General features: G+C 45.2%; 2 protein-coding genes across 9 annotated transcripts; one reads left to right on the plus strand and one right to left on the minus strand.

Annotated features, from left to right (window-relative positions):
• Positions 1-29449: 29449 nt before the first annotated feature.
• On the plus strand, positions 29450-193611 carry ARHGEF11 (Rho guanine nucleotide exchange factor 11). 7 transcript variants are annotated; one of them, XM_077258862.1, is made up of 43 exons: positions 30065-30272; positions 90491-90523; positions 92013-92027; positions 99566-99657; positions 104180-104278; positions 104468-104517; positions 104631-104688; positions 105071-105237; positions 107171-107242; positions 108181-108300; positions 134056-134110; positions 134517-134593; positions 135045-135173; positions 135255-135323; positions 139452-139553; positions 141828-141926; positions 143309-143351; positions 143444-143540; positions 146254-146376; positions 146930-146953; positions 147164-147308; positions 150071-150173; positions 151537-151566; positions 153101-153227; positions 161795-161974; positions 162746-162793; positions 167311-167492; positions 167570-167716; positions 167798-167877; positions 169387-169512; positions 169680-169797; positions 170222-170400; positions 170488-170563; positions 179059-179226; positions 179497-179584; positions 179666-179773; positions 179900-179979; positions 180091-180312; positions 180457-180840; positions 183356-183451; positions 185690-185964; positions 186550-186739; positions 192879-193611. In XM_077258862.1, exons 1-43 carry the CDS (start codon positions 30238-30240, stop codon positions 192926-192928), a joined length of 4761 nt encoding a protein of 1586 aa, XP_077114977.1. In that variant the 5' UTR covers positions 30065-30237; the 3' UTR covers positions 192929-193611. The 7 variants fall into 7 exon arrangements, with proteins under 7 accessions (XP_077114948.1, XP_077114959.1, XP_077114914.1 ...); XM_077258799.1 differs by lacking the exon at positions 92013-92027 and having other exon boundaries at positions 29795-30272; XM_077258852.1 differs by lacking the exon at positions 183356-183451 and having other exon boundaries at positions 30102-30272.
• Positions 193612-205915: 12304 nt separating this feature from the next.
• Positions 205916-248862, minus strand: LOC143807841 (uncharacterized). Of its 2 annotated transcripts, none has more exons than XM_077289849.1 (8): positions 248594-248862; positions 222867-223172; positions 219083-219373; positions 217789-217899; positions 213739-213783; positions 212588-212623; positions 212469-212496; positions 205916-206191 (listed from the first exon to the last, which is right to left on the minus strand). In XM_077289849.1, exons 1-7 carry the CDS (start codon positions 248748-248750, stop codon positions 212492-212494), a joined length of 951 nt encoding a protein of 316 aa, XP_077145964.1. In that variant the 5' UTR covers positions 248751-248862; the 3' UTR covers positions 205916-206191; positions 212469-212491. The 2 variants fall into 2 exon arrangements, with proteins under 2 accessions (XP_077145964.1, XP_077146058.1); XM_077289943.1 differs by lacking the exon at positions 248594-248862 and adding an exon at positions 246321-246481.
• Positions 248863-288358: the final 39496 nt, after the last annotated feature.

The following is a 288358-nucleotide window of genomic DNA, read 5'->3' on the forward strand; positions in this document are numbered from 1 at the left end:
ATAAACCCATGCTGATGTGTAGTTAAACAGTTATTCTCATTGAGATAATCCATTATAACATCCCTCAGAAACCCTTCAAATATTTAACCAACAGTAGAGGTTAGACTTACTGGCCTATAATTTCCAGAGGTTCACTTTTAGAGCCCTTTTTGAATATAGGTACCACATTTGCTATGCTATCTAAGCTGGTCAAACTTTGCCTTCCTAAAGTTCAGTGTTTTTGTGACTCCCTGACAAGTCCCCCTAGCGAAAGACAAGTGAAACTGTACAATATTGTGGTCGCTATTTCCTAGATGCCCGACGACCTGCAGATTTGTTATTCTGTCAAGTCTATTAGATAGTATTAGGTCTAAAAGTGCTGCTCCTCTGGTTGGATTCTGCACCAATTGTGAAAGATACCGTATTTTTCAGACTTGCGTCTTATAGTCCGGATGTATGGGGTCTGGCTGTGGTGGGGAGGTGGGGGAGCGGTTTCGGCGGAGCATCGGGTCACAGCAGGCTGGAGCCGGCTGCTCCGGCTAACTCCTGTGCCCGCTGCTAAAGATAAATGAATATGCATGGCATTCCACGCCCATGGGCGTAGAGGGCAATGCATATTCATTTTTATGGCATCCTGGTTTAAATGGCCCCATCCTGTTCCTAGTATGATTGGTCCCATTCTTTTTCTTTTATAATTGGCCCTATCCCGTTCCTTGTATCCATGGCCCCATCAGGAAAGATTAAAAAAAAAAAAAAAATACACACCTACACGGTGCTCCCTCACAGCATCCTGCTCCGGTGCCAGCAGCTGCTTAGTGCTTGTAAGCAGCACATGGCAGGGATGTCATGTACTGCCCACAAGCAGAGCACAGCTGCCAGAATACTCACCGGGACCGTTCATCGCAGAGAGCGGTGAGAATCCATTCCTCTTCAGTAGCGTGCACTGTCAGCCAGCGGCTTCCTGCAGCGGCCAGCGGTCATGTGTGCCGATACTTAAGAGAAATTAATATTTAGAATATTAATTTCTCTTAAGTATCTGCACACGTGACCGCTGGCCCAGCAGGAATCAGGCGGCTGACAGTGCACGCAACTGAAGAGGAATGGATACTCACCGCTCTCTGCGATGAACAGTCTCGGTGAGTATTCCAGCAGCTGGGCTCTGCTTGTGGGCAGTACATGACGTCCCTGCCATGCGCTGCTTACAAGCATTAAGCAGCTGCTGGCACCAGAGCAGGATGCTGTGAGGGAGCACGGGTGTAGTTGAGTGTAATGTTTTTGGTTTTTTTAATCTTTCCTGATGGGGCCAATTATAAAATAAAAAGGATGGGGCCATGCATACCAGGAATGGGATGGGACCAATTATAAAAGAAAAAGGATGGGACCAATCATACCAGAAACAGGATGGGGTCGTGCATAACAGGACCGGGATGGTGCCAATCATACCAGGATAAGGATGAGAGGGCCATGCATACCAGGATAGGGATTGAGGGAGCCATGTGTATCAGAATGGGGATGAGGGGACCATATATACCAGGATAGGGGATATCACAGTACAGAATTTACCATTTTTTTTATTCAATTTTTTTTTCCTAATTTCCTCCTATAAAACCTAGGTGCGTCTTATGGTCTGGTGCGCCTTATAGTCCGAAAAAAATTTTTCTTGGTTATTAGCAGAAACCTGTTGCCTTTATGGGTTTTGCAGGTCTCTGTTTCCCAGTTAATATCCGGGTAGTTAAAGTACCCCATAAGAAGGACCTCATTATGGGTTGCAGCTTCATCTATCTGCCTTAGTAGGAGACTTTCCATGATTTCTGTTCTATTTGGGGGTTTGTAACAGACCCCAATCAGAATTTTATTACTATTTTTCCCCACCATGTATTTCGACCCATATGGACTCAACATCCTCATTCCCTTCGCTAATATCCTCCCTTAAAGTGGAATTTAGACAAGACTGTACATTAAGACAAACCCCTCCTCCTCTTTGATTTTTACGATCCTTTCTAAACAGACTGTAACCCTGTAAGTTATCTGCCCAGTCACAGCTTTCATCTAACCATGTCTCAGTTATTCCCACTATGTCATAGTTACCTGTAGATATTTCTGCTTCTTGTTTGTCAGGCTTCTGGCGTTTGCGAACATGCAGTTTAGAGGATTTTGTTTTGTTCCAATCTCCTCCGTGTGGATTGTTTTTGAAATTTTCTTACCTCCCTTCCGAGTATGTTATCTTGGGTCTTCTTTGCCCCACCTCATATCCTTCATCAGTATGTTTTCTGGCTTCATGTACCCACTTCTTCTAGTTTAACACCCTCCTGAAGAGTGTAGCGAGTCTTCTGGCGAATGTATGGCGAAGGCTGAAGGAGGTCAATATTCATAGCCCCTTACCAGCCTGAAAATACCAGCCCCCAGCTGTACCCCACACATTTTTTTATTATTTTTTTAACTTATTAAAAAATACGGAGTGGGGACCCCTCTATAAATGATAACTAATCTTGTTGAAGTTGACAGCTGAAGGTTGCAGCCACCAGCTGTCAGTTTTGCCTGGCTGGTTATAGAAAATGCAGGATATAACTTGGGATCAGTATGGGATCAGTAATGTAATGTATGTACACAGTGACTACACCAGCCGAATTGTGAGTGCAGCTCTGGGGTATAATACAGGATGTAACTCAGGATCAGTACGAGATCAGTAATGTAATGTATGTACACAGTGACTGCACCAGCAGAATAGTGAGTGCAGCTCTTGGATATAATACAGGATGTAACACAGGATCAGTACAAGATCAGTAATGTAATGTATGTACACAGTGACTGCACCAGCAGAATACTGAGTGCAGCTCTGGGGTATAATACAGGATGTAACTCAGGATCAGTATAGGATCAATAGTGTAATGTATGTACACAGTGACTGTGTAGCGCCCCCACTGCCGCAGGGCCGAGGGGTACCCGGTACCGGGCCTCTGAGTCTCTGCTCTGGGGTTGTCACGGTGGCGAGGCCCCGGTCCGTGACCCTGCCGAAGGGCGCACAGTATCTGATAGATGTAGATGGTGGTGGTGGTGCGGTGCAGTAAATAACAAGGACACCAGGTTGCAGTCTCTTTACCTCTTTACTGAAGATCTCTGGGTCCTCAGTCCGGAATACGGTTCACCAGGCTACGCAAGTCCGGCCGGCCCAATGGCACCTCCAGAGTTCTCTTTGCAGGTGGAAATCTGTGCCTTCCCCCTAGCGCTATGTGTTGTGGTCCTCCCCTGCTGTGCTTATGTAGCGCCCCCACTGCCGCAGGGCCGAGCGGAACCCGGTACCGGGCCTCTGAGTCTCTGCTCTGGGGTTGTCACGGTGGCTAGGCCCAGTCCGTGACCCTGCCGAGGGGCGTACAGTAATAGGTGTGGATGGATGATGGTGGTGAAGCTGTAGTAAATAACGAGGACACCAGGTTGCAGTCTCTTTACCTCTTTACTGAAGATCTCTGGGTCCTCAGTCCAGAATCTGGATAACCAGGCTGCGCAAGTCCGGCCGGTCCAATGGCACCTCCAGAGTTCTCTTCACAGGTGGAAATCGGTGCCTTCCTTCTAGCGCTATGTGTTGCGGTCCTTCCCTGCTGTGCTTACAGAAAGTCCCCACAACTGTTGTGTCTGTTTCTTAAGTTCCCTCACAACTCGATTAGATGATGTTCTGCTAATCCTCCGTCCCTCCCTGATGTTACGGTTAGGACGGCACCCGTTTGACGGGTAGGCTCGGAGCTCTTCCGGGACCCTAGAGTCGCCCCTCTCCACAAGTTGCCCCCCAAGACTGCATAGGTGATTTAAGTTAGACAGCCCGCCTTAGACTGACTGTCCTGCCGCTGTTTGGAGTATCGCTTGAAGCTGGATGTTGTAATACTCCCTCGGCGTTCCGGCCACCGGTAGTGCGCCTCAGTAGGGTGTTGCTTCGGTCTTACAGCACGACCCCTACTGGTATTCTCCTTATTGCCTTGATCTCGTTTCTCACTCAGCACAATCTATCTCGCCTCTGGTCCTTCCTTGGGCACCGCCGCTATCCTGAGCAGGCACGGTCCCGTTACGTTCGTTCAAGTTGCCAAGCCTCTGTCAGGATCCCACCCCTGACAGAGACCCTACTGTCTCTTCCCCCACAACACCTTCTGCCACAAGGTGTTGCCTGGTTCCAACCCAGTCAGCCTTCTCCCTCACTTCCTGCCTGACCCCCAGTTTACCCACTATGGTGGGGAGTGGCCTAGTGAATAGAACCCTTAGCTCCCCCCGGAGGCCCGGCTGTGAAATGTATTGGTGTCTGTGATACCTGATCAGATGAACTCCTTCAGTGCCATCAGACGCACCATAGCTCCCCATAGTGGCGGAGCCACAGTACTGCAACGACCAGGACTCTGGGGCGCTGCACTCCCCCCTGGTTAAACACAGTACTCCGGGACTGAGAAGAAAACAACAATACAAGTTAGCAAAAAGACATACAATTTTTGTGAGTGCAATAACAGTAAGCATATTTAAGCAGGCTTCCCTTTATGGGAGGTGAGGGCACTTGAACGTTACAAAACATGGTTAAATATTATAGCAACATGCTATAAATAACTTTCTTTTACCCAACCGGGTATTCTACTAAGTGCAAAATTGTTGAACAATAATTTAACATTGCCTTTAAGGACGTACACTCTGAATCCGCTAAAGACCTTCTTATAATCACATTATAAGGCAATTTAACTTTTACATTCTCCTTCTTTAAATCTGCAGGACCGCCTGTCCCAACGGCACCAGACCTACTGCCTCTCCTTTCTATGCAGGATCGCCCTGTTCAGCCCGGGCCTACTGCCCTTCCACCACTATACACAGTATAGAACATAACATTACTTTCAGTTTAAGAGCACTGAGCCATTTCTATATGGCTCCTAGGAGGACTCAGGGTTCACCTTCTATCCTCGTTGTCTATCAACATTATCAAACATTTCCTTTACAATTAACTAGTTGGATACATATAACTTTCTCATGTAAACATTATCATCACTTTCTTTCGTCAAAACATTATTGCCACCTGTCTTAAAGCAATATCACCATTCAAGTGCAACAAATGAACATCCCCTTTAAGAGGGGACCAAGTCTCTATGAGGTAGCATATCTTCTCCACCTACCAGTCCATACTCAGCAAAGGTTCCAGTGTGGTATCTTCACAAAGAGTCCTTTTTGAAGTAAAACCAGTAGGGAGCACCTTTAATAAGGTGCAAACTATTTACAAAAAGTTTGTATCATGCATTGTTCATGATTCAGCAGTTCTGGATAACTGGTTCAAAAACGTAGAAAACAGACAAAAACAATAGGGATCCCCGGGTCAACAAAGGGATCCCTTTAAGAGTTAACCCTGGACGGGTTTTAAGCAGCAAAAAGCAGGGAAACAAGCAGTTAACTATTTACATATCCATGGCATCGAGGTTTACTCTCGCTCTGGCGGCCGTAGCTCCGCATAGACTTCGCTCGGCAAGGTGATCGGCGAGATCGGGGCCTTTAAGAAGTGCTACATACCCAGGGCCTGATCCCAGGGTGTAAGGCGCTGGAGTCTATAGGTCCCAGGGAGAGGGGGTGCCGTGACGGGGCCTATCAGCAGGTCCTCTGCTGGCGGGGCAGGGTCGTTCTTCATACCTGCTTCAGATGCGGTCCCTCCGGTGCCGATCTGCTCCGTCTCCGCTGGGATCTGGAACGCTGGTTGCAGGGCCTTGCGCTGCGGCGCTGTCATCTCCGTTTGCAGCATCTCGCTTTCCGGCAGGGCCTTGCTTTCTGGCTTCGGAGCGCTGGAACTTCTTTCTTGCTCCGGACCAGACGAGGCTGCCGACAGATGTCTGGTGAGGCTCCCGATGATGGTCTTCTTCCACCCGGCCTCAATGCTCAACTGCGTCCGCAGGAGTTGGTGGATCAGCTCGTCCGCTCCGGTCTGCAGGAGGTCAGCGTCAACTGTGGAGGTCTGGCTGCGGTGCCTCTCCGGGTAGCTGGGGGAGACTTCTGCTTCCATCCCACATTCGGGTTCTGAGCTGCTGGCCATGGCGTCCTCCACGTGAGTCGCTTCCTGGTTCTTTTCCCGCTCTCTCCTTCGTGGGCGGTTTCGTTTTCTCTGTCTCCGCCCTCCATTGAGGATTAGGAGGCGGATTTCTGCTGCTGACGGACACGTCCTCATGGTGCAGAAATATTTAGACTGGGCGGCCATTGTCGTTCGCGCTCTCCAGCTTGTCCACGCCTACTCCACGCCCCTCTTCTTCTCCTGCGCTCTCCTCAGCGCTGTAATGGCGGCGGATTTTGGCGGCAAATGGCACAGCACAGTCTTTGCAATAAGTCACAGTCCAAGTACAATAAATCACAGTTCCAAGGCACACATGACCCGATTCCTCAGGCTTAAGTAGATCCTGTTCGTGACGCCAAGTTGTAGCGCCCCCACTGCCGCAGGGCCGAGGCGAACCCGGTACCGGGCCTCTGAGTCTCTGCTCTGGGGTTGTCACGGTGGCTAGGCCCGGTCCGTGACCCTGCCGAGGGGCGTACAGTAATAGGTGTGGATGGATGATGGTGGTGAAGCTGTAGTAAATAACGAGGACACCAGGTTGCAGTCTCTTTACCTCTTTACTGAAGATCTCTGGGTCCTCAGTCCAGAATCTGGATAACCAGGCTGCGCAAGTCCGGCCGGTCCAATGGCACCTCCAGAGGTCTCTTAGCAGGTGGAAATCTGTGCCTTCCTTCTAGCGCTATGTGTTGCGGTCCTTCCCTGCTGTGCTTACAGAAAGTCCCCACAACTGTTGTGTCTGTTTCTTAAGTTCCCTCACAACTCGATTAGATGATGTTCTGCTAATCCTCCGTCCCTCCCTGATGTTACGGTTAGGACGGCACCCGTTTGACGGGTAGGTTCGGAGCTCTTCCGGGACCCTAGAGTCGCCCCTCTCCACAAGTTGCCCCCCAAGACTGCATAGGTGATTTAAGTTAGACAGCCCGCCTTAGACTGACTGTCCTGCCGCTGTTTGGAGTATCGCTTGAAGCTGGATGTTGTAATACTCCCTCGGCGTTCCGGCCACCGGTAGTGCGCCTCAGTAGGGTGTTGCTTCGGTCTTACAGCACGACCCCTACTGGTATTCTCCTTATTGCCTTGATCTCGTTTCTCACTCAGCACAATCTCTCGCCTCTGGTCCTTCCTTGGGCACCGCCGCTATCCTGAGCAGGCACGGTCCCGTTACGTTCGTTCAAGTTGCCAAGCCTCTGTCAGGTTCCCACCCCTGACAGAGACCCTACTGTCTCTTCCCCCACAACACCTTCTGCCACAAGGTGTTACCTGGTTCCAACCCAGTCAGCCTTCTCCCTCACTTCCTGCCTGACCCCCAGTTTACCCACTATGGTGGGGAGTGGCCTAGTGAATAGAACCCTTAGCTCCCCCCGGAGGCCCGGCTGTGAAATGTATTGGTGTCTGTGATACCTGATCAGATGAACTCCTTCAGTGCCATCAGACGCACCATAGCTCCCCATAGTGGCGGAGCCACAGTACTGCAACGACCAGGACTCTGGGGCGCTGCACTTACGGGATAGTACCCCACAACTGTTGTGTCTGTTTCTGATGTTCCCTCACAACTCGTTCGGATGATGTTCTTCTCCTCCGTCCCTCCCTGATGTTCTGGTTAGAACGGCACCCGTATGACGAGTAGGCTCGGAGCTCTTCCGGGACCCTAGAGTCGCCCCTCTCCTAGTGCGCCCCCCATGTCTTCATAGGTGATGTATGTGAGACAGCCCGCCTGAGACTGACTGTCCTGCCGTTGGTTTGAAGTATTGCTTGGAGCTAGATATATAAATACTTCCTCGGCGTTCCGGCCGCCGGTCGTGCGCCTCAGTAGGATGTTGCCTCGGTCTTACAGCACGACTCCTACTGGTATTTCTCCTCTTGCTTTGATCTCGTTTCTCACTCAGCACAATATATCTCGCTTCTGTTCCTTTCTTAGGGCACCGCCGCTATGCTGAGCAGGCACGGTCCCGTGACGTTCTTTCTTGTAGCCAGGCCTCTGTCAGGGTCCCAAACCTGACAGGGACCCTACCGAATCTTCCCCCACAACACCCTCTGCCACAAGGTGTTGCCTGGTTCCAACCCAGTCAGCTTTCTGCCTAACTTCCTGCCTGACCCCCAGTTTACCCACACGGTGAGGAGTAGCCTAATAAATAGCACCCTTAGCTCCCCCTGGAGGCCCAACTGTGAAATGTATTGGTGTATGTGATACCTGGTCAGATGAACTCCTTCAGTGCCATCAGACGTACCATAGCCCCCCTTAGCGGCGGAGCCACAGTACTGCAACGACCAGGACTCTGGGGCGCTGCAACTGCACCAGCAGAATAGTGAGTGCAGCTCTGGGGTATAATACAGGATGTAACACAGGATCAGTACAAGATCAGTAATGTAATATATGTACACAGTGACTCCACCAGCAGAATAGTGAGTGCAGCTCTGGAAGATAATACAGGGCGTAACTCAGGATCAGGAATGTAGGTACACATTGACTGCACCAGCAGAATAGTGAGTGCAGCTCTGGGGGATAATACAGGATGTAACTCAGGGTCAGTACAGGATCAGTAATGTAATGTACAGTTAGGTCCATATATATTTGGACAGAGACAACATTTTTCTAATTTTGGTTGTAGACATTACCACAATGAATTTTAAACAAAACAATTCAGATGCAGTTGAAGTTCAGACTTTCAGCTTTCATTTGAGGGTATCCACATTAAAATTGGATGAAGGGTTTAGGACTTTCAGCTCCTTAACATGTGCCACCCTGTTTTTAAAGGGACCAAAAGTAATTGGACAATGGACTCCAAGGCTATTTCATGGACAGGTGTGGGCAATCCCTTCATTATGTCATTCTCAACTAAGCAGATAAAAGGCCTGGAGTTGATTTAAGGTGTGGTGCTTGCATTTGGAAGGTTTTCCTATGAAGTAAACATGCGGTCAAAGGAGCTCTCCATGCAGGTGAAACAAGCCATCCTTAAGCTGCGAAAACAGAAAAAAACCATCCGAGAAATTGCTACAATATTAGGAGTGGCAAAATCTACAGTTTGGTACATCCTGAGAAAGAAAGAAAGAAAGCACTGGTGAACTCATCAATGCAAAAAGATCTGGGCGCCCACGGAAGACAACAGTGGTGGATGATCGCAGAATAATCTCCATGGTGAAGAGAAACCCCTTCACAACAGCCAACCAAGTGACCAACACTCTCCCGGAGGTCGGCGTATCAATATCCAAATCTACCATAAAGAGAAGAATGCATGAAAGTAACTACAGAGGGTTCACTGCACGGTGCAAACCACTCATAAGCATCAAGAATAAAAAGGCTAGACTGGACTTTGCTAAAAAACATCTAAAAAAGCCAGCACAGTTCTGGAAGAACATTCTTTGGACAGATGAAACCAAGATCAACCTCTACCAGAATGATGGAAAGAGAAAAGTATGGCGAAGGAGTGGTACAGCTCATGATCCAAAGCATACCACATCATCTGTAAAACACGGCGGAGGCAGTGGCATGGCTTGGGCATGCATGGCTGCCAGTGGCACTGGGTCACTAGTGTTTATTGATGATGTGACACAGGACAGAAGCAGCCGAATGAATTCTGAGGTATTCAGAGACATACTGTGTGCTCAGATCCAGCCAAATGCAGCCAAACTGATTGGTCGTCGTTTTATACTACAGATGGACAATGACCCAAAACATAAAGCTAAAGCAACCCAGGAGTTAAATAAATCAAAGAAGTGGAATATTCTTGAATGGCCAAGTCAGTCACCTGATCTCAGCCCAATTGAGCATGCATTTCACTTGTTAAAGACTAAACTTCAGACAGAAAGGCCCACAAACACAGCAACTGAAAACCACTGCAGTGAAGGCCTGGCAGAGCATCAAAAAGGAGGAAACACAGCGTCTGGTGATGTCCAAAACATCTGAGTTCAAAACTTCAGGCAGTCATTGCCAACAAAGGGTTTTCAACCAAGTACTAAAAATGAACATTTTATTTAAAATTATTGAATCTGTCCAATTACTTTTGGTCCCTTTAAAAACAGGGTGGCACATGTTAAGGAGCTGAAACTCCTAAACCCTTCATCCAATTTTAATGTGGATACCCTTAAATGAAAGCTGAAAATCTGAACTTCAACTGCATCTGAATTGTTTTGTTTAAAATTCATTGTGGTAATGTCTTTAACCAAAGTTAGAAAAATGTTGTCTCTGTTGAAATATATATGGACCTAACTGTATGTACACAGTGACTCCACCAACAGAATAGAGAGTGCAGCTCTGGGATATAGTACAGGATATGACTCTAGCTCACGTGTTTCTGTGAGGGAGAGCCAGGGCGGTAGTTGTGGCTGAGACTATCTTTTTACACGCGCCCTGGCCTCCTGCCACATGCAAACAATGTCCCCTTTTCAGCGTACCATCAGTTACATCATCTGCACCATCAGGGTCCCATCTGAGCGGCCAAAGCTCTGCTGCTGGTGTTGTTGCACACATAGAGACAGAGTTAACGTTCAACTTAAAACAGATAACTTTACTGTTTTCTTCTCTCAGCACATCCATGTCTTTTGCAGCATCAACATAGGGTTCCACACAGTTTATTTCCTTCGCTTTCCCTGTGCTGTTCCCTCTGTCTTTCACTTCATATCCCAGACATCCCGTCCTGCACGGTACCGCAGCGTCCTCCCTGTCCGGCTTGACTACCCTTAGGAGTTCCTTTATCCGTTTTGCAACAGACATGAGGGTGTCTGCCCAAGCTGCCACATTTTCGGGAGCAACCTGCATTACTGTCCTGCTGTGACTCTTGCTGTAGCTCTTGCTCTCACTACCGCTGTCACTGCTTCTTTCACTGCCACTGTCACTGCTGCACTTCTGGCCCACTGGCCCAGGACGGCTGGGTCCCTTGCTTTAACGTTGCTCTCCAGCCCTTCTGCCTCACCTACCAAGAATTGACAAGCTTACCCAAGGCTGGCTCCACCTATGTTTAACTATTTTTACAGTCCTAAATACTACCATATCCCCATCTAGTGGACTAAATATATGCTGCACTTTCCCTATCACACAGTGTATGCATATGTACATAAAAGCATAATGACATATAAAAAAAATTAGGTATTCATAACACAAGAACAAGTCATTTAAACGGGTCATATTAGAGGGCACCACAGTTACTGTAACTCCACTTACATTTCCATGGATCCTGGCTGTCCACCTCCTCATGTGGTGCTAATCCTATCTCCCCACATACAGTACTTGCACAATGCAGGGTAGATTGGGGTTGGAGATCAGCGGGCGTCTGCCCTGTGAGTAATGTAATGTACGTAGGCACTACTCTATTGGACAGTTTCACCGTGGAGGTCTTTCTTTGTGATATTTTGGTTCCCTGAAGCTAATTATTAGAGACGGGGTTATCCACATCAAAGACAGCTGAGAAGATGGCTGCAGCACGGATCACTGACCTTGGAAAGGAAGATTGCTTGGTCTCAGGAAAAATTCAACTAATTAGGAAACTTCAAACATGGAAATTGTATCAGACTGTGGACAATATGTGGACGGCATCTACAGAGGAGGACGATGCTAGAATAATCATGTGATGCCTCGTTACATTGTACAGGAGCCCAACATGTACAGCCAGATGGACACCTGTATAGGGGAGAGTTGAGATATGTGTAGGCCACGCCAGCTGCTCACAGCACAAGCAACATTCGGCCTGGCCTTGTCATGTGGAAAAACGGCTTCTTGGTCATTTTGGAGAAATGGCTGGTACCACTGGTACTACCTCTCAATCAATGTAATACTGAGGTGTTCAAGCACCTGGAAAGAAAATTTGAGGGGACTGGCTACCATACAATATACCACCACACACCATAATCCCGGTAGTAGTACTGGAGTGACATTCCTTCGTGAAAGCCTCTTCATGGCATTGCCCACGTGGTTTCCAGATGGAGACCAAAGGCTAGAATGGAGGTCTGTCTTGTTGATGATTCCTGCTTCTGTCTTGGGTGCAGCTATAATTGGAAATTGGTCTGGAGATCAAGTGGGCAAAACAAGAAGAGCCCTTCATGATAGAACGCCACACACGTCCTTCTCCAGGGATTATGGTGTAGAATGGCATAATGGACCGCTCTAGTCTTCTTATCTAACACTAACAGCTCGGCGGTACATAATGATATGGTGTTTTGGTTCTGTATCTGTGTGGTACAGATCCAGAATCAAAACACCAGTTACAGAAACAAAACCGCAAATCACAGCATTATGTATCTATGCAACGCCAAGCTGTGAGATCTGGTGTTTTGGTTCTGTATCTGTGTGTTACGTTTACAGATGAAAACATGGCAGAGTCCCTCTGTGAAGTGTGTGATGGTTATCCTGTAACACAAGCAGTCACCACAGATCAATAAGAAGTGAATTAACGTGTGGGGAGGTTAATGTCTTATCTTCTTCCACACCAGAAGAAATTACATTACTGATGTTACTCTGGATGCTGATCTGCGAGGAGCAGAGGAGAAAGAGCAGACTGCTGTAGTCCGGCAGATGTGATGGTTTAGTAGGGTGCAAGGAAACCATTGCCTTGTCCTAAATAGTTATTGTGACTTATTGGAAGGAGATGATTTCCTGAGCACTGATTATCTAGATGGTCACAAGGAGGGCAGACATATCTACAGCAGACCCGGCGTCCCCCTCTGGCCACGGGAGGTTATCACCACTTATAATAACGTTCCTCTTACAACCATCTTTCAGAATCATAGAATCCTCAAATGTTGGGGAACATATATTCCCTGAAAACATCATTTTATTATAAATATCTGTAAAATACACCAAAAAAAAACAAAGCAAAAATTTTTTTTAAAAATGTGCAAATAACACAAAAATGTACTACTGTGGCTTACACATAGCCAAAGGGGAGGGAACTGTCTGAACCCTATTTTTAGGTGTATAGAAACATGAATGCAGTATATTAGTGGTGGCAATATAGAGTTCGTTATATTGACCATAGGTGCAGATAAATGATAGCAATATTTTCATAGATGCAAATTATGATATATTGCTATAGGCACATTATAATTTAGGCAGATTGAGTATATAGATCGATTATATATTATAGACCCAGTACATAATGAACCCTATATTGCCACCATTATTATACCGCATTCATGTTACTATACACCTGTTAATAAAGATACAGATTTATCTTGTGTCTGTACACTTTACCTATCTTCATACCTTCTGCTGTATCGAGAACAGAACCTTGCCAGGGATATCAGGGAGAGCCGCCATTGAGCGGTGGCGCCATCTCGAATCTTCAGGTGCCAACCTCGGCTGGTAGGTACAGGCAGCAATAGGACAAAAAATAGGGTTCAGACAGTTTGGCTATGTGTAATCCATAGTAGTATATTTTTGTGATATTTGCACATGGTTTGTTTTTGGTATATTTTACTGCTATTTATAATAAAATTATGTTTTAAGGGAATATATGTTCACCATTTGTTAAATCCCCTTTGATCAATATCTACTTCACTTTCAGTAATCCTAGAACGTTAGAGTTGGAAGGGATCTCCTGGATCATAGTGCCCAACCCCCTGCTCAATGCAGGACTCACTAAACCATCTCAGAAAGATGTCTGCCGTATAGTGACATCACACAAGTACCGCATAGTGACATAATCACACAAGTGCCGTATAGTGACATCACATAACTGCTGTATAGTGACATCACACAAGTGCCGTATAGTGAGTAGTGACATCACACAATTACTGTATAGTGACATCATACAAGTGCCTCATAGTGACATCACACAAGTGCCGTATAGTGGCATCATACAATTGCCGTATAGTGACATCACACAAGTGCTGCATAATGACATCACACAAATGATATATAGTGACATCACACAAGTGGCGTATAGTGACATAATCACACGTGTGCCGTATAGTGACATCACACAAGTGTTGTATAGTGGCATCACACAAGTGCTGCATAATGACATCATCGCACAAGTGACATATAGTGACATCACACAAGTGCCACATAGTGACAACACACAAGTGCCACATAATGATATCATCACACAAGTGATGCATAGTGACATCACACAAGTGCCATAGTGACATCATAACACAAGTGCCACATAGTGACATAATCACACAAGTTCCATATAGTGACATCACACAAGTGCCATATAGTGATATCACACAATTGCTGCATAAGGACATCATCACACAAGTGACGTATAGTGACATCACACAAGTGCCGTATAGTGACCTCACACAAGTGCTGTATAGTGACATCACCACACAAGCGCCGCATAGTGACATCATCACACAAGTGCCGCATAGTGACATCATCACACAAGTGCCACATAGTGACATCATCACACAAGTGCCACATAGTGACATCATCACACAAGTTCCATATAGTGACATCACACAAGTGCCATATAGTGATATCACACAATTGCTGCATAAGGACATCATCACACAAGTGACGTATAGTGACATCACACAAGTGCCGTATAGTGACCTCACACAAGTGCTGTATAGTGACATCATCACACAAGCGCCGCATAGTGACATCATCACACAAGTGCCACATAGTGACATCATCACACAAGTGCGGCTTAGTGACATCACACAAGTGCCGCATAGTGACATCACCCAAGTGCCGAATAATATCATCACACAAGTGACGCATAGTGAGTGACATCACACATGTGCCGCATAGTGACATCTTCACACAAGTGCCACATAGTGACATCATCACACAAGTGCCACATAGTGACATCACACAAGTGCTGCATAGTGACATCATACAAGTTCCTTATAGTGACATCACACAAGTGCCGCATAGTGGCATCATCACACAAGTGCCACGTAATTATATCATCACATAAGTGACGCATAGTGACATCACACATGTGCCACATAGTGACATCATCACACAAGTGCCACATAGTGACATCGCACAAGTGCCGCATAATGATATCACACAAGTGCCGCATAGTGACATCATGACACAAGTGCCGCATAGTGACATCATGACACAAGTGCCGCATAGTGACATCACACAAGTGCCGCATAGAGACATCATCACACAAGTGGCACATAGTAACATCACACAAGCGCCGCATAGTAACATCACACAAGTGCCACATAGTAACATCACACAAGTGCCGCATAGTAACATCACACAAGTACTGCATAGTGACATCACGTAACTGCTACGTCATGACGTCATCACAGTTCCCTTAGAAGTCAAACTGACCAGGGAGGAGTGATTTTCTGATATAGGTGGTGCATTTTTAGTGGTTACACCCATCCAGGCCTTTGTCCCCCCCATGCCAGCTTCTGGTACAGAGACATAAGTTGCAGCTCACAATGCTAACTCTGTACCAGGCTGCAGCGGCCATGTGCCGTGTACAATACTAGGCAAAAGGGACTTTGCAACTCTTAAAGTGATGCCCCTGCTTTGGTGAGTCCATGAAGAACAGGGAACGAGAGGAGGGGTCTTTTTTTGGACTTTCCTTTTTTTATCTGAAGTACAGAAATATAAATAACACTAGATGATGGCCCGATTCTAACGCATCGGGTATTCTAGAATGCACAGCCACGTAGTATATAACAGCCCACATAGTATATAGCATAGCCACATAGTATATAACACAGGCCACGTAGTATATTGCACAGCCACGTAGTATATAACAGCCCACGCAGTATATAACACAGCCCACGCAGTATATAACACAGCCATGTAGTATATAGTACAGCCCACACAGTATATAACGCAGCCCATGCAGTATATAACACAGCCACGTAGTATATTGCACAGGCATGTAGAATATAACACAGCCACGTAGTATATAACACAGGCCACGCAGTATATAACACAGTCACGTAGTATATAACACAGCCCACGCAGTATATAACACAGCCCACGCAGTATATAACACAGCCACGTAGTATATTGCACAGCCACGTAGTATATAACAGAGCCCACGCAGTATATAGCACAGCCATGTAGTATATAGCACAGCCACGTAGTATATTGCACAGGCACGTAGTATATAGCACAGCCATGTAGTATATAGCACAGCCATGTAGTATATAGCACAGCCATGTAGTATATAACAGAGCCCACGCAGTATATAGCACAGCCATGTAGTATATAGCACAGCCACATAGTATATAGCACAGCCATGTAGTATATTGCACAGGCACGTAGTAAATAGCACAGCCCACATAGTATATAGCACAGCCCACATAGTATATAGCACAGCCCATGCAGTATATAACACAGCCATGTAGTATATTGCACAGGCACGTAGTATATAACACAGCCCATGCAGTATATAACACAGCCATGTAGTATATAGCACAGCCACGTAGTATATAGCACAGCCACGTAGTATATAGCACAGCCACGTAGTATATAGCACAGCCATGTAGTATATAACACAGCCCACGCAGTATATAACAGAGCCCACGCAGTATATAGCACAGCAATGTAGTATATAGCACAGCCACGTAGTATATAGCACAGCCACGAAGTATATTGCACAGCCACGTAGTATATAGCAGAGCCCACGCAGTATATAGCACAGCCATGTAGTATATAGCACAGCCACATAGTATATTGCACAGGCACGTAGTAAATAGCACAGCCCACGTAGTATATAGCACAGCCCACGCAGTATATAACACAGCCACGTAGTATATTGCACAGGCACGTAGTGTATAACACAGCCCATGCAGTATATAACACAGCCACATAGTATATAACACAGCCCACACAGTATATAACACAGCCCACATAGGATATAGCAATGTGGGCACCATATGCCTGTTAAAAAAAACAATTAAAATAAAAAATAGTTATTTACTCACCTTCCATCGGCCCCCGGATCCAGCCGAGGCCTTTACCGATGCTCCTCGCGATGCTCCGTTCTCAGTAATGCCTAGCGGCAATAATCCGTGATCATGTAGAGGTTATCTCCGGTCATTGCCGCAATGCATTCTTGGGATCGGAGTGCGAGGAACGGGAAAGGCTGCAGCGGACTTTGGAAGGTGATTCTATGTTTTTATCATTGATGCTGCATAGGGAGCATCAATAGTAAAAAGTGTAGCGGTGTTTAAATCCCGCCCCAATCTCGCTGACTGGTTGCGGCTGGCCGGCCGCGACCAATCAGCGACCCAGGATTTCCATTACAGCCGGAAGTTAGAAACAGCCGGAAGTACCCCTTAAGCAATTATATATATAGATATTTTCAACCTAATTTTAATTCCTTTATGGTTGCCTCAAATAACCCAGTATACTGATTTGTACCTTTAATCAGTTTCAAGTAATTCCAAGTGTTTCCACCAGATGGCAGCACAGCACCCTCCTCCAATGACAGTGCACAACTGACCATTTAGGCCAGAGGTGTCAAACTGCATTCCTCGAGGGCCGCCAACAGGTCATGTTTTCAGGATTTCCTTGTATTGAACAGGTGATAATTTAATCACCTGCACAGAATGATTCCAGCACCTTGTGGAATGCTAAGGAAATCCTGAAAATATGACCTGTTGGCGGCCCTCGAGGAATGCAGTTTGACACCTCTGATTTAGGCTGCTTTCACACATCAGGTTTTTTGTTTCAGGCTAAATCCGGCGAGTGTTGGAAAAACTGGATCCGGCGCAGATTGTGAAAAACTGATGTGACGGATCCGTTTTTTTTTACGGACCCAGCTAGCCTATCTAGAGTATTGGCTAAAAAAAAAATTTGGAGCATGCTCAGTTTAAAAAACCGGATCAGGTCGCCGGATCCACCTTTTTCCGGATCCAGCACCTTCCAGCTCCCATAGGCTTTCATTGTAGCAAACAGCCGGAAGCGCCGGGTCCAAAAAAGGAGACAAAAAACGTTGCAGTAGACGTTTTTTTCAGAAGCCGGAATCGGAATTTTAGCCGGATCCGGAAAAAAACGGAAGCACTCTCAACAGATGTCAGGAGGTGGCGCTAGATTCCCATTTATTCATGTGATGAGAGTATTTCCGGAGATAATCGTCCTATCTCGCTGTACTGGCATCTATTCCACAGGCTACTAGGTGGCTCCTGCTCTATTGCCACAAAGTCAAGAGGATCTATGGTAGAAGAGTTGTGCAAATTTTTCCCCTTTTAGTAGGTCCAATTATTGCCCCCTATTGGCCCTGGACTAAAGGGCATTTTCCCCTCATCTGCTGCCTGATAATTCAGATTTCTCCTGACATAACCAGAACAGTGGCAGCAAGTAAAACATGCTTGTGGTTGTGTTTCCTTTATCCCTCACAGACATGGGAGACGGCCAGCAGGCTTAAAATCCCACAATCCCCAGTGATAGCAAGACAAAGCATAGAGAGCAGATGCCGGACCAAAGGGGGTTTAATTCCAGCCTGCTTAGAAGCAGCGAAACTGTCCAGCTGGGAGAGAGCAAGACAGGCCGACATCCGCTCCATACCAGTCATTACTTCATTAGCATCTACTGCATGATGTCCATGTAAATCCCACTTCCTGCGGGTACAGAAGCTTCTGCCATAGATGACGGTGCCAGGGAAATAATGACTTATTCCTACCACTGCTGGCGAACAGAGAAGGAGACAGTATATGTAGCAGGAGGTGGAACAGACCCCACCTTCAGGTTGGGCTGGAGTAGATAGAACAAAGCCCTGATAGTAATAGCGAAACTATGGAGAAAGGTCCTTCTGGTAAAAAGGACCCTTCTGGAGCGCCCGCCAGGGCCGTGGGGATACTCGATACCGGGGCGGTTCGAAAAGGGATGTGTCACGCAGCAGTAACCCAGTCTGTGGCCCTGGGCGTCCAACAAAAGAGGGATGATGAAAAGGGGAATAAAGTTTATGGGAAAAGGGGAATTGTTCGTGACGCCACCTGTGGTATTCGGCAAATAGGAGATGTTAGCCGACGCTGCTTGAAGCGACCGCTGGGGCTGATGGTGATGCAGCAGTGTTGTTACAGCTCTCCACAGGTAGAGGTATACCCCAGGGCAGTGATGGTGTTAAAGGGTGATGATGGTGGTTGTATTGCAGGGCAGGTGACGCAGTAATAATTCAGAGGACACAGCAGGGTGCAGTTTCCACACGTTTACTCACAGTTCTTAGTTGTAGTCCCCAGCCGGGGTGCCGTGTCTTCCAGGTCTGTGGTCCAGCCAGCTCTCAAGTAAATTGGGTGCATCTTCCAGAACCCCCTTTTCTATGTTCCTTTCCTGGCCGTCTCGCTGCACTGGCTCTCACCCTTCTGCCCTGCACCTTCACACACAGTGTCCCAATCTAGCAGCCTCAGATCTTGTCAGGTGACACTCTCTGTTGGTCCCCTGGATTCTATGTGGCTGCCTTTTAAGTGAATGTGTTAGATGTGGCTGCAGCACATGCAGATGCTGCAGCCTCTGGCTGGCTAGCTGAGTCTTGTAGTCCTCCACTAGTCTTAGGGGCCGGTTCCCCACTGCGACCTTGTCCCTCCAACTGGCGATGGTCAGCGTTGATGCGGGCACCACGGGTGGATTGCTCACTACCCGTGCCCCTAGGACCCCTTCTTTCTCTCTTCTTTCTGTAGCTTCTCCTTTCTCTAGCTCCCTCTGACAGAGAGCTCCTTTCTCCACGTCTCACTTCATTTCTTCCTCTTCACTGACTGACTACTTTCCCTCCTATTTAGCTCCTCCCCTAACTACTAGCTCTACCCACACCCTCTACCTAGTTACCCTCTCCAGACTGGGATGAGGCCATCCGCCCTCAGGGTACACCCAGATGCCCTGACTGGAGTGTTGTGGTGCTGGATGCTGGTGTGGAGGCCTGGTTAGTGCCCCCTCCTTACCCGAGAGCGGAGTCCCACACCTCTGGATGAGGTGCAGTATCTCTGTGGTGACCAGACCTCAGGGGCGAAACACTTCCAATGGCAGAAAGGGTTCTACAGAAGGGAGAAGAGCCCTCCTGGTGGGGGAAGGCACTAAGGCTATGTGCACACGTAGGAAATGTGGTGCAGAATTTTCTGCACTAAATCTGCATCTCCTGGCAGAATCCGCAGGTGCGGTTTTGATGCGTTTTTTTTGCGTTTTTTGTGCGGAATTGATGCAGATTTTGTGCAGTTTTTGTGCAGATTTTACCACTGCGGATTTCTATTAATGGAGGGGTGCAGAAACGCTGCAGAAACGCACAAAAGAAGTGACATGCACTTCTTTGAAATCTGCAGCATTTCTGCGCGGATTTTTCTGCACCATGTGCACAGCTTTTTTTTTTCACATTGATTTACATTGTACTGTAAATCACAGTGCAGATTTGCAGCGTTTCTGCAGCAGAAAAATCCGCTGCAGATCTGCACTAATTCTGCACTAAATCTGCATCGTGTGCACATACCCTTAGAGAATGGAGAAAAGCCCTTCCACTGGTTGGGAAAGGTTCTAAAGATGAGACAAGTGCCCTTCCGGTGGGGAAAGGGTTCTTCCAGTGGCAGGTGGGTATCCTACATATGGCAGAAGGGTCTTTCCTTTAGGGTATGGGTCCTTCAGCTGAATGAAGGGCCCTTCCAGTGGGGTAGAAGGTTCCCACAAATGGATGAAGGGTCCTTGACATGGGGTAAGGGTCCTTAAAATGAGAGAGGAGTCCTTCCGGATGGAGATAAGGTCCTACAGATGGGAGATTAACGCTTCCGATGAGGGAAGGGTCCTACAGATGACAGAAGAACCCTTTCAGGGGGGGAAGGGTCCTACAGATGGGAGAAGGGCCCTTCTGTTGGGGCGTAAGGGTCCTTTAGAGCGGAGAAGTGTCCAACAGATGGCAGAAGAGCCCTTCAGGTGAGGGGGGTCCTACAGATGAGAGAAGTGTCCTTCCGATAGGGAAATGGTCTTACAGATGGGAGAGGTGTCTTTTACATGGAAGATGGGACCTTCCAGTGGGAAAAAATGTCCTATAAATGGCAGGCGAGCACTTCTGGTGGGAGAAGGGTCCTAGTGATGAGAGAAGTGCCCTTCCGGCGGGGAAAAACGTCCCACAGATGAGAATTGATTTCTGGTGGATTAAGGGTCCTTCAGATGGGGGAGGGATCTTTCAGATGGGAGATGGGACCTTCTGGTGGGGAAAAAGGTCCTACAGATGTCAGAAGGGTACTTTTAGTGGCGTAAGGGCCCTTCTGGTGGGGGGCAAGGGTCATACACATGGGAGAAGTGCCCTTCCGATGGGAGGAAAGGGTCCTACAGATGGGAAAAGGGCTTTTCCAGTGGGAAAAAGGGTCCTACAAATGGCAGAAGGTTCCTTCCGGTGGGAAAAGGATCCATCAGATGAGAGGAGGGACCTTCTGGTGGTGAAAAAAGTCCTACAGATGGCAGAAGGGCCCTTCTGATGGGGGGTAAGGGTTCTACAGATGAGAGAAGTGCCCTTCCGATGGGGGGAAATCATCCTACAAATGGGAGAAGGGCCCTTTTGGTGGGGTAAGGGTCCTACAGATGGTAGAAGGACTTTTCCGATGGGGGAAATGGTCCTTCAAATGGCAGAAGGGTCCTTCCGGTGGGAGGAAAGGGTCCTACAGGTGGGAAAAGGGCTCTCCCGATGGGGGAAAGGGTCCTACAAATGGAAGTAGGGTCCTTCCAGTGGGGTAATCATCCTTCTGGTGGAAAAAGGATCCATCAGATGGGGGAAGGGTCCTTCAGATGAAAGAAGGGACCTACTGGTTGGGAAAAAGGTCCTCCACAGGACAGAAGTGTTCTTCCAGTGGGGGGTGAGGGTCCTTCAGATGGGAGAAGGGCCTTTCTGATGAGGGGAAAGGGTCCTTCAGAAGGGAGAAGAACTTTTCCGATGGAGGCAAAAAGGTCCTACAGATGGTAGAAGGGCCCTTCCAGTGGGGAAAAAGGTCCTCCACAAGGCAGAAGTGTTCTTCCAGTGGGGGTAAGGGTCCTTCTGATGGCAGAAAGGTCCTTCCTGTGGAGGAAAAGGTCCTTCCAGTGGGGTTAGGGTCCTTCAGATGGGAGAAGGGCCTTTCTGATGAGGGGAAAGGGTCCTTTTAGATAGAAGAAGGGCTTTTCCGATGGAGGCAAAACGGTCTTTCAGATGGCAGAAAGGTCCTTCCAGTGGGGAAAAAGGTCCTTCCGGTGGGGAAAGAGTCCTACAGATGGGAGAAGGGCTCTTCCAATGGGAGTAAAGGGTTCCTTAGATGGCAGAAAGGTCCTTCTGGTGGGGGAAACGGTCCTTCTGATGGGGTAAGGCTCCTTCAGATGGGACAAAGGCCTTTTCAATGGGGAAAGGGTACTACAGATGGGAGAAGGACCCTTCTTGAGGGGGAAAGGGTCCTGCAGATGGGAAAATGGCCCTTCTGATGGAGGGTAAGGGTCCTGCAGATGGGGAAGGGCCCTTCTGGTGGGGGAAAAGGTCCTACAGATGGAAGAAGAGCCCTTCTGGTGGGAGGGGGTCCTACAGATGGCAGAAGGGTTCATTCAGTGACTTAAGGGTTAGTGATGAGCGAATAGCATTGTTGCTCGGGTCTCCCCGAACATGCTCTGGTAATCTCCTAGTATTTGGATGTGCTCGGAGATTTCGTTTTCATCACCTCAGCTGCATGATTTACGGCTGTTGGACGGCCTGAGTACATGTGGGATTCCCTAACAAACATTCCTCATATGTATTCGACCTGTCATGCTGCTGAGGCAACGAAAACTAAATCTCCAAGCACATCCAAATACTCGGAGATCACCCCAGCATGCAACGAGTATACTCACTCATCACTATTAAGGGTCCTTCAGATGGGAGAAGGAACCTACTGGTGGGGGGAAAGGGTCCTACAGATGTCACATGGGTCCTTCCGGTGGGGCAAGGGTCCTACAGATGGGGAGAAAGGTCCTTCAGATGGGAGAAGGGACTTTCCTGTGGGGGAGAAGGGACTTTCCTGTGGGGGAAAGTGTTCTATAGATGGCAGAAGGGTTCTTCCGGTGGCTTAAAGGTCCTTCCAATTGCAGAAGGGCCCTTTTGGTGGGGGGGGACAGGGTCCTACATATGGGAGAAAGGCCCTTCCGACATGGGTAAAGGGTCCTACAGATAGGAGAAGGGTCCTTCTGAAGGGGGAAAGGGTCCTGCAGATGGGAAAAGGGCCCTTCTGGTGGAGGATAAGGGTCCTGTAGATGGGAGAAAGGCCCTTCTGGTGGGGAAAGGGTCCTACAGAGATGGCAGAAGAGGCCTTCCGGTGGGGTGGTCCTACAGATGGCAGAAGGGTCCTTCTGGTGGAGTAAGGGTTCCACAGATGGGGAAGGGCCCTTCAGATGGGAGAAGGGACCTTCCGGGGGGGTTCCTACAGATGGCAGGATTCATCCGGTGGCTTAAGGGTCCTTCAGATGGGAGAAGGGTCCTTCCGATGTGGGAAAGGGTCCTACAGATGGCAGAAGGGTTCCTCTGGTGACTTACGGAGTCTTCATGGGATGGGATGGGATGGGATAAGGACCCTTCTGGTGGGGGGAAAGGGTCCTACAGATGGGAGAAGGGACCTTCAGATGGGAGAAGGGACCTTCTGGGGGGGGGGAAGAGTCCTACAAATGGCACAAGGGTTCTTCTGGTAGCTTAAGGGTCCTCCAGATGGGAGAAGGGTCCTACAGATGGGAGAAAGATCCTTCCGATTGGGGAAATAGTCCTACAGATGGGAGAATGGTCCTTCTGATGGGGGAAAGAGTCCTGCAGATGGGAAAAGGGCTCTTCTGGTGGAGGATAAGGGTCCTGTAGGTGGGGAAAGGCCCTTCCAATGGGGGTAAATGATCCTACAGATGGGAGAAGGGTCCTTCTGATGGGGGAAAGAGTCCTGCAGATGGGAAAAGGGCCCTTCTGGTGGAGCATGGGGTCTAAGGGTCCTGCAGAAAGGAGAAGGGCACCTCTGATGGGGGGAAGGGTCCTACAGATGGCTGAAGAGCCCTTCCGGTGGGGGTCCTACAGATGGCAAAAGGGTTCCTCTGGTGACTTAAGGGTCCTGCAGATGGAAAAAGGGCCCTTCGGGTGGTGGGAAATAGTCCTACAGATGGGAGAAATGCCTTTCCAATGGGGGGAAAGGGTCCTACATATGGGAGAAGAGCCCTTCCAGTGGGGGGAAAGGGTCCTACAGATGGGAGAAGACCCCTTCCAGTGGGGGAAAAGGCCAGCAATGAAGTAAAGAAGGTACATACCACAAAATACCAAAATTTAGACCTGAGCTCAATTGCTGGTTGTATTTTCTGTCTTCACCAAGGTGATCTAGACCAGAGGTGTCAAACTGCATTCCTCGAGGGCCGCCAACAGGTCATGTTTTCAGGATTTCCTTGTATTGCACAGGTGATAATTTAATCACCTGCACAGAATGATTCCAGCACCTTGTGGAATGCTAAGGAAATACTGAAAACATGACCTGTTGGCGGCCCTCGAGGAATGCAGTTTGACACCTCTGATCTAGACTACTGTCTACTTGTCATCTAAAAAATCTTTTCCTTTCCCTAAACCACCAGAGATTTAAAGAGTAACCATAGTTTTAACTTTTATTTTGTAAATCAATTGAACATGTGAAAATAGACAACTTTGTAATATGCTTTATCAGGGAAATCTGCTTCTTTCTCAACCAGAATTGATCAGTCATTATCACAATTCTCAATTCTAAGGTAAAATCTCTATTAAGAGAAGCCAGATTTTCCTATTCCTAAGAAAGAAGCAGAATTCTCTGATAAGATGTATAACAAAGTTGCTTATTTTCACGTGTACTATTCATTGATGCAATAGAAATTAAAACAATGTTTACTCTTTAAGGCCGGGATCACACTTGCGAGTGCAATGCGAGAAACTCGCCTCACTCAATACCTGGCACTGCCGCCGGCACTCGGGGCTGGAGCGCGCAGCTGAATGCATTTCTATGCAGCTGAACGCTCCGATCCCAAGTGTCGGCGGCAGTGCCAGGACTTGATGCGAGAGACTTGTGCGAGTTTCTCACATTGCACTCGCAAGTGTGACCCCGGCCTAAAAATGAGCCTCATTATTGCTTTAGGCCACCAGGAATGTTATCCATTTACTATCCTAGACTACCATGAATTGCACCAAAAACCCCTTAGCCACAAGGTATGTTACCATAAACATCTTTACTGCCCTAGACCACAAAGGATGTAACCATAACCCCATTCATTGCTCTAGACCACCAGGGATGTAACAATAAACCATTCACTACTAGGGTTGAGCGAAACGGATCGTTCATTTTCATAAGTCGCCGACTTTTGGCAAAGTCGGCGTCTCATGAAACCCGACCCGATCCCTGTGTGGGGTCGGCCATGCGGTACGCGATCTTGGCGCCAAAGTCGCGTTTCGTATGACGCGTTTAGCGCCATTTTTTCAGCCAATGAAGGAGTGTGGGCAGAGTGATGACATAGGGGTTAGGGGCGTGCACGGCTATCATCATTTTATCGCTTGTGCGCAGTAGGGATTTGCAATGTGTAACACGAGATTTTCTGTGCTGGGACGGAGGGGAATATGGGACAGAGGAGAGAGAGAGAGAGAGAGAGAGAGAGAAAAAAAAAAATATCCCCATTGACGTGCATAGGGTTTCGTGTTCCGGCCGATCCTCGACTTTTCGCAGTAATCGGCCGATTTCGCCCGACTCGACTTTTCAAAAAGTCGGGTTTCGCAAAACATGACTCGACCCTAAAAAGGTCAAAGTCGCTCAACCCTATTCACTACCCTAGACCACCAGGGATCTAATCATAAACCCTTAATTGCCCTAGACTACCTACTACTAAACATATACCCTTCACTGTCCTAGACTACCAGGGATGTAAACATAAACCCTTCACTGCCATAGACCACCAATGAAATAACCATAAACCATTCACTGCCATAGACCACCAGGGAAATAACCATAAACCATTCACTGCCATAGACCACCAGGGATGTAACCATAAACCATTCACTACCATAGACCACCAGGGATGTAACCATAAACCCTTCACTGCCATAAACCACCTGGGAAATAGCCATAAACCCTTCACTGCCATAGACCACCAGGGAAATAACCATAAACCATTCACTGCCATAGACCACCAGGGATGTAACCATAAGCCATTCACTGCCATAGACCACCAGGGAAATAACCATAAGCCATTCACTGCCATAGACCACCAGGGATGTAACCATAAACCATTCACTGCCATAGACCACCAGGGAAATAACCATAAACCATTCACTGCCATAGACCACCAGGGATGTAACCATAAACCCTTCACTGCCATAAACCACCAGGGAAATAGCCATAAACCCTTCACTGCCATAGACCACCAGGGAAATAACCATAAACCATTCACTGCCATAGACCACCAGGGATGTAACCATAAGCCATTCACTGCCATAGACCACCAGGGATGTAACCATAAGCCATTCACTGCCATAGACCACCAGGGAAATAACCATAAACCATTCACCGCCATAGACCACCAGGGAAATAACCATAAACCATTCACTGCCATAGACCACCAGGGAAATAACCATAAACCCTTCACTGCCATAGACCGCCAGGGAAATAACCATAAACCATTCACTGCCATAGACCACCAGGGAAATAACCATAAACCATTCACTGCCATAGACCACCAGGGAAATAACCATAAACCATTCACTGCCATAGACCACCAGGGAAATAACCATAAACCATTCACTGCCATAGACCACCAGGGAAATAACCATAAACCATTCACTGCCATAGACCACCAGGCATGTAACCATAAGCCATTCACTGCCATAGACCACCAGGGAAATAACCATAAACCATTCACTGCCATAGACCACCAGGGATGTAACCCTAAATTTCTTTACTGCTTTAGATCACAATGGATTTTTATCAATAACACCTTTACTGTCCTAGACTGTCAGGGAACGTAACCATAAAACTCTTCACTGCCCTAGACCACTGGGATTGTAACAATAAACTGCTTTTCAGCACCAGACCACCAAGAATGTAACCATAAACTCCTGTACTGCCCCAGACCACTAGGGCTGTAACTATATTCTCCTTTACTGCTTTGGGTGACAATGGATGATTTTAATAACCCCTTTACTGTCCTAGACCATGAGAAATATAACTATAAATCTCGTTACTGCCCTAGACCACCAGGACATAACCATACACCTCTTTAGTGTCGTAAACCACTGATGATGTAAACACAGACTCATCTACTGCCCTAGACCACCAGGGTTGTAACCATGAATCCCTTTACTGACCTACCCAACTATAGATATAACTATATCCCCATTACTACCCTAGACCACCAGGGATGTAACCATAAACCTGTGTAACTTTAATCTGTTGACCTGAAGATAGCATATTACAACTGATAGTATACTCGACCCTGGTGAGGTGTCTTTATTGGGCTGTCCCTTCTGATGGTCTAGGTGGGTCTTGCATGACCTTGCTACACCTAACCCAGACGTCAACCCCTGTGAGATGCTTGGATCGCAGTCTAGACCTGCACCAATGATCTAAGTGGTGGCCACTCGCCCTTGACCTTTGATTCAGAGGGTTAGGAAATGGTCAGTGACTGTCCCTTTATCATTTTGGATCCCTGCTACCACTGTTACGTGCCACGCAAAACCATGCCACAGATATCTGTCACATGATTTGGTCTCATGGTCCACTGGCAGCATCAATTCGGGGCACGTGTATACCCCATTATATGTCACATTTTCTGATTAGCTGTGATGATATACAACGGGCATGGATTACGCTCTGTGACGCCATGATGACCCCTGTGGCCTCCAATGTCACCCACCGTTAGTGAAGAACAGATAAATAGCCACCATCACAGAGCAATAGTGACCCTGCCCACAGGAGCTTGCAATCTATTCAGCTGCAAATGCCCTGACCATGTGACCCTGTGACTAGAGACAGCACTGGGCCGATTATTAGGGGGGTATACTGGAAGGAAATGTCATTTAGGGAAAGAAGAGTTAACTTTTTCAGGTGGGAAACCACAGCCACTCTGGTCCATTGGCTGTGCCTGGAATTGCAGCTTCTCAAGTCAATGTGACTTCTAACCAGGCTATGGATAGAACTGGAAAATCATGCTATGTGCACATGTTCAGGAAAGTTTGCAGAATTTTCCTGAGCAAATCCAGAAAACTTTCACAGGAAATCTGCCGCGTTTTTCTCGCGGATTTTTTGCTGATTTTTCCAGAGGTTCCCAATGCAATAATATAGCGGCAAATCCGCAAAAAATCCGCAAAATTAATGAACATGTTGCGTTTTTTCCGCAATGCGTTTTTTTCGTGGACAAAAAACGCATGGGCACAAAAATTGCAGAATGCATTAAATTGATGGGATGCTTAATGTAAGCATTTTTTTAGCATTTTTGCAGCGGAAAAACGCAGAAAAACCGCGAAAAAAAAGCACGAAAAATCCAGAACATGTGCACATAGCCTAAATAAATCTGGTCTTTCTACCTTTTTTATTGTCTAATTTTTATATACTTTTTAATTTGTGCCTTTTTTATATCTGTTTTATATTTTGTTGTTGTTTCTGATTTCCATGACTAGGGGGAAGTCTTACGGTATGTGCACACAGCGATGGAACCTCTGCGGATTTTTCCGGACTGATTTTCGTAAATCCGCAGGTAAACCGCACTGCGGATTACCTGCTGAATTACTGCGGATTTACCCCGGTTTTTGTGCGGATTCCACCTGCGGTTTTACACCTGCGGATTCCTATTGAGGAGCAGGTGTAAACCGCTGCGGAATCCGCACAAAGAATTGACATGCTGCGGAATAAACAACGCTACATTTCTGCGCGGCTTTTTCTGCAGCATGTGCACTGCGGATTTTGTTTTCCATAGGTTTACATGGTACTGTAAACTCACGGAAAACTGCTGCGGATCCGCAGCAAAATCCGCAACGTGTGCACATAGTCTTAGGGTAATTATTTCTGTGTTATGGGAATACAGAGGCAAATGAATTAGTTTTGTGGCCATAAGTGAGAGGTGAAGGCATCAGGGCCCCCCTGAATGTCTCCATATAGCGCTGGAGCCCCACGTGACCATTCATTAGAACGCTGGCACATTTGTTTATAAATAAGTGCTACATTGTATCCAGTGTGTGTTCCCAGTCACTGAGGGGAGGAAGGGAGCTAGCTAGGGGAGGAGGGAGGGAAGGAGCCATTGCCCAGCCCAGCTTATAGCAGGCAAGGGGGGAGGGGAGCAGCACAGCCCAGTCTGTGTTTATGGCAGCTCCTGCCTGTATTTATGCAGAAGGGGGGAGGGCAAAGAAAGAAAGAGGGGAAAGAAAGGAAGGAGGGAGGGGACAGAGAGGCAGAAAATAACTGATTTTCTCCTATCTCAGGCTACCTACACCCTGCACTCAGCTGCTAAATCTGGGCCTTGCAAAAAAAATTTTTTTGCAATACAACCCTGTACTTATTTTTTTTTTTGTCCCTTCCTGTTGGATGTGGAAAGGGGAAGAGGAGTGCACAGACTATGGGAAGGATGGTGCATGCTGGGCAGGGTCTCCTGGAAAGCCTGAGGATCTAACAGGCCTCTTGGATTTACCAAAACTGGATCTGCTTTAAGAAAGAGAATTTAGCTAACAAGATTTAAAAAAAAAAAAAAAGATACTGAAAAATTCCTGCTGCAAGGAGCCTTCTTTACCCACCAGCGAAGTGGTGCATTGCTGCTTTATCTTCTGCTGTGGACACTGGTACAGATGCCTTAGCATTCTTCCTTTTTTTTTTTTTTTTTTTCCTTTAATTTGCTGCTCATTTTGCATTTTTTTTTTCTATATATATATATTTTTAATTTATTCATTTTTTTTTTTTTTTTTTTTTGGACCATGCCGAGAATTATGATCTGTAATCTAAGCAGAGGATGAAAACCGCTGTGACATGTCATTCTGAAGGTTGGGGGTTAAAAGTTTGCCTTGTCAACATCACAACAGCTGTTAAAACAAATTTTTATTTTATTTTTATTTATTTTCTGTTTTTAATGTTCTTCTTTAGCCACTGAATATAATGGCTAGGCTGGAACATAAGGGGCTGTAGTAATTTTTTACAAATTTATTTTCTTTAGATTTTTAAAAAAAAATTTTGGGGGGTGAAACGAAAGAGCCAGTGTTTACTTGGCTTGGAACAGAAAGGAAGTGAATGCTCAAGATGGATTGGTTTATCCCTTTAACTGTTCATTGTACGCAGTGACATCGCCAAATTCTAGCTTTTTATTTTTTGCAAAATATTTCCTACTTGGAGACAAGACACTGGATTTGGGGATAAAAATGAGCATCAGTTCACCTCCGACATCAATCGACAGGTACAAAAAAAATTATATTTGTTATTATTTATTTTATAATTGCATAATTTATTCTTATAAAATATTTCCAATGTTCTATTCAATATTTACATTGAAGCTTATAAAAGGGGATGTCAATGAAAATCTAAACATTTTTGCATAGTGTGGCCGGAACCATTCAATGATTTGATGTAGCTCCTTATTATATGTGACAGGTTGATCCCTCCCCTATCCTCCCTCTTTTTTAGGGATACAATAATATTAGCCTGGTTATCTAAGCAGTGTTTAATCAAGTGGAAACTCAAATTTTTTTTTTCAATCTCTTTTTTTTTTTTAAATATATCCTACAATATTTTTTAAACAAAACAACTGAGAAAAGATAGAATTATTTTTAAGAATTTTTTTTTTGTTACATTTATATTTTTCAATATTCTGTAATCAAAAATTAAAAGCTGGAAAAATTACATTTTTCTTTTTTTTTTTTACTTTTTTCAGTATTTTGGAAACAACTAAAAATAAAGCAATATTTTTAATGTATTTTGCATGCATAGAATAATAACAAAATATACATTTATTGGATTTGTGTTCTGGAGAAATATATATATATATATTATATATATATATATATATATATATTATACACGGCACTGAAAAAAAAAAGTTTGCTTTTTTTTGTCGGAACTTTAGGCTGGTTTCACACGTCAGTGGCTCCGGTACGTGTGGTGACAGTTTCCTCACGTACCGGAGACACTGACACACGTAGACACCTTAAAATGTGTCTCTGCAGATGTCGGTGTGTTTTCATGGACCGTGTGTCCGTGTGCAAAACATGGAGACATGTCAGTGTTCGTGGGAGCGCACGGACCCATTAAAGTCAATGGGTGCGTGTAAACACGTACCGCACACGGATGCCGTCCGTGTGCTTTTTTTTTAAAGTCATAGGGTTAAAATTGAAACAAATTGTTTCAAGGCACGGACAGCACACGGACGATAAACACACGGATGGCCTACGTGCACACACGGACACGGATAGCTCCGGGACCGTTTCTTCCAGTACCGGAAATATCTGGACGTGTGAGACTGGCCTTAGATGGGGGGGAAAAAAAGAAAAAGGTGTGAAAGTGTTGTGGCTTACCTTGTACTTATTAAAATCAATTTCCCTAGGCGTTCTGAAAAAGATTATGCAACCATAGTTTACTTTAATACTGGGCAGAGCAAAAAAAAAATGTAATGAATGAATATATTTCTCTTTTTCATGGTGATATATAGGCAGAAATCTCCATTTTCTCACCATCTGTGATTTAGCAGCAGGATGATCTATGACCTCCATAAGATTCTTAGATAAGATCCTTCCGTGCATATAACATAAAAAAACATCTCCTAATTTGCTATTTCTGTGGCGTGCAAAGCTTGTGTTATCCGGGGTGGGTAATGCGTTTAGAGGGAGATCTGCTACTAGACCGCCATCAACTTAATCTCGTTTGCAGGGTCTGTATGTATAGATTTTTTTTAATGACTGGGCCCTGGTTCACTTAAACCAAGGTTGGCCACCATCCACTTTTTTTTTTTTTTTTTTTTTTTCCAGGGAACAATAACTGGCTCGTTGTCAGCTATTGGGGGAAGAGGGGGTTGTCAATATCAATTTTCTAGGTGTCTGTCTCAGAAAGGTAAGGCCTGCTGGGACATGTCCACCTGCTCAGAGTGTTGACTGGCTCAGTAGACCAGGTATTCTGGTTATTACTGTGCTGGAAGCCCCAGACCTCACTCAATGCCGTGGTGGCCTTGCCTTCACCTCCCTGTGGGAGACAGGGCTTTATATTTGCTTTGCTCAGCTGTTTTCAGCCGTGTCCTATGACCTCTACCTTGGGACTCTACATCTACTTTTGGTGTAACCTTGAGTCTTCGATGTTTATGTATCTTGCTGTAAGACCTTTTGGTAATAGGTGAAATTCTCCTCCCATTTGTCAGCTTCCCAACACGTGGTCTCATTGGGCAAGCAGAAGCCACTAACTGAGCATTCCCTTTAAGTTTTGCAGTACTCTACACAAGACTTATATTGGGTAGCTTAGACAACCACATCACTTTTTCAGTAACCCCCCATTAGATATTTTCATAGTTAATCGAGAGAGGTCTCCAGTTCAGGACCTCCATCAGTGAGCGGATGACCTTGCCATCAGTATTTATCACCAACCCACTTCTTTTGGCTGACATCTTGCATCAGAGGAAAAGTTTAGAGACCATCATACACATTTTGATTGAACTTTCCACCAGAGTTGTAGGCTAAGCCCCTACTGACCCCTTCTTTTCTCTGAGATATGTTGCCATCAGAGTCATGAAGCCACCATACACATTTTTTGGCTGACCCTGCCACCAGTGTTAATAGCTCAGATCCTTTTTTTTTACAAATGGCGTGAGAGAAAAGTTAGGACACCACCATACATGCTTTTGGCTGATCCTTCCATCAGAGTTTGACTTTGCCCCTTTTTTCTCCTGAGAGCTAGTGCCATCTGAGTCAGGAAACCACTATACATACGTTTTGGCCGACCCTGCCACTAGTGTTTATAACCAAGCCTCTTCTATTTGACAATGACTAGCATCAGAGGAAAGTTAGGACACCACCATCCATGTTTTTAGCTGATCCATCCACCAAAGTTTTAGACCGAGCCCCTTGTTGACTCCTTCTTTCCTCTGAGATCTGTTGTCATCGGAGTTGAAAAACCACCATACACATTTTTTTTGCTGTCCCTGACATAAGTGTTTGTAACTAAGCCCCTTCTTTTTGCCAACAACTGGTGTCAGAGAAAAGTTGGAACATCACCATACACATTTTTGGTTGACCTGCCACTGGAGTTCTAGGCTAAGTCCTTCTAGACCCTATCTTTGTTCTGAGTTCTGTCATACAACATGCATATTCTTATGGCTGATCCTGTCACCTGAATTTTAGACTAAAGGCCCCCATACACATTAGACTAAAGGTACCTTCACACTGAACAACTTAACAACGATAACGATAGCGATCCGTGACGTTGCAGCGTCCTGGATAGCGATATCGTTGTGTTTGACACGCAGCAGCGATCAGGATCATGCTGTGACATCGTTGGTTGGAGCTAGAAGGCCAGCACCTTATTTCGTCGCTGATCACCCGCTGACATCGCTGGATCGGTGTGTGACGCGGATTCAGCGATGTCTTCACTGGTAACCAGGGTAAACATCGGGTTACTAAGTGCAGGGCCGCGCTTAGTAACCCGATATTTACCCTGGTTACCTTTGTAAAAGTAAAAAAACCACTACATACTCACCTTCCGATGTCTGTCACGTCCCCCGCTGGCGGCTTCTCTGCACTGAATGTGTCAGCGCCGGCCGGCCGTAAAGCAGAGCACAGCGGTGACGTCACCGCTCTGCTTTAGGGCCGGCGCTTACACAGTGCAGGGAAGCGGACGCCGGGGGACACGACAGACACCGGAATGTAAGTATGTAGTGTTGGGGTTTTTTCTACATTTACACTGGTAACCAGGGTAAACATCGGGTTACTAAGCGCGGCCGTTACATGTAACGTTTTTTTGTGCCGACGGTCCGCCATTTCCGACCGCGCATGTGCGGCTGGAACTCAGCCCCCACCTCCCCGCACCTCACAATTGGGCAGCGGATGCGTGGAAAAACAGCATCCGCTGCCCCCGTTGTGCGGCGCTTGCACAGTATGCGTCGGTACGTCGGGCCGACGCAGCGCGACGGCCCCGCACCGACGCTAGTGTGAAAGTAGCCAAAGACACATATCACTTCCCATATTCCAGTCATCACCATCTATTCCCAACCTGTACAATTCCCAACCTGTACAACATCCTCATCCTGCTGATACCTCAATACTGAGCCGCTGCTGACGTATGTGTCCCTATTACTCCCCCTGATACCCCAAAACTGAGCCGCTGCTGCTGTATGTGTCCCTATTACTCCCCCTGATACCCCAATACTGAGCTGCTGATGCTGTATGTGTCCCTATTACTGCACCTGATACCCCAAAACTGAGCCGCTGCTGCCGTATGTGTCCCTATTACTCCCCCTGATACCCCAATACTGAGCTGCTGATGCTGTGTGTCCCTATTACTGCCCCTGATACCCCAATACTGAGCCGCTGCTGCCGTATGTGTCCCTATTACTGCCCCTGATACCCCAATACTGAGCCGCTGCTGCCGTATGTGTCCCTATTACTGCACCTGACACCCCAATACTGAGCCGCCGCTGCTGTATGTGACCCTATTACAGCACCTGATGCACCATTACTGAGCCGCTGCTGCTGTATATGACCCTATTACAGCACCTGATACCCCAATACTGAGCCGCTGCTGCCGTATGTGTCCCTATTACCGCACCTGATACCCCAATACTGAGCCGCTGCTGCCGTATGTGTCCCTATTACTCCCCCTGATACCCCAATACTGAGCCGCTGCTGCCGTATGTGTCCCTATTGCTGCACCTGATACCCCAATACTGAGCCGCTGCTGCCGTATGTGTCCCTATTACTCCCCCTGATACCCCAATACTGAGCCGCTGCTGCCGTATGTGTCCCTATTACTGCACCTGATACCCCAATACTGAGCCGCTGCTGCCGTATGTGTCCCTATTACTGCACCTGATACCCCAAAACTGAGCTGCTGCTGCTGTATGTGTCCCTATTACTGCCCCTGATACCTCAATACTGAGCTGCTGCTGTATGTGTCCCTATTATTGCTCCTGATAATCCAATACTGAGCCGCTGCTGCCGTATGGGTCCCTATTACTGCCCCTGATACCCCAATACTGAGCCGCTGCTGCCTTATGTGACCTTATTACTGCCCCTGATACCCCATTACTGAGCCTCTGCTGCCGTATGTGATCCTATCACTGCATCTGCTGTGTGGTTCTGTGTGCCCTCTAAATTCTAAAGCTCCTCTCTATAATATAGTAATGCCAGGTGCAAGTGCCCTAGAAAACAGTGCCCACATTTTGCCCCCTAGAAAGTAATATTGCCCTCTGTGTGCCCCTTTGACAGTCACAGTAACCTGAGTTTCCCTATAACAATAAGTGCCCACTTTACATTTAATAATGTCCCAAGTCTCCCCCTGTACAGCTCTTCTATACACAGTATGATGCTCTTTTATACACAGTATAATTCCCCCTCAATGTATAGTACCACCCACACAGTATACTGACCCCTTAGTAGCCTCCAAACTGTTTGATGGCTCCAACACTGTATGATGGCCCCCTGGATAGCCTCCATATAGTATAATGCACCAGATAGTCCTCAATATAGTATAATGCACTCCCCATAGGATTCCATATAGTATAATGCACTCCTCATAGGCCTACTCTATATTGTATAATGCACCCTCATAGGCAGACTCTGTAGTATAAGGCAGCACCCCATAGGCAGACCCTGTAGTATAAGGCAGCACCCCCCCCCCCCGCCCCACAGGCAGACTCTGTAAGGCAGCACCCCCCCCCCCCCCACACACACACACACACACACACACAGGCAGACTCTGTAAGGCAGCACCCCCCCACACACAGGCAGACACTGTAGTATAAGGCAGCCCCCCTTCCCACAGTCAGACTCTGTAAGGCAGCACCCCCCCCACAGGCAGACTCTGTAGTATAAGGCTGCACCCCCATAAAGGAAAACAATAAATAGTCACCTCTCTTGTTCCTGGTTCCTGCGCTGCTCCCTGCTTCTGCTCACCTCTGGACCGCGGGCGCAGGACAGTGACGTCATGTCGCCCCGTCAGTGTCGGTGATGTCAGACGCTGAGAGGGGGTGCTCCTTCCCTCATCAGCTAAATGCCAATACAGCTGACCCTGCGATGACGGGCTGGGGACCCACTGCTGGCATCGGGCCCCCCCACCTGGTCTGAGGCCCCATAGCGGCCGGTGGCAGAGCAGGGAGATCGGTGGGCCCTCTCTGAGCACCAGGCCCGGGGCGCCCGCACTTAATGCCTCCCACCCACCTGTAGCTACGCTACTGGTTGGGTGTCATAATGATCAGGAGGTTAAAATTAATTTTTCTGATCCTTTTGTTCATCGGAAGGATAAGCTGTTTCCAGATAATTCTGGTAGCGACTATCTCATCTAGGAAGAGCTGAGCGTTGCTGTATATGGAGGAGGAGGGGGGGGGGGGACAGAGGGCAGTGAGCTGAATGATTGGTTGGTTGACAGATATCTATATATATAAGAGGCATTGTGATTACTCGCTAATCCCGCCCCCTGCACAGTAGCTCTGCCCCCACCCCATCATCGCACACAATCCCGCCCCCCACCCCATCACCGCACACAAACACGCCCCCCACCCCATCACCACCCATAACGCCCCCCCACCCCATCACCACCCATAATCCTGCCCCCCACCCCTTCACCACCCGTAATCCCACCCACCCCATCACCACCCCATTACCACACGTAATCCCGCCCCCTCACACTAGCTAATCCCGCCCCCTCACACTAGCTAATCCCGCCCCCTGCACAGTAGCTCCGCCCCACCACATCACCACATAATCCCACCCCCCCACCACGCATAATCCTGCCCCCACCACATTACCACACATAATGCCGCCCCCCATATCACACTAGCTAATCCCGCCCCCTGCACAGTAGCTCCGCCCCACCACATCACCACGCATAATCCCGCCCCCCACCACATTACCACACATAATCCAGCCCCCCACATCATACTCGCTAATCCCACCCCCTGCACAGTAGCTCCGCCCCACCACATCACCACACATAATCCCACCCCCCACCACATCACCACACATAATACCGCCTCCCACCACATTACCACACATAATACCGCCTCCCACCACATTACCACACATAATTCCGCCCCCCCACCACATTACCACCATAATCCCGCCCTCCCACCACATTAAAACACATAATCCCGCCCTCCCACCACATTACCACACATAATCCCGCCGCCCACCACATTATGACACACAATCCCGTCCCCACACATTAAATTGTACCTGGTAGAAGTCAAGGAAAGATCTTTGAAAATGACTATACATTTAATTGTGTTTACAGAGAAATTTTTACTTAATTTATGTTTCGTTATGAAATTTGTTTAGATGATGGAATGAATAAAAAACGCACATCTTACTGAATCCAGTTTGTTTTTGATTTTACACTGTGAATAAAATGTATTATTAGTTATATTCAGATTTTTAATGATTAATATTAACTTAATTTTAAGTTTAAATTACCACCTGCGTAAGCGCTATTGAATGTTGTCATTATTTACTTTAGTTTAATCACCAGCAGCGTTAATTAGATAGCAATGAGCCTGCCGAGCGTTAGCTGGCTGGAAACATCTAGTCTAATATAGTGGGGAAAATAAGTATTTGATGCAGGATAGGATGGTGGCTCTGTGGTTAGCACTGCAGCCTTGTAGGTCTGGGGTCCTGGGTTCAAATCCCACCAAGGACAACACAACATCTGCAAGGAGTTTGTATGTTCTCCCCATGTTTGCGTGGGTTTCCTCCCACACTCCAAATACATACTGTTAGGGAATCTAGATTGTGAAGCCCATTGGGGACAGTGATGATAATGCATGTAAAGCGCTGTGGAATTAATGGCGCTAAGTGAGTAAAACAGATAAATACACTGCCAATGTTTGCAAGTTTTCCCACCTACACAGAATGGAGAGGTCTGTAACTTTTTATAGGTACACTTCACCTGTGAGAGACCAAATCTAAAAAATAAATCCATAAAATTGCATTGGATGATTTTTAGAGAATTAATTAGCAATTATTGCATGAAATAAGTATTTGATGCAATAGAAAAACAGAACTTACTGTATATACGTCTAGATTTTCAGCACAATTTTTTTTGTGCTGGAAACACCTCCCTCGGCTTATACACGAGTCAATTGTCCAGAACGCTGGTGGGGGAGGGGGAGCACAGTGACAGCTGCAGCTGCCAGCTAACAGGAGACATCATACTCGCCCTCCGTCGCTGCATCTCCGTCCCTGCATCTCCGTTATCACGGCGCCGGCGGCTCTCCTCTGCTCAGTGGTTACGTGGTACCACTCATTAAGGTAATGAATATGGACGCGTCTCCACTCCCATAGGCGTGGAGTGCATATTCATTACCTTTATGAGCAGTACCACATAACCACTGAGCAGAGGAGAGCCGCCGGCGCCATGACAACGGAGATTCAGGGACGGAGATGCAGGCGCGAGGAGTGTGAGTATGACCGGGGGGGGTCACACATAGCATGACAGGACAGGGGGAGCCACACATAGCATGACAGGACAGGGGGAGCCACACATAGCATGACAGGACAGGGGGAGCCACACATAGCATGACAGGACAGGGGGAGCCACACATAGCATGACAGGACAGGGGGAGCCACACATAGCATGACAGGACAGGGGGAGCCACACATAGCATGACAGGACAGGGGGAGCCACACATAGCATGACAGGACAGGGGGAGCCACACATAGCATGACAGGACAGGGGGAGCCACACATAGCATGACAGGACAGGGGGAGCCACACACGCATAGCATGACAGGACAGGTGGAACCACACACGCATAGCATGACAGGACAGGTGGAACCACACACGCATAGCATGACAGGACAGGTGGAACCACACACGCATAGCATGACAGGACAGGTGGAACCACACACGCATACCAGTACAGGACAGGTGGAACCACACACGCATACCAGTACAGGACAGGTGAAGCAACACACGCATAACAGGACAGGACAGGTGGAGCCACACACGCACACCAGGACAGGTGGAGCCACACACGCATACCAGGACAGGGGGAGCCACACACGCATACCAGGACAGGATAGGGGGAGCCACACACGCATACCAGGACAGGATAGGGGGAGCCACACACGCATACCAGGACAGGGATGAGGGGGACAATGCATACCTGGTTATACTTGAGTCAATAAGCTTACTCAGTTTTCCGTGGCAAAAGTAGATGTCTCGGCTTATACTCGGGTCGGCTTATACTCGAGTGTATACGGTAATATTTGGTGCAGAAACCTTTTGTTTGCAATTACAGAGGTCAGACTATTCCTGTAGTTCTTGACCACGTTTGCGCACTGCAGCAGGGATTTTGGCCCCCTCCTCCATACAGATCTTTCAGGTTTCGGTTCTGTCCAGGCAACATTGAATTTCAGCTCCCTCCAAAGATTTTCTGTTGGGTTCAGGTCTGGCCACTCCAGGACCATGAAATGCTTCTTACGCTGCCGCTCCGGCTGTGTGTTTCGGGTCATTGTCATGCTGGAAGACCCAGCCACGACCCATCTTCAATGCCTTTGGAGCGCTCCCATTGGGCCATGGGATACTCGGTACCGGGTCCTTCGGTTCACAGGGGGATGTCACGGTGGCTGACCCAGTCCGTGGCCCTGGGACATCCGTGTAAAAGGGAAAGGTCTTTAAAAGGGATAAAGTTTGTGTTTGTGACGCCACCTGTGGTATTCTGTCAGGGTGACCGACGCTGCTTTAAGGGGTCCGCTGGGGTGATGTTATGGCAGCTAGATGGTATACCTTCCCACAGGTCAAGTATATCCCCAAGTCTTCCCGGTGTGTAGATGGTGGTATGGTGAGAGGCGCAGAGAAGAACGAGGACACAAGGTTGCAGTCTCTTGACCTTTACTGAAGACCTCAGCATTCACAGTCCAGGGCACCAGACCACAGGGCAGGCAGTCCAGCCGGTTTGGAGGCAAGTCCAGAGTCCCCTTGTCCAGGTGGAAATCAGTAGCCTTCCCTTGCGCTGCAGTGTTGTAGTTCCTTACTGCCTAAGGCTTCACATAAGGTCTTCACAGATGTAATGTCTTTCTCTCTGTCCCCCATATAGGATAGGACAAACCCGTATGACTGGTGGCTTGAGGCTGTTTATAGGGACTCTAGCATGCCCCGGGTCTCCATAGGTTGCCACCGTGCCTCCTGGGTGTAGGGCAGACAGGTAACTTGCAATTAGCTGTCCTGCCGGTCTCTGGAGCAAAGCTTAAAGGTCGTTACTCCCTCGGTGTTTCGGCTACCGGGATTCTGCGCCTCAGAAGGAGGCAACCTGTGTAGGGCTGGTTCCCTTCTGGTATCCTCTCCTTTGCTACGACTTCATTCACGCTCGCTGCAATACAGTTCTGCCTTCTGAATGTCTCTTCCTAGGAGCTGCAGCTCTGAGGGCATGCACAGCTCCGTGTGCTTCTCCTTCATTCTCTTACAGGATCCCACCCCTGTCAGGGATCAACTAACTGAGCTGAGCTCAGCCAGCAACTAACTAACTTTCCCTATAGGCGACCAGTTTTACCTATGTGGGGAGTGACCTAATAAATAGGAAAATAGGAGCAAGAGCTCCCCCTGGTGGCCTGGAGTGTGAAATGTGTTGCATGTTTGGAGGCAAAGAAGGATTACTGCATCCAGGTATCACAAACGTAGCATCACTCTCCCAGAGAGGAAAGCAATACCACTGCAACGACCAGGACCCTGGGGCACCACACCTTTACTGAGGGAAGGCGGTTGTTAGCCGATATCTCGCAATACATGACATCATCCATCCTCCCTAAATATGATGGTTATCCTGTCCCCTTTGCAGAACAATACCCCCAAAATATGTTTCTCCCACAATATTTTTTATATAGATTTACTGTCAGATCTGCTTCAAAATCCATGTAAAAGAATCTGTGACAATACCCTCGTAAAGTTGTTTTTTTTATGTGGATTTTGGAGCAGATCTGCTAATAAATCCATATAAAAAATATTTCTGTGTAAACATACCCTTAAAATCCTTTGAGTGTACAGGTCCAGAATGATGTTCTCGCTGTGCAACTGATATTTTACACATGAGTGCCCATCTCTGGTCCTGGCAGTGATGTGGTACTGTAACACAGAAGGTGGAGGATATTAATATTTTATATCCCTTTCCCCTCTGGTTTTTTGTATTATGGAGCTCCAGACAATTGGTGCCTTTGTTCTGCTTTATAAAGACAGATTGCAGCACAGGTCGTTACTGTTTGAAAAAGCACCTTGCAGTGGGTTGCCGGGCGGACCTCGAACAATATCATTGTATTTAGAAAGTGGATTCATGGGAGATGGTGCTGATGCCAAGGATTAGTGGCCCCCGGCCAGTGTACGTTGTCAGCACAGACCCAACACAGTGTAGTTCTCTGGCGCAGTCTGACTCTCACCGGCATTGTCATGTTTTATAGGACTTTGAATATTTTATGGAGCCATATAATTGGAGCTTAGGTAGCCAGTTTGGCTTCTAGGCAGTAAACAAGCATCTGGGGTTACTCATCATCATCAACGCCATATTCTCGAATGCCAGTATTGCCACAGTGTTCTTGTGTGCTACTATTGCAGGCTCTGCAGTGCCGCCCAGGCCGCCGCTCTCTGCTGTGCCGCCCAGGCCGCGCCACCGTTCTCTCCGGTGTGACGCTGTTTGGAAGAATGCAGCCATGTCTTTCCCAACCTTCTACATGTCAGTTTTTGTACCTCAGCTGCCAGCGAACCCACAGGTAGTGTTATGGTACTGGTATGGTGGCAGGATAATATGGAACATGTCAGCTCATAGCAACTAATCACAGAGCAGCTTTAACTTTTCAGGAGTAGAATATGAATTGAAAGCTGTGATTTGATTGGTTGCCATGAGCAACAAAGACCGTTTTGATAAATGAGGCCTACATGACCTGTTGCATCCTGCCACCGTAGCCCTCACATATTGCTGGCCAAAAGGGCTACACTGTGAATGCACCCTATGGCAAATTTACACAACCATGCAAAACAGTCTGTGTGGAAAATTGTGAACTGTGCCATTGACTATTATTGGGTCAATATTTTTAATTTTTATTGTGATATTTTACTGCGTTAAAGGGATTCTTTGGGAAAACATGTCTGCTTCCAGAAATGTCGCTATACATCTCCACAGGTTGCGTGTGGTATTACATTTCAGCTCCCTAAACTTCAATGAGCTGTTATACCACGCACAACCTGTAGACAGGCGGTGACGCTGTTTGTAGAAGCAGCCATGTTTTTTTTTTTTTTTAATTATAATTTCTGGACACTCCAATTAAATCGATCCAGGAAGGCACTCCCTGCACCCTACCCGTTACAGTAAGCTGTCGTCGCCCATTTTTTTTTTTTCTAAGATCTCGGAATGCACTGTGTTCAGAAAATTCAGAAACTCTTGCAGGAAAATGTTGTTGAGGGAGGATGATGGGGGTAGTCATCAAGAAAATGAGTGCATAATTAGCGGCAGGGTGGCTAGTAGCGCCACTAATTTTTCCACCAGTTCCATTAGAGGTTTCCATTTTAAGCCTTCTCTTTCCTGTTTATTTCGGAGCTTCCCGAGAAGGAGATAGAACTGGATTTCAAAGAAAACAGTAGGGTCGCCTTAAAAATAACTCTCAGTGGGTAAACCCCAGCACAATGAGCCGCTCTTCCTGCCTTACACTCTGATCGATTCGCCACATATCCTCATGGACTTTTCATGGAAACAGATTTTTTTCCAATATTTTTTTTTTTAGTTCAAAAACACAAAACATAACCCTCATTTTTAAAAATGAATGTTTCTGACTCTATTCTCCTTTCTGTTCGCTAATACCACTTTAGCTTTGTGCATGTACCTCCATAGGAATGAATTAGTAATTCAGTAGTATTACTCTAGCTCTGTGCAGGTACCTCCATAGGAATGAATCAGTAATTCAGTAGTATTACTCTAGCTCTGTGCAGGTACCTCCATAGGAATGAATCAGTAATTCAGTAGTATTACTCTAGCTCTGTGCGGGTACCTCCATAGGAATGAATCAGTAATTCAGTAGTATTGCTCTAGCTCTGTGCAGGTACCTCCATAGGAATGAATCAGTAATTCAGTAGTATTGCTGTAGCTCTGTGCAGGTACCTCCATAGGAATGAATCAGTAATTCAGTAGTATTGCTCTAGCTCTGTGCAGGTACCTCCATAGGAATGAATCAGTAATTCAGTAGTATTGCTGTAGCTCTGTGCAGGTACCTCCATAGGAATGAATATGTACTTCAGTAGTATTACTCTAGCTCTGTGCAGGTACTTCCATAGGAATGAATCTGTACTTCAGTAGTATTACTCTAGCTCTGTGCAGGTACCTCTATAGGAATTAATCTGTACTTCAGTAGTATCGCTCTAGCTCTGTGCAGGGACCTCTATAGGAATGAACCTGTGCGTCAGTAGCAGTGTCGGACTGGGGTGACAAGGGCCCACCAGTAACATTGACCTAAATGCAAATATTAGTCTACCCTCGTTCACAAATTTACCTATATATATATTATAATAAACTGGGTAGTTTTGGTAATGAATGATGAGATGCTGCTTTTTTTCTGTACAGAGTGAATCAAGTGAATTATGCCAAGTACTGCCCATACAGTGGGGGTGGGGGCCCAGGTCTGTACAGGGGCCCATCTAGGGATTCCCATTACCCTATGGGCCAATCCGAGCCTGGTCAGAGGTATCACTCTAGCTCTGAGCAGGGAGCTGCGTAGGAATGAATCTGTACTTCAATAGCATTTCTCTAGCTCTGTTCTGTTACCTGCAGAGTAATCTGTGGTTCAGTAGTACGTCTCTAGCCCTGTGCAGGTACCTACTGAGTAATAAATCTGTGGTTCAGTAGTACCTGTCTAGTCCTATGCAGGTACCTGCAGCATAAATCCGTGGTTTAGTAGTACCTCTCTAGTCCTATGCAGGTACCTACAGTACAGAGTAATAAATCTGTGGTTCAGTAGTACCTCTCTAGTCCTGTTTAGGTATGTACACAGAAATGAATCTGTGATTCAGTAGAACCTCACTAGTCCTGTGTAGGAACCTACAGAGTAATAAATCCGTGGTTCAGTAGTACCTCTCTAGTGCTGTGCAAGTACCTGCAGCATAAATCTGTGGTTTAGTAGTACCTCTCTAGTCATGTGCTGGTATCGGTAGAATCATAAATCCGTGGTTCAGTATTGCCTCTCTAGTCCTGTTCAGGTATATACTGAGTAATGAATCTGTGGTTCAGTATTCTCTCTCTAGTCCTGTGCTGGTATGTACACAGTAATAAGTCCGTGGTTCAATAGTACCTCTCTAGTGCTGTGCAGGTACCTGCAGCATAAATCTGTGGTTCAGTAGTACCTCTCTAGTCCTGTGCCGGTACTGGTAGCATCATAAATCTGTGGTTCAGTAGTACCTCTCTAGTCCTGTGCGGGTACCTGCAGCATCATATATCCGTACTTAGTATTATCTCTCTAATGCTGTGCAGGTGTGTACACAGTAATAAATCCGTGGTTCAGTAGTACCTCTCTAGTCCTGTGCAGGTACCTACAGAGTGATAAATTGGTACAGTCATATAATTTCTTTCATAAATCTCCATCTGTAGTAAGAAAATATATGAATGTACTGAGGCTCTCCGGCGCGGCCTGTCACACTGCCACTGGAGTATTATAATAATATAACACATCGGCTGTGCTTCCGTACGGCTGACTCATCCCTTTCCTTTTTTTCCTGGATGAATCTGTGTATTTTTTAATGTAACTTCATTTTGGTGCCAGACACCCCTGGGATGGCTGCCGTCAGCCGGGGCCTGGTTATTTTTCTGCATGGTTGGGCATGCGTTTCTCATTGTCTGACGGGTGTAATTGTTTTCTGATATTGTCAGGCTGGAGCTCAGCTGCATTCTCTGACTGTTCTGGGTACAAACTTCCCTTTTTAGGGGGCAGATTTGACCTTCTTAAATTTGCTTTTTCTCCCCCTGTCTAATGGGAACATGCTGCCGGCATGGTTTCTATCACAGAGCTTGCTCTCTATTTAGGTAGAGGATCAGCCCTAATTCTGGATTCTCTGGAAAGTCCCTGGTTATATTATGGGAAAGGTCTGTGTAGTGGTGTACACCGGATGGTCTGTCATGGAGGGCCGCTAAGTGAGAACGCCCTGTCTGAGAGATCTCTCCCTCTTGTAATCATCTCCTCTGCTGCTTCCTGTCAGCCTTCCCTCATGCATACCCTCCCATCCCCCAGATTCAGAGTTGCCATCTTTTCTGGGAAAGTTGTGTGACAACCAGTATAACCATTGTTATTCTCTCTACTTGGGGGGTTGACACTCGGCTTTCTTAGTCTATGTGCACACGATGCGGATTTTGCTGCGGATCCCCAGCGTTTCCGCATCTGTGGGTCTGCAGCAGTTTCCCATGAGTTTACATTACAATGTAAACCTATGGGAAACAGAAAATGCTGTGCCCATGCTGTGGAAAAAACGCGCGGAAACGCAGCGGTTTACATTCCGCAGCATGTCACTACTTTCTGCGGATTCCGCAGCAGCTTACACCTGCTCCAATAGAAAACCGCAGGTGTAAAACCGCAGTGAAATCCGCAGAAAAACCGCAGCAAAAACGCAGCGTATTTGCCCTGCAGATTTATCAATTCCGCTGCGGAAAAATCCGCAGAGGACCATTATACGTGTGCACATAGCTTTAGACTTTTGAATGGCTATTGGCATTTGGGAAAACTGGGTGGCAAACTTTCGGCCCTTAGTGAAAGGATATAAAAGGGGTACTATTCCCATTTTCATCGTTGATATTGTCGGATAGTGCTGGTAAAAACAAGCACTTTTGCAATTTACCACTTATTAAAATTTATTTTTGTTTACAGTTCGTTGCTAAGGAAACCGACCACCACTTCTGTTTGGCTCGCAAGTGCTGTGCTGAAACTGGCTGGGATTAGGAGGTAACTGCTATCTTGGCCGGCTTCAAAACTGTGCTCTGAGCACAATGGAAAAGAGTTTCTATGCATTGTGCATGTTCTGTTGTCCAGCAGCAGTGGTCGTCTCCTTGGTTACAAACTGTAAACAAAAGAAAAGTGTTAATACCTCAAGACTGGCTGAAAAATTTTAACACTCAGTAAATTATAAAATCTCTTGTTTTGACAAGCACAAATCAGATTATACTCTTTTTAAGAAAACAAAAGTATCCCTTCAGGTTCTTTGCCTTTATGCTTCAGCAAAGTAACAGTTTGAGAGCCCCATCTTTATAGAGTATGCTGTAGGGCAAGTCGACCCATGGGAGAAGGTGATGTCATAGACATAGACCTCAATCTGCCCCATCTTTTTAAACCTTCCGACTCTGTGGTTGAACTTTGGGTAAAATCTGTAGGACAACAGATGCATTTGGAAGGAGAAGCCCTTTGTCGCCCCTACTTGGTTGGGTGGGAGGGAGGGAGTCGTTTCATCTTCCATCTTTTCTACATCCTGGGTTAAGCTCTGATCAATAAAGGCCAAATCTTATCCTCTCTGTCCCAGATCCCAGTGTCTTCAGCGCCTTCCTCCCCGATATCTGACTCGTCCCATACAATGCCCCCTATTCTATTGCTGGAGAAACTGCGGGTCAGTCATTACACTCAATGGTTTGCTTGTATGAACTGGGAACATTGGCCGTCTGATTTATCGCAGGGGATTATGGGAAAACTTCGGATGGCGATAGTGAAATCAAAGCGCATTCTATATCCTCACTTTTGAACTCCCCCCTTTTTTTTTCTTGCCTTAGGGGTTAAGGAACAAAGAGCAGAAATTAATAAAAAAATGAACAAATAGGAAAAAATATAAGGAAAAAGAAATGGGGGGGGGGGGAATATAGAAAAATATTTTTAGACTAGTAAAGAACAAAACGAAAAACTGAAAATAATATAGATTATAAAAAAACAACAAAAAAAATTACATTCAGGAGTCTGGAAAACCTATGGTTCTCAAAATTACAACGGCAACTGAGTATCTGATTCAGCCGATTATGAGCGTTCGTCATCATTACGGCCTCCTCCTTCCTGTACGGCCTCCATATAATCCAGTTACTGGCGGCTGATAGTTTTATTCCAGATCCAGGTAGAAGTTTAATTTCATCTTCTTCGGGTAGATTGGTCTCCTTGGAGTCTGTGCCCGCTGGACGACCTTATATTTTCGCATTAGTGGTGGCATGCCTTCATCTGAAAAGGTTACATGAATAAGGACACTTACAGGAACGGTGCCACTCTTGTCTCCAGGAGGAAAAATGGCAGAACATAGAGTTCTAACAAAGGGAATTACCACGTGGGAAATATTTATTACAAAAAGACAGGTCCTCTTTGAAAATGGCTAGTCGAACGTTTATGAAGTACGGCCACCTTAAAGCAGAGTGTCCAGCCAGATGATCTGAAGTGTCTTCTGCCTGAAGAACATGGATCTACGTCTTACTTGTTGCGGCCAGGCCCATGTGATCTGTGGCTGGGTTGTTACTCTAGAAACTAAGAACTGTATTTCAGCTTGAAAGCCCGTGTGAATTTGACATCTCCGATTTCAGAGAAATGCAGTAATTAAGAAGAATTTCATCTTCAGTGTCCAAGACTATAATGAAATCTGAAAACCGCAGACAACACAAACTGAGGAAAAAAAAGCCTCCACTGACGGAGGAGCAGAGCTTCTCCTTTGTTCTACGGAATGTCTAGCTATAACTGCTGGAATCTTTAGAAGATTGACAGGTGAACAGGACGAAAATTCCCCTATCCTGAGTCAACCTCAGGTTAATCTTCTATATAACCTCTTGTCTGTGTTCAGGAATGGTTCATCTAGCATAAGAACAACGACCCTATTTGAGTAAATCGATCCAGCCAAAAAGATATTAATTGTGCTTTAGAGTCTTCGTCTTCTGCCTGTTTTACAAACCTCATGGAGTGGATAGCTATTGCTGCCCGCCATGTATGTCCTGATGACTTATTTTACCGTCATTTGGTCACTAGACACTCTCCCTCTTTCTTACAGTCCATTAGTCTTGGAACCATACCCTTCATCTCATACTTGATTGTATCTTAGTTAGCATGTGGATCATGCATGGTCCCAAAAATGTGTTGAAAGACCTTTACTTGGAGATGTAGAAGATTGATGCAACACCAAGACTTTCTTGTAATGGTCTCTGCTCTTTTACTTCCCCCAGAAACCTCTTCTGAGAGGTCTTCATGGCATATCTGCAGATGTTTGAAGGTTTTAGCCTGGAGTTTCAGTTTCTAGTATATGCTCATACTATGATTGCTCTGGTGATCCAACTTCTAACCTCAATGTTTATAAACCTTGACGTCTACAGACATGAATCAATTTGGACCCAAGAGATTTCCTCCAGCAGCTTTTAAAAATATAAACTCGACATTGGTTATAGTGGTCAAAGATTGCCTTCTACTTGTTGTGTTGTCCAAGTACAAGACACCATATTGACTGCCACAACTTCATTTTGCATTTTTGACTCCTGCCTATACTGACCCTTTGAGATCTCTGGCTCCACTACTCAACTCTTGATGTGGTGGTGTTCTCCTACTAAGAATTTTTAAAGGTTTTGAGATTCCATGTTTTCAAGGTGTATAGTAAAGTTTTTCAACTTATTCTATGACTTTATGCTCTCTAAGGCTAGGTTCACCTTAGCGTTTCTGTGCGCAGCGTATCATCTGCATGCGCAAATGCATGCTTATGCCTCCACACATAACGCAGAAAAAAAAAAGCTGCATGCGTTTAAATGCGTTTTGGCATGGGATTGTGTTTTTTATGTGCATGGTGGAGTTGGTAACATCATTTCCTGGACATGTGCAGTCTAAAGTATGCATGTGTAACGACTGTCCTTGCATACCAATGAGTTTCCAAAGACAGTAATGCGTTTTTTTGATGCAGTCATCCGCATGCGCATGATTGCGCAATATTTGATGCTTCAAAAAATGTAACATGGAAACTGCCGCACACCGCGAAACGACGCATGCGTACGCATGCAAAATCATGTCCCTGCGTACACCATGTTAAAGATACGTATGTATGCGGATCATACGCTGCGCACAGAAACGCTAATGTGAACCCGGCCTAAGACTTGACATTTTCGCAAAGCTCTGACCTAAAATTACCCATCTGGGAGAGTTGCTCCTTGATTGCATAACTCCTATAAAATTTGTGTGCCATTGTATGCAGTTGTTGTTTCTTCATATTTTCAAGGGGTACCAGGCCCCTGTGTTTGGTGCTTGCTCCCCATCTTTTCAATGACTAAGCTCTTTATTCAATGATTTGTTGATTGTGCATTTCCTCTGAAGAAAGCCTACAAAGGAAAGTTGGAGCAATGTTTGCAGAGCATTTTGAGGAGTTTTTTTATTTTTGGGTAATTCTGCACCAAATTCCTCCCTTTTTTTTTTTTTTCTTAAAAACACAAACAAACTTGAAAAACTCCTACAGTTCTTTTTTTTTTTTTTTTTTAAATCAGAAATCCGCTTTGCTGTTCAAATTAGGAGTTTTTAAACTAGTGTGCTTCTAGAAATTTCCTATTGCATTTTTGCTACTATCAATCCTATCCATAGAAAGACCTTATTCTGATCTCCTCTTTTAGGCCTCTTGTCTCAGAGGAGTCTTCTTTTCCATAAGGACTTGCCCAAGGTTAGATGTCAAGCTTTGAAATCGGTTTTGTCCTAATGCCCAATAATGAACTTTTCTGAGACCATCTTAAATCCCAGATTGTCTATAAAGCTATAGCCACAGTGTTTCTACAGCTTCCTCACAAGCCCTTAGGGTGGTGAGGCGGCAGCTTCCAAGATGCATTATTTACAGATCACCGAGCCTGCAGCTCCCAACAGTGTGTGAGATCCTCACCTGCCCCCGGGAGGCACAGACTTGTCTATTCAAATCACCTGAGTGGGCCTGCTTGGTGTGCAGGAGTCCAGGGCCTATTCGGAGATTGTTTGCATCTTGGGCACAAGATTATTAACCTTTTGTTCATATTGGTTTAAAGATTTTCTTTTACATATGTGATTTTAATAAAATGACGTATCACCAGGTGAAAAGTGTCCGATTTGTGCTCTTTTTATTTCCCAAGTTCCCCTGAATATTCTTTGTTTGTTTTTTTCAATTTTTAAAATTCGCAATACGGTTCTAGATATATGGGACTTATTTAGTGCAAATTTATTTATTTTTTTTTCCATGGGGGCATAATTATGCAGAGCAGCTTTAAGATACGCCCTAGAGGATTCGGTAAGCAACGCCCCCTTTAGCAACCAATCATAAATTGGAGAATAAGTAGTCTCAACATTTTCTATAGTTAACAAATCAACAAAATGTCTTAAGGGAATTGTCAACTTTGGGTGTTCTAGCTAGAAGTGGTAATCTACAAGAAAAGCCTCCTGGAGGTGCTCAGTTCTCCTGCAGCATCTCCGCAGGAAAAATGAAGTATTACAAGGTGCCCAATGAAATCCGTTACCTGTACGTAAAAAGTACAAAAATTCTGCGTCCTCCAGAGAGAGAGAGAGAGACGCTCGCTTTACTCTCCCCTCTGGCTAATTTAATGGAAGTACAAAATTAGTGACGCCTCTCCATTAAACTATGGAGTCTCAAAACTATTTTTTTTTCTTTTCTAATCCAGATAACCCCTTTGAAAAGAATAGTCCAAGAATCAAGTTGTCCCCTATCCATCCTCCAAAGTAATGAAGAGATCCATCAGAATTAAAATAAACCTTTTTATTAATAATAGTAAAATCAGAACAATAAAATTAAGAGTGCCTTTTATTGATGGGATGCTACTATGTCCTGACAAAAAAAAAAAACAACGGCTGTTTTGTTGACACTAGGAAGTTATCCAATACATAGGGGTTGATATATTTCAGTCTTGTGACTCACCCCTGTAGATAAATCACCTAGAAAAGAATATAACCAGTCACCTGAATTTCCTATGTTAAATAAATGGTGGAAATAAATATATACACATGTCAAAATATATATCTCTGTCATGATATATAGTAGGTAACATTTGCATTTTTAGAAAAAAAAAGGGAACAGAATTTTAATTGTGCAGTATATACTGATTCATATATTCCATATTAAAGGTTTTCCCAGTGCTAAAATAACAATAAAAAATATAATCGTACACACAACCATAAATGCTGACATTCAATGAAATTTGAGGTGCAAGCACATATCAGAAGGTAATGTCCTTAATGGAATAAATGGAAGGTTAGTGCACCAGCAAGGGACTACAATCGAGAAACACTTACGGTAAATAGCTTGGTATGTGAATAAAAGTTATTTTATTTACCTATAAAGAGATGGGCATACAGCAAGGATAAGATGACTGCAGATGTCAGGAGTAGCGTCTCCACAACCTGATGCGCGTTTTGCCACTACTTCTTGTGGGGCAAGTCCTGGTTTGGGGCAGCAGCCTATTTATGCGGGTTATCAGCCAATAGACACTATGTGAAGACCCAATGACAGTACTGACGCTGGGCTGCTGGGATATTGATAGCGTGACATCAGTGTTCCTTTCTGTCCCCAATGTTTTGTCCTTATGTATGCTTTCAGCATTTTACTAAAAATTAGAATGTTGAATGATAGCCACTAGTATTAGGAGTTATATACTTTTAGAAAATGTTGTAATCAATTCTAACTATTGTAATTAGGCGGTTGTACTTATATGCACTTTATTTAGTTTACTAATTACGATCACTTATAGTTGTGTGAAAAATTGTTTGCCCCCTTCCTGATTTCCCATTCTTTTGCATGTTTGTCACACTTACATGTCAGATCACCAAACTAATTTAAATATTAGACAAAGATAACACACAAGTAATCACAAAATTCCGTTTTTAAACGAAGGCCTTTATTATTAAGGGAAAAGAAATCCAAACCTACAGGGTCCTGTGTGAAAAAGTGATTCCCTCCCCCCTCTGTTTTAACTGGTTTATCACATCTTTGGGGAGGCGAGTTCAAATTCCCTAGCCACATGAAGGTCTGATTACTGCCACGCCTGCTCTCAATCAAGAAATCACTTAAATAGGACCTGCCTGACAAAGTGGCGAAGACCAAAAGTTCCTCAAAAGCTAGACATCGTGCCGCGATTCAAACAAATTCTGGAACTAATGAGAAACAAAGTAATTGAGATCTATCAGTCTGGAAAAGTGTATAAAGCCATTTCTCAAGCTTAGGGACTCCGGCGAACCACAGTGACAGCCATTATCCACAAATAGCGAAAACATGGAACAGTGGTAAACCTTTCCCGGAGTGGCCGGCTGACCAAAATGACCCCAAAAGCACATTGCCAAGTGATCTAAGAGGTCATAAAAGACCCCACAACAACATCCAAAGACCTGCAGGCCTCACTTTTCTCAGTTAAGGTCAGCGTTCATGACTCCAAAATAAGAAAGAGACTAGGCAAAAATGGCCTGCATGGCTGAGTTCCAAGACAAAAAACACTGCTGAGGAATAAGCGCATAAACATATTGATGATGCTCAAGACTTTTGGGAGAATACTCTGTGGACAGAAGAGACAAAAGTTGAACTTTTTGGAAGGTGTATGTCCCATTCCCATTACGTCTGGCATAGAAGTAACACAGCATTTCAGAAAAGGAACATTATAACAGTAAAGCTATGTGCCCACGTTGCAGAATATACTGTAAGCAGAATTTTCCTCATGAAAACCGCACACCCTTGTCAGGAAATCTGTCCATGGTTTTTTTTGTTTTTTTTCGCGTTTTTGTAGCATATTTGTCTCATTTTTCATGCGTTCCAATACAATTCTATTGTGGCGGAATCACCGCGATTCCCCCAAATTAATGAACATGCTGCGTATTTTTCCGCGATGTGTTTCCACTGCGGAAAACAAAATGCAGCATGGGCACAACAATTGCGGAATGCTATTAAAAATAATGGGATGCGTTTTGTTAGCGTTTTTTAAGCGTTTCCGCAGCGGAAAAACTTGGTGAAAATACTTTAAAAAATGCAACGTGGGCACATAGCCTAAAATGTAGTGGTGGTAGTGTGATGGTCTGAGGCTGTTTTGCTGCTTCAGGACCTGGTAGACTTGCTGTTGTAAATTGAACTATGAATTCTGCTGTCTACCAAAAAATCCTGAAGGAGAATGTCCGGCCATCTGTTCGTGACCTCAAGCTGACATGTACTTGGGTTATGCAGCAGGACAATGATCCAAAAAAACACAAGCAAGTCCACCTCTAAATGGCTTAAGAAAAATTAAGACTTTGGCGTGGCCTAGTCAAAACCTTGACATTAATCAGATTGAGATGCTGTGGCATGACCTTAAAAAGGTGGTTCATGCTCTGAAACCCTCCAATGTGGTTGAAGTAAAACAATTCTACAAAGCTGAGTCTACAAAATTCCTCCAGAGCATTGTAGAAGACTCATTGCCAGTGGTGATGAGCGAGTATACTCGTTACTCGAGATTTCCCAAGCATGCTCATGTGATCTCCGAGTATTTCAGCGTGTTCGGAGATTTAGTTTCTGTCTCCATAGCTGCATGATTTGTGGCTGCTAGACAGCTTGAGTACATGTGGGGGTTGCCTTTTTGTTAGGGAATCCCCACATGTACTCAGGCTGTCTACCAGCCGCAAACCATCAGCTATGGAGACAGAAACGAAATCTCCGAGCATGCCGAAATACTCGGAGATCACACGAGCATGCTCGGGAAATCTCGAGTAACAAATATACTCGCTCATCACTAATTGCAACTTATCACAAAACCAGTTGTTGCTGCTAAGGGTGGACCAACCAGTTATTAGGTTTAAGGGGCAGTCCATTTTTCACACAGGGCCCTGTATGTTTGTATTTCTTTTCCCCTTAATAATAAAACCTTCATCTATAAACTGCATTTTGTGATTACTTGTGTTATTTGTCTAATATTTACACTTGTTTGTTAGGGTACTGTCACACTATACGATTTACCAACGATCACGACCTGCGATACGACCTGGCCGTGATCATTGGTAAGTCGTTGTGTGGTCGCTGGAGAGCTGTCACACAGTCAGCTCTCCAGCGACCAACGATGCCGAGGTCCCCGGGTAACCAGGGTAAACATCGGGTTACTAAGCGCAGGGCCGCGCTTAGTAACCCGATGTTTACCGTGGTTACAAGCGTAAAAGTAAAAAAAAAAAACCACTACATACTTACATTCCGGTGTCTGTCCCCCGGCGCTGTGCTTCTCTCCACTGTGTCTGCGCCAGCCGGAAAGCACAGCGGTTACGTCACCGCGTTACCGCTGTGCTCGCTTTCCGGCTGGCCGGCGCTCACAGTGCAGAGAAGCAGAACGCCGGGGGACAGACACCGGAATGTAAGTATGTACTGTTTTTTTTTTTTTTTTACTTTTACGCTTGTAACCAGGGTAAACATCGGGTTACTAAGCGCGGCCCTGCGCTTAGTAACCCGATGTTTACCCTGGTTACAAGCGAACGCATCGCTGGATCGCTGTCACACACAACGATCCAGCGATGACAGCGGGAGATCCAGCGACGAAAGAAAGTTCCAAACGATCTGCTACGACATACGATTCTCAGCAGGATCCCTGATCGCTGCTGCGTGTCAGACACAGCGATATCGTATGGATATCGCTGGAACGTCACGAATCGTACCGTCGTAGCGATCAAAGTGCCACTGTGTGACAGTACCCTTAGACTTAAAGGCTTCAGATCACCAAACATGCAAAAGAATAGGAAATCAGGAAGGGGGCAAACACTTTTTCACACAACTGTACACTACTGTTCAAAAGTTTAGGGTCACCCAGACAATTTTGTGTTTTCCATGAAACTCATACTTTTATTAATCAAATGAGTTGCCAAATGAATTGAAAATCTAGTCCAGACATTGACAAGGTTCGAAAAGGTTCACATGGCATGATCACGCTTGCTTGCATCTCTCTGACCCGGCAGTCAGAGCCTCAATTGTACTCGCCTGTAAGATGTGAGTACAATTGATCCCTGGGCAGGGGCGGACACTGACTGCTTGGGGCCCCTGTGCAATAAATGTGTCTGGTCCCCCCTCCTTCTATGGCGACAAAGCTATATATGTATATAGCCACACACACATACATGTGTATTTATTACATAATCTCCTTTATTATGTATATTGCCGACCCTTATTATACAGTGCCCTCATTTGTTATGTACAGTACCGTCCCTTACATATTGGATTATATAGAGCCCTGTTTTTTATTACATACCGTCCTCTCTTGTTAGCTGTATAATGCAATGATGATGGCTGATGGAGCATGGGAAAACTTCTTTTCTAATGGAGGAGCTGATGGACTGGTCGTCTGGTCACCAACTCCTCCATCAGCAGTCATTTTATATCTATATAGAGAGAGGACTATGTAATAAGAGGGTGCTGTGAATAACAAAATTAACAAGAATATACTATGTAAGACAGTACTGTACATAACAGCAGAGGAAGCTATATAATAAAGGATGGCACCATATATAACTAGAGAGGATAGTATGTAATAAGGGACGGTGTTATACATAACAAAAGAGGAAACTATGTAACTAAGGATGGTTTTATATATAATAAGTGAGTACACTATACACTAAGGGACTGTGCTATATATAATAAGTGAGTACACTGTATACTAAGGGACTGTTATACTCAATAGGAACATACACTCTATACTAAGGGACTGTTAGACATAAGTGATAATAATGTCTTCCTCCACCTCCCCCTGTTCCGAAACCTGTTATAAGGCCCCCTTCCTCCCATCCCAACACCCCTCATTGTCCTCCTCCCCAGCATCCCATCATTGCCCTCTTCACCACCTCCATCATTTCCTCCTCCCCACCCCCATCATTCTTTTCCCTCACCACTCCCATCATTGCCCATTCCACCACTCCCATCATTGCCCATTCCTCCACCTCCATCATTTCCTCATCCCTCCACCCCCATTATTGCCCTTTCCACCACCACCATCATTGTATTCTCCCTCACTACCTCATCGTTGTTCTTTCCACCACCTCCATCACAGCCTTCTCCTCCACCACCCCCATCATTGCCTCCTTCCCCACCACTCCCATCATTTTTTTCCACTACCTAATCATTACCTTCTCCCCCACCTCCATCATTTCCTCCTCCCCATCATCCCCATCATTGTCCTTTCCACCACCATCCTTGCCCATTCCAGCGCCTCTTTCATTATCTCCCCCCTCCACCACCATTCTTGCCCTTTCCACCACCATCCTTGCCCATTCCACTACCTCCATCATTTCCTCCCCCCTCAACCCCCATTATGGCCCTTTCCGCCACTTCCATCATTTCCTCCTCTCCACCACCCCATTATTGTCCTTTCCACCACATCCATCATTTCCTCCTCCTTCTCCATGATCCCCATCCTTGCCCATTCCCCCACTTCCAGCATTAACTCCTCCCCCACCTTCTCCATCACCCCATCATTGCCTTCCCCCCCTTCAGCCCCATCATTGCCCTTTCTTCCCCCTACACACAGACATTCAACACCATTTACCTCTCTGCACATTTCCTCCGCAGCGCTACACACACACACACACACACACACACACACACACACACACACACACACACACACACACACACACACACACACACACACACACACACACACACACACACTGAATAATGACGTCATCCAGTGTCGCTGCCGTCTGTGTGAGATGAAGTGCGGGCAGGAAACGGGACAGAGCCGGCGTGCTGCAGCTTCTCTGTGCCGGCTGTCTGCTTGACAGTCAGCACAGAACAGCTGACTCAGTCTGGGGGGTGGCAGAATGCCGCCGCTGGGGGAGACACTGCGGACCGCCGCATTAGGCGGCCCAATTGCATCCCCCTGCCGGCTGCGCACCCCCTAGATACGCCTCTGGCTGGGCTCACCGTCTGAGTCCTCGCGCGATCCCTGCATCTCTCTCTGTTGTCCAGGCGCCAGCATCTTCTTCCTGTGTGAGCGGTTACATGGTACGGCTTATTAAGGTAATGAATATGTGCTCCACGCCTATGGGAGTGGAGACGCGTCCATATTCATCACTTTAATGAGCAGTACCACGTGACCGCTGAGCACAGGAAGAGCTGCTGGCGCTGAGACTATCGGAGTTGCAGGCCCGCTGGAGGAGGGTGAGTATGATGCCTTCAAGAAGATGGGGAGTTGGGTGGGCGAGCTTCCGACCCCGGAAAAAAAACAAAAAAACTTGCTCAGGTGCTGCCCCCCCCCCCCCCCCCACATCCTGGCACACTAGGCACATGCCCTCAAGTGCCTAGTGGCAAAAACGGCCTTGCATACCGTTAGGGGTGTATCTAGGTCTTCTGGCACCCGGGGCAAGAATCCATTTTGGTCCTCCCCCAAGGACATATGCGATTTGCACATTAGTCCCAATCTGTCGAATTTTGAAAAAAACGGATCCGTTTTTTTTTTCTCAGACTTGTATTAGCGACGGATTGCGACAGATGGCCTCATGTTTCATCCATTTTTCGCCGGATCCATCGAAAATTGTTTATCTGGCGGCCAGAGAAGACGGACATAGTAACTTTTTTGTGTCCGTCGAAAAGACGAACAGCGACTTTTGCTAGAATGGAAGCCTATGGTGCCGGATCCATCAAATGACAGAATCCGGCACCGTGTTCCATTTTTTGTTTTTTACCTGAGCATGCTCCGTGTGTTTTGTTTTTTATTTAATGATCCAATTAGCTGGATCAACTAGTCGGGTCCGGCGAAAAAACGGATCCATTGCATCAGTTTTTCACAATCTGAGACGGATCAGTTTTTTTTTCAAAATTCTACGGATTGTGACTGATGGCAAAGAACTGATGTGTGAAAGCAGCCTCAGTCATGTACCCACGAGCTCCTCTCCCTAATGCTCTCAATGTTCAGTGAAAAACTGAGAGAAGCAGGAAGAGAAGCTCGTTGTCACAGGACCATAAATATGAAAGTCGCATATGAGTGAAGTGTCCATGTGACGACTACTGGAACCTGCAGAGCTGAATCCTGGCATCACAGGCGTCTTAATTCTCACAACTAATGCACTGCACACTTTTAGGATTCTCCCTTGCCAGTGGACAGTCATGTCAGCACAAGCATGCGATTTGTATACTTCTGCCCACATTCCGACTAGACGTGCCCGGCCTCACTCAGTTCATTTTCATTGAGTGAGGCCACACATGTCTAGTCAGCGCATGACTGCAAGTATGTAAATCGCCAGCACGAGAGAATCCTGACAGTGTGCAGTGCGCACTGTGAGAATTCAGAAGTCTGCAGTCACAAAGAATGACTGCAGACTCATTACAAACCTGGACATTCCCTTTAATGATCCTAACATAAATAAAACATGAGTTAGTTAGTATCACAAATAACATTTACATCCAGGAACCTTATAGGTGACGTTGTCTCTGGAGTCATTCTCCTTCTTTTCTTCATCTTGTCCAGACCCCATGATGAGTTTTCTCATCCACAGCCGTCTCTGCAGACTTCCATTTTCTCCGCTCTTTTGCAGAAAATCTCCACATGATGCCCTTAAAGATATGTGTCATTATAATGCTCCTGAATAAAAAATTGCCCCTCACTATATTGTGTGCACAAAATATGACCCCCCACACACACACACACACACACACTGTCCCTCTTATGGTACAGGCTCTTTACACTGACCTCTCCTTTCCATACCGGCACCCTCTTAACACTGTCCTCTCTTACTGTGTCCCCCCTATAGGGCCCAGTATTAATACTGTACTCTTATCACACTCCCCATCCTTGGTATACTGTCCCCTCCTGGCTGCGCCCTTACACTGTCCCTCCATGCTATGCCCCCACTACTCCGTTTTTATTTTGGGCCCACTCACTTTTCTCTCCCCATAATGTCTCCATACACTATTGCCCCTCCCTCCTCATACTGTCTCCTCTCACATCCCCCCCCGTTCACATACTGTCTCTTCATATATTTACCCCCTCACTTTCTACACTGCCTGCTCACCTGACTCCCCATACTGTCTGCACACACCCATCACCTTCACTCCCCATACTCTGTCCACATACATTTTTCACAACGCTACTCATACTGTCCACATACATTCCCCTGTTCGCTCCCCATACTGTCTGCAGGCATGCCCCCATACGGTTTCCTCATATATGCCCCCATTCCCCATACTGTTTCCTCATACTTGCCTTCATTCCCCCATACCATTTCCTCATATATGCGCCCATCTCCTCCTTTGCTCTGCATTTTGTGTCCTTTAAATCTCCCCCACACATTAAATCCCCTCATCCCCACTCCAAATCTCATCCCACAAATTAAACCCCCCCATCCCCACCCCAATTCTCCCCACACATAATAAATCCCCCCCATCCTCACTCAAATTGTCCCCGCCCCCCCCCCCCGAGCACTTAATCTTTGGTGTCTTCAGCACTTACCACCAGTGTTGGCCTCTGCAGCGTGAGTGCGTGATGTCAGCAGCGTGACCCAGCAGTCAGAGCCTCAATTGTACTCCCTTCTGTAAGATGCGAGTATAATTGTTCCTTGGGCAGGGGCAGACACTGACAGCTTGGAGGCCCTGTGCAAGAAATGTGTCTGGGCCCCCCTCCTTTTATGGCGACAAAGCTATATATGTATATAACCACACACACACACATACATGTGTATATATTACATACCGTATATACTCAAGTATAAGCCGAGGCACCTAATGTTGCCACAGAATACTTGGTAAGCTTATTGACTCGAGTATAAGCCGGGTATCTATTGTCCCCTCATCCCTATCCCGGTATGTGTGGTTCGTCCTGTCCTGCTGTGTGTGGCTCCCCCTGTTGTATGCATGGCTCCCCCTGTCCCATCTTGTATGCATGGCTCCCCTGGTCCCATCTTGTATACATTGACCCCAGACTTAAAAAAAAGAAAACAAAGAAAAAAAAAACTTGATCAGGTGCCGTCTCCCCAACCCCCCCCTTCCGCATCCTGGCATCCTAGGCACGTGCCTAGTGGCAAATACGGCCCTGGTCATAGGCAGCATTTCTCTTGATCCAAACACGGCCAGTTGAGTTAATGCGAAAGACCTCAATTTTTGTCTTGGCTGACCACAGCACCTTCTCCCAATCACTCACAGAATCATCCAGGTGTTCATTGGCAAACTTCAGACAGGCCTGCACATGTGCCTTCTTGAGCAGGGGACCTTGTGGGTGGAGCGGCCCCCAGACGCAGGACGGCGGGGTACTCGGTACCGGGTCTATCGGTTCTGAGGATGTCACGGTGGCCTGACCCGCTCCGTGGTCCTGCTAAGGGGCGCCCAATAAAAGATGTAGGTGGTGGTATAGGTTGCGGTAAATAACGAGGACACAGGGTTGCAGTCTCTTTACCTCTTTACTGAAGGCTTCGGCATCCGCAATCCAGAGCACTGTTAACTGGGCTGGCTGAGACTGGCCGGTCCGAAGGCACATCCAGAGTTCCCTTTACAGGTGGAAATCAGTGCCTACCTACTAGCGCCTGGGTGTTGTAGTACTTCCCTGCTGAGCACCACGGGATAGTCCTCACAACTGTCGTGTATGTTTCTGTTCTTTCTCTCCGTCCCCCAGATGATATGGATAGGACGCACCCGTATGATGGGGTAGGCCTGGAGTTATTTTATAGGGACCCTAGAGACGCCCCTCTCCCACAATTGCCTCCGTTGTCTTCATTAGGTGATTTAGGTGAGGCAGCCAACCTGTAACTAACTGCCCTGCCGTTGGTTTGAAGTAATGCGTGGAGCCCAGTACTTCCTCGGCATTCCGGCTACGCTCCTCAGTAGGATGTTGCCGATCTTGGGGCACAACTCCTACTGGTTCTATCGCCTTTGTGCTGTGATCTCATTTCTCACTTCTCCACAATAAACCTCGCTTCTTATCCTTTCTTAAGATACCGCCGCAATGAAGTGCAGGCGCGGCTCCGTAACGATCTGTCCTTTTCGCTAGGCCTCTGTCAGGATCCCACCCCTGACAGGGACCCCCCTGAATCTTCCCAAGCAACCTCTTCTCTCACTAGGTGTTGCCTGGGCAAAACCCAGTCAGCTTCTCTCTAACTTCCTATCCAGCCCCCAGTTTTACCAGATTGTGAGGAGTGGCCTAATCATAGAACCCTTTGCTCCCCCTGGTGGCCAGAGTGTGAAGTGTAATGTGTGACTGTGATACCTGGTCAGGTGAACTCCTTAAGTGCCATCAGACGTACCATCACTCCCCTTAGTGGCGGAGCAACAGTACTGCAACGACCAGGACTCTGGGGCGCTGCACGGGCACTGCAGGATTTTAAACCTTTATGGCGTAATGTGTTACCAATGGTTTTCTTGGTGACTGTGGTCCCAGCTGTCTTGAGATCATTAACAAGTTCTCCCCGTAGTTTTAGGCTGATCTCTCACCTTCCTCATGATTAAGGATACACCACGAGGTGAGATTTTGCATGGTTAGAGTCTGACTGATTAATTGAGTCTGTGGACAGGAGTCTTTTATAAAGGTGACTATGTAAGACAGCTGTCTTTAATGCAGGTAACGAGTTGATTAGGAGCTTCCTGGTCTGTAGGAGCAAGAACTCTTAATGGTTGGTAGGGGATCAAATACTTATTTCTCACTTTGAGCTCAAACCATGATTACACTTTTATACTTGCCTTTCGGTCTGACAATGCGCATGCACCGCTTTCCCGACCCCTGGAATTTCTGGAAGTGCTTCACAGCTGACCACATGTGTCCCATCTAGCACTATACCAGAAAATTCAATTACCATACGGGGCGTGGCAGATGCGTCATACACCGCTACATCAGTACTGTCATCAGGTCTTCACACAATGTCTACTGGCTGCTAATCTGTATAAATAGGCTGTCGCCCCTCACCAGGACACTCAACCTGAAGAAGCTAGTGGCGAAACGCGCGTCGTGGAGTGGGGACACTACTCCTGACAATCTCTGGTCATCTTTACATCATGGAATCTTTATAATAAAGTTAATTTCTAACCTATATATCAGACTCTCACATGATTACTTGCATCTTGTGAATGACCCACCCTCAAAGTGTAGATCTGGAGGCTGACATTTTGTGGTCACATGTACCCGATTCTCCACCCCTTGGACTTGTAGAAGCAGAAAGTCCTTCTAGTGAATCTAAAGTTGTAATTCACTCTCTAGGCGAGGCGGATTAGCAGGAGCACACATTAGTTTGGGTTTATTTGGGCTGGGAAGACCTTATAATTTATCAGGTACTGTGCCGGACTCACTTCTACATTTGCCAAGACTAACCTGCATCATATTCAGCTATTGCCTCCAAATCTCTTCCGGACAGCTCTATTTTTAGGATCAAAGGATCCAAACGTCTGTACATTGTTCCAGGGTCAGATATTCATATTGTCAGCGCCATCCTGTTGCTAGTCTGGGAGTAGCTATAGGGGTTGAAGCTTCACTCGAGCCCCGATGCATGAGAGGATCTCAAACTCTCCACAGTAGACACTAGTTCTATAAATGTCCTGTTTAGCTCGGGGGGGGGGGGGGGGGTTGGTGGTGTCTCTAGTACAAAGTTTTCATTGTGTCCCAGGAGTTGTATAGGGTTGGCAAAACATAGAAAAAAACATTATATTACCGTTCTTTAAATTTCCCATCCAGGGTCCTCTATATTTTTTTTAAAGTTGACCCCGACTGCATTTATTTTGTAATACATCTTCCTTTTTTGCAACATCCATTGCCTAGCATGAGTGGTTTTCTGTTAATGAGGAAGAGATCTCTCTCTCTCTCTCTCTCTCTCTCTCTCTCTCTCTCTCTCTCTCTCTCTCTCTCTCTCTCTCTCTCTCTCTCTCTCTCTCTCTCTCTCTCTCTCTCATCCCTTTTCTCTCTCTGTGGCCAGAGGAGTACTCTTTTTTCTCTTTATGTCTCTCTCTCTCTCTGTGTTTTTCTCTCTCTCTCTAAAACTTTAACGAAACTGCCTGTTTACAAACTGTTTTCCACTATGAATCCTAATGAAATTGCACTTAAGACTCGCCCACTGCCGGAGCATTAAATAGGGAATGTTTATGTGCTTTCAGATATCTAATGATTCTTTCTGCTGCTGCCTAATGGTCTGTGTTATGCACCGTGATCCATTAACGTCTGGATGCGGCTGCTTCTCTTCTGACATAAATGGTTATTGACTTCTGTAAGCGCAGTGCAAGCATTTAATTGATCCTGTGTGGTATTCTGTGCTTTCTTCCAAACACTGCCCAAAAAGTTTTATAAGGGTTGGCGCTATACATCTGAGAAAGGTTAGTGGCAATTTTGTCAACTGGGGCAATAAAATGAGGATGGAAGGGTAGACAACCTGGGCATTTATTATGTCCTACCCAGGGACCTCTGGATCTTCCTAGTAAATGACAACAATGCATAAGTTTTTCCAAATCCCCTACTTGGGTCATTCACACCAACAAAGTCCAAGTGGTCACATCTTTGAGGCTAAAATTAGTCTGATCCTTCCTCCATTTTTTTTTTCTTCCCCGCAGTAAACTGGATGTGGTTGATCATTGGTGATCAGTTGAGATCTTCATTTGGAAGATCCATGAACGTCCCTAATGGAACCACCATTTGGGTCAATGGGTTCTTGTTGGTTTCAGTGGTCAACTGTGGACCTCCAGAGCACACTGGATGTCCCCTCTATTTAATAGAGGGAAGACCACCAAATGGGTTATCTAAAGTAGACAATTCCTTTAGAATGGTGGAGTCTGAGCTTTTGTAAGAGGTATTTGATGCGTACTAGCAGTGTTGTCCTTACTCATTGTATGTACTTCTTGACATCTGGATTGAGTTTTATTTCTACAATGAGTGTTATTTTTAGCCTTCCGTAACATCTGGGGAGAAAAATCCTCTATTTATGATGTCACAAAAATCTACCATGTGACTGACGGAAGGCGCTGACCTGACCCAGGGTGACCTCTGCCTTACCTAATGTTCCCGTCATTGCTTAACCCTTGACCTTAATTCTCGTTCCCGATTAACCCTGACTGAAGCTGCCTGTTAAGGCCTGGTGTGTTTTATCATATTGCAAAACCAAGCTGCGTTCCTGGTCAGTGATGCCATATGGGAATGGAACGTCTGTGTTGCTCATTAATTAAAGCATGATTCTACCAAAACCTTAAAATCTATATATAGATAAAATATAATAATCACAGCAGTTTAGGGTCCTCATGCTGTAGAGCTGTTTTAGTTGTTCTTGTAACTTGGAGGTGACACTGTAGTCATTGGTTCTTCTTACTCTGGTTGGTTTCAAAGAGACTTTTGACCCTGTAGATTTTTTTGTTAAACTAGTCATACACCCACCGTATATCTTTTTGATAGGCCGGAACATGGACGACCAGCTATCCACACGATCATTCTCTTACTCGCCTTTCTCGGCTCCAGTGCCATGCCTTGCTTCGTTCTTCTATGTTCCCTACCTATGCAGTGGTCCATGTTGAGTAACCCAGAAAAGTACTCTGACAACCCACTTTGCCATTTAAGGCTAGCTTTGGCAGAGGTCAGGTGTTTGGGTATTAAGTAGCGTTGTCCACAATTGCCTCAAGTTTATTAGGAGTTTGCTACTCCTTTACTTGGCACTGCTCCATCCATGTGTCTATGATTCCTCTGCTACTACTGACTATGTAGCCATGCTACAACCAACAGAATTTACCAGCTCAATCCAGCTAACTAGTTGCAAGTTAACGTTTTTTCAAAATTGTTCTCGATGCTGTTCACACCTTGGCCTCTGAAATCTCCACTTTGTCTATACTACTATGTTACTATGTTATCCTGCGACTGAGACAAAGATATATATATATATATATATATATATATATATATATATATATATATATATATATATATATATATATATATATATATATATATATATATATATATATATATATATATATATATATGTTGTGAATTACTTTTTGCTCCCTCTAGTGGTTACTAGTTTTTTGACTCTGGTTTTTCTGTCATTCCTTTTATCCGCACCTGGGTCGTTAGTTAGGGGTGTTGCTATATAAGCTCCCTGGACCTTCAGTTCAATGCCTGGCAACGTAGTTATCAGAGCTAGTCTGCTGTGCTCTTGTCTACTGATCCTGGTTCCAGTTATATCAGCTAAGTCTGCCTTTTGCTTTTTGCTATTTGTTTTGGTTTTGTATTTTTGTCCAGCTTGTTGCAAATCTATATCCTGACCTTTGCTGGAAGCTCTAGGGGGCTGGTGTTCTCCCCCCGGACCGTTAGACGGTTCGGGGGTTCTTGAATTTCCAGTGTGGATTTTGATAGGGTTTTTGTTGACCATATAAGTTACCTTTCTTTATTCTGCTATTAGTTAGCGGGCCTCTCTGTGCTAAACCTGGTTCATTTCTGTGTTTGTCATTTCCTCTTACCTCACCGTCATTATTTGTGGGGGGCTTCTATCCAGCTTTGGGGTCCCCTTCTCTGGAGGCAAGAAAGGTCTTTGTTTTCCTCTACTAGGGGTAGCTAGATTCTCCGGCTGGCGCGTGTCATCTAGAATCAACGTAGGAATGATCCCCGGCTACTTCTAGTGTTGGCGTTAGGAGTAGATATATGGTCAACCCAGTTACCACTGCCCTATGAGCTGGATTTTTGTATTCTGCAGACTTCCACGTTCCTCTGAGACCCTCGCCATTGGGGTCATAACATATATATATATATATATATATATATATATATATATATATATATATATATATATAAATATATTACAATTTTTTATTTTTTTTTTTGTTTTGTCGGATTCAACTTATTTCTGCGACCATTGTGGGCTTTTCTGTCATTACACGAGAGGGTACCAACAATTTTGACCACGTGTGTAATAAGACACATCTGTATAGTTTTTCTCAATATCTGACGTGAAATCAGAATCAATCTTTCCCATTTAAGGTCAAATAAGGATTACCATAATTATTATTTCCCAAATGGCAGAATAATGAAAGGGATAGAGAATGTTTTACGGTAAGTCATTTTTATTACTTACTGCAAAGTCAAAAGTTGGCATACACTTAAATTAATATGCCTTTAAACTATTCTGGATTGCCCATATGGTGATTTCATGTGTTTGGAAGCTTCTGTTGTTTTTTTTTTTTTTTTGCAACATCTGAGTTAATTAGAGACACCTGTGGATGTATTTTAATGCACACCTGAAACACACTGCTTCTTTGTGTAGCATCATGTGAAAGTCTCAAGAAATCAGCCAAGCTATCGGGAAGAGTACTGTAGACTTGCACAAGTCTGGCTCATTCTTGGGTACAATTTCAAGATACCTGAAGGTTCCTCATTCATCTGTGGAAACAATTATATGCAAGTACAAACAAGATGGGAATGTCCAGCCATCATACCGCTTAGGAAGGAGATGAGTTATGTGTCCTAGAGATGAACGTGCTTTGGTCGGACATGTGCATATCAACCCAAGGACAAAAGCAAAAGACCTTGTGAAGATTATAGCAGAAGCTGGTAAGATTGTGTCAATATCTACATTGAAACGAGTACTGTATCATCGTGGGCTGAAAGGCCACTCTGCTAGGAAGAAGCCATTACTCCAAAACAAACTTAAAAATTCAGGGTAATGTTAGCAAATGCACACAGGAACAAAGACCTTAATTTTGGAGACATGTCCTGTGGTCTGAAGAAACTATAATTTTACTGTTTGGGCATAATGACCATCGTTACTTTTGGAGGAAAATGGGAGAAGCTTGGAAGCCTAAAAACACCATCTCAACTGTGAAACACGGAGGTGGCAGCATCATGTTGTGGGGTGGTTTTGCTGCAGGAGGGACTAGTGCACTTCACATAGTTGGCATTATGAGAAAAGATTATGTGGCAACACTGAAGCAACTTCTCAAGACATCAACCAGAAAGTTAGGCGGAAATGGGTCTTCCAAATGGATAATTACCTGAAGCTTACTGCCAAAATGGTAACAAAGTGGCTTAAGGATAACAAACCCAATGTTTTGGAGTGGCCATCACAAAGCCCTGATCTCAATCCTTCTGAAAATTTATGGGCAAAGCTGAAAAGGCCAGTGTGAGCAAGGTGACCTACAAACCTGGATGAGTTAAACCAGTTTTGTCAGGAAGAATGGGCCAAAATTCCAAGCAACTATTGTGAGAAGCTTGTGGAAGGATATCCCAAACGTTTCACTCAAGTCATTCAGTTTAACCCCTCAGAGACAGAGCCAATTTTGTACTTAATCACCTAGCCAATTTTTACAATTCTGACCACTGTCACTTTGAGGTTATAGCTCTGCAACGCTTCAACGGATCCCACTGATTCTGAGACTGTTTTTTGTGACATATTGTACTTCATGTTAGTGGTAAAATTTCTTCAGTATGCCTTGCGTTTATTTATGAAAAAAAAAACAAAAACGGAAATTTGGCAACCATTTGCAATTTTGAAACTCTTAATTTTTGTGTCCTTAAATCAGAGAGTCAGATCGCACAAAATACTTAATAAGTAACATTTCTCACATGTCTACTTTACATCAGCACAATTTTGTAAACTTTTTTTTTTTTTGTTAGGAGGTTATTATAAGGGTTAAAAGTTGACCAGCGATTTCTCATTTTTCCAACAAAATTTACTAAACCATTTTTTTAGGGACCACCTCACATTTCAAGTGAGTTTGAGGGGTCAATATAACAGAAAATACCCCAAAGTGACACTATTCTAAAAACTGCACCCCTTTAGGTGTGCACAACCACATTCAAGAAGTTTATTAACCCTGCAGGTGCTTCACGAGAACTGAAGCAATGTGGAATGAAAAAAATGAACATTTTACTTTTTTCACAAAAAATTTACTTTGGAACCAAACTTATTTTATTTTCACAAGGGTAACGTGAGAAAATGGACCACAAAGTTTGTTGTGCAATTTCTCCTGAGTACGCTGATACCCCATTTGTGGGGGAAAGCCACTGTTTGGGCGCATGGCAGGGCTCAGAATGGAGGGAGCACTGTTTGACTTTTTGAACACAAAACTGGCTGGAATCAATGGCGGACGCTATGTCGCGTACGGAGACCCCCTGATGAACCTAAACAGTGAAACCCCCCCCCCAATTCTAACTCCAACCCTAATACAGCCCTAACCCCAACACCACAACCCTAACCCCAACATCACAACCCTAATGGGGAAAAAAAATCATTTTTTTTTTATGTTACTATTTTTACCTAACTAAGGGGGTGATAAAAGGGGGTTTGATTTACTTTTTTTTTTTTGATCACTGTGATAGGGTCTATCACAATGATCAAAATGAACCAATATGAAAAATCTATTGTTGCCGGGTGCCGGTTGGCAGATCTCGGTGGGTGCACTGCGCATGCACCCGCCATTTTCTTCCCTGAAGAAGACACCAAGGGCCGGGGGAGATCGGGGGACCCCAAGTCTCTCTCCTCTGATGTGCTAGATCATATCAGAGGAGAGAGAATTATATGGAAAATCAGACTTTTTTTTTTTTTTTGCAGTTGCCGCTATTCCGTCAATAACTGCGATCGCAACACTGGGGACGGTAAAAACAGACCCAAATCATGTTCTCCTGGATCTCAGCTACCTGATTTTCCAACACTGGGGAGCGCTATAACCTTATTTCTCAGCGCTGTTAAAAAGAGGCGCTGAGGAATAAGTACCTTTTAACTGCCACCGTTAAAAGGCTTATCAGCGGTCATTAAGGGCAATGGTACCAAATACTAATGAAATGTATGTAAACTTTTGACTTTGCATTAAGTAATAAAAATGCCTTTAAAACATTCCCCAAAGATCCAAACACTTCCAATGCTGCCCAGAGTGCCAGTGTCTATCAGCACCACACCACATTGTTTAAAAGTTTTATACCTAGTGTCCAAAAACCTTGATTCAGACTCAATTGAATCCGGAATCTACCAATAATTTTGTTGTTTTTTTTAGAAAATTGATCTCAACACTGATATTAGACGTGATAGTTTTCAAAATAGTGGTGTAAATGAGCAAAAGAACATGGGTAAGTTCAGGGCTGGCGTTAAGGGCAGGCAAATCAGGTAAATGCCTAGGGCCCCCGCTCCTCCAGGGGCCCCCAGCCAGTGGCGTGCCACTAACAGCGGCACACCATGCAGCCGCTATGGGGCCCGATGCTCCCTCTCCCATCACTCCCCCTCTGCTTGTGACTCAGCGATGTCACTTCATCGTGCCCCGCGCTGTGCCAGCAATGGAGCTGATGGGACTGGAGCAGAGCCTGGAGCAGTGCAGGGAATGAGGAGAGATAACTAGTGTGTATGTCTGCATTAGTGTTTGTGTATAATATACTGTGTAAGCATTATAGTGTGTGTTTGTAGGGGGGCTGCATTATACTGTGTATGTGTGGGGAGGCTGAATTATACTGTGTGTGTGAGGCTGCATTGTACTCTGGGGGCTGCATTATACTGTGTTGGGGGCTGCATTAATGTTTGTGTATAATATACAGTACTATGTGTCTGTATGCATTATAGAGTGTGTGTGTGTATGGGGGGGCTGCATTATACTGTGTGCAATACGTAAGCATTTGGGCGCCACTTTAAACTTTTTCCCAGGGCCTTGCTTTGTCTAAAACCAGCCCTAGGTACGTTGACACTTATGAGCTGTAGGGACCCAGTGATTCCGTATATGGTACCTTCAACTTCACCAAGATTCTTTAATCTCAACAAGTCCCTTAGATTTGATGTTTTTGGCCACCGCACTGTTAGTTAGGAGGATGAACCATATAATGCTGAGATGACTGAACAGTATCTTGCCTACACATCCTTTCCCCTCTGTAATTATAGTCTTTGCAAAGCTTGTAAGCTTGTGGTTGTGGAAAATGCGAAAATGATTTTTTTTTCTTGGCTTTCCACTGATATATTAGATCATCTATAAATTGTCTGAAAAGCTGGAAATTTTTAAAGCCATAGTGCCAACAATTTTGCTGCTATAACTGTCTATACTGTTATAAGCGAACAAGAAATAAAGAATAAACAGCAATGCATTCAACTGGGTGAAAAATTTAAAAGGATGAGCCACAGAAATGAGGAGAAGAGGAGAACTCTGTGACTAAATAAATGTTCTGCAGCTGGGAAACATGGCTGCAGGAAGGAGAAATCTTGAGAGTAACTGTTCAGGGGTTGGGTGGGGGCTAAACTTCTCAGTGGGCCCCTAACCAGGTAACCTTGATTATAACTGGGAGACGCACCCTAATAGTGGAGGAGAACCTCAGCAAATGGCCGCACCGTTGCTGAAAATAATCTCTATATAAAGACCAATATTGATATTACCGCCATATGGTCAGTAGTAGATATCAGTCCTGCAGAACATATAAGAGATCACTGCACAGTTACAGATAATGACTTACCGCTGACGTTCTTTCTCATGGAATCATTCACTTTTCTCGTCTTTTCCATTTGGCCTAGACCGACAAGACAACTTCTTCCAGGCACGACTCAGCTGCAGAGGATACAACAAGACATGTTTCACGTCTCATATTTTCAGCACCGCCACCATCTATTCCCAACCTGCACAAACTGCTCATTCTGCTGATACCCCAATACTGAGCCGTTGCTGCCGGATGTGTCCGTTACTTCACCAATTGTGTGGCACTATGTGCCCTCTAAATTCTAACGCAATCCTCTAGAATATAGTAATGCCGGGTGCAAGTGCCCTAGAAAACGGTGCCCACATTTTGCGCCATAGAAAGTAATAATGCCCTCTGTGTGCCCCTTTGACAGTCCCAGTAACCAGAATTCCCCTATAACAATAAGTGCCCACTTTACATTTAATAATGTCCCGAGTCTGCCCCCCTGTACAGCTCCCCTATACACAGTATGATGCTCTTACACATAGTATAATGCCCCTTCACAGTAGAATACCACCCACACAGTATACTGACCCCTTAGTAGCTCCCAAACTGGATGATGGTCCCCTCACTGTAATCCCCACACTCTGATTGATACCTCTTAGATAGCCTCCATATAGTATAATGCATTTCTCATATGCCTCTATATAGTATAATCCACTCCCCATAAACACTATATTGTATAACGCACACCCCATAGGTAGACTGTATATTGTATAATGCACTCCCCATAGGCAGACTCTATATAGTATGATGCACTCCCATAGGCAGACTCTATATTTTATAATGCACCCTCCCACAGGCAGACTCTGTATAGTATAATGCACCCCCATAGGCAGACTCTATATAGTATAATGCACCTCCCATAGGCAGGTCTCTATATAGTATGATGCACTCCCATAGGCAGACTCTATATAGTATGATGCACTCCCATAGGCAAACTCTATAGTATGATGGACTCCCATAGGCAGACTCTATATTTTATAATGCACCCTTCCATAGACAGACTCTGTATAGTATAGTGCACTCCCACAGGAAGATTCTACATAGTACAATGCCCTCCCCATAGGCAGACACTATATTGTATAATGCCCTCCCCTTAGGCAGACACTATATTGTATAATGCCCTCCCCATAGGCAGACACTATATTGTATAATGCCCTCCCCATAGGCAGACACTATATTGTATAATGCCCTCCCCATAGGCAGACACTATATTGTATAATGCCCTCCCCATAGGCAGATTCTATATAGTATAATGCATCCCCCATAGGCAGACTCTATATACAGTGGGGGGAAAAAGTACTTAGTTAGCCACCAATTGTGCAAGTTCTCCCACTTAAAAAGATGAGAGGCCTGTAATTGACGACATAGGTAGACCACAACTATGAAAGTCAAAATGAGAAAACAAATCCAGAAAATCGCCTTGTCTGATTTGGCAAGATTTATTTTGCAAATTAGGGTGGAAAATAAGTATTTGGTCATTAACAAAAGTTCAATATTTTGTTATACAGCTCTGGCAAAAAGTAAGAGACCACCACATGTAAACCCTGTCATGGGCAGTCCAATCTCCAGACCTGAACCCCACTGAAAACCTCTGGAATGTAATCAAGAGGATGATGGATAGTCACAAGCCATCAAACAAAGAAGAGCTGCTTAGATTTTTGCACCAGAAGCAGTGTGAAAGACTGGTGGAAAGCATACCAAGACGCCTGAAAACTGTGCCTGAAAATCATGGTTATTCCACAAAATATTGATTTCAGAACTCTTCCTGAGTTAAGACATTAGTATTGTTGTTTCTAAATGATTATGAACTTGTTTTCTTTGCATTATTTGAGGTCTGAAAGCACTGGGGTTGTTTTTTAACTTTGACCATTTTTCTTTGTCAGAAAAAAATACAAAATTTATTGCTTGGAACTTAGGAGACATGTTGTCAGAAGTTTATAGAATAAAATAACAATTTACATTTTAATCAAAAATATACCTATAAAGAGAAAAATCAAACAAGCTGAACATTTTGCAGTGGTCTCTTAATTTTTGCCACAGCTGTATATCCTTTGTTGGCAATGACAGTGGTCAAATGTTTTCTGTAAGTCTTCACAAGGTTGGCACACACTGTTGGTGGTGGGTTGGCTCATTCCTCCATGCAGATCTCCTCTAGAGCAGTGATGTTTTGGGTCTGTCTCTGGGCAACATGGACTTTCAACTTCCTTTAAAGGTTTTCTATGGGGTTGAAAACTGGAGACTGGCTAGGCTACTCCAGGACCTTCATATGCTTCTTACGAAGTCACTCCGTTGCCCTGGCGGTGTGCTTGGGATCATTATCATGCTGAAAGACCCATCCACACTTCATCTTCAATTCCCTTGCTGATGGAAAGAGGTTTGCACTCAAAATCTCACGATACATGGCCCCAATAATTTTTTCCTGTACACAGATCAGTCATGCTGGTCCCTTTGCAGAGAAACAGTGCCAAAGCATGATGTTGCCACCCCATGCTTAACAGTAGGTATAGTGTTCTTTGGATGCAACTCCGCATTCTGTCTCCTCCAAACATGACAACTTTTGTTTCTACCAAACAGTTCTACTTTGGTTTCATCAGACCATATGACATTCTCCCAATACTCTTCTGGATAACCCAAATGCTCTCTAACAAACTTCAGATGGGCTCGGACATGTACTGGCTTAAGCAGGGGGACACGTCTGGCACTGCAGGATCTGAGTCCCTGGTGGCGTAGTGTGTTACTGATGGTAGCCTTTATTACGGTGGTCCCAGCTTTATGCAGGTCATTCACTAGGCCCCCCAATGTGGTTCTGGGATTTTTGCTCACCGTTCTTGAGATAATTTTGACCCCACGAGGTGAGATCTTGCATGGAGCCCTAGATCGAGGGAGATTATCAGTGGTCTGGCATGTCTTCCATTTTGTTATTATTGCTCTCACAGTTGATTTCATCACACCAAGCTGCTTGCCTATTGCAAATTCAGTCTTCCCAGCCTGATGCAGGCCTACAATTTTTTTTCTGGTGTCCTTTGACAACTCTTTGGTCTTCACCATATTGGAGTTTGGATTGTGACTGTTTGAGGTTGTGGATAGGTGTCTTTTATACTGCTAACAAGTTCAAACAGGTGCAATTACTACAGGTAATGAGTGCAGGACAGAGGAGCCTCTTAACCCCTTTACCCCCAAGGGTGGTTTGCATGTATGACCAAGCCAATTTTTACAATTCTGACCACTGTCCCTTTATGAGGTTATAACTCTGGAATGCTTCAATGGATCACGGTGATTCTAATGTTGTTTTTTGTTACATATTGTACTTCACGTTAGTAGTAAAATTTCTTTGAGATGACTTGCGATTATTTGTGAAAAAAAATGGAAATTTGGCAAAATTTTGAAAGTTTTGCAGTTTTCCAATTTTGAATTTTCATGCCCTTAAATCAGAGATATGCCACACAAAATACTTAATAATTAACATTTCCCACATGTCTACTTTACATCAGCACAATTTTGGAACCAAAATATTTTTTGTTCGGAAGTAATAAGGGTTAAAAGTTAAACAGCGATTTCCCATTTTTACAACACCTTTTTTTTTTTTTTAGGGACCACCTCACATTTGAAGTCACTTTGAGGGGTCTATATGATAGAAAATAACTAAAAGTGACACATTCTAAAAACTACCCCCCCCCAAGGTGTTCAAAACCACAGTCAAGATGTTTATTAATCCTTCAGGTGCTTCACAGGAATTTTTGGAATGTTTTTTTTTTATTTTTTATTTTTTTAAATGAACATTTTAACTTTTTTTCATAAAAAAAAATTTGGTCTGAATTTAATTTTTTATTTTCCCAAGGGTAACAGGAGAAATTGGTCCCCAAAAATTGTTGTGAAATTTGTCTTGAGTACGCTGATACCCAATATGTTCAGGTAAACTACTGTTTGGGCGCATGGCAGAACTCGGAAGGGATGGAGTGCCGTTTTACTTCAACGCAAAATTGGCTGGAATTGAGATAGGACTCCATGTCACATTTGGAGAGCCCCTGATGTGCCTAAACAGTGGAAACCCCCCACAAGTGACACCATATTGGAAAGAAGACCCCCCTAAGGAACTTATCTAGATGTGTGCTGAGCACTTTAAACCCCCAAGTGCTTCACAGAAGTTTGTAACATTGAGTCATAAAAATAAAAAATCATCATTTTTTTTTCCCCAAAAATGATTTTTCGCCCCCAATTTTTTATTTTCCCAAGGGTAACAGAAGAGATTGGACCCCAAACGTTATTGAGCAATTTGTCTTGAGTATGTTGATGCCCCATATGTGGGGGTAAACCACTCTTTGGGCGCATGGCAGAGCTCAGAATGGAAGGAGCACCAGATTTTACTGTTATGGTTTGCAGGTGCCATGACCCACTGGGAGAGCTCATGAGGTGCCAAAACAGCTGAAGCCTCCATAACTTACCCCATTTTATGAACTACACCTCTCAATGAATTCATCTAGGGGTGCAGTGATCATATTGACACCATGGGTGTGTCACAGAACTTTATACCATTGGGCAGTGAAGTCAAGATAACTATATTTTTACCACCAAAATTTTGTTTTAGCCAAAGATTTTACATTTTCACACAAGAAGTGGGTAAAAATGGCAACAAAATTTGTCCCACAATTTCTACTGAGCGCGGCAATACCCCATATGTGGCTGTACAGTGCTACTTAGCCATGCTGAGAGACTCGGGAGGAACGGAGCGCTATTTGCCTATTCAAGTGAATGGGTCTGTGCACATGTCTGTGTTTCCACGGACCGTGTGTCCGTAGGCAAAACACGCTGACATGTCCATTTTTTATGTCCGCACGGGCCATAAAATTACCCACACACGTGCATACACATAACACACATGGATGTCATCCATGTGACACGCATCGGCGCCATGGAAGAAGCGTTACACTAAGCACTGTTCCTTGATGCCGGGTGCTGAACTCATTCTTCCCTGCTTTGCCGGCGATAGGCGCGAGCAGGGGAGAATGATAAGAGTTGCATTTAAGTAATAAAAGAAACAGACGGCTGCTGCTGGGATATTACACCCATCAGCCTACCCCTTGCAGGGGTGGGGTAAGTGACAGCAGGAGCGGTGTGGGTTCACCCCTATTTTTGATAACCAGCCAGACAAAACTGACAACTGGGGGCTGGTATTCTCAGGCTGGTAAGGTGCCATGGATATTGACACCCCCAGCCTAAAAATAGCAGCCCACAGCTGCCCAGAAACGGCATATCTATTAGATGCGCCAGTTCTGGCGCTTTGCCCGGCTATTCCCACTTGCCCTGCCTAGCAGTGGCAAGTGGGTTAATATTTGTGGGGTTTATATCACCAGTGACATCAAGTTCACGGCTTAGTAATTGATAAGCGTCTATAAAACACCTATCCATTACTAATCCTATAGTTGTACTAGCTGTTTCCAGCCAGCTAACGCTCGGCACGCTCATTGCTATCTAATTAACGCTGCTGGTGATTAACCTAAAGTAAATAATGACAACATTCAATAGCGCTTACGCAGGTGGTAAATTAACTTAAAATGAAAAATCTGAATAATACTAATAATACATTTTATTCACAGTGTAAAATAAAAAACAAACTGGATTCAGTAAGATGTGCGTTTTTTATTCATTCCAGCATCTAAACAAATTTCATAACGAAACATAAATTGGTGGGGGGCAGGATTATGTGTGGTAATGGGGTGGGGGGGCGGTATTGTGTGGTAATGTTATTGTGTGGTGATGTGGTGGGGGGCGGGATTATGTGTGGTAATGGGGTAGGGGGCGGGATTATGTGTGGTGGGGGGGCGGGATTATGTGTGGTGATGGGGTGGGGGGGCGGTATTATGGGTAAGGTGATGGGGTGGGGGGCGGGATTATGTGTGGTGATGTGGTGGGGGCGGGATTATGTCTGGTAATGTGGTGGGGGGGGCGGGATTGTGTGTGGTAATGTGGTGGGGAAGTGGGATTGTGTGTGGTGGGGGTGGGATTGTGTGTGGTGATGGGGATTAGCGAGTAATCACGATGCCTCATACATATATATATATAAATTAATTAAAATTAAATTAATTAAAATATTAATGCACTCCCCTTAGGCAGACTCAATACAGTTTAATGCACCCCCACAGGCAGACTCTATACAGTACAATGCACCCCCGTAGGCAGACTATATTGTATAATGCACCCCCCATATGCAGACTCTATATAGTATAATGCACCCCCATTGGCAGACTCTATATAGTATAATGCACCCCCATTGGCAGACTCTAGACAGTTTAACCCCTTTCTGACCTCGGACGGAATAGTACGTCCGAGGTCAGATCCCCTGCTTTGATGCGGGCTCCGGTGGTGAGCCGCATCAAAGCCGGGACATGTTAGCTGTACTAAACAGCTGACATGTGCCCGCAATAGCGGCGGGTCGAATCACCCTAGCGCTTCCGGCTATCGGGCCAGAAATGAGCGCATCGATAACCCCGTCACGATTGGTTGTTATGCAGATGCATCGCTGACCCCCGGAGGTCTCCTTGAGACCTCTATTGTTGTTGATGCCAGATTGCTATGAGCACCACCCTGTGGTAAGCACTCATAGCAATGCAACAATTCTACTACATAGAAGCGATCTGAGCTTCGCTCCTATGTAGCAGAGGCGATCGAGTTGTGGCAGCTTCTAGCCTCCCATGGAGGCTATTGAAGCATGGCAAAAGTAAAAAAAAAAAGTTTTAAAAATATGAAAAAAATAAAAAAAATCTAAGTTTATATCACCCACCTTTCGCCTCATTCAAAATAAAACAATAAAAAAAATCAAAATCAAAATATACACATATTTGGTATGGCCGCGTTCAGAATCGCCCGATCTATCAATAAAAAAAAAAAAAAGGATTAACCTGATCGCTAAACGGCGTAGTGAGAAAAAAATTAGAAACGCCAGAAATACTTTTTTTGGTCGCCGCGACATTGCATTAAAATGCAATAATGGGCGATCAAAAGAAAGTATCTGCACCAAAATTGTATCATTAAAAACGTCAGCTTGGCGCGCAAAAACTAAGCCCACCCCGGACCCTAGATCAAGAAAAAATGGAGACGCTGCGGGTATTGGAAAATGGTTACATTTTTGTTTTTGTTTTTTTTAGCAAAGTTTGGAATTTGTTTTCACCACTTAGATAAAAAATAACCTAGACATGTTTGGTGTCTATGAACTCGTAATGACCTGGAGAATCATAATATCAGGTCAGTTTTAGCATTTAGTGAACCTAGCAAAAAAGCCAAACAAAAAACAAGTGTAGAACTGCACTTCTTTTGCAATTTCACCGCACTTGGATTTTTTCCTGCAAAAAATAAGCCGTCGCATGGCCATATTGACGGAAAAATAAAAGTTATGGCTCTGGGAAGGAGGGGAGTGAAAAACAAAAGCGAAAAAAATAAATACTGGTCATGAAGGGGTTAATGCACCCCCCCATAGGCAGACTCTATATTGTATAATGCACCCCCCATAGGCAGACTCTAAATAGTATAATGCACTTCCCATAGGCAGAATTTATATTGTATAATGCATCCTCATAGGCAAAACCTGTAGTATAATGCACCCCTATAGGCTGACTCTATAGTATAATGCACTCCCATAATCAGAATCTATATTGTATAATGCATTCCCCATATACAGACTCTATATAGTATAATGCACTCCCATAGGCAGAATCTTTATTGTATAATTCACCCCCATAGGCAGGCTCTATAAAGTATAATGAATCTGCCATATGCAGACTCTATATTGAATAATGTACTCTCCATAGGCAGACTCTATATAGTATAATGCACCTCCATAGACAGACTCCATAATGTATAATGCACATCCAATACTCATCTCTCCTCCTTTGCTGCTCTGAGTGCCCGCACATCTCCGGACAGCGGGTGCCAAGTAGTGACGTTATCGCCTGTCAGTGTCTGCATCTGTGACATCAGATGCTGAAAGGGGAAATAATGGGAGAAGAATCGTAATGCTCACACTCTCCTCAATGCGGTCAACTGCATCGGCATCCGGCCCTGACGGGCGGGGGGCCCACTGCTGTCACCGCCCCCCCTTTCCCTACTGCTCAGGGGCCCCATAGCGGCCGGTTGGCCGTGCAGGGAAATCGAGTCTCTTTGCTCTGCTGCAGAACGTAGCTGTTTGGTGAGCTGTACACGCTGATACAGTTACAGTAACGTAGCTCCCTTCTGTCCCCCGGTAGCAACGCTACTGAATAGAAGTGTTTTTGCTACCTGATTAGTAGGGAATTTTGCTTGGTTTTCAGAATCTCTTACTTGAGGCAGAATTTATCAGTCTGCTTGCATTTACAGATTTGGACTGGTGATCTGTAGTGAAAGTATGTGATACAGAAAGATGCTAACATCCTTATTAAAGGGGATTGTCCAGGATTAAGACGTCCTGAACCATTGGATGATGTCATGTTTTGAGATTTGAGGTCATACTTCTCTGTCCAGATTCAGTCTGAGCATAGACTACAAGGTCTGGATGGTCACAGGTCTCCAGGTAATTAAACCTACAGCCTCTCTTATGTGAATGAGGTTGTTGTTTGGATTAGGAAATTCGCGGCCAGTCTGGACATCGCAGTCCGTACTTGAACCGCAAATCTCTTGATGTGTGTAACCAGCTTCAGATCGGTCAAAAGAGAACCACATGTACACTTAGTTGGCCGAACATGCAAGTGTTCTCAATTGGGAGAGTGGAATAAGGTGCTACTATAGATGACTGAATTGATTTGGTCGAGCGGCTATGTTAGTAGTCCTTTGCCGCTGAATGGGAGCCATGTGAGCTGCTGGTATCACTTGCACTTTTTCTGATTATAGGTCTAATGCAACATAGTAATTGCATTGTCACACATGCATTGTTTCATGCTGGGTATTCCAACAGGTAGGATGTGGTTCACAGGGCTCCCTTCTGGTGTTCATGGACTGTTCATTAATTGATATGCTCGTCTTTAGTAATGGCTTGACCCACCCTGTACATTCAGTAGGGTAGTCAGGAGTGATAGCTGCCTGTTGGCCAAGCTTTCTAAGCTTGTTGACACATGCAACATTCAAGGTCTAAGTGAGGACCACGATATCCAGATCGGCAGTGGATCTCCTACTCTAAACTCATTAGTGATTGGTAGGAGCTAGAGATGAAACAGACACCTCTGGCAATGGCTGATTTCTATCAAAGGAGAGTTGGGGAGGTCTCCATACAAGTATGATGATTACCCAACATTCATCTTCATGGGGACCTTAAGAGTCTTGTCCTTGTGTCCTAATATCTATGATGTGATACTGGGAACCAATATAATGATTATGACAGGACATAATCTAATTATTTTGTAATTAGTTGAAAGTAGGGTTGAGCGACTCTAACTTTTTTAGGATCCAGTCGGGTTTCGCAAAACCCGACTTTGTTAAAAGTCGAGTCAAATCGGCCAATTATCGCGCAAAGTCGGGGATCGAGTCAAATTGGCCGATTATCGCGCAAAGTCGGGGATCGACCGAAACCCAATGTAAGTCTCTCTCTCTCCCTCTCCCTCTCCCTCTCCCCCTCCCTCCCTCTCTCCCTCCCAAGCAAAGGTTGTGTTGGGCTGTGGAAATCGCTACATCCCAAACGGTTATATTTCCGCCTGTGATGCCGCAGAAAGCAAGCCGGAACCCATGTCATCACGCTGCCCACACTCCTTCATTGGCTGAAAAATGGCGGGGAAAGCGTCATGTGAAACGCGACTTTGGCGCGAAGATCGCTGACCGCATGGCCGATCCCACAGTGGGATCGGGTCGGGTTTCATGAAACCCCACTTTACTGAAAGTCGGCGATTTTTGAAAATGTCCAATCCGTTTCGCTCAACCCTAGTTGAAAGGGCTTTGGGTGGTTTTTGACTTTTGGCTCACATCATTCTTTCTTCAATGACTTATTAGTTGGACATCATCTGCAAGACGTGACATAGGGAAGGGGAATAATACCACACTGGGCTTTTATATAAATGTCTGACTGCATTCAAGATGATGGACCTTGAGGTTGACCTCGTCTTAATTATAGGGATGAATCTTTATGCCATCGGACCGAACTGAGGGGCGCTTGACATGTAAATATGTTTATTAGCTCCATAAATTAGCTCTACTTTTGATCTGGTGGACGTATGACCCACCCATTAGCTATTCCCTGTATGTCCAATGGGAAAATGATGAGATGGGAATTCACGGCCTCATCCTTGGAGTCCTGAGTCACATGTTAAAAAGCGGGTGGAGGGTGTTCGCTTGTTACCTAGGCACCATGGCAGACAAAGGTCTGGATTTGTGACATTGTCCTGTGAGACCCTGCTTGCAATGCCTATGCAAACATACATGGGGTTAACCCCTGCCGTGGTGCCAAACATATTGTTGACTCAGCCGGGTTTGTGTGCTTGTTTGCCCAAAGTCCTCAACCCTCTAGGCCAGGATTATGCTATAACTACTAAAAGTCTGATACACCTTACATATGTATGTCATTCCATACAGAGCGTTTAGAAAGTATTCAGTGCCCTATATTCCCTCTGTTGGCAAATAGTATTTTCCCCCTAAAATTATACACTTTTCTTTCTATTGCCGTAATCATCATTGAGATGTTTCTTCAGTTCTTTATCAGTCACTCTACTTCTCCCTCCGGCATCTGACAATATAATCCTCTCTTGCGTCTCCCTGCAGTAGGAGTCTTTTCCGCTAATACTGTCATCTACTTGCAGAGGATTTGCTGACAAGCAGGGAAGAAATCTATTTCTGTTTTTAGGCTCTGTTGCAGAGAGTGACTTAATTAGAGAGCATTTTTATCCACCAGAACCTCACTCATTTGGTGGACATGCACATTACTATACACTTCTACCGCTAGGTGAAGCTGTCTTGTTTATGATCTATATAATTAATATAGTATCTCATAGAAAAACAATCCCTTTTAAGGAGGTGGCCACAAACCAAAGCTTTAGAATTGTGTGGAAAAAGCAGTGCGTTTCCATATGGACCGCCGTCTCTTCAACACTCAACCAATTTGGATTTTTATGGTATGGTAGCCAGTAGGTAGCCTCATCTTAGAAAAAAAGTGTAGGGCAGCCCACTTGAAGTTTCCTACATGAGTCTTCTTAAACACCTAGACCATGAGAAGCCAAAAGTCAACTCTTTGGTCGGAATGCCATTCAGTGTTGGAAGGAAGCCAACACCACTTCTCACCTGGCTAATACCAACACCACTTCTCACCTGGCTAATACCATCCCTACCATGAAACATAATGGTGATCTCACCATGCCGTGGGTATGTCTTGAAGCTGCAATAACTGAGAGACTAGATTAAGAATGAACTTTGTTGAAACTGTCTCTAGATCTCAGATTATATATGGTGTGAGATAGTGCTTACTGAGTGTGTTGGGGGACACTTGCTTGGCACGGGATTAAAGCACACAGGAGTGGTTTTCTCACATAAATCAGTTTATTTGGTTTTTTAACTCCGCATAAACCAGATAATGTAAAGTTCATTTCATAACATTTCCGAACATGACATGACTATCAGTCTGTTCATATAGCAGATAAACCTCTCTGCCATGTATTACAACCCCCCTTGTCTGGGGTTACCTTCCAGGAGCTCCGCTCCTCATGCTGACTCATTGTCAGTCCTCACTTCGCCAACACAGATGCCGTCCCAGGCTCTGTAGTTACATGGTCTCACCAGGTGCTATTCAGGAAGTCTCCACTCACAGGAGCTTCCAACACAGACCATCCAGTCTAGATCCACGGTCTCTCCACGTGCTCTTCAGGAAATCTCCACTCGCCGGAACTTCCAACACAGACCTGACCTCTTCCAGGACCTACAACACAGACCATTCACGTCCAAATACTCTGACCCATGTGACCACACCATGGTCACATTATGTACCTGTAACCCCCTCCCCTGGATGGGAGGTGTGTTTGGTTGGCCAGACCCTCCCAGCTCTCTGACCAACCCTGCAAGCCTCCTTTTTACTATACAAATACTTGTGGGACTTACAGGTCCCAGGACAACAATACTACAGGCTTTACAGCTCAGACTCCCTCTGCGACACATATCGGCCATTTACAATCATGCCGGACACAGTTTCATTATCACCATTACAGATACGCCTCCATGCACATCCTGAGGAGCACATATAGCGCTCCCTGGTTGTAACATGGGTCACTGCACCACAATGGTTATCATTTTTTTTTCCCTCTATAGATAGCTACCAGTAAACCCGTAGAGCTGCTACTCGTTTAGATAACCAGTACCCACCTCAGTACTAACGATGGACAAGAACCTCAAACTAGTTGACAACAGAAAGGTATGTTTGGTTTGACTGGTTTCTGCATTCGTTTTTCAAAACTTTTTATTGGGTTATATATTGACTTACAGCTCGAATTCTAATTGTCTTCGTTCTTGAGAGTAGTTAATTTGCATACATTTTTTGGTTGTTAACACTTAGAATGAAGTTGTGGATTTTGGACCAGTTCATGAATGTACTTGAGCCAGAGTCTGGATTTCAACCTAATGAAACATCTCTGGAGATGCCCAAAGTTGATGTCAATCGAGGCTCTCCATCCATCCAACTGAACAAAGGTCACGGGGATTGGTAGATCCTGGTGGCCTTTGCCCAATAAGACTTGAGACTGTGGTTTCTTTTCCAGAAATCATGGTGACTTAACAGGTGATGGGTAAATGTCTTAATTAATATCATTAGTACAGATCATTATGGTTTCCCTAACACTATAATTCACAAGCCAAAATAAACACTTTCCCTTCGGGTTATGAAATGTCCTGCATAACGTGTTCTTAGATTGTTCTAAGTCTTGTATCCGGATTCATTTGGTTGTGATCAGTAAGGATCATTTGATAAATTGCTTCAAGAGGAAGAAAGTCTTAATCTGGCAATTAATGGTGTTTGAAAGGAAGCCACTGGGACAAGGTGTATATAAATAAGCAGCTCTGTATATGTAGCACTAGCCTTCATTATAGCTGAATTCTGGTCGTTATGGATGAGATACAAGTGTTTTTGACACATACTTCCCAACTCCACCAGAACTTTCAAAAGACTCTTGAAGGAAACTAAAGGAAGCAACTCCTGAACTCCTAGAAGAGTTCGCAAATCTTCTAGGCACCGCTGAAGCCTCCTAGGACCTCCGGTCTTCCTTGGAAATTATTTAGAATCGAAAAACATGTAGAGGGATGGCTATGGAAATATTTTTCAACAATGTGCTTTGAGTGGCACCTGTACCTTCATTTGAATAAGTTGGCACTCGCTCTTTTCCAAGACAGTTTTGGTGCATTAATCCACTTTAATTTTTAACTTAGATTTTTAGAAATCTGCCAAAAAGGACCACCCACAACATTAGTTTGTTCACACCAGGAAAAGTCCGTCTGCTGGCTATGTTGATGCCCACTGGTGAAGTCTCCATAGTATTACCTATTGTGAAAGTAGAGTAGCTAAATCCTCTGGGACTCTGGGAGTGAGCTAATATGCATTTTTTTCCCATGGAGCATTGCTATACATGTTCTAATCTCTTTGTAAAAAGTGGCTCTACCACTTGTCAAACTGCAGTATTAATTTTGGAGTTTTTAATTAGAGTTTACATTTTTTTGCACCTTGACCCAGGTAGCAAACTTTGACACATGCACCAGGTTTAAGATAGACAGAAGTTTGCACCCAAAGGGTTAACAATACTGGCACTGCTTGTGTGTATTCAGTCCTCCTTCTCTTCACTCCTGGGTGTTTGTATATTTTCACCTACTACCCACGCTGTCTATATGCTTGGCCTTGCAGAAATGCAGTCTGAACTACTGTAGAGGCTGCGGCGGCAAGGGGGAGGCAGAAAATACATGAATTATTTGAAAATTCCCCTTACTTGGCTGCTGCCATCTCAGGGTGTGTGAAATTTTCTTGCCAGGCGTCTTTATTTACTTCTATTTGGCAATGTTACGCTAAACTGTATCCTTATAGCATAAGGGGCCACCCCTATGCAGGATATCTTCCATGTTTTGTAGATAGGAGATCATCCACTGATTTTTAGGTAAATTTAAAGGGACCTGACACATATTGTAAATATGCACTTTTTGTAACCTCTTATAAATGTTGCTGTTCTCCTGAATCCATTGATGATTTCCTTTTGTTTCTGCTCCTCTCTGTTCCTGAGATATGGCCTCTTCTTCCCAGTATGTTAATCTAGTCTTTTTTTTTTAACAAAGAAGGTGTGGTCATCAATTCTTCTCAGTGGGTGCTATCTTGAGGAAGTCGCTAATTGGCTAAAAATAGTAAATTTATACACAGTCAAAAGTGGGTCATATCTCAGGAACCGAGAAGCCCAGGAACAAAAGGGAAACCTCACTGGATTCAGGAGAAGAGCGACATTTAATTAAGATTAAAAAAAATGCAAAAGACAAGTCTCCTTTAAGTTTACTTTTACAGCCAAAATCTCTGGGGAGAACAAAAGTAGCCAGTGGGGACTCTAGTAATGCCTGCTCAACCAATTACTGGGTGAGGTGGGTCACTGCCACTGGCCACTTGTCATTTCCCGTGTGCTGAAATGGCAACATAAAGTAGAGATCAATGAGGATTTCTGATTTTTGTTCCCTAAGTGATATGGTAACGATCCTACTGAGTCCTAGAATTAAATTTTGCTTCCTCTTTGTCTATAGATTTCAGAATGAAAGATGGTTTTCATGATGGCCGCTCCGTACAGGAATATGGAATACCGTATGTTTGTATAGCCGACCCACTCACTGCTAGGGGCCGTATGTTATTCTCAATTCGTTGAACCTTTAGCACTAATTTCCTGAGAGGCTTTCAGAATTGTATGGGATTAATAAGGGCACTTGGGGTAGAGGATAAGATGGTTTTGCAACAAGGCTGTTTACTCTGCCTGGTGTCTGTAGTCCTGGCCAATGTAGCTGAGCTCCATGTCATATACATGAGCAGTGTCATATATATCAATAAATAGGGTGACTTGCAATACCTTACGCGGTCTGAATACAAGGGTGGCGCTACATAGTAGTAATATCCTCCTTTATTGTCTTCTCACACAGCGAAGCCATCACAGGGTCTCCTCATATTGTTATTGTCCAGATGGCCTGGTAGTACCCTGCCCTCACAGGAATAATGCCTCTTTGTGCAGCATTACTACAGAGTGCCCTCTCTGGGTTGCACACAGTATTTGTATCCTTACACATTAAAAATGTCCTTATTGCACCAGCTCACAATAGTGATGCCCCTTGGGTTCCCTTCACAGTATTAATGCCCATTTCTTGTTACTGCTCACAGCATTGATGCCCCCTTTAGTGTCATCTCTCAATAGTGATGCCCATTTTAGGTTTCCTTCACAATGGTGATGCCCACCCCTCATTAGCCCCATTAGGTTGCCTTCTCTGTCGAAATGCACATTTTTACCACTTACACTTTCATAGAGCCTTGTCTGGTTTGTGGTACTTTATCCATACACTTTAAAAATGCCCCTGTAGTGTCCCCTCTCAGTAGTGATGCCTCTTTAGGTCCCCTTCACAGTATTAATGCCCCATCCATGTCTCTCCACAGTGGTGATCCTCTTTTAGTTCTATATCTCAGTAGAGATGTACTCTTCGGTTCCTCCCTTGCCGTGGTGATGCTCCTTTAGCTTCCCTTCTCTGTGACAATGTCTCCTTAGGTTCCTATCTCTGTTGTGTTCTATGCCTGTTAGACTTTCATAGAGCCTTGTTTGGTGGTGCAGCACCCATACCCTTAAAAAAAAAAAAATGACATTGTAATGTCCTTAAAAAATAGTGATACAGTCTTGGGTCCTCACCATACTGATGCCTCCTTATATGCCATAGGCATGATACCCTCTTGGGTCTCCTCATAGTAGTGATACATCCTTAGTGTTCCCTGACACAGTGAGGCCACACAGTGTCTCCTCACAGTGTACAGATAGTGTACCAGTTTTCTGCCCCCAACTCAATTATTATGCTTCTTTGTTGACCATTAATTTTCAAAGTGCCCTCTTTAGGTGGTACCCAGTAATCGTATCGTTACACATTTAAAATGCCCTTTATGCACCCCCTAAGAGTAGTGAGGCACCCATTGGTTCCCCTCACAGTGGTGGTGTCCCCTCGGGTTCCACCTTCTGTGACGATGCCCCCTTACTACTTCTTACTGGTTTATGGAGCCTTCTTTGGCGATACAGTACCCATGGACATTAAAAATCTCCTTGTAGTGTCACTTCACATTAATGATGCCCTGGCCCTTCGTGCCCCTGGATAGAAATAGCGCCCTTAAAAAAAAAAAAAATTAGTCTCCCGACCCCAGTGCCATGTCAATCAAAGCCTGTCTTCTCTGATCTGTTCTTTCTGTGGCTTTGCGTGGACCTTAACATTATGACGTCATAGGGTGTGTGGTGGAGCAGTGAGCTAGATCTCCTAAACAGATGGGAGTTCTGCAGTAGGATAGGGATCAACCAGAAGTGGGCCTCCTCTTTAGAAACTGCATGGTCTGCCTCTATTCTACATATCTACATACACACTTGCTTGGGTCATAGTATAAATTTAGGATTTATCTTTCTTCCTGTGATCCTCTTTAGATCTTGCTCCTTGACCTTGAGGAACGTCTCAAACATTTGAGTCTAAGAGGATATTTCTGTTTCACTACTGAAATAATACTGAATAATAATTCCCATCTTACACAGATTTTAATTTGGGTAGTGTCATGTTTTTAGCTTAAGAACTTCTCCTTTATCCCAATAATTCTGTCCCGAGAAAAAAATCAATGCGGTCCATGAAAATTTTACCTTGTCACACCTTAACCTGACAAAGTTAACAAAAAAGATTTCCAAAAAAAATAATTAAGTTCCTCATGTGGGCCTCGTCCATGGGAACCTTGTGTAAATTTTTTTTTTTTTTTTTTTGCCAAAGAATTTCTAAAATCTACAAACACAATTGGGAATGAGGTCCTCTTCACTGGGTAGGCCAGGAGACCTCTTATCTCTGCATGTAGGGATAGAGCGCTGAGGTTGAACTTTGTTTTGTGTACAATTTTTAGACTTGCATTGAGCCACACAATGTGTGCAGCCCGATGAAACTGCAATGTGGCCGATGCCAAATTCTATGCTTCATCCTGTTGTTAACTAAAATAATTTGGGCCTGTTCCTGTCTGCTGTTTGGCATCTTTGGTGTATGTCGCTTTTAGTACTCTGAGCACAATGTCCCATCTTTCTCGCGCCTCAGCTTTTTTAGTCTAGTCCTAATTGTTTAACCAGTAGCTGTGTGAATTATTATGTTGTCTGACTGTGGTTCTGGTGACAACCTCTGTACATATAGCTTCATGTTCTTCAATAGTGGTCACCATATTTCCCAATTTCAAATGATAGGATAGAAGTATGCAAGCTGTGGCATACCTAAATAACCATGGCAATTTTTAATTTTACCCCAAGCCACTTCCCTACCATCACCTAGTTCTTTATTTGTGCTCACAAAGAAATATTGCAAGTCAAGATGCCCGGTTTTGTTTCCACACATTATGGATATGCTTTCATGGCCCCCACAGTGCCCATTACAGAAAGATGCCCGACAGTATGATGTCTCCACAGTACATTACATACACACACACACACACACACACACACACACACACACACACACACACACACACACACACACACTGATATCCCCACTGTACATTTCCTCCATACACCGTATGTCTCCACATATAGTGTAATATCTCCACAGTACATTTCGTCCACATATACTGTATGATGTCCCCCACAATGCATAATCCTATACTCACAGTATGATGCCCAAAACACTGTAAGATGTCCCCACAGTACATTACCCCCACACAGTATGATGCCCCCACAATACATTCCCCCACACACAATATGATGTCCCCACAGAATGTTCCCCCACACAGTATGATGTCCCTACAGTGCATCCCCCCCTACACAGTATGATGTTCCTACAGTGCATTCCCCCCACAGTTTGATGTCCCTACCTTGCATTCCCCCCACACACTGATGTTCCTACAGTGCATTTCCTCACACATAGTATGATGTTCCCACAGTGCATTTCCCCACACACAGTATGATGTTCCTACAGTGCATTTCCTCACACACAGTATGATGTTCCTACAGTGCTTTTCCCCACACTCTATGATGTTCCTACAGTGCATTTCCTCACACACAGTATTATTATTATTATTTATTTATATAGCACCATTAATTCCATGGTGCTGTACATGAGAAAGGGGTTACATACAGGGTTATAGATATCATTTACAGTAAACAGGTTTACAGTGATACACTAGTACAGAGGGGAGAGGACCCTGTCCTTGCGGACTCGTCTATGGGATAGTGGGGAAGAGACAGAAGGTAGGGGTGAGGCGGCGGCTCGGTTATTGTAGGCTGTAGGCTTTCCTGAAGAGATGGGTTTTCAGGTTCCGCCTGAAGGATCCGAGGGTGGTGGATAATCGGACGTGTTGAGGCATGGAATTCCAGAGGATGGGGGATATTCGGGAGAATCTTGGAGGCGATTGTGTGAGGAACGAATAAGTGTGGAGGAGAGTAGAAGGTCTTGGGATGAACGAAGATTACGTGAGGGAAGATATTGGGAGATTAGTTCAGAGAGTATGATGTCCCAATAGTGCATTCCCCCCACAGTATGATGTCCCTACCTTGTATTCCCCCCACACACTATGATGTTCCTACAGTGCATTCCCCCACACATTAATCATGTTCCTACAGTGCATTTCCTCACACATAGTATGATGTTCCCACAGTGCATTTCCTCACACATAGCATGATGTTCCTACAGTGCATTTCCTCACACAGAGTATGATGTCCCAATAGTGCATTCCCCCCACAGTATGATGTCCCTACAGTGCATTCCCCCCACACATTTAATGTGTGGGGGGAATGCACTGTAGGGACATCATAATGTGTGGGGGAATGCACTGTAGGAACATCATAATGTGTGGGGGGAATGCACTGTAGGAACATAATAATTATGATGTCCCCACGGTCACCCACCTGGTATGGTGCCTTGAAACTTCTTCATACAGCATGATAATGCCACTACTGACCCCTACACAGTATGGTACTCTCTAGCGCACACATTATGATGCCCTCACAGCTCCTTGTGCACACAGCATAGTGCCTCTCTCAATGTATGATGGCCCCACACCGTATCTAAGTATGAAATCTTAACAGTGAGCCTCTCCCTACACACAGAAGCATCCCACTTGCCTGTGTCGGTCCTACTCCTGCTCCTCTCCTTATATGAAGAGTTGTGTTTACAGACTGTCCCTATATTTGCTGTCTATTTGTTAGCATAGGTGCCACACATGTTTTGTAAAATTTGGCAAGTATGCGCTGTTCCATCACATCCCTGATCCTCTGCTTCTGAGCTGGTCTCTTGCTGCCCAGTCACATTATATTTGGATGTCTACCTCCAAGGCCTTTTTTTTTTTTTTTTTTTTTTCTACTTAAATGCATATATTCTAAGGTACAAAATTTTTTTGCAATTAGATTTTTTTTTTTTATTAATCATTTTGCACCACTTGGATTTTACAGCATTTGTTTCCTAGCATATTCTACTTTCGTGTGGTCTGTGGTCATAAATCCGCTCAGGAGAAGTAAAAAATGACAGGTACAAGAGTTAACAAATCTCTTACTGGATTTTCAGAATGAGTTCACTGACAGATCTTCAATTAACTCATTCTGCAGCCAGCAATAGACAGTGCACCACAGAGGCTGTAGAAGGCAATTGTTGAAAATTTTTTAATGAAACTAGATTACAAAAAATGTGTTTAGCTATTTTCTGTCAGGATTCCTCTACTTTTTTTTTTTCCTTATTTCACTTTGCATATGTTCCTTTCTCTTTAAGTGTTTGTCACTGTGTAACTTCTGTTCTGGATTTCCTGATTTCCATCTGCAGACACTGAGCACCCTCTGCACTCTTGCAAACACTCTCTTGCTCAGGTCTCTCACTTGACATCTGATTTTTTTTATTAACCATTTTACCTGTTTTTACCTGAGCTAGCCTGCAGTCACTTTTGTCTCTCACGCTGTCTCTTGTCATACCTGTCTGTTTCTCTTTCTCTTCTGTGCCTCCATGGGATCTGCCGTCCACTTTTTTGTGTCACAGGGTGCCTTCTAAACGACACTCTCATTTGCCAAGGTATGTAGGAACTTGTCTGTATGTGCTTGTGTATTACTGTGTTGTGGAACAACAAGTTGCAGCATGCTGAAAATGTGAAAAAAATCTTATATTCTCAATGTGGTGGGGTTTGGAAGCTTTGGTCATTCCCACCCTACCATCCCCATTTTTGAAGAATTCTGTCTACACTTGCAAATACTGCTTTCATAGATTGCCTCTAGAATACTGCCATTTACTGCTCATGGTCCTACCATAAAATGCCTAAACAACTACCTGTATTGAGTTTCTCAATAATACTACCATATAGGGCCAATATAACCAGGTCCTATAATTCTCACACATTTCTGCTAGCTAGAGCGCAAATATTTCGGCCATACCAGTGTCTTAATATCACCTCCACAGAGTTTTCAAATGATACTACTATCTAGTGCCCACATAACTATAACCTGTAATTCCGACAGTCATCTAGTGCCTAAATAGTACCGCCATATAGTGCCCACATGACCTATTTTTTTTTTTTAAACAATACTGACTTACAGTGCCCAATTAATACCGCTATATAGTACTCGCATAAATATGACCTATAACTGCCCCACAATGCTACAATCTAGTGCCCAAATTAATACCGCTATACAATGCCTAAATATTGCCTCCTGTGGAGTTTTCAAATAAGACTACCATTAGTGCCAAGATAGCAGTGTTCTAGAATTGCCACGCAATTATGCCATCTAGTGCTGAAATAATACCACCATACAGTACCCAAATATTATTTCAAATAAAACTATGATATAGTGCTGACATCAAAATGGCCAATAATTCCCATACAATGAATGCCATCCATTACCTAAATCATGCCACCTTTGGTTTCCAAGTAATACTGCTGTACAATGCCTGAATAGCTTAGGGCAGTACATGCTCTGTAGATTTAGTCTAGGAGGGGCCCTTAAGGAAATACGGGACCTGGCCCAGTTTGCCTAATACATGCCCTCTTTGGGAACAGCGTGGCTTGGTGGGCATAGTGCATCAGTCTTAAGCTACACGATTTCTTCCCTTTCCATGTCTGAAGCTAAATTCAGAATTGTAAAGATTTCTTGTAATGAATCCGTTAGGTCACATGTCGGACCACGGGATGGAGCCATACTGTTGTCTGTTGCCAAGGGCAACTGAAAGACTTTTGAAGGCAGCTCCAAAACCAGTTAAAAATATTAAAGAATATTATTGATGAAAAAACGTACCCACTTTGATAGTTTCAGCAAATTGTCAAGGTGCCGACATGTACAATATTGTCCTTTTAGCCCCATAGCAACAAAGTTTTTACTTTTTCTTCGGGAAATCTGGCCATTTTACTTGATAAGGCCAGTGGGTATCTTCATACATAAGCTGCCATCTTTGTGCAAATGCTCTTTTTTTTGCCCACATGTTGAGGTGATGCCTGTTGTCTGTTACTAACTTGTGTCTGTCTTTCTCTCGTCCATTTCACCTCTGCCGCTGTCTCATCCTCCTATATCAGCCCCATTGCAGCCTGGTAAGATGCGACTGTCGATGTTTATTGCATGTGAAGTGAATGCCACCCATATCCCTTCATCCCGATGACTTGTTGAAAGCTCCCGATGTTACTCGCCATCATGATTAATTCCTGCCCTTTTAGGATTTTTTACCCCCATGGACCAGAAAAATGAGAGGACTCAGTCTTTTCTTAGGAAAGCAAATATGGCGGCCTTAACCGTCCATGGTCTGACATCGTATAATGGTCCTGTGTGGGCCTACTGGACTTCCCACTTTTAAAAACAATGGCAACACCCCTAAACAACTTTTGGACTGGTTGCTATGGCCAAAATTGCGTACTAGAGTTCCCATACTAAAGTACAGTGCCAGCCCACCTAAACTGCTAACAGACTGGTTGCTATGGCCAATACTCCATAACAGCCACGTTTTTATGGGGTTGTCAGAGAAGATATTACTTGCTGTCCCAGTGTGGACTTATTGGACTTCCCACAGTAAATGGCAATGGCAGCCCGCCTAAGTAACTTGAGAGAGGCTGGCATTGTTGACCATAGCAACCAGTCTGTCAAGTTATGTTGTTGTTTAGGTGACCTGGTACTGGGATACTGGCTCCCAGAAGGCCCAAACTGAAACATGAAAATGGAGCAGCTAACCAAATCCTGTCTGACAATCCCACGGGGTAAAAAAATCCAATGGTTGCTTGGTTGCTATGGCCAACACTGCCTAACATCAACTGTTTCTTCTTTTCTTATGATGTTGTCAGACATGATTTTGCTAAATATTCCATCTGTCATGTCCTAGTTTGGATTTTTTTGGGTTTCCACGGCAAATAGCCTAAATAAATAACTTGAGACCGTGTTGGCCATAGCAACCAGTCTGTGTCAAGTTACTTAGTTGTTTAGGTGGGCTGGCCTTGCTATTTGCTGTATGGACTCGGTTAAGTTCAAACTTGGACATGAAACGGGAACATCAAGTAAAATCCTGTGGCTTCATAACAAAAGTCGTTGTTAGACAATGTTGGCCATAGTAACCAGTCTGTCTTAAGTTACTTGGTTGTTTCAATGGGCTGGCACTGGTGTTTGCTGTGGGAACTCCAGTAAACCCAAATTGGAACAATGGAGTTCCCACTATAAACACCAGTGCCAGCCCATTGAAACAACCAAGTAACTTAAGGCAGACTGGTTGCTATGGCCGATGTTGCCTAACAACAATTTTTTTTTTTTTTTTTTAAGTGTGGTTGTCACTTTCTTTGCACCTAAAGTGAGAACAGGGAAAGTGTTAATTGTCCTTGTGGGGCTTGAAACATGGCTTTCAGAAGAAAGTTGTACTGGAGGAATATTTATCGAGGTTCATGCCCCCTCTTCGCCCCAGTCAGCACCTCCCCTAATGGTGCGTTTGGACACCAGGGAAGAAGTACCTATCCAGAATAACTGGAAATTGCTGATTCCTCTGGCAGTTTGAGGGCTTTAGGGCTTTTTTTTTTTGGTACCTCCACAACATTTTATCCTATACAGTGACTGCAAAGAATCCTTTCTACGAGGACCCAACCATATTAGTCCTATTTGAGAGCAACCTTGTAAGTCTATGACCTCTTAGGAGCAGTTGGCGGTATATATCCTATTACAGTGGTGGCAGTGAAAGGGTTACACGTGGCCGAGACATGCCTTGCCGGTTATTGCTCTTCGTCCTTTGTGTTACTTCAGTTTTCTTTCAGAATTCCTGCATTGCCGAGAAGAATGTAAAGAATGCACGGGCTGAATTTCCACTTACCTCCCGTCATTGTGTCTTTCGTTGCGACCGTCCTTCCTGATATATAAAAATATAAGTGTGTCAGGTTTTTTTTTTGTTATGATTGACATGTCTACCTGGGCTGCAGGCGCCTCATTTTGAGGTTTCATTTTATGAGAAAAGGAATGGTGGTCCACTCTGTTCTGTGACTTCTTCCACGTTAGCTTGCGGTGAGCTTGTGCTCATGCCGAGGAGCCAGTCAGAAGAAGTAGAGCTGCAGCGTAAAATGTAGGGGTGAGATGGAATAATAATTATCTGATGAATGAGGAAGTGGATTTCTATCTCTTCCCTAAATTTTACGCTGCAGCTCTACTTCTTCTGACTGGATCCTGGGCATGAGCACAACTCACGAAGAAGAGAGCAGCAGACCGCTATTACTATTCTCGGGAATGGTAGTCCCCTCTCTAAATGTCAACTTCCTGGTGAGCCTGTTCTTGCATACATCAGCCAGCCAGAAGAGCTGCAATGGATATGTGCACACGTTACAGACTTGTCTGCAGAATTTTCTGCACAAAATCTGCATCTCTTGGCAGAAAACGCAGGTAAAAATCAGCGCGTTTTTTATTTGGATTTTCATGCATTTTTTTTAGGTGGATTTGTATGCGTTTTTGTAGGCTCAATAAAGATCTATTATTTAACAACAAAAAAAAAGGAAGAGGTTGGACAAGAAATGACATCACAATTCTTTTACATACTCCATTGAAGAATAATGTTTACACACACAGATAGATAAATGATAGATAGATCTATCTTTGGATAGATAGATAGATATAGATAGATCTATCTAGTATCTATTTATAGATCTATCAATAGATAGATATATTTATCTATAGATAATACCAAGACCAATGTTTAGTAACAAACATAATAAAATGGTACATAAAGAGTTAAATACACACACACACACACACACACACACACACACACACACACACACACACACACACACACACACACACACACACACAGCGTTTGGCCGGGGTCACACTTGCAAGAAACTCGCACAAGTCTCGCACCTCAGTACCCGACACTGCCGCCGGCACTGGGGTCGGAGCGTTTAGCTACATAGAAATACATGCAGCCGCACACTCCGGTCCCAAGTGCCGGCACTAGTGACGGGTATTGAGGTGAGAGACTCTTGCGAGGTTCTCACAAGTGTGACCCCGGCCTGTTTAATTAAAAAAAAAAAGAATTGGCGTGGGCTCCCACTCAATTTTCTGCCCCAGAGAGGGATGTTTCTAGCCTGGGAAGGGGTTAATACCCATGGAGCTTCCCAGGCTATGAATCTCAGCCCGCAGCTGTCTGTATACCTAGCCTTTACTGGCTTTTAAAATCGGGGACTCCCCCCCCCCCCCCCCCCCCCCCCCCACAAAAAATGACATGGGGTCCCCCTATAATTAATAGCCAGAAAGGCTACGCAGACAGCTGCGGGCTGATATTTATAGCCTAGAGAGGGGCCATGGATATTGGTACCATCCACACACACACACACACACACACACACACACACACACACACACCACACACCACACACCACACACCACACACCACACACCACACACCACACACCACACACCACACACCACACACCACACACACCACACACACACACACACAGACAGGCACATAGTCTCTGCCCACACACTTCCCTCCTCCCCATCTGCAGCGTTTCTCGCACCCACCTTCGCAGCAAATCCACAGATCTTTTTACACCTGCGGTTTTGCTGCGGATGTGCCTGACTGAATGGAAGTCAATGGATGCAGAAACGCTGCAGATCCGCAAAAAGAATTTACATGCTGCGGGAAATAAAACACTGCAGATCCGCATCAAAATCCGCAATGTGTGCACATAGCCGGGAAAGGCAGAATCCACATCCACACGTTTTTAATCTGATTATATTGGACTCCATCTTTAGCTACAGTTTGTGAGAAATGTAATAATAGTCTGCTTTCTAAATAATGACTTCATGGTTGGCTTGTGGTGGGCTTGTTCTTACAACCAGCAGCCAGTCAGAAGAAGTAGAGCTGCAGTGTAAAAACTGGGGGAGAATAAAAAAATGTTTCTCTGAGGAGTCAGTAGGCAGATCAGTAGAGATAATGCAGCATAGCACTGTCATTTGAGAAATATGATGGTATGCTGTTTACTTGTTGGTTAGCTTCTGGTGGACTAGTGCTTATAACCAGCAGTCATTTGGAAGAAGTAGAGTAGCAGTGTAAAGTATTATATGAAAAAGTATATAAAAAAAAAAAAGTTATACAGTGTGTCTGGGAAAGTTGTGTTGGGACCAAGATGGTGATGATTATCTTAATACATGGATTTTCAGGAGAATGAGTGAGGGGTGCTGTTATTCCTTTTTTGAGAAATCTGTGTTTATTAACTTTGGTTTAATATTTCATATTACATCATTTCTATTTAAAAAGAACCAGCGACTTTGCCCTAAATTTTTACTTGGTGTAAAGGGCGCTGTTCTTCTGAATTCGGCGATGTTTTTCTCTTGTTCCTGCGCATATCCGTTCCTGAGATATGGCCTCTTCTTCCCGGTCTATAAATCAAGACTTGTTTGCCAAGTGAGTGTGGTCTAAACCTCTTCTGTGGGCGTGTCGTTGTGTACTACACCCATATGGCCAACAAGACTAAATTTCTATAAAGAGTAAAAGAAGCTGTATCTCGGGAACGGAGAGGAGCAGGAACAAAAGAAATACATTTCTGGACTCAGGAGAACAGCAGGATTTACACAGGGATAAAAGTCTGCGTATTTATGGCATGTCACAGGTCCTCTTTAATTTGCAGAATCCAAGGATCACATGATGTTCTTACATTTTCCACCTGCAGAGTCCCCTTTCTGGCAATCATTATTTGTTGTTGAGAGGTCAAGGTGAACCAGGCTCCAGCTTAAAGGGCAACACACACTTTTTTGCATATTCGTATGAGCTTGCACAAGGCAGATTAGCCTCTGGGGAAAGTTTTGAAAACCAATTGTTAAGACTTCACGTGAATGTGAATCTGGATAATGTATACATATAATAAAAGGAGTTCATAGTTTATTGTCTACAGTCTCGTCTTTACCCATAAAAGGAAATCTGGTGCGGATCTATATATACAGAATAACCATGGCTAATAAGTGTGTAGAAGTGAACGACGGGGAGAACCAACTGCCTGCATTGAGGATCATTGACTTCCTTCTGTGTCGGCTCTGGGTAAACAGATGAAATTATAGAATAGGATCGTGAATGTAGTTTATAACCCTATTAGAACATTCTATGGCTTTTGTGAACTACAATTCCCAGCATGTATTGGCAGTCACAGCTGTGGAGCCACAGAATTTAGAACGTTTATAATACTTCATACGGACAATTATCCTTGTATGAAACCTATTGCTAACTCTTCAATTAACTTTGGATAATTAAAGGGCTGTAAATGAGAAATCTGTGCAAGGTGATTAAAGGGAAAATATGGGGAAGAGTGAACTACAACTGTACATTATTGCTGCTATATTGTAAGGAAGGTTGCATTGTTGTGTTTACTCTGTGCAGTTGTTTTTAGTAGTTTTGGGACTTTGTTTTTTTCTTTTCTCCTCTTTATGTGAGTGACATCGCTGTTGCATGTGCATAGAGACTGTACTTGTATTACAGCTGAGGTCGTATAACAATTGACATTGCTTTTTCACTCACACACTTATCTGGTACCATATCTTACAGATCCCACCATTTCCCAGGAGGTCACAAGGGTGATGTCAAGGGCCATTTTGATTTGGGCATCACCCAAGTTCTCCTTAGGTTTCCCATAGCCCTTTCAACCCCCTCTGTTTTATTTTTTTCTTTGATTCTTTTCCTTCATTGCACCTTCAGCCCAGCTACAACCACCCCACAGTCCATACTGGTTCTAAAATAGAGTTGAAGTTTTTGGAGGCAACCTGCCAAGCACGATGGGCTTCCTTCTCCCAGGACACATCTCTTGACCTGTTCCCTTGGTTGACTGTGTCCATAGCTCTTCACTTCCTAGCTGCCTGAGATTAAGTTATTTTGAGGGACTCTTTGCTGTGGTTTCCAACAAGACCCCTTAATGTGCTGCAGGCTTTAGTTCATATTATTCTTTCTGCACTGCCCCCTATGGAGAAAAAAATATGTAGATCTACAACATCTCAGTGAGTTGTGTAACTGCTTGAATTTTGCAAATCCTGTGCTGTCAATTATCTGCTGTCGTGATTTCTAAGATCTAGTGGTTAATAAATAATGTATTTTTCCTCTCGATTTCCTTCCCTTTGAAGTGCGCCGTGTAATGTTATATTTATCAGTCGTATGACTTCTCGACTTTCACTTTTAGAGTAAATGATTGCTGAAATAAGAAAGCTGTGGGAAGCCAATCTATCTCCATCACTGAACTTTGCTTTGATTTTCTGCTGTTGTGGGCTGTCATGTAGAGTGGGATGATTGATTACTCATTGCTTCTTAATTCTCAAAATCTCTGTATGTTTCTTGCCAAAAACCAGCCCAATTAGAGAGAAGAAATGGTTCTCCTGATTCTCTTTTTTTAAAAAATTATGCTCCTTAACATGTTTCCAGACTCTGGAATTCTAATCCTAAAAATAAATGTTTGCATTAAATAACAAAAGTAAGGAAGTTCCTGCTGCAGCCAGTTGTCTTACAACCAGACATTGAGGTTGAGGGGGACATAGTGGAGCTGCTGGAACAGCAAGATCATTAACTAGTCTATAGGGAAATATTAGGTTGCTACTTATTAATATATACCTCCTTGCCCTGATTGTCTTTTTCTCTGCTCATGTTATTCCCTAACTAGTTTTTGGGTTTTTAAACCTAGAAATGAATGTTTAAATAAAAAAGGGAAGTAGGATCCTGCTGCAGCCAGACACAAAACACTGAGATTGAGGGGGACATGGTGGAGCTTCTGGAACAACAAGACAATTAACTACTTTGTGATATGCTGATTCAGTCTCCACACTTTTTATTTCCTAGTTCAGTTCCAGGTTCTGGATTTCTAAACATTTAAAGGAATGTTAAAAAAAGAAAAAAGGAAAGGTTTCTGCTACAGCCAGATGTCCTACAGCCAGATACAAAGCACTGAGGTTGAGAGAGACATGGTGGAACTTCTGGAACAGCAAGACAATAAACTACTTTATTGGGATATATTAGGTGCTACATATTAGTACACACCTTGTCCTGATTCTCTTTCTCTACACTTGTTACTTCTTGACCAGTTTCTGGATTCCTAAAGCTAGAAAGACATGTTTAAAATAAGAAAGGGGGGAGGTTCCCGCTGCAGCCAATTTTTTTTTTTTTTTTTACAGCCTAACCCAGGGTAGTGAGAATGGGGGATGGATATGGTTAAGCTTCTGGGACAAAGACAATCGGTTACGTTATGGAGCAACATTGTGGTTCTACTTATTAGTGTACAACTTGTCTCAATTCTTTCTTTTCACCTGTTGTTTCCTAGCCCATTTCAAGCCTCTGGATATAAAAACCTAGAAATGAATGATTACAGTAAATCAGAAAGGGAGGAGGCTTCTGCTGCAACTAGTTGTCTTAAAGCCAGACAGAAAAGCCGTGAGGGCTGAAGGGGACATGCTTGAGCTTCTGGGACAACAAAAATAAGCCCCCTATAATTTTATTGTTTAATGAATGGGTGTGAACGAGTTACATTGACCATTTTAATTAACATTAATGGATGGCTAGGTTTTGTATGTATTTTGTATGGATTTTGTATGGTGATGGGGTCAGCCTATATACTAATCATCTCTTCCCTTTTTCATGCAGGTTGAGCAGCCTGTCATCTGTCAGTGACGGGGCATCAGAACGAAGGTCTCCTGGGCACCAGCGCCAAACTACAGACTACGGCGAGTCAACAGGTAGCGATGAAAGCTTTCGACCTTAAACATCTTGATAAGAGTCAGGATCTATTGCCATCGTTTTGTTAAAATCAATGCTGGGATTTATTAGAGTTGCCTACAATGTCAAATGTATTGGGACTGTCAGGAATTTTTTTAAGAAATGTCATTTTGGGCTAAAAATTGTCACGGTTTCTTTAGTACCCCTCAAACTTTGAGGTTTCTTAGTTGGTTTTTGGGGGAATAGGGTTTAAATGTCCAAGTTTTAACAAAATTTATGTATAGACCAGAGGTGTAGCTAGGGGCTTAACTCAGGGAAACGAAACCTCTCACTAACCGGTAACCCTGATTACAACTTCAGTGGCGCACCCTATTCGTGGGGATTGGTGAACCTCAGCAGATGATCTCGCTGTTACTGAAAAATTTCTGCGCAAAAGCCAACACTGATATTACCTCCATACGGTGAGCATTTAGTCGTATACACCAGTGCTGCAGAACATATGAGATCACAGCACAGTTACAGATGGTGACTTACCGCTGACGTTCTTTCTGATGGAATCGTTCACTTTTCCCGTCTTTTCCATCTGGCCCAGACCAACATGACCTCTTCACCGGCCATGACACGGCTGCAGAAATTCTGGAATGCTGGAGATAAGCCCCCAATGTAACCTGAAAGATGAGAGAAAGAGGTTAGATTATACTCACCCAGGGGCGGTCCCGCTGCGGTCTGGTCTGATGGGTGTTGCGGTCCGGTCCGGCACCTCCCATCTTCATCAGATGACATCCTCTTCTTGTCTTCACGCTGTGGCTCCGGCGCAGGCGTACTTTGTCTGCCCTTTTGAGGGCAGAGCACAGTACTGCAGTGCGCCGACCCCAGGCCTCTCTGACCTTTCCCAGCGCCTGCGCACTGCAGTACTTTGCGCTGCCCTCAACAGGGAAGACAAAGTACGCCGGAGCCGCAGCGTGAAGACCAGAAGAGGACGTCATCTGATGAAGATGGGAGGCCCCAGACCGCGACGCCCATCGTATCGGACCGCCCCTGGGTGAGTATAATCTAACCTCTTTTTCTCATCTTTCAGGTTACATCGGGGGCTTATCTACAGCATTACAGAATGCTGTAGATAAGCCCCTGATGATGGTGGGCATATTTGGGGGTGACAGGTTCACTTTAACATTTAATAATGTCCCCTGAGTCCCCCCACACACAGCATTATGGACCCATAGCCCCCCCTATACACAGTATGATGAGCCCACAGCTCTCCTATACACAGTATACCATTACACCTCCCCTATACACAGTATACCAGTACACCTCCCCATACTCAGTATGATGACCCCATAGACCCCCTATGAACAGAATGATACCCCTACACATCCCCTATACGCAGTATGATGAGCCTATAGCCCCCTATACACAATATGATGCCCACAGCTCCCCTATACACAGTATGATGATTCCACAGTCCCCTTATACACAGAATGATACCCCTACACATCCCCTATACTGTTGGGGCGAACTGCTGGGGGCGAAACATCCAATCCCGATGGTTCCATGGCTCCCCTATACACAGTATGATGGTTCCACGGCTCCCCTATACACAGTATGATGGGCCCACGGCTCCCCTATACACAGTATGATGGTTCCACGGCTCCCCTATACACAGTATGATGGTTCCACGGCTCCCCTATACACAGTATGATGGTTCCACGGCTCCCCTATACACAGTATGATGGTTCCACGGCTCCCCTATACACAGTATGATGGTTCCACGGCTCCCCTATACACAGTATGATGGTTCCACGGCTCCCCTATACACAGTATGATGGGCCCACGGCTCCCCTATGCACAGTATGATGGTTCCACGGCTCCCCTATACACAGTATGATGGTTCCACGGCTCCCCTATACACAGTATGATGGTTCCACGGCTCCCCTATACACAGTATGATGGTTCCACGGATCCCCTATACACAGTATAATGGTCCATACACTGTATCATTGCGCCCACACTGTTTAATGGTTTCAACAGTAGCACCCACACTGTATAATCGCCTTCACAGTAGCCCCCACACTTTGAAGGCCCCCACGGTAACTGCCACAATCTATAATGGCCCCCAAAGTAGTTCCCACACTGTATAGTTGACCCCATGGGTAGCAGGGTGGATAGGGTGGGTGGGTAGATAGGATGGGTGTGTGGGTAGATACAAATCTCCTCTCTCTGCTGATCGGTGGCAGTGGACGATTGTTAAACAGGGAGGTGGAGCTACAGGGATATGCAAACGGGAATACCATCTGCCTGAGGAATCCTTTGTATGTGCCTGTGTACAGCTGGGTAGACATTCGGGGCAGGAGGCTATGATAAGAGCCTAGTGACGCCCCTGCCTGCTGTACTGTACGCCACAGGCTTAGAGGGGCCTGAAGTCTACTGAACAGAGAGTGGTGGTGCAGGGAGATCGTGTCTCCCTGCTCTGCCCCGGGGCACAAATGTATTGGCCGATATAGGCGACAGTAACTCCAGGTGGGTTCCTGAGGCGGCCGCACCCTTTGCCCCTTGGGTAGTTACAGTAGTGGTATAGAAGGTAATTGAAGGGTTTAACTCATCCCGAGAAGGGGATTACAAAGTCCTTGGTGAATACAGCAGCACCGACACTCCTATAGGACAATGGTCTGTATATGTCCGGCTGTAAAGGGTCCATAACAAGACGTGTGGTTACCTAGTCAGGTAACACACATGTAAGCGAAGAGGAACTAAACCATTTATTCTTTAATTCAGTTTACTTATTGATCTGCCTTTGTAAAGTTACAAATCTTTGTAATATACTTCAATGCCTTATGTTGCTTCCTCTACTGAAATTGCTGTTTTACCTGCTTGGCTCATGCACTTTTAGTAGCTGCTTTGAACTGCAGGGGCTGTGATTGTAAATAGTTTGCCTATGAATTCTAGGTAGAGCAGCAGTTAAAAGCAGCTGCTAAAAGTGCATAAACTAAGCAGTTAAAACGGCACTTTCAGCATGTATTTGGGATAATAGGAAGCAAAATAAGGAAATGGCAGTATATTACAAAGATTCATATCTTCGCAAATTTTGGCTGAAAAATAATTAAAAAAACAAAAAAAAAGTCAAATTGCTGATCTCTGGGGCACAACCTCCACTTCATTTATTGTCTATGGGAAAGCCGAATGCAGAGGTCAACTTTTTCCAGAAGTCTTTTTCCAGAAGTCTTACAGATCATGGAGCCGAGGCTGAGCATGGGCACGCCGCCCTTAAGGCTATGTGCACACGTCAGGATTTCTAGCAGAAATTTTCCTGACAAAAACCAGACATTTCTGCCAGAAATCCGCATGCAGTTTTTTTATGCGTTTTTGACTCGTTTCTGCGTTTTTTTCCAAATGCATAGAATTGCGGGAAAAACGCGGAAAATCCGCAAAATTAATGAACACGCTGCTTTTTTTTACCGCGATGCGTTTTTTTTGCGGAAAAAAACGCACCATGTGCACAAAACATGCAGAATGCATTCTAAATGATAGGATGCATAATGTATGCGTTTTTAATGAGTTTTTATCATAAAAAAAGCGAAAAAACCTGAACGTGTGCACATACCGTGAAGGACAGGAATGCAGATATAGGAGTTAAATTGTCATTTATTTTTTTTTTTTTGGGGGGGGGGAGGAATAAGATAGAGGATATAACCCTTTAATTACCTTGTGATACAAATTGTTGCAGCCACTCCTGCGTAATCTGCTGGTTGTTTAACCTGTTATGTTATCACTGCTGCTGCCATTATCTAAACTGCAGTCCCAGCCAAAAATCTTTCTGTAGCCTGGCAGCAAGCGGTTCATGTGACCTTAATTGTCACCTACCCTCCCCATAGAGTGGACTGTGGCTCCCCCGAGTGGTCAGTATTTGAAAAGCAAAGTTCCTGGTTAGAGTATATTTATTTTATGTTATATTAGTGTGTTTTTATAATGTATTTTAATATATTTTTATTTTTTGTAATATTTTATATGAAATGTTGTTAGATTTTTAAGTATGCTGAATATGCTTATTTTGCAATTCTTTTAAATTGAATTTTATGTACCGGTACTTAATTTTTATTTAATCAATAGGAGATGACAGTCGACTCTATTAAAATTCCATGTCGGGAGGAGCTAAAATCAGACAGACCTTTTGCTGCCAGTTACATAGAACCTTATGAGCACCAACTGCCATCTTCTATCTCTGTAGTGGGAAAAATCTGTAGTAACGCAAGACACATTTTACCATATTGCCTGATGGCAGTGACAAAATATATAGTTTTGTTTTTTTTATGAAATATATATATATATATATATATATATATATATATATATATATATATATATATATATATATATATATATATATATATATATATATATATATATATATATATATATATATTCAATATATATATATATATATATATTCAATATATATATATATATATATATATATATATATATATATATATATATATAATATTTTATTACATAAAATTCCTCCATTTTCTACTGCTTTACCTATAGGTTTGGTCCAGCGCTGTGTGGTTGTACAGAGGGATCAGAATGGATTTGGGTTCACGGTCAGCGGAGACAGAATCGTCCTTGTGCAGTCAGTGCGCCCAGGTGAGTAACCTGTGCAGTCAGGTGTTTTGGAGGCTTTTTTTATATATATATATATTTTTTTACATAACATATGTCATTATTATTTAGGCATAAGCCGCCCCCATTACAGTTTTCGCTGCCTCTTCTTCGCACTGTCCTGCAGTAGATCATGTTATCTCAGCTGTCACTCTGCTTTTTTCTCCTCTTCAGGTGGTGCAGCCATGCGGGCAGGGGTACAGGAGGGTGATCGTATTGTGAAGGTCAGTCTAGAAAGTATCTAGGTAATATGTGATGTGATACTGCTCAGGCGCTGTACCTAAGCTTATGAGGCGTGATTTTATATATGTATTTACCTCGGTCTTTTTTTCTCCAGGTTAACGGCACGTTGGTTGCCAACAGCTCTCACATCGATGTGGTGAAGCTCATCAAGTGTGAGTGTGACCTACCAAACTGTTTTCAAAATCCCAATCGTCTTGTCCTTCTGGATTAATTTGGAAGGGATTGTCCACAATTAGAAAAAAAAAAGTCTGTCTTACTAAAACAGTGCCACACTTGCTCTCAGGTTATGTGTGGTATTGCATCTCAGTCCTATTCACTTTATTGGATTTGAGTTGCAGTACCAGACTCAATCTGTGGATAGCGGATGGCATTGTTTCTGAAGAAAGCAGCCATGTTTTTGGTATCCTGGACCATCCTTTTCAGTACTTGCTCTGATTGGTTCAAATATTTTACATGATTGTCTGCTAACTGCTCTGATTCTTCCCAACTTTGGGTTATTACTGTCTGCTTTGAATTGTTCTGTTTTTGTACCAGCTGGAACATACGTTGCTCTCACCCTCCTCGGTTCTCCTCCACCTTCCACAACAATGTCTGGACTTGATCTAAGCTCTTCAGCTTCCCCTAGGAATTTGTCTTCTCCGGTGCCACCTCCTCCTCCCTTGCCACCTCCCCAGCGCATCACAGGACCAAAACCGCTACAGGTAATGATTGTAAAGGTTATTTGGGGAAAGGCTTGTTAATTTTTTTTTTTTTAAGTGTTAGGCTGGTTTCACACTTGCGTTTTGATCTGCAGCGTTTTAGCGCTAAAAAATGCATGCGTTTTTTAGCATGCGTTTTGATGCGTTTTCGGCAACGCATGCGTTTTTTGACGCGTGCGTTTAGTTGCAGAAATGCAACCTGTAGTAATTTCTAGCGGCGTTTTTTTGCCGCAAAAAACGCATGCGTTTATTCGCGGCAAAAAAATGTATTGCTGTCTATGTAAACGCATGCGTTTTTAAGCACATGCGTTTGCTTGCGTTAAAAATGCATGCGTTTTTATAGAAAAACACAAGAAAACACAAGAAAAAACAAGAAAACCCTAAACACAAGAAAAAACAAGAAAACCCTAACCCTAACCCTAGGGATCCTAACCCTTAGGGTTAGGATCCTAACCCTTATGGTTAGGGTTGGGATCCCTAGGGTTAGGGTTAGGGTTAGAGTTAGGGTTAGGATCCCTAGGGTTAGGGTTAGGGTTAGGATCCCTGTTGTGAATTCCGTTCTCGGGCTCCCTCCTGTGGTCGTGAATGATACTTTGGTGAGTTCTGTCCTTGGACACCCTCTGGTGGCTTTGAGTGGAACTGCTGATCTTTGAGGTTGGCTTTCTCAGCTGCTCTCGCTTATTGCTTCTGCTGGCTTCCCTATTTAACTCTGCCCAGGTCGTTAGTTCATGCCAGCTGTCAATGTCTCAGTACTGGTTCAGATCTCTCTTGGATTTCTCAGATGACCTGTCTACTCCAGCAGAAGCTAAGTTCCTGCTAGTTCATTTGCTGTTCATTGGTGTTTGAATATATTTCTCAGTACATGCTATGTTTCTAGTCCAGCTTGCTATTATGATATTTCCTTGCTAGCTGGAAGCTCTGGGGGTGCAGAGTTGCACCTCCACACCGTGAGTCGGTGTGGAGGTCTTTTTGCACACTCTGCGTGGTTTTTGTAGTTTTTAATACTGACCGCAAAGTTCCCTTTCCTATCCTCTGTCTATTTAGTGAAGATTCAGCCTCCTTTGCTAAAATCTGTTTCATTCCTGTGTTTGTCACTACCCTCTTAACTCACAGTCAATATTTGTGGGGGGCTACCTTTACTTTGGGGAATTTCTCTGAGGCAAGGTAGGCTGCTATTTCTATCTTTAGGGGTAGTTAGCTCTTAGGCTGTGAAGAGGCGTCTAGGGAGAGTTAGGCACGCTCCACGGCTATTTCTAGTGTGTGTGATAGGATTAGGATTGCGGTCAGTAGAGTTACCACCTCCTCAGAGCTTGTCCCAGGTTTTCAGTTTTAACCATCAGGTCATTTCGGGTGTTCCTAACCACCAGGTCCATAACAGATCCCTAGGGTTACTAGGGATCCTAACCATAACCCTAACCCTTAGGGTTAGGGTTAGGATCCCTAGGGTTAGGGTTAGGGTTAAGGTTAGGATCCCTAGGGTTACTAGGGATCCTAACCCTAACCCTAGCTATTTCTGTTTATAGTGGGTTTTCTAGTTGATTTTGATGATTGGCAGCTGTCACACACTTCTCAGCATGCGTTTAAAAAACGCAAACGCAGGAAACAGGAAAAAACGCATGTAAACGCGGCAAAACGCGTTTTTTTTTCTGCATGCAAAAACACATGCGTCTAAAAAACGCATGCGTTTTGCCGCGTTTACATGCGTTTTTTCACCACATGCGTTTTTTTAAAAACGCTGCAGATCAAAACGCAAGTGTGAAACCAGCCTTAAACAAATATTTAAAGACTCTCTAGAAAAAGTTAGTTTCTTGGTTGTGCCAGTAAACACATGTATTGGCCAACACGTTGGTATCCTGGCATTATCAACATCATCATAGTATGGGCTGAAAATTTTTATTTTTATTTTTTTATATATATTTTCCCTTTTTATTTTTAGGATCCTGAGGTTCAGAAGCATGCCACCCAGATCCTACACAAAATGCTGAAACAAGAAGAGACAGAGCTCCAGGTCCGGGACAATGGGCCACTATTTGGAGGGCAATTTCACTTTTTAACACTTGTGCATGCAGTCATCTGAGTGGGCACTATGTAATACTAAATTTTCCCTGAATTGGCCAATGGCAGAAGCATAACCAAAGCCACTCTCAACCATTGGTGGGGTCCGTGAGCTAAAACCCTTGGTACACAAACTAATAGTCCATGATTGGTCTTGACATTCAGATTGCTTTCCCTAGGTTGGTAGCTTTGACCCATCTTGGGAACCTCACTATATCAAATACTGGCCATGATGGTCAGGACTGCCTTTACGAGGTTGGTAGCTTTGACCCATCTTGGGAACTTCACTATGTCAGTGACTGGCCACGATGGTCAGGACAGCTTTTGCAAGGTTGGTAGCTTTTGATCCACTTTGGGAACCTCACTATGCCAAAGAGTGTCCATGGTGGTCAAGACTTGTTTTGAGGTTGGTCGCTTTGACCCATCTTAAAAAGCTCACTATGTCACTAAGCTAAGTGGCCATGATGGTGAGGACTGCCTTCACGAGGTTGGTAGCTTTGACCCACTTGAGAAACCTTTATGATACCAATCACTTTGCCATTGTTTTAAAAGACTGGTTGTGTAGTCAATTGGTGTCCTCGGGGGTTTTCGGGAGAGATAATTTTCAAGCGATCTGTATGAAATAACTCAAAAAAGTAATGAAACTGAGCAATGGGTCTCATTGGGTTTGTGGTGTCTGGATCTTCTAGTGGTGGGAGCTGTTGAGTTGGTTCTTGTAATAAACTTGTATTGATTTAGTGCAGTGTCTAGATGCCGCCCATTGGACCACCCAACTGTTATTTATGACTGGAGAGGGTCCAGACTGGTCTACTCATTAGGTTTGGCCGCAGCACATACCAGCCCTCCCACCATGTAGTTCATCTTTGGAGACGTGTTCTTTGTTATTTATAGGCTCTTTGTGAAGTTTATAACCGAACCCCGAACCCCAGTCTCCAGGAGCAGATAGAGGGAGCCAGAAGAAGAGTCCATCAACTGCAACTTAAGATCCGTCAGGAGACAGCTGGACCCGCAGTGAGTACTATCTCATCATGGAAAGCAAAGCTGGTGCTCCACAAGTATCTCACAATTACTCAGGACCTCTTAAGTCTGTTCTTCGTTTCCATTTTTCTGCTCCTGGTGGACACTATAATTGCATCATGGTGTCCAGACAAAGTCCCCGAATGTGACACATTCTATGCAGGTGTTTCTCATAAAATTTAGAATATCATCAAAAAGTTAATTTATATCGGTTCTTCAATACAAAAAGTGAAACTCATATATTATATAGAGTAATAACAAACAGAGTGATCTATTTCAAGTGTTTATTTCTGTTAATGTTGATGATTATGGCTTACAGCCAATGAAAAACCAAAAGTCATTATCTCAGTAAACTAGAATACTTTATAACACCAGCTTGAAAAATGATTTTAAAATCTGAAATATTGTCCTACTGAAACGTATGTTCAGTAAATGCACTCAATATTTGGTTGGCGCTCCTTTTGCATCAATTACTGCATCAATGCGGCGGGGCATGGAGGCAGAGGCGTATCTAGGGTTTCTGGCACCCGGGGCAAGAATTCATTTTGGCACCCCCCCCCAGGACATATGCGATTTGCACACTTAGTCATGTACCCACGAGCCGCTCTCCTTAATGCTCTCAATATTCAGTGAAAAACTGAGAGAAGCAGGAAGAGAAGCTCGTTGTCGCAGGACCATAAGTATGAAAATCACATATGAGTGAAGTGTCCATGTGACGACTACTGGAACCTGCAGAGCTGAATCCTGACATCGCAGCTTCTGAATTCTCACAACGCATGCACTGCACACTTTTAGGATTCTCCCTTGTTCATTTTCATAGAGTGAGGCCACGCATGTCTAGTCAGCACGTGACCGCATGTATGTAAATCGCCGGCACGAGAGAATCCTGACAGTGTGCAGGGCGCACTGTGAGAACTCAGAAGTCTGCAGTCACATAGAATGACTGCAGACTCATTACAAACCTGGACATCCCCTTTAATGCTCCTAACATAAATAAAAACATGAGAGTTAGTCAGTATCACAAATAACATTTACATCCAGGTACCTTATAGATGTCGTAGTCTCTGGAGTTGTTCTCCTTCTTTTCTTCATCTTGTCCAGATCCCATGATGAGTTTTCTCATCCACAGCCGTCTCTGCAGACTTCCATCTTCTCCGTTCTTTTGCATAAAATCTCCACATGATGCCCTTAAAGATACAAGTGTCATTATAATGCTCCTGAATAAAAAAAATTGCCCCTCGCTATATTGTCTGCATAAAATATGACCCCCACACTGTCCCTCTTATGGTATATGCTCTTCACACTGACCTCTCCTTTCCATACCGGACCCCTCTTCACACTGTCCTCTCACACTGTGTCCCCCCTATAGGGCCCAGTATTTATACTGTACTCTCTCATCACACTCCCCCTCCTTGGTATACTGTCCCCTCCTGGCTGTGCCCTTACACTGTCCCTCCATGCTACGCCCCCACTACTCAGTTTCTATTCTATGCCCAATCACTTTTCTCCCCCCATACTGTCTCCTCACACTATTCCCCTCCCTCCTCATACTGTCTCCTCTCACATCCCTCCTGTTCACCATACTGTCTCCTCATATATTTACCCCCTCACTTTCTATACTGCCTGCTCACCTGACTCCCCATTGTGTCTGCACACATCCCATCACCCTCACTCCCCATACTCTGTAAACATGCATTTTTCACATCGCTACTCATACTGTGCCCGCATACATTCCCCCATTCGCTCCCCATACTGTCTGCACCCATCCCCCCGTACTGTTTCCTCATACATGCCCCCCATTGCCCATACATGCCCCCCATTCTCCTGTACTGTTTCCTCATATATGCCTATTATTTTCTTCTACCCCACCCCATCATTGCTCTCTTCACCACCCCCATCTTCGCCTTCTCCACCACCACTATCATTGCTTTCTCCCCCACCACCCCATAATTTCCCATTCCACCACCTCAATCATTTCCTCATTTGTCTTTTCCACCATATCCATCATTTTCTCTTCCCCCACCATCCCCATCATTGCCCTTTCCACCACGATCATCATTGTCCTTTCCGCCGCCATCACCATACGTGCCCATTTCACCACCTCCATCATTTTCTCCCCCTCCAATATCATCAGTGTGCTTTCCACCACCACCATCCTTGTCCATTCTACCACGTCCATAATTTCTTCCCCACCTCATTATTGCCCTTTCCACCACCTCCATGATTTCCTCCTCCCCACCATCATTGCATTCTCCCCCCACCACCATCGACCATTCCAATTTCCACCTCAATCATTGCCCATTCCACCACCTCCATCATTTCCTCCCCCCATCATTGCCTATTCCTCCTCCATCATTGCCCATTCCACCACATCCATCATTTCCTCCTCTCCCTCCATCCCAATTATTGCACTCTCCCTGTCAGCCCCATCATTGCCCTCGCCTCTCCTCCCCGTACACACTCACACAAAACCATTTACCTCTCTGCACATTCACCCGCAGCGCTACGCATGCACGCACAAACACACACACACATATTGCGTACAGTATAATGGCCACACCTAGTTACTCCTACACACGCGGCTGAGCTCCGTACACCTTGCACACACGGCTCCGCTCCGTACACCTCGTACACACCCAGCTCCGCTCCCTACACCTTGCACACACGGCTCCGCTCTGTACACGTCGTACACACCCAGCTCCGCCCCATACACCTTGCACACACGGCTTCCGCTCCGCACACCTCGTACACACCCAGCTCCGCTCCATACACCTTGCACACACGGCTTCCGCTCCGCACACCTCGTACACACCCAGCTCCGCCCCATACACCTTGCACACATGGCTCCGCTCCATACACCTCGTACACACCCAGCTCCGCCCCATACACCTTGCACACACGGCTTCCGCTCCGCACACCTCGTATACATCCAGCTCCGCCCCATACACCTTGCACACACGGCTTCCGCTCCGCACACCTCGTACACACCCAGCTCCGCCCCATACACCTTGCACACACTGCTCCGCTCTGTACACCTCGTACACACCCAGCTCCGCCCCATACACCTTGCACACACGGCTTCCGCTCCGCACACCTCGTACACACCCAGCTCCGCTCCATACACCTTGCACACACGGCTCCGCTCTGTACACCTCGTACACACCCAGCTCCGCCCCATACACCTTGCACACACGGCTTCCGCTCCGCACACCTCGTACACACCCAGCTCCGCCCCATACACCTTGCACACATGGCTCCGCTCCATACACCTCGTACACACCCAGCTCCGCCCCATACACCTTGCACACTCGGTTTCCGGTCCGCACACCTCGTACACACCCAGCTCCGCTCCATACACCTTGCACACACGGCTTCCGCTCCACACACCTCGTACACACCCAGCTCCGCTCCATACACCTTGCACACACACGGCTCCGCTCTGTACACCTCGTACACACCCAGTTCCGCTCCATACACCTCGTACACACACGGCTCCGCTCCATACACCTTGCACACACGGCTCTGCTCTGTACACCTCGTACACACACGGCTCTGCTACATCCACACAAACCACTCCTGACCCCACACAAAACCTTACCCTCGTCCAGCACCATGAAAACCAGCAGAGTCCTGCACTACACAGAGGTCCTCCCGTCCCGATCATGTGACTGACTCCTCCCCTCCTGTGACCTCATCCTAGGTCCTGTGCGCACAGAGCAGCAGCAGCCATAGTTGTGGTGTGCGGCTCTCTGCGGTGGAGGGGCTCTGCTTCGGGACAAGTGCAGTCCCACCTGCGACCGCGGTAGTTACGCTGCTGACACTTGGGATTCCACGGGCAGCACTTTCTCTGAGCCGGCTGTCAATTTGACAGCCGGCTCAGAGAACGGGACTATAATCTCAGTGTGGGGGTGGCAGAATGCCGCCGACGAGGAGCCTCCTTGGACCACCGCATCATCAGGCGGCCTGCTGGCGCCCCCCTGTCGGCAGCGCCCGGGGCACGTGCCCCGGCTGCCCCCCCCTGGATACGCCACTGCATGTATCGGATGAGCCCCCACAGCCCCTTATATTCTGTAAGCCCCCCACAGCTTCCCTATATGCAACATGAGCCCCACATAGCCTCCCTATATACAGCATGAGCCCTACACAGGCTCCCTATATACAGCATGAGTCCCATACAGCCTCCCTATATGCAACATGAGCCGCACACAGCCTCCCTATATCCAGCATGAGACCCCCACAGCCTCCCTATATACACTGCATGAGCCACACACAACCTCCCCATTTATAGCATGAGCCCCACACAGCCTCCCTATATACTGCCTGAGCCACACACAGCCTTCCCATATACAACATGAGCCCCACACAGCCTCCCTATATATACAGCATGAGCCACAAACAGCCTCCCTATATACTGCCTGAGCCCCACACAGCCTCCCCATATATACACTGCATGAGCCCCACACAGCCTCCCTATATACTGCCTGAGCCCCACACAGCCTCCCTATATATATACAGCATGAGCCCCACACAGCCTCCCTATATACACTGCCTGAGCCCCACACAGCCTCCCCATATATACAGCATGAGCCCCACACAGCCTCCCTATATACACTGCCTGAGCTCCACACAGCCTCCCTATATATTGCATGAGCCCCACACAGCCTCCCTATATACTGCCTGAGCCCCACACAGCCTCCCCATATATACACTGCATGAGCCCCACACAGCCTCCCTATATACTGCATGAGCCCCACACAGCCTCCCTATATACACTGCATGAGCCCCACACAGCCTCCCTATATACACTGCATGAGCCCCACACAGCCTCCCTATATACACTGCATGAGCCCCACACAGCCTCCCTATATACACTGCATGAGCCCCACACAGCCTCCCTATATACTGCATGAGCCCCACACAGCCTCCCTATATACACTGCATGAGCCCCACACAGCCTCCCTATATACACTGCATGAGCCCCACACAGCCTCCCTATATACTGCATGAGCCCCACACAGCCTCCCTATATACACTGCATGAGCCCCACACAGCCTCCCTATATACACTGCATGAGCCCCACACAGCCTCCCTATATACTGCATGAGCCCCACACAGCCTCCCTATATACACTGCATGAGCCCCACACAGCCTCCCTATATACTGCATGAGCCCCACACAGCCTCCCTATATACTGCATGAGCCCCACACAGCCTCCCTATATACACTGCATGAGGTCCACACAGCCTCCCTATATAAACTGCATGAGGTCCACACAGCCTCCCTATATACACTGCATGAGCTCCACACAGCCTCCCTATATACACTGCATGAGCCCCACACAGCCTCCCTATATACACTGCATGAGCCCCACACAGCCTCCCTATATACACTGCATGAGCCCCACACAGCCTCCCTATATACTGCATGAGCCCCACACAGCCTCCCTATATACTGCATGAGCCCCACACAGCCTCCCTATATACTGCATGAGCCCCACACAGCCTCCCTATATACTGCATGAGCCCCACACAGCCTCCCTATATACACTGCATGAGCCCCACACAGCCTCCCTATATACTGCATGAGCCCCACACAGCCTCCCGATATACACTGCATGAGCTCCACACAGCCTCCCTATATACTGCATGAGCCCCACACAGCCTCCCTATATACACTGCATGAGGTCCACACAGCCTCCCTATATAAACTGCATGAGGTCCACACAGCCTCCCTATATACACTGCATGAGCCCCACACAGCCTCCCTATATATACAGCATGAGCCCCACACAGCCTCCCTATATACACTGCATGAGCCCCACACAGCCTCCCTATATACACTGCATGAGCCCCACACAGCCTCCCTATATACACTGCATGAGCCCCACACAGCCTCCCTATATACAGCATGAGCCCCACACAGCCTCCCTATATACACTGCATGAGCCCCACACAGCCTCCCTATATACTGCATGAGCCCCACACAGCCTCCCTATATACACTGCATGAGCCCCACACAGCCTCCCCATATACTGCATGAGCCCCACACAGCCTCCCTATATACACTGCATGAGCCCCACACAGCCTCCCTATATACTGCATGAGCCCCACACAGCCTCCCTATATACTGCATGAGCCCCACACAGCCTCCCTATATACACTGCATGAGCCCCACACAGCCTCCCTATATACACTGCATGAGGTCCACACAGCCTCCCTATATAAACTGCATGAGGTCCACACAGCCTCCCCATATATACACTGCATGAGCCCCACACAGCCTCCCTATATACACTGCATGAGCCCCACACAGCCTCCCTATATACACTGCATGAGCCCCACACAGCCTCCCTATATACTGCATGAGCCCCACACAGCCTCCCTATATACACTGCATGAGCCCCACACAGCCTCCCTATATACTGCATGAGCCCCACACAGCCTCCCTATATACACTGCATGAGCCCCACACAGCCTCCATATACACTGCATGAGGTCCACACAGCCTCCCTATATAAACTGCATGAGGTCCACACAGCCTCCCCATATATACACTGCATGAGCCCCACACAGCCTCCCTATATACACTGCATGAGCCCCACACAGCCTCCCTATATACTGCATGAGCCCCACACAGCCTCACTATATACACTGCATGAGCCCCACACAGCCTCACTATATACACTGCATGAGCCCCACACATCCTCCCTATATACTGCATGAGCCCCACACAGCCTCCCTATATACACTGCATGAGCCCCACACAGCCTCCCTATATACACTGCATGAGCCCCACACAGCCTCCCTATATACTGCATGAGCCCCACACAGCCTGCCTATATACTGCATGAGCCCCACACAGCCTCCCTATATACACTGCATGAGCCCCACACAGCCTCCATATACACTGCATGAGGTCCACACAGCCTCCCTATATAAACTGCATGAGGTCCACACAGCCTCCCCATATATACACTGCATGAGCCCCACACAGCCTCCCTATATACACTGCATGAGCCCCACACAGCCTCCCTATATACTGCATGAGCCCCACACAGCCTCACTATATACACTGCATGAGCCCCACACAGCCTCACTATATACACTGCATGAGCCCCACACATCCTCCCTATATACTGCATGAGCCCCACACAGCCTCCCTATATACACTGCATGAGCCCCACACAGCCTCCCTATATACACTGCATGAGCCCCACACAGCCTCCCTATATACTGCATGAGCCCCACACAGCCTCCCTATATACAGCATGAGCCCCACACATCCTCCCTATATACACTGCATAAGCCCCACACAGCCTCCCTATATACTGCATGAGCCCCACACAGCCTCCCTATATACACTGCATGAGCCCCACACAGCCTCCCTATATACTGCATGAGCCCCACACAGCCTCCCTATATACAGCATGAGCCCCACACATCCTCCCTATATACACTGCATAAGCCCCACACAGCCTCCCTATATATTGCATGAGCCCCACACAGCCTCCCTATATACTGCCTGAGCCCCACACAGCCTCCCCATATATACACTGCATGAGCCCCACACAGCCTCCCTATATACTGCATGAGCCCCACACAGCCTCCCTATATACACTGCATGAGCCCCACACAGCCTCCCTATATACACTGCATGAGCCCCACACAGCCTCCCTATATACACTGCATGAGCCCCACACAGCCTCCCTATATACACTGCATGAGCCCCACACAGCCTCCCTATATACTGCATGAGCCCCACACAGCCTCCCTATATACACTGCATGAGCCCCACACAGCCTCCCTATATACACTGCATGAGCCCCACACAGCCTCCCTATATACTGCATGAGCCCCACACAGCCTCCCTATATACACTGCATGAGCCCCACACAGCCTCCCTATATACACTGCATGAGCCCCACACAGCCTCCCTATATACTGCATGAGCCCCACACAGCCTCCCTATATACACTGCATGAGCCCCACACAGCCTCCCTATATACTGCATGAGCCCCACACAGCCTCCCTATATACTGCATGAGCCCCACACAGCCTCCCTATATACACTGCATGAGGTCCACACAGCCTCCCTATATAAACTGCATGAGGTCCACACAGCCTCCCTATATACACTGCATGAGCTCCACACAGCCTCCCTATATACACTGCATGAGCCCCACACAGCCTCCCTATATACACTGCATGAGCCCCACACAGCCTCCCTATATACACTGCATGAGCCCCACACAGCCTCCCTATATACTGCATGAGCCCCACACAGCCTCCCTATATACTGCATGAGCCCCACACAGCCTCCCTATATACTGCATGAGCCCCACACAGCCTCCCTATATACTGCATGAGCCCCACACAGCCTCCCTATATACACTGCATGAGCCCCACACAGCCTCCCTATATACTGCATGAGCCCCACACAGCCTCCCGATATACACTGCATGAGCTCCACACAGCCTCCCTATATACTGCATGAGCCCCACACAGCCTCCCTATATACACTGCATGAGGTCCACACAGCCTCCCTATATAAACTGCATGAGGTCCACACAGCCTCCCTATATACACTGCATGAGCCCCACACAGCCTCCCTATATATACAGCATGAGCCCCACACAGCCTCCCTATATACACTGCATGAGCCCCACACAGCCTCCCTATATACACTGCATGAGCCCCACACAGCCTCCCTATATACACTGCATGAGCCCCACACAGCCTCCCTATATACAGCATGAGCCCCACACAGCCTCCCTATATACACTGCATGAGCCCCACACAGCCTCCCTATATACTGCATGAGCCCCACACAGCCTCCCTATATACACTGCATGAGCCCCACACAGCCTCCCCATATACTGCATGAGCCCCACACAGCCTCCCTATATACACTGCATGAGCCCCACACAGCCTCCCTATATACTGCATGAGCCCCACACAGCCTCCCTATATACTGCATGAGCCCCACACAGCCTCCCTATATACACTGCATGAGCCCCACACAGCCTCCCTATATACACTGCATGAGGTCCACACAGCCTCCCTATATAAACTGCATGAGGTCCACACAGCCTCCCCATATATACACTGCATGAGCCCCACACAGCCTCCCTATATACACTGCATGAGCCCCACACAGCCTCCCTATATACACTGCATGAGCCCCACACAGCCTCCCTATATACTGCATGAGCCCCACACAGCCTCCCTATATACACTGCATGAGCCCCACACAGCCTCCCTATATACTGCATGAGCCCCACACAGCCTCCCTATATACACTGCATGAGCCCCACACAGCCTCCATATACACTGCATGAGGTCCACACAGCCTCCCTATATAAACTGCATGAGGTCCACACAGCCTCCCCATATATACACTGCATGAGCCCCACACAGCCTCCCTATATACACTGCATGAGCCCCACACAGCCTCCCTATATACTGCATGAGCCCCACACAGCCTCACTATATACACTGCATGAGCCCCACACAGCCTCACTATATACACTGCATGAGCCCCACACATCCTCCCTATATACTGCATGAGCCCCACACAGCCTCCCTATATACACTGCATGAGCCCCACACAGCCTCCCTATATACACTGCATGAGCCCCACACAGCCTCCCTATATACTGCATGAGCCCCACACAGCCTGCCTATATACTGCATGAGCCCCACACAGCCTCCCTATATACACTGCATGAGCCCCACACAGCCTCCATATACACTGCATGAGGTCCACACAGCCTCCCTATATAAACTGCATGAGGTCCACACAGCCTCCCCATATATACACTGCATGAGCCCCACACAGCCTCCCTATATACACTGCATGAGCCCCACACAGCCTCCCTATATACTGCATGAGCCCCACACAGCCTCACTATATACACTGCATGAGCCCCACACAGCCTCACTATATACACTGCATGAGCCCCACACATCCTCCCTATATACTGCATGAGCCCCACACAGCCTCCCTATATACACTGCATGAGCCCCACACAGCCTCCCTATATACACTGCATGAGCCCCACACAGCCTCCCTATATACTGCATGAGCCCCACACAGCCTCCCTATATACAGCATGAGCCCCACACAGCCTCCCTATGTACACTGCATGAGCCCCACACAGCCTCCCTATATACACTGCATGAGCTTCACACATCCTCCCTATATACACTGCATGAGCCCCACACAGCCTCACTATATACACTGCATGAGCCCCACACATCCTCCCTATATACTGCATGAGCCCCACACAGCCTCCCTATATACACTGCATGAGCCCCACACAGCCTCCCTATATACACTGCATGAGCCCCACACAGCCTCCCTATATACTGCATGAGCCCCACACAGCCTCCCTATATACACTGCATGAGCCCCACACAGCCTCCCTATATACTGCATGAGCCCCACACAGCCTGCCTATATACTGCATGAGCCCCACACAGCCTCCCTATATACTGCATGAGCCCCACACAGCCTCCCTATATACAGCATGAGCCCCACACAGCCTCCCCATATATAGCATGAGCCCCACACAGCCTCCCCATATATAGCATGAGCCCCACACAGCCTGCCTATATACTGCATGAGCCCCACATAGCCTCCCTATATACTGCCTGAGCCCCACACAGCCTCCCTATATACTGCCTGAGCCCCACACAGCCTTCCCATATGCAGCATGAGGCCCCCACAGCCTCAGGATAATTTTACCTTTTATTTGGCTGCTATTTGGCTTCTAATCATGTTTAGCGTTGGCATTATTTATCGGCTCATATAATCAGTAAGAAGTGTTCTCTAGCGCAGATACAAATTGTTTTAAAGCATCTATAGACAAAGACGCAGTAGAGTGGTACTGTGCCATTATCTGCCGCAGGAACATTGGTGTTGTGAGCGCCACTGGATTTTCAATTTTTTATCTCTGTGTATGATTTTTTACCACTCTTTTTTTACATCATGTATTTTTTATTAAAGCATATGACACGCCATTAACACAGTCCGATATAATTTCCAGACAAATACCGTACATTAGATACATGACCTGATAATATATTTTCATTTTACTAAACAACACCCTTACCACCTAACCAACCCCCCTCTCCCTCCCCCTAATCTCTTGCCCATTATCCAATACAACCATCTGACAGCATCACCTCTTGAGAAAAGATAACAAGCTTTGATTTTTTACCACTCTAACCAGCAGGCAGCATCTCAGTCACCCTCCTTCAATATGAGAGAGCTTTGTTCAGATAGAAACAAAAGATTGCACACCATACAAAAATTCTTCCATCTGGCTCATTTAGAGACTCCAATAGAGGAGCATAGAGATAATACAAATAAAGCCATAGATTCCCTGAAAAGTTTGGAACACCACCTCATTAAGGAAATGAGGGATCTCTGGGAGATCGCTACATTAGAGAGATATTTGTCATGTAATTGCATACCCAAAGGGTTAACAGTATATAAAGCAATATCTGGGGATATTGGAGACCCAGAGACAGTTAAAGAATGGGATGCAATGTTTAAAGATTTTTCAGTGAGGACGGTATCCTTTATAATTGAGAAGAGGAAACAACATCTGACTGTACTAAAAAGAAACATCTCCAAATTAGTCAATGAAATAAAACCATTTGAACAACATCCAGATATTATCAAGCTCTCAAAAAGCATTAGGATCAGAATTTTAACAAAAGAAAAAGAAATTTTAGAAAGAAAGCGACGCAAGTTTGATAAAAACCCAATTTTGGATAGGGTTACTATAGTTCCACCTAGAATCGATACTCCAGATGAAAACATATACAATTCTAATAATGGGACTGAACTGAGTGAGGAACATCAGATCTCAAGGAGAATAGACCAATTTGAAATATTAGATGAAACAACAGGAAGCCTCACCTCCTATGATAGATATTCAGTACATCCCACCGATGATACAGAAGTTAGGGTGAATTATGAGACCCCCAATCAATTGGAAATAAGTGCTAATTCAGGAGACTCATGGCCTTCTGCGCGTGATATATCCATCTATACACCCATATCATCACAGGCTTTTCAGTACAGATTTCAAATTCTGGAAAACAGTGAGGATTTCCCATCTACAAGTGGGATGAATAACCTAAATCAAAATAGTGTAATTAATTCTTCCATTACGAAATCAAAAACTACAAAAAAAAACTTCCAAGAAAACTTCTAAATTGGCTACACACACTGGACCCATGGATCCAAAACAACAAAAAATAAAGCATAATCATCACCCTTTTTTTCAATTGGGCCAAAAAAGGCACGAAAAAGGGGGTGTAGGGGTGGGAAATTTAACCCAAAAAAGAGGGAACAAAACAACAAAAAAGAACTAAATAATAAAGATCACCAACAACAAAAAATATTTAACCTGAGTAAGCATCAACTAGGCCATAACGAAATTTCCCTACTTAACAGAGGACTAAAATATGCCCCAAATATAAAATTTGACAAATTTCAGGCATTTTTTGGCATCAAATTATTTGAGACAATTGGCCATTAAAAAATACTTTTTAAAAAATAAAGGCATCGTTCCACATGATCCCCCACAAATAGCAGATCCCTATGCACATACCACCTTAAAGCCAAAATCTAACTTCAATCCGACTCATGAATACTCGGAGTCATTTGAAGCGTTCCAAAAAAACGTAATACGTGACATTAGAAAAATTTCAAATAAGAGGTGTTCTAAATTTAAAAACAATTTAACAAATGAGGAACGCAAAGCTCTAAAACAACTCCAAGGTAACAAGATGATAGTAATCAGACCAGCCGATAAAGGTGGGGGGGGGCATAGTCATTCTCAATTCAGAGGACTATGCGAAAGAGGCACATCGACTACTGAGTGATGCACGTAGATATAGCCTCCTACCCAATGATCCAACGGATGGATACATTGGAGAATTGAAGGATTTATTAAAAAAGGGACGAGAACAAGGTATTCTGACCAAAAGAGAATTTCATTTTATTAATACAGAGCATCCTAGAATACCGTACTTCTATTACCTTCCCAAAATCCATAAATGTCCCATTAACCCGCCCGGAAGACCCATTATGTTCGGGGTTGTCTGTCTTACAGCAAATATGTCAAGATATGTAGATTGTCACCTACAAAAACTGGTCCCCAAGCTTCCATCATATTTGAAAGACAGCACGCATATTCTTAGAATCTTGGAGAAAATTTAATGGAAGGAACACTATATTATGGGTACACTCGACATCTCCTCACTCTATACAGTCATACAACATGACAAAGGATGCGAAGCAGCAAAATTCTTTTTAGATAAACAGGAAACACTACCTGGAGAACAAGTTTCCTTTATTTTAGAATGTATGAGGTTTATATTGACCCATAATTATTTCCTATATGAGGTGCACCACTACTCCCAGCAGGGGCACTGCCATGGGTACCAGGTTCGCACCTAGTTATGCCAACTTATACGTGGGGAAATGGGAGCACCACACCATCTACCATGGGGCATCTGTGTGCGAACCTGGTACTCTGGCAACGTTTTATAGATGATATTGTTTTTATTTGGTCTGGTGGCCCTGCACTATTGGCAGATTATATCACTAATTTAAATAAAAATGAGTATTTTTTAAATGTTTCAGTCATCACCAGCTCGGAATCCATAAATTTTTTAGATCTTAATATTTTTATTGAAAACGGAAAGATCCACACCGAAACCTATCACAAACCCACAGATGCAAATAACTACATCTCCCTTGGAAGTTGTCATCTCCCTAGCTGGCTACTGAACGTCCCTAGGAGACAATTTATCTGGGCACACAGAAACTGCTCAAAAACACAAGATTTTAACCATGAAGCATAAGTCCTTACCAGTAAATTTGTACACAAGGGATATTCTAAGAGCTCACTATCTATGGCCAAACAAATAGTTGAAAAGATACCTAGAGCACAGCTATTCCAGAACAAAGAGAAAAATGATAATCAGAAACTATCTGAAATAGTCCCAATTATTACACAATTTAACGCAAATACGCATCTCCTCAGAAAGATAGTGAATAGACATTGGGACATTCTAAAGGAGGATAAAACTATTGGGGATAAATTGCCCAAACGTCCATTATTTATTTATAGAAAGGCAAACAGCCTGGGCGGTAAAATAGCTCCCACGGTCCCAAATCCCCATGTTGCTACCTCACATTCCCTTCAATATAGATGTTCCGGCTTTTACCCGTGCCGAAAATGTAAACCCTGTAAGCTATTACATACAAAAAAAACATTATTATCTAATGGAACCAGCGATTGGTCAATTACCGTAATGATTTTATAACATGTACATCAGAAGGGGTTATCTATTCGATCAAATGTCCATGCGACAAATTATATATAGGCAGAACTAAGCGCCCCCTGTATGTAAGAATTAATGAACATCTACGCAATATAAATAAAAAATTTCAAGGTCACCTGTTATCAAAACATTTCTTGACGGTTCATGGAGGATCAATAAAGGGTTATCACTATTACAGGTCTAAAGCTGGTTCACAGGAGTTGGAGAAAGGGCGATGATTTTTGAGCTGGATACTTTGATCCCAAAAGGGCTCAACAGCGAAATCGAGCTAATTGCATTCAATACCTAAGGAGGACATGTGATTGCCGCTGCGCATATAGGTACAGACTTTTCCCATATGGACCATCCCTGAGGAAGGAATACGTTAATTCTGAAACTCGTAGGAATTGGTCCACTGTGCTCTCCTTAGCCAGTCACGTGAGCGATCACGTGACCGTGACGTCACGCAAGGTCCTGTACTCGCAGTGTACCGAGCGGCTGTGCAGCGCAACGTGTATTTACTACACGCCGGTAAAAACTTCAGAGGCATCCTGCCACCGGCTGGGGCAGAGGTAATAGTGCCAATACCTGAAGGACTCATATTGGACCTCCAAAGACGGACACTCCACATAGGCAAATAGCACATAAGAGGACAACATCACACAACGTAATCAAGCATATCGGGTAAATCGCCCTTAGCCATACCTGAAGCTGGCGTTCAATTATGTATGCTTGATACTTCCAAGACTCTATTATACATTACTGGGTGCCCTTCATACAATTTTTTCTGCAGTGGCATTTGTTTTATTAGGATCATTTTTACCTTTTATTTGGCTGCTATTTGGCTTCTAATCATGTTTAGCGTCGGCATTATTTATCGGCTCATATAATCAGTAAGGAGTGTTCTCTAGCGCAGATACAAATTGTTTTTATTAAAAAAAAAATCAAATCTACACATATTTGGTATCGCCGCGTTCAGAATCGCCCGATCTATCAATAAAAAAAGCATTAACCTGATTGCTAAACAGCGTAGCGAGAAAAAAATTAAAAACGCCAGAATTACGTTTTTTTGGTCGCCACGACATTTCATTAACCCCTTCACGACCTTTGACGCATACGCTGCGTCATGAAAGTCGGTGCCAATGCGACCTATGACGCAGCGTATGCGTCATGGAATGATCGTGTCCCTGCAGATCGGGTGAAAGGGTTAACTCCGATTTTACCCGATCTGCAGAGACAGGGGGAGTGGTGCTTCAGCCCAGGGGGGGGTGGCTTCACCCCCCCATGGCTACGATCGCTCTGATTGGCTGTTGAAAGTGAAACTGCCAATCAGAGCGATTTGTAATATTTCACCTAAAAAACTGGTGAAATATTACAATCCAGCCATGGCCGATGCTGCAATATCATCGGCCATGGCTGGAAATACTCAAGTGCCCCCCCCCCACACCCACCGATCGCCCCCCCCCAGTCCTCCGTTATGGGGTCCGGTCCCCTCCGTCCGCCTGCCGGCTCCCCCGTCCTCCTGTCCGCTCCCTCCTTGCTCAGATCCCCCCCCTGTGCTCCGATCACCCCCCCCGTGCTCCGATCCACCCCCCCACCACCCCTTCATACTTACCGATCCTCCCGGTGTCCGGCCGTCTCCTCGCTGGGCGCCGCCATCTTGGAAAATGGCGGGCGCATGCTCAGTGCGCCCGCCGAATCTGCCAGTCGGCAGATTCCTTACAAAAGTACATTTTGATCGCTGAGGTAGGTTCTATCACAGCGATCAAAATAAAAAAAATAATAAATAACCCCCCCCCCCTTTATCACCCCCATAGGGACAATAATAAAATAAAGAAATTTTTTTTTTTCTTTTTCCACTAGGGTTAGGGTTAGAACCAGGGTTAGAACTAGGGGTAGGGTTAGGGGTAGGGTTAGGGTTACGGGTAGGGTTAGGGGTAGGGTTATGGCATGTGCACACAGAGCGGATCGGCCGCGGATCCGCAGCGGATCGGCAGCGGATCGGCAGCGGATCGGCCGCGGATCGGCGGCGGATCGGCAGCGGATCGGCAGCGGATCGGCCGCGGATCCACAGCGGATCGGCCGTGGATCCGCAGCGGATTGGCCACGGATCCGCAGCGGATTGGCCACGGATCCGCAGCGGATTGGCCGCTGCGAATTCGAAGCAGTTTTCCATCAGGTTTACAGTACCATGTACACCTAAGGAAAACCAAATCCGCTGTGCCCATGGTGCGGAAAATTCCGTGCAGAAACGCTGCGTTGTATTTTCCGCAGCATGTCAATTCTTTGTGCGGATTCCGCAGCGTTTTACACCTGTTCCTCAATAGGAATCCGCAGGTGAAATCCGCACAAAAAAACACTGGAAATCTGCTGTAAATCCGCAGGTAAAACGCAGTGCCTTTTACCTGCAGATTTTTCAAAAATCGTGCGGAAAAATCTCACACGAATCCACAACGTGGGCACATAGCCTTAGGGTTAGGGTTGGAATTAGAGTTAGGGTTGGAATTAGGGCTAGGGTTTGAAATAGGGTTAAGATTAGGCTTGTGGTTAGGGTTACGGATAGGGTTAGGGGTGTGTTGGGGTTACAGTTGTGGTTAGGGTTGGGATTAGGGTTACGGTTGGGATTAGGGTTAGGATTAGGGTTGGAATTAGGGTTACGGGTGTGTTGCGGTTAGGGTTGTGGTTAGGGGTGTGTTGGGGTTAGGGTTGTGATTAGGGTTATGGCTACAGTTGGGATTAGGATTAGGGGTGTGTTGGGGTTAGTGTTGAAGTTAGAATTGAGGGGTTTCCACTGTTTAGGCACATCAGGGGTCTCCAAACGCAACATGGCGCCACCATTGATTCCAGCCAATCTTGCGTTCAAAAAGTCAAATGGTGCTCCCACCCTTCCAAGCCCCGACGTGCGCCCAAACAGTGGTTTACCCCCACATTTGGGGTACCAGCGTACTCAGGACAAACTGGGCAACAACTGTTGGGGTCCAATTTCTCCTGTTACCCTTGCAAAAATAAAAAATTACTTGCTAAAACATAATTTTTGAGGAAAGAACAATTATTTTTTATTTTCACGGCTCTGCGTTATAAACTTCTGTGAAGCACTTGGGGGTTGAAAGTGCTCACCACACATCTAGATTAGTGCCTTGGGGGTCTAGTTTCCAAAATGGGGTCACTTGTGGGGTGTTTCTACTGTTTAGGCACATCAGGAGCTCTGCAAATGCAATGTGACGCCCGCAGACCATTCCATCAAAGTCTGCATTTCAAATGTCACTACTTCCCTTCCGAGCCCTGACGTGTGCCCAAACAGTGGTTTACCCCCACATATGGGGTATCAGCGTACTCACAACAAACTGGGCAACAAATATTGGGGTCCAAATTCTCCTGTTACCCTTGTGAAAATAAAAAATTGCTTGCTAAAACATCTTTTTTGAGGAAAGAAAAATGATTTTTTATTTTCACGGCTCTGCGTTGTAAACTTCTGTGAAGCACTTGGGGATTGAAAGTGCTCACCACACATCTAGATTAGTTCCTTGGGGGGTCTAGTTTCCAAAATGGGGTCACTTGTGGGGGGTTTCTACTGTTTAGGCATATCAGGGGCTCTGCAAACGTAACATGATGCCCGCAGACCATTCCATCAAAGTCTGCATTCCAAAACGTCACTACTTCCCTTCCGAGCCCCGGCATGTGCCCAAACAGTGGTTTACCCCCACATATGGGGTATCAGCGTACTCAGGAGAAACTGGACAACAACTTTTGGGGTCCAATTTCTCCTGTTACCCTTGGGAAAATAAAAAATTGTGGGCTAAAAAATCATTTTTGAGAAAAGAAAAATTATTTTTTATTTTCATGGCTCTGCGTTATAAACTTCTGTGAAGCACTTGGGGGTTCAAAGTGCTCACCACACATCTAGATTAGTTCCTTTGGAGGTCTAGTTTCCAAAATGGGGTCACTTGTGCTGGAGCTCCAATGTTTAGGCACACAGGGGCTCTCCAAACGCGACATGGTGTCCGCTAATGATTGGAGCTAATTTTCCATTCAAAAAGCCAAATGGCGTGCCTTCCCTTCCGAGCCCTGCCGTGCGCCCAAACAGTGGTTTACCCCCACATATGGGGTATCATCGTACTCAGGACAAACTGGACAACAACATTTGGGGTCCAATTTCTCCTATTATCCTTGGGAAAATAAAAAATTCTGGGCTAAAAATAATTTTTGAGGAAAGAAAAATTATTTTTTTCTTTTCACGGCTCTGCGTTATAAACTTCTGTGAAGCACCTGGGGGTTGTAAGTGCTCACTATGCATCTAGATAACTTCCTTGGGGGGTCTAGTTTCCAAAATGGGGTCACTTGTAGGGGAGCTCCAATGTTTAGGCACACAGGGGCTCTCCAAACGCGACATGGTGTCCGCTAACGATTGGAGCTAATTTTCCATTCAAAAAGTCAAATGGCACGCCTCCCCTTCCGAGCCTTGCCGTGCACCCAAACAGTGGTTTACCCCCACATATGAGGTATCGGCATACTCAGGAGAAATTGCCCAACAAATTTTAGGATCCATTTTATCCTGTTGCCCATGTGAAAATGAAAGAATTGAGGCTAAAAGAAATTTTGTGTGAAAAAAAAGTACTTTTTCATTTTTGCGGATCAATTTGTGAAGCACCTGGGGGTTTAAAGTGCTCACTATGCCTCTAGATGAGTTCCTTGGGGGGTCTAGTTTCCAAAATGGGGTCACTTGTGGAGGAGCTCCAATGTTTAGGCACACAGGGGCTTTCCAAACGCGACATGGTGTCCGCTAACGATGGAGATAATTTTTCATTCAAAAAGTCAAATGGCGCTCCTTCCCTTCCGAGCCTTACCATGTGCCCAAACAGTGGTTTACCCCCACATGTGAGGTATTAGTGTACTCAGGAGAAATTGCCCAACAAAATTTAGGATCCATTTTATCCTGTTGCCCATGTGAAAATGAAAAAATTGAGGCTAAAACAATTTTTTTGTGAAAAAAAAGTACTTTTTCATTTTTACGGATCAATTTGTGAAGCACCTGGGGGTTTAAAGTGCTCACTATGCTTCTAGATAAGTTCCTTGGGGGGTCTAGTTTCCAAAATGGGGTCACTTGTGGGGGAGCTCCAATGTTTAGGCACACGGGGGCTCTCCAAACGTGACATGGTGTCCGCTAAAGATTGGAGCCAATTTTTCATTCAAAAAGTCAAATGGCACTCCTTCCCTTCCGAGCCCTGCCGTGCGCCCAAACAGTGGTTTACCCCCACATATGAGGTATCAGCGTACTCAGGACCAATTGGACAACAACGTCCGTGGTCCAGTTTCTCCTTTTACCGCTGGGAAAATAAAAAAATTGTTGCTAAAAGATCATTTTTGTGACTAAAAAGTTAAATGTTCATTTTTTACTTCCATGTTGCTTCTGCTGCTGTGAAACACCTGAAGGGTTAATAAACTTCTTGAATGTGGTTTTGAGCACCTTGAGGGGTGCAGTTTTTAGAATGGTGTCACTTTTGGGTATTTTCAGCCATATAGAACCCTCAAAATGACTTCAAATGTGAGGTGGTCCCTAAAAAAAATGGTTTTGTAAATTTTGTTGTAAAAATGAGAAATCACTGGTCAAATTTTAACCCTTATAACTTCCTAGCAAAAAAAAAATTTGTTTCCAAAATTGTGCTGATGTAAAGTAGACATGTGGGAAACGTTATTTATTAACTATTTTGTGTCACATAACTCTCTGGTTTAACAGAATAAAAATTCAAAATGTGAAAATTGCGAAATTTTCAAATTTTTTGCCAAATTTCCATTTTTTTCACAAATAAACTCAGAAATTATCGACCTAAATTTACCACTAACATGAAGCCCAATATGTCACGAAAAAACAATCTCAGAATCGCTAGGATCCGTTGAAGCGTTCCGGAGTTATTACCTCATAAAGGGACACTGGTCAGAATTGCAAAAAACGGCAAGGTCATTAAGGCCAAAATAGGCTGGGTCATGAAGGGGTTAAAATGCAATAACGGGTGATCAAAAGAACATATTTGCACCAAAATGCTGTCCTTAAAAACGCCAGCTCGGCATGCAAAAATAAGCCCTCACCTGACCCCAGATCATGAAAAATGGAGACGCTACGAGTATCGGAAAATGGCACAATTCTTTTTTTTTTTTTTTTTTTTAGTAAAGTTTGGAATTTTTTTTCACCACTTAGATAAAAGAGAACCTAGACATGTTTGGTGTCTATGAACTCATAATGACCTGGAGATTCATAGTGGCAGGTCAGTTTTAGCATTTAGTGAACCTAGTAAAAAAGCCAATCAAAAAACAAGTGTGGGACTGCACTTTCTTTGCAATTTCACCGCTCTTGGAATTTTTTTTCCCGTTTTCTAGTACACAACATGCTAAAACCAATGATGTCGTTCAAAAGAACAACTTATTTCGCAAAAAATAAGCCCTCACATGGCCATATTGACGGAAAAATAAAAAAGTTATGGCTCTGGGAAGAAGGGGAGAAAAAAACGAACACGGAAAAACGGAAAATCCCAAGGTCATGAAGAGGTTAAAGGGACCAAAAGTAATTGGACAATTGACTCCAAGGCTATTTCATGGACAGGTGTGGGCAATCCCTTCGTTATGTCATTCTCAATTAAGCAGATAAAAGGCCTGGAGTTGATTTGAGGTGTGGTGCTTGCATTTGGAAGGTTCTGTTGTGAAGTAAACATGCGGTCAAAGGAGCGCTCCATGCAGGTGAAACAAGCCATCCTTAAGCTGCGAAAACAGAAAAAACCCATCTGAGAAATTGCTACAATATTAGGAGTGGCAAAATCTACAGTTTGGTACATCCTGAGAAAGAAAGCAAGCACTGGTGAACTCATCAATGCGAAAAGACCTGGGCGCCCACGGAAGACAACAGTGGTGGATGATCGCAGAATAATCTCCATGATGGAGAGAAACCCCTTCACAACAGCCAACCAAGTGACCAACACTCTCCAGGAGGTCGGCGCATCAATATCCAAATCTACCATAAAGAGAAGACTGCATGAAAGTAAATACAGAGGGTTCACTGCATGGTGCAAGCCACTCAAAAGCATCAAGAATAAAAAGGCTAGACTGGACTTTGCTAAAAAACATCTAAAAAAGTCAGCACAGTTCTGGAAGAACATTCTTTGGACAGATGAAACCAAGATCAACCTCTACCAGAATGATGGAAAGAGAAAAGTATGATGAAGGCGTGGTACAGCTCATGATCCAAAGCATACCACATCATCTGTAAAACACGGCGGAGGCAGTGTGATGGCTTGGGCATGCATGACTGCCAGTGGCACTGGGTCACTAGTGTTTATTGATGATGTGACACAGGACAGAAGCAGCTGAATGAATTCTGGGGTATTCAGAGCCATACTGTGTGCTCAGATCCAGCCAAATGCAGCCAAACTGATTGGTCGTCGTTTCATACTACAGATGGACAATGACCCAAAACATAAGGCCAAAGCAACCCAGGAGTTTATTAAAGCAAAGAAATGGAATATTCTTGAATGGCCAAGTCAGTCACCTGATCTCAGCCCAATTGAGCATGCATTTCACTTGTTATAGACTAAACTTCAGACAGAAAGGCCCACAAACAAACAGCAACTGAAAACCACCGCAGTGAAGGCCTGGCAGAGCATCAAAAAGGAGGAAACACAGCGTCTGGTGATGTCCATGAGTTCAAGACTTCAGGAAGTCTTTGCCAACAAAGTACTAAAAATGAACATTTTATTTAAAATTATTGAATCTGTCCAATTACTTTTTGGTCCCTTTAAAAGCAGGGTGGCACATGTTAAGGAGCTGAAACTCTTAAACCCTTCATCCAATTTTAATGTGGATACCCTCAAATGAAAGCTGAAAGTCTGAACTTCAACTGCATCTGAATTGTTTTGTTTAAAATTCATTGTGGTAATGTCTATAACTAGTGTTGAGCATTCCGATGCTGCAAGTATCGGGTATCGGCCGATACTTGCTGTATCGGAATTCCGATACCGGGATTCCGATACTCTTGTGGTATCGGGTATCGGGTATCGCAACAACATTAATGTTAAAATGTGTAAAAGAGAGAATTAAAATAAAAAATATCGCTATACTCACCTCTCCGACGCAGCCGGGACTTCAGCGAGGGAACCGGCAGCGTTGTTTGTTTAAAATTCGCGCTATTACTTGGTTACGTGAATTCCCGGCTTGTGATTGGTCAGGTCGGCCACGTTGCCGGGACGCGGACCAATCACAGCAAGCCGTGACGAAATTACGTCACGGCTTGCTGTGATTGGTCCGCGTCCCGGCAATATGGCCGCCCTGACCAATCACAAGCCGTGACGTCACGGGAGGCTGGACACGCGCCCATTTTAAAATGAGCGCGTCCAGCCTCCCGGCTTGTGATTGGTTGACCGCGGCGCAACCAATCACAAGCCGTGACGTCACGGGAGGCTGGACACGCGCCCATTTTAAAATGAGCGCGTCCAGCCTCCCGGCTTGTGATTGGTTGCGCCGCGGTCAACCAATCACAAGCCGTGACGTCACGGGAGGCTGGACACGCGCCCATTTTAAAATGAGCGCATCCAGCCTCCCGGCTTGTGATTGGTTGACCGCGGCGCAACCAATCACAAGCCGTGACGTCACGGGAGGCTGGACACGCGCCCATTTTAAAATGAGCGCGTGTCCAGCCTCCCGTGACGTCACGGCTTGTGATTGGTCAGGGCGGCCATATTGCCGGGACGCGGACCAATCACAGCAAGCCGTGACGTAATTTCGTCACGGCTTGCTGTGATTGGTCCGCGTCCCGGCAACATGGCCGACCTGACCAATCACAAGCCGGGAATTCACGTAACCAAGTAATAGCGCGAATTTTAAACAAACAACGCTGCCGGTTCCCTCGCTGAAGTCCCGGCTGCGTCGGACAGGTGAGTATAGCAATATTTTTTATTTTAATTCTTTCTTTTACACATTTATATGGTTCCCAGGGCCTGAAGGAGAGTTTCCTCTCCTTCAGACCCTGGGAACCATCAGGAATACCGTCCGATACATGAGTCCCATTGACTTGTATTGGTATCGGGTATCGGTATCGGATTGGATCCGATATTTTGCCGGTATCGGCCGATACTTTCCGATACCGATACTTTCAAGTATCGGACGGTATCGCTCAACACTATCTATAACCAAAACTAGAAAAATGTTGTCTCTGTCCAAATATATATGGACCTAAGTGTAGCATGAGCCACACGCAGCCCCCTATATACAGCATGAGCCACACACAGCCTCCCTATATACAGCATGAGCCCACACAACCTCCCCATATGCAGCATCAGACCCACACAGCCTCCCCATATACAACATGGGCCCCACACGGCCTCCCTACATATAGCATGAGCCCCACACAACCTCCCCATATATAGCATGATCCCCACACATCCTGCTTATATACTGCATGAGCCCCACACAGCCTCCCCATATACAGCATGAACCCCACACAGCCTCCCTATATACAGCATGAGCCCCACACAGCCTCCCTATATACACTGCATGAGCCCCACACAGCCTCCCCATATACAGCATGAACCCAACACAGCCTCATATATACTTCAAGAGTCCCACACAGCTTCCCTTTATACTGCATGAACCCCATAGTCTCCCCATGTAATGCATGAAGCACCCATAGCCTCTCCATGTCCAGCCAAACATCCTATACACATGAAAAAAAGAACATGACATACTCGCCTACGTTCCTTTCTCCCAGCACTCTGCTTCTGTTCCGGTCTCTGTGTCTCTCCACATTACACAGCTGACGCAATTAAATTATGTCATCGCGTTAGCTGTTTCACACACTGATAGGTGGAGTAAGTGGACGGAGGACTCTCCTCCAATGAAGTCTCACCCAGATAGAGACAGCGAGTGGGCGGGTGTGGGAGGGCACGGTGCAGCCCATGGGCCTCTGTTTTCCAGCCCCTCGGCTGTTTTGGTGTGCAGGCCGGACTGGGACGGCCAGAGGGCCGGAGGTGGCCTACTGGCCACACTTTGCCCAGGCCTGTTCTATGGGGTTAAGGTCAGGCGAGTTTGCTGACCAGTCAAGCACAGTTATACTGTTGTTTGTAAACCAGGTGTTGGTAATTTTGGCAGTGTGGACAGGTACCAAGTCCTGCTGGAGAATTATATTTCCATCTCCTAAAAGCTTGTCAGAGGGAAGCATGAAGTGCTTTAAAATCTTCTGGTAGACTGTGCTGACATTGGTCTAGATAAAACACAGTGGACCTACACCAGCAGATGACATGGCTCCCCAAACCATCACTGATTGTGGAAACTTCACCCTAGACCTCAAGCAGCTTGGATTGTGGCCTCTCTACTCTTCCTCCAGACCCTGGGACCTTGGTTTCCAAATGAAATGCAAAATATACTTTCATCTGAAAACAACACCTTGGACCATTGAGCAACAGTCCAGCTCTTTTTCTCCTTGGCCCAGGTAAGGAGCTTCTGGCATTGTCTATTGGTCATGTTGAGTGGCTTGACACAAGGAATGTGACACTTGAAGCCCATGTCCTGGATACATCTGTGTGTGGTGGTTCTTGAAGCAATGACTCCAGCAGCAGTCCACTCCTTGTGAATCTACCCCACATTTTTGAATGACCTTTTCTTAGCGATCCTTTCAAGGCTGCGGTTATCCCGGTTGCTTGTGCACCTTTTTCTACCACACTCAACTTTCCATTAATATGCTTGGATACAGCACTCTGTGAACAGCCAGCTTCTTTAGCAATGACATTTTGTGGCTTACCCTCCTTGTGGAGTGTGTCAGTGACTGCCTTCTGGACATCTGTCATGTCAGCAGTCTTCCCCATGATTGAGGAGCCTATTGAAACAGACTAAAGGACCTTATTTAACGCTTAGGAAGCCTTTGCAGGTGTTTTTTGTTAATTATTCTAATTTACTGAGATAATGGCTTTTGGCTTTTCATTGGCTGTAAGCCATAATCATCAACATTAATGGAAATAAACACTTGAAATAGATCACTGTGTTTGTAATGACTCTGTATAATATGAGTTTCACTTATTGTATTGAAGAACTGAAATAAATTAACTTTTTGATGATATTCTAATTTTGAGAAGCACCTGTACAGCCTGTAGTGGACATAGACCATAATGCAAGTTCCCTTCCATTCTATTATAGGAGAAAGCTTGCAGTACTACTTATGGCCACTGCAGGATGTATGGAGCTGTGTTACATTTTAATCAGCTGTTCAGTAGATTTGCCAAGTGATTGACCTAAAGAGAAGTTATGAAATGGGGAAAAAAATCCTCAAACTTCTTTTTTGTGCTTCAAGATTGTTCCCTGCATGTAATTCTCCTGTATGTACACGTGTATCTTAACATTTCTACTTAGATGGTTCTCAATTTTTCTCCAGGATATTCTGCGATCATACAGCGACTGCAGCTCCATAGGCTATAAAGTAGTAGAAGGTATGTTTCTATGAAGATAGTTTCTAGGGAAGTCTAATTGTTTGCCCTAATGTACAGAGAATTGTGGCGCACTGTTGCATTGGTCTTTATGGAGAACGTAATTGCACTCATTGTGGTGAAATGTGGTACTGCAGCAAGAAGGTAATTTTTGTATAGTGTTTAAACATAAAATAATCCAGAAATTACACCCTGCCTCCTTATTGTAACCCTGGGCAGGGCTCAGGTGCTGTATTTTACCAATATCACCTGTCTCGGTAGCAATGAGCAGCAGAAACCCACCCCAAAAAAACAAATAATAAAAACTGTGCTTTACTGAAGGGGTTAATCACCTTTACATTATATACAGTAAAGAAAATTCCTTTTGTATCCACAAGCCCCAACTAATATGGACATATCCGTTTTATAGGTCGCCTGTCTATGGATTCTCAAGACTGTGACAGCGGCCTAGATTCAGGCACTGAAAGGATTTCATCAATTAGTGAGGTAAGCAAGACCACAGTTCAGCGGAGCTAAACGAGAACTCGGTAGAATGCTGTGAAGGTCCGCTAGTCCAGAATTTGACCATCTGTAACTTCTGATTATTCCTTATGGGACATTAATAGCCTTAAAAATAGATGAAATAAATATAATTAGTCTTTCAGCTGTGTAATTGGTTGAAAATGTAGTCAGACACGCCCCCAAGGAGCAGCCTTGGATTCTTTTGACCACCTTATAGATGAATGATTGACATTTTTATGCTGGTTATTGCAAATTACTACAGGATAGTAAGCGATCTATGCATTAATAATTTCCACAAATGGGTCAAGATAATCATGTGTTATACCCTTGGGCAGATAGGTTGGACATATGCTTTGTTTAAGGCAACCTATGAAGCTTTGCCTCCTTGTTGGCTCTTTAGGTCTTTCATTTAAGTAAAATTCTTTTTTTTTGCCAGTATTCTGTGAACAGGAACTCCATCTTGTCTGACTTTGGATTAGACAGCTCTTATACCTCACCGGTCATCTCTACGAAACTCTTCCAGCACCGTCGACAGGGCTCTGACTCGGCATTGATTCAGGAACAGGTACAGGGGTCTTATCTATCCTTCCATCAAATCATGTATGGTCAGAAATGTTTATGTGATATGTGTATATGGATGTTACAGGTGGACAGTGCTCGATCCACAATCATAGGCCCAGAAGAGGAGTATGACCATGACTATGAAATCTCTGAGGTAACACACAGAACTTCTACTCCATATTGTCCTGTATACTGGGGGTGGGCAATTAATTTTCCCGAGGGGCCACATGAGAGACTCTGATTGTTGTAGAGGGCCGCACCAATAGGCTGAAATTTATTAATCTCAATATTAATATCAATATATTACTTTATATACTCTTTTATAAGCTGAGTTTTTCAGCAAATTTTTTGTGTGCTGAAAATGCCTACCTCTCCTTATACATGAGTCATTGTCCCAGTTACTGCGGGGGAGGGGGAGCAGCGGGTCACAGGAGGCAGGAGCCAGTGGCGGCTAAAGCCTGTGCCCGCTGCTAAAGAGAAACGAATATTCACTGCACTGGCAATAAATATTAATTTCTCTTATAGCGTGCACACAGTTACAGCCGCAGCCGCCGGCTTCCAGCAGCTGCCGGGCTCTCACGGGTGCCTGCTTATTAAGGTAATGAATATTCACCTCTCTCCACTACCATAGGCTGGAGAGAGGTGAATATTCATTACCTTTTTTTAAATCATGTATTTTTTTATTAAAGCATATGAGACGCCATTAACACAGTCCGATACAATTTCCAGACAGATACCATACATTAGATACATGACCTGATAATATATTTTCATTTTACTAAACAACACCCTTACCACCTAACCAACCCCCCTCTCCCTCCCCCCAATCTCTTGCCCGTTATCCAATACAACCATCTGACAGCATCACCTCTTGAGAAAAGATAACAAGCTTTACAAAAACATGCCTGTACATGTAGGAGTCCCCCCAGAATCAACTACACGACAACCATTCTACTTTGCAGTAACTCAGCAGACGCCACACCTGGGTAATCCATCCATCCACCCCACACATTTTAAAATTTTGTATTCTGACCTCTCTTACTGTATATATTTCTTTCCATAAGGACAATAAAATTTATCTTGTTGATAAATTCCTTTTTCCCTGGCGGTTTTTCATCCAACCAGTGCATTGCGATAAGCTTTCTCGCAGCATACAACAATCTTGCGATAGTCAGCCTTCCACATTCATCCGTAGCAATATCATCCATACAGCCCAAAAGACAAGTCAATATTCATTACCTTAATGAGCAGTGACACGTGATCTCCTGGCCGCAGGATCTGCTGGCATCGGAACGAGATGCTGCGAGGGCGCACAGGGAAGGTAAGTAGAATGGGAATAAGGAGCCATGCAGACATGGATGGGAATAAGGAGCCATGCAGACAAGGATGGGAATAAGGAGCCATGCAGACAAGGATGGGGATAAGGAGCCATGCAGACACGGATGGGAATAAGGAGCCACGCAGACAAGGATGGGGATAAGGAGCCACGCAGACAAGGATGGGGATAAGGAGCCACGCAGACAAGGATGGGGATAAGGAGCCACGCAGACAAGGATGGGGATAAGGAGCCACGCAGACAGGGATGGGGATAGGGGACTATGCATACCCGGCTTATATTCGAGTCAATAAGTTTTCCCAGTTTTTTGAGGCAAATTAGGTGCCTTGGCTTATACTCGGATCAATTTATATTATTGATAATTATATTAACTGTATCAGTTAATTGAGCAGAATTAAGTATGCTGACATTCCCCTATATATCATTTGAATCCAATACAGCCCCTTCCATATATTGTATGAGCCCCCCAGTCCCTTATATACTGTAAGCCCCCCACACAGCCTCACTATATACAGCATGAGACCCTCACAGACTCCCTATATACAGCATATGCCCTACACAGCCTCCCTATATACTGCATGAACCCCACACAGCCTCCCGATATAGATCATGAGACCCCCTCAGCCTCCATATATATTCAGCATGAGCCCCACACATCCTCCCTATATAGACTGCATGAGCCCCACACAGCCTCCCTGTATACAGTGTGAGCCCCACACAGCCTTCCCATATACAGCATGAGCCCTACACAGCCTCATCATATGCAGCCTGAGGCCCACACAGCCTCCCCCATATGCGTCATGAGCCCCACACAACCTCCCTATATAGACTGCATGAGCTCCACACAGCCTCCCTATATACAGCATGAGCTCCACACATCCTTCCTATATACACTGCATGAGCCCCACACAGCCTCCCTATCTATATACACTGCATGAGCCCCACACAGCCTCCCTATCTATATACACTGCATGAGCTCCACACAGCCTCCCTATGTACACTGCATGAGCTCCACACAGCCTCCCTATATACACTGCATGAGCCCCACACAGCCTCCCTATATATACTGCATGAGCCCCACACATCCTCCCTATATAGACTGCATGAACCCCACACAGCCTCCCTATATACACTGCATGAGCTCCACACAGCCTCCCTATATACACTGCATGAGCCCCACACAGCCTCCCTATATACACTGCATGAGCTCCACACATCCTCCCTATATACACTGCATGAGCTAAACACATCCTCCCTATATAGACTGCATGAGCCCCACACATCCTCCCTTTATACACTGCATGAGCCCCACACAGCCTCCCTATATACACTGCATGAGCTCCACACATCCTCCCTATATACACTGCATGAGCTCCACACAGCCTCCCTATATACACTGCATGAGCCCCACACATCCTCCCTATATACAGCTTGAGCCCCACACATCCTCCCTACTATATACAGCTTGAGCCCCACACATCCTCCCTATATACAGCTTGAGCCCCACACAGCCTCCCTATATACAGCATGAGCCCCACACAGCCTCCCTATATACACTGCATGAGCCCCACACAGCCTCCCCATATACAGCTTGAGCCCCACACAGGCTCCCTATATACACTGCATGAGCCCCACACATCCTCCCTATATACAGCTTGAACCCCACACAGCCTCCCTATATACACTGCATGAGCCCCACACATCCTCCCTATATACAGCTTGAGCCCCACACATCCTCCCTATATACACTGCATGAGCCCCACACAGCCTCCCTATATACACTGCGTGAGCCCCACACAGCCTCCCTATATACACTGCATGAGCCCCACACATCCTCTCTATATACAGCTTGAGCCCCACACAGCCTCCCTATATACACTGCATGAGCCCCACACAGCCTCCCTATATACTGCATGAGCCCCACACAGCCTCCCTATATACCCTGCATGAGCCCCACACAGCCTCCCTATATACACTGCATGAGCCCCACACAGCCTCCCTATATACACTGCATGAGCCCCACACAGCCTCCCTATATACAGCTTGAGCCCCACACATCCTCCCTATATACAGCTTGAGCCCCACACAGCCTCCCTATATACACTGCATGAGCCCCACACAGCCTCCCTATATACACTGCATGAGCCCCACACATCCTCCCTATATACACTGCATGAGCCCCACACAGCCTCCCTATATACAGCTTGAGCCCCACATAGCCTCCCTATATACAGCTTGAGCCCCACACATCCTCCCTATATACAGCTTGAGCCCCACACAGCGTCCCCATGTACAGCATGAGACCCCATAGCCACCCGATGTACTGCATGAGGACCAATAGCCTCCCCATATCCAGGACGAGGCCTCAAACACATGAAAAAAAAAGAACCCCACATACTCACCCAGGTCCTGTTCTCCCGGCGCTCTACTTCTGTTCCTGTCTCGGTGTCTCCGGTGCGCTGAATCTCCACATTACACAGCTGATGCAATGAAATTGCTATCTTGTCAGCTGTTTCACATACTGATTGGTGGAGTAAGTGGACGGAAGCCTCTCCTCCACCAACAAAGTCTCGCACAGGTAGAGACAACGAGTGGGCGGGGGTGGGAGGGCATGGTGCGGCCTGTGGGCCTCTGTTTTCCAGCCCCTTGGCTGTTTTGGTCTGGCTGGACTGGGGAGGCTAGATGGCCGGATGTGTCCCGCAGGCCACATTTTGCCCAGGTCTACTATATGCTGTTAATGCAAATATATTCACCCCCTGTGTTTCTGCTTTTTCTTCCTGTGTTTTCGTTCCTCGCCCGTTTTTTTGCTCCTGTGTTTAAAAAAAAAAAAAATTAAAATAAGATACTGGAATCCCTCATAAATAACAATTCTGGAGCATTTTTTCTTTGCACTTTGTAATGCAATTCCTTCGTTATTCCTCATTTTCATAACTTTTTTTCCTGCAGTCTGGTGGATTGTTCCAAGACCTGGACAAACTAAAGTCTCGACCGGCCCACATGGGGGTGTTTTTGAGATACATCTTTTCACAAGCGGATCCCAATCCTCTGGTGAGTTTTGTGTTACAATGTTGGAAATGCCAAAGCATTAAAGGGAGAATTCTAATATTAAAACTTATATAAAGAGAACTTGTTTCTACTTGTATATGAAAGGGATTTTCTGTGTTCAGATAGTACTAGGTTGTGTAAATTCCCTCTTACTACATTAATTTTGGGAGGCTGTCCCTAATTATCCAGACTGTCTATACTCTCAACGTCACCCTCTCGCTCTCTTGGCCCGTCTTCTTCTCTCCCTCTCGAGGTCTCTTTCACTCACCCTTTCAGTATCTCTCACCCTCTCGATGTCTCTCTCACCCTCTCGATGTCTCTCACCCTCTCGATGTCTCTCACCCTCTCGATGTCTCTCACCCTCTCGATGTCTCTCACCCTCTCGATGTCTCTCTCACCCTCTCGATGTCTCTCTCACCCTCTCGATGTCTCTCTCACCCTCTCGATGTCTCTCTCACCCTCTCGATGTCTCTCTCACCCTCTCGATGTCTCTCTCACCCTCTCGATGTCTCTCTCACCCTCTCGATGTCTCTCTCACCCTCTCGATGTCTCTCTCACCCTCTCGATGTCTCTCTCACCCTCTCGATGTCTCTCTCACCCTCTCGATGACCTGGCCTGGCATATCCTTGCTTTACATGTACAGCTAAGTAATTTAATTAAGACCCATGTAATACTTTGTCATCAGCTTAATGTCAAGAGACTTTTTTCTGAACACATGAAAATTATCCATGTCTATCACCTCATATATAGGATGAGGGATATCTTGCTGATCGCTGGGGTCCATGCAGTCTGAACCCCAGCGATCCCATAATCTGGGCTGTATGGCCCCATTATAAAAGTCTATGTGACTGACGAGTACTATTTACAGCAGTCCCATTGACAATTAATGAGCATGTGCATCTCTGATCCATCCATGATAGTTTCAAGACCCCGAGTTTAGACACCTTTGAGAGTAGTAGAATATCCCCATCCTATGGCTGTTTCAAGGGATTTCTTTGTTGAGATACTACTAGGTGGTCTAAATTCCCTCTTACTAGATTCTGCGTTAATTTGGGGAGAGGTGTCCCCCATTAGCGAGGGTGTCTAAGAACAGCGTCTCTTTATCTCCCGCTCGATCCCTTTTTCTCTCTTGATCGATCCCTTTTTCTCTCTTGATTGATCCTTCTTTCTCTCTTGATTGATCCCTCTTTCTTGATCAATCCCTTTTTTCTCTCCCGCTTGATTCTTTTTTCTCTTCCGCTCGATCTTTTCTCTCCCGCTCGATCTTTTTTCTCTCCCACTCAATCCCTTTTTTCTCTCCTGCCCGCTCAATCCCTTTTTTCTCTCCTGCCCGCTCGATCCCTTTTTTCTCTCCTGCCCGCTCGATCCCTTTTTTCTCTCCTGCCCGCTTGATCCCTTTTTTCTCTCGTGCCCGCTTGATCCCTTTTTTCTCTCGTGCCCGCTTGATCCCTTTTTTCTCTCCTGCCCGCTCGATCCCTTTTTTCTCTCCTGCCCGCTCGATCCCTTTTTTTTCTCTCCCGCTCGATCCCTTTTTTTCTCTCCTGCTCAATCCCTTTTTTTCTCTCCCGCTCGATCCCTTTTTTTTCTCTCCCGCTCGATCCCTTTTTTTCTCTCCCGCTCGATCCCTTTTTTTCTCTCCCGCTCGATCCCTTTTTTTCTCTCCCGCTCGATCCCTTTTTTCTCTCCTGCTGGATCCCTTTTTTTCTCTCCTGCTGGATCCCTTTTTTTCTCTCCCGCTGGATCCCTTTTTTCTCTCCCGCTGGATCCCTTTTTTCTCTCCCGCTGGATCCCTTTTTTTCTCTCCCGCTGGATCTTTTTTTTTTCTCTCTCTCCCGCTTGATCCCTTTTCTCTCGCCCTCTCTCACACAATTAATGGGGCATGTTAATCTCCAATCCATACATGATGGGTTCAAGACCGTGGTCGGGATCTAAGTGTTTGGACAACCAACATGAGCAGAAAATTATCCCCTACTATGGCATTTTTCAAAGCTCTTTAATGGACCCGACACTGACTTTCACGCTTACTGCCTATAGATGGGGCAATAGAGGGAATTCTTTGTTCTAGGGGAAAGTTAATTTGCATACATGTTCCCAGGATTCCTTACACCATCTGGATCTCCTCAGTGAATACCAGTACCTTGAAAGAAATCTTCAAATACATGTCTAATTCTTGAACAATTGATTTCCTTTGTCTAAGGAGCCCCCGATGTCCTCCACTTAATGGTGATACCCCTGCATGCGGCTGCAGTGAATTTTACTTGCTCTGCTCTCTTCCAGCTGTTCTATCTGTGTGCTGAAGTTTGCCAGCAGCTCAGTGCCCGGGATGCCTGCTCTTTAGGGAAGGACGTGTGGAACATCTTCTTGGAGAAAAGCGCGGTAAGCGGCAATGGAAAAGTTACAGCGCCACCATGTGTGTGTGATACATTGTGTTGTGGGGCCATATTGTATCCCAAAACCACCAATAAAAAAAGGGTTAAACGTATGGGTGTTTCTGCAGCGCCCCAGAGTCCTGGTCGTTGCAGTACTGTGGCTCCGCCGCTAAGGGGGGCTATGGTACGTCTGATGGCACTGAAGGAGTTCATCTGACCAGGTATCACATACACCAATACATTTCACAGTCGGGCCTCCAGGGGGAGCTAAGGGTGCTATTTATTAGGCCACTCCTCACCGTGTGGGTAAACTGGGGGTCAGGCAGGAAGTTAGGCAGAAAGCTGACTGGGTTGGAACCAGGCAACACCTTGTGGCAGGGGGTGTTGTGGGGAAGATTCGGTAGGGTCCCTGTCAGGTTTGGGACCCTGACAGAGGCCTGGCAACAAGAAAGAACGTCACGGGACCGTGCCTGCTCAGCATAGCGGCGGTGCCCTAAGAAAGGATCAGAAGCGAGATATATTGTGCTGAGTGAGAAACGAGATCAACGCAAGAAGGAGAAATACCAGTAGGAGTCTTGCTGTAAGACCGAGGCAACATCCTACTGAGGCGCACAACCGGCAGCCGGAACGCCGAGGAAGTATTCATATATCTAGCTCCAAGCAATACTTCAAACCAACGGCAGGACAGTCAGTCACAGGCGGGCTGTCTCAGCTAAATCACCTATGCAGACTTGGGGGGCAACCTGTGGAGAGGGGCGACTCTAGGGTCCCGGAAGAGCTCCGAGCCTACCCGTCATACGGGTGCCGTCCTAACCGTAACATCAGGGAGGGACGGAGGATTAGCAGAACATCATCTAATCGAGTTGTTGTGAGGGAACACGAGAAACAGACACAACAGTTGTGGGGACTATCCCGTAAGCACAGCAGGGGAGGACCACAACACATAGCGCTAGCAGGAAGGCACAGATTTCCACCTGCTAAGAGAACTCTGGAGGTGCCATCGGACCGGCCGGACTTGCGCAGCCTGGTGAACCGTATTCCGGACTGAGGACCCAGAGACCTTCAGTAAAGAGGTAAAGAGACTGCAACCTGGTGTCCTCATAATTTACTGCACCGCACCACCACCACTATCTACATCTATCACTGTACGCCCCTCAGCAGGGTCACGGACCGGGTCTAGCCACCGTGACAACCCCAGAGCAGAGACTCAGAGGCCCGGTACCGGGTACCCCTCGGCCCTGTGGCAGTGGGGGCGCTACATTTCCAGTTCCCTTTCTGTGATTTCATTCTTTTTTGTAGCAACTTTTTAATTGTTTTGTAATTGTCATGTTCTGTTTTAATGACCGCAAGCAGAGATCTTGCACTCATAGTCGTCCTTTTGTTTTTCAGCCTCTGAGAGTTAAAATTCCTGAGAGCCTACAAGCTGAAATAGGTGAGTGATACATATGTGTGGTCCATCATTTATAGCGGTCTGTACTCTGTGTGTGAAATCCACAGCTTCTTTTATCTACTGCCTCCTTGCAGAATCCTGTTTACGTGGTTCTGAGGATGTTCGGAGCGCACTGAGTGAGGCCCAGGACGCCATGTTACCAGAAATACAGGAGCAGATACAAGACTACAGGTAATGTACCGACCGTGCCTGTCCTGGCCTGTGTAAAGACTGCACTTCTGGGAATGGAAATCACAAGGCCAAGCTGTGGAGACACTGAACAAGCAGGGAATGCAGCTAAAACACAAAGAATAGTGAGCGCAGCTCTGCAGTATAATACAGGATGGAACTCAGGATCAGTACAGGATCAGTAATGTAATGTATGTACACAGTGACTGCACCAGCAGAATAGTGAGTGCAGCTCTGGAGTATAATACAGATGTAACTCAGGATCAGTACAGGATCAGTAATGTAATGTATGTACACACTGACTGCACCAGCAGAATAGTGAGTGCAGCTCTGGGGTATAATACAGGATGTAACTCAGGATCAGTACAGGATCAGTAATGTAATGTATGTACACAGTGACTGCACCAGCAGAATAGTGAGTGCAGCTCTGGGGTATAATACAGGATGTAACTCAGGATCAGTACAGGATCGGTAATGTAATGTTTGTACACAGTGACTGTGGATCGCCCCCAGGCGAAGGGCAGTGGGGTACTCGGTACCGGGTCTGTCTCTCTAAGTTCTGGGGATGTCACGGTGGCCCGACCCGGTCCGTGGCCCTTCTAAGGGGCGCCCAATTAAAGGAGTAGTGGTTTGTACGGTGTTCGTGACGCCACCTGTGGTATTCGGTCAGGGTGACCGACGCTGCTAGGGGTCCGCTGGGGTGATGGAATGGCAGGTAGATGGTATACCTTCCCACAGGTGAAGTATATCCCCAGGGCTTCCCAGATGTGTAGGTGGTGATGGTGGACGTCGTAAGGCTCAATGAATAACGAGGACACAAAGGTTGCAGTCTCTTTACCTTTTACTGAAGACTTCAGTGTCCACAGTCCAGAGTACCGTTCATAGGGCTGGCTGAGTCCGGCCGGTCTGAAGGCACATCCAGAGTTCTCTTATCCAGGTGGAAATCAGTAGCCTTCCTACTAGCGCCTGTGTGTTGTAGTACCTCCCTGCTGAGCACGACGGGATAGTCCTCACAATTTTCATGGATGTTCTGATGTTCTCTCTCTCTCTCTCTCTCTCTCTCTCTCTCTCTCTCTCTCTCTCTCTCTCTGTCCCCCAGATGATATGGATAGGACAACCCGTATGACGGGGTAGGACTGGAGCTATTTTATAGGGACCCTAGAGACGCCCCGACCCCCACAATTTGCCTCCGTTGTCTTCATAGGTATTAAGGTCGGGCAGCCAACTTGGAATTAACTGTCCTGCCGGTCTGTGAAGTAATGCGTAGAGCCTATTACTCCCTCGGTGTTCCGGCCACCGGCTACATGCCTCGGAAGGATGTTGCTGGTCTTAAGGCAAGACTCCTCCCGGTGTTATCTCCTTGTGCTGTGATCTCGTTTCTCACTCTCCACGATATACTTCGCTTCGTGTCCTTTCTTAGGATGCTGCCGCAATGTAGTGCAGGCGCAGCTCCGTAACGTTCTATCTCGTGCTTGTTCTCTGTCAGGATCCCACCCCTGACAGGGACCCTCTGTCTGCAGCTCAGATGTTCCTCCTTCTCCCCCTGTCTGCCTGACAGGTCCTCTCTGGGTCAAACCCAGGTAGCTTTCTGTCTAACTTCCTATCCAACCCACCAGTTTTACCCATCTGTGAGGAGTGGCCTAGTACATAGAACCTTTGCTCCCCCTGGTGGACTGGAGTGTGAAGTGTAGTGTGTGACTGTGATACCTGGTGAGGTGAACTCCTTTAGTACAATCAGACGTAACATCACTCCCCCTGGTGGAAGAGCGACATTACTGCAACGACCAGGACTCTGGGGCGCTGCAACTGCACCAGCAGAATAGTGAGTGCAGCTCTGGGGTATAATAGAGGATGTAAGTCAGGATCAGTACAGGATCAGTAATGTAATGTATGTACACAGTGACTGCACCAGCAGAATAGTGAGTGCAGCTCTGGGGTATAATACAGGATGTAACTCAGGATCAGTAATGTAATGTATGTACACAGTGACTGCACCAGCAGAATAGTGAGTGCAGCTCTGGGGTATAATACAGGATGTAACTCAGGATCAGTAATGTAATGTATGTACACAGTGACTGCACCAGCAGAATAGTGAGTGCATCTCTGGAGTATAAAACAGGAGGTAACTCAGGATCAGTAATGTAATGTAAGTACACAGTGACTGCACCAGCAGAATAGTGAGTGCAGCTCTGGGGTATAATACAGGATGTAACTCAGGATCAGTAATGTAATGTATGTACACAGTGACTGCACCAGCAGAATAGTGAGTGCATCTCTGGAGTATAAAACAGGAGGTAACTCAGGATCAGTAATGTAATGTAAGTACACAGTGACTACACCAGAAGAATAGTGAGTGCAGCTCTGGGGTATAATAGAGGATGTAACTCCGGATCAGTACAGGATCAGTAATGTAATGTATGTACACAGTGACTGCACCAGCAGAATAGTGAGTGCAGCTCTGGGGTATAATACAGGATGTAACTCAGGATCCGTACAGGATCAGTAATGTATGTACACAGTGACTGCACCAGCAGAATAGTGAGTGCAGCTCTGGAGTATAATACAGGATGTAACTCAGGATCAGTACAGGGTCAGTAATGTAATGTATGTACATAGTGACTGCGCCAGCAGAATAGTGAGTGCAGCTCTGGGATATACTACAGGATTAACTCAGGATCAGTATTTGTTTGGTTTCATACATTTTTCGTTTTCCCAGGACAAAGCGGACTATGGGTCTGGGTAGTCTGTATGGAGAAAATGACCTGCTGGACCTTGAAATTGACCCTCAGAGGGAGCGTCAGGTCGCTGCTAAGCAGATTGCACAGCTGGGGGAGATTCTGTAAGTGTTGCATCTTCAGAGATTGTGTAATTTTAGAAGTTTTGTTTTAACAGTTTTTCCTCCTCCACTTGCAGCCCTGTCCTTACCATTATGAGAGCACATGTAGCACATATAGTACAAGAAAATTGCTATCCTAAAATGTGCTGCTGGGGGCCGCTGCTCTTTCCACTGTTTGTCGTCTCCCACCCACGTTTTATAGTATCATACACTAACCTAATGGACACCATTAACGTGTTGGTAAAAGTCACCGTGTAGGATTAATGAGATCTGTCAACAGCAGCACAAGAGGAAACTGCAGAAAGATCCTTCTCTGACAACATGTAGATCTGACAACTTACATAGTCAATCTTAATGGAATATGATCTCCTCTGTAAATTGAGGCCTGCAGTACCCTCAATCACCACACAGTGTGCTGTTTACTATTGCTTGCTGCGTTTTATGGTTGTCTTTTCAAGTTGTGAGGTGCTAAGAGATGAAGGAGGTGTAAGTTATAGTCATATGTGAAACGAAATTATTTGGTATCTAATTTTTATTATAATCTTTTTGTTTTTAGGTCAAAATATGAAGAAGAGAGAAGGTGAGTAGTCAGGATTTTAATAAGATCACATAAATCAGAGTTGATCACTGAGGGATCAGTAGACTCGTGCTCATAGGCTACATCTGGCGCTACAGTTCAGCTCATTGAGGTGAAGAAGACTAAGCTGCAATACCAGACTCTGCATCCACACAAGAGTGGCGCTCTTGCTACCTACCACGTCTTGATCCTGGCTTTTCTGTCTTTCTGTAGCTCTCCTATGGCCTTTGCACTAAGCACGTACATGAATCATGCTGGAATAAGTTCCCGAGAATTTCGACCTGCCAGCGTCTCCGAGAAGTCTCAGATCTTTCCTGACAAAGACAAGTGGCTCCCCTTCTTCCCCAAAACGAAAAAAGTAAGATACGAAGTACAGAATTGTGTAAAATTGATGGCCAATAGTTAGATTATTTTTTTTGTATTTTCAAGTATTCTGTTTCTTTAAAAGGAAAAACCATCCAAGTCTTGTTTATAATAGTAATTATATTTATTATTAATAGATTAGTGAATATCTTTTTGCTACCGCTGCTGTTTGTGTTTTTTCTACAGCTGTTGCCGTTTTCAGCATTGTTGGTGCTATTGCTTATGCTGCCGCCGTCATTGTTGCTGCTGCTGTTGGTGCTGCTGTCGCCATTGTTGCTGCTGCCTCTGTTGTTGTTGCTTCTTCTTCTTGCCGCTGCCATCGTTCCTGCTGCTGATTGTGCCACCATCGTTGCTGCTATTGCCGCCACCATTTGCTGCTTATGCCACCATTGTTGCTAAAGCTTGCTAAAGCATCATTGCTGCTGCTTCTGCCATCATTACTTCTGCTGCTTCTGCCGCCACTATTGTCAATTGACGCTACTGTCATTTCTTGTGCTGCTGCCGCCGCTATTTTTATTCTGCTGCCGCCACCATTGCTGCTACTGCAGTTATTGTCATTACTGCTGCTGCCAGCATTGTCACTGCTACTACTATTACTATTGCCATCATGGCTGCTACTTCTACTACTGCCGCCGTTGTCTCTACTAATGCTACTACCATCATATCTGTTGTTGAGGCTGTCTCCGTTGTCACTGATATTTTTAATAATACGTCCATTGTCACTACTACTACTACTGCCGCCATCCTAACTGTTATTGCGGCTGTCACTGTTGTCACTAGTATTACTACTACTGCCGCCGACCCTGCTGTTGTTGCGATTGCCAACATCGTCGGTGCTACTACTACTACTACTACTGCTGCCCCTGCTATTGTTGCGGCTGTCACTTCTACTAGTTCTGCTGCCGCTCCTGCTATTGTTGCGGCTGCATCTATTGTTGCTGCTACTACTACTGCTGTCCCTGCTGCTGTTGTGGCTGTCACCGTCGTCTCTGACACTATTGCTGCCCCTGCTGCTGTTGTGGCTGCCACAGTCATTGCTGCTACTACTACTGCCTCCACTGCGGTTCTTGTGGCTGCTACCATCGTCGCTGCAACTACTACTACTACTGCCGCCCCTGCTGCTGTTGTGGCTGCCACCGTCGTCGCTGCTACTGCCGCCTATGCTACTGTTGTGGCTGCCAGAGTCATTGCTGCTAATACTACTGCCTCCACTGCGATTCTTGTGGCTGCTACCGTCGTTGCTGCAACTACGACTACTACTGCCGCCCCTGCTGGTGTTGTGGCTGCCACCGTCTCCGCTGCTACTACTGCTACTGCCGACTCTGCTACTGTTGTGGCTGCCACCGTCTTCGCTGAGGCTTATAATACTATTACTGCCACCCCTGCTGCTGTTGTGGCTGCCACCGTCGTTGCTGCTGCCACTACAACTGCCGCCACTGTTGTTGTGGCTGCCACCGTTGCCTCTGCTACTGCATCTACTACTCTTGCCACTCCTGCTGTTGATGTGTTTGCCACCATTGTCGCTGCCACTACTATTACTGCCATACTGCCACCACAGTCATTGCTACTGCTGCTGCTGTCATTACTGCAGCTACTTGTGCCGCCACTGTTGTCAATGGATGCTGCGGCCATTTCTTCTGCTGCTGCTGCCAGCATTGTCATTGCTGCTACTGATGTTATTGTTTTCACTGCTACTACTATTACTGTTGCCATCATGGCTGCTACTTTTACTACTGCTACTACTGTCATAGCTCTTGTCTCTGCTGTCTCCGTCGTCACTGCTACTTTTACTCCCACTGCCGTTGTTGCTACTACTACTGCCATCCTAGCTGTTGTCACGGCAGTCACTGCTGTTACTACTACTGCGGCTGACCATGCTGTTTTTGCGGCTGCCAACATTGTTGCTACTACTACTGCCGCCCCTGTTATTGTTGCGTCTGCCTCTGTTGTTCCTGCTGCTACTACTGCTGTCCATTCTGTTGTGGCTGCCTCAGTCTTCACTGCTGCTGCTGCCGCCCTTGATGCGGCTGCCACCGCTGCTACTACTACTGCCGTCCCTGCTGCTGTTGTGGCTGCCACTATCATCGCTGCTACTACTACTGCCGCCTCTGGTGTTGTTGTGGCGCCACCATCGTCGCTGCTACTATTACTACTACTGCCATCCCTGCTGTTGTGGTCGCCACAGTCATTGCTGCTACTACTACTGCCGCCCCTTCTGTTGTTGCGGCTGCCACCATCGTCACTGCTTCTACCATTACTGCCGCCCCTGCTTTTGTTGTGGCTGCCACCATCGTTGCTGCTGCTACTCTCATTAGTGCTACCCCTGCTGTTGCTTCTGCCGCCGCCATTGTTGCTCGATCAGTAGCTGCTGTGAGAGTTGCTGTTGTTTTTTTTTATAATTTAGAAAATGTTTATATTTCGCATTCCTGTTATTATTTTCCAATTTTTGCTGGTGTCAGAATGAGTGTGATGTGTATTCAGCCCTGGAAAACATCGCATGTGGGTTTCAAGTTGCTATTGCACAAGTTTGCTGATTTTTGGGCCTCACATATCCCATAGTGCCCTGTATGACAATTCTGGTTGGTGGTCTTGTCATGGTGTTAATTCAGTTTAATCCAAGACTTTATTCTTGGTCTTTGTGATCTGGTGGTGGATGGAGGTTCTTGTTGTATAGAAGGATCTTGAGGACCTCAGGGAACGTTGTCTTGATTCTCATGGTATCATTTGGTCAACTCTTCTACTTTTCTATCTCTATAGAACAGCAATGCAAAAAAGGAGAAGGACCGCGAGTCCGCAGACGATAAGAGGCGGAACCCAATTCTCAAATACATTAACAAACCCAAAAGTTCTTCTCAAAGCAGTGAGTATGGAAGTTTGGGGGCATCTCCTCGGGGATGGGAGGTGGGATTATTATCCGCAATGTTGTGTCCTCTTCAGGGCTTCAAAATTGATGGAAATTATGGCATGTTCTTAGGAAAGGTTATCAGTATTAGATGGGTGGAGGTCCAGGTTTTGAGATCCTTGCCAGTTGGCTTTTTGATTGGAATACAGTGCTCTAAGGGCTAACACCTACACATTCATACTAATACAGAGTGCTGGGCCATGTCAGAGATGGTGTGCTGGGATGCTAGGAGTTGGACCATGTCTTGGAGGCTCTCCTTATTGCTTAGATTATTGGGGTTCTTCATGTTTGTGGAAGAAAGAAGGGTAACTTCCTCCACTTCTCCGGCAGCAGTTAAATATTTATAATAGTATATGATGGTGACTACTGATGGTGGCCACAATGACATTTACAATAATTGTTATTCAACTTTCTCTTGACTCTTAAAGGGACTTATCTTTACATAGCAGAGCAGTAGCTGTGTTTAAATGTCAGTCTTCACTGTGTATATGAACCAGGAAGATCAAGATGAATATAACTATAGGTTATGTCCAGATAGGCCAGTCGTTAAAGTTGTGTATGGGCTGATGGACGACAGGGTATGAGTGGTTATAGTTATGTATGGGCTGGTGGAGGACAAGGTATGACTGGTTATAGTTGTGTATGGGCTGGTGGAGGGCAGGGTATGAATAGTTATAGTTATGTATGGGCTGGTGGAAGACAGTATGAGTGGTTTTAGTTGTGTATGGGTTGGTGGAAGACATTGTTTGAGGGGTGAGGGGTTATAGTTGTATATGGGCTGGCGGAGGACAAGGTATGAGCACTTGTAGTAATGTATGGGTTGGTGGAGGACAGGGTATGACTGGTTAAAGTTATGTATGGGCTGGTGGAGGACAGGGTATGACTGGTTATAGTTATTTATGGGTTGGTGGAGGACAAGGTTGAGTTATGTATGAGTTGGTGGAAGACAGGGTATGGTGGGTTATCGTTGTGTATAGGCTGGTGGAGGGCAGGTGTGAGAGGTTATAGTTGTGTATGGGTTGGTGGAGGACAAAGTTCATATGGAGGTGTTCTTCAATGCTGCTATACATAGGCTGGTTGATCGCTGTGACTACTACTCACCCCACCCTTCTCTATCCTGTCATAATAATTATGGTATTAATTTTTAATAATTTACCACTAATGATTTTCCTGCGGGTTGTCGGCAAGGGACGGCTTACATTTGTGCAGAACCCCCTCCCTCACTTTTTTTTTTAGGCTTGTTGCTATTTCCTCTGCTGTGCTGCTCATTCTTTTTATTTATTTATTTTTTATTTAATCTGCCATTTTTTTCCATTTGTAGCGTTTCATGTCCCCTTGTCCCCTGGTGAAGGTAAACCTAATTTATCGATGTCTACCTCCCTTGACACCTTTTCAGGTCTACTAAAGCGATTTGCCACTAACCCCTGTGTGTAGATATAACCTGAATATTCTTGTGTGTGGATATGAAGCTGCTTCTACATTTCTGCCTTCCTGTCTTCTACCTTTTCTGTATTGTAACCAGGCCGTAGGAGCTTGTGCTGAGGAGCTTACAATCTAACTATGGTTTTATGAACTACTGAGGCTCACGATCATTTTATACTGAAAAGTTCCACTTTATAACATACTTTGCTTTAAAAATTAACCATTTTAAAAATCTCTGCTTGCTACCAGTGAATAGTGTCCATCAGAAAATCTATCCTGGCCGGGTCTTTATTATTTATGATTTGCTGAAGATTATTAGAGTAGGCAATCATCTATTTTTATCATGGACTTCATAGTAAATGCTCTTTCTTACATTGTAGACCATGTGCAATCAGCTTCTTCTAGGTGTAGCTAAAGTCAGTCATTTAAAGTGAAATGGTCATGTTATAGAGCAGGAAAAGCTGAGCAGATTGATATATAGTTGTGTAAGGAATGATTCAGTAGAACCAGTCATTTTTTCCTTTAAACTCCTGCCCATTCTGGGCATAGCAGTCCAGTGGGTGGTCTCATAAGTCTTTTGGGCGGTCCTAAAACCTAGAATGAACAGCGGTTTAAATGATTAGTTCTATTAAATATTTTCTTATAAAGATATATATCAATCTGCTCAGCTTTTCGTGCTCTATAACATGATGCAAACAGATTGAACAACATGTTTGATGAGGCAGTTTCCTTTTAACATGTTACTTCAAGGCTGTAGGAAAGGAAAGGAGGGGCATATTGGGCTCTGCTTTTGAAAGATAGAAATGTGGCCACTAATTTGAAGTTCCTGTTGTGTACCAATACACTCAAAACATGCAATTGTATCATCAAAGGGGTAGAGTGAAAAAAAAAAAATAGTAGACTGGGCCATAATCGTCCTATGGGCTGAGACTGGTATTGCAGCTGAATCCCAAAACAGAAGAAAGACAGCGCCACAACGGCCAGTGATGAAAGTCTTACATATTTAATCTGCCTCCTGGTATTGCAGCTGAACTCAATTTGACCAGACTCTTTTTTTTTTTTTTAAATAATTTTCAAACAAACCTAACTGTATTTTTTTCATTTTTGAGTTTGGCTTTTGTACCTAGTCATCTTTGTCTGCATGGGTCATCAGGTCAACTTAGGGATCCAAAGACCAGTGGGGGGGGGCACACCTTTTGGATTGGCCATAATTGGGTTGTAGTCTCTTCAGCATCTGAGCTAACTTTACTAACCTGAGCTTGCTCTGCAGATTCTATCTGCTTGTCTCGCACAACTTCTGGTACTCTATTCTCTGCGTGACTCCTGCTCCTCTCCTTCCTTTTATGAAGTCTATTCCTGAGCGAGGTGGTGACCACTTCGCTGGCAAAAATTGCCACACAAGAGGTAGTCATGCACTATAATGTCATGGCCTCTGGTATCTCACATCATTCTTCTCTACACAGTAAAACCTGGGAATGTCCGAAATATCATCCAACACTTCGAAAACAACCAACACCATGACCTCCAAGAACTTGGCATGCAACGACTGTCCACCGGCAGCTTTCCCGATGACCTGATGGACAATGACAGGTATGGGGGAAAAAAAAAATCTTCTCATTTTTGGCCTCCTCAGTCTACAATAGGAGAGATGTTGACCCCTTTTTGTTAGGTTGGATATATATTCGTTTTTATGGTTGGTGAAAACTAGGGTAAAGACTAGTGATGAGCGAGTATACTTGTTGCTCGGGTGGTCTCCTAGTATTTGTGAGTGCTCGGAGATTTAATTTTTGTCGAGGCAGCGGCATGATTTACGGCTGCTAGCCAGCCTGAGTACATGTATGGGTTGCCTGGTTGCTAGGGAATCCCCACATGTATTCAAGCTGTCTAGCAGCCGCAAATCATGCAGCTGCCTCAAGAAAAACTAAATCTCCGAGCACTCACAAATACTCGGAGACCACCGGAGCATGCTCGGGAAAACCCTAGAAACGAGTATACTCGCTCATCACTAGTAAAGACCACCCTACACATTTGCCAGTCTTGCCAATATTTTGTCTTTCATCAAATATATGTTGGGACCTTTTGAACTATTATTTTTTTTTTACTTTCTGTCACGGATCCCACTGTGCTGCCGCCAATTTATCACATACCCACTTCTCAGCACGCGACTTGGGGTTGCGCCTGCAAGGGTTAATCTATCTCCCCTCTCTCAATCCAGCATTCAACCTCTGTCCTATGCTGTAATGGGAGCATAAATCACACACCGACCCAGGCCACACACCCGCTCATACACGCTGCCACCACTCACCAAACACATGGGCGATGAGTCCCGGAAATATTTCTACTACTATCTGCCAATCATAAGGCTCACACAATTTATGGCTATGGATTCTTTAGAACATACAAGGTTCAACTTGCTTTAATATAAAAAGGTACAGTGCTTATAATAAATAAGGTATAAAACACATGGTAATAAAAAGACATACAAATGAGATGGATAAGGACTGGAACACATCAGCTCCGCTGCCCCAATATGTGAACAACTTTATATACGTACAAGCCTAATTTATAGAGTTACTCTGGAGGTCAAATTTCTAGACCAGCCTCTCAGGTTAATATTATAATTGCTTGTTTTTGATTGGGTCACGGCCGCTCCCCCAATGAATATATTATTTTCCTCTGAACACTCTTTGCCTAAAGGTTCTTACAGATAGGCCGGCGTCACACTCAGCGTATGAAAATACGGTCCGTTTTTTACAGCCGTAATATGCAGAAATGTTCCCAAAATAGTGATCCGTATGTCATCCGTAGGCAGGGTGTGGCAGCATATTTTGCACATGGCATCCTCCGTATGTAATCCGTATGGCATCCGTACTGCGATATTTTCTCGCAGGCTTGCAAAACCGACATCGAATGGATTTATGTGCTCAAATGTTCGTTAAAACATATATATATGTCATTGAGACACACACATGTATATATGTGTGTGTGTGTGTGTGTGTGTAATATATATATATATATATATATATATATATATATATATATATATATATATATATATATATATATATATATATATATATATTACACACTCACCGGCCACTTTATTAGGTACACCTGTCCAACTTCTTGTTAACACTTAATTTCTAATCAGCCAATCACATGGCGGCAACTCAGTGCATTTAGGCATGTAGACATGGTCAAGACAATCTCCTGCAGTTCAAACCGAGCATCAGTATGGGGAAGAAAGGTGATTTGAGTGCCTTTGAACGTGGCATGGTTGTTGGTGCCAGAAGGGCTGGTCTGAGTATTTCAGAAACTGCTGATCTACTGGGATTTTCACGCACAACCATCTCTAGGGTTTACAGAGAATGGTCCGAAAAAGAAAAAAAATCCAGTGAGCGGCAGTTCTGTGGGCGGAAATGCCTTGTTGATGCCAGAGGTCAGAGGAGAATGGGCAGACTGGTTTGAGCTGATAGAAAGGCAACAGTGACTCAAATCGCCACCCGTTACAACCAAGGTAGGCCTAAGAGCATCTCTGAACGCACAGTGCGTCGAACTTTGAGGCAGATGGGCTACAGCAGCAGAAGACCACACCGGGTACCACTCCTTTCAGCTAAGAACAGGAAACTGAGGCTACAATTTGTACAAGCTCATCGAAATTGGACAGTAGAAGATTGGAAAAACGTTGCTTGGTCTGATGAGTCTCGATTTCTGCTGCGACATTCGGATGGTAGGGTCAGAATTTGGCGTAAACAACATGAAAGCATGGATCCATCCTGCCTTGTATGGAGCATCTTTGGGATGTGCAGCCGACAAATCTGCGGCAACTGTGTGATGCCATCATGTCAATATGGACCAAAATCTCTGAGGAATGCTTCCAGCACCTTGTTGAATCTATGCCACGAAGAATTGAGGCAGTTCTGAAGGCAAAAGGGGGTACAACCCGTTACTAGCATGGTGTACCTAATAAAGTGGCCGGTGAGTGTATATATATATATATATATATATATATATATATATATATATATATATATATATATATATATATATATATATATATATATATATATATATATATATATATATATATATATATATATTTATATATATATTTAATTCAACGCGAGATATGTGAACAGCCGGTAATTCAATTGCCGGCTTTTTCCTTCTCCTTCACAAACCCGACAGGATATGAGACATGGTTTACATACAGTAAACCATCTCATATCCCTTTTTTTTTTTGCATATTCCACCCTACTAATGTTAGTAGTGTGTATGTGCAAAATTTGGGCGCTGTAGCTTATAAAATAAAGGGTTAAATCGCGGAAAAAATTGGCGTGGGCTCCCGCGCAATTTTCTCCGCCAGAGTGGTAAAGCCAGTGACTGAGGGCAGATATTAATAGCCTAGAGAGGGTCCATGGTTATTGGCCCCCCCTGGCTACAAACATCTGCCCCCAGCCACCCCAGAAAAGGCACATCTGTAAGATGCACCTATTCTGGCACTTGGCCACTCTCTTCCCACTCCGTGTAGCTGTGGGATATGGGGTAATGAAGGGTTAATGTCACCTTGCTATTGTAAGGTGACATTAAGCCAGATTAATAATGGAGAGGCGTCAATTATGACACCTATCCATTATTAATCCAATAGTACGAAATGGTTAATAAAACACACACACATTATTTAAAAGTATTTTAATGAAATAAGACACAGGGTGTTGTAATATTTTATTATACTGGTAATCCACCTGAAGACCCTCGTCCTGTAAAAAAGGTAACATAAAAAATCAACAATATCCCATACCCTCCGTCGTTTCTGTCAGTTCCACGATGTAAATCCATCTGAAGGGGTTAAATCATTTTACAGCCAGGAGCTGTGCTAATGCAGTCGCTTTTGTCTGTAAAACCCCGGGGAATGAATGGTGCAGGGGAATGTCCTGTAGTTACCTTGAGTCGCGGTGATGCGCCCCCTGCTGGATGTCCTCATATGAACTCGAGCGTGGGAATTTTTCCCAGGCTCGAGTTCATATGAGGACATCCAGCAGAGGGCGCTTTTCTATAGAACACCGCTGCGTATTTCTCGCAAGTCACACTGCTGGTCCGTGTGTAATCCGTATTTTTCTCGCCCCCAAAGACTTTCATTGGCGATTTTTTTTTTTTTTTTTGCGCAATACTGTGACAAACGCAGCATGCTGAGATTTTCTATGTACAAGACCGTATAATACGGATCAGTAAAATACGGCAGATAGGAGCTGGGACATAGAGAATCATTGTACAGTATGCAATCCGTATTTTCGGCACCTCTCATACGTCCGTAAAACTCGCTAGTGTGACGCCGGCCATAGTGTCAGGCTGTAATTGACATCTCTCTTCAAAAGCGGTAGAAGGTGTGAAATGTTTCCCCTTCTTCCTGGTTCCCAGCCAGGGGGTCAAGATTGGAGACAGTGGACTGCCTTCCCAAGATACATATGTTGTGACATTTGTGAGACCTGCAAGTCTCAGGACAGATGTTAAACTACTGCTAGTTACACATATAAACCTATACATTTTTCACCACACTTTCCCCACTCTCTGTATTGAGAATGCATGAATACACGGCCAAGCCATATTCAGCCGACCAGTATCTAAAGCTCATGGACACCTTAAGAGTCTCCTGCTCTCAACTAGGGTTAGAGCATGACTGCCGATTGCACTCATTAATGCCAACTTTAGAAACCGTAGGATTGTCGAAGAGGCCAAAAACATTATTGGCATGTTGTGTCTCTGAAAGAAGTTGTCCCTTTCATGCCATTGATGGAACTGTTCATGGATGCTCGAATTTGGCCAATTTTAGCCAATATTTTTGTTTGTTTTTTTCCTTTTCCTCTAATGGTGGATGCTTACATTAACTAAACTAAAAAAATATATATTTTTTTATTTTATTTATTGATTAGCAGGTGATCATTGAGTATTTTAACTTATTTAAAAAAATGTACATATATATTTTTTTTTTTAGTTTGTCTTAATTTTTTTCTTAAGGTCTCCACATTAGAGAGTTGGAGACTGAATTTCACCGTTTATGGAAAAACATCTAATGTGTATGTGGGCCTCCTCAACAGAAAGATTGGTCACGTTGAATTTAATTGACCGATCATTTTATTCTACCAGGACGTAGGTTGCCGCCAGAGGTGTGGGCCAATGACTTACATTCTTTTACCTATTGAAAATGCTTACCGTATATACTCGAGTATAAGCCGACCCGAGTATAAGCCGACCCCCCTAATTTTGCCACAAAAAAACTGGGAAAACTTATTGACTCGAGTATAAGCCTAGGGTGGGAAATGCAGCAGGTACCGGTGAATTTCAAAATTAAAAATAGATGCTCCATACCGTTCATTATGGCCCCATAGATGCTCCACTTAAAGCTGTGCCATATATATAATGCTCTGCACCGTTGCCCCATAGCTGTGCCATATATATAATGCTCTGCACCGTTGCCCCATAGCTGTGCCATATAGTGCTCTGCACCGTTGCCCCATAGCTGTGCCATATAGTGCTCTGCACCATTGCCCCATAGCTGTGCCATATAGTGCTCTGCACCGTTGCCCCATAGCTGTGCCTTATATATAGTGCTTTGCACTGTTGCCCCATAGCTGTGCCTTATATATAGTGCTCTGCACCGTTGCCCCATAGATACTCCACATAAAGTTGTGCCATTGCTGCTGCTGCAATAAAAAAAACAAAACACATACTCACCTCTCTTGCTTGCAGCTCCTCAGCGCCATCTTCCCGGCATCTCTCTGCACTGACTGATCAGGCAGAGGGCGGCGCGCACACTATATGCGTCATCGCGCCCTCTGACCTGCACAGTCAGTGCGGAGAGACGCCGGGAAGATGGCGCGATGCCCGGCGTGTGGAACGAGGACAGGTGAATATGACATACTTACCTGCTCCCGGCGTCCCGCTCCTTCCCCCGGACAGCTGGTCTTCGGTGCCGCAGCCTCTTCCTCTATCAGCGGTCACCGGCACCGCTAATTAGAGAAATGAATTATGCGGCTCCGCCCCTATGGGAGGTGGAGCAGCCTATTCATTTCTCTAATGAGCGGTCCCACGTGACCGCTCAGGGGAAGAGCTGCGGCACCGAAGACAGTGTGACTGCAGGGACAGCGCCAGGAACGCCGGGACTAGGTGAGTATATGACAGTGCTCACCCGCCGACCCCACCACCGATCATGACTCGAGTATAAGCCGAGAGGGGCACTTTCAGCCCAAAAATTTGGGCTGAAAATCTCGGCTTATACTCGAGTATATACGGTATTTATGGGGGGGAGTAAGGAGAAGGGTTTGGCCTGTAGCTATTGAAGGTGTGTTGGTCCTTTAAGTGATAGTTAGCCCATTCAGACTTCCTTTATCGGGAAAAGGAGAGCAAGGGTTTCAAGGACAGTGATATGTTTTATGGAATTGTCATATTCAGCATTCATGGAGACAGTCACTCTGTTCTCAGCGTATATGACCTTTATTCGGAAAGGTTAAATCAATGAGTCTCTAATTCTGTTGATGAGACAGTCCTCTATTTTTATAAAGCTCGGTGTAGACAGGGTGGGCCCCATCCTTTTTTAGCTGCAGCAGAAGAGGTATCCATTTTTTTCCCAGCTGGTAATTGTCATTGTCATATTTAGATGTCAGGATGCCTGCTAGGTCCCTGTGATGGGGCGGTCCTCCTCTGCTCAGTTGCCCGCTCTGTCCTGTCTGCTGCACCATTGATTTTTATTGCTAGTATTAGGATGGAGATGGGATCAATAGAGGATTTGCTTGGAAGCTGCTACAAAACACAGGCAGACAGAGCAGGCCTTTCGAGCTGGTGCAGTCCCTGGAATGAAAAAATAAGGAGGACTGGGAGACCTGGAGTAAAATGTAGATAAGGGGATCTGCAGGGGGAAAGGGGTGTCAGAAATATATGGGGCTATGCAAAAACATGGATAAGAAGAGGCTGGAAAGGACACTGTTTAAGAGGTAAGACCTTCCCTAAATTGTTATGAGAAGAGGATTCTTGACCCTTAGTAATTGTATGTGCATTCTAGATGGATGGCTTAGAGGGCAATTCCACCAGTAACTGCTTTTGAATGTTGCATTCTTGTTGCCAGTGGTGGACATAGATTTGCTTTATATGTGCTACAAAATAACTCGGTTGTCATACTACGTTATGCCTTGCAGAAATATATAAAGGTGAAAGACCCACCCCCGCTTACAGCTAGGTAGATGACTTAATCCACAAGAAATTGCTTTTATTCTGGCATGGTCTTTACTAGGAGTGGGAACAGCATTTGCTCTAGAGATGCCACAAATAGCTTTTAAGGGGCCTCCATTCCTCTTCCATCCTTACTGACAATTGTAAAGGTGGAAGACCCACCTCCACTTAGAGCTAGATCGCTAGTTTAAAAGCCAAGTCCACTAACAATGTCTTTTTATTGTCATCTGTGCTTTACTACAAATGAGGGCAAATTGGCTGTATAGGTGGCACAGAATAGCTTTCCCAGGGGTCATTATTTTACTTTACATGTGATTGAATTCTATAAAGGTGGAAGACCCAACCCTGCTTAGTGCTACAGTATCTTCTATATAAAGCTTAAAGGCAAATCAACTAGTAATCAGATACTGCTGTTTTCCAGGTATGAGTACAGAACATACTGTAAACATGGCACAAAATAACTCCTATAGGAGGGTTCATTATTTTCCTTGAACCCTCATAAAGTATATAAACACTGAAGACCCTCCCCTGCTTAGAGTTCAATAGTTTAAATATCATATCCACCAGTAATTGCTTTTTATTGTGGCATACCGCTTGTCAGGATTGGGAACACAGCTTGCTACATAGATGCGGAAAAGTAGGTTGTACGAGGGTTCTTTCTATAAAGTTAATGACCCACCCCCGCTTAAGAGGTAGATATTGTAGATAGCTTAAAGTGCAAGTCAACTATTGGTTGCTTTTTCATGTTGTATGCTCAATACCAGGAGTGGGGACAGAAATTGCAGTACAGACAACACAACATATAATCTGTGTTGGTTGTCAGTCTGCTTCTACGCTTACAGAAGTCTATAAAAGTGTAAGACCTGCACCTTGTTAGAGCTGGAGCAGCATTTTACAGCATTAGAAAGTAATGGCTATGAAATGTCACATGTTCTTTGCACTTTGACTATAGGTACAAGAAAATAGAGCCTAAAGGGGTCATCATTCTGCCTAGAACCCCTAGAACCTCCAATACCCACCCTCGATCAGAGTTTTCCTAAATCTTTTGAAGTGCTAGTCTACTAGTAATTGTTCTTTAATGTTGCAGACTCTTGAACAGCAGAAGTACTGAAATAATTATATAGATGACACAAAATCACATCGTCACTGCCTCTTCCTCCCTAATGGTCTATAAGTAGAAGTCCCACCCACGCTTACAGCTATATGGATATCTTAAAGGGAAAGTCTACTAGTAAAACTGGAACAGAAAAGCAATAATACAATTTTTTTCTTTTTTAATAGCTGTTGTTAATGCCTTTTCCTCTTTTATAAGTGTATGAAAATGGAAGGCCAACCCCTGCGTAAAGCTGGTTAAAATTGTGCCAGACTTTTTTTTGCTGTAAACGTTTTGTCATTTTGGTCCCTATTTCTTCATATAGTGATATATTTCTACTGATAAATACCCTTGGAAACATTTCTTCCTATTGATAATTTTTCAACCTTTTGCCGTAAGCAGGTGTTGGTCGTATTCATCAGGGCCCTTTTTGATAACCTTCTTCCTGTTTGTGATGTAGTATTCTCCGCTCGCTTACATCCTTTAATGAAATCTTAATTTACATTGCGAGGACGGATGCCGGTCGGATCTCTTGTGTATTATTAGATCAGCCTGTTTCCAGCGGATTAAGATAAATGACAAGGATGCTTGGATATGGTGTGCGTTATTGGGACTGGAAATGAATCAAGCTTGTAAAGTAAACTAATTTATTCCCATCCCAAAGTTTTTTGATTCTGTTTGCCCTTTTTTTTTTTAATAAAATTACCCTCCGATCACTTGACCCAAGGGTCACTGAAAGGACATAGAAACCACCACCAAGCACTTTTATCTTGTGTGACAGTACTTGGTCCTCTATCCGTGTACATTGTCACCTCGTCACTCCATCTTCTTACTCTTTTAGTGCCCGGTTGGAAGTAAAACTTGGACGTTCAGAAAGCTTAAAAGGACGGGAAGAGCTGAAGAAATCCCGCAAAGCTGACAACGTTCCTCGCTCCCGTAGTGATGTGGACATGGATGCTGCGGCTGAAGCGACGAGACTGCATCAGTCCGCATCATCTTCAGCGTCCAGCCTGTCCACAAGGTGAGGACCTCTTTCTTACAATGCACTTTTTCTCTTGCTGCAGCTGCTCCAGAACTGTTCTTCCTACTATAAATCAAAAAGAAGCGACTGATGTAGGCACCCATTTTTTGAGGCGATCACCCAAATTGAACACACATGCAAAAATGGTTTAGAGTGCTTTTACATTGCGTTTAGGCACCCGTTCGGTGGTTTATATCAGGGCTTACTTCCGAACCCCTCGCTAAAGGAATTCCGATGTATGGGCCAACGGGGCTGTAGACTATAAAGCTGCCGACAGAGTGAACGTGCACCAATTTCGGGTGTGTATGCCTACTGGAGTCGGACACTCAGACGTAGTAGATTTCTTCTGGGTGTCTACCTCCAGTAGGCATACACTCCCGAAAATTATGCACGGCAGAAAGCACGTTCACTGTGTTGTCACCATTATAGTCTATGCTCTTGTCTGCGCATATGTCCAAATCCCCTTTTGCAAGGGGTTCGAACTCAAGCCCCTACAGGACACACTGAATGGTTGCCTAAACGCATTGTGAAAGCACCCTAACTCTTTCCTCTGTCTTCTCTCCATATCAGTCAACCTTGTGTATGCTCCTCTTACAGCATCAGCTTACTCCATCCTTCCCATTGAGAGCACATGCACACTCAGGAGACCAAAGCGTGCACGTCTAAATGGGGTCAGAAAGAATGGTTGTCTAAGGTTTATGGGCTTGCTGCTTTTCCTTTTTGAGCTGATCAAGTCCAATTGGATTTTCACAAATTCTCTTTATGTAACAGGTCTTTGGATAACCCAACACCACCGTACACCCCCAAGCTGAGCCGCAGGTGAGGAATAGCTGTTTTTATGGGGTTACCTCATGTTAGTTGGGGTGAGTTGTAGGACCAATATATTTCTTTATCGCCTCTCATTGAGGGACACAGGAACCATGGGTGTATGCTGCTGCCACTAGGAGGCTGACACTATGCAAATAAAAAAGCTAGCTCCTCCTCTGCAGTGTACACCCCACCGACTGGCATTATACTCTTCAGTTTAGCTTAGTGTCCGTAGGAGGTGGACACGGGTCTTTCATTAGACCCTTATCTACCTCAATGTGCTCTGATGCGCCATCGGAGGATGTTTCGGAGCTAGATTCAAACCAAATCGCTACCATGAGGGATATGGTTCAGAATCTCATTGGAGCGATAAATCTAACCTGTGGCATCAAGGAGTCCTCTACGGAACCCGCAGATCAGGCGGTTTCGTTTAGACGGGCTAAACCACCTTCCAAGTTTTTCGCTCCTCTCCCGGAATTCCAGGAGATTATGACCAGAGAAAGAGGGAACCCTACCAGACGCTTTCAGAGAGGAAAGCGACTCGGAGTTTTATATCCCTTTCCTCCAGAGCTCACCGCTAATTGGACTGCTTCTCCTTCGGTGGATCCTCCAGTTTCCAGACTGTCCACCAACACTGTCCTCCCACTGTCCGGCGGAGCATCTCTGAAGGATTCTAACGATAGAGTTATAGAATCTTTCGCGAAATCAGCCTTTGAGGCGGCCTCAGCTAGTCTTTGCCCGGCCTTTGCTTCCACTTGGGTTTCAAAATCCATATCCAAATGGGCCAAACAGCTCCGTCAGGGCATTCTGGATGGGGTTCCATCCGGACAGCTAGCGGAACTTGCCAACCAGATTTCTCACGCAGGTGAATATCTGGTCTCCGCCTCCCTGGACGCCACGTCTTGTGCGGCTCAGGTGTCCAGCAACGCAGTTGCCATCCGCCGGACCGTTTGGCTTAAGGCTTGGCAGGCGGACTTGTCTTCTAAAAAGTCCCTTACCGGCCTGCCTTTTCTAGAGTCTCGTCTCTTTGGTTCTCAGCTGGACCAAATCATTAAGGACGCTACAGGGGGCACGAGTTCCCTTCTTCCCCAGGCCAATCCTTGACACCCTCCTCCTACACGTCAATTTCGGTCTTTTCCTTTCGGCACTTCGCGGCATCTAATTCCTTCTCCCAGCAGCAACAGAGGCCACAGGCCCGTCAAGAGAAGAAGACGGTATCCTTTAAGCCCACTTCTTCCTGGCGTCCTCGCTACTCCCAGGGTAGATCCTCCAGGTCCAGGACTGGAAGAACCACCTCGGCATGACTTTCGGCTGGTAGCCAGCCCACCTCCCAGGCTGGGCGGCCGTCTCCTCTTCTTCAGGGACGTCTGGATCTCCTCGGTAGAGGACGCTTGAGTCAGGGAAGTTGTATCCTCGGGATACAAGATAGAGTTCCTTTCACGACCCCGGGATCGTTTCTTCGAATCCCGACCTCCAAGAGACCCCTCTCTAGTTCCGGGTTTCTTCGCAGCCATCGCATCTCTCCTCAAAGCCGGGGTAATCGTTCCCGTCCCAGTAAAAGAACGGTTCACAGGTTTCTACTCAAACCTTTTTGTGGTACCGAAAAAAGACGGCAGAGTACGTCCCATTCTGGATCTCAAATTGCTGAACAGGAGAGTTCGTCTGAATCACTTAAGGATGGAATCCCTTTGTTCGGTAATTGCTTCCATGGAGGCTCACGAATTTCTGTGTTCCATAGATATCCAGGACGCCTACCTCCCATGTTCCGATATTTCCAGGACATCATTATTCCTTCTCAGCGCATCATCTTTCTGGGCATGCTCTTCGACACCACGTCGGACCAAGGTCTTTCTTCCCGAAGACAAGAGATCCATTCTTCGTCGGGACATACGCGTGCTCCAGGGCCCTCGGTCTCCCTCCTTCCGATCGGCCATGAAGGTTTTGGGGAGGATGGTAGCAACATTGGAAGCGATTCCCTTCGCCCAATTTCACTCCCGACCTCTTCAGCAAGTCATCCTGTCTCAGTGGAGCAGGTCTGTCTTCTCCCTGGACCGCCCGATCCGACTCTCTCCCCGGGTCAAACGGTCTCTCAACTGGTGGCTCACGTCACCTCTCGTCTCCCAGGGCAGGTCCTTCCTTCCAGTTCACTGGCAAGTGGTGACGACGGATGCCAGCCTGCTCGGCTGGGGTGCAGTTTTTCGCCACCTGACTGTACAGGGCCGCTGGTCGGCTCAAGGGTCACCCTTGCCGATCAATGTCCTCGAGATCCGGGCCATTTTTCTGTCCCTTCGTCACTGGGAAAGGATTCTCAGGGGCCTTCCTATCCGAATCCAGACGGACAATGCCACGGTGGTGGCTTATGTCAACCTTCAGGGGGGGACTCGGAGCTCCTTGGCATTGGCCGAGGTATCCAAGATCCTCCTATGGGCAGAGGCAACGGTTCCGGTGATATCCGCGGTGCATATCCCCGGCGTGGACAATTGGGCCGCCGACTTCCTCAGCCGCGAGGGTCTCGCGGCAGGGGAATGGTCCTTGCATCCGGAGGTCTTCCATCAGATTTGTCTTCGATGGGGGACTCCGGACGTGGACCTCACGGCGTCTCGAATGAACAGGAAGGTTCCGCAGTTCGTCTCCAGGTCTCGCGATCCTCTCGCAGTGGGCGTCGACGCCCTGACCATTCCTTGGTCACAGTTCGTGCTGCCCTACCTGTTCCCACCCCTTCCATTACTTCCCAAGCTGTTGAAGAAGATCAAAGCGGAAGGGGTGCCGGTCATTCTGATCGCCCCGGATTGGCCCAGGAGAGCTTGGTTCGCGGAGCTCGTCAGTCTTCTCGCGGACGCTCCCTGGCGCCTTCCAGACAGGGTCCGATCTGCCACCCGAATTCTCGGTCGCTCAGTTTAACGGCGTGGCTGTTGAGACCGCAGTTCTAAGAGCGTCCGGCCTTTCGGCCCGGGTGATTCACACCATGATTCAGGCTCGGAAGCCTTCGTCTTCCAGGATCTACTATCGTACCTGGAAGGCTTACTTCCGTTGGTGCGAGTCCAACCGCGTTTCATCTATGTCCTTTTCCCTGCCTTCCATCTTGGCCTTCCTTCAGGCAGGACTGGATTCGGGCCTTGCTCTTAGTTCCCTAAAGGGCCAGGTTTCTGCGCTTTCCATCCTTTTTCAGAAGACTTTAGCTTCCCGACCACAGGTTAAGACCTTCCTTCAAGGAGTGGCCCATGCGGTCCCCCCGTACAGGGCCCTGGTGGATTCATGGGATTTAAACCTGGTACTGGACTTTCTGAGGGGTTCCCCCTTTGAGCCTCTCAGGGAGGTTCCCCTGTCAGTTCTATCTTGGATGGTGGCCTTTCTGGTGGCCATCACTTCTATCTGCCGCGTTTCCGAGCTGGTGGCCCTGTCTTGCCGTCCTCCGTTCTTGGTCATCCACCAGGACAAGGTGGTCCTCAGGCCTCCGCCTTCCTTTCTTTCTAAGGTGGTTTCCACCTTCCACCTCAACGAGGACATCGTTCTACCTTCTTTTTGTCCAGCTCCGACTCATCCTCTGGAGCGATCGTTGAACAAGCTGGAGCTCGTCAGGGCAGTGAAGATCTATCTGGATAGAACGTCCACTTTCCGGAAGACGGATTCTCTTTTCGTCATTCTTGATGGCTCGCGCAGAGGCCAGCCGGCTTCTAAGGCGACTATTGCTCGCTGAATCAGAACGGCTATTCTGGAGGCTTACCGGGTCAAGAACAGAGTGCCTCCTCCTGGGATCAAGGCTCACTCTACCCGGGCAGTCGGCGCCTCCTGGGTGGTGCACCACAGGGCTTCCGCCCTACAGCTCTGCAAAGCGGCAACCTGGTCTTCCATCCACACGTTCGCCAAATTTTACAAGGTCCATACCTACGCTTCGGCGGACGCCAGCCTAGGCAGAAGGATCTTGCAGGCGGCAGTGGTGAGTCCTCTGACCTGATGGAAGTCTGTTTTCCCGCCCTAGGGAATGCTTTGGGACGTCCCATGGTTCCTGTGTCCCCCAATGAGAGGCGATAAAGAAAACAGGATTTTTGGTTGCTTACCGTAAAATCTGTTTCTTGGAGCCTCCATTGGGGGACACAGCTCCCTCCCAATGTTTCTGTTGTTCGATGTTCTATGACTGTTCTTACGTTTGACTGTAATCACGTTTACAGTTCTCAAGTTTGTGGTTATGGTTTTTCAACCTTGTTACTTTTCTCCTACTGCTTTCTCACTAACTGAAGAGTATAATGCCAGTCGGTGGGGTGTACACTGCAGAGGAGGAGCTAACTTTTTTATTTGCATAGTGTCAGCCTCCTAGTGGCAGCAGCATACACCCATGGTTCCTGTGTCCCCCAATGGAGGCTCCAAGAAACAGATTTTACGGTAAGCAACCAAAAATCCTGTTTTTTGTTGGATGAACTCTATTGACCATAATGTAGGGTGAGGAGATTGTTGTGGGTAGGAAGTCTTGGATTGGTAGACCCAAGTGGAACCATTACCAGTGGAGCACTGACTAAGCTGTATTTTTCTAGGAGTATGGAGTCTCCAAATATGATCTTTACTGGTGAATCTTTGCTGGCCAATCTACAAGAAGATGATTTGGGGCATATGTCTGACCCTGAACCTGATGCCCAGAATTGGCAACACACCGTAGGCAGAGAGGTGGCTCAACATCTTAGTGCGAAGGAAAGGGCACGCCAGGAAGTGATACATGGTGGGTACCTGTACAGAGAACATTGACATTTTAGGACCTACTTCCGGTTCTCATGGTTGTTCACTTCTCCTCCTCAGAGCTATTTATGACAGAAGCCTCTCATCTCCGGGTCCTTCGAGTTCTCGATCACATCTTTTACCAGAGGATGCGCAAGGAGAACCTTCTGTCCACCGAGGAACTTTTGCTCGTGTTTCCCAATCTCCCCGAGCTGATTGAGATTCACAGTAAGGATTTATTGACCTGATTTGCCGGGAAATGAAGACTGATTCTAGTTTCTTACATTCTGCCCCACTTTCTTATTGCAGATTATTTAGTAGAACTCATGAAGAGGGTGAGGGAGGAAGGGCCAGTGGTTAAAGAGATTGGTGACCTCATGTTGTCCCGGGTGAGTATCGTTGCCTAAAATTGGTCATTTTTTAACTTATCAGCGCAGGAATTCTCTCAAACAGGCTTGTACATTAATGGATAAACTGCTGTTGCCTACGGCCAAGACGTTTTGATATCTGGTGGAGGGAAATTTGGGAATGGACCAGACTTTGCACAGAAAAGTGATTGTATGACTGCCTATAAACCTATACTAGTCATCAACATAGAGGAAAAGATTTTAGCACAATTGTCGTCTAAATCAAAAGGTGATATGGCTGTGTCTTATCGCCCCTATGGAGAACTTACGATTTCCTGAACATTCCTTGAGATGGTGCAACGGTAGCTGTAAAATGCGCCAAATTCAGGAAGATATGCTTGCCTCAATGAGTTTAGCACATCTTGATCATGCGCACTGTGCTTCAAGACTGGAGTACAAAAATCCAGTCTTGATGAATCCGCTCCTACGAGTCCATATTTAGTCTTGGAGGAGAGTAGCGCTTGGGTTGGGTTGAAAGTTGGATGGACCCAGCTTTGGTTTTTATAAGGCTGCAATGAAGATCACCATGGTGGAGGGGCAGTATTAAGTAATTTATGGACCTCTCTATAAAGAATTTAGGCTAGTTTCACATTTGCGTTTAAAAACGCAGCGTTTAAAACACAAACGCAGGTGGTGAAAAAAACGCATGTAAACGCGTGCAAACGATGCGTTTTTTAGACGCATGCGGTTTCTCATGCGGTAAAAAAAACGCGGCGTTTTGACGCGTTTACATGCGTTTTTTCCTGCGTTTGCGTTTTTGAAACGCATGCTGATTAGTGTGTGACAGCTGCCAATCATCAAAATCATCTAGAAAACCCACTATAAATAGAAATAGCTAGGGTTGGGGTTAGGGGTAGGGTTAGGGTTAGGATCCCTTTATCACCTTGATGGTGGGGGGTGGCTTATCAGGGTTAGGGTTAGGGTTTGGATCCCTTTATCACCTTGATGGTGGGGGGTGGCTTATCAGTGTGTATTATTGTTTTTTTCTATTAAAACGCAACCAAATGCATGTGCTTAAAAACGCATGCGTTTACATAGACAGCAATACGTTTTTTTGCGGCAAAAAAACGCATGCGTTTTTTTGCGGCAAAAAAACGCCTCTAGAAATTACTACATGTTGCATTTCTGCAACCAAACGCAAGCATAGAAAAGACGCATGCGTCGTCAAACGCGGCAAAACGCATACAAAAAAAAGGCATGCGTTTTTAATGTTAAATATAGAAAAAAAAGCATGCTTTTTTTGCACTAAAACGCAGCGGCAAAAAACGCAAATGTGAAACCAGCCTTACATTGATTTTTATAAGGTCTGCATACATTCATTTAAGACCGTTCACAGAAAGTTTTCTTATTCTTCTGTTGTATGAGTGTTGAGCATCCCGTAGGAGTTTCATGTATTAGGATGTTGCTACTTACAGAAGTGTGACTTTACTTCACTGAATAGGCCAAGCCTATAGTAATTGCTCATTCATTTTCTTCTCCACTATTTTTCAGTTTGATGGGGCCGCAGGAGAAGAAGTGTGCCAAGAAACCGCCAAGTTCTGCTCATGCCAGACGATCGCGCTCGATCTTATTAAAATAAAAAAGCGTAAAGAAGCTCGGTTCAATCTTTTCATGCAGGTGCGGCCTATCTGAGAGCAAGCTGCTTTCTTGTCAATATTCCCTCCAGATCTTCAATAATCATTCATCCAAATCGTCCATACATCCATCTATCCATCCATATTCCCCATCTATCCGTATATACATCCATCACAATCCTTTTGACTCTCTCCTTGCCCATGCTCTAGGAAGCAGAGAGCAGCCCTCAGTGCCGAAGACTTCAGCTGAAAGACCTAATAGTATCAGAGATGCAGAGACTGACGAAATACCCATTGCTCTTGGAGAATATTATCAAACACACGGATGGTAAGAAAATAAAATTAAAGGCAAAACAAAAAGCAAAAGCATTCGACTTCTTGCAACCTTCCTACTAGGGAATCTGGTTAATATCACTGTGGTCTTTAACTAAACTCCCCACCCCGCAAAATTCTTTCTTTCCAATTCCCCGCCGTTCCTCCTTAGTGAGGCACAGGTCCCATTCTAGTCACTTTGTATCATCTTATGGTAAGGATGGAGCATGGTCAAAGTGGTAACCAACACTTCACTGCATCTGTTTAGCTGTAGAGGCAGACCCACGTCCCCTTTGGAAGAGGAAGCAAAGAGACCCATGCCCTGCAGATGAAATTATGGACCGCTTTTTTAATTAATCCCTTCTATCCCCCTCACTTAGGGGCGAGAGCTCTTGTTTTGTTTGAAACACGCACAGTCATGCCTTTCTGTTCTTTTGCAGCCGGCACACCAGAATATGAAAAGCTTTGCCACTGTTGGAGTAGATGTAAAGACATCCTGAAATTCGTGAACGAGGCAGTGAAGCAGCGAGATAACGAATATAGATTGGGGGAATACCAGAAACGCTTGGATTCCACCTCCCTGGAGAGAAGTAATAACCCTCTGGCTGCAGAATTTAAGGTGACCATGGCTGAAATCACACTCATGGTTGAGGGACCTGTGGCATAGAGAAATGTATAATGTAAATGACCTTTTCCTATTCAACAGAACTTGGACCTGACGACGAGGCGAATGATTCATGAAGGATCTCTAACATGGAGGATAACAAAAGACAAAACAATCGGTAAGAAATTTGTTTTAGTCGTCAAACTAAGGGTATGTGCACACGTCAGGATTTCTTGCAGAAATTTTCCTTACAAAAACCGGACATTTCTGCCAGAAATCCGCATGCGTTTTTTTCGTGTTTTTTCATGCGTTTTTGACGCGTTTTTTGTGCGTTTTTTGTGCGTTTTTCCCAAATGCATAGAATAGTGGGAAAAAACGTGGAAAATCCGCAAAATTAATGAACATGCTGCTTTTTTTACCGTGATGCGTTTTTTTTTCACGAAAAAAAAAGCATCATGTGCACAAAACATGCAGAATGCATTCTAAATGATAGGATGCATAATGTATGCGTTTTTAATGAGTTTTTATAGCGTTTTTATCGCAAAAAAAACCTGAACGAGTGCACATACCCTAAGGGTTGGTCAATAAATCTCATTGGCCTTCAAAACATGAAGGACAATGGTTTTCCACTTTGGAAAATCCCTACTAATTAGAAGGTTCTTTTGGGTCCAAGTTTCCCCAGTGATCAGTTATGGGGAAACCTGGTAATGTTTGATTTCTAAACGGCGCCACTAGAGTAGGAAAAAAGCATAACACAAAATCCATTCACTTCATTGGGTTGTCTATGTAATGCAAGACAGGGCGGGTTCTCCAAGGTGAGGACGCTCTTTGCAGCTGCGTCCTTCTTTGGCCAAGAGGGGAGGATCTTATCAATTAACTCCCTAAAATTTCCTAGTAAGGTATATGAGAATTGTTTAGAATTGTCTAAACTGGGCCCTTTTGTCTAAACCCTTTTGCTTGTCCTGACGTAATGGTACATCACTGTCGTGTATGTAGAGGGCACAGGAGCTGAGCCCATAGTCTTGTGCTTATACAGCCAGCAGTGACCAGAGCTAGTTCCGATTGCTGCTGTTTAACCCCTTAGATACTGTTGTCAAACACAGACCGCAGCATGTAAATGCTTGGCTTGCCCATCACAGGGTGTCAAGGGGATGGCATGGTAACCAGGGGAGTCCCCAGTAATTGTTGGATATCTTTTTCTTGTTTTTCATTAAATTATATTGTAAAATTAATGATGTCATTGAAAATTAAAGCTTGTCTCTAGGAGGCTTGGCCATGCACTGGTACTGAGCAGGTGTGTGCGTTCCTGTGTGTATGAAGGGCTCCTAGTATCCTGCTGTAAAATCCTAAGATAACGGACCCCCTTGACAAAGTAAATCATTCCCTGCCTGGAGGGTGTAAGCTGACAGATGTTAGGAGAGGGATTAGCTGTGGAGGCTGAAAGACCTGGAAACTGCAGAAGGGCCTCGGTGTCTGGAGTGCTGAGGCGTAGCAGCGGCCATCTTGGAAGTCTGGGACCAGCGTACAGACAGAGACCGCAAGGGAGACACAGAGGAGGAAGTATATCTCTAAAATCACCGCAGCAGGGAAGATAATGTGGGTCTTGATGCCAGGGCGAAATGTGGCTGCTGGTGTGCAGTGAAGGTAAACAAGCAGCTGGCAGGAAAGCTGCAGATTGTTTGCCTCTGGGACTAAAGCCCTCTGTGAGGAAGCCATAGAGAAGGAAAATGTAAACTGTTTAAGCGCTGCGGAATATGTTGGCGCTATATAAATATAGATTATTATTAAAGTGTTACTGGTACAGAGAGATGGCTGAGGCAGTGATTGTAAGGCTGCTATGACCCATAGTAAAAAGATGGGTCAGGAAGATGGGGGACAATGTGCCGGCTTCCAAGATGGCGCCCATATGTCTAGTGGAAGGAGGCAAAAAGATGTCAGGAGATATTGCAGCAAGATTGGGGAAATTTGCACATGAAGGGCCTGCTGGTACACTTGGTCCACAGCGGCCAGGGTCGCATTTACGGGAGCACAGAATACAACACCAACAGGATCTCGCTATTCAGCCCTAGTGGTAGAAGAAGGAAAGGATGATGATATCCTGACACTGACCCAATCTGTTTCAAGATCTTCAAATGTGGAGAAATCTCCCAACGGAAAGGACTCTAATCCTTGTGAAATATCGCTGGGGGAATCTCCCTCCCTTCTGGATGTATTTTATATGTCATAACTAGGGTTGATAGTTTCGGATAAGTGCTTATCCGACTAGCTATAGCCCTTCCCGAATAGCTGCATCGGTAACCTGGACACCTGGAGAGCTCCCGATAATCAGCTGTTCGGCGCCGCAACTGCATGTGTCGCGGCTGTGTGACAGTCACAACACATGCATGGAGAACCTATTCAGATAAGCACTTATCCAAAGTTATTCAATTAACCCTATCTTATTCAAAATAACACCAATCTAGTCTCATTGACGGACGTTCAAGAAACTAGTGCCACTATCTGGCATAATGTCCAAAAACTGGCGGAACGTGCTTTGGAAGTCGAGGGGAGAGTGGGGCTGCTTGAGGATGCTCCCTTTCCCCCCATCCGCAGCGACATTCAAAATCATTCCCTGGTGGTAGCAGCTCTCCGAGCCAAGGTGGACAAACTGGAAAACCACCGAAGGCGCAACAATGTCCAGCTGGTCAGCGCCCCAAAGAAAATGGAGGGAAGGCATCCTGACTGGTTTATCGAAAAGTGTCTGTTTGTAGATTTTCTGTAGAGAGTCTCTCCCCATTGTTTGCAGTGGATAGGGCTCACAAAGTCCCTACAATACCAGGCCCAGTGGGAAGGCCTCTTAGACCTATCCTGATTAAAATTTCTTCACTTCAAGAATCTGGACACAAGCCTGAGGAAGGCATTTGATCTGCCAGATATTACCCTTGGAGGTCAAAAGGTCTAATTTTTTCAAGATTTTTCAGTGGAAGTACAGTGCAAGAGGTCCATGTTCCTTGACATTAAAAGAAGAATGCAATGGGTCTGCAATACTCCATGATTTACCCTGCCAAGTTGAGAGTTTTCACACTGGGTTCCACTACATTTTTTGAAAACCCTTGAGAAGCTTTAAGATGGCTGGACACGCATGAGATCTGACAGGAGAGGGGAGGTGGAGGATTGTAGCTTTATAATGTTTGTTTTATCAGTTGTTGATTTGCGTTTACATATGTGTATAAGAACTGTTAAACCCCTTGTTTTTTAATGTTGCGGGGCTGCCTGGCTGTGCTTGCTCTACAGTTATTCTTCTTGGGGGAGCAGGTATTGTTATATAAAGTTCATGCCATGTGAGTTTCATTGAGTGTATTATCTCACTGGTCGCACTCTGCAAGGAAAAGAGTGGTTGGCTTGAAGTATTCCTATGCCCCAGCCCTTACAGGTAGGGGTTGGCCTATGCTACTGTGGTAGATGGGGTGGGGCGGAGTGGGAGGGAGAGGGGCCTTTTTTTGTGGGGTGTGCATATATGGTTGGATCTTTGGATAAATTTAGGTTGCTGGAACAAGTATAATGTTAACTTGTGGAGGGTGTGGGCAGATATTTTCCTGGATTCTCATGGGGGTATCAGTCAAGTGTGTTTCATGGAATATCCGAGGCATGAGAGACAATTCAAAAATGCAAGCCATTTTCGAATATATTCGGAAATTGGGGGCAATGATTATAGGTCTGCAAGAAACACACATGGTGGCTGAGTCCATTATTTTGAAGAATAGAGCATGGATTGGGCTTGCACTTCATTCAGTTTTCTCTAATTACTCATGGAGGGGTAGTCTTCCAATTCACAGAAAAATCCCCTTTCAATGCATCAACCTTTTTAAAGATGAGGAGGGAAGATTTGTGTGGGTGCACGCTGTAAGGTGGCATGCTTCGAATGTATTAGTGTAGTGGCATATTCCTCCCCCCCCCCCCCCATTTTTTCTGAAAATCCTGGTGAAACTTGCAGGATGGCCGTAACTACCACTAATAATTATGGGCAATTATTTTAACATTTGGGGAGAAGATAAAGTTTCTCCATTCGGACTTTTCGTTGCCAAACTGTGGTGGATAGATGGGTATACTCCTGCACTTTAGCATCACGCCAATCTATTTTGAGAATAGACATGGTGTGGTGTAACTCATCTATGGTCCCATCTTTGTTTGATATTGAGTACGCTCTAAGATCCTTGTCGGACCATTCCCCTCTAATGTTCCGGATCAGGCAGATCCCATGGGCATTAGACAATCCCTTGAGTGGAAAATTAATCCTTTCTGGCTGAAACTAATTAATTGTGAGGACGTTCGGAGGAAATTGGTTGGGTTTTTTTACATTAGTGAGGGGTCGGCTCCAAATAATGTTATGTTTTACCATGAAGGCTCTTCTGAGAGGGCTACTTATTAGAGAAATGAAGACCGTTAAAGATAATTCGTGGAAAAGGTATATAGAATTGGAAGATAGTCAGGGAGATTGAGAAAATGTATATTCTAAACAAATGACCTGAGAATTTGGCACAGTGGAAGGATGCTCAAAAGCTGCTACGATTCTTCCAGCCGGAGCAAGTGGACAACAAACATATGTTTTTAAAGCAGCAGTATTATTAGGAGGGAGAGACAACTGGTCGTCTACTAACTTAGCTAAAGGACAATGGGGGAAATATTAGAAGTATATTACATTGGATTTACTCTAGGTTATATTCATCTAGAGTAAATTATTCACAAGAGAAGCTAAAGGACTATCTGGGTAGGGTGGGTCTACCGGTTCTGCGGGACAAGAATAGGGAAGCTCTAGAGTCCAATTTCTTTGGAAGAAGTGCAGCAGGCGATGGGAAAGATGCCTAATGACAAGGCCCCAGGGTCATATGGCCAACATATAGAACTGTATAAGTGATTTGAGGAAGTGTTGGGGCAAAAATACCTAGATATGATTATGATACAGGAAAGATATATATATATCTTGGTAACGTGTTAGCCAGAGGATAGAAAAATATTTAAAATTGAGAGTCCTCAGAGGTTGATACCTTTTATTGGCTAACTGAAAAGATGGTAACAAATTGCAAGCTTTCAAGACTACTCTGGTCCCTTCATCAGGCATAGACTAATACAAATTCTGAAGAATCACATATTTATGCACAATACAGCCCCCCCAAAATGCCATAGATAAGACAGGTGACGTGAATCAGAACTACCATTATAAACAGTTATGTCCATAAATATTGGAACAGTTCATAGATAAGCAGTGTGAATGTTTTATTGTCCTCTGATTGGGGTCTTGTTCTGTGTTATGATGACCCACACGGTCTGAGGAGCAAATTCCTTAGTTGATGTAAAAAGGCATAAATCCACGTGGCACATTCATGCCTGCACTGAGTGTGTCAAAGGTCATCATAAGCTTATATTCCCAGACTCTTCTGTCTCTCTGAGATTTGAAGTTACCTTTTAATACAAGTAATTTCATGTCCATAATGCTGTGATCTGGGAGACAAAATGTATTGCCACAGGTAGATCCATTCTTTTTACTCTTATTGTGTGGCGATGAGAATTCATTCTTGTTCTAAGCTTTTGCTCTGTCTCCCCCACATACAGACCCCCCAGTTGGACATTTAGTACAAATAATTAGGTACACCACATTAGATGTGATGCAGCTGAAAGTTCCTGGGATCTTGTAGTCCTGATGTGAATTGGGGATCTAAATGTCCAGCTGGGGGTCTGTATGTGGGGGAGACAGGGCAAAAGTTTAGAACAAGAATGAATTCTCATCGCCACACAATAAGAGAAAAAAGAATGGATCTACCTGTGGCAATACATTTTTGTCTCCCAGATCACAGCATTATGGCATTAGGTTCATGCCTTCAAAATCAACAGCTATTGACCTGCAAATGGTATTTTTTAAACCTGCAAGTAGCACCAAATAACCTGTCCACTAAAGGTACCGTCACACTAAGCGACGCTGCAGCGATAGCGACAACGATGCCGATCGCTGCAGCGTCGCTGTTTGGTCGCTGGAGAGCTGTCACACAGACCGCTCTCCAGCGACCAACGATGCCGAGGTCCCCGGGTAACCAGGGTAAACATCGGGTTGCTAAGCGCAGGGCCGCGCTTAGTAACCCGATGTTTACCCTGGTTACCAGCATAAAATGTAAAAAAAACAAACAGTACATACTTACATGCGTCCGCTTCCTGCAATGACTGAGCGCCGGCAGTAGCAGGGCACAGCGGTGACGTCACCGCTGTGCTATGCTTTCACTTTCACTTTGCGGCGCTCAGTCAGTGTGGGAAGCGGACGGCGGGGGACGCATGTAAGTATGTACTGTTTGTTTTTTTTACATTTTACGCTGGTAACCAGGGTAAACATCGGGTTACTAAGCACGGCCCTGCGCTTAGTAACCCGATGTTTACCCTGGTTACCAGTGTAAAATATCGCTGGTATCGTTGCTTTTGCTGTCAAACACAACGATACACGGCGATCGGACGACCAAATAAAGTTCTGAACTTTATTCAGCGACCAGCGACATCACAGCAGGATCCTGATCGCTGCTGCGTGTCAAACTAAACGATATCGCTAGCCAGGACGCTGCAACGTCACAGATCGCTAGCGATATCGTTTAGTGTGACGGTACCTTAACTCTATTGTCTCCCTTGATGCCACAAAGGAGTTTAATAGTGTGGAGTGGGAGTATCTGTGGGCGGTGTTGGGGAGATGGGATTCGGTCATAATTTTATTAAATAGATTAAGATACTATATGAATCCACAAAGGCTAAAGTAAAGGCTAATGGGGTAATGTCGGCGAGTTGAGGTTTTCAGGGGGACTAGACAAGGCTGCCATCTATCGCCGCTCTTCATCGTACTTGCAGTAGAACCATTAGTTTGTATTATTAGAAGACATCCGGGGATAGAGGATTTTAAGTATGGGAACAAAGAAGAAAGGATTGCTCTATGTGCTGATGACCTATTATTCATTACTAACTCGGATAACTCTATTCCAAATATAATGTTGGGACCATTTCGGGCCTGACAGTAAACTGGCCTAAATCTGCACTTCTAGCATTGGACTTCAGGAGTACAGCTATTTGGGAGAGTCTGCCCAACATTGCAGTAGATCAGAAATTTAAGTATCTGGGGCTTTACATTACTAATAAACCTCAGGAGTTTATTCAATTCAATCTAAGTCCACTAGTTATTAAAATGAGGATGAAAATGTGTATATAGGAAAAACTACCTTTGTCAGCTTAGGTTAGAGTAAATCTCCTCCCACTTACCCTGAACCTGAGCCATTAGGTCACCCAAAATCGTTAGTAACAATTAGCTGCAAACCAGAGAGATGATTCCCTTTGTTGATTTTGCCTGTACTATGGAGTCTACCAGCACATTAGAGGATATATAAAGATCACAGATGGATTCCAGAGCCTGTATTGCGTCTCTTAGTTGCAATTATTTGGTAATTACAGTTTTTCCAGTTTTATTCCGGGGGTTTGTCTTTTCCACACCAAATCTGTAAAGATGTTGTGCATTTTCCTAAACCAGTATTTTGGAATCCAGAAAGGTGAGTTTTGCACAATGTACAAAATGCATGGCATTAAGCACATCTTGATGAGGATGTGGGTAACATTTCTACAGAGGAATAGGAAGAGGTGCTGGAATCTCCAGGGTTGCTTTCAATAAACACGATGCAGAGAAGGTCTCAGCTGTTTCTAGTTCATAGAGTTTATAGGAACCCCAAGGTATTGTATAGAATGGGCCTAAAGATGGATGATTGTTGTCTGCGTTGCAGGGAACAAAATTGTGGACCTGATGCACATGCTTTGGTCATGCCCGAGACTGGTGGGACATTGGAGGTGGTTGGTAGATTAATAGCGAAGTGTTTAATATTCAACCACACTCAGTGCGAAAACCTGTGTGTTAGGATTAACGGGGAAGGTGGGATGATCTACACAGTTAGCTATTGCTAAAGTACTCTACCAGATTAGAAAATCTATAGCCACACACTGGCTGGCAACCAGACCTACTTGTTTGGAAGAAGTGGTCCAAGCTCTCAACTCTACTATCTTAATGAAAAAAAGGGGTTTATATCAAGAGCGAGGCGGTTGGTACATTTGGTAAAGTATGAAGAGACTGGATTAGGTGCGCAGCTGTGATTTCGGTGGAGCTGGATAGAGACGTCTTATTTAATGTACTTATCCTGTAAATTATGATTACCCCCTGTCTGGGTAGTGGGATAATGTATTTGACTAATTTTCTAAGAGTAACACCTACCGTATATCAGCATGGGTATGGTTTTATTGTAAAACACATGGTGGGGGAGGGTGGATGTTAGTTCTGGGTTGGAAAGGGGAGAACTATATGGTGGTTATTTGAATCTCATTGAAATAATAATTGGTTTATATGGGTACTATTGCTATATATGTACTGTATGACGTCATGTAAAATATTCTACTGTAAATTATTTGGCATTCAATAAAAGTTTGATTAAAAAAACAAGCCCTCACATGGCTATGATGATAGAAAAATACAAAAGTTACAGCTCTTCTAAGAAAGAGTGGAAAGGACGAAAGCACAAAAATGAAAAATAGCTGGTTAATCTAGGGGTTAATCTAGTTGGTAATCTGGGATATGGTCATTAAGCCATTGTCCAATAACTAATGTGTGTGGTCTTGGTTCTTGTCCCACAGATCTGCATGTTCTTCTCTTGGAAGATCTTTTAGTTCTGCTTCAGAAACAAGACGAGAAGCTGGTGCTTAAGTGTCACAGCAAGACCTCAGTGGTGTCTTCCGATACCAAGCAAACATTCAGTCCTGTAATCAAGCTGAACTCTGTTCTGGTCCGATCAGTAGCCACAGGTGAGGACTCGATAAGGTATGAAGGAAGAGGATCCATGGGAGATGTTGAGCACCTATTTGGATACCTTAACGTTTTGTTGAGAATTGACACTAGACATTAATGAACTAAGGGGGTATTCCCATCTCGCACTTGTCATATACTCTGCCACAAAGGTCTTAGATGGGAATTGTCCTTTAATGACCAGATATGTTGTAGCAATTTTGTGATGGATAACAGCTCCCTTGACAGTCTATTGATCATAGTTTGTGTTGTCTTTTTTCCTTTGACAGATAAGAGAGCCTTCTTCATTATTTGCACATCTGAACTTGGGCCCCAGATCTATGAGTTGGTGGCACTGACATCTTCTGAGAAAAACACGTAAGTCTTGCTGTAGAAGGTGTTGTCAGATGAGATGTATTTTCGTATCTAGCTTTTTATGACCTCCCATATTTCCAATAGTTGGAAAGACCTACTTGAAGAAGCTGCCAAAAGTGCCACAAGACATCCACCTACCTTTATAAAACTGAGCACTCAGAGCGTAGTCCATTCCGGGACACCTTCTACGAGGTGAGGTCAAATATTGTCCATCATGGTGTCTTTTACACATGTCTTATATATAATTGGATTAAGGTAGTTTTCTTAAAGAAATATCTAAACTTTCTGGATGTAACATTGTCCCTCTGTCTTCTGCAGTTCGGTGTTACAGGATGCAGGCATCCCAAATTTATTGTCTGAAGCAAGTATGAGAACCAACAGTGAAGACCTCACAATTGGTGAATTGTGTTCTTTACTAGATAATCTCATCTATTCGATTTTTCCTCCATAATTTCAAGAGAGACCAAATAATTTCATGTGATCTCTTGCTTGATGCTCTGTCCCTGCAGATGAGAATCAAGGAGAGTTCATGGGACACTCTCATAAGACTGATGTTCTTCTAGAAGAATCGGAAAGCCTAGAAGATGAAGCACAGACTCCTACACAATTGCCATTTCCATCTCAAGTGGAAGATACAGGAGGGGGTTTGGAGGACCGGTCTGATCCCACTTACCTCGCCTACCAGTGGCCTTCAGTGAGTGAAGGTTTGGCAGAATCTGCACTGGAAGATGGTAAGATATAAACTTGTTCACATTTTGGTCACTTGGTTGTAGATGATCTGCTGTGACTTCTGTTTTGTAATATTGGTCTAGTGTAGGCTTTAGGTTCACTAACCATTATAGTTTGACCCTTGATTGAAATTAATCTCTCTTTAGTCCAGAATCTCCGTCAGCTGATTCTACGGAGGCTTCTCCCCATGAGACATTCGGATCATTCAGAGGATGACCACACGCCTACGCCTTCAGTGTCCGATGGGGCAGGGTACCCATGTGAGATGGTGACAGAATCTGTAACAGATACTCTAGATGATGGTCGGGGAGAAGTGTCATCGCAACGCTCTAGTGTTGCAGAAAGCTGTAGGACTGCGGAGGACCTCGCTTATCGGCACAAGCGGCAAGGTTCGAAAGATGCAGAGGATACTATGTGGGATATGGTCGCTAGCCACTTGAAAGGGAGTTCTGAACTTGAGAACCAAAATGATCAATCGCATACAAATTCTGAGGACCATAGTAGTAAAGCATACAAAGTAGTGAGAAAAGGTAAGGTCATCGATTTCACAGTCTGTCATGAATGTGGGTCAAAGAAACAAATTAGATGGGTCTGATTACTTGATCTTCTGATACCATTAATGTTCTCAACCATGGCTTACATTTGGGCTACAGATTATATGTATCATTTAGAACAAGCTGCCTTGCAGTTGAGGAGTCTATTTGGTGCTTTAGTTTACCTTTCCTTCATGTCTGGTAGCAAACTTTCAGGTTGAGGGCCTCACTTGTGATCTGATGTGATTCTCAGAGTTTAAATTGATTCATTGCTTTTGATGACAAAAAATTGGTAAAAGCGTTTCCTTACAATAAAAATAATGATCAATCTGTAATGAAACCTGGCTGTAAATGTTGATTTCCCCTGCAGTGCCTCCACAGGGCAAATGAAGCATTACACATTTCCAACTCCAATCAATGGGTTGTCCATGAAATGCATGAAAGGACAGGTCCTGAAAAGCGAGAACAATGTGCTTCTGTTCTTCCCTTTTGACCTAGAGATGATTATTTATTTTGTGGACCACCTTTTAATCCTTTTGTAAGAATACCATAACATGGTCTATGAAAAGGGAATCCCACTGCAGCACAGATTATTTCAGGAGAACAAGCTGCTAATGGAGGTCACGGATGGTGTGAAAAGTGGGACACCTCGGTAACAGAGTATATCAGGGATGATATATGCCAATACTGTAAGACTCGACTTCACAGGACCAACTCGTAAAACTATCAATCCTCTTGATGACATTTTTTTTTCTTGATGCTTTGTCATCTAAAAAAAATGCCATTATTTTCTTTTAGTTATGGGTTTGAGTGATGAAATAACAGTTCCATCCTTTAAATGATGAGACACTTCTAAAAAAAATTGTGGGTTTTTCACTTGCCCTTATTCGCTTGCGATCATTGTCCAGTGTGACTAAACCCTTCCATAAAACTGTAAAATGCTCAAACGCCAACCTAAAGGATCACTATTTGTCGGCAGCACATCCTTTGATTGGCAGCACATTCTCTAGTGTTCCATCGACGGTACTGGTATAGATGGCGGAATTAATGATAGTATGACCACCCCATTATAGTTGTCGTGGGATAATATTTAGCTTATCTCTCATTATGGACAGATTGTCTTACTGCAGAAGTACTTACAGGGTTATAACCATCACAAAAAGGTAATCCCTATCCAAAGGATCGGTGAGACTCCCATGGATTCTTAGAATGGGACTTGAAATGCCCAGTGAGAATACATCAAAGTACTTGGCTAGCTCTGGCTAGTGATGGTTCACCTAATTGGCACCAACTCAATTCTGATGCACCATTTTCAAGTTGCATTCTTGGGATCGATAGTGGTCCAACCAGTGAGACTCCCACCAATCCATTGTAAAGGTGAGAACTTTAAACATTGGGAGAACCATTGATCCTTAGAATGAGACTCTGAGTTAGACTATGCTTGGCATCTGCTGAATTCTGGTGGGACATTTCAAAGCCCTGTTCTTGAGATTGGTGGGGATCCAATCGATGGGATCCTTTGGATAGATGAGATCTTGTGGTGATGGAATAATGGTGCTTTCACATTGCATTTTGTTATATGCTCATTGGCTCAGTTGGGGCATAGATCTGAACCCTCTGCAAAATGGGATTTGAGTGTATGTGCCAACTGGGCCATGCTGGGCCTCTGCTAGACTATGATGGTGCTAGCAGAGCGAACGTGCTCTCTACCGTGCATCATTTTCGGTCGTGTACACCTTCTGGAGACAGACAAACCAGATGCAGTCTACCATGTCTGAATGTCTGCCTCCAGTAGGCGTACACGCCCGAGAATGTTGCACTTCAGACAACAAGTTCGCTCTGCCAGCACCATCATAGTCTATGGCTCCATTGGCGCATACGTCCAAATCCCGTTTTGTGGGGCTTTGGACATATATATATATATATATCTCAAGCGTGTAACTAAATGTAACTAACCATTTATCACCTGTCCAAGGAATCCCATCAGTCAGACTCCCACCCATCCTGAGAATAGGGCTCTAAAATGTCCCATCAAAATAGAGAAGTTGCCTAGCAGGCGCACCAACACTTGATGGAGCTAGCCAAGTACATGATTTTCCTCTTAACCAAAATGTGGCAAACAAATCTCTTAAAGGGATTGTACATGATTATTAGAACAAGGTTGGCCAATCCCTTTATTCAAATGATTGTGATCACTATGGCACAGACAGCAGCTTCATCATGGGGGATCTATTGGGGGTGTTTGTAAGTCCTACATTTATGAGGAATGTAATAATTACCTTTTTGCCTTCTCGTCAGGGTGAGGAGACAGTAACTAACCTCCACAATGAGCCATTCCTCCTGAGAATTGTCAATCAGAGTTGCACACTAACGATCTGTCAGCTGATTTTCTGTTTTACCTTCTAAAGTTTATTTTGTTTTGTCTTTTCACCATATTCCCCCTTCCTTTTTATTTTATTTTTCTTTTATTTCCTTTTTTTTTTCTTTTTAAATTCTGGTGTCTTCTGTACAGCTGAGGTGGTGGGCAGTAATGATGTCATACCGTTGCCAGACAGCAGCCAATCAGAAAGAGTGTTGCAGGAAGCTGGCGGTGGGACGGTTTTAGATGGTAAATCTTTTTTTGCGTTGTAAGAATTTACAGAAGAACAGCAGTCAGCCCTAATCACTGAGATGAGAAAATGCTATCTTCTCACCATCATGGCACAATGGCATCACCCTTCTCCAAAAAGAAAAAAAAATACTCCAAATTTCTCATGTTAATATATCTATGACTGATAAAGTAAGATTCCCTCATCTGTATGATGATCAACAACATATTGAAGGTGGCATTTTAGATCTACTAATTGGTGATGGAGTGTATTTTAGACCACTGGCTTGAAAAAGTCTATTTGTTGGGTGTGGAACATATTTTAGAAGCTGCTATTTTAGATCCCAGGGTTGTCTGAGTCTACTTGTTGCTTGTGAAACATATAAGAATTTATTTATAGTCCACTGTCTCCTGATGTAACAGATTTTGACTACAAAAGCCTTAAGATTAATCCAATTTATTCTCAATCTTGACTGTGGTCTAAGCAACTAGACTTTCAAACATATGGACCACGAGATTTTACTAGCGTCAGAAGATGATAAATCTGGTGGACCACATTATTGGAGGTCTGGTTGCTGGGGCCACCACAAATGTCCAGATTAATCAGGATCCGTCTTAAGCCCTCTGTAGCAAAGAGACCAGCACTCTTTCCTAGAAAAATCAAACTCCAGGCATCCACAGTAACAAAAGAGGCTATATTGGGAACACACTTGTAAATTGTAGACCTCTAAAGCATTTGTGATCCCAAATACATTCAGAAGAGTGAGACTGCTTTTGAAAGAAAATAACCCTAATTTTTCTAATTCTCTTTCTTTAATGAAGCCTAATTTTTGGCATCTTCTCTATATTCCTGGGGGGTCAAAGATGAAGAACCTTTCCCTCTGTTGACTTGACACTTGTTTTTGTAAAGTCATCATTCCTTGGTGCATCTATCTAATGCCTTTATGTTTTATTTTTGTTCTTTGGGAATTATGAAAGTTCCGTAGAAACTATTTTATCAAAAAATTTTCTTTTTTAAATGGCATTTTCTTTTTTAAAAATATTTTCATTAAAATTTTGAAGAATGGTGTATTTCATGTTCTCACCCGCACAACTTCTTTGAAACCCTATAGTATAAGTCTGAAGTTTTCTTGATGCCTCTTGGTTTTTAATGGTGGTAGTTTGATTTGGTTTCAGACTGTGGCTTTTTGGGTCGGGTAATTTGTATTTTGATTTGCATACTATTTTATAGCAGGAAAAAACATTCTGATTGCATGGTTGTCTTGGATGTTATGTTTCTTTTTTTTTTTGTGGAGGATTGGGATATTTAGAAGTATCTTTATATTTGATCAATGATGGCAACCATTCTAGATAACTCATTGGTCTGCTTCCAAAAACTCAAAGGAACCAATTTGAAATACAAAGGTGGACCAAGGTCTTCTTGAAAGGTAACCAAACTTTTTGATATGGTATACCCACTATCTATCTAGTAGAGTTGATCGGTTGGTTTTGAGTCCTGAGACGCCCACAGATTTCAAAAGTAAAGGGGCAGAAGTGTTCAAGCTGATATTTGGAGCGTGGGCCTGTCGCAATACTACAACACTTTGATAAAAAGGATTATCTGAGCAATACTGCCCTACTTTTTTGCAGTCTTTGTTGGTTCTAAGACCCAAATCACTTCCGGTCAAAAACAATGAATGGTGGTTACAACAAAGTTCTTTAAAAAAAAAAAAAATTTGTCACTTTTTATATAAGCTTCAATATCCTCTACGTCTTGAATTCTCCCACTTTTCCTCAAAACATTACTCATCCCACCTTCATTGTGTTCTTCTCAATATTGTGATGTTATAGATGAGGTCTTTTTGGAGATGTTCCTCAACCATTTTCATTTGAGTCAAAATGATTGATCTTCACCAATTTTATCAGTCAAGGGTGATGCCTCATAACATTTTGCTTATCCAGCTAGCTCATTTTATTTTATTTTTAAACTTCTTTCTGCATTCTTCTTGAGGTCTTTTCTTTGAACCTCATAACCCCCGTGTTTCCTTCATATTAACATCTCTGAATGCACTATTAGTTCAGCCAACTCTAATCTGCTAATCCATTGGTTTGAAAGCTCAAAACCACATGGCCAGAGAGAAGTCATCTCATCCACTAGACCCTCGCTTACAAAGTGGTCTTGATATTGACTTCTCACCAATGTAACTGCATGTACTTGAGTTTTTTCCTATGTTAAAATTCCCTTTTCCATAACATTATTTTCTCCACTCTACACATTAGGAAATATGTTTTATGTGGTAATGCCAACTGTACCGCCATTACCAGAACCCGAGGAAGAGCCCCAGCGACTTTCAGAATTGAGTCGGTACAGAGAACCAGAAGGAAGCCCAAATGTGACAAAATTGGCCAACAATGTAGAAAATTGCAACCTACCAGCTCAAAGTATAGAAAGCAAAGCGCCTGGCTCTGACTTGCCACCTAGTTTGGTTATTCAAGATGTTGATACGATCTTCAGAACAATTGAGCAGCTAACAGCCAAATTACACAGGTTGCAGGTGAGATGACGCCCCCTACAAATAGATGAGTGAATCGTGGGTACGGTATGATCTAGATAATGTAGAGTCTTACAGAAATGGAAATGTCCTCCTTGTTGGACATTAATTTGGATGGAGACTCGTGTGTCTCTTGCCAAACAGAAATCCATGAGAGAATTTAGCTCTGCCGTACTAGATTGCATAAGACCTGGTCGGCCGCCAAACGTGGGCTTCTATACCCTGAAGTATTTGATACAAATTTCAACATGCTCAGTTGGTCATGTTCTGAACATTGTTGTTACCATACATGTATACAAACAACTTGGATGGGCACGAATCATTTTTTTTACTATTCATATTCTGTGATCCTAAATACCACAATTTTTTGATATGGCATTTTCAGATGGGCATCATCATTAGTTTGCTTCTTCCCAAAATAGACTTTGGATCGGAATTCTCTTAGTCTCTCGAATTCTCCATGGTTCAGAAAGAATTCGAGAAAAATGCCAACCCTTTCAGCAGAGCTCTGAAAGCGTGGTTGCTCCAACGATCTTTTCCACGAATAAGTGTCATAAATGTGAAATATGTGGTCTCCCTTCTTACTAGGAGGTGGAGTCGGCACATCAGGAGCTCTTAAGATCTCTGAAGGATAAAACCACTGAAGATGCATCTCAGGAGCCTGAAACGGCGATGGTTGAGGACAACAAGCAACCAGAAGTACACCACGAGTCCGCTATTAATAGTAGTTCTCTCTTTTTTGTTAAAAACAGCATTTCGGTGTCCCTTCATCGAGATAGTAAGTAGCATCTACTCTGGTGGCTTTCTTTGAATTCGAAAACATTGACTTTGATAGTTTTGTCGAATTTATGAAGTGTTGACCATACTATGTTGTTCCTTGTGGGTTAGGAGATATCCCCCAGTCCAATCTGGTCTCATGAAATGCTATTTTCATGTCAAACATTTATGGCCTAGCCATACCTATCTTGAGAATATGTCCTCTGTCCTCTGGCCACAGGAAATGGGAGAGGTTCCTGCTTGCTTGGCTATTTTTGGAGAGACAAAATGGGGGTCAGGGTATCTAATTTTTTTATATACAGTGCGTATGGAAAGTATTCAGACCCCTTTAAATTTTTCACTGTTTGTTTCATTGCAGCCATTTGATAAATTCAAGAAAGTTCATTTTTTCTCATTAACCCCTTTCTGCCAGCTGACGGAATAGTACGTCAGCTGGCAGATCCCCCGCTTTGAGGGGGGCTCCGGCGGTGAACCCACCTCAAAGCCGCGACATGTCAGCTGTTTTGTACAGCTGACATGTGCGCGCAATGAGCGCCCGCGCCCATTAACTAGTTAAATGCCGCCGTCAGGCGCTGACAGCGGCATCTAACTAGCGCTCCCGGCCGCGCGGCCGGAGGTGCTCGCATCGCTGACCCCCGTCACATGATCGGGGGTCAACGGTGCATTGCCATAACAACCAGAGGTCTCCTTGAGACCTCTATGGTTGTTGATGGCCGACTGCTTTGAGCGCCACCCTGTGGTCGGCGCTCAAAGTACACCACCATTTCTACTACATAGAGGTGATCTGTACTTCACCTCTATGTAGCAGAGGCGATCGTGTAGTGCATGCTTCTAGCCTCCTATGGAGGCTATTGAAGCATGTCAAAATAAAAATAAAAAAAGTGTTTAAAAATATAAAAAAAATAAAAAAAATATAAAAGTTCAAATCACCTCCCTTTCGCCCCAATCAAAATAAAACAATAAAAAAAAAAATCAAACCTACACATATTTGGTATTGCCGCGTTCAGAATTGCCCGATCTATCAATAAAAACAAAGGATTAACCTGATCGCTAAATGGCATAGCGAGAAAAAAAATCAAAACGTCAAAATTACGTTTTTTTGGTCGCTGCGACATTGCATTAAAATGTAATAACGGGCGATCAAAAAAAGTATCTGCACCAAAATGGTATCAATAAAAACGCCAGCTTGGCACGCAAAAAATAAGCGATCACCCGACCCCAGATCACGAAAATTGGAGACGCTACGGGTATCGGAAAATCGCGCAATTTTTTTTTTTTTTTAGCAAAGTTTGGAATTTTTTTTCACCACTTAGATAAAAAATAACCTAGACATGTTAGGTGTCTATGAACTCGTAATGACCTGAAGAATCATAATGGCATGTTAGTTTTAGCATTTGGTGAACCTAGCAAAAAAGCCAAACAAAAAACAAGTGTGAGATTGCACTTTTTTTGCAATTTCATCACACTTGGAATTTTTTTCCCGTTTTCTGTTACACGGCATGGTAAAACCAATGGTATCGTTCAAAAGTACATCTCGTCTCGCAAAAAATAAGCCCTCACATGGCCATATTGACGGAAAAATAAAAAAGTTATGGCTCTGGGAAGGAGGGGAGCAAAAAACGAAAAAAAACGGAAAAAGCTCCGGGGGTGAAGGGGTTAATGTACACTCTGCACCCCATCTTGACAGAAAAAAACAGAAATGCAGTAGGAAGTTTTGCAAATTTTATTATAAAAAAGAAAAACTGAAATATCACACGGTCATAAGTATTCAGACCCTTTGCTCAGTATTGAGTAGAAGCACCCTTTTGAGCTAGTACAGCCATGAGTCGTCTTGGGAATGATGCAACAAGTTTTTACACCTGGATTTGGGGATCATCTGCCATTCTTCCATGCAGAACCTCTCCTCTCTGTCAGGTTGGATGGTGAACGTTGGTGGACAGCCATTTTCTGGTCTCTCCAGAGATGCTCAATTGGGTTTAGGTCAAAGCTCTGGCTGGGCCAGTAAAGAATGGTCACAGAGTTGAAGACACTCCTTTTGTTATTATAGCTGTGCTTAGGCTCATTGTCTTGTTGGAATTTGAACCTTCGGCCAAGTCTGAGGTCCAGAGCACTCTGGAAGAGGTTTTCATCCAGGATATCTCTGTACTTGGCCGCATTCATGTTTCCTTCAATGACAACCAGTCGTCCTGACCCTGCAGCTGAAAAACACCCCCATAGCATGATGCTGCCACCACCATGTTTCACTGTTGGGATTGTATTAGGCAGGTGATGAGCAGTGCCTGGTTTTCTCCACACATACCGCTTAGAATTATCACCAAAAATGTCTATCTTTGTCTCATCAGACCAGAGAATCTTATTTCTCATAGTCTGGGAGTCCTTCATATGTTTTTTAGCAATCTTTATGCGGGCTTTCATATGTCTTGCACTGAGGAGAGGCTTCCGTCAGGCAGTGGCGTAACTACAAAGTTATGGGCCCCGGTGCGAACTTCCAAATGGCCCCCCGGGCCCCCCCCCTTCCCCTAGATACGCCTCGGACTGTTGCCGTGCAGGAGGAATCTCCTGCACTGCAACATGGTGTTGGGTGCCAGCACAGCCCGCACAGTGGTATATAGAGCACAGCCCACACAGGGGTATATAGAGCACAGCCCACACAGGGGTATATAGAGCACAGCCCACACAGGGGTATATAGAGCACAGCCCACACAGGGGTATATAGAGCACAGCCCACACAGGGGTATATAGAGCACAGCCCACACAGGGGTATATAGAGCACAGCCCACACAGGGGTATATAGAGCACAGCCCACACAGGGGTATATAGAGCACAGCCCACACAGGGGTATATAGAGCACAGCCCACACAGGGGTATATAGAGCACAGCCCACACAGGGGTATATAGAGCACAGCCCACACACGGGATATATACAGGTCATAGACGCCGGTATATTTAAATGCGGCGGCACTGGCGGGGGGAGGGGGAGGAACAGTGCAGCGGCTCCCATTGTCTCAGATATAGGTACAGCACCTACAATAACTCCAGACCAGAGCCGAATGATGTGACCACACAGGGGGTACACCCACAGGTCCAGGGTACTACATTACAGTGGGCACAGACCTGAGCCATTACACTCTGTGCTGGGCATAGTACAGGGCACTGATCACTCAGGAGTCACCAGTATGAAGACCCCTAGTGATCACTGTGTCACATCAATTCCAGGACACCAGCCTTCTCGTGTCACCCATTAGCAGCTCACCCTGGCCCCCACACTGTGGAGGTGGCAGAGCAGTGAGCGGGCAGGTGACGGGATATACAGTGTGTGCCACCCAGCTCCTGTCACTGCCCGGCTGCGGACCACCTCCCCCCACTAGAACCCGAACTTTTCCCCAGCACTCACTCATAGCTGGAACAGGACGCGGTCTCGACTGCTCCCTCCGTAACACTCCGGGACTCCCGGAACTGCACTACCCTAGCCGGACATCCCCGCTCCTCACACAGTCTTCCGGTCCACCCGCCTCACTGCTGGGGGCCAACTTCCGCATCGCACAGGGACAACGGCCCCACCCAGACGTCACCAGCCACGCCCACTGCCAAGGCAACGGCTCCTCCCATTGGCCCACTACTGGCACCGGCTCTTCTGACCTGCCGGCCCCGGGCCCCTGACCTGCTGGGCCCGGTCGCAATCGCGACCGCTGCGACCGCGGTAGTTACGCCCCTGCCGTCAGGTCACTCTGCCATAAAGGCCTGACTGGTGGAGGGCTGCATTGATAGCTGACTTTGTAGAACTCTCTCCCATCTCCCTACTGCATTTCTGGAGCTCAGCCACAGTGATCTTGGGGTTCTTCTTTACCAATCTCACAAAGTCTCTTCTCCCATGATTGCTCAGTTTGCATGGGCGGCCAGGTCTAGGAAGACTTCTGGAAAACAAACTAATCACCAGAGCTATGGGATATACCATGGAAGGCCAGACAAGGTGGTATAGTTCAAGATAAATATATTTATTTACTAGTAACGGTACAGGAAAATATTAAGAATTTAAAATGTGAACAAACGTGTGCGCGTATCAGGACGATTCACATAGCATAATAAAAATCAATACAGAATATGAACCTATATATGTCCTAAAATAGGATATAACAAGTGGACCTATTTAAGTAAAATATCAATCCCAGATTGGGTATAGAGGATCCCCAAAAAATTCCTCCACATGAAGCAACTTTTAAAAAAAATGGTGACAATTAAGTGAAAAAAATATATAAATGTGCCATATACAAAATTAATAAAAAAAAAAAATAGTAAATAAATAGTGCAGCAACACAGAGGGTCACAATTATATGCAATCCTATATATGATATATGATTTGAAAAGTGCTGTGTGCAATGAGCAAAAAGGGGGAAACTCATTATAGAGAGTCACAAATATATACCATCCTCCATACAACTAAGTGCTATGTGCAATGAGCGAAGAGGAAAAAGCCCTTTATAGAGAGTCACAGATATATGCAATCCTCCATTCAAAAAAGTGCTATGTGCAATAAACAAATAGGAAGAAACTCAGGGGGATTATTACCTTGAGGTGCCACTCTGTCCTGAAAACGCACACACCCCGACGCGCGTTTTGGAACAAAGCTCCTTCATCAGGGGGAGATATATATATATATATATATATATATATATATATATATATATACCCATGAAGTAAAAAACATATATTTCCACTGTGTATATATATATATATATATATATATATAGTTTTTTTACATAATAAAATGTAATACAGACATCTAAGCTCAAAATACAAAAGTAGCATAAAATAAAGGTTGAAAAATAAAATGAAAAACTGCCATTCACTGCAGTCAAACCATTGCTATAACATCCCCATATTTTGGGACAACAGAAACAGATTCTGAAACCCATTCTAATACTTTCAGTATTAATTTGTTGATTTTAAACACCAAAACTACTATACAGTAAATAAAAATAAAAAAAATAATTTGTATATTGCACTTAATAAAACAAACAAGACAACATTTTAGAAAAAAATATAAAAATAAAATGCAAAGTTAAGTACAAAATATGAAGTATAAATATAAGAGGCAAAAAATATTATACTCACCCAGGGGTGGTCCCACTGCGGTCCGGTCTGATCGGCGTCTCAGGTCCGGTTCCGGCGCCTCCCATCTTCATATGATGGCGTCCTCTTCTTTGCTTCCTGTCGCGGCTCTGGCGCAGGCGTACTGATCTGTCCTGTTGAGGGCAGAGCAAAGTACTGCAGTGTGCAGGTGCCGGGAAAGGTCAGAGAGGCCCAGTGCCTGCGCACTGCAGTACTGTGCTCTGCCCTCAACAGGACAGATCAGTACGCCTGCGCAAGAGCCACGGCAGTAAGACAAGAAGAGGACGTCATTGTATGAAGATGGGAGGCGCCGGACCGGACCGCGACGCCCATTGGACCGCAGCGGGACCGCCCCTGGGTGAGTATAATCTAATCTGTTTTTCTTATCTTTCAGGATACATCGAGGGCTAATCCACAGCATTACAGAATGCTGTAGATAAGCCCCTGATGCCGGTGGCCTTAGCTTATAGGCCAATTTTGGAGTGACAGATTCCCTTTAAAAGGAATCTGTTAGCAGGTTTTTCTGTGTAATCAGAGAGAAGCGTAATAGAGGGCAAGAGACCCTGATTCTAGCGATATATCACTTATTGGGTGGCTTGATGCAGTTTTGATAGAATCCCAGTTTTATCTGCTGTAGGTGCAGCAGCGGCCTGAATGCGGAGCTGTTTATAACCCCTCCCACACTGCTGATTAGCTGCTTCCCATGCACGTTGTCACCAATCAGTGAAGGGGGCAGGGTTACACAGACTAACCGGACAGGCCTGCATGAGACACCTAGTCCAGCAGTGATGATCTGCTGCTGATGATAAAACCCTGATTGTATTGAAACTACAGCACACAGCCTAATAAGTGACACATCGGTAGAATCGGATTCTCTTCCTCTACATTATGTTTCTCTCAGATTAAATACCAAAAACTTAATAAATTCCCTCTAAGGTTGTTATTTAATTCCATTCCATAAATCTAAATCTATTTTTTTTTTAATGTTGTTTGTGTGACAGCTGTAATCTGTTTTTTTTTTTTCCTTGTAGGCCTTACAGATCCACGTGATGATGCTTTAAATCTGACCATGGGCCTTTAACCTGCTGCCTAGATGCCAAAAAAAAAAAAAATCACTAGGGTCTTTACCACTACTGTTCAACCTCTTGTCTGTCCAGAATTGTATACAAGGGGGTCGGCAACATGGCACGAAGCTGCCCAAACATGGCTGCCGCCTAAGGACATGGGCACTTTACGGAAGAGGTTACGATTGGACTGCGATAAAAAAAAACAAGAACTGACAAGGAGGGGAAAAAATAAAAAAAACAAAAACTGGAATTATTTTTGGAGGATAAAAAGAAAAACACGAAGCATGTTAGCTTAATAAATTAAATATAAATATATGTATAGTTATATACCTATTTAAAAAAAAAACTACACGATCATGGATTGGTTTCTAGCAAAATATGGGAGTATTTGCTCTATCCCTCCCCCAAAACGCGCATGCTCCTCCACGCCTGGCAGGAAGGAGACCTCTGGATGGACGGTTGTGGGAAGACATTCTCGCCGGCCTGTGGTCGTCCATCTACACTGTGGAGAGTCTGTTCTGTAGAAAATGCACTATTTCCAGATAACGAGAAGCCCCAAGCATCTGCACACCGGGGCCGCCTCCTTTTTGTTTTTCTTTATGTATAAATATGTATGTATGTGCATTTTTATTTTGTATATAGTTTTTTCCCCTTTGCCCTCTCTTCCATCTTGTAATAAAACAAGCTTTTTACCATTGGCACGTGTCATCTTTGTGAATGCCATGACGTCTGAACAGTTGGGCTGTTGGCTTTCCACGATTTTGGGTACATCTAAATGAAAATCCACAGCCACAGAAACCGATACTTTTATCCTTGGGACCCTTTTCCTGTGAACTTTCTCTACCAACCCCTCCTATTCTGCTTCATTCCGGGACTGAACCGACCATGCTACATTACTGGCTTCAGGGCAGCCAACCTGCCTCTATACGTCACTCGCCGTTCTCCTCGAGGTTCCGTCCTTAACTCAGCTGCCCCACTGCCCAGTCTGCCTTGGCTCCCTCTTAGGGCAACGTCACAGACTATCCTATCCATTGGGGGTCAAATACACAACATTCCCATCACCATTTTAAGGTCCATGTCTACAATGGAAAGTCTGTGACTAAGCTACACCTAGCAAGTGTCATCAGAAAATGGCCTTCGGTTTTTTGGTAATTATTTTATTTTTTTTACTTTTCTATATCATGAACTGTATTTCCCCAGAAAGGGAAAGAGGGGGAAAAAAAAATAAAAGGAAAAAAAAAGTGCAATAGTGCAGTGTGTCAGGGTAAGGTAGCATACCATGGAGCAAATGTATTTAGTTAAAGTAACTATATAATATACCTATCGCTCATCGGTCCATACCCAGAAACAAGACAGTGTATCCACAGATGGCGTAGCGACCCTGGGAGCTCTGACATCGTGTCAACTGGCTTTGGACCTTGTATGGACTAATTGTGGAGAAACGGGGTCAGTGGGTGCTCTCGTCTGCTGGCCCGGCTGTCTTTAGCAAGACTGCATGGACCACGGCTCATACCATTGAACGCCTGCTCTATCTCCTAGTGGGCAATAGACGACACAGACAACACAGGGTTAAGGTAAAACAGTGTGGCAATAATTTATTGAACCACAGCACACAATAGCAAACAGAACAATCCCACCATGGCTGGAATTGCTTGGTTACATGGGCGCATATAAAAGATCACTGTGTCTCCACGTATTTCCAGTATGACATGATGTCAGAGCTCCCAAGGTCGCTACTCCATCTGTGGATGCACGCACAGAGAAGGGGTAATGACAAGCATAGGGAGATGACCAAGAACTGTCCATAGAGTCCATACAAGGTTCAAAGCCAGTTGACACGAGAGTCACCACCTGGCTTATCTGACTATTTCCAAGGAACCAGGCGACCAGCGAGTCCCAACCCTGGCTTTCTCCAAACATATCCATGGTTCAGAGATGGTCACTGGATCAGATCTGTGTCCTTCCAACCGGAGCCAAAAACCCCTAGGTTGTATCCTATAGAATCCTAGATCAGTGTCCCTCGTGATGGTGCCATGATGAATTGTCTGCAGTCCTTTCTCTTGTCTGTTGGGTGGTTGGCAGAATGTCTGGCTGGTAGCTCTGTGTTACTTCAGTCTCCCAGGATGTGATATCAGTCTTTTTATACCCAAGGCATGTAAGCTATTTTTAGAATTACCCAGGGTCCTTCAGTCCAACATCAAGATAAGGAAAACAATGGTGATGGGATCAAGGTAGCACTATTAACATATCAGTACACATCAATAAAGAAAGCTTAACACACTCTATGTACAGTCACTATTACAGACTTAAGGTACCGTTACACTAAACGACTTACCAACGATCACGACCAGCGATACGACCTGGCCGTGATCGTTGGTAAGTCGTTGTGTGGTCGCTGGGGAGCTGTCACACAGACAGCTCTCTCCAGCGACCAACGATCAGGGGAACGACTTCGGCATCGTTGAAACTGTCTTCAACGATGCCGAAGTCACCCCTGCAGCACCCGGGTAACCAGAGTAAACAGCGGGTTACTAAGTGCAGGGCCGCGCTTAGTAACCTGACATTTACACTGGTTACCATTGTAAAAGTTAAAAAAAAAACAGTACATACTCACATTCTGATGTCTGTCATGTCCCCCGGCGTCCAAAGGGTTAAAACTGCTTTCGGCAGGAGCGCTGGTAATGCACGCGCTGCTGCCGAGAGCTTCCCTGCACTGAATGTGTCAGCGCCGGCCGTAAAGCAGAGCACGCCGGGGGACGTGACAGACATCAGAATGTGAGTATGTAGTGTGTTTTTTTTTTTTTTTTTTACTTTTACAATGGTAACCAGGGTAAATATCGGGTTACTAAGCGCGGCCCTGCACTTAGTAACCCGATATTTACCCTGGTTACAAGTGAACACATCGCTGGATCGGTGTCACACACGCCGATCCAGCGATGACAGCAGGTGATCAGCGACCAAAAAAAGGTCCTGATCATTCCCATCGACCAACGATCTCCCAGCAGGGGCCTGATCGTTGGTCGCTGTCACACATAACGAGATCGTTAGCGGGATCGTTGCTTACGTCACCAAAAGCGTGACGTTGCAACGATATCGTTAATGATATCGTTATGTGTGACTCAGCCTTTACACAGTATGTTAGATAGTATATTGTTGTGGATTCTGTTTGTGGGCTCCCTCTGGTGGTTACTGCTGGTACTGGGTGACTTTGGTGGGTTGCGGCCTTTGGTTTCCACCTGTCCATCAGAGGCTGGGTGTTTCCTATTTTACCTGGCCTTTCTGTCACTCCCTTGCCGGCTATCAATGTATTCAGATGTGCTCTGTTTGGTTCCTGCCTACCTGCTCCCAGATCTTTCAGGATAAGCTAAGTGCTGATTTTCAGTTGTTTGGTTTTTTGTCCAGCTTGCTTATTATGTCTCTATGCTAGCTGGTAGCTCTAGTGGACTGAGGCTCTCCCCATGTGCCATGAGTTGGCACATGGGTTCTTGTAATCTCAGGATGGTTTTTTTGATTAGGGTTTTTTGCTGACCGCTCAGTCCCCTTTTGTATCGTTCTGCTTTCTAGTTTACAGCGGGCCTCAATTTGCTAAAACTATATATATCATCTCTATGTGTGTGCCTTCCTCTCATTTCACCGTCAATACATGTGGGGGGCAACTATATCTTTTTGGGGTTCATTCCTCTGGAGGCAAGTGAGGTCTTTATTTTCTCTGCAGTACTAGTTAGCTCTTAGGCTGGTGCGTGGCATCTAGAACCAACGTAGGCACGCTCCCTGGCTATCTCTAGTTGCGTTTGTCAGGCGTAGGGCAGCGGTCAGCCCAGGTTCCATCACCCTAGAGCTCATCCGTTATTTACTTGTACTTTGCTTGTCCTGTGCTATCCCTAGCCATTGGGATTCATGACAGTATATCAGTTGGCAAGTCTGTCTTCTTGACCCACCAGACATAAACACTTAAATATACAGATAAAAAGCCAGGTCTTTTGGTTTGCAAAAAACATGGTTGTCTGGGAAATTAAGATACAATTTGGTTTCTTCACAGTTGGCATGACCGGTTCCATTTGATGAGCTTTGATCTGTTCTTGTTGTTCAACGTCGCATAGCAATTGATCGGCAGCAGTGAATGGATTGATAGCATTCAGTTGCTCAGCGATAATGTTTATCAATGTAGGATGACATTTTTCATTTTCTTTTTCTTTTTTGAGTCTGAGTCTTGTTTAAAAGCAGTCAGTGAAATATTTTACCTGACAAAATAAATACACTGTGATGCCCTGCTGTATTGTCAGTATTGTCTTTTGCTTCCTCCCCTGCCCAGGAGATGTGGTATGCTCCGTACACGGTCAGACAGACAATTTTTAAAATGAACTTACGTTCATGGGAAAACCCCTTTAATGTGACTGGCGTCCTCTGCCTGTAGACACGTCGCGCATCTGCCTCCGGGATCAGCCAAATGATTCACTGTGCGGACTTCGCAGGTGCAGTAAATCAAACCGCCACCATCTTTGTGCAGACAGATAGCGGTGGTCGCATGAAAACTGCGCATGCGCTCCTCTACAAAGATGGCGGCGGACAGTGATTCATTCAGCTGATTGCGGCGGCAGCGTGTTCCGCTGGTGGTACCATGCAAGAGGCTGTATACGGCGTATACAGTGTGTGTGTGTGTGTGTGGTGCGATGGTGTTCCGCTGGTGGTACCGCACAAGAGGCTGGTACCACCAGCAGTTTCCATATTGAGACACCCATCACTTGGGTGTCCCAATATGGCAGTACTTCCGCCTCTTGAAATTCTGGGATACAGACACACCTGAACGGAACAGGATGTGAAGACATTACAAGGTAAATATATACATATATACACACATTTTATACTGTATATTATTATTATTATTGCTGCGCCATTTATTCCATGGCGCTTTACATGTGAGGAGGGGTATACATAATAAAAACAAGTACAATAATCTTGAACAATACAAGTCATAACTGGTACAGGAGGAGAGAGGACCCTGCCCGCAAAGGCTCACAATCTACAATATATATATACACACACATTTTATATATATATAAAATATATATATATATATATATATATATATATATATTCTGTATATACTTGAGTATAAGACGGCCCGAGTATAACCAGAGACCCCTAATTTTGCCACAAAAAACTGCGAAAACGTAATGACTCGAGTATAAGCCTAGGGTGGGAAATGCGGCAGCTACGGGTAAAATTAAAAAATTAAAAATAGAAACCAATAAAAGTAAAATTAGTTGAGACATCAGTAGGTTAAGTGTTTTTGAATATCCATATTGAATCAGGAGCCCCATAAGATAAAATGCTCCAAACAAAATACACCCCATATAATGCTCCATACAAAGTACACCCCATATAATGCCCCATACAGTTAATGATGGGCCCCATATAATGCTCCATTCAAAATACTGTAAAGTGCTGCAAAATATGTTAGCGCTATATAAAAATAATAATTATTATTATTATTATTATACACCCCATATAATGCTCCATAACGTTTGATGGGCCCCATAAGATGCTCTATACAAAAATATGCCCCATATAATGCTGCGCAAAGGTTGATTATGGCCCCATAAGATGCTCCATAGAAACCTTTGCCCCATACAATGCTGCATAAAGGTTGATTATGGCCCCATAAGATGCTCCATAGAAACATTTGCCTCATATGCTGCTGCTACGATTTAAAAAAAAAAAAAATACAAACTCACCTCTTGTCCTGACCAGGCGGGGACACCGGCACTGGCGATATTCACCTGCCCCCGTTCCACCACCACGTGCCGCTGTGTCTTCTGGGTCTCTGCAGTGACTGTTCAGGCAGAGAGCATGCACTAAACACGTCATAGTGCCCTTTGACCTGAACGTCACAGCCAGAGGACGCGGAAGACTGAGCACGGCGGTGGAACAGGGACAGGTGAATATCACATGGCGCACCCACCCCCATCATACTCACCCTCCTGGCGCGGTCTGCACGTTCCTGCTTCTCTGATATGATGGTCTCTCCGGTGCCGGCAGCTTGTTCCTGTGTTCAGCGGTCACTGGTACCACTCATTAAAGTAATGAATATGCGCTCCACCCCTATGGGAGTGGAGTTGCGTCCATATTCATTACTTTAATGAGCGGTACCACATGACCGCTGAACACAGGAAGAGCTGCTGGTGCCCAGAGACCATCGGAGAAGCAGGAATCGTGCCGGGAGCAGGTGAGTATGATGTGACAGGGAGACAGAACGGTGGGGGTGACTTGAGTATAAGCCGAGAGGGACACGTTCAGCCTAAAAAAATGGGCTGAAAATCTCAGCTTATACTCGAGTATATACGGTATATATATATATATATATATATATTACATACGAGTATATATGGTATATATATATATATATTATAGAGAGATGTGATATAGATATGTAAAGACACAAAAGCTCCTCACAATGCATGGAGGTCTCCACCCTAAGCCTAGCACCCACAGATTGTATAACAACAGAAAGGAGAGTGGCCTAGGCTTAATAAGCATCCAAGCCACCATCACTGATGACTAGTGTTGAGCGATACTGTCCGATACTTGAAAGTATCGGTATCGGATAGTATCGGCCGATACCCGAAAAGTATCGGATATCGCCGATACCGATACCCGATACCAATACAAGTCAATGGGACACCAAGTATCGGAAGGTATCCTGATGGTTCCCAGGGTCTGAAGGAGAGGAAACTCCCCTTCAGGCCCTGGGATCCATATTAATGTGTAAAATAAAGAATAAAAATAAAAAATATTGATATACTCACCCTCTGACGCGCCCTGGTTGTAACCGCCAACCTCCGTTCATAAGAATGAGCGCTTGAAAGTCCTTAGATGACGTCGCAGCCTGTGATTGGTCGCGTTGCGGTCACGTGACCGCAACGCGACCAATCACAAGCCGTGACGTCATCTAAGGTCTTTCAAGCGCTTGAAAGTCCTTAGATGACGTCGCGGCCTGTGATTAGTCGCGGAGCGGTCACGTGACCGCTCACGCGACCAATCACAGGCCGCGACGTCATCTAAGGACTTTCAAGCGCTCATTCTTAGGAACGGAAGCTGGCGGTTACATCGGTAAGGTCCAGGCTGCGTCGGAGAGGTGAGTATATCAATATTTTTTATTTTTATTCTTTATTTTACACATTAATATCGATCCCGATACCGATTCCCGATATCACAAAAGTATCGGATCTCGGTATCGGAATTCCGATACAGCAAATATCGGCCAATACCCGATACTTGCGGTATCGGAATGCTCAACACTACTGATGACACATGGAGAATCCAGGAAATCATCAGAAAAATTGCACCAAAAGATGAGATGCTGAGAGAAAACCTAAGGCAGCAACAACAACAGATCTGGAAGGAAGAACAGGAACATGAAGCGCCATGGCAAGACAAGCCTCTGCATGGGATGTACCATCACCAGATAATGGAGGTGGCTGACATGGATAAATCCTACCAATGGCTGGAGAAGCTGAACTCCGAGACAGCACAGAGGCACTAATTATAGGGGCACAAGAGCAAGCGCTAAGTACTAGATCCATAGAAGCAGGAATCTACCATACAAGACAAGACCCAAGGTGCAGACTATGCAAAGAAACCTCAGAAACCGTCCAACTCATAGTGGCAGGATGCAAAATGCAAGCAGGAACAGCGTATACCGAATGCCACAGCCAAGTAGAGGGAATTGTATACAGGAACATCTGCACAGCATATGGGCTAAGTCCCCCTAAGTCCAGGTGGGAGACCCCAGAAAAAGTGGTGGAGAATGAAAGGGCAAAAATCCTGTGGGACTTCAAGATCCAGACGGATAATTAAGCAGGTGTTTTTCTAACCAACCAGACATTGTGATAGTAGATGAGGATCAGAAGACAGCAACGATAATACGTTAGATGTGGCAGTGCCAAGTGACAGCAACATCAGAGAGAAGGAATATGAGAAGCTGGAGAAATACCAGGGCCTCAAAGGAGAACTGGAAAAGATGTGGAAGGTGAAGGCAACAGTGATTCCAGTGGTGATAGGTGCACTTGGAGCAGTGACCCCTAAGTTGGAAGAATGGCTACAACAGACCCCAGGAGCAACATCTGAACTCTGTCCAGAAAAGCACAATGCTGGGAACAATTAAGATCCTGCGCAGAACCCTCAAACTCCCAGACCTCTTGTAGAGGACCCGAGAATAAGAAACGACAACAAAGAATGTGGCCCCTGTGGTTTCCTGCCTTGCCTGTTCGGCGGGGTGGATGCCAGCCAACGCTGTGGTGTTCATGGCAACGCATGACAGCTTCCGATGTACGCATGCCTCACACTTCTGGGTCCTAGCCTTTTTAAACTCACTCTGTTACTTGATCTGCATGCCCCCTGACAAAGGTGCTTTTCCGAAATGCGCGTTGCCCTGGACATCTAGACTGCGTCTGTTTACTGGTAATGACCATTGGCCTTATGCTTATATTCTCTTATATATGTCTCAGGGGATATTGAATCCTGATGAAGGACTGTGCTGGGCCTTACCACTTATGAATCAGCAGTAGATCCTTCATGTGTATTCCTGCCTCTTTTTCTATGTACTAACATGTTTGTATTTTGACACTCTATATAGGTTAGGGCTCATATTATGTCTATTGCTAGATGTTCAGGGTTACAAGCTCCCTTTGTACAGCATACATGTAGTTCATGGTTCTGCATATTTCACTTCCCTTCACCAGTGTCTGTGAATTTTAATAATAAAGTGTTAATTTTTTGAGTAATTTGGACGAAAAAATAAATATATACCGTATATAATTTTTTTTTTTTTATAGTGTGTGCAATATTCATACTAACCTGAGGGCATCTCCTCCTGCTAGAATGGTGCCACAAACGTCTCAACGTGTGTTTCGGAGTCTGCCTTCATCTCAGGGGGTCATCAGGTTACTGTGCATATTGTCAGCCCCTATGAATTTTACATGGAAGTAAAAACAGGATAGAAAGGAAGAAAAAAAAGGTCTAAGATTGAAAAGTTGTTCAAAAGGAGAGTGGGGCAGGCCAAAAATTAGGACCAAAATCGAGATACAGAGAAACTTTGGACAGATGGTGAATTAGGAAACACTTGTGCCATGGTTACAGTGTTCATTTTGCCATGTCACCTCTACAATAAAAATGGTTACAATGGCAAAGTCAGTCCAAAAATTTGGGTAATCCAAGAAAAAACAAATCTCACTGCAGACCCTATGAAGAAAACAGATGAGGACTTTTTAATGGAATTTTCTTTTTTTTTTATTGAACAAACACAAGATACAATAAAGTATTGGCATCAAAGCTTATCAGTAAGATTAGGCTTCCTTCACACTGGGATGGGATGATACAATGGATGGCACCCCTGACCAGCGAACACCTTTGAAGTTTCTATTCAGCAACATGTGAATAGAGCCAAATACTGCACAAGTTTCTAAAGTGCAAATAACAATAAAAAAGAAACCAATAAAGCAAAAAGTAGTAAATACAAAACAAGAGATTAATATACAGTACTGTTCCAAAGTTTAGAGTCACTTAGAAATGTCCTTATTTTTGAAAGAAAAGCAGTTTTTTCCAATGAAGCTAACATTAAATGATTCAGAAATACACTCTATACATTGTTAATGTGGTAAATGACTATTCTAGCTGTAAACATCTGGTTTGTAATGCAATATCTTCATAGGTGTATAGAGGCCAATTTCCAACAACCATCACTCCAGTGTTCTTATACTTTGTGTTTGCTAACTGTATAAGAAGGGTAATGGATGGTTAGAATACCCTTGAAAACCCTTGTGCAAGTATGTTAGCACAGCTGAAAACAGTTTGGCTGATTAGAGAAGCTATAAATCTGACCTTCCTTTGAGCTAGTTGAGAATCTGGAGTATTACATTTGTTGGTTCCATTAAACTCTCAAAATGGCCAGAAAAAACTTTCATGTGAAACTCGACAGTCTATTCTTGTTCTTAGAAATTAAGGCTATTCCATATTGCGAGAAATTGCCTAGAAACTGAAGATTTCCTACAACGGTGTGTACTACTCCCTTCAGAGGAGAGCACAAACAGACTCTAACTAGAGTAGAAAGAGAAGTGGGAGGCCGCGTTGCACAACTAAGCAACAAGACATTAGAGTCTGTAGTTTGAGAAATCGACGCCTCACAGGTCCTCAACTGGCAGCTTCATTAAATAGTACACGCAAAATGCCAGTGTCAACGTCTACAGTGAAGACGCGACTCTGGGATGCTGGCCTTCAGGGCAGAGTGGCAATGAAAAAGCCATATCAGACTAGCTAATAAAAGGAAAATATTAATATAGGCAAAAGAACACAGACATTGGACAGAGGAAGATTGGAAAAAAGTGTTATGGAGAGACAAATCCAAGTTTGAGGTGTTTGGATCACACAGAAGAACATTTGTGAGATGCAGAGCAACTGAAAAGATGCTGGAAGAGTGCCTGACACAATCAGTCAAGCATGGTGGAGGTAATGTGATGGTCTGGTGTTGCTTGGTGCTGTAAAGTGGGAGATTTGTACAAGGTAAAAGGGATATTGAATAAGGAAGGCTATCACCCCATTTTGCAACGCCATGCCATACCCTGTGGACAGGGCTTGATTGGAGCCAATTTCATCCTACAACAGGACAATGACCCAAAGCACACCTCCAAATTATGCAAGAACTATTTAGGGAAGAAGCAGGCAGCTGGCTTCTGTAACGGAGTGGCCAGCGCAGTCACCAGATCTCAACCCCATTGAGCTGCTGTGGGAGCAGCTTGACCGTATGGTACTCAGAAAGTGCCCATCAAGCCAAACCAACTTGTGGGAGGGGCTTCTGGAAGCATGGGGTGAAATTTCTCCAGATTTAGTGTCCTATGTAGAAGACAAGCCTTCGGACCTTTTTAGGCACCAAAGCTTGAATTTGACTACTCCAGTTGCACCCCTGTAACTAGACCACCACTATGCCTACATAAACTTACAGTAGCTAATAAAATATTCATAGTTACACATGAATCATGTCACGTAAACTACTCCTATCAAAACATTTTAATGTAATATATTATTTATATATAAATATATTTCCCTTTCTGGGACATTATGTAAAATTTCAACACATCCCTGGCCGGCCCCTGAGGAGCAGCTCTTTTCCCTCCTTTGGATTGACCAAGCTCTGAGTTGAACAGCACCAATGAGGTTAAGTAGCAGATGACCCTATAAAGATTTCACATTAGAAGGGGTCACTTATTAGCTTTAAACTTTAGAACCAGAAAAGTCAACAGATAAATGACCTCTAAACCAAGATGTGAATGGGTTTGAGTTGAAGCTCATCTACGATGGCACATACAAGATGATATCTTACATGTTACGACTAGCTGTGACTTAGCAGCGGCCGGTTTCTGCACATCTACTCTCTGGTTCTTTACACCTCCAGAATCTTATACTACTGGCTGTAATTTCTAATAAAACATTAAGTTAAAGAAACTATAACCACATAGAGAGACAAGAGAGTGGACAGTTATACAACACTATTAAACCGGAAAATGGTACAGTGGGTTGTTGGATTGCATCAAAGTTTTAGTCACTCTTCATACCTAAAATTTTCAGTAAATTGATCAAATGGCTTCCGCTAAGACAGCTCCAATTATAATGGAAGATCTGTAAAAATACTAAAGAATCCCTGAGATTAAAAATACTTTGAGTTTAACCCCTATGTTGGGTCAATCGCCAAAGTTGGAAGTTCTAGGAATGTTAGTTTCAGTAGGTCACATCACAAGGCACTTCTTAGAAATTCTTTGAACTTTGGTGATCTTGATTATAATGTACCATTATCTTGGTCTTTACAGAAACATTCTTCATGGTGAAAGTTCTTGATATTCTTGATCACAAAAGTCACCTAAAGAAGTCATCCAGGTATAAAAGAAATCTTCTGCAGCATTTCCGTGTGCCATGAAAGAAAGTAGAGGAGGAAAGGTAGAAGATCTCATCTGTTCTCACCCGTTAATTAAACTATACAGGACTTTGATGGGATGACTTCCTCTAAAAATGGGAAATTAATGAAGATTAAAATATGCTTGGGTCATACACTCACTGGCCACTTTATTAGGTACACCTGTCCAACTTCTTGTTAACACTTAATTTCTAATCAGCCAATCACATGGCGGCAACTCAGTGCATTTAGGCATGTAGACATGGTCAAGACAATCTCCTGCAGTTCAAACCGAGCATCAGTATGGGGAAGAAAGGTGATTTGAGTGCCTTTGAACGTGGCATGGTTGTTGGTGCCAGAAGGGCTGGTCTGAGTATTTCAGAAACTGCTGATCTACTGGGATTTTCACGCACAACCATCTCTAGGGTTTACTGAGAATGGTCCGAAAAAGAAAAAAAATCCAGTGAGCGGCAGTTCTGTGGGCGGAAATGCCTTGTTGATGCCAGAGGTCAGAGGAGAATGGGCAGACTGGTTCGAGCTGATAGAAAGGCAACAGTGACTCAAATCGCCACCCGTTACAACCAAGGTAGGCCTAAGAGCATCTCTGAATGCACAGTGCGTCGAACTTTGAGGCAGATGGGCTACAGCAGCAGAAGACCACACCGGGTACCACTCCTTTCAGCTAAGAACAGGAAACTGAGGCTACAATTTGTACAAGCTCATCGAAATTGGACAGTAGAAGATTGGAAAAACGTTGCTTGGTCTGATGAGTCTCGATTTCTGCTGCGACATTCGGATGGTAGGGTCAGAATTTGGCGTAAACAACATGAAAGCATGGATCCATCCTGCCTTGTATGGAGCATCTTTGGGATGTGCAGCCGACAAATCTGCGGCAACTGTGTGATGCCATCATGTCAATATGGACCAAAATCTCTGAGGAATGCTTCCAGCACCTTGTTGAATCTATGCCACAAAGAATTGAGGCAGTTCTGAAGGCAAACGGGGGTCCAACCCGTTACTAGCATGGTGTACCTAATAAAGTGGCCGGTGAGTGTATATCTCAGGCCAATGACCAAAGTTGGTTCTCAGATGCTCCAGTTAATGCACGTGATTTTTACATAGTGCTTTGAATTAGTGTTCCTTACTATAATTCCAGTCAAGTCCTTCCATGGACTTTAAATACATATTCTCCATGGTACAATGAAAATATTTAATGCTCTTGACCACAAAATTAAACTCCAACCAAAGTCCTAAGGAAATGATCGAGGAATTGAACAAGTTTTCTGTTGTGCAACGAAAAAAGGAAGATGAGAGCAGATCTGTCCCAAAACTTGAGCTGTAATATAAAAGAGAAATAAAAATGTATGTCAGAAACATTAAAAATATGTCCCCAAAAATAATATATCTTTAAACATATGTGTTACATAAAATATAAGTACAATGGACACTTCTATTGTTTGCGTTCAGAACTGACATGTCATCGCGGCCTAATCAGAAATCAGGTATGCTGGTAGATAGAAGATTTGCAAAGCTCTGGTCCAGTGATTAAGGACTACTAATGTGGCCGCTGGATCCGTTTCCTGTGAACCAGGTTTTGCTCAACTCTACCATGGATACAAACCAACCTTCTAACGAAAGAAAGCCCATCTATAAACAGCTATTTGGGGGTCATGCCCCTCGTCACTACAAAGCATGGTATTGGTTAGCTGGGCGAGAGGCCTTTCTCCAGTAGATACAAGCCCAAGTTGGTCAAGACTAGTGATGGGTGTACCTGTGGATGTCCAGGTCAGTCAGGTTCAACTTGACTGATGAATTCAGATGAATGAGGGGCCCGTACCTTTGGTGTTTCCTATGCTGTAATCTATCTGACAGATCGGAAAATACTGCCACTATCTAAGGTAAATTAGTTACTGCCGGTGAATCGCTGCTGTTACCATACTGTCACACAGATGACAGCGTGTGATGCATCATCTGTGACCAGCGGTAAAAAGGTTACCGCTAGTCACAGGCGTCGGCTGATGAGAGTACTGCTGTAATCATTGTATCTACACATGAAGTGTGATCTATGTAATAAATCGATCTCCACTATGGTACTGATATAAAACAATCAATTTTATTAGACATAATAATAAAAACATATAAAATGGAATTACTACATGTAAGAAGGGTACAGATCCACTAAAGGGACTATGCTGCCTCAGGTAATTGCAAAAAAAATCAGGCTTATTACTTTGTAAGTATGTAAATGTCTCTACCATAATATAAGAAGCCTAGAAGTAAAAAATATCCTTAATGGGGAAACAATACTGAGTCATTTAAAGCCCTTAGACCAGACTCCCAATACATTTGGCACACTAAATGAGGTATATAAAGGTATATTACCTTACTGTCAGCCTGATGCAAAGACCTCGGCGTCCCTCTGCCCCGACGCGCGTTTTGCGTTTGCTTCTTCTGGAGGCGTGTCAGGGCAGGGGGTTAGCCGGTGTAAATATACCAAACCCTACCGTTCATTGGGCAATTGTGATTATAGATCACTACCAGCCGTGTTGGAGCGAGGCAATGTTATGTAGCGCATGCATCTAAAACTCAGTCTTCTGCCTAAAGTGTATGCTGTGCAAGTAGTTCCTGTACGGCATCATATAGGAAGGTACCGCCCCCTGTACGGAGCCCGGAAACACCAGCTAAGGGCTTTCCATCAGGTGTACCGTATGGAACCAAGTAAGTCCCTCCCCCTGTACGGAGCCCGGAAACACCAAATAGGGGCTTCCCATCAGACGCATCGTACGGAACCATGTCAATCCAGGGTCTCCAGCGCATGAGCAGATCCGCAGAAACCGGCATCCAATGAGGAGTCAGATCACGGTCACGGGGTTAGGAGTATCAAGTCGTCCGTAAGTACGACTCTATTGCCCCATCCCCCAATTGACCGCTTACTGTCCTCCCCTCCGGCCTGCAATCCATCCATGCGCACACCCTGGAGTGATACACAGGGAATTCCGAATGTCTATAGATGAGTGACATGTGATGTAAATTAGATGTCGTACGCATAAGTATGGGGATAAACTACATATATCTTTTAATCTAACCTATATGTGAGTGATAACAATAAAACTAACCTCATTTAAGTGATTGTGATCCTAAATAATTGACATATTAATAAACATGTAGCTCAAGTTAAACCACATAAGTATGATATAGGTGCTACCGTGCCTTATGTAAAGTGCCATATACATATGTGACTACCTGCCACACTTGGGTGGCAATCCCCATGTGTATCTATATATAAATATACATTGCCATAGATGAAAACATATATAAAAAATACAATATCTTTGTATATACATAAAGACCAACTACAAGGATTAACTTAAATCCCAATTATGCTAATATTTGAAGATGGGTTACCACAAGAGTCTCCCATCAAAATTCTAAAACACATCACAAAAAGTACAAACATAGATATAGTGTGGTATAAATACAGTGTGGTTGGCTCATGCTGAGCCATACTCCATAAAGATACAGACTATAAGTTTAGAAGTCTTCAAGTGTGGCAGGTAGTCACATATGTATAATAGCAGCCCGCAGCCACCCCGGAAAAGGTGAATCTATTAGATGCAACTATTCTGGCACTTTGTCTGGCACATCCCACTTGCCCTGATGCTGTGTCAAGTAGGATAATATTTGTGGGGTTGATTTCAGCTTTGCAATGTCAGGCTGTCATGTCGGACGCTGTTCAGACCAGGTCGTTCGACAGACAGGGGTAATTCCGCTTTTGACCACTATGCGCTCATTGGCGTCGGCTAGATTTTATCTAGCTGGTCCGGGGTTAATTTACCTGGTGCTCGGATTGGAAGCTAGGCCATGCCCACTTCCTTTAAATAGTTCTCCTGAACATTGGGCGTCGCCGATTATAGCTTCTGTCTTGTGCGTGGTTATCTCGGTCTGGAGTGGTGAGCTAGTAGTTGGAGTATCGTTGCTGGTGGTGTATTTCCCTTTGTCTTATTTGCTCCTTCCTATATTTGTATTTGTTTTGCCCTTTGCATTTATAGTGTATTCCTGAGTGACTGCGGCGTGGTGCTTATTTTTCCGTTATCCTTGTCTGTGCTAACTGTGGGTATTGGAGTGTGGACTCTTCACTGGGTGGTGGGTGTTGGTTTCAGCCTAGGGTTGAAACAGGAGATAGGGCGAGGGTGGAGGCCCAGACATGCACACCATCAGTGTAAACTCTGGGAGAGGGTCAGTCAGGGTTTCCCTAGTCTGAGGGAAATCGCAGGGGCCCGGGTTATTAGCTCTTTCCTACCTAGGTCTCCCGTGACACAGGCCCAGGGGTTAGTAATGGAGAGGCGTCTATCAGATGCCCCATTCCTAATCCTGTGAGCTTAACTTAAACTTTTTTTCTGTGTTTTTTTTTATTTGAAATAAAAACTTCCCAACCATCTTTTACCCATTTATTATTTTCCAAACAAAAATGCACAGTATTCCTCACCTGTCCTATGATAATCCATATGTTTCACGATGGGCTCCAACTCCACTACATCTGGATGAATTGCTGAGTGGTGGCATGATGCGACCACTCAGTCCTGCATCCAGAAGACATGGAGCTGAGCTTGAGAACACAGCTTCAGTGCCGAGCGGTTACGTCAATAAGGTGACTGGAGTACATCGGCTATGAACTCTGCTCACCGTATTGACGTCATTGCAGGGCTGAGCTGTCGCATCATGCCACTGCTCAGCAATACACCCAGATGTAGCAGAGTTCATGGGACATATGGATTATCAGCAGACAGGTGAGGAATACTGTGTTTTCAATTTTTATTTTGGAATATAGTAAATGGGTAAAAGAGGGCTGCTGAGTTTTTATTTCAAATAAAGAACTTTATTATGTGTTTTTTAATTTAAACTTCCGGGATTAGACATATGGAGGCGTGTGATACATGCATCTCCATTATTAACCACTGGGCTTAATTTCAGCTGACATAAACCTCACACATATTACCCCATTCGCTACCGCACAAGTGGGAAGAGCCAAAAAAAGCGCCAGAATTGGCTCATTTATTAGATGTGCCTTTTCTAGAACAGCTGCGGGATGCTGTTTTTAGGCTGGGGAGGGCCAATATCCATAGCCCCTTTCCCAGTCTGAGAATACCAGCCACCAGCTGTCTGCTTTAGTTTGGCAGGTTATCAAAAATGGGGGCCGTTTTTTTTTTTCAATTTAAATATATATATATTTTTTTAAAGGCTTGGGAACCCTCTATTTTTGATGACCAGCAAAGATAAAGCTCACAGCTGTATGTATTAGCTTGGCTGATCACCATAAATGTGGGGGGACCCACAGAGTTTTTAATAAATTATTTATTTAAATACACTGGAGTTGCAGCAACTGCAGGGTGTCAGGCTGCGTGCTGAGAGACCTAGCTGCTGGGAGCTGAGATGACATCAGTAAGGTTATCTCAGTTCACATCACCTGATTCTCATGAAGGACTATGTGAACTGAGATAACTGTACTATAAGGTTTCATAACAGCTGGTTTTTATGCTGCTCAGTGCCAGTGCTGCACTGTTGAATGACCACGAGTCTGGCACTGGAGTCACCGTGAGACCTGGTGGCTGTGAACTCCGGTTGCATAGAAGATTAACAGAGTTCACAACCACCGTGTCTCACGGCAGCTGCAAGAACTGGAAACCTCATGGTAAACTTACAAGGTTACTTGTGTTTCCAGCTGCTGAGACACCTGGAGGCTGTGAGCTAAGGTTACCTTTGATATGTACTGTATTTTACTGTACTGGTTAATAAAAAAAATACATGAAAAAACTGCGTGTTTCATAATCAGCTGAGGGAAAGCAAACAGCTGTGGGCTGATGTTAATATTCTGGGAAGGGGCAAATAGCCATAAAGGTTCCCAGGCTATTAATATCAGCTCACAGCTGTTTACTTATCCTTTACTGGTTATTATAGGGGAGACCCCAAAAAATGATGTGGGATCCCCCTATATTTGCTAACCAGCAAAAGCTAAACATACAGCTGCAGATTGATTAATAATCTAAGAAGGGGTAATGGATATTGACCCCTTCCCAGATGAAGAACATCAACCCTCAGCCGCCCCAGAAATGGCGCATCCATAAAGTGCTTAGCCTCGTTCCTCCCACTTTCCCTGGGACGGTGGCAAGTGGGATAATAGTATTGGGGTTGATGTTGGCTTTGTAATGTCAGGTGTCATCAAGCCCAGGGGTTAGTAATGGAGAGATGTCTGTAAGACACCCCATTACTAACCTCATAGTCAAATAAAAGATACAGACAAAATGAAGTTTTTTAATTGAAAAAAACCCCAAAACTCTGACCCTCTTTTACGCATTTATTCAATAACAATAAAAATGCAAAAATATACTCACCTTTCCGCCGATAATCCATTAATGGCAATGTCCCACAATGATCTGGATGATTTGGAGACCAGTCACATTGACCTTTCACCATGCCAGCCAGAATACACTGAGCAGAGCGCGAGAATGTGGCTGCATATGACCGATCACATAATTAAGGTTACCACCGATCACAAGCAATGCAATGTGTTCTGGCTGGCATGGAGAGCGGTCGCATCACTGATATGTGACTGCTCTCCAAACAATTCGGATCGGCAGAAAGGCGAGTATAACTTTGTTTTTTTCTTTGTATTTTTGTTGAATGAATGGGTAAAAGAGGGTCAAGGAGTTTTTATTTCAAATGAAAGAACTGTATTTATTGCAATTAAAGGACTTTACTCTGTTTATATCTTTTTTACATTTGTTTATGGGGTTAGTAATGGGGGTGTCTGATACACGCCTCTCTTACTAACCCCTGGGCTTGATGTCAGTGAACATAAATCTGCCGACATCAACCTCACAACTATTAACCCACTTGCCATCATCGCACTAGGGCAAGTGTGAATAGTCGGGCAAAACATCAGAATTGGCACACCTAATGGATTTGCCTTCTCTGCTGTTTTTAGACTGGGGAGGGTCAATATCCATGGCCCCGTCGCAGTCTGAGAATACCAGCCCCCAGCTGTCAACTTTAGAATGGTTGGTTGGTTGTCAAAAATAGAGGGAACCCCATGTCGTTTTTTTTTTTTTTATTTATTTAAATATATATTTTTAAAAAACTGCATGATAAGCCCTCTATTTTTGATAACCAGCCAAGATAAAGCTGACAGTTGGGACTGCTTGCGCTGGTTATGAAAAATAGGCAAGATCTCACTTTTTTTTCTATCATTGTGCGCCAGCGAATCATGACTTTTTTTTCTAGTCTCTGCATGCAAGTTTTATTTATGTTGGTATTTGTGTATTTTAAATCTTTGACTACATTGTCTATTAGCATTACATCTTGATCTTGCCTGCCATCTGATGGTGCCACTTACTTTCTTTGGCTCATCACCTTGCACTATATTGGCACTTTTTTAACATTGTCTGTCTTTTTAATTATTTCTAATAAAATATTGTAATTTTATTGTTCATCTTATGCCTCTTATGTGCTCTGACTGTCATGATTGTAACTACCGTAATTGTTTTTAGAATAGAAAGAGCCACAATAAAACTACGGTAATTTAACTGATATTTTACACATTGCTTTCAGTAACTTACCTTCTCGCCTGCCTCATTGGTCTTCACTCTACGTAAAAAGACAAGAAAAGTAATCTTAGAGTGATGAAGTAATTGTGTAAATCACAATCACAGGGAAAATTATACATTTCTAAACTTACTCTTTTGGAGAGAGATGAATGGAGACTCTTGAGAATCTAAAATGAGAACAGAACATTAGTTTTATTGAATCAGCAGGAATTGAACATTTTTAGACTTATGCCCATCCACAACCCAATCATTTGTGAGAATTAGAGAGACACATCAAGACCTTCTGAGGATCAGAGAAGCTTGTTATCACTTGAGATACAGAATATATGGACAGAAATTGGAGTAAGATTCACCATTCAGGACTCATCCTCAATATAGGGCAGGTTTCTCAGCTTGCTACAACTTTCCTGTCGATGTTCATATGCACCATTTCACAATGATTTCAGTGCAGACTCTATATGAATCCACCTTCCATATGCTGGTCAACTGGCAGATTGTCTAACGTTGATTAGCCCCAATAAATAGGAAACCTTTTCTCTTGGATCTACACTAGTGCAACTTACAAGTTTGGGGCATAGCCAAGATAGAAATCCAAGTTCGTTCTAGACCTCTGCCATGGAACATTCACATTGTGTATAAACTAGCCTGCTCGAAGGAGCATCTCTCTTTTTCCTCACAGGTCATTGATATCTAATATCTATTGGTGTCCTTTTTCTAAACAATGTGTCATTTTAGCTTTGTGGTCTAGGCATCTTGTCATGGTTTTTCATGAATCTCGAGAAGACCACAAATATAAAAAAGGGTTTTATTTTATTACTCATACCTGTACCTCCCAAAATTCCCACTGATCAAAAGTTGACATTTTATAACAGAGGATCCTCCAACAATGTTGTAGGTCACTCAATCAATGTGGCCACAAAATAAGATTGTACCGGCTGATCCTAGAATGGAGAAGGATCTTTCTTTTTCTTTACAGGCCATCGTCATTAGTGTCCTTTCGCTAAACCATAGTTTGTTTTTGGATCAAATCTTCTTAACACTAATACTACAATAATGGTGCTCCCTTCCATTACCACTGACGAAACTATGTACTGCATACCTCCCCATCTTTCCACTGGCCAAAGAGTGGCCTTTCATGATGGAGAAGTCTCCAACTATGTTCTAGATCACTCAACCAGATTTTTGCAGAAGAATGTCAGCCAGTTACCTAGTTCTTCAAACATTGAATTCCTAGTTTTGGCCTTCATGATTTTCTCCTACCTCATTGATACCATTGACTTACCTGAATCTTGAACAGGAGATGTCAAATTCTCATTCCTATCTTCACCTGTGAATAATAAAATACATTTACACATGGTATAGTAAAGACAATTATTCAAAGAATTCTAAGTATAACACTGGAGTATAAAATAAGTTAGAACTCCGATATAAAGGTAAACCTATGAAAAGTTTTTTGTTCACAGGTACACACACTTACCCCCTGGAATGTGGATCATATCGCCCTATCTCATTGGTAAATGTAGATTATAAAATTTTCACCAAAATATTAGCCACTAGGTTTAATACGGTAATACTAGACATAATATACCAAGACCAAACCGGATTCATGCCAGGTAAAAATACGTCCATTAATATTAGGAGGGTCCAGTCGGTAGCCCAATATAGCTCACTAGTATTGGAGAATAGATGGGCTTCGGCCTCGTTGGACGCGTCTAAGGCGTTTGATTCCCTTGAATGGCCCTTCCTGTCCGCATGTTTACAGAGATACCGCTTTGGCCCCAAATTTCAAAAATGGATTAGTGCAATATATATGAAACCTAAAGCCCGGATAATTATTAATAGCTCCATGTCAGAGACATTTTTCTTAAAAAGGGGAACCCGATAGGGTTGCCCCCTTTCACCGGCCCTTTTTACTCTCGCGATTGAAGCACTAGCAATACGTATGAGATCCACTCCATCCATTAAAGGTATTGAATAGCAGACCGCATGGAGGTTATTGGCTTATACGTCGATGATATGGTAATATTCACGGATGACGTAGAGGAGACACTGCCGCATGTGATTACCACCATAAATAGATTTAGTACATGCTCGGGATTGTATATAAATTTGGACAAATCCGCCTTGATGCCTCTCTCCCATGTTTCAGCAGATCATCTTAATGAGCTATCCTTATTGCCAGTGGTGTCCCACTTAAAATATTTAGGGATAACTATATCCAAATACAGTAGATTTGACCTACAATTTAATGTTCTCCCGTTATTGGATCTAGTTAAGCATAAATCTGCGGTGTGGAGTAAATTACCCCTGTCTGTTTCTGGTTGCATAAATTTGATCAAGATGATATTACTTCCGAAGCTCAATTATTCCCTTCAGCACAGTGCAGTTCCTGTTCCCAGATCCTTTTTTTCAAATCTAAATTCTTTAATCCCATCCTTTATATGGGGGAAAGCCAGGCCTAAACTTAAATTATCTACCTTACATAGATCCAAGCAAATGGGAGGTGTGGCGCTACCTGACTTTTTCCTGTATTACTTGGCCGGACAACTTAGGGCTCTGGGTAAGTGGATGCCTGGGGGTCATTTACCAAATTCGGAGAGTCATCTGGCCCACGCTGCGAAGCTTGATTGCCCGTTAGGCTTTTTGGAAATTGATAGACCCAATACCTCTAAATTATTACCGCTTCTCCGCTTAGCGAGGCTGGTTTGGAAACAGGTGAAAAGGGCCATTCATTTTGAAGGTATTATAGCCGAAATGCCATTATGGAATAATATGTACTTCCCGGAGCTACTGAGCCACCCATCTACTCAATTCTGGACCTCATGCGGTGTTGTTTCCATTAATAATTTATATGAGCAGGGTGTCTTAATGTCTTTCGAACAGTTACAGACTAAATATGATATCCCGAGGCCCCAATTCTTTCGTTATCTGCAGCTCAGATCAGCAATTCAATCGTACATGAGCAGAGTAAATACCGTGCTAACAATATCATCCTTCCCATTAATAGGGATCCTTAAATCACAGGGACCCCGGGGTTTTATATCCACATTGTACACGCATAGTTCCTGATCTTCAAGAAGCAGACTTTTTACATATGGTCTGGGGATGTCCAGTTATCCAATCCTTTTGGAGTGAGGTGACATCGTTACTAACCTCCCTTGTACATATCCCCGTTCCTTTGAACCCATTAATATGTTTATTCGGGGTGCTGGAAGAAGAGACATGGGGACACGATGTTCAAATTTTTTTGAGAGAAATGCTTTTTTTGGCAAGGAAAATAATAGCTTTGCGCTGGATGGGAAACAATCACCCATCCCTTAGGGCCTGGACTGATCTGGTAAATTTAGTTATACCTTATGAACATACATTATACCAGAATAGGGGCTGTATGGGAAAATTTGACAAGATCTGGGATATATGGAACTCATCATACCTCACCATGTCATCACGTGACAGATAGCTTAACCTCATTGTAATAAATGGTAGAATTCTACATTGGTTCGCGCCTCGTTTCAACATTTAAACACAATCAAAATGGAATTGGCTTTGGCAGCAAGACAGTTTTAGAGTTTTATGACAGGTCCTTTGGATATACTGTATTATTTTAAGTTTTCTAAGACTAAGTCTATGTACAAAGATATGTACTGATATGACTTGGGCTATACATTTGTACTGGCTTGGTTGCAGGCAACATGTATGTCTTTGTTCTCTGTTTTTTTATGTTTAATAAACAAATTTTTTAAAAAAGGTACACACACTTGTATTTGGAAAGATATCTATACTAATCTGAGGTAGCTAGACTTTAATAAAGATTATTATTTTTTTACATATTTATCCCGGAAGTCCAGTTCTAAAACATGGATAATAAGAGAATGAAAAAAAAAAAGTGTAGGTCATTTTCTTCCTTTTATTATATTCTTGTTGCTCCTCTATTTATTTTTTTTCTCTATAATCCACCATATGGATCTTAGAGATATAGGGATATATTCAGTGCTAACTTTCATGCTCTTTAGCAAGGAGGTTCAGAGGATCCTCTGGGGTGTGTCTTTTGGTTGCTCTGCATAATTAGTCTTTGAGCACTAAATAAAAAAAGCCCATGTGTCACGAAGTGACTGTCTTAGCGTGACACGACCCGATGAGTGGACGGTCACAAAACAGCAAAACACACAGGGGTACACCGGGGACACAATAACTACAGTGGTCCCTGACAATAGGGAATGGGGAATTGGACACCTCCTGTACTCACCTGAGGATGTACCCCACTCTTACTAGCGTCCCTATATGAGTTCTTTCACCCCGTCGCCGAGCAGGACACCTAATCCCTCACTTGCCCTGCTCCTAACCCTAAGTAGGGAATTGGCAAGTGAGAACACTGGTCCCACAGCTGCACTAAAACAACACAAGGTTAGGTAAGACAAACACCACAGGGAAAAGGAAACACAAAACAACACTTAGCTTTTCTTTGCTGAAATGCACCGCACAGCAGAGTAAGGCACGAAATAACAACATACAACTGAAGCACCACTGAACCAGCAACCTCCAGTCTTCAGCACGCTTGGTCTCCAAAAGGACCTGTATAACCAACAGTCAGCTGATGCATCAGGTGACCTTTTGAAGGATGGTGGGAGTGGTCACCAACCACATCAGCAGACCTAGGCAGCAATGTAATTACACCAGAAGGCCCCTGGGGAGGGGAAGGGCTTGTGCACAGGCTGCGGATTCCATTGCAGAATTTTCCGCAGCGGATTTGATAAATCCGCAGTGCAAAACCGCTGCATTTTTTTCTGCGGATTTATCGCGGTTTCTATTGCGGCTTCCGCTGCGGATTTTCACCTGCAGTTTTCTATTGGAGCAGGTGTAAACCCGCAGCAGAATCTGCACAAAGAATTGACATGCTGCGGAAAATAAACCGCTGCGTTTCCACACGTTTTTTTCCGCAGCATGTGCACTGCGGATTTCGTTTCCCATAGGTTTACATTGTACTGTAAACTCATGGGAAACCGCTGCGGACCCGCAGCTGCGGAAACGCTGCGGTTCCGCAGCAAAATCTGCAGCGTGTGCACATACCCGAATAGACATTAACCCCTGGTGGCCTGAAAGGAAAAAAGTTTTAATATAAATGCCAAATCTGCCATAAATCAAAAAATGGATCATGACACCATGTCTCTGGAACCATATGGCAGATTTAAAAAGAAAAAAAAAAGAAAGAAAAGCTGAATACTTAGAGGAGCAGCGAGGATAAACATAGACAAATTGCCTTTTTTTGACCCGGTGACAGGTCCCCACTTCAAATTCACCTTTATTTCATCCAGACATCTATATGTAGTCATACCTTGTCCAGTTTTCTTTGCACTCTTCCATAACATCACTCCGAATACTGCTACCACAAATACGAAAGAGATAATCTTAGGTAAATGATTTCGGGTCTTCCCCTCTTCTACAACTATAAAAACAAGACAATAGATTTCATACCACTAAATTATAATAAAGGAACATGTCAGCGGGATATTACCCCCCTGTTTCTGTAAAGGCCTTTTAATGCTTCCTAAGTCCATACCAAGCCCAAAATATTTCATTTGGAAATTGTGGAGAAATCCAGCCTTGAAGTTTTAATTGCAAGTATGGGGGCGGACACTTCCTGCTTCCAGGTTTTAACTAACTAGTCACTCTTTGCTCAATGACCTGTCTTCCCTGCCTCAAATTCTGTGCAGGTGCCGTCATTGCCTCTGGTCATCTCACTAGAGGAAGCAGCGCATGTGGAGGTTGACAGGCCAGCCACGCAATGTCAAGAGCTGAATGTACATGCACCCCTTCCCCTGATGAGACGACCCTAGGGAAATTACAGCACCTGCACAAAATCTGAGCATTTTTTTTGTGAATTTCAAAATTCAATTAATCTCATAGCAATTTGCTCATATCCAGAAAAACAATCATCTCCTTAGTCCCACCTAGCAAAGGACGTCCGTTTCCAACCTTTAATGAACCTTGACTCACTGTTTAAGAGTTCTTGTTCATCAATTCACAGTAGGGTGAAAGGCTTTTGACAGAGGTCTAAGAGGCACAATTTCTCCTTGTCGAGACTATCCAGCTAATATAGGGAGACTTTAAGGAAGGCCAAATTGAATTTCCTCCAAAAGGACAATAGCGGACTGTCTAGTGCAACCTATTCTGTGTGCATGGACAATAGGTTCCCCAATGTCTTTACCTATAATCGGGAAAGATATGAAGAGGCACGACCAAAGACAACCAGAGGAGGACTGCACTATGTGGGGAATACATCTGGAGGCCAAGACACTGGAAGTGCATCATCTCTACCCCAATGCACTTCCACCCTAATTAACGCACATGTTCAAAACACTTTTTTTCTTTGGGGCTGAAAACCTATTAGTTGTGTTATATTTTAAAGATCTACCCAGCCATAGTGTAACTAGCATGTCTGCGGCAAACTGTAACCATCAAGTGTGCTGCGCCTCTACGGTCTGAAGGTCAGACTTTTCTGACCCAAGTCCCGATCTGTCAATACCTTTCTTAGAAATCAGAGACTGAAAAACAATTTCAACTTTCAGCGTGTGTTGGCAGACCGCTCATATTTACATTTCTTTATAATTTTATTTTTAAATCCTTACCCGCACAGTGTTTTATCTGGACAGAGTTGTTCTTCTGGTCGGCCGGGTTTCGGACTAGACATACAAATCCAATATCCTGGTGGTCTAGTGGAAAGGTTTCTTCAATTTTATTTTCAGCATTACTCATATTCTGATACCCAGAGTTCCCTTCTCTGTATTTCCAGGTTAAAGAACAACTTGGTGTTTTTGATGGGACAGAACAATTGAGATTAACGGAACAATTGAGATTAACAGAACATTGATCCCCAATTTTCCTCACTTTGTGTATGATCTTTGGAGGCGGGACGGGACCTGTAACCAGAAAGAAACAATATTAATTTACAGTATAAATCTCGTTCATTTTTTATTTTCTGCATTTGGCACTATTCTCGTTTTGTTAAATTATAAAATACAATGTTCGAAGAATGGTTTCCTTCCTTCATAAACCACAAGACCTGAAGTTTCCATATGAGCTCGACCACAGTTCGGCCCACACAAAGAAAAAGCTTGGACTTGTATAACAAACAAACATGGTGATAAGAATACTAATGACTAATACAGATACAGTCATTAGTGAAAAATATAATACTGGAGACAGCCGAAGGCAGCGCTATACTGGATGCAGCGCTATACTCGAGGCAGCAGGGGCAGCGCTATACTGGATGCAGCGCTATACTCGAGGCAGCAGGGGCAGCGCTATACTGGAGGCAGCGGGGGGGCAGTGATATACTGGAGGCAGCGAGGGCAGCAATATACTGGAGGCAGCAGGGGGCAGCGCTATACTGGAGACAGCACTATAATGGCAGCAGCAGGGGGCAGCGCTATACCAAAGGCAGCAATACACCAGTGGCAGGACTATACTGGAGGCAGAGCTATACTGGAGGCAGCGGGGGGGCAGTGATATACTGGAGGCAGCGAGGCCAGCAATATACTGGAGGCAGCAGGGGGCAGCGCTATACTGGAGACAGCACTATACTGGCAGCAGCAGGGTGCAGCGCTATACTGGGGCAGCGCTATACCAAAGGCAGCGATACACCAGTGGCAGCACTATACTGGAGGCAGTGGGGGGCAGCGCTATACTGGAGGCAGCAGGGGGCAGCGATATACCGGAGGCAGTGCTATACTGGTGGCAGCACTATACTGGAGGTAGCGGGGGGCAGCAACATACCGGAGGCAGTGGGGGGCAGCGCTATACTGGAGGCAGCAGGGGGCAGCGATATACCGGAGGCAGTGCTATACTGGTGGCAGCACTACACTGGAGGTAGCGGGGGGCAGCGATTTACGGAGGCGGTGCTATACTGGAGGCAGGGGGGGCAGTGCTATACCGGAGACAGCGCTATACCGGAGGCACTGGGGAGCAGCGCTAACACCAGAGATAGCAGGGGGAAGCAATATACTGGACTGGAGAGAGCAGGGGGGAGAGCAGCAATTACTTTTTACAGGTTTTGTGTGAAAAGATAGATTATAGTTCCCATGAATGTCTTTATTCATGAAATGTGTGTGTATGTAGTACGAGTGTATTAATATACTCCACTACTGTTGTTCTCTCCGGTGTCCAGCGCCTTTCCGCTCCTCTCTATCACTCTGCGTGAGCCATAAGCCTCTTCTACAATGTAAGCCTATTTGGTGCCTCGTTCTGACGCTCCATAGACTTACATTGTAACAGCCGCTTCTGGGTCACGCAGAGCGCAGTGTGACCAGGAGGAGTCTACAGAGCAGAGATGTCACCGTGAATTGGAGCAGAATGGTGCTGAATCCCACAGGGAGCAGCGGTAGGTGAGTATATTAATAGTCATGGATATGTGAGCAGGTTGCCTGATTCAGTGACGCACGAGAGGCAGAACAAGGGTTAACAACTTAATTTAACAATGGGATACTCCAAGCAGGGAGGCAAACAGTTAAATGAGGAAATAAAAACTTAAATTGTAACGGATATGCAGAGTTAATGAACAAGGAATGAGGTAACGGCAGTTCTTTCAAACACTTATCGGGTCAGATGTTCCTCAGGCTGCAGATGATGCTAGGGTATCAGCAGCGCCGACAACTGCCGGTGCGGTGCTTGTCCAATGAGATCCTGCAGGCAACGGTAGTCCGTCTTCTGGCGGCAGCGGTCGGTCTCCGGTACCTTCCGCTGAGCCTCTAGTCCATAATTGGAGGTGGCCAACGCAATCAAGGGTCCCGGTCAAGCGGTGTGGCAATGTCCAGCAACGAGAGCAGCGGCGTACAGTCCTGCACCCTTCTCTGGTCCTCAGGCTTATGTGAAGCGCTCAGCTGTACAGGGCTCTCGGCTCTCTCCCTGTGGGCTCCGGCAGTGTCCTGGCATTGGGTCTGCTGCATGTTGTTATGGCCCGGCTGCGCACACCGCGGAGAACGCTGCGCATGCAACTTGCTTCTGTCACTGCTGGCGGGAAACGGGCTGACGCTGCATGCGCTTTCACTTTTAACCACGCCCCGGCTTCTGGGTCAGGGCATCTGTCTGGGCCTTTTTCCCTTCCCCCGGACAACATGGGATGCAGCCTCGACAGTTCCGGGCCCGGTTTAGTACAGGTACTAGACAATGTTCATAGCCAAGATGAGCGGGACCCACAGTCAAATAGTCGATCATCAGCAATTCTAAGGGAGCAGAGGTCACTATGATCTGGGTGTGAGCTCTCTGTTCCAGAGGTTTATCCAATTCACAGCTTCGGCATCACTGATAGGCCACCTCCAGAATTTGCAGAACCTTGATAAAGGTGTTCCACTTGTTTGGGGGGGGGAGGGGGGCGAAACATCACAGAGCATCTGGCTTCCCCATCCAGGGCTATCACAGCAATCTCTGCCTGTATAGCGGGTGTCATGGGGTGCATTCTCAGCATTCCCTTGACTCGCTCGGTCCAGTCCCACAGCAGTGAACTGCTCCCTGTGAATTTTGGCAAGCTGGGGCACCCATGGTCGCTTGATCTGCTGTCTCTGTGCTTGTAGACTACATCCTGCTGACTACACCAAGTGTGAGCAGGTTACGGGATGCAGTGACGCACGAGAGGCAGAACAAGGGTTAACAATTTAGTTTAACAATGGGATACTCCAAGCAGGGAGGCAAACAGTTAAATGAGGAAATAAACAGTTATATTGTAACGGATATGCAGAGTTAATGAACAATGAACAGGCAACAGGCCTCAGGCTGTAGATGATGCTTGGGAGTCAGCAGCTCCGACAACGGCTAGCGCGGTGCTTGTTCAATGACGTCCTGCAGGCAACAGTAGTCTGTCTTCTGGCGGCAGTGGTTGGTCTCCGGTACCTTCCACTGAGCCACTAGGCCACAGGACTGTCAGGGTCAAGGTCGAGCGGCGTGGCAATGTCTGGCAACGAGGGCAGCAGTGTACAGTCCTGCACCCTTCTCTGGCCCTCAGGCTTATGTGCAGTGCTCAGTTGTACAGGGATCTCGGCTCTCTCTCTGTTACTGCGGTGAGCTCCGGCAGTGTCCTGGCATCGAGTCAGCCGTGTCTCGTTAAGGCCCGGCTGCACACAACGCGGAGCATGCTGCGCATGCACCTTGCCTCTGTCACTGCTGGCGGGAAACTGGCTGACGCTGCTTGCTTTCACTTTTCACCATGCCCCTGGCTTCCGGGTCAGGGCACCTGTCCGGGCCTTTTTGCCTTCCCCCGGACAACATGGGACGCAGCCTCGACAGCTCCGGACCCGGTTTAGTACAGGTACCCGTGGCCCGGTCTTCCCCCTTACAGATATACACATATTTATTAAAGAACATTAATGGGAGTGCTTCTCTTAGTATGCTCCAATTATCCTAATAAATGTGAACACCTACCATGAATTGTGAGGCAAAATGTCTCCATTACTATTCCACCATCAGCCACAGTAGCCTCAGCAATGTACCATCCATTATCGCGCTTTGTCAAATTATGGATGCACAAGTCTCTCCCATTATCACACAACTTGTATCGATCATCCAGTCTTTCAGTCATGGAATGATTCTGAATCTTGGCAATCTGCAATTCAACTCCTGATGTGTTATGTTTCCATATAATTTCTTTAGGAGATTGGTCAAAAGTTGCTGGAAGACGAATGTAGGAATGTGAAATCCCATGTATTTCCTTTCGACATGAAGCAAGAGCTACAACAGAACAAACAAAAAGAGGACATTTTGACTAGAGCAAATTAACCTTCAAAACCTCCCATTGTTTCATGTCCCCCAGATTAGTAATTTCTCATAGATACACCGGACTCATTGTAGTGACTGTGCAGTGGTTCTCTTATCTCTCCAATTACCTGAGAAGGTTCTGAGCAGCTTTTGAGAACCGTTGATGCTTGGCCAAATAGATGAGGTTCTGTAATGAACTGGTCAGATGGTACAATTTTATGTATAGCATTTTTTGTTTCGGGTCAAGGTCCTATACCAGGACTTAGTGTGCCGATGCGTAATTATATGGATAACATTAGCTAATGGGGAACTAGACCAGAAATACAAGGTACTAACCTAGGGTGTAAATAAACAGAAGTCAATACACAAGTTACAGAACAAAGTCAGGTGTAGGATGGGTGTTCTTGGCCATTTATGATGGCATGCACCTCAATAGAAGTTTATCTTTAAGAAGGATTTCAGACTCAAAAGAACAAAGGCTTCATAACATGAGGGAACTAAGTCAACAGCTTGTGCCAGGAAAATATTTGGAAAAGTCATGTTGACCAGGTATATGATAACATGGTAACATAGTTTTTAAGGATGAAGGAAGACTTTAAGTCCATCTTGTTCACCCAATATCCTACCCTAACATGCCCTAACATGTTGATCCAGAGGAAGGCAAAAAAAAACACGTGTGGAGTAAGCTCCACATTGGGGAAAAAAAATCCTTCCCAACTCCACATACGGCAATCAGACTAGTTCCCTGGATCAACGCCCTATCAAGGAATCTAGTGTATATAACTTGTGACATTATACTTTTCAAGAAAGGCATCCAGTCCCTTTTTAAATTTTAGTAATGAATAACTCATTACAACATCATACGGCAGAGAGTTCCATAGTCTCACTGCTCTTACAGTAAAGAACCCGCGTCTGTTATTATGCTTAAACCTTCTTTCCTCCATGCCACCTTGTCCCTATCTCAGGTCCACAAGTAAAAAGATCATTAGAAAGGTCTTTGTACTGTCCCCTCATGTATTTATGCATTGTAATAAGATCACCCCTTAGCCTTCGTTTTTCCAAATTAAATAACCCCAAGTGTAATAACCTATCTTGGTATTGCAGACCCCCCAGTCCTCTAATAACCTTGGTCGCTCTTTGCAACCTCTCTAGTTCAGCTATGTCTTTCTTATACACCGGAGACCAGAACTGTGCACAGTATTCTAAGTGTGGTCGCACTAGTGACTTGTATAAAGGTAAAATTATATTCTCCTCATGAGCATCTATGCCTCTTTTAATGCATCCCATTATTTTATTTGGCTTTGCAGCAGCTGCCTGACACTAGCCACTAAATGTGAATTTGTCGTTTACCCATACACCCAGGTCTTTTTCAGTGACAGTTTTGCCCAGAGTTTTACAGTTAAGCACATAATTATACATCTTATTTCTTCTGCCCAAGTGCATGACTTACATTTATCCCCATTAAAGCTTATTTGCCATTTATCAGCCCAAGCTTCTAGTTTACATAAATCTTCCTGTAATATAACATTGTCCTCCTCTGTATTGATGACCCTGCAGAGTTTAGTGTCATCTGCAAATATTGAAATTCTACTCTGTATGCCCCCTACAGGTCATTAATAAGTATGTTAAAAAGAAGAGGGCCCAATACTGACCCCTGCGGTACCCCAATGCTAACCGCGACCCAGTCCGAGTGTGCTCCATTAATAACCACCCTTTGTTTCCTATCATAGAGCCAGTTCTTAACCCACTTACACATATTTTCCCCTATCCCCATTGCTCTCATTTTATGTATCAACTTTTTGTGTGGCATCGTATCAAAAGCTTTTGAAAAGTCCATATACACCACGTCCACTGCATTTCCTTGGTCCAGTCTGGAACTTACCTCTTCATTAGTGTTGAGCATTCCGATATTCCGGGTATCGGACGATATTCGCTGTATCGGAATTCCGATACCGGAATCGGAAGTTTCCCTAGTGCAATGATGCACTATAATGGAGTGTGGGCAGTGCGTGGGCGGAGACTGCATGTCTGTGTGTGCGGGCGGGGTCTGTGTGTGACCGTCGGGGGTCTGTGCGGGCCTGCTGGGTGTCTGTACGGGCCTCTCGGGGGTCTGTGCGTGTCTGCCGGGGGTCTTTGCGGGCTTCCAGGGGTCTGTGCGGGCTGCAGGGGGTCTGTGCGTGCCTACCGGGGGTCTGTGTGGGCTGCCGGGGGTCTGTGCGGGCCTGCCGGGGGTCTGTGTGGGCCTGCCGGGGGTCTGTGAGGCCTGACGGGGGTCTGTGCAGGCCTGACGGGGGTCTGTATGGGCTACCGGGGGTCTGTGCGGGCTGCCGGGGGTCTATGCATGTGTGCAGGCATAGTCTGATGGGACTACAAGTCCCATCAGATGATGCCTGCTACAGTCACAATGATTGACACATTAGCCAATGATGGGACAGTAGTAGTCCCATCATCCGGCTAATGTGTTGAATGTAAAAAAAAAAACTACATACATACTACATACATACAACATACAACATACATACTATATTCTACATACATACTACATACTACATACATACAACTTACCGCATACATACTACATACATAGATACTACATACAACATACTACATTCACACTACGGTGACCAGAAAAATGCCCACAGGAAAAATGCCCACAGGAAAATTGCCCACACGGAAAATTGCCCACACGGAAAATTGCCCACACGGAAAATTGCCAATTGCAGCATCACAAAGTTTCAGATCCATGATATTTGAGGTGCAAGGTGAAGAATGCCCACAGAAAATTTCCCACAGGCTGAATTATAGGTTAAATGCTCTGTAGGACAGGGGGATAGTATATGCATGTATACATGAGATGCTCTGCAGGGCAGAAGAATAATATATAATAGGTGAGATGCTCTGCAGGACAGAGAATAGCAAAAACCTATAGGTTAAATGCTCTGCAGGACAGGGGAATAGTATGCAGGTATGTTATGACCCCAGTGGACAGGGTCTCAGAGGAACGTGTAAGTCTGCAAGATACAAAAATCCAGCTCATAGGGCTGTGGTAACTGGGTTGACCAAATAGCTACTCCTAACGCCAACACTAGAAGTAGCCGGGGATCATGCCTACGGTGATCGCTAGATGACTCGCGCCAGCCGGAGAATCTAACTACCCCTAGGAGAAGAAAACAAAGACCTCTCTTGCCTCCAGAGAAAGGGACCCCAAAGCAAGATACAAGCCCCCCACAAATAATAACGGTGAGGTAAGAGGAAATGACAAACACAGAAATGAACCAGGTTCAGCAAAGAGAGGCCAGCTTACTAATAGCAGAATAAAGCAAGATAACTTATCTGGTCAACAAAAACCCTATAAAAATCCACGCTGGAGATTCAAGAACCCCTGAACCGTCTAACGGTCCGGGGGGAGAACACCAGCCCCCTAGAGCTTCCAGCAAAGGTCAGGATACAGATAGGAACAAGCTGGACAAAAATACCAAACAAAACAAAAGCAAAAAGCAAAGAAGCAGACTTAGCTTGAAAAACAGGAACCAGGATCAGAGGACAAGAGCACAACAGATTAGCTCTGATTTCAACGATGCCAGGCATTGAACTGAAGGTCCAGGGAGCTTATATAGCAACGCCCCTGAACTAACGGCCCAGGTGAGGATATAGGAAAAGACAGACGCTCCAGAGTCAAATCACTAATGACCACTAGAGGGAGCAAAAAGCAAAATCACAACACAGGTATACATGAGATGCTCTGCAGGGCAGAAGAATAATATAGAATTGTAGGTGAGATGCTCTGCAGGACAGAGAATAGCAAAGATATATAGGTTAAATGCTCTACAGGACAGGGGGATATTATGCAGGTATATGTGAGATGCTCTGCAGGGCAGGAGAATGATATAGAATTATAGGTGAGATGCTCTGCAGGACAGAGAATAGCAAAGATCATAGGTTAAATGCTCTGCAGGACAGGGGGATAGTATGCAGGTATACGTGAGATGCTCTGCAGAGCAGAAGAATAATATAGAATTATACGTGAGTTGCTCTGCAGGATAGAGAATAGCAAAGATCATAGGTTAAATGCTCTGCAGGACAGGGGGATAGTATGCAGGTATACGTGAGATGCTCTACAGAACAGAGAATAGTATAGAATTATAGGTGAGATGCTCTGCAGGACAGAGAATAGTATAGAATTATAGGCGAGATGCTCTGTAGCACAGAAGAATGTCGGCAAAAATTGCCCACATAAAAAACTACCAACAAGTTTATTAAAAACAGTTTATTAAGGAGTTCTAATAATAACAACAATAACTTAAGTTTATTAAACAATCATTGCACACCTGCAAATAATTAGCTGCCAGGTGATTGTCCTTGACTTCCATGGGCTCCATTAAAATACAATACAGCACAACACAGGCAGCAAAGAAAATGCAGAATGGATTTCAACAAAGGTCTCTGGGCCCAGTTTACTTCTCCAGGTTCTACAGGTTCGGTTCACTCATCCCTAGTCCCAGAGTACGGATTCTGTTATTAGGAGTTGTCATTCCACTGTGCTAACAATAATTCTACTCTCAGTGTGGTGTGTCTGGGCCTAGAGACCCTTATTCTACTCTCATTGTGGTGTGTCTGGGCCTAGAGACCCTTATTCCACTCTCACTGTGGTGTGTCTGGGCCTAGAGACCCTTATTCCACTCTCACTGTGGTGTGTCGGGGCCTAGAGACCCTTATTCCACTCTCATTGTGGTGTGTCTGGGCCTAGAGACCCTTATTCCACTCTCATTGTGGTGTGTCGGGGCCTAGAGACCCTTATTCCACTCTCATTGTGGTGTGTCTGGGCCTAGAGACCCTTATTCCACTCTCATTGTGGTGTGTCTGGGCCTAGAGACCCTTATTCCACTCTGTGTGGTGTGTCTGGGCCTAGAGACCCTTATTCCACTCTCATTGTGGTGTGTCTGGGCCTAGAGACCCTTATTCCACTCTCATTGTGGTGTGTCTGGGCCTAGAGACCCTTATTCCACTCTGTGTGGTGTGTCTGGGCCTAGAGACCCTTATTCTACTCTCATTGTGGTGGGTGTGGGCCTAGAGACCCTTAGGCTATGTTCACACACTGCGGATTTTGCTGCGGATCCGCAGCGTTTCCGCACCTGCGGGTCCACAGCGGTTTCCCATGCGTTTACAGTACAATGTACTGTACAATGCACATGCTGCGGAAAAAAACGCGCAGAAACGCAGTGGTTTACATTCACAGCATGTCAATTCTTTGTGCGGAATCTGCAACGGGTTTTACACCTGCTCCATAATAGAAAACCGCAGGTGTAAAACCGCAGTGGAATCCGCACAAAAACCGCAAAAATTCCGCAGGAAAAATGCACAGTTTTTGCCCTGCGGATTTATCAAATCCGCTGCAGAAAAATCCACAGATGATCATTCTACGTGTGCACATACCCTTATTCAAATCCACTCTGCATTTCCTTCCATCCTATGCCTGCCTGCACCTGCAGTATATGTGTATGACATAGCTCCCAACCGTCCCTCATTGTGCGGGACTGTCCCGGTTTTTAGCCTTTGCCCCGCTGTCCAGCACAGGACGCTCTGATCCCGCAGACAGCAGGACCGACACGTCACACGCCCCCTTGTGTTAAGCCATGCCCCGGGCCCTTACCCTTCCGTATGGCTGCCTGCTTTCTGCACACAGGACCTGTGATGAGGTCACAGGAGGGGAGGAGTCAGGGGTCACATGATCGGGGCCTCCGTGGATTGCAGGACTCGGCTGTGCTGGTTGCTGGATGAGGTAAGTAAGCTGCCTTGTGTGGGGTCAGGAGGTGTACAGTGTGGATGTAGCAGAGCCATGTGTGTATGAGGTGTATGGAGCGGAGCCGTGTGTGTGCGTGGTGTATGGAGCGGAGCCGTGTGTGTGCGTGGTGTATGGAGTGGATCCGTGTGTGTGCGAGGTGTATGGAGCGGAGCCGTGTGTGTATGAGGTGTATGGAGCGGAGACGTGTGTGTATGAGGTGTATGGAGCGGAGCGCATGTGTACGGCGCGGAGCTGTGTGTGTGCAAGGTGTATGGAGCGGAGCCATGTATGCGAGGTGTATGGAGCGGAGCCGTGTGTGTGCGAGGTGTATGGAGCGGAGCTGTGTGTGTACGAGGTGTATGGAGCAGAGCTGTGTGTGTGCGAGGTGTATGGAGCGGAGCCGTGTGTGTGCGTGGTTTATGGAGCGGAGCCGTGTGTGTGCGAGGTGTATGGAGCAGAGCCGTGTGTGTAAGAGGTGTATGGAGCGGAGCGCGTGTGTACGGAGCGGAGCCGTGTGTGTGCGAGGTGTATTGAGCGGAGCCGTGTGTGTGCGAGGTGTATGGAGCGGAGCCGTGTGTGTGCGAGGTGTATGGAGCGGAGCGCGTGTGTACAGAGCGGAGCCGTGTGTGCAAAGTGTACGGAGCGCAGCCGCGTGTGTAGGAGTAGCTGTGTGTGGCCATTATATGGTACGAAGTATCATGTGTGGCCAATATACAGTATGGAGCATCATGTGCGGTCATTATACAGTATGGAGCATCATGTGTGGCCATTATACAGTATGGAGCATCGTGTGCGGTCATTATACAGTATTGAGCATCATGTGCGGTCATTATAGAGTATTGAGCATCATGTGCGGTCATTATACAGTATTGAGCATCATGTGGGGTCATTATACAGTATGGAGCATCATGTGCGGTCATTATACAGTATGGAGCATCATGTGGGGTCATTATACAGTATGGAGCATCATGTGGGGCCATTATACAGTATGGATCATCATGTGCAGCCAATATACAGTATGGAGCATCATGTGCAGTCATTTTACAGTATGGAGCATCATGTGCAGTCATTATACAGTATGGAGCATCATGTGCGGTCATTATACAGTATGGAGCATCATGTGCGGTCATTATTCAGTGTGGGCAAATTTCTGTGTGGGCAATTTTCCTGTGGGCATTTTTCATGTGGGCAATTTTCCTGTGGCCATTTTTCAGGGAACCGCTGTGTGAGAAATTTTTCCATGCAGCAATTGCCATAAAGTGAGACTTTGAACTATAGTAACCACTCAGTGATGGCGCACCTAGCCCCTCTCTTCCCACTCCCGTGTAGCGGTGGGATATTGGGTAATAAGGGGTTAATGTCACCTTGCTATTGTAAGGTGACATTAAGCCAGGTTAGTAACGGAGAGGCGTCAATAAGACGCCTATCCGTTATTAATCCAATACTAGTAAATGAAAAAGGAAAAAAGTATTTTAATATTCTTCATTTAACCATACTTACCATACTTCAGCGCCTGCAAAAAACGTAAAATAATAAACCGTATACTACTTGTCCGCCGTAGTCCAATTAATAATGAGTGTCCCACAACGATCTCCCCTATAGAACAGTGACAACCGGTGATGTCACTGCTCTATGGGACCCTCAGTGACACACTGACAGGAGACAATGGCTCCTGCAGTGCATCACTGAGAGGTTACTAGAGTTCAAAGTCTCACTTTATGGCAATTGCTGCGTGGGAAAATTTCTCACACAGCAATGCCAAAAGTGAGACTAGGGACTATTTTTATTACAGCGGCGGAGGAATACAGTGCGGAAGGATACCTTCCTCCTCCTACTGTCCCATCATTGGCTAATGTGTCAATCACTGTCACTGTAGCAGGCATCGTCCGATGGGACTTGTAGTCCCATTGGACGATGCCTGCACACACGCACAGACCCCTGGCAGCCCGCACAGACCCCCGGTAGCCTGCATAGAGCCCCGGCAGGCCCCCACAGACGCCCGGCAGCTCGCACAGAGCCCTGGCAGGCTCGCACAGACCCCCGGCAGGCCCGCACAGACCCCCGAGAGGCCCGTACAGATCCCCGGCAGGCCCGCACAGACCCCGCCCGCACACACAGACACGCACAGTGTCCGTCCACGCACCGCCCACACTCTTCCCCCCTCCGGAACAGGATGTAGAAGGACAGAAAGGGCTTATTTACATTCCGATATTTGTGTCCCATTGACTTGCATTGGTATCGGGTATCGGTATCCGATATCCGATATTTTTTTGATATCGGCCGATCCAATCCAATACTGATACTTCTGGATATCGGAAGGTATCGCTCAACACTAGGAGTCAGGGGGAAGTTGCAGATAAGTTAAGGTGGACTCATTGTAACTAATAGAGGATGTAAAACCGAACAGGCTCAGCTTTGGTGGCCAGCCTCAAGGACGTTGTAATGGTAACGTCAATCAGGGGTGGGCACAGTGGTTAAGCACAGGAGTGAGGATAATAGGGGTCATAGGTGCCCTGAAAGTTTACTGGCTCTGCTTGAATGGCAAGCCAGTACATGTCACCCCTTTTATGGCTGTCTGTCCTGGTGCTGTATGTCAGGCAGCTGGGGATATCGCAGTACTTGTGAATCCTAATGTACTAGCACTTCACCTGACTCCTGCTGTGGTTGGTTGTGATTTTGACAACCAAAATAATATGTTTTGTGTATTTATTCTAGTGCCTAGGTTTACTGTAGATATGGTTATTTTAAGATGGAGTGGGGATCCGTTCCATATCCAAAAGTCAAGAAACCACAGGAGCAATAGGCGGAGAAGGGTATTACTTCGTGAAGGGTTGACCTTTACCTCCTGCAGTTTTGTATAGATAGCAGTCTAGATTTTAAAGGGAACCTGTCACCCCCAAAATCGAAAGTGAGCTAAGCCCACCAGCATCAGGGGCTTATCTACAGCATTCTGTAAGGCCGGCGTCACACTAGGCGTATGAAAATATGGTCCATTTTTTACGGCCGTAATACACAGAAATGTTCCCAAAATAGTGATCCGTATGTCACCGTAGGCAGGGTGTGGCAGCGTATTTTGCGCATGTAAACCTCTGTATGGAATCCGTATGGCATAATCAGAAAAATTCCCACGCTCGAGTTCATCTGAGGTTATGCCAGCAGGGGGCGCAGCACCGCAAGTCTAGGTAGCTACGTTCCCCTGCTTTCCATTCATTCCCCAGATTTTACAGCCAGGAGCACAGCTGCATTAGCAAAGCTCCTGCTTGTAAAATTATTTAACCCCTTCAGATGGATTTACAGCGTGGGAAAAGACTGAACGACGGAAGGTATGGGATATTGTTGATTTTTTATTTTCACTTTGTTTCAGGTGACAAGGGTCTTCAATAGGATTGAGAGTATAATAAACTATTACAACACCATGTGTCTTTATTTCATTAAAATACTTTATTCCTAATGTGTGTGTGCTTTATTAACCATTTATTACTATTGGATTAATAATGGATAGGTGTCTTATTGACACCTCTTGTAATAATTATAGGGGATAACTCAGGAGACTCTTTGCGTGGAACAAGACAACTACAGGACACAGTTTTATAAGTGGTAAAGTCTATATTATTACACGGTGATTCAAACAGGTGCAGAGAGAAACTCAAGTCCACAACACTTGGAGTAAATATTAAATGCAGCTTAGCAGTCTGTTATGACCTGGTGGTTAAGGAGCAACATGGACGAGCTCTGAGGAGATGGTATCTTTACTGACCGCAGTTCCTGAACCTAACACAACACTAGAAGTAGCCGTGGAATGTTCCTGTCACTCCCTAGACATCTCGTCACAGCCGGAGAGCTAACTACCCCTAAAGATGGAAACAGGAAAGCTATCTTGCCTCAGAGAAAATTCCCAAAGGACAGACAGCCCCCCACAAATATGAACTGTGAGTAGAGAGGGAAATGACATACACAGAATGAAATCAGGATTTAGCAAAGGAGGCCACTTCTAACTAGATAGACAGAATAGGAAAGGATACTGTGTGGTCAGTATTAAAAGCTAGAAAATTCCATCACAGAGTTTACAAAAAATCTCCACACCAGACTAACGGTGTGGAGGGCAAATCTGCTTCCCCAGAGCTTCCAGCTTAACAGAATATGGAATACTGACAAGCTGGACTAGAGCAAACATAAAATGAGCTGAACGATTAAGTCCACAGAAAGTGGACAACAAATGAACATGCCCTTGCATGCCCTTGTATCTTTGCTGAACTGGACCGACTAACAAGGAAATCTAAGGAGAGATCTGAATCCAACCAAGAAACATTGACAGCTGGCACAGGCTGAAGATCAGAGCCAGGCTAAATAGCAGAGCAGGAGAGTGGAAGCAGCTGCTAAGCTAAATCCAAGGAGCAGCAGTTCCACTTAAAACCACCGGAGGGAGCCCAAGGGCAGAATTTACAAAAGTGCCATTTACAACCACCGGAGGGAGCCCAAGAACGGAATTCACAACAGCAGTCTGCAGAAAACTTCAGAGGAAAATGCAATCACGCAGAAAGTCTATGAAGCACAATTATTCTTGAGGATACTTGACATGAATAAGTCCTTGCTTAGTCCAAAACACAGATAGATATGCTTATAAGGCAGTTCAAATAATATCTTAGCTCAGCCAGGTGTCAGTATTCCGGGTTTTCCAAGTTACCTTGTGAATGATTTTGCCCTTCGTTAAGATGGAGTTTGCTGTTTTTGTCTGCCCTACTTCCTGTTCATTTGTTTAAAACCCGTGTCAGGTGTTAGCCTCTCTGCTGCAGTATTCTGCTTGGTTTCTCCATCAGCTCAGCTGCTTGTCTGCTGTACTTCTACCCGTGGCTCTGGACATTCTCTGCCTATGTAAGTTACGCTCTCAGTCTGTTGGCTTGGGAACTTAACCCTTGGTTCTCTCCTCCGGGTAAGAACTCTGTTTTGGAACTGTGTTTGGGGCTTGCTGCTGGACTTAGACTGTGTTTGCTACTTAATCCTTATTTACTCCCCCCGGTGGGAGCTACTGGAAATTACACCAGTATAATTCTTTATGTGAACTTGTTTCTGGACTTACCCGTGTTTATGCCACAACTGAGATAAACTTGAGAACTTGTTTCTGGACTTACCCGTGTTCATCCCACACCTGGGATTTACCTGAGGACTTGTTTCTGGACTTCCCTGTGTTTACTTCATACCCGGATTTGACTCTTTCTGCACCAGCTGTGTTTGGATCTGCACGTCACCCGTCTCACTCACCTCGCCAAGGACTTTGGCCTAAGGACTCTTCTATTTTGCTGTATATGGCTAAGGGACTTGTTTCATTGCGAGTTATCAGTATATTGTTTGTGTGTTTTTGCTGTGTTACAAATACACTATTTGCACTAAAGAAACCCGTCTCTGTCTGTTCATTGCCCCATGCTACCAGAATCTTAGAGTTCCTACAATAGTATTACAGGATACTCCAGCCTAAAAAAAAAGAGATTCTGCTGGGGCAATGACAGAGACACGGGTAGACAAGATGTTTGCTATGATTAACTCCTTGCAGCAGGAGGTGGCGGCTGTACAAAATAAAATTAGAGACATGGACTCCCGGGCTAACCACAATGCGCAGGTGTTTGGTCAGGCTCTCCAAGATTTACGTACCTTGGTAGACGCCCAGGTTACACCACCTGTTCAGCATACACCACCTACCAGTATGCCTAAATTGCCTCCTTTCCGGTTAAATGGTGACCGAAGTCAATTCCGTGGGTTTGTTAATCAATGTATATTATTTTTTGATGTACATGCTTCTTACTATCAGTCTGATAGATCTAAGGTACTATGTATTATTATGTTGTTGACATCACGGGCACTGGCTTGGGCAAATCTTATGGTTGAAAGTCGCGATGTCCGTCTAAATAATTTGGATGATTTTCTGGCAGCTATGGCGCAAATGTTTGATGATCCCAACCGCCGTGCCTCCGCTGAAAAATCCTTGCTTTCCTTACGCCAGGGGAAACGTTCAGTCATAGAATATATTACTGAAATTAAGAGGTTAGTAGTGGATACCAACTGGGATAATAATGCTTTATTACCAATTTTTAGGAAAGGATTGTCCAGTACAATCAAAGATGAGCTAGCTCGCTCAGAGTCTCCACAGGAGTTTGAGTTATTTTTACAACACTGTGTGCGTATTGATATCCGCCTAACTGAACGCAGACAAGAGAAATGGGCGGCTTCAAATCGCATCACTAATTTTACTCTTCCGTCTAGGGAAACTACCAACAAGAACCCGCGGGAAGCTGAGGAGGTGCCTATGCAAGTGGACTCACTACAGAAACGTGGGAGTAACGAACGCCGTGAATATCGCTTTCGTGAACGCTTATGCTTTTACTGTGGTCAATCGGATCATTTCCTTATTAATTGTCCTAAATGTCCCAGGCGACCAAACAAGGTGTTGGCGGCAGTAGGGGATTATGACAATACGGACACTGAGTCAGAAGTCTCAGAGACCAGTTTACATCTAGATGCTGTGGTTCCCCTAACAGTGATGTCGACTTCCCTAAAGATCAAGGGTAGTGTTGAGCATTCCGATACCGCAAGTATCGGGTATCGGCCGATACTTGCGGGTATCGGAATTCCGATACCGAGATCCGATACTTTTGTGATATCGGGAATCGGTATCGGGATTAATATCAATGTGTAAAATAAAGAATTAAAATAAAAATATTGATATACTCACCTCTCCGACGCAGCCTGCACCTTACCGAGGGAACCGGCAGCCTTCTTTGCTTAAAATGCGCGCGTTTACTGCCTTCCGTGACGTCACGGCTTCTGATTGGTCGCGTGCCGCCCATGTGACGGCGACGCGACCAATCACAACAAGCCGTGACGTAATTTCAGGTCCTGAATGCCTAATTCTAGGCATTCAGGATTTGAAAATTACGTCACGGCTTGTGATTGGTCGCGTGCCGCCCATGTGACCGCGACGCGACCAATCACAAGCCGTGACGTAATTTTCAAATCCTGAATGCCTAGAATTAGGCATTCAGGACCTGAAATTACGTCACGGCTTGTTGTGATTGGTCGCGTCGCGGTCACATGGGCGGCACGCGACCAATCACAAGCCGTGACGTAATTTTCAAATCCTGAATGCCTAGAATTAGGCATTCAGGACCTGAAATTACGTCACGGCTTGTTGTGATTGGTCGCGTCGCCGTCACATGGGCGGCACGCGACCAATCAGAAGCCGTGACGTCACGGAAGGCAGTAAACGCGCGCATTTTAAGCAAAGAAGGCTGCCGGTTCCCTCGGTAAGGTGCAGACTGCGTCAGAGAGGTGAGTATATCAATATTTTTTATTTTAATTCTTTATTTTACACAGTAATATGGATCCCAGGGCCTGAAGGAGAGTTTCCTCTCCTTCAGACCCTGGGAACCATACAGGATACCGTCCGATACTTGAGTCCCATTGACTTGTATTGGTATCGGGTATCGGTATCGGATTAGATCCGATACTTTGCCGGTATCGGCCGATACTTTCCGATACCGATACTTTCAAGTATCGGACGGTATCGCTCAACACTAATCAAGGGGAGAAATACTCACATTGTTCTCTTCCTATTCAGATTCTGTGGGAGGGACAGTGGATACCAAGTTCTGCTATGATAGACTCTGGAGCAGGTGGAAATTTCATGGATTCTTCTTTTGCCAGGGAACATGGTATTAAGACACAGCTAAGAGCCTCATCAGTCAACATGGAAACGGTGGATGGTTCTCCATTAATTTCTGGGCCTGTAGACCGGGAGACGGTGCTTCTGAAGTGTAAGATGGAACCAGACCATCTGGAAACCCTATCATTTATGTTAATATCTTCTCCTCATTTTCCTGTAATTTTAGGAATTCCCTGGTTACGGACACAGAATCCAAACATCAATTGGGAAACCAAGGAGATATCCTTCCTTCCGAAGTGTAGCCCTACCATCAGTCCAACGGTAACGGCTCCAGCTACCCAGAATTTGGAGGAAACGAAACAGGTATCTACTCTCCCTCTGGTTTACCAGGAATTTTCAGACATTTGTGACAAGAGGAAGGCAGACCAACTCCCTCCACACAGACCATATGAATGCCCCATAGAGCTGCTTCCCGGGGCAGCGATTCCTTTTGGCCATGTTTACCCGTTGGCAGCTCCAGAATTAAAGACATTACAGGAGTATATAGATGAGAATTTAGCCAAGGGGTTTATCCGACCATCTTCTTCACCAGCGGGCGCTCCCATATTCTTTGTAAAGAAAAAAGATGGCACTCTAAGACCGTGTATTGACTATCGGGAGCTAAACAAGGTAACCATCCGTAACAGGTACCCATTGCCGTTAATTCCTGAATTGTTGGAGAGAGTTCGCCAAGCTAAAATATTCACCAAATTAGATCTTCGCGGGGCATATAATTTACTCCGTATACGTCCCGGAGATGAATGGAAGACAGCTTTCAGATGTCGGTATGGACATTTTGAATATTTTGTGATGCCATTCGGACTCTGTAACGCTCCTGCTGCTTTCCAACACTTGGCCAACGATATTTTCAGGGATTTACTGGATCATTATGTAGTCATTTACCTGGATGACATCTTGATTTTCTCTGATTCCCTACAGGAACACCAGGAACATGTCAAGACCGTGCTCAGACGTTTGAGAGATAACCATTTGTATATCAAACTCGAAAAGTGTGAATTTAATTGCTCCAAAATTAAATTTTTAGGCTATGTTATTTCTCCTCAGGGATTGAATATGGAGTCCAGCAAGATCCAGGCGATCATAGATTGGCCGGTACCAGGAAACGTTAAAGAGGTACAAAGATTCATTGGTTTTGCTAACTTTTATAGACGTTTTATCTGGAATTTTTCGGAAATTGTCCGTCCCATCACTCTCCTCACTAAGAAGGGGAAGAAGTTTGTATGGTCTCCGCAAGCCCAGGAAGCCTTTGATCGCCTAAAGGTTTGTTTTACCACGGCTCCGATATTGACGCACCCGGATCCTGCACTGCCTTTTGTCGTGGAGGTGGATGCTTCTGACTGTGCACTGGGAGCAATCCTCTCACAACGAACCGGAGATAAAGATTTGCTGCACCCGTGTGCCTTCTTTTCTCGCAGGTTATCATCTGCTGAACTGAACTATGATATTGCAGATAAGGAACTTTTGGCAATCATTTCCGCTTTTAAAGAATGGAGACACCATTTGCAGGGAGCAACTCAACAGGTAGTAGTGCTCACAGATCACCGTAATTTGGAATTCCTCAAGTCCGCCAGATGTCTCTCTCCTCGACAAGCTAGGCGGAGTTTGTTCCTAAACCAGTTTGATTTTGTCATCTCGTACCGCCCAGGTTCACGTAATGGGAAGGCCGATGCACTATCCCGAATCCACATGATGGACTCCGTGCCTGGGACCCTGTCTAAGACCATCTTGTCGGATGCCAATTTCATAGGAGTGCTCCAGGACCGGGACCTGTGGGAGGAGATCAAGCTGGCCTATGATGGTGACGTATTTCTTGCTGCCCCACCTGACAATGTGAATCTTGTCTTTCAGAATGGTGTATGGCTTAGAGAACGCTGTATTTATGTCCCTGAGGCTGTGAGACTTCGAATTCTCAAATTGGTCCATGACTCCGTATTGGCTGGTCATCGGGGGGTACAGAAGACGCAGGAATTTTTAAGTCGCTTTTTCTGGTGGCCTACCTGTTTGAAGGATGTGAATGACTATGTCCGCTCTTGTGAGGTTTGTGCCCGGTACAAAGTTCCTCGTGTTTCACCTACTGGCCTTCTGAAGCCACTACCCGTACCATCTCGCCCTTGGGGGTCTATTTCGATGGACTTTATTGTGGAGTTACCCACCTCTGGCGGTAAGAATACTATTCTGGTGGTAGTGGACCGTCTAACGAAGGCTGCTCATTTTATTCCTTGCAGTGGTCTTCCCTCAGCTACAGAGACAGTGGATCTGGTTATTCAGAATGTTTTCCGGCTGCATGGGGTACCAGATGAGATCATCTCTGACCGGGGAATACAATTTACCTCTAGATTTTGGAAAGGATTTTGTTCTGCACTCCACATTAATGTTTGCTTGTCTTCTGCATACCATGCTCAGACCAATGGGCAAACCGAACGAACCAATCAAACCTTGGAGCAATATCTACGCTGTTACATCAGTCATTTGCAGGATGATTGGCTGAAGCTTCTTCCGTTAGCAGAATTCTCGTATAACAACTCACAGAGCAGTTCCACGAAGGTAACGCCTTTTTTCGCCAATTTGGGATATCATCCAAATATTTTGCCTAGGTCTCCGGTTGCTACTTCGGTACCAGCAGTTCAAGACAGAGTGGCAGTGTTGCAACGTAATCTTGAAGTTTTGAAAGTCTCCCTGACCGCAGCACAGGAGCGTTATAAGAAGTCGGCTGATAGATTCCGGAAACCGGCACCCATGTATAAGGTAGGAGACTCGGTTTGGTTGTCTACCAAGAATCTAAGATTGGGTGTTCCTTCGCAGAAGCTGGGGCAGAAGTTCATCGGTCCATTCAAGATCACTGGGATTGTGAGCTCTGTTGCTTGTCGGCTGAAGCTGCCACGAACTCTAAAGGTACACCCAGTATTTCATGTTTCTTTATTAAAACCAGTCTCTCTCAACACATTTCAGGGACGTATCGTACCTCCTCCTCCACCAGTGTTGGTTGATGGCGAAGAACAATTTGTTGTACAGGACATTATCGATTCAAGACTTCATAGGAACCGACTTCAGTATCTGGTTAGATGGCAGGGTTACTCTCCTGAAAAGGATTCTTGGGAACCAGTAAGTAACATCAATGCTCCCCTGAAGGTTGCTCAATTTCATCATAGATACCCAGACAAGCCTGGTCCAGGATCGTCCTGAGGCCGTTTCTAGGGGGGGAGTAATGTCAGTATTCCGGGTTTTCCAAGTTACCTTGTGAATGATTTTTCCCTTCGTTAAGATGGAGTTTGCTGTTTTTGTCTGCCTTACTTCCTGTTCATTTGTTTAAAACCCGGGTCAGGTGTTAGCCTCTCTGCTGCAGTATTCTGCTTGGTTTCTCCATCAGCTCAGCTGCTTGTCTGCTGTACTTCTACCCGTGGCTCTGGACATTCTCTGCCTATGTAAGTTACGCTCTCAGTCTGTTGGCTTGGGAACTTAACCCTTGGTTCTCTCCTCCGGGTAAGAACTCTGTTTTGGAACTGTGTTTGGGGCTTGCTGCTGGACTTAGACTGTGTTTGCTACTAAATCCTTATTTACTCCCCCCAGTGGGAGCTACTGGAAATTACACCAGTATAATTCTTTATGTGAACTTGTTTCTGGACTTACCCGTGTTTATGCCACAACTGAGATAAACTTGAGAACTTGTTTCTGGACTTACCCGTGTTCATCCCACACCTGGGATTAACCTGAGGACTTGTTTCTGGACTTCCCTGTGTTTACTTCATACCCGGATTTGACTCTTTCTGCACCAGCTGTGTTTGGATCTGCACGTCACCCGTCTCACTCACCTTGCCAAGGACTTTGGCCTAAGGACTCTTCTGTTTTGCTGTATATGGCTAAGGGACTTGTTTCATTGCGAGTTATCAGTATATTGTTTGTGTGTTTTTGCTGTGTTACAAATACACTATTTGCTCTAAAGAAACCCGTCTCTGTCTGTTCATTGCCCCATGCTACCAGAATCTTAGAGTTCCTACAATAGTATTACACCAGGGAGGCCTGGGTAATAGTTTCAGGTTCTTGCAGAGCAGAAACAGCTTACATGTCCAGTAAATGCAGATGGAAGTAAACACGAGCAGCAGATGAAGGAGGATTACTGGAAACTTGTGTATGCAGCAGGAACTCAGAGCAGAGTAGCAGGATAACCCCACAGGTTCACAGGAGCATGTATATAGCCAGGGAGTCACCAGAGGTCAGGAGCTGGATGCAAGGCTGAATACTCTAGCACAGACTGAAGGCTGGGGTGGAGTTTTATAGCAGGAAGACACAGTGCACATGAGACCAAAGACGCCAACTTGGAATAGGGCAGTAATGCACAAAAGGTAATAGAAAATGTTCAGAGTCCTGACACCTCTCCATTATTAACCTGGCTTAATGTCACCTTACAATAGCAAGGTGGCATTAACCCTTTATTACCCCATATCCCACCGCTACACGGGAGTGGGAAGAGAGAGGCTAAGTGCCAGAATAGACAAGTTAGATTGTACCCACCCAGGGGCGGTCCCTGTACGATGGGCGTCGCGGACCGGGGCCTCCTATCTTCTTACGATGACGTCCTCTTCTTGTCTTCCTGCCGCGGCTCCAGCGCAGACGTACTGATTTGCCCTGTTGAGGGCAGAGCAAAGTACTGCAGTGCGCAGGCGCCGGGAAAGGTCAGAGAGGCATAGCCCCATGTGGGAAGTAAGCAGATCAATGCATTCCTAGGTGTGCGGAATCCCCGTGATTCCGCAAATTAATGAACATGCTGCGTTTTTTTCCGGAATGCGTTTCCGCTACGGAAAAAAAAGCAGCATGTGCATACAAAATGCGGATTGCATTCTATTAATAGGATGCTTAATGTGAGCATTTTTTTTGAGGTTTTTATCACGTTTTTATAGCGAAATAACACGAAAAAAAACCACAAAAAATCCGGAACGTGTGCACACAGCCTTAGGGCTCCTTCTCACTTGCGTGAAATACGTCCAAGTCTCGCAGGTTAAAACCCAGCTCTGCCGCCGGCACTCCAGAGCAGAGCGTGCGGCCGCACAGCAATACATGGAGCTGCACAATCCGCTCCCTAGTGCTGGCGGCAGAGCCGGGTTTTAACCTGCGAGACTCGGCCGTATTTCACGCAAGTGAAAAGGAGCCCTAAGGGTGTGTGCACACGTCAGGATTTCTTCAGGATTTTTTGCGGATTTTCCAGATAAAAACGCTATAATACCGCATATATATTATGCATCCTATTATTTAGAATGCATTCCGCATTTTTTTGTGAACATGTTGCGTTTTTTTCCGAAAAAAACCCCGCATTCCATAAAAAGAAGCAACATGTTCATTATTTTAGCGGATTTTTTGCGGATTTCCCATTAAATTGGAGTGTCAGGAAAAAAAACTAAAAAAATCCACATAAAATCCACAAAAAAACGCACAAAAAACGCGTAAAAAACGCAAAAAAAACGCATGCGGATTTCTGGCAGAAATGACCGGATTTTGTCAGGAAAATTTCTGCAAGAAATCCTGACGTGTGCACATACCCTTAGACTGAAGGATATGTTTGAGCCTGGTGTGTCACTGTGAGGAGGGTGGGGCTTATACAGGTGAGGTAACTCTGTCTCTTTTTGTGAGAAGGGTGTGAGCTGGTCTCTCTCTGTAAGGGAGGTAGGGGATCATATACAAGAGGTAAATTTGTCTTTCTGCCTCTTTCTTTCACCATTTGAAATGGAGAAGACATCACCCGCCCTCCCGACCTGTTATAATCACGGTCAAAAGGGTGTGTTTCCCCAGTCAGGAAACGCTGCGTATTTGACACTGCGTAGAGCCGCAGCATCAAACACGCAGCGTCCAGATGTTACAGCATAGTGGAGGGGATTTCCTGAAATCCCATCTCCACTATGCATTAAAACACTCATGCTGCAGACCCGCGTAAACGGACATGCGGCGCATCTTTTCAGAACGCAGCATGTCTGTTTACAATGTGGCGCTGCACCATAAATTACCCATAATCATTAGATGCGGTAAAACCGCATCTAATGATTAGTCACATCATGGGAGGTGGAGCTGCATATTCATCACTGTAATGAGCGGTACCATGTGACCGCTCACACAGGACAAGCTGCCGGCACTGAGAGGAGGCATCGCGGGAGCTGGGTGAGTATTTCTCTGCAAGCGGGCGGGCGCACGGGGGGTGGGAGGTGGGAGGTGACCCCCAAACTTTATTTTTAACAAAAAAAAAAATAAATAGATTTTTCATCTCTTCTCTCCTGCGAGCGCAGCAGGAGACAAGAGATGAATGCCACCTTCAGCACCACACGCAGGGGACAGCGCTTAACTGTAGCGCTGTTTCTCCTGTGGCGGTACATGCACACGGAGGAGAGTGCACACTGTTATTTGTGTGCACATGTGCGGGCCACTTTGCGGACCGTGCTGCCGGAGAAAAACGGACATGTCTCCTTGTTTTGCACACGGACACACGGTCCGTGAAAACATGCAGGCATGTGCATAGACCCTTATGGACTACGTCGGACTCAGGGAGTATACTGTTGGTTTATTATTTTTCTTTTTTTCTAGGAGACAAGGGCTTCGCTTGGATTACTGTTGTGAATTCCGTTCTTGGGCTCCATCCTGTGGTTGCGAATGGTATTTTTGGGAGTTCTGCTCTTGGGCTCCCTCTGGTGGTTTCAAGTGGAACTTAGCAGCTGCGTTCACTAATCGGTTCCCTGGCCTTGTTATTTAACTGGGCTTTTGGCTGTAGTGGATGCCAGCTGTCAATGTATTTCCTGTGGATTCAGTCCTTTCCTGGAAGTTCTCTGTTGGCCAGTCCATTTTCAGCTTAAGATAAGTTCTGCTAGTTTTTGGGTGTTTCCCTGCTTATGACCTTCTGTTCTGTTTAGTTTATGTCTCTTTTGTCCAGCTTGTCATTATGAAATATTCCGGCTAGTTGGAAGCTCTGGGGTCGCAGATTTGCCCCTCCACACCGTGAGTCGGTGTGGTGGTTATTTTTTGTAAACTCTGCGTGGACTTTTAGTTTTTATACTGACCGCACAGTAGCCTTTTCTATCTCTGTCTATTTAGATAGTATTGGCCTCCTTTGCTAAAATCTAGTTTCATTTCTGAGTTTGTCATTTCCCTCTCCACTCACCGTCAATATTTGTGGGGGGCTATCTTCCTTTGGGGGTTTCTCTGAGGCGAGATAGTTTTCCGTTTCCATCTTCAGGGGTAGCTAGTTCTTAGGCTGTGCAGAGGCGTCTAGGCAGAGTTAGGTACGCTCCACGGCTATTTCTAGTGTTGGTGTTAGGAGTAGGGATTGCGGTCAGTAAAGTTACCACCTCCTCAGAGCTAGTACATTATTTGTTTTACCCACCAGGTCATTTCAGTGCTGCTCCGTATTCACTAGGTCATATCAGTGATTACTGTCTGTGGAGCTGCTACCTCCTCTAAGCTTGTCCATGATTGGTTTTACCCACCAGGTCATCTCAGTACCGCTCCGTAACCACCAGGTCATAACAGATTACCAGTACAATAAAAATATGGTCAAAACTGTGTAGTGTTTTATTTAATTAAAATACTTTATTCTGCATGTGTGTGTTTTATTAACCCTTTACCAAGTATAGGATTACTAATGGTAGGTATCTTATTGACGCCTCTCCATCACTAAGCCAGCTTAATGTCACCTTACAAAGGTGACATTAACCCCTCATTTCCCCATATCTCACTGCTACTCGGGAGTGGGAAGAGAGAGGCAAAGCGCCGGAATGGGCGCATCTTACAGATGCGCCATTTCTGGGGCAGCTGGGAGCTGATATTTGTAGCCGGGGGGGGGGGCAATATCCATGGCCCCTCTCTAGGATTTGAATAACAGCCCGCAACTGTCTGCGTAGCCTTTCTGGCTATAAATTATAGGGGGACCCCACATTATTTTAATAGCCAGTAAAGGCTAAATATACAGCTGTGGACTGATATTCATAGCCTGGGAGCTCCATGGGTATTAACCCCTTCCCAGGCTACAAACATAGGTCCCCCAGTGGCTGGCTTTCACTCTCTGGTGCAGAAAATTGTGCGGGAGCCCACGACATTTTTTTTAAAAATTTTTTTTAAAATTAAACAGATATTGCTTTTAAGGCCGGGGGCACACTTGCGAGAAACTCACATGAGTCTCTCTCTCTCGCCTCAATATATTCAGCTACATAGAAATACATGCAGCCGCACACTCCGGTCCCGCATGCCGGCGGCAGTGCCGGTTATTGAGGTGCGAGACTCATGCGAGTTTCTTGCAAGTGTGACCCTGGCCTAACGCAGGTTTTGTGTGTGTGTGTGTGTGTGTGTGTTTTTTTATCTAAGGCCAGGATCACACATGCGAGAAACTCGGAAGAGTCTCGCATCTTAATACCCGGCACTGCCGCCGACACTTAGGAGCGGAGTGTGCGGCTGCACAGAAATACATGCAACAGCACGTTCCACTCCCGAGTGCCGTCGTCATTGCCGGGTATTAAGATGCGAGACTCGTCCGAGTTTCTCGCATGTGTGATCCCGGCCTAACTCTTTATGTACCATTTTATTATATTTATTACTAAACAACGTGCTTGGTATTATCTATCTATCTATTATCTATCTATCGTATGTATTTATCTATTATCTATCATCTATCTATTGTATCTATCTATTATGTATCTATCATATCTATTTATCTAGCTATCATCCATCTATCGTATCTATCATATCTATCTATTATCTATCTTTCGATATACCGATCTAGCTATCGATGGATATATCTATAGATAGATATATTTATAGATAGATAGATACGATATAGACGTATAGTGCTGCCTGGGACCCGTTCGCTGTCTCTGCTCCCCGTGTGCTGCCTGGGGCCCCTGTGTACTGCCTGGGTCCCTGTGTGCTGCCTGGGTCCCTGTGTGCTGCCTGGGGCCCTGTGCACTGCCTGGGGCCCCGCTGTACTGCCTGGGGCCCCGTTCGCTGTCTCTGCTCCCCGTGTGCTGCCTGGGCCCCCGTTCGCTGTCTCTGCCTCCCTGTGTGCTGCCTGGGCCCCCGTTCGCTGTCTCTGCCTCCCTGTGTGCTTCCTGGGCCCCCGTTCGCTGTCTCTGCCTCCCTGTGTGCTTCCTGGGCCCCCGTTCGCTGTCTCTGCTCCCTGTGTGCTGCCTGGGCCCCCGTTCGCTGTCTCTGCTCCCCGTGTGCTGCCTGGGCCCCCGTTCGCTGTCTTTGCCCCCCTGTGTGCTGCCTGGGGCCCCATTTGCTATCTCCGCCCTCCCCCCATGTGCTGCCTGGGTCCCCGTTCGCTGTCTCTGCTCCCTGTGTGCTGTCTGAGACCCTGTTCGTTCGCTGTCTCTGCCCCTCTGTACACTGCCTGGGGCCCCGTTCTTGAGTATATCACCACCGATGCTGCTATCATGAGGCGAGTTGAATACTTTGCCTCAAGCGGCAGAGTATTCCTAAAGACAGGGGGCGGCAGAGCGGCAGTCAGAAGTTAGAACAAGTGGTGCTGACTCTCCCTGCAAATGCAATCCCTGCGCTCTCTGACACTTGCTGACAGTGCAGTCAGTGTCACAAACAACTGAAACAAGGTAATGTGCGGTGCGGTGTGGCGTGCCCAGCAGCAGGTGAGGTGACTTACTGTTACCACCTGGCCGGGCTGAGGTGCAGTCAGAAGCGGTGCCCTGTCTCCTGACCTGCTGGCTGCTGTGCTTGTAGCAGTAACCGGTGGCAGGCAGGCTAGTAGTAACTAAAAAAAACATCATTCCCCACCCCCTCCCCCCACATGCTAGTGAGTGTCGTTCCGTGAACGAGCTGATAGAGCCGGCTCCCTGCTGCTGTGAATCAAAGAAGTCAGCTCTGCAGCTGAGTGAGCCGAATTTTTTTTTCCTTTCTGGTGCTCCTGCCTGCAGCTTGTCAGACTGTCTGTGACTCATGTGGAAGGAGAGAAGTAGCTGTGGACTGTTTGTGAGCACTGTCTGGAGAAATGGTGCAGACAAGCACAGGACAGGACAGGGTGGATGGGAAAAGAAAGTAAATGCTTCCTATTGTTAACCCTTAAGTGCCCACAGACTGCAAGCATTAGGGTATGTTTTCCACGTTCAGGAAACGCTGCGTGTTTGACGCTGCGTTAGAGCCGCAGCGTAAAACACGCAATGTCCACATCCCGTCTCCACTATGCGGTAAAACACGCAGGCGGCAGACCCACGTAAACGGACATGCGGCGCGTCTTTTCAGTACGCAGCATGTTTACAATGCGGCGACGCTCCGTCGCCGCGCCGTAAATGTACCATAGACTATCATTAGATGCGATAAAATCGCATCTAATGATTAGTCACATGCGTAGAAACTGCGTAAATGCAGCTTACTACGCATGTCTGCCGGCTCACCTGTCCCGCCGCCTGAAGTCCCTCGTCCACTGCAGTTCTTGCAATAACTTATTGTGAGAACTGCTGTGCACGTGACCGGGACTTATCTCTGGTCACTAGTCTGGTTCTCGCAAACAGCTGATCAGCTGATTGTGAGAACGCTGCAGTGTAGGTGATCGCTGGAGAGCTATCTCTGGCGATCATCTACCGGCTCTGCTACATCTAGATGTCACGTCAGGCATCCAGATGTAGCAGAGCCAGACTCGTCTATCTACACTGTGTGCACATACACCATACACCATGCAACAACAGGCGACAAGCTGCGACGACATGCAACTTGCATTACTACATAATCAGAAATGTAACAAGCGTAAAGATCATGTGCGTCAGGTTGGGCGAGTAAAGAGTAAACCAGATTTATTTGTACTGATTTTACTACACGGGGGGGGGGGGGCGTTTTGCAGTTCGCCTCAGGCAGCAGAAAGGCTAGGTTCACCCCTGTATATCACTCAGTCAATCCTGTGCGATGTCTGGGGCCCCATGCGCTATCTCTGCCCTCCCTGTGTGCTGCCTGGGGCCCCATTATTAAGTATATCACTCAATGGTTCTCAAAAGCAAGATCCGACTTACAGCAGCTGGGGTATAATCTGGCCTAGGCCACTTTAACCCCGGTTATATACTGGGTGGGGTGGTTACTCTGGCCTGTTACACTGGAGACAGCAGGGGGCAGCGATATACCAGAAACAGCAGCCGGCAGCATTATACTGGAGAGGGGAAGAGGGGGGAAGGGGGGTCTGCAGCGATATAGGTATAAATCAGGGACACCAAGAATGTCAGGAACCTTTTTAGTGTAGGAAGAGTTAAAATCCACCTTTGAGGCTGAAGGTCTTAGTTTTGTGAGACACAGCCATCTGATACAATGGTTACTGGTTACATTTGCTCATATAGTACCACCAGTACCAGCATTTGCTTTTAGAATTTTTACTTCTCCGCTATCAATAGTACATTACATTTTACCCTATGTGATTTTTATCAGTCTTTATTCCTACGACTGGTATCCTTGTCACCATGTTTACTGATATAGTACCACAAGTCCCAGCACTTGAGTTTATTGTTTCCGTTTGAACACTGAATGTTATGTTTCTATTATATATTACCAGATTTATTATTCTGTACAATTTCCCTCTGTCTCATCTGTTTCTATGCACTGACCCTTGACCTCATGATGTCATCGTATGACCTGTGTTCCTGCCTATGTATGCTCTGCTGGTTGTCCTGCACACATGCACGCTTGACCTGTCCATCTCACATGTGCAGAAGCTTAGAAGGACGGTCATGGAAGTTTCTGCAACAAATCTGCTGCAAATTAATCTGTAGAGAGATGAGCGAGTGCAGGGGGAAGGTGGTGGAGGAAGGCGGAGAGCTGCACAGATCAGATGTCAGAAAGAAGTTTAGAAGAAGAAAAAAGTTGCGCAGCTTGTGCACAAGAAGCAGGGACGAGGACTTTGTGCAGATAATGGAGGTGTATAACACATGCAGTACTCACCGACACCAAGAAGCCACCCACCAAGCACCAGTAACGTTTTGGTCTTCATGATGTGAGTGCACGCATGGGAGGAGTGGCCCCGAGTGTCCGTGTACTCACAAGGATGACGCAACTTCCTAGGAGCTCTGCCTCGTGGTTTGCACTTCCGTAATAACATACAGAGCGAGAGCTGGAGAGCGACTCATAACAGGCCCTCGAAACCGCAGGGACTGAAGACTGGCGATGAGCGAGCGTGCTTGTCACTACTCGTCACTCGCTCGGGCATCAGTGTGCTAGGGATGCTTGTCACTCGGTGGGTATTTTTTATGCTTGAGTCCCCACCCCAAATGTTTGGCTCTTTGTAGACTGCCAATGAACATGTGTGGATTGCCTGCCAGTCAATGTAATACCAGGTCCGTAGCCATCTTGAGTGTGGCATTACTGTGATTGGCTGGCAGCATAGCGTCATCAGGTCTATATAAAACCCGTGATGCCATGCTCAGCGCACACTGTACCCTGGAAACAGGCAGAGTAAAGAGGTGTTGGTGAGACATTGAGACAGTGGTAGCTGCATATTAGTTCGGGATACAACCACAGTTATATTTCTGTGAAGTACAACAACAGGGCTAACGATAATATTTCTACTGCTGTTAGCAGCACTGACGGAGAGTGTTGTGAATTTGGATTCTGGGCTCCCCCGGTGGCTACTGGTGGAATTGAACTGGTGTCTTCATCTTCTCTGTTCACCTGTTTCCATCAAGATGTGGGAGTCGCTATATAACCTTGCTGCTCTGTTAGTTGCTTGCCGGTCAACAATGTTATCAGAAGCCTCTCTGTGCTTGTTCCTGCTCCTAGACAACTACTAGATAAGTTGGACTCTTGTCCATGTTTGTTTTTGCATTTTTGTTCCAGTTCACAGCTGTAGTTTCGTTACTGTGTCTGGAAAGCTCTTGTGAACAGGAATTGCCACTCTGGTGTTATGAGTTAATGCCAGAGTTTTAAAGTAATTTCTGGATGGTGTTTTGATAGGGTTTTCAGCTGACCATGAAAGTGTCCTTTCTGTCTTCTGCTATGTAGTAAGTGGACCTCAAATTTGCTAAACCTATTTTCATACTACGTTTGTTATTTCATCTTTATTCACCGCCAATACATGTGGGGGGCCTCTGTCTCCTTTCGGGGTATTTCTCTAGAGGTGAGCTAGGACTGATATTTTCCTCTGCTAGCATTATTTAGTCCTCCGGCTGGTGCTGGGCATCTAGAATCAACGTAGGCATGCTACCCGGCCACTGCTAGTTGTGCGTTAGGTTTAGTTCATGGTCAGCTCAGTTCCCATCTTCCAAGAGCTAGTTCCTATATATGCTTATGCTATGTTCTCTTGCCATTGAGATCATGACAGTTTGACCGGCCCACTAAAGGGTTAAAATCCTTGGCTGAGAAAGGAGAGAAATAAGTAGTCTGCTGAAATTTTTTTTTTTTTTTTTTTTTTTCTCTCCTTCTAATCTTTGAATGGCTCTGTGTCCACCTGTTTGTAATGGATCTTCAGAGTGTAACTGCAGGTTTGAATAATCTCGCCACGAAGGTACAAAATTTGCAAGATTTTGTTTGTCATGCACCTGTATCTGAGCCGAGAATTCCTTTGCCGGAATTTTTCTCGGGGAATAGATCTGGGTTTCAGAATTTTTGAAATAATTGCAAATTATTTTTGTCCCTGAAATCTCGCTCTGCCGGAGACCCTGCACAGCAGGTCAGGATTGTGATTTCCTTGCTCCGGGGCGACCCTCAAGACTGGGCTTTTTCATTGACACCAGGGGATCCTGCGTTGCTCAATGTGGATGCGTTTTTTCTGGCCTTGGGGTTGCTTTATGACGAACCTCATTTGGAGCTTCAGGCAGAAAAAACTTTGATGTCCCTATCTCAGGGGCAAGATGAAGCGGAAATTTACTGCCAAAGATTCCGTAAATGGTCTGTGCTTACTCAGTGGAATGAGTGCGCCCTGGCGGCGACTTTCAGAGAGGGTCTCTCTGATGCCATTAAGGATGTTATGGTGGGGTTCCCTGTGCCTGCGGGTCTGAATGAGTCCATGACAATGGCTATTCAGATCGATAGGCGTTTTCGGGAGCGCAAACCAGTGCACCATCTGGCGGTGTCCACTGAGAAGTCGCCAGAGAGTATGCAGTGTGATAGAATTCTGTCCCGAAGCGAGCGGCAGAATTTTAGACGGAAAAATGGGTTGTGTTTCTATTGTGGTGATTCTACTCATGTTATATCAGCATGCTCTAAGCGCACTAAAAAGCTTGGTAAATCTGTTTCCATTTGCACCTTACCGTCTAAGTTTATTCTATCTGTGACCCTGATTTGCTCTTTGTCATCTATTACCACGGACGCCTATGTCGACTCTGGCGCCGCTTTGAGTCTTATGGATTGGTCCTTTGCCAAACGCTGTGGGTATGATTTAGAGCCTTTGGAGACTCCTATTCCTCTGAAGGGGATTGACTCCACCCCATTGGCTAATAAAAAACCACAATACTGGACACAAGTAACTATGCGTATTAATCCGGATCACCAGGAGATTATTCGCTTTCTGGTGCTGTATAATCTACATGATGATTTGGTGCTAGGATTGCCTTGGCTGCAATCTCACAACCCAGTCCTCGACTGGAGAGCTATGTCTGTGTTGAGCTGGGGATGTAAGGGGGCTCATGGGGATGTACCTGTGGTTTCCATTTCATCATCTATTCCCTCTGAAATTCCTGAGTTCCTGTCTGACTATCGTGACGTCTTTGAAGAATCCAAGCTTGGTTCGTTACCTCCGCACCGAGAGTGCGATTGTGCCATAGATTTAATCCCAGGTAGTAAATACCCAAAGGGTCGTTTATTTAATCTGTCTGTGCCTGAACATGCTGCTATGCGAGAATATATAAAGGAGTCCTTGGAAAAGGGACATATTCGTCCATCGTCATCTCCCTTAGGAGCCGGTTTTTTCTTTGTGTCAAAAAAAGACGGCTCTTTGAGACCATGTATTGATTATCGGCTTTTGAATAAAATCACTGTTAAATATCAATACCCATTGCCGTTGCTGACTGATTTGTTTGCTCGCATAAAGGGGGCCAAGTGGTTCTCTAAGATTGACCTTCGTGGGGCGTATAATTTGGTGCGAATCAGGCAGGGGGATGAGTGGAAAACCGCATTTAATACGCCCGAGGGCCACTTTGAGTATTTAGTGATGCCTTTTGGTCTTTCAAATGCTCCGTCAGTTTTCCAGTCCTTTATGCATGATATTTTTCGTGATTATTTGGATAAATTTATGATTGTGTATCTGGATGATATTCTGATTTTTTCGGATGACTGGGACTCTCATGTCCAGCAAGTCAGGAGGGTTTTTCAGGTTTTGCGGTCTAATTCTTTGTGTGTGAAGGGTTCTAAGTGTGTTTTTGGGGTACAGAGGATTTCCTTTTTGGGATATATTTTTTCCCCCTCTTCCATTGAAATGGATCCTGTCAAGGTTCAAGCTATTTGTGATTGGACGCAGCCCTCTTCTCTTAAGAGTCTTCAGAAATTTTTGGGCTTTGCTAACTTTTATCGTCGATTTATTGCTGGTTTTTCGGATATTGCTAAGCCATTGACCGATTTGACTAAGAAGGGTGCTGATGTTGCTGATTGGTCCCCTGATGCTGTGGAGGCCTTTCGGGAGCTTAAGCGCCGTTTTTCCTCTGCCCCTGTGTTGCGTCAGCCTGATGTTGCTCTACCTTTTCAGGTTGAGGTCGACGCTTCTGAGATCGGAGCTGGGGCAGTGTTGTCGCAGAAAAGTTCTGACTGCTCCGTGATGAGGCCTTGTGCCTTCTTTTCCCGCAAATTTTCGCCCGCTGAGCGGAATTATGATGTTGGGAATCGGGAGCTTTTGGCCATGAAGTGGGCTTTTGAGGAGTGGCGCCATTGGCTTGAGGGGGCCAGACATCAGGTGGTGGTATTGACTGACCACAAAAATTTGATTTATCTTGAGACCGCCAGGCGCCTGAATCCTAGACAGGCGCGCTGGTCATTATTTTTCTCTCGGTTTAATTTTGTGGTGTCATACCTACCGGGTTCTAAGAATGTTAAGGCGGATGCCCTTTCTAGGAGTTTTGAGCCTGACTCGCCTGGTAACTCTGAGCCCACAGGTATCCTTAAGGATGGAGTGGTATTGTCAGCCGTTTCTCCAGACCTGCGGCGGGCCTTGCAGGAGTTTCAGGCGGATAGACCTGATCGTTGCCCACCTGATAAACTGTTTGTTCCTGATGATTGGACCAGTAGAGTCATCTCTGAGGTTCATTCTTCTGCGTTGGCAGGTCATCCTGGCATTTTTGGTACCAGGGATTTGGTGGCAAGGTCCTTCTGGTGGCCTTCCCTGTCACGAGATGTGCGAGGCTTTGTGCAGTCTTGTGACGTTTGTGCTCGGGCCAAGCCTTGTTGTTCTCGGGCTAGTGGATTATTGTTGCCCTTGCCTATTCCTAAGAGGCCTTGGACGCACATCTCGATGGATTTTATTTCAGATCTGCCTGTTTCTCAGAAGATGTCTGTCATCTGGGTGGTGTGTGACCGTTTCTCTAAGATGGTCCATTTGGTTCCTCTGCCCAAGTTGCCTTCTTCTTCCGAGTTGGTTCCTCTGTTTTTTCAAAATGTTGTTCGTTTGCATGGTATTCCTGAGAATATCGTTTCTGACAGAGGGACCCAATTCGTGTCTAGATTTTGGCGGGCATTCTGTGCTAGGATGGGCATAGATTTATCTTTTTCGTCCGCTTTCCATCCTCAGACGAATGGCCAGACCGAGCGGATTAATCAGACCCTGGAGACATATCTGAGGTGTTTTGTGTCTGCTGACCAGGATGATTGGGTTGCTTTTTTGCCATTGGCGGAGTTCGCTCTCAATAATCGGGCCAGCTCTGCCACTTTGGTGTCCCCGTTTTTCTGTAATTCGGGGTTTCATCCTCGATTTTCCTCTGGTCAGGTGGAATCTTCGGATTGTCCTGGAGTGGATGCTGTGGTGGAGAGATTGCATCAGATCTGGGGGCAGGTGGTGGACAATTTGAGGTTGTCCCAGGAGAAGACTCAGCTTTTTGCCAACCGCCACCGTCGTGTTGGTCCTCGGCTTTGTGTTGGGGATTTGGTGTGGTTGTCTTCTCGTTTTGTCCCTATGAGGGTCTCTTCTCCTAAGTTTAAGCCTCGGTTCATCGGCCCGTATAAGATATTGGAGATTCTTAACCCTGTTTCCTTCCGTTTGGACCTCCCTGCATCCTTTTCTATTCATAACGTTTTTCATCGGTCATTATTGCGCAGGTATGAGGTACCGGTTGTGCCTTCCGTTGAGCCTCCTGCTCCGGTGTTGGTTGAGGGTGAGTTGGAGTACGTTGTGGAGAAAATCTTGGACTCTCGTGTTTCCAGACGGAGACTCCAGTATCTGGTCAAGTGGAAGGGATACGGCCAGGAGGATAATTCTTGGGTGAATGCATCTGATGTTCATGCCTCTGATCTGGTTCGTGCCTTTCATAGGGCCCATCCTGATCGCCCTGGTGGTTCTGGTGAGGGTTCGGTGCCCCCTCCTTGAGGGGGGGGTACTGTTGTGAATTTGGATTCTGGGCTCCCCCGGTGGCTACTGGTGGAATTGAACTGGTGTCTTCATCTTCTCTGTTCACCTGTTTCCATCAAGATGTGGGAGTCGCTATATAACCTTGCTGCTCTGTTAGTTGCTTGCCGGTCAACAATGTTATCAGAAGCCTCTCTGTGCTTGTTCCTGCTCCTAGACAACTACTAGATAAGTTGGACTCTTGTCCATGTTTGTTTTTGCATTTTTGTTCCAGTTCACAGCTGTAGTTTCGTTACTGTGTCTGGAAAGCTCTTGTGAACAGGAATTGCCACTCTGGTGTTATGAGTTAATGCCAGAGTTTTAAAGTAATTTCTGGATGGTGTTTTGATAGGGTTTTCAGCTGACCATGAAAGTGTCCTTTCTGTCTTCTGCTATGTAGTAAGTGGACCTCAAATTTGCTAAACCTATTTTCATACTACGTTTGTTATTTCATCTTTATTCACCGCCAATACATGTGGGGGGCCTCTGTCTCCTTTCGGGGTATTTCTCTAGAGGTGAGCTAGGACTGATATTTTCCTCTGCTAGCATTATTTAGTCCTCCGGCTGGTGCTGGGCATCTAGAATCAACGTAGGCATGCTACCCGGCCACTGCTAGTTGTGCGTTAGGTTTAGTTCATGGTCAGCTCAGTTCCCATCTTCCAAGAGCTAGTTCCTATATATGCTTATGCTATGTTCTCTTGCCATTGAGATCATGACAGGAGAGATTGTGCTGAATGGATCGTGAAGGACAGGGTAGGATTAATTTCACTTGATTTCTGCTGCAACTCATACCAGAACACCTTCTCGGGGCTAATAAAGTAATAATATTATTTTTGCTCTTAATCCTGCAAAGTGTTTTTAGCAGGGAAATATTATATACCATTTATACTGCGCCAGTTGTGCATCAAATGCCTTGGTTGGTTGGCAATGCAAGTATTGAACCAAGTCCATGTGAGGTGGGCAAATTTTTCTGCCATACTAATCCTGCAAAATGTTTTTAGCAGGGATATATCATATCGAATTTAAAATGGGCACGGAGCGGAGCAAGGGATGGATGTGGATGTGATGCTAACGGTGAGCGCAGAGACCAAGGATGTGGGCAAGGTGAAATTGTGCCTGCCAAGGTGTCACAGGGTTACCACGATGGAGAGGAGTTAGAAGAACGCAGCGTCTGTTTGCTCCTGCTCCGAAGAGAAGCACTTCACCTTCTTTTTGAACAGTATTCATTTCTTTTGGCAGTACAGGTATTCTGCCACCGATATACGTGGATGAGATGTGTGTGAGGGATGCGATCACGAATCTCTGTATAAGCAATGGCAGATAGTATTACTCGCCAACCTGTGCTCCTAGTCCTTATCAGCTGCGCGTAGTGGTCCGGAGGGATGACGCAGTGATGAATTCAACAGGCTTTATTTACAGTACCTTGATGAGATGAGGTGAGATGTCAGGGAAGATGAATAAATGAAGATGAGGTAGGAGTGAGGACTGTAGGTTAGAGCTGTCATAGAAGCACCAAATTAGAGATAGTAGAAGCTCCAGGTTAGAGGTAACAAGAGAATCCTTTCTCCAGCTCTGCAGCACATGTGTGTTCTAAGATGGCATGGAGTACAAAAACAGGAAGAGAAGGAAAAAGATAGGAAGAACTATAGACAGGTATTATAGGAAAGTACCATAACAAAATATTACAGTGTAATACAGCAATGGCCAGTAGATGGCAGCAAAGTATAACAAAAACAATAGATGATAGAACTGAGTATATTACCATTACATAAATGTCCATGTATGGCTGAAAGTCTGTCAGGATAAACTGAACAGCACAACAGGGGTTAATTGGCCATGTTGGGAGCTCTGGGAGTCTGGGCTCTCTGCTGAGCTTGGCTAGCCACTCCTATACCCTATATAATCTGGCTCCTGACTGAGACACATGTCAGAGCTAGCTTATGCTGCATGGCTGGGAGGATTGTTGTTTGGTGGTTATATGAGAAGGAGTTATCTGTGACCGTTCCTTGGATTTGTAAGTGTGATAATTCCCTTTCATCTTCTAACTTAGGTTTTTCCCCTTCCTCCACTCCCCAATGCATTCCTCTGTTATATGTGAGTGAACATTTTTATACCTGGTATTTTCAGGTGCCCTTGTTCGTCTGGTTGGTGTGACTGCGGTGCACGGCATCTCCCCTCTTCCCTGGGTGGGGGAAGGGAACAGACAGAGGGCAGATTCAGGAGATAAGGTGGCCCCTGCATCTTCACCTTCAGAAGAATCCTGGGGAATAGGGTGAGCTAAAACACCACCCAAGTGTTAGGGACAAGGAAGGAGCCCCATGGTCACGGGTCAGCCTACAGCTGAGTCATGACACACGGGAGCAAAACAAACACACACGACACACATGTCGACCTAGCTTCCTGTAGGGGCACATGAAACACCACTCTTGAAGCCAGACCAATGTGAAAAGGTTATTGGATGGATAGCAGATAATGCTTCCAGTCACTTTGCCAGTATCATCCTGTCTTCCACACAGTGCCGTCTCAGTAGCTGTGATTCTGGACCACATAATCATCCTGATCCTCCTTCCTCCCACCATGCCAAGCGTCTGGAGACAAGTAATCCCACACTTGGACACTCCAAAGAGCTGTTCACAATTTTATTTATAGATTCTGGTCTCTTACTCTGCTCGTTTCAAGTGGGACATGAGGAGATTGCATCCACACCAATCCCCTGTCCATGACGCAGACGAAGATGCCTCCCACCTTAAACCTGTCGTTGCACACCTGCAACCACTGTCAGCATCCACGTCCAAGTCCTCCCAGCGCAGCGTTCAGTTGTCCTTACCCCAGTCCTTGGAACGCAAGTGTAAATATGCAGTCACCCACCCACAAGCTACAATACTAAATGGCCACATTTCCAGACTGCTTGCCCTGGACATGTTCAGTATAGAGATGGCCGACAGCACTCACTTATCTGGGGCGCCTGTTCCAAATCCAGGGAACCCTCCTGGGTATAGCATAAATTCCAAAGTAAAAGGACAGCGCTCCAACCAGGTGTTTATAGTCCAATAAGAAAAATCTTTATTTCAGCCATGGTAAAAAAAACAGCAACGTTTCGACCGATCAACCGGTCTTTTTCAAGCATAAAACATAGTGTGCTGGGCTATCTTAAGTAGTGTGGACACCACACAGGGAGCCAATCACCACTAAGTGCCCACCCATTTTCACTTATCTTTATATACAACTTTAAAAACACATAAATAACAAACATCAGACCAATGTATATACATTGGTAAAATAAATACATTTCATCACCGTGCAGAAAACTACAATATCAAAGCAGTACTCCTGAAAAAACATGGTGTTTACCTCCCAACTTCCATGCGCTTATATGTTGCGTCTCTGTTGTCATGGTATTCAATAGCCAATGTATTAAACTTCCTCCCTAAATCCTACCAATTAAAACAAGTGGCGCCAAGTTCCAAATATGGCCAATCCTGGCTCTTAATATATTAACTATGGATCCTATCTTCCAATCCATTCCTTTGTACTTAATTTAAATCAATACAGGCACTCACCATTCAGGAACTAGTCACGAGAAGCAGGCACAGGCTCCGGCGCCACGGTGTATGCATCAGCGCACTCCTGTGGCCCCCGAGTGTGCACAGCTTGTCCTCACACTGTTGGAGCTCATCCTCAGGAGGAATTACTTCCTCTTTGGGGATGAGTACTACCTTCAGTTGAGGGGTACCGCCATGGGGTCCAATGTGGCCCCAACATATGCTAACATCTACATGGCGGTATTCGAGGACAGGTTTGTGTACAAATCCATCCTCTGGCGCCACGTCAGAGCCTGGTGGCGCTACATTGATGATATTTTTATAATTTGGAATGGCAATCAGACAGAACTAGAAGCTTTCCATCAGGAACTAAATGGGATATACTCAGAATTACAATTTACCCTTTCATGGTCAACTGTCAAAATACAATTTCTGGACACTTTAGTTTATAAAGAAGATAATAAGTTGAGGACAGACATCTTCATAAAAGAAACGGATAGAAATAGCCTATTGCTATATGATAGCAATCATCCAAGAAGAATGATTGATTCACTCCCATGGAGTCAGCTCCTAAGAGTACGGAGGATAGTGTCTGATGAGAACACAGTAAATCAAAGGCTGAACGAGATGTGTTCCAAATTTGTTAAAAGGGGATATCCTGGGAAAAATGTTAATGATTTTAAAGCTAAGGCATCTAATCTTTCACGTGAAAGTGTCAGAAAGAAATCCTCAAAGAAACAGAATAGTGACAGAATTCCGTTTGTCTCAACCTTTAATTCCGTTAGCAACCGGATCAGTGGGATTATTAAAAAACATTGGGCCCTTTTACAACGGGGCCTACCCCATGTCTCTAAGTTTAAGTCATTCCCTATGATGTCATACAGAAGGGGGAAAAATTTAGGTGACAAATTAGTAAAATCGGACTTTGGCACATCAAAGAGACAATGTCAACAGACCCTAAGCGCACCAAGATATGGTAATTTTCCATGCCTTGGGTGCGCTAGTTGTAATAACTTACTTAAAGGTGATTCTTTTTACCACCCGTGTACTGGTAAGAAATTCCAGATAAAAGAAAGGTACACATGTGCCTCAAGTTTTGTCATCTATATGATTACTTGCCCTTGCGGGTTAGCATATATTGGAGAGACTACCACTGAAGTGAGGACCCGCATTAGTAAACATAAAAGTACCATAAGAACGGGCCTCACAGAATTGCCGGTTCCTAAACATTTTTTGGAGAATAAACACCATGTGAATCAGCTAAGGTTTAGAGTTATTGACAGTGTCCCCAGTTTAAGAAGAGGTGGTGATAGAGTAAGGCTACTTAAAAGTAAAGAAATGAGATGGATTTATACCTTAGATACATTACAACCTAAAGGTTTAAATATAGAGTATAATCTATCTATATGTGCATCCAAATGATGTGATGCCTTAAAATGACTTCTCTCCCCTCAGAACATTGTCGTCAGTGTCATTTGTTTTTATCTTGTTTTAGTATTTTTAAACTATATGTCTAATGATTGTTTTGTTTTTTATAGATGGATGATGGATGTGACAGTCGATGGAGTAAAATATGATGAAATATGATTAAATGAAGTGCAAGATTAGCACAATAAAATATGATATAGACATATTATAAAGAGATATGCTATGTGATTTCATCTGCATCTATATTTCGACTGTCCCATTATACATACCATCTATATTTTATGTATTTGTTTTCTTATTAGGGTGCACTATTGATTTTTTGGTGTTATTTTTTTTAATAAGAAGATGGTGGAGAATATCACCAACTTCCGGTGCGATGTTGCTATGTTCTAACCAAATATGGTATCGCTTCTCTAAAATGTAAGGCCATAAAACAGTTTAAACTATGCCTTATTTAAGCCACGATTTTATTGAGCCATACAGTATTATAAGAGATTAATCACTAATAGAGTGTGCGCTTTTTCCTGTATACTGGCGTTCCCTAGGTAACGGGTCGGAGTTGCGGTCATGTGGAGCCGGTGGTAGGTGGTGCAGAGGCGCATCACGTCGGGGCGTGGTTTCATCCCGATCATGTGATCGGATGCAGGAGTGACGTGGTGCGCTGATGCATACACCGTGGCGCCGGAGCCTGTGCCTGCTTCTCGTGACTAGTTCCTGAATGGTGAGTGCCTGTATTGATTTAAATTAAGTACAAAGGAATGGATTGGAAGATAGGATCCATAGTTAATATATTAAGAGCCAGGATTGGCCATATTTGGAACTTGGCGCCACTTGTTTTAATTGGTAGGATTTAGGGAGGAAGTTTAATACATTGGCTATTGAATACCATGACAACAGAGTCGCAACATATAAGCGCATGGAAGTTGGGAGGTAAACACCATGTTTTTTCAGGAGTACTGCTTTGATATTGTAGTTTTCTGCACGGTGATGAAATGTATTTATTTTACCAATGTATATACATTGGTCTGATGTTTGTTATTTATGTGTTTTTAAAGTTGTATATAAAGATAAGTGAAAATGGGTGGGCACTTAGTGGTGATTGGCTCCCTGTGTGGTGTCCACACTACTTAAGATAGCCCAGCACACTATGTTTTATGCTTGAAAAAGACCGGTTGATCGGTCGAAACGTTGCTGTTTTTTTTACCATGGCTGAAATAAAGATTTTTCTTATTGGACTATAAACACCTGGTTGGAGCGCTGTCCTTTTACTTTGGAATTTATGCCCTGGACATGTTGGCGTTTAGACTTGTGGAGACGGAAGATTTCCACAACCTCATGATGGCTGCTGTCCCTTGGTACTCGGTCCCAGCCACTGCTTTTTCTCCCGGTGTGCCTTCCCCACCTTACACAAGCACGTGTCCCATAACATCAGCTGTGCCCTGACCAACGCTGTTACAGGGAAGGTCCATTTAACCACGAACACGTGGACAAGTACTTGTGGCTAGGAACGCTACATTTTGCTGACGGCACAATGAGTGAATATTGTGGAAGCTGGAACCCAGTCAGACCCTGAGATGGAACATGTGTTACCGACATCGAGGATTGCAGGCCCTGGTTCAATCAGGGATGCCTCCACCTTATACAGCAGTTCCTGCACCTCCTCTTCACCCTCCATCTCAGAAATGTCAATGAGTCGCCCGCCAGGGCCTTGGGGTAACCGGTACCAGGTCCATTACTTAAAGGGGAAGTAACGGTGGCTGCGCCCCGGTCCGTGGCCCTGGGTGCCCAAATAGTGTGAAATGTCCTTAAAGGGGTTTGTAATAAAGTTTGTGTTCGTGACGCCACCTGTGGTGTTCGGTCAGTGGGACCGACACTGCTTAAAGGGGTTCTCTGGGGTGATGTTATGGCAGGTAGATGGTATAACTTCCCACAGGTGAAGTTGGGTCCCCAGGGCTCCCGCTGTGTAGCTGGTGATGGTGAGTAGTGTATAAAGAAACGGAGGACACAGGTTTGCAGTCTCTTTACCTGGTTTACTGAAGGCTTCAGGAAACCGCAGTCCAGGGTACCAGATCACAGGTACAGGCAGGGTCCGGCCATCAGCTTGGAAGCAAGTTCAGAGTCCCATAACCAGGTGGAGTTAGAAGCCTTCCTACCAGCGCTTTGGTGTAGTGCCTTGCTGCTTGTGGCTTATGACAGGTGACTCAAGCCTTTTCACAGGGTCTCTATCACTACCCGGGCTCTATGTGTCACTGTGTCTCCTGGGTATTAGGGCGTTCAGGTTACGTGTAGTCCAGCTGTCCTGCCAGTTTCTGCTGTAAGTCTCAGAGTCCCTCACAACCTCGGTCTTCCGGCTACTGGTGTCTACACTCTGCAGGGAGATAGCTCAATCACAGCTGTCCTCCCTAGGTGTCACTCGCTTCGTTCTCCTGCACGCTCACTGCAATCTTTTCTTCCTTCTCTGTTTCTATGTCCTTCAGGAGCTGCAGCGCCCTCGTGGCTGCACAGCCCCTCAGTCCTGTACCTCTCTTCACTGTCTCCCAGGAGCTGCAGACTCCCACGTCTGCTCAGCTATTCTCCTTTTGTACCAACTCCGCCTACCTGATGTTCCTCGACAAGCTCCCTTCTGGCAATCTCTCTCTAGCCCCCTCTGACAGGGAGCTCCCACTTAGCACATCTTCCTGCTTCACTATTCTCTCACCAACTGACTTTCTTTCCCTCCAGAACAGAATGTATAAATAGGGAAGTTCCTCTAAAACTGGATTTAGAGCTCCCCCTTCTGGCCTGGAGTGTGAACATGTTGCATGCTTGTGTTTACCTGATAGAAGAGATCTTCCTTTGCTTCCAAGCGTGACATCACTCTCCCCATGAGGAAAGCAATGCCACTGTAGCAACCAGGAACCTGGGGTGTTACATCAACATCAGTCGCAAGCTGGAAGCACTGCAGCACTGCCTCGGACAAGCGGCAACAAGCTCTGCTGAAGCTAATCCGAAGAATTTTTGAAAGGTCTAACAGACCAGACTGATCGATGGCTCTCGCCCCTGAACCTACAACCAGGCATGGTCATGTGTGACAATGGCTGTAACCTGGTGGCAGCTCTGAAGCTTGGTAACCTCGCACATGTACCATGCCTGGCCTACGTGCTCAAATTAGTGGTTCGGAGGTTTCTCAAAACCTACCCAGATCTGTCCGAACTACTTGTGAAAGTACGATGCATGTGGGCCCATTTCCACAAGTTGGCTACAGCTGACGCAGCGCAGGCGGTATAACAGCAGCGTCTGAAACTTCCAGCTCACCGTCTGGTGTGCAATGTTACCATGGTTTGGAACTTAATGTTACATATGTTGCCAAGGCTTTGTGACCAACAGAGGGCAGTAGTTGAATACCAGCTACATAATTATAGTCACCATCCAGAAATCACCAGAGACTAGAGGGAGGTGAACATGACTTGGGGATGGGTGGACCGTGAACTCCTGCAGCTTTTGTTTGTATTGCAGTGTAGATTTTAAACAAGAGTGATGTTTAAGAGGAAGGAATTTAGATGTTTGTGCTTGGTGTGTTACTGTGGGGCTAATATAGGGGTGCAGGACAGGGGGATATTATGCAGGTATACCTGAGATGCTCTGCAGAACAGAGAATAGTATAGAATTATAGGTGAGAAGCTCTGCATGACAGAGAAAAGCAAAGATCTATAAGTTAAATGCTCTGCAGGACAGGGGGATAGTATGCAGGTATACGTAAGATGCTCTGCAGGGCAGAGAATAACATATAATTATAGGTGAGATGCTCTGCAGGACAGAGAATAACATATAATTATAGGTGAGATGCTCTGCAGCACAGGGGGATACTATGCAGGTATACATGAGATGCTCTGCAGGGCAGAATAATATATAGTTATAGGTGAGTGCTCTGCAGGACAAAGAATAGTATAGAATTATAGGTGAGATGCTGTGCAGCACAGAAGAATGTCGGCAAAAATTGCCCACACAGAAAACTACCCACAAGTTTATTAAGAACAGTTTATTAAGGAGTTCTAATAACAACAATAACTTAAGTTTATTAAACAATCATTGCACACCTGCAAATAATTAGCTGCCGGGTGATTGTCCTTGACTTCCATGGGCTTTATTGAAATACAATACAGCACAACACAGGCAGCAAAGAAAATGCGGAATGGATTTCAACAAAGGTCTCTGGGCCCAGTTTACTTCTCCAGGTTCTACAGGTTCGGTTCACTCATCCCTAGTCCCAGAGTAAAGATTCTGTTCTTAGGAGTTGTCATTCCACTGTGCTAACAATAATTCCACTCTCATTGTGGTGTGTCTGGACCTAGAAACCCTTATTCCACTCTCACTGTGGTGTGCCTGGGCCTAGAGACCCTTATTCCACTCTCACTGTGGTGTGTCTGGACCTAGAGACCCTTATTCCACTCTCACTGTGGTGTGTCTGGACCTAGAGACCCTTATTCCACTCTCACTGTGGTGTGTCTGGACCTAGAGACCCTTATTCCACTCTCAGTGTAGTGGGTGTGGGCCTAGAGACCCTTATTCCACTCTCACTGTGGTGTGTCTGGACCTAGAGACCCTTATTCCACTCTCAGTGTAGTGGGTGTGGGCCTAGAGACCCTTATTCCACTCTCATTGTGGTGTGTCTGGGCCTAGAGACCCTTATTCCACTCTCACTGTGGTGTGTCTGGGCCTAGAGACCCTTATTCCACTCTCAGTGTAGTGGGTGTGGGCTTAGAGACCCTTATTCCACTCTCATTGTGGTGTGTCTGGGCCTAGAGACCCTTATTCCACTCTCATTGTGGTGTGTCTGGGCCTAGAGACCCTTATTCCACTCTCACTTTGGTGTGTCTGGGCCTAGAGACCCTTATTCCACTCTCAGTGTAGTGGGTCTGGGCCTAGAGACGCTTATTCCACTCTCATTGTGGTGTGTATGGGCCTAGAGACCCTTATTCCACTCTCAGTGTGCTGTGTATGGGCCTAGACACCCTTATTCCACTCTCACTGTGGTGTGTCTGGGCCTAGAGACCCTTATTTCACTCTGTGTAGTGGGTGTGGGCCTAGAGACCCTTATTCAAATCCACTCTGCATTTTCCTTCATCCTATGCCTGCCTGCACCTGCAGTATATGTGTATGATACATAACTAGGTAGGGTCTGTTCACTCTAACTCTTGGTAGCCATAAGTGGAGAGGGAAGGAAGTGCAGGCCCCAGATTCACTGCCACTGAAGTCAATGGGAGAGCAGAGCTGCTATGGCACTTCCGCTCCTCTGACAGATTCTGACAGAATCTCACCTTTCTGCGGTGCCTTCTGGGCTTCCAGGACCATCTATCTCAGCCAGCAGCACCCTGCTTTTGGTGGGCACTCACTGAGATGATAATGTATTAGATGTGACCTGCAGTCCCATGTAACTCCACAGATAATACAGTGATTCTTTTGTGGGTACTGATAGCAGTGATGGCTCCTCTGGATCACACTGCTGCTGGTTCTGCATGTGCTGCTGTTCTGGGCTGGTGGGAGGAGTAAGGCAGAATCAGTGAGAGATGAGAGCAGACTAGATCTATCTATTGCTGAGAATGACAGACTGCTACAAACCACAGATCTTGCAGTTTTGCACTAGGTCAGCTGTAAATCACAAGTTGCTCACATATCATGGGAACATCCTCACCTTACACCTCAAATATCATAGATCTTAAACTTTGTGATGCTGCAATTGGCAATTTTCCATGTGGGCAAATTTCCATGTGGGCAATTTTCCTGTGGGCATTTTTCAGGTGGGCAATTTTCCTGTGGGCAATTTTCAGGGAACCGTGCAATATGAAGCTACCAGGTACCACTCCAGGGTGGAGTCTGACTGTGGCTGCTGATCCCACCGGGGAACGGAACATAGACAGGCAAGCGGGCACGGCTGGGACACAGTCAGGCGGACGGGTACAACAGAGACACTGGCAGGCGGGCACAGGAGCTAGAGCCAAGAACAGAGATGCAGGAGGTGGAGCCAGGAGGAGGAGCCAAGTGCAGAAACGCAGGAGGCGGAGCCAAGTGCAGAAACGCAGGAGGCGGAGCCAAGAGCAGAAGGTGGAGCCAAGTGCAGAAGCGCAGGAGACAGAGCCAAGAGCAGGAGACGTAGAACCGCAAGGAGCAGAGCCAGGTAGAACCGCAAGGAGTGGAGCCGCAGAGCGAGAGCTGAGCGGAGCCGCAGAGCAAAGCCACAGAGTGCAGAGCAAGGTCAAGGTGCAGAGCAAAGCTACAGAGAGCAGAGCTGAGAGCAAAGCCACAGAGTGCAGAGCTGAGAGTAGAGCAAAGTCAGAGTGCAGAGGAAGACACAGAGTGCAGAGCCCAGAACAAAACCACAGAGAGCAGAGCAAGGTCACAGAATGCAGAGCAAGAAGCAAAGCAAGGTCGCAGAGAGCAAAGCAAGACACAGAGTATGCTCAGCGGGGAAAGGAAACCAAGGCAGGGATATAAACGGACACAGTAACAGAACTAGGCTAAGACAAAGTCAGGAATAGGACAAGGCACAGAGACATGGACACAAGCCAGGGTATGACGCCCCTCTGGGTGGCAAACACAGGACACAGACCAGGGAACAACGCCCCCCCTGGGTGGCGGACATAAGAGTAAGGGTATGTGCACACGTTGCAGATTTGCCTGCGGATTTTTCTGCACTAAATCTGCAGGTCTTGGCAGAAAATGCAGGTGCGCTTTTGATGCGGTTTTGTATGCATTTTTGAAAGCTAAATAAAGATGTATTATTGAACAAAAAAAAAAAATTTGTGATGTCATGTCTTGTCCAACCTCCTCTTTTACATTTGTCCAACCCACACTCCATTACACACATAGACAGATAGATAGATACAAAGATACATAGATAGATACATAGATAGACAGAAGGAATGAGATAGATAGATGTAGATAGATATATGGATAGTTAGGCTACTTTCACACATCAGGTTTTTACCATCAGGCACAATCCGGCGAGTTGTGAAAAAACGGATCCGTTTTTTTTTTCGCCGGATCCGTTTTTTCTCAGAGTTGTATTAGCGACCGGATTGCTCCTGATGGCCACATGTTTCATCTGTTTTTTGCCAGATCCGTAAAAAAAATTGTTTCTACCGGACGGAGATAACATACAGAGGAAAGTATTTTCTGTCCGGTGAAAAAACGCACAGCGATGGATCCGGCAAAAAATGTATGAAACAGATGTGAAATTATGATTCCAGCCTCCAAATCCGGTTTCTCATGAATTTTTTCCATTGAAATCATGCACATTTTCTGTTTTCTCTCTCCAAAAAATGGATCAGTTGCATCAGTTTAACCACTATTTGCTACGGATTCGATTTTCCACAAGTTCACCGGATCCTGCCTGACGGAAACAAACTGATGTGTGAAAGTAGCCTAACTATCCATATATCTATCTAACTCTATCCATCAGGCAGGATCCGGCGGATTTTTTAAAAAACGGATCCGTTGCAAATAGTGAAAAACTGATGCAACTGATCCGTTTTTTGGGGGGTTTTTTAGAGAGAGATAGAATGAAAGATGGGCATCATTTCAATGGAAAAAATGCATGAAAAAACGGATTCGGAGGCCGGATTCTTTATTTCACATCTCAGTTTCATACATTTTTCGCCGGATCCGTCGCTGTGCGTTTTTCCGCCGGACAGAAAAAACGTTCTTCTATACGTTTTTCAAAACTCGCCGGATTGTGCCTGACGGCAAAAACAGGTGACACTGGCTTCGGGTATCAAAGTGACAAGTGATGGTGAGTATGTACTCTATGTTATATGTACTGTATGTTATATGTATGTATTGTATGTAATGTATGAATGTATTGTATGTGGTATGTATGTAGTATGTATGTGGTATGGATGTAGTATGTAGTATGTTGTATGTATGTAGTATGTTGTATGTACAGTATGTATGCTTGTGTTTTTTTTTTTTTTACATTCAACACATTAGCCGGATGATGGGACTACTACTGTCCCATCATTGGCTAATGTGTCAATCAAAGTCATTGTAGCAGGCATAGCCTGATGGGACTTGTAGTCCCATCGGACGATGCCTGTACACCCGTACAGACCCCCGAGAGGCCCGCACAGGCCCCCCAGCAGCCCGCATAGACACCCCGGCAGCCCGCACAGATTCCCCAGCAGCCCGCACAGACTCCCTGGCGGTCCCGTACAGACCCCACGGCGGGCCCGCACAGATCCCTTACAGGCCCACACAGACCCCCGGCGGGCCCGAACAGACCCCAGGCAGGCCCAGACAGACCCCCGGCAGGCCCAGACAGACCCACGACTGGCCAGCACAGACCCACGACAGGCCCGCACAGACTCCCGACAGGCCTGCACAGACCCCCGATGGTCCCGCACAGACCCCGCCCGTACACACAGACATGCACAGTCTCCGCCCACACTCTTCACCCCTACCGATCTGCAGCGTTTCACCACAGCTAAACCGTAGATCTTTTTTATATCTGCGGTTTTGCTGCGGAAGTGCCCGACTCAATACAAGTCAATGGGTGCAGAAACGCTGCAGATCCGCACAAAGAATTGACATGCTGTGGAGAAAACAACGCTGCATTTCCGCGCGTTTTTCCCGCAGCATAAGCACAGCGGATTTGGTTTTCCATAGGTTTACATGGTACTGTAGACCGCATGGAAAACTGCTGCAGGTCCGCAGTGTCAAAAACGCCGCGGATCCGCGATAAAAACCGCAACGTGTGAACATAGCCTTACAGAGACAGGGCATGGCACCTCAGCAGCTAAGAACTGACCGGGGGAGTAAGTTGCACAGGCCCCCAACAATGGGTGGGGATGTCTTAAATACAGGAAGCCTCATGGCAATTGGCCGGGGACACCTTAGCAAGGTGCACACAGACTCAATAAGACACAGGCGTTGCGGTGCCGCCCCCTATGCACACAGACAGAGCATGCACAGAGCAAAGACCATACATGAGGCACACAGCATGGAGCTGGCAGCAGAGAGAAGTCACAACAAGGCCCGAGAAGTAAGTGAGTTTGAGTGTAATGCAGGTGGGGGATGGGAGGCCATGCAGTGATGCCAGCAGGGTTGTTACACTGTGACCCGCAGTCCCGCACGGAACTCTGCATCTCCCGCACAGCCAACAGGAGAAGAAGCAGACACGCCCCTTGTATTAGGCCACGCCCCTCCGTATCTTCTTCTGGGACGGTGGCTCAGAGAGGGAGAGGACATTCTGAGGTATGTGTGTTTGTCCATGTACCCTGCTCTCACAGACTGCTCCCCGTGCACCCTGCTCTCACAGACTTCTCCCCGTTTATCCTGCTCTCACAGACTGCTCCCCGTGCACAGTGCTCTCAGACCGCTCCCCGTTTACCCTGCTCTCACAGACTGATCCCCATGCACCCTGCTCTCACAGACTGCTCCCCATGTAAACTGCTCTCACAGACTGCTGCCCATGCACCCTGCTCTCCATTATATAGTATTGAGCATCGTGTGTGGCTATTATACAGTATTGAGCATCATGTGTGGCCATTATACAGTATGGAGCACTGTGGGGTCATTATACAGTATGGAGCACTGTGTGGCCACTATAGAGTATGGAGCATCATGTGGGGCCATTATACAGTAGTGAGCGTGATGTGGGGCCATTATACAGTATGGAGCACTGTGTGGCCATTATAGAGTATGGAGCACTGTGTGGCCATTATAGAGTATGGAGCATCATGTGTGGTCATTTTAGAGTATTGAGCATCATGTGTGGCCATTATACAGTATTGGGCATCGTGTGGTGGCCATTATACAGTATGGAACACTGTGTGGTCATTATAGAGTATGGAGCACTGTGGGGTCATTATACAGTATGGAGCACTGTGTGGCCATTATAGAGTATGGAGCATCATGTGGGGCCATTATACAGTAGAGAGCGTGATGTGGGGCCATTATACAGTATGGAGCACTGTGTGGCCATTATAGAGTATGGAGCACTGTGTGACCATTATAGAGTATGGAGCATCATGTGTGGTCATTTTAGAGTATTGTGCATCACGTGTGGCCATTATACAGTATTGAGCATCGTGTGGTGGCCATTATAGAGTATGGAGCACTGTGTGGCCATTATAGAGTATGGAGCACTGTGTGGCCATTATAGAGTATGGAGCACTGTGTGGCCATTATAGAGTATGGAGCACTGTGTGGCCATTATAGAGCATGGAGCACTGTGTGGCCATTATAGAGCATGGAGCACTGTTGTGAATTAGACTTTTTGGCTCCCTCTTGTGGTTACTAGTGATATGACTCTGGGATTTTCTTCCCTCAGTTTGTACCCACCTGGGTCGTTAGTCCAGGGGTGTTGCTATATAAACTCCCTGGATCCTTAGTCCAGTGCCTGGCATCGTTGTAATCAGATCCTTTCTGTTTGCTCCTATCTGCTGGTCCTGGTTCGTGCAAAATTAAGCTAAGTCTTGCTTCTTTGTTTTTTGGGTTATTTGCTTGCTCTCATTTTTGTCCAGCTTGTACTAAATGTGATTCCTGACCTTGCTGGAAGCTCTAGGGGGCTGGTGTTCTCCCCCCGGGCCGTTAGACGGTTCGGGGGTTCTTGAATTTCCAGCGTGGATATTTTTGATGGGGTTTTTGCTGACCATATAAGTTATCTTACTATATTCTGCTATTAGCTAGTGGGCCTCTCTTTGCTAAATACCTAGCTCATTCTTACGTTTGTCTTTTCCTCTTACCTCACCGTTATTATTTGTTGGGGGCTTGTATCCAACTTTTGGGGTCTTTTCTCTGGAGGCAAGAAAGGTCTTTCTTTTCCCTTCTAGGGTTAGTTAGTTCTCCGGCTGGCGCGAGACGTCTAGAATCAACGTAGGCACGTTCCCCGGCTGCTGTTATTTGTGGTGCTAGGATTAGATATATGGTCAGCCCAGTTACCACTGCCCTATGAGCTGGTTTTTGTGTTTGCAGACTTAGTAATTATTTCTGAGACCCTCTGCCATTGGGGTCATAACAGTATGCCAGGCCAACATTGAATGTTTAATGCATTGCAGAAGTGGGATAACAAGAAAGGAAATTCTGAGTTTTTTTTTTTTTCCTCTCTTTCTCCCCTTTACCTTTCAGTGGCTTGTGCTTGCTGCAGACATGAATGTCCAGACCTTGATTACAAGTGTAGACCAGCTGGCTGCTCGTGTGCAGGGCATACAAGATTTTGTTACCAGTAGTCCTATGTCTGAACCTAAAATACCTATTCCTGAACTGTTTTCTGGAGACCGATTTAGGTTTAGGAATTTCAAGAATAATTGTAAATTGTTTCTTTCTCTGAGACCCCGTTCATCTGGAGATTCAGCTCAGCAAGTTAAAATTGTTATTTCTTTTTTACGGGGCGACCCTCAGGATTGGGCTTTCTCGCTAGCGCCAGGAGATCCGGCATTGGCAAATATTGATGCGTTTTTTCTGGCGCTCGGATTGCTTTACGAGGAACCCAATCTTGAAGTTCAGGCAGAAAAAGCCTTGCTGGCTATCTCTCAGGGCCAGGATGAAGCTGAAGTGTATTGCCAAAAATTTCGGAAATGGTCCGTGCTTACTCAGTGGAATGAGTGTGCTCTGGCCGCAAATTTCAGAAATGGCCTTTCTGAAGTCATTAAGAATGTGATGGTGGGTTTCCCCACTCCTACAAGTCTGAATGATTCCATGGCGCTGGCTATTCAAATTGACCGGCGTTTGCGGGAGCGCAAAACCGCTAATCCTCTGGTGGTGTTGTCTGAACAAACACCTGATTTAATGCAATGTGATAGAATTCAGACTAGAAATGAGCGGAAAAATCATAGACGTCAGAATGGATTGTGTTTTTACTGTGGTGATTCTACACATGTTATATCAGCATGCTCTAAACGCCTAACAAGGGTTGTTAGTCCTGTCGCCATTGGTAATTTGCAACCTAAATTTATTTTGTCTGTGACTTTAATTTGCTCATTGTCTTCTTACCCTGTTATGGCGTTTGTGGATTCAGGTGCTGCCCTGAGTCTTATGGATCTGTCATTTGCCAAGCGCTGTGGTTTTGTTCTTGAACCGTTGGTAAATCCTATTCCTCTTAGAGGTATTGATGCTACGCCATTGGCGGAAAATAAACCGCAGTTTTGGACGCAGGTAACCATGTGCATGACTCCTGAACATCGGGAGGTGATTCGTTTTCTTGTTCTGCATAAAATGCATGATTTGGTCGTTTTGGGTCTGCCATGGTTACAGACCCACAATCCAGTCTTGGATTGGAAGGCAATGTCTGTGTCAAGTTGGGGCTGTCAGGGAATTCATGCTGATTCCCCGCCGGTGTCTATTGCTTCCTCTACTCCTTCGGAAGTTCCTGAGTATTTGTCTGATTATCAGGATGTATTCAGCGAGTCCAGATCCAGTGCTTTGCCTCCTCATAGGGACTGTGACTGCGCCATAGATTTGATTCCAGGTAGTAAATTTCCTAAGGGAAGATTATTTAATCTGTCTGTACCTGAGCATGCCGCAATGCGTTCGTATATCAAGGAGTCTCTGGAGAAGGGGCATATCCGTCCATCCTCTTCCCCTCTTGGTGCGGGATTCTTTTTTGTGGCCAAGAAGGACGGATCTTTGAGACCTTGTATTGACTATCGGCTTCTGAATAAAATCACTGTTAAATTTCAGTATCCTTTGCCTCTGTTGTCGGACTTGTTTGCCCGGATTAAAGGTGCCAAGTGGTTCACCAAGATAGATCTTCGTGGTGCGTACAACCTTGTGCGCATTAAGCAAGGAGATGAATGGAAGACTACATTTAATACGCCCGAAGGTCATTTTGAGTACTTGGTGATGCCTTTTGGGCTCTCTAATGCTCCCTCAGTGTTTCAGTCCTTTATGCATGATATTTTCCGGAAGTATCTGGATAAATTTATGATTGTTTATCTGGATGATATTCTGGTTTTCTCTGAAGATTGGGACTCACATGTCGAGCAGGTCAGGATGGTGTTTCAGGTTTTGCCTGAGAATGCTTTGTTTGTTAAGGGCTCAAAGTGTCTCTTTGGAGTACAGAAGGTTCCCTTTTTGGGGTTTATTTTTTCCCCTTCTGCTGTGGAGATGGACCCAGTCAAGGTCCGAGCTATTCATGAGTGGACTCAACCCACGTCAGTTAAGAGTCTTCAGAAGTTCCTGGGTTTTGCTAACTTCTACCGTCGTTTTATCGCTAATTTTTCTAGCGTTGTTAAACCTTTGACGGATATGACCAAGAAAGGTTCTGATGTTGCTAACTGGGCTCCTGCAGCCGTGGAGGCGTTCCAGGAGTTGAAACGCCGGTTTACTTCGGCGCCTGTTTTGTGCCAGCCTGATGTCTCACTTCCCTTTCAGGTCGAAGTGGATGCTTCTGAGATTGGGGCAGGGGCCGTTTTGTCACAGAGAGGCCCTGGTTGTTCGGTAATGAGACCATGTGCTTTCTTCTCTAGGAAGTTTTCGCCTGCTGAGCGGAATTATGATGTTGGCAATCGGGAGTTGCTGGCCATGAAGTGGGCATTTGAGGAGTGGCGTCATTGGCTCGAGGGTGCTAAGCATCGTGTGGTGGTCTTGACTGATCACAAAAATTTGATGTATCTCGAGTCTGCTAAACGTCTGAATCCTAGACAGGCCCGCTGGTCATTGTTTTTCTCCCGTTTTGACTTTGTGGTCTCGTATTTACCACGTTCAAAGAATGTGAAGGCTGATGCTCTTTCAAGGAGCTTTGTGCCTGACTCTCCTGGAGTCGCAGAACCAGTTGGTATTCTTAAAGAGGGAGTTATCTTGTCAGCCATTTCTCCTGATTTGCGACGCGTGTTGCAGAGATTTCAGGCTGGTAGACCTGACTCTTGTCCACCTGACAGACTGTTTGTTCCTGATAAGTGGACCAGCAGAGTCATTTCCGAGGTTCATTCCTCGGTGTTGGCAGGTCATCCGGGAATTATTGGCACCAGAGATCTGGTGGCCAGGTCCTTTTGGTGGCCTTCCTTGTCACGGGATGTGCGGTCATTTGTGCAGTCCTGTGGGACTTGTGCTCGAGCTAAGCCTTGCTGTTCTCGTGCCAGCGGGTTGCTCTTGCCCTTGCCTGTCCCGAAGAGGCCTTGGACACACATTTCCATGGATTTCATTTCTGATCTCCCGGTGTCTCAGGGTATGTCTGTCATCTGGGTCCATTTGGTGCCTTTGCCTAAGCTGCCTTCCTCTTCCGATCTGGTTCCTGTGTTCTTTCAGAATGTGGTTCGTTTGCACGGCATTCCTGAGAATATTGTGTCTGACAGAGGATCCCAGTTTGTTTCCAGGTTCTGGCGATCCTTTTGTGCTAAGATGGGCATTGATTTGTCGTTCTCGTCTGCCTTTCATCCTCAGACTAATGGACAAACGGAGCGAACTAATCAGACTCTGGAGGCTTATTTGAGGTGTTTTGTTTCGGCAGATCAGGATGATTGGGTGACCTTCTTGCCGTTGGCTGAGTTTGCCCTTAATAATCGGGCTAGTTCCGCTACTTTGGTTTCACCATTTTTCTGCAACTCTGGTTTCCATCCTCGTTTTTCCTCGGGACATGTGGAGCCTTCTGACTGTCCTGGGGTAGATTCTGTGGTGGATAGGTTGCAGCAGATCTGGAATCATGTGGTGGACAACTTAAAATTGTCACAGGAGAAGGCTCAGCGTTTTGCCAACCGCCGCCTCGGTGTGGGTCCCCGACTTCGTGTTGGGGATTTGGTGTGGCTGTCTTCTCGATTTGTTCCTATGAAGGTCTCCTCTCCTAAATTTAAGCCTCGCTTCATCGGTCCTTACAAGATATTGGAAATCCTTAATCCAGTGTCCTTTCGCTTGGATCTTCCGGTTTCGTTTGCCATTCACAACGTGTTCCATAGGTCTTTGTTGCGACGCTACGTTGTGCCTGTGGTTCCTTCTGCTGAGCCTCCTGCTCCGGTGTTGGTTGAGGGCGAGTTGGAGTACGTGGTGGAGAAGATCTTGGATTCTTGTCTCTCCAGACGGAGGCTTCAGTATCTGGTCAAGTGGAAGGGCTATGGTCAGGAGGATAATTCCTGGGTGGTTGCCTCTGATGTGCATGCGGCCGATTTAGTTCGTGCCTTTCACGCTGCTCATCCTGATCGCCCTGGTGGTCTTGGTGAGGGTTCGGTAACCCCTCCTTAAGGGGGGGGGTACTGTTGTGAATTAGACTTTTTGGCTCCCTCTTGTGGTTACTAGTGATATGACTCTGGGATTTTCTTCCCTCAGTTTGTACCCACCTGGGTCGTTAGTCCAGGGGTGTTGCTATATAAACTCCCTGGATCCTTAGTCCAGTGCCTGGCATCGTTGTAATCAGATCCTTTCTGTTTGCTCCTATCTGCTGGTCCTGGTTCGTGCAAAATTAAGCTAAGTCTTGCTTCTTTGTTTTTTGGGTTATTTGCTTGCTCTCATTTTTGTTCAGCTTATACTAAATGTGATTCCTGACCTTGCTGGAAGCTCTAGGGGGCTGGTGTTCTCCCCCCGGGCCGTTAGACGGTTCGGGGGTTCTTGAATTTCCAGCGTGGATATTTTTGATGGGGTTTTTGCTGACCATATAAGTTATCTTACTATATTCTGCTATTAGCTAGTGGGCCTCTCTTTGCAAAATACCTAGCTCATTCTTACGTTTGTCTTTTCCTCTTACCTCACCGTTATTATTTGTTGGGGGCTTGTATCCAACTTTTGGGGTCTTTTCTCTGGAGGCAAGAAAGGTCTTTCTTTTCCCTTCTAGGGTTAGTTAGTTCTCCGGCTGGCGCGAGACGTCTAGAATCAACGTAGGCACGTTCCCCGGCTGCTGTTATTTGTGGTGCTAGGATTAGATATATGGTCAGCCCAGTTACCACTGCCCTATGAGCTGGTTTTTGTGTTTGCAGACTTAGTAATTATTTCTGAGACCCTCTGCCATTGGGGTCATAACAGAGCACTGTGTGGCCATTATAAAGTACTAGACTGTGGCCCGATTCTAATGCATCGGGTATTCTAGAATATGCATGTCCCCGTAGTATATGGACAATGATGATTCCATAATTCGCGGCAGACTGTGCCCGTCACTGATTGGTCGAGGCAACCTTTATGACATCATCGTCGCCATGCTGTGCCCGTGGCTGATTGGTCGAGGCCTGGCGGCCTCGACCAATCAGAGACGCAGGATTTCCAGGACAGACAGACAGACGGAAAAACCCTTAGACAATTATATATATAGATGGAGCACTGTGTGGCCATTATACAGTAGTGAGCGTCATGTGGGGCCATTATAGAGTATGGACCACCGTGTGGCCATTATAGAGTATGGAGCACTGTGTGGCCATCATTGAGTATGGAGCACCGTGTGGCCATTATAGAGTATGGAGCACTGTGTGGCCATTATAGAGTTTGGAGCACTGTGTGGCCATTATACAGTATGGAGCACTGTGTGGCCATTATACAGTAAGGAGCATCATGTGTGGTCATTTTAGAGTATTGAGCATCATGTGTGGCCATTATACAGTATTGAGCATCATGTGTATGAGTATGGAGCACTGTGGGGTCATTATACAGTATGGAGCATCATGTGTGGCCATTATACAGTATGGAGCACAGTGTGGCCATTATACAGTAAGGAGCATCATGTGTGGTCATTTTAGAGTATTGAGCATCATGTGTGGCCATTATACAGTATTGAGCATCATGTGTATGAGTATGGAGCACTGTGGGGTCATTATACAGTATGGAGCACTGTGTGGCCATTATAGAGTATGGAGCATCATGTGGGGCCATTATACAGTAGTGAGCGTGTGTGGGGCCATTATACAGTATGGAGCACTGTGTGGCCATTATAGAGTATGGAGCACTGTGTGGCCATTATACAGTAGTGAACATCATGTGGGGCCATTATACAGAATGGAGCACTGTGGGGCCATTATGCAGTATTGAGCATCATGTGAGGCCATTATACAGTATGGAACACTGTGTGACCTGTTATGACCCCAATGGCGAGGGTCTCAGAGGAACGTGGAAGTCTGCAGAATACAAAAATCCAGCTCATAGGGCAGTGGTAACTGGGTTGACCATATATCTACTCCTAACACCAACACTAGAAGTAGCCGGGGATCATTCCTACGTTGATTCTAGATGACACGCGCCAGCCGGAGAATCTAGCTACCCCTAGTAGAGGAAAACAAAGACCTTTCTTGCCTCCAGAGAAGGGGACCCCAAAGCTGGATAGAAGCCCCCCACAAATAATGACGGTGAGGTAAGAGGAAATGACAAACACAGAAATGAATCAGGTTTAGCACAGAGAGGCCCGCTTACTGATAGCAGAATAAAGAAAGGTAACTTATATGGTCAACAAAAACCCTATCAAAATCCACACTGGAAATTCAAGAACCCCCGAACCGTCTAACGGTCCGGGGGGAGAACACCAGCCCCCTAGAGCTTCCAGCAAAGGTCAGGATATAGATTTGGAACAAGCTGGACAAAAATACAAAACCAAAACAAATAGCAAAAAGCAAAAGGCAGACTTAGCTGATATAACTGGAACCAGGATCAGTAGACAAGAGCACAGCAGACTAGCTCTGATAACTACGTTGCCAGGCATAGAACTGAAGGTCCAGGGAGCTTATATAGCAACACCCCTAACTAACGACCCAGGTGCGGATAAAAGGAATGACAGAAAAACCAGAGTCAAAAAACTAGTAACCACTAGAGGGAGCAAAAAGCAAATTCACAACAGTACCCCCCCCTTAGTGAGGGGTCACCGAACCCTCACCACGACCACCAGGGCGATCAGGATGAGCGGCATGAAAGGCACGAACTAAATCGGCCGCATGAACATCAGAGGCGACCACCCAGGAATTATCCTCCTGACCATAGCCCTTCCACTTGACCAGGTACTGAAGCCTCCGCCTGGAGAGGCGAGAATCCAAGATCTTCTCCACCACGTACTCCAACTCGCCCTCAACCAACACCGGAGCAGGAGGCTCAGCAGAAGGAACTACAGGCACAATGTACCGCCGCAACAAGGACCTATGAAATACATTGTGAATAGCAAACGACACAGGAAGATCCAGACGAAAAGATACAGGATTAAGGATTTCCAATATCTTGTAAGGCCCAATAAAACGAGGTTTAAATTTGGGAGAGGAGACCTTCATAAGAACAAAGCGGGAAGAAAGCCATACCAAATCCCCAACGCGTAGTCGGGGACCCACACCGCGGCGGCGGTTGGCAAAGCGCTGAGCCTTCTCCTGTGACAACTTCAAGTTGTCCACCACATGATTCCAGATCTGCTGCAACCTATCCACCACAGAATCCACCCCAGGACAGTCAGAAGGCTCCACATGACCCGAAGAAAAGCGAGGATGGAAACCAGAGTTGCAGAAAAAAGGCGAAACCAAGGTGGCGGAACTAGCCCGATTATTAAGGGCAAACTCAGCCAACGGCAAGAATGTCACCCAATCGTCCTGATCAGCAGAGACAAAACACCTCAAATAAGCCTCCAAAGTCTGATTGGTTCGCTCCGTCTGTCCATTAGTCTGAGGATGGAAAGCAGACGAAAACGACAAATCAATGCCCATCCTACTACAAAAGGATCGCCAGAACCTGGAAACGAACTGGGATCCTCTGTCTGACACAATATTCTCAGGGATGCCGTGCAAACGAACCACGTTCTGGAAAAACACAGGAACCAGATCGGAAGAGGAAGGCAGCTTAGGCAAAGGAACCAAATGGACCATCTTGGAGAAGCGATCACATATCACCCAGATAACGGACATGCCCTGAGATAGCGGAAGATCAGAAATGAAATCCATGGAGATATGTGTCCAAGGTCTCTTCGGGACAGGCAAGGGCAAGAGCAAACCGCTGGCACGAGAACAGCAAGGCTTAGCTCGAGCACAAGTCCCACAGGACTGCACAAATGACCGCACATCCCTTGACAAGGAAGGCCACCAAAAGGACCTGGCCACCAGATCTCTGGTGCCAAAAATTCCCGGGTGACCTGCCAACACCGAGGAATGAACCTCGGAAATGACTCTGCTGGTCCACTTATCCGGGACAAACAGTCTGTCAGGTGGACAAGACTCAGGCCTATCAGCCTGAAATCTCTGCAACACACGTCGCAGATCCGGAGAAATAGCTGACAAGATAACTCCATCTTTAAGAATACCAACAGGATCAGCGACTCCAGGAGCATCAGGCACAAAGCTCCTAGAAAGAGCATCGGCCTTCACATTCTTTGAACCTGGTAAATACGAGACAACAAAATCAAAGCGGGAGAAAAACAATGACCAGCGGGCCTGTCTCGGATTAAGGCGTTTAGCAGACTCGAGATACATCAGATTTTTGTGATCAGTCAAGACCACCACACGATGCTTAGCACCCTCGAGCCAATGACGCCACTCCTCAAATGCCCATTTCATGGCCAACAACTCCCGATTGCCCACATCATAATTTCGCTCGGCAGGCGAAAACTTCCTAGAGAAAAAGGCACAAGGTTTCATAACAGAGCAACCAGGGCCTCTCTGCGACAAAACGGCCCCTGCCCCAATCTCCGAAGCATCCACCTCAACCTGAAAGGGAAGTGAGACGTCAGGCTGGCACAAAACAGGCGCCGAAGTAAACCGGCGTTTCAACTCCTGGAAAGCCTCCACGGCAGCAGGAGCCCAGTTAGCTACATCGGAGCCCTTCTTGGTCATATCCGTCAAAGGTTTCACAATGCTAGAAAAATTAGCAATAAAACGACGGTAGAAGTTAGCGAAGCCCAAGAACTTCTGAAGACTATTAACTGACGAAGGCTGAGTCCAATCAAGAATAGCTCGGACCTTGACTGGGTCCATCTCCACAGCAGAAGGGGAAAAAATGAACCCCAAAAAGGGAACCTTCTGTACACCAAAGAGACACTTTGAGCCCTTGACAAACAAAGAATTTTCACGCAAAATTTTAAAGACCAACCTGACCTGCTCCACATGCGAATCCCAATTATCAGAAAAAACCAAAATATCATCCAGATAAACAATCAAAAATTTATCCAGATACTTCCGGAAAATGTCATGCATAAAGGACTGAAAAACTGAAGGCGCATTGGAGAGCCCAAAAGGCATCACCAAGTACTCAAAATGACCTTCGGGCGTATTGAATGCGGTTTTCCATTCATCACCTTGCTTAATGCGCACAAGGTTGTACGCACCACGAAGGTCTATCTTGGTGAACCACCTGGCACCCTTAATCCGGGCAAACAAGTCAGACAACAGCGGTAAAGGATACTGAAATTTGACAGTGATCTTATTCAAAAGCCGATAATCAATACAAGGTCTCAAAGATCCGTCCTTTTTAGCCACAAAAAAGAATCCCGCACCAAGAGGGGAAGAAGACGGACGAATATGTCCCTTCTCCAGAGACTCCTTGATATATGAACGCATAGCGGTATGTTCAGGTACCGACAGATTAAACAGTCTTCCCTTAGGAAACTTACTGCCTGGGATCAAATCTATAGCACAGTCACAGTCCCTATGAGGAGGCAGTGCACTGGACTCAGACTCACTGAAGACATCCTGATAATCAGACAAATACTCCGGAACTTCCGAAGGCGTAGAAGAAGCAATAGACACAGGCAGGGAATCCCCATGAATACCACGACAGCCCCAACTTGAGACTGACATAGCCTTCCAGTCCAGGACTGGATTATGGGTCTGTAACCATGGCAGCCCTAAAACAACCAAATCATGCATTTTATGTAAAACCAGGAAACGTATCACCTCGCGGTGTTCAGGAGTCATGCACATGGTAACCTGTGTCCAATACTGCGGTTTATTTGCTGCCAATGGTGTAGCATCAATACCCCTAAGAGGAATAGGATTTTCTAATGGTTCAAGAGTAAAACCACAGCGCTTAGCAAATGAGAGATCCATGAGACTCAGGGCAGCACCTGAATCTACAAACGCCATGACAGGATAAGATGACAGTGAGCAAATCAAAGTTACAGACAGAATAAATTTAGGTTGCAAATTACCAACGGTGACAGGACTAACAACCTTAGCTATACGTTTAGAGCATGCTGAGATAACATGTGTAGAATCACCACAGTAGTAGCACAAGCCATTCCGGCGTCTATGAATTTTCCGCTCATTTCTAGTCAGGATTCTATCACATTGCATTAAATCAGGTGTCTGTTCAGACAACACCATGAGGGAATTTGCGGTTTTTCTATCACATTGCACCGAATTAGGTGTCTGTTCAGACAACACCATGAGGGAATTTGCGGTTTTGCGCTCCCGCAACCGCCGGTCAATTTGAATAGCCAGTGCCATAGCATCATTCAGACCTGTGGGAATGGGAAAACCCACCATAACATTCTTAATGGCTTCAGAAAGGCCATTTCTAAAATTAGCGGCCAGTGCACACTCGTTCCAATGTGTCAGCACGGACCATTTCCGAAATTTTTGGCAATACACTTCAGCCTCGTCCTGCCCCTGAGACATAGCCAGCAAGGCCTTTTCTGCCTGAATCTCAAGATTGGGTTCCTCATAAAGTAAACCGAGCGCCAGAAAAAACGCATCAAGATCAGCCAATGCCGGATCTCCTGGCGCCAGCGAAAAAGCCCAATCCTGAGGGTCGCCCCGTAAGAACGAAATAACAATTTTTACTTGCTGAGCAGAATCTCCAGATGAACAGGGTCTCAGGGACAAAAACAATTTACAATTATTCACGAAATTCCTAAACTTAAACCTGTCTCCGGAAAACAGTTCAGGAATCGGAATTTTAGGTTCTGACCTAGGATTTCTGATAACATAGTCTTGTATGCCCTGCACACGAGTAGCCAGCTGGTCCACACTTGTAATCAAGGTCTGGACATTCATGTCTGCAGCAAGCATAGCCACTCTGAGGTAAAGGGGAAGAAGAAAAAAAAAAAAAAACTCAGAATCTTCTTTCTTATAATCCCTCTTCTGCAATGCATTAAACATTTAATACTGGCCTGGCAAACTGTTATGACCCCAATGGCGAGGGTCTCAGAGGAACGTGGAAGTCTGCAGAATACAAAAATCCAGCTCATAGGGCAGTGGTAACTGGGTTGACCATATATCTACTCCTAACACCAACACTAGAAGTAGCCGGGGATCATTCCTACGTTGATTCTAGATGACACGCGCCAGCCGGAGAATCTAGCTACCCCTAGTAGAGGAAAACAAAGACCTTTCTTGCCTCCAGAGAAGGGGACCCCAAAGCTGGATAGAAGCCCCCCACAAATAATGACGGTGAGGTAAGAGGAAATGACAAACACAGAAATGAATCAGGTTTAGCACAGAGAGGCCCGCTTACTGATAGCAGAATAAAGAAAGGTAACTTATATGGTCAACAAAAACCCTATCAAAATCCACACTGGAAATTCAAGAACCCCCGAACCGTCTAACGGTCCGGGGGGAGAACACCAGCCCCCTAGAGCTTCCAGCAAAGGTCAGGATATAGATTTGGAACAAGCTGGACAAAAATACAAAACCAAAACAAATAGCAAAAAGCAAAAGGCAGACTTAGCTGATATAACTGGAACCAGGATCAGTAGACAAGAGCACAGCAGACTAGCTCTGATAACTACGTTGCCAGGCATAGAACTGAAGGTCCAGGGAGCTTATATAGCAACACCCCTAACTAACGACCCAGGTGCGGATAAAAGGAATGACAGAAAAACCAGAGTCAAAAAACTAGTAACCACTAGAGGGAGCAAAAAGCAAATTCACAACAGTGACCATTATACAGTGTTGAGCATCATGTGGGGCCATTATACAGTAGTGAGCATCATGTGGGGCTATTATACAGTATGGAGCACTGTGTGGCCATTATACAGTATTGAGCATCATGTGGGGCCACTATACAGTAGTGAGCATCATGTGGGGCAATTATACAGTATGGAGCACTGTGTGGCCATTGTAGAGTATGAAGCACTGTGTGGCCATTATAGAGTATGGAGCATCATGTGTGGCCATTATAGAGTATGGAGCACTGTGTGGCAATTAGAGTATGGAGCACTGTGTGGCCATTATAGAGCATGGAGCACTGTGTGGCCATTATAGAGTATGGAGCACTGTGTGGTCATTATAGAGTATGGAGCACTGTGTAGCCATTATAGAGTATGGAGCACTCTGGGGCTATTATACAGTAGTGAGCATCATGTGGGGCCATTATACAGTAGTGAGCGTCATGTGGGGCCATTATACATTATGGAGCACTGAGGCCATTATATAGTATTGAGCATCATTTGGGGGCATTATACAATATGGAGCATCATGTGGGGCCATTATACAGTAGTGAGTATCATGTGGGGCCATTATACAGTATGGAGCATCATGTGGGGCCATTATACAGTATGAAGCACTGTGGGGCCATTATACAGTATGGAGCACTGTGGGGCCATTATACAGTATGGAGCACTGTGGGGCCATTATACAGTATGGAGCATCATGTGGGGCCGTTATACAGTATGGAGCATCATGTGGGGCCATTATACAGTATGGAGCATCATGTGGGGCCATTATACTGTACGCAGCATGATGTGGGGCCATTATACATTATGGAGCACTGTGTGGCCATTATACAGCATGGAGCACTGTGGCCATATTTTTTCTGTTTATAATTATTGTTTATGAAACCGTGTGAACAGCAGTGCTAAATAGGTGTGGTTGGAGCATGGCCCCAAATTTATTTGCGCTGCCTTTGTCCCTGTTCACCTTCTTCAAAAGTTGGGAGAAATGCTATGTATACCTTGTTTATGCCCTGTATACGTATGCACTGTGCTTTCCTGATGTGTAGTGATCTATCACTGATTACGGGGTGGACCCTATTTATACCCTGTTTATGCCCTGTGTACATATGCACTGTCCTCTCCTGATGTGTAGTGACCCATCACTGATTACGGGGTGGACCCTATATATACCCTGTTTATGCCCTGTGTACATATGCACTGTCCTCTCCTGATGTGTAGTGACCCATCACTGATTACGGGGTGGACCCTATATATACCCTGTTTATGCCCTGTGAATGTTCATGGCTGCAGAAAGGCTCACAGTCTGAAGTTGCACATACATGGGGGAATAAAGATGAGTTTTCCTCTCTCATGTCTGGAGTGCGGCTATTTCTTGCTGTACAGGTCCTTCTCAAAAAATTAGCATATAGTGTTAAATTTCATTATTTACCATAATGTAATGATTACAATTGAACTTTCATATATTATAGATTCATTATCCACCAACTGAAATTTGTCAGGTCTTTTATTGTTTTAATACTGATGATTTTGGCATACAACTCCTGATAACCCAAAAAACCTGTCTCAATAAATTAGCATATTTCACCCGTCCAATCAAATAAAAGTGTTTTTTAATAACAAACAAAAAAACCATCAAATAATAATGTTCAGTTATGCACTCAATACTTGGTCGGGAATCCTTTGGCAGAAATGACTGCTTCAATGCGGCGTGGCATGGAGGCAATCAGCCTGTGACACTGCTGAGATGTTATGGAGGCCCAGGATGCTTCAATAGCGGCCTTAAGCTCATCCAGAGTGTTGGGTCTTGCGTCTCTCAACTTTCTCTTCACAATATCCCACAGATTCTCTATGGGGTTCAGGTCAGGAGAGTTGGCAGGCCAATTGAGCACAGTAATACCATGGTCAGTAAACCATTTACCAGTGGTTTTGGCACTGTGAGCAGGTGCCAGGTCGTGCTGAAAAATGAAATCTTCATCTCCATAAAGCATTTCAGCCGATGGAAGCATGAAGTGCTCCAAAATCTCCTGATAGCTAGCTGCATTGACCCTGCCCTTGATGAAACACAGTGGACCAACACCAGCAGCTGACATGGCACCCCACACCATCACTGACTGTGGGTAGTTGACACTGAACTTCAGGCATTTTGGCATTTCCTTCTCCCCAGTATTCCTCCAGACTCTGGCACCTTGATTTCCGAATGACATGCAAAATTTGCTTTCATCAGAAAAAAGTACTTGGGACCACTTAGCAACAGTCCAGTGCTGCTTCTCCGTAGCCCAGGTCAGGCGCTTCTGCCGCTGTTTATGGTTCAAAAGTGGCTTTACCTGGGGAATGCGGCACCTGTAGCCCATTTCCTGCACACGCCTGTGCACGGTGGCTCTGGATGTTTCCACACCAGACTCAGTCCACTGCTTCCTCAGGTTCCCCAAGGTCTGGAATCGGTCCTTCTCCACAATCTTCCTCAGGGTCCGGTCACCTCTTCTCGTTGTACAGCGTTTTCTGCCACATTGTTTCCTTCCAACAGACTTACCATTGAGGTGCCTTGATACAGCACTCTGGGAACAGCCTATTTGTTGAGAAATTTCTTTCTGGGTCTTACCCTCTTGCTTGAGGGTGTCAATGATGGCCTTCTTGACATCTGTCAGGTCGCTAGTCTTACCCATGATGGGGGTTTTGAGTAATGAACCAGGCAGGGAGTTTTTAAAAGCCTCAGGTATCTTTTGCATGTGTTTAGAGTTAATTAGTTGATTCAGAAGATTAGGGTAATAGGTCGTTTAGAGAACCTTTTCTTGATATGCTAATTTATTGAGACAGGTTTTTTGGGTTATCAGGAGTTGTATGCCAAAATCATCAGTATTAAAACAATAAAAGACCTGACAAATTTCAGTTGGTGGATAATGAATCTATAATATATGAAAGTTTAATTGTAATCATTACATTATGGTAAATAATGAAATTTAACACTATATGCTAATTTTTTGAGAAGGACCTGTATATCTCTATAAATAATGTGTCTCTATATCGATCTCCATTCATATGTTACATTAATATAACACAATAAATGCAGACATGGCCATATATTACACAGACTGGAGCCGATCCATCAGCAGGATCTAGTGTAAAACCTTCAGACTTCTTCGGCCAGTATTCAGACTCCATCTTGGATGTATGTGGCACTTCCTACAAGGGCGACTATTTCTGACTACTGAATAACTTTGCGTGACCCTGATCCAATTCCCATGGAGTCCTGTGACTCTCCTTATTGCGCTCTACATTACACCATTATATACTGTAAGATGTTGGTTACACAGTGATTGTGGCCATGGCACAGGTTGTGCCGCAGAATCATTGTAAGGTGCAGCTACATGACATAGCAGTAGAGATCAAGTGAGCAGGGTCACATTACAACCTCTTACCGCACCAAGAAGATTCAAAGATCATGATTTTTCACTCCCTTCGCAGGGGTCGTAATGTGACCCTACTCACCGGTATCACACTATCACATAGCAGCTGCACAGAACCAAGTTTGGCAGTTGACCTGTTTTGTGACCAAACATCGTGCAGCCCCAGCATAGGCTAGACCAGAGGTGTCAAACTGCATTCCTCGAGGGCCGCCAACAGGTCATGTTTTCAGGATTTCCTTAGCATTCGACAAGGTGCTGGAATCATTCTGTGCAGGTGATTAAATTATCACCTGTGCAATACAAGGAAATCCTGAAAACATGACCTGTTGGCGGGCCTCGAGGAATGCAGTTTGACACCTCTGGGCTAGACGGTGTGTGTAGGCTAACGTCACTGCCATGCCATGTCTATGCCTGACACGCCAATGTCAGATGCTGGCCACTGATTGGCCGCGGTGTGTATTGCAGTGCAGGGTCCCAGAGCATCTTTGTGCTGCAACACACGTCAGCTGATTGTGCGTCCTCTGATGCAAACCCAACTGAAGTAGACACTGGCGTCAGCATGGGCCCGGTCATACTTTCTGCCCCTGGGTAATGTAGGGGCCATTGTGGATGTGGTGTGAGGTGTAGTGATTGGTGCTGCACTGCCACAGATAAAAGCACAGGATCACTACTCAGTCAGCTCCAATGTGGGAATGAATGAGGTCCGTGCTGGGGCAGATTACTAACAGCCAATGCGGTGTATTGGGGGGCAGAAGGCAGTGCTGGACTGTAAGGAGGAAGACCGTGCTGCGGGTGCCTTCGTTGTGCCGGATCCGGAACTGCCGAGGCTATGCTCAGTGTTGCCAGGGGGAAAGAATGAGAGACCGGACAGGTCCCATGACCCAGGGAGAGGGGGCGTGGCTAAGTCGGGCAGTTGCAGGAAGCGCGGGAAAGAGCTCTGTTTCCCGCCGGCAGCGAGAGCAGAGGCTCATGTGCGGCGGGCTCGAGCCTCAGCAGAGCTTACGTGAGCATTCCAGTCAGACAGTGAGTGTGTAGAGCGCCGGCTAGGCAGAGGTCTGTGCTCATGCGAAGGAGCAGGTGCCAAGTGCGGGACCCAGAGGTGCATTCCCCACTGCTGAAAGACAAGCAGCAGCACCGGCACACGTGTTGGACAGAGACTCCTGCAGCTCTCCCCACTTTGGTTGCACAGATTTATGGACTAGGGGCTCAACGGGTAACACCGGTGACCACTAGTGTTGAGCATTCCGATACTGCAAGTATCGGGTATCGGCCGATACTTGCTGTATCGGAATTCCGATACCGAGATCCGATATTTTTGTGATATCGGGTATCGGTATCGAAACAACATTAATGTAAAAATGTGTAAAAGAGAGAATTAAAATAAAAAATATTGCTATACTCACCTCTCCGACGCAGCCTGCACCTTACCGAGGGAAGCGGCAGCGTTCTTTGTTTAAAATTCGCGCTTTTCTTTCCTTTACGTGAGTCCCGGCTTGTGATTGGTTGCGTGCCGCCCATGTGACCGGGACGCAACCAATCACAGCAAGCCGTGACGTAATTTCAGGTCCTTCAGGATTTTAAAATTACGTTCCGGCGTTGTGATTGGTTGCGTCGCAGTCACATGGGCGACGCAACCAATCACAGCAAGCCGTGACGTAATTTCAGGTCCTTAAGGATTTTAAAATTACGTCCCGGCTTTGTGATTGGTTGCGTCGCAGTCACATGGGAGACGCAACCAATCAAAAGCCGTGACGTCACGGGAGGCTGGACACGCGCGCTTTTTAAAATGGGCGCGTGTCCAGCCTCCCGTGACGTCCCGGCTTGTGATTGGTTAATGGCGGCCATGTTGCCGGGACGCGGACCAATCACAGCAAGCCGTGACGTAATTTCGTCACGGCTTGCTGTGATTGGTCCGCGTCCCGGCAACATGGCCGCCCTGACCAATCACAAGCCGGGACTTCACGTAACCAAGTAAAAGCGCGAATTTTAAACAAACAACGCTGCCGGTTCCCTCGCTGAGGTCCAGGCTGCGTCGGACAGGTGAGTATAGCGATATTTTTTATTTTAATTCTTTCTTTTACACATTTATATGGATCCCAGTTTCCTCTCCTTCAGACCCTGGGAACCATCAGGAATACCGTCCGATACTTGAGTCCCATTGACTTGTATTGGTATCGGGTATCGGTATCGGATTGGATCCGATACTTTGCCGGTATCGGCCGATACTTTCCGATACCGATACTTTCAAGTATCGGACGGTATCGCTCAACACTAGTGACCACCCATTGCTGCCAGAAGCTGGACCATTAGGTGCTGTAATTCATCTTAGGACACCACGCCGGCCATTTTCTGTACTACAACCCCCATCAGACTGTATTCAGATGAGGAACAGAGAAGAGCATGATAACTGACATATCAGACAGTCATGTTAACCCTCTGTTTACCCCCTGCTACTATTCATTGTTTAACATCATTAGCTCCCTGTGAGGAGACCATTTCCATCCTTTTTGTTAACCAATTAAACAACTTCCATTATACAGCCTTGTTCTGCAACAATGCTAGCTCTGGGGGGTGAGATGAGAAAAGAAAGCAGAGGGAGAACTCCAGTCTGGAGAGAACATGTAACCAAAAAGGGGGCAGGAAATGAGGGGAAATTAGAGGAACGATAGGTAGATGTAACTGGGTTACCGCAACAAAGAGGAGCCAGAAGACTGCAGCATCTGATTGCTACTACTCCAGCGCTGAGAAGAAGCGACTCTTTTTATTGGTGTTTTTTTCTTTTTACAGAACAGGGGTTAATCGGCCATATTGGAGTCTCTGTGAGCTTTCAGCTGAGTTCAGTTAGCCACTCCCATCCCCTTTATAATGTGGGTCCTGATTCAGATCCATGTCAAAGTTAGGATTTGCTGCATGGCTTAGGAGGAGAAGAGTTCATATGTGCAGGAGTTCTGGAGGAGTTATCTGTGACTGTTGCTTGGTTTCTAAGTGTGGTAATTTCCTTCCCTCCTCTACTTTTTTCCCCATCCTCAACCCCCCAGTGCATTCCTCTGTAATATGTGAGTGAATATTTTTGTATGC

Source organism: Ranitomeya variabilis, chromosome 1 (assembly GCF_051348905.1).
Source record: "Ranitomeya variabilis isolate aRanVar5 chromosome 1, aRanVar5.hap1, whole genome shotgun sequence".
Classification (NCBI taxonomy): domain Eukaryota; kingdom Metazoa; phylum Chordata; class Amphibia; order Anura; family Dendrobatidae; genus Ranitomeya; species Ranitomeya variabilis.

Coding starts and splice junctions, on each gene's coding strand:
- LOC143807841 (XM_077289849.1), bottom strand. CDS start 248,750: ATGTTATTACGGAAGTGCAAACCACGAGGCAGAGCTCCTAGGAAGTTG. Junction 223,173..248,593: donor TGGGTGGCTTCTTGGTGTCG/GTGAGTACTGCA, acceptor GTTCTGTTGTAG/CTCTTGCTTCATGTCGAAAG. Junction 219,374..222,866: donor ATTTTGCCTCACAATTCATG/GTAGGTGTTCAC, acceptor TTCTGGTTACAG/GTCCCGTCCCGCCTCCAAAG.
- ARHGEF11 (XM_077258862.1), top strand. CDS start 30,238: ATGAGCATCAGTTCACCTCCGACATCAATCGACAG. Junction 135,174..135,254: donor CGGCATTGATTCAGGAACAG/GTACAGGGGTCT, acceptor TGGATGTTACAG/GTGGACAGTGCTCGATCCAC. Junction 143,541..146,253: donor GAGCAGATACAAGACTACAG/GTAATGTACCGA, acceptor TCGTTTTCCCAG/GACAAAGCGGACTATGGGTC.